Here is a 219,438-nt window from a genome sequence, read left to right on the forward strand (position 1 = left end):
TCTCACATTACACTCTCTCCTTTCTTTTCAATCTGATCATTAATGCGTTATTGAGAGAGATGCATAATGGTAATTGCAAACACACTGTCCACCTTTGATGTAAATTACTTTTTGGAATAACAAAAACTGTTTCCCACTGAGGACCATAGTGACGCCTAGTGGATTGGAAGGATAGGAAATATCAAATAACTTAACATGGACACAAAACTAATTGGAAAGAAGATATATAGAAACAATAAAGACTTGAAGTTGAAGGATGTTACTTTAAAATAGTATAACATATTTGTAAGGCCTCGTATAGAAAATTGTTTGCACAATGTTACACAAAACATATTGCTGATGTGAAATAAGAGAAATAAGATTATTTCCTGGCAGTACTTTTCTGACAAGACTTAAGGCAGTAAACCGTTCTAGTCTGGAAAAGAGAGCCTACACTACATGGAGCCCTGATTCCAATACTGACAATCCACACAGACCACGGTGAAATCCACCCTCAAGACCAGCTCTACCCCTCAGTGTCCTCAGAATGAGCTGCGCCTCACGAACCACAAGTGGGAACGACAGAGACGTGCATTTGAAAGTGAGAACAGGAGGGAGGCATGGTTTTGTTTACTCAAGGGCTGAAAGAGCCTGGAGCAGGCTACACAACCCTGAAGCTTATGCCCTGAAAAGACTGGATGAGATCATCAGATCAGTTAGCAACAGGATGCCGAATGGGCCGAACAGGCTGAGCAGCCTGCTCTGATGTGTATGCTTCTCAGGTTCCACTGTGATTCGTCCAGGTTTTAAGGTTAACATTGCTGACATTCACAGGTGCAATATCACACTGTGCAATGTGCACACCTTCACCTTCTGCCTGCATCTGCCTGCGCCATTTCAGGAAATGCACTCTGTTAGCTATCCCCCTGCAACAGCCTGCCTCTCAGTCTCAGTTGTCTATAAAAGAAAATGTATAACCGGTGTATTACTCTTCATTTCACTGACAAGGTCACGCTACACCATTTCAACAGGGCTGAGGGTAACATATTCGCCTGGTTCCTATCCAGTGTAACTGTAAAGTTGACAAATGACCCCTGTTCAGCTGGACACTTTCAGACGTGTAACGTTTTTACTTTGCCTCTTAACTAAAACACGTCAGCACGCAACCTGGGTATCGTTTGTGAAGCGGAAGTTGTTGCTTAAATATCACTGGACTCGATTAAATTAGCTAATCTAAAGGAACATCTCTGAAATTTGTGCATTTGCATGTTTATTTTTTACTCTTGTTTTAATTTACCCACGGTAGGACATTGGTCCTGTTTATTCACACATCTTGCTCGTTAGCAAAGACAAGAGGCTGTTCAGACCCTCCAATCCGCGGACAAGAAGAGAATTAAAAATAAACAGACTTTAACGACAGGAAATTGATTCCAGTTGTCAGATCACGTATACGCATACCTTAGCTTTGTGCAACAACCTGAAACTTTCAGGTACCATAAATAATATTATTGCTAAGCATATGCCATTCTAATCTGCAAGCGACCAGAATATAGAATACGAATTTTTGTATAAAAATGCATTATGTCCTGTTCTACACCTGCATGCTTTGGCTGACAAGAAGAGAATAAACTGATGATGTAACTCTGCTTGGGACATATGTTGTCCTGTATTAATTTTACAACCTTAATGCTGGTCAACAAACCTTTCACCTACAGTTCCCCGGGATGATCATGATTTGGAAATAGTATTGTGTATTTATCAATTTACCTTTTTACTGTTATTCTATTCTTTCTGCAGTCCAAAAACCACAAAGCATGATTATTCCACTGATATACTGTAGACGCTACAGCATGTCTCACAGTGACGCAAGTACCTTAATAGCAGGCGCATATGAAGATGTCAGTCGTGATCGTTAAATCAGAAACGTGGTCGATTCGATGCGTATCCCCCAGTTCCCCAGAAGGTGGCAGGCACTCATTTCACATCGGCTGTATACTGACAGACTGAATGCCCCGGGAACGTTTTTTGTAAAGCGAAAGGTGGCGCTGACATTATCTCTAAATTTCACAATTTGGCCATAAATGTGGTTCAGCCCCTCATATCTTAAACGACAGGTAAATCTCTCGCATGAACTATTTACACATCAGTTTGTGGCGTTTGTAACATGATTTAAATCTCTGTTAACGTTTTAGCAGGTTTTGTGAGTGTTTGCAGGTGGTGACTGTTATCCTGCTATATCGTTTTTGAAAATTCTGTGAATGGAACAGCACATTGTATTCTAGATGTGGTCAAATCAAGTCATTATTCAGGTTTAACAGACCTCTAACGAGTCTAATTAAACAGTTTTCTCTATACTTTGAAACATTCTCTGCCACTCGGTGTCCATCCTGAGTCAACCCTCTGGCCCATTTGATAGTAGTTAATTGATCCAATAATCTGATCCAGCTGTTTCTTCAAAGAAACCGCAGTATGGGTTTTGTTTATATGAATAGACACCATACTTTATAATAAAATTGATATGGAGGTAATACTGTATATTGTTCCTTTTGGCTCTGAATCGAGTTAAGGATGTTTTGTGTTACATATTTATTGGTATTTCATATTAAGTTTGTTTCGCTATTTTACTATCAATATTAGTTTAAACTTAAAGTCTAACTCATGCAAAACGCCCGCCACACGCGGCTCAACGCACTTGAATAGAATGACGTAATTTCGAAGGGGAAGCAACCCCGAGACTTCAGCGCGTTGGAAATAAAAACTACAAGTCCCACAAGTCTGTGCGGGACTCGGTCGCCTGTGCCGGGGACGGAAGACGTCCCGGGCAATAAGGCGAAGGAGGGAAGGAGCGGGGGGTGGATCTATGTTTACTTCCGGATTTCCTGTGATGCAGGAGCCAGAACGTAACAGCGGCAGCGGCTGAAGATCTGGGCACAGGGTTCTTGACCGAGGACAAATCAGCGGTACCCGGGACTTGCATCTGCCGGTCCTGTGATCCGCAGAGGGGGAGCCGCGACAAGCCGGGGGTGAACGCCTACCCTTCAGAGCAGGGCAACGGGGGACAATCGGAGCACCACCGTCTTAACCTCAAGTCAATGCAGATCTCCCTTCGCCCGCCTCGGGTGCAGCGCCGGTTCCGCTGACACGGTTCATGCTCTTGTTGGCGACCCCACACCTCGCCATCAGGCGCTGCAGAGCGAGCTGACACTGGAGCGACACAGCCGGCACCCGGAGAAAGAAGTTGAATAACAAGCGGGATTGGGGTTGGGATACTGATAAGCAGGAGGGCGCCTCCAGCCTGCAGTGGATTTGTCTCTTCAGCAGTCATGGATTGGCTTATGGGGTAAGTACAGAACTTGCATTCGGCCGTGAGCGATTGCTGGCATTTGGCGAAGGGGTCAGGTACACTGCTTTGCACGTCAGCGGGCGAGCAGCCCGGCGCAGTGAGCTGTACAGGGGTTTGCACTTGCTCTCCCAAACGTCCCCACCACCACCACCTCGTGTTTTCCACTGCCCGAGTCGCGAAGTCGTGAGGAGACCATATTCCGTGCCCTGTTGCTTTCACAGCCTGTCCTCAGAGGCCCTCCTGAAAATGCACGTTTGTAGAAAGTCGCGTACCGGGCGGTTTATTTTTAGGACGGGCACCGCGGCGTGTGCCAGCATGTTGCCGTCCGCCCCGGCGAGCTGGGATCTGCGCGGCGCTTTTCCAGGGCGCTCTGAGCTGTCCCTCCCTTTGGAAAGCGGGCCCCGGCGACCCCTTTTCCAACTCTCCTTACCTGCCGGAAAGAAAATCATGTAATTAATACACGTACGCTGTCGTGATCAAGCGTGCGTGACCTCATTTCGAGTCTGCCAAACAGTGCAATGCGTTCAACGGTCCAAAACGTTGACGGGCTTTTATTAAAGTCGGTGCCAGTGACAGAGGGGGGACGTTTTTAGTGTCCCCATCTTATTCTTGAACTTGGCATCTTGTGGATGTAACTGTATACTGGCTTGACATTTACAACTTTTTTTTTACAAAGACGCTGGGCTTATTTTGGCTAGAAGGTACCTCTGATGGATATGCCGCTCGTACGTAGGAAAGTGTGTGGAAAAAAGCTGTATACGCCTGATCTTTGTTTGGCTCACTGAGCAAGGTATACACTGAGTACACTGAGTGATCACTGAGTGGTCCATGCAGAATTGAAGCCATCACCGTCGCAAAGACATGAAGTTTACGGACGTTTGAAACAAATTTGTATGATGTGTTTCTATGCTAATGAACCTAGTGTAGAATATTCCAAGCTTCGCTCAGGGTGGAGAGGTCTGGCAGAAGTACACCTTAAAAAGTCATTACATTTAAATGGTTTTGGGAAGTGATTAATTTCCAGGGTGGGTGGGAGTTTACACACTCTGGGGTGTGGATTTATTTTTCAGGGTTATGGCGAAACAAAAGACGTATCTGATAGTGAAGGTAATAGACCTGTCTTTGTGTTTACCCAGAATTGCTACCGCTAAAGGAGTAGTTTATTTAAAGTAGAAAAGGGCTGAGAGATAAGGTCAGTGTTGGGAAGTATTTGCTCAGCTGCCAGGCATATAAAAGCTGTTCCATGTCAGTGAAACAGGTGAAACAGATTTTTCTGTCATAGCTGGGTGGGAGTTTGTTTAATTTGCCTGCCTTAACAGACAGGTGTGATACACAGAGATACTATTCTATACCTCTCTGCAGAAGCAGACACTCACATCAGTGCTCTGGTTATGTACTCTCCCTCTTACTGCGTTGTAGTTTGATAGATTGAAGAGGTACATAATGGTTTAATTTCTGTCTGCTTGCATTACCCATTGCTTAATTCTTTAATTTGTTTCCCTGTCATTCCCAAAAAGCAGCTTACTGCCAGGTGTGTGCCAGTGTCTTCCTGTCCGAAGGCACAGAGGAACAGGGGTCTGTGCTTCCTGACCCCCGCAGCAGGTCAGGGGTCCTTGGCCTGCGGGCATTCTGGCCGGCCTTCCAGCTGAGCTCTTGTGAACATTGACTGACTTACTCTTTTAACGTTTTTGCTCTGAAACAGTCAGAGATTTTGGGGTGCCTAGAAAACTTGAAATCGCGCCACTTCAGTAAAGATTGATCTGAGGAGCCTGTTAGTCTGGGTAAGGCTCCGGTTAAGCGCAAGTGGACCCCTGGGACAGGTAATGTGCAGTTCAATCAATGGGTTAATCAGTTATTTTTTGGTATAGCGCCCTTCACAATACTTGGCCACATTAAAGTGCTTTACAGATCTGAGTTGCAGTTGACAGTAAAATGACAGCTGACCATGTGGACACAGAGGAGAGGAAAACAAAACCTCCCAGTGAAAGAAAACAGCCCTCAGGGGATCCCAGGCCTGAGAGCTGCTCCTCCCCTTCGATTTCTGCCTCTGCAGCACGGCTAACACCGCCTGTCTTCTTCACTGCTGGGTGTGCTGGAGATCAGGAGGCAGCAGCACTGGAGGCCCACAGACTCTCCTGTCAGGACACTGCACTTTACAGGGACACGCAGAACATTACCAGTGTGAGCACACCATCCAGCACATCTGACCCGTTTTGGTGTTTGATAGCTAATTGATCCCAGGATCTTCTACAGACACTTTTGAAAGCAGCCAGAGTAGTGGCTTCAACAAGACGCTGAGGGGTCTGTTTCACACTCCCACCACTCTTTGTGTAAAGAATTTCCCCCTGTTCTTAATTATATATACACTTCCACGTAGTTCCCACTTGTGCTTTCTGCTTTGTTTTCCCACCATCCATTCTGAAAAAAAAAACCCGCTGTCCCTATATCTAATCCCTCAACCTTAAGGTCCGAACTCTATAGTTTGTTGCAGGTCTAAAGTGCATGCTTTCCCCAGAAGAGCCTTTTGTGATGTCACCAGTCCACCTCGGGGAAGCTTTTTCTGAAGGCAGTTTTTAATACATTTTTCATTCCGCACACTGACAAGAATCTAAGCAGAAGAAATAGCAGTGGAGGGGCATCGAGGGTGTGTGCCAAGAAACTGCATTAGTTGTGAGCTGCTAAGTCTGGGCAGGAATTGCGGAATGAAGATTGATTTTGGGACAACTGGCGATGTAGAGCGAAGTGGTCACCAAGGTGTCTGAGTGGATAACATAGCTGTCTAAGTTGTGCATCATTGTGTGTTTTCTGAAACATTTAGGTTACATCCTGTGGGTCGTAGCTGGAAAGCTGTGCTCGTTTGTGCCTGTCCCAGTGTTGCCTTGTTGTTTCAGTGCAAGGGGTTTGCACGAGTGTTTTGAGTCACCATCACGCTGAATGCCTCCTGTCTTGATAAAAGCACACGTTCGTCTCTGACCTAGCAGCTGTACGGTAGCCGGCAGATGGGTGTGATTAACGCGCAGCACTGCACCGACTCGATGTAAGTGTCCTGCGTGGTGAGAAGTGGAGGTGCACGCAGGAAATGAACAAGTTAACCTACATACTGCACCGTCCTCTCAGTACAGATAAGCCAAAGTGTGAGATGTAAAAAGGAAGTATTGACACAATAAAAAGCTGGGATGCCAGGGATTCTCTTTGCTTTATTTTCTTCCAATCTGATCTTTATTTACTTCTGTACAATAAGACAAGTCCGTATTTCAGTCATTTTCTTTTTCTTAATCGATGTGCCTGCGTTTGCTGAAACATGGTTCGCGCTGCCTTGTGAAGCAACTGTCAGGAGAGGAGGCCCCCTGTTCCTCCGGCACTGCTGGCCCACATTCCCAGACAGCTGCTTTCAGCTCAGAGCCGGGAGGATGGTGAAGCTGGAGGAGCTTTTTTGAGAAACGGAGGCTAAGATGTTGTGATGGAGGCCTGTGCTCCCCTTTAGTACAAAATAGAAACTGAACCTGTCAGCCCACAATACAGATGCAAATGTGTCCCATAATAAGCTTTTAAATTGAATTCAAATATCTCTTGCTCAACAGAAATCACAGAAGGACTACCATGTAGCCTCCCTGCCGGGGATGCGTGTAGCTCGCTCCCAGACTGAGACCATCTCGGAGTCACTTGCCAGCTCGGCCCTTCCTTGTCCTTCAAAGTGCTGTTCTGTCCGCTTGAGGTTCTGAACCTAGGGGGAGGCCTGTCGTAAAATCAACACCGCCCATGAGAGACCTCATGAGAAAGAGTGAGAAGCCACTTCTCTGAAACCACTTTTAAACTGGACTGGAGGGTCAGGCCCATGTCTGAAGTCCAGAGATAGACCAGAGCCTTGTCTACAGTCCCCAGATTAGAAACTCGTGTGTTGCAGTTTGTATCTTTATGTCAAATAAGTGTCTTTTGGCACTTTTAACCAGATAGGTGAATATGCAGGAAATCCAGCTCGCTGCCTGATGCTTTTTTGTCATTGGTGTGTGAGAGGCTGATTTATTTTTAATGAGTACAATGCATCATGTGGAGGTATAGTGTATGTTTGCAGGTCGTGTGTAGTATATACATATTTAAGCTGCCCAGTCTGCCTGTGAAGGGCTCATGTCTGTCTGAAATGGGGGTTATAGGTCTTATAACCCACTTTTTCAGTTTGATCCAAAGAAAATCCCTAATTTTTACTTTTCAGCACAAACCTCTTTATTGTCATTTCACCCCTATGTGTCACGAAGCAAGGCCATTTTAATGAGATAAATTTGCAAAGCTTTGATTGATTCCTACAGATGCTAAAGCGATGTCTAGTTGGAGCTGCTGGAGCAGTAACACAGACTGGTAATTGCTCCGCTGTTGAGATCATTTTCCCTTGATTGGCCTCTTTTTTCCAGATTAAGCATGAGTCTATAAAGGGGCTTTGCGGACTCTTGCTTAATCTCATTTGCCGAAAGATCGATTTGTTGTATCTTAAAATTGCATATCCGCCTGAAAACACAGAAACAGGCATGAATTAGAACTGGAGTCAAACATCTTGATCTGAATTTAAAAGCCTGGTTTGCGTTATATGCCTTTTCTATCCAGAATGTGTCTCGTAACTTAACATTGACAATAAGGTGAATTTCAAAGCTTTTTGCTCTAACACAAAATGTGATTCTAATTTTCTGAATGTTCAGTAGTTGTGTGTTTCATGGGTTATGAAAGGCAGAGGCACCAAAGGTCTGACAACAAGGAAAGGCAATTTTCTTTTCACTTTTAATCTCTTTTGTATTACAGAGGAGGGTTAGCTGAATTTTATAAGGAAGGAGAATTTTACCTAATTTCTCCTATGTTTAAGGAGTGTTAATAAGCTTCATGTTCTGCACCGGACTCTTCTGTAAGAATAGTGAGGGTCTCAAGCTGATTCACTCTTCGGTATCTGTCTGAGCTAGTTACTTCAGTTGAGTTAGTTTCTTTATTAACTCACTCAAACATTTCATTTCGCACTCCTCCCCTGCTCCGGATTGGCCTGTTTCTTTGACGCACTTGTGTGTAGAGTCTGAGCGTGGAGGAGCTGTGACGCTGTCATGAACTGTGGGAAAGCCTATTCAACCCACGAACAGCACAGTCACACTGGTGTCCCACCAGAAATGAAGGCCCACTCAGGAAAGATGTATAGCAGTTTGGGCCGTGCCAGAATTTCTAAGCTACACACTCTTGAATGTCTGCACGCGGGGCTCTGTGCTTCAAGGTTATCACCTAAAATTGTGTATGTTGCAATAATTTAAAAAACAAAATTTATATCAGCATATATCCTGTAGCTTGAAAACTCTGAAATGGTTCAGTCTCCTGTGCATTGCGGAGGGAGTCTTGTTTCCTTGCAGTGACTGCAGAATGCCAGTCTGAATTTACCAGAACGTCTTGTTCCGGTATTTTGGACAGACATAAACTTCTTCATTCGCACAACATTTGGAAAATTATAGACAGAAAATTATCAAGTTTACAGCAGATGGAAGAAAAAAAACGTTAAAAGGCAGGAATGCAGACAAACTGGAATGTAAACAATCTCTGCATTCTAATATGAAAGAATGAGACGTAGAAAACAACTTACAGCTTTGGGCTGACAGGTATGTTTCGCAGAGGCATGAAATCTGCGTGAGAACGCTGTTCACTAAGGAAAAACAGGCAAGCAGATCTTTTTTACATAGACGTTGTGGCAGTGAGTGATTAGGATTATTTTTCTTGCTCACAAATATTTAAGGATACCGAAGTTGCTGTAAAAAGGAGAGCTCACTGTGAGCATGTGTGTGGCGCATTTTAACAAAAATGTTCAATTGCGTCTTCAGTTCTCTCTTGCCCGTACAAAAGACATATGGGTAAAAAAAGACACAGTTAATACTTATTTGTACTGTCATTCCTGCTATTTTCAGAGAGGCAAGAATACATTGCTACTGCCTTCTGCAGCTGCTGGGTTTTGCGCTCTTATAAAACAACCTTTCTATGTTTCTGTCTAAAATAATAGTCTTTTACATGCAGGACAGTGGAGTCTGAATCAGAGGCCATTTTGAACGAATAAACTTGTCCTGGCTTAAGAAAGAAGGAATCCCGAAACAGCAACTGATACTGGTATTGGATCCCATGGAGAAAAGCACTCTTCCCATTTACTTTATAATTTTCTATGCAGCTTGTCTACTGTTTGCAAGACAACAGCTTGTTTTGAACATGTAGCTTAAAATTCTAGGTTGTGCTGACCTTTGGTAATGAAATAGCTGCATCTGATGTAGCCATTGAGAATGCGTTGTTTCACATTGGCTTTTTAATTGTGCATATCAGAGGTATAACATCTGTGCTGCTGAAGGGGAATGATGCACAAAAGAGTCTGGTATTGCACAGACTGACGCCAGACGGAGAGGTCTTCCCGCTGCCTCTCAGGAATCCCTTCAGCACGAATGCAGTACAGCCAGTTCGTGAATGGTCTTACTCTATCGAAGTAATTCACTCCTTTTTTCTGTAGAGAAGTTTCTACTCAAAGTATTATCTGTCAAGTTTTCAAAAACATTTTCTGTGGCAGTGGAATGGGAAAGACGTCTTATGTACTTGTCTGTGTCAGAAGAAAATAGTAGTTCTGGGATCAATCACAGTTGTAGTTGTAGGATTTGTCATTAAAATTCATTGATAAAGTAAATATAGTTGAACCTCGGCACATCTGCATATTTGGGATTTCACCAATTTCATGTAAACGGCTATATAGCGGCCATACTATGCTGTCAATGAAACAGAATGTTAAGTTGAACTCAGAATAAAGTTATAGCATTGAAGAAGCTGCAGAATACCTTTACGAAGGAAATCAATGAATCCCAAATTCAAGAAAGTGAAAACTCTTGCTTATAAACTCCTGAGTATGTGCTTGTCAGCAGACACTATACTAAGCTGAGTCAACATCTCTGCGCTGTTCAGCATCTAGCATAATCACATTCATCACAGCCAAGAAAAAAACTGTACAGGATTTTATAGGCTTGAGGCCTAAACATCCCACATTCACTGAACTATACCTCAAGCAGAGTGCTAGTCATCCCGGTACACAGACACACACAGGCCTGGTTTCAGTGACTTATGTGTGTCCTCGGAAACAGCCCAAGGAAATTTGTGAAAAGCCTGAACACTTTTAGCTTGGACCTCAACCAATGTGTTATGCCCACAGCCCTGTGTCAGTTCTCACGGCAGTGTGGTGAGACATGACATTGTAATGTCACGTTATATATGTGTTTTTAGATTAGAAGCCACTGCGTCACGCTCGGCTTTTTTCACCCAACAAAAACAACTTTGTGACTGTAAGAGTGACTCGACCTGGCACGTGCGTGTGTCTCCTCTGTGCCGAGCTGTGTCAAAAACTCGTCAGTTCAGCATTAAACACATAATTACACGTTGGTGTTGGGCATTCCCCACATTCCGAGGCTTCAAGCGATGTCCTACACTGGCAGGCTGGAGGAACTGAACCTTTTTACTTGCATAGAGAGGACAACAAGGTGCACAAGTGATCAAAATCCTCACTTATAAATCAATCCAGCAGATGTCTTCACAAGGAACAGTGACACACACACCAGAGCACAGAAGTGGAAAGTACAAGGAAGTGCCTTTAATACCGAGAACCCAGAGGGTTGTGGGAGTAAGGACGAGCAATCCCAGCCACGCTGCTCAAACTACCGAAGGGCCTCCTCTTTATTGCAGCCTTGTAGACCTGTTCACTGCTTCACGGGCTACATTCTGCACTTTTTGGACCAACGTGCCTCTGGGAAACAGCAAGCATCAGTCCTGAGTACAAAAATACCTGAACATACTGTAGAAGAAGCAGCCTAATACAGAAAAGTGAAAGTCACAGGCTCCTTTCCGTTGCCTCTCGAGTGATGGCTGTTTTGTACATTGCACATTTAGGCTGTGTTGCATCTTTCCAGCCATGACGCAGCTGTGAGAGGGCAGCCGTGAGCTGAAGGAGAGGCTGGGCATGGCAGTGGTTGCAGTAGAGCACACTACAGTGCTCACCCAAAGCAGGTGCATGGTGGAGGGCACTGGGGTAGGCTCTTGAGAAGGACTGAAAGAGAGTGGCATTTCTTTGGGTCGTGCTTCTTTTCCAGGAAGCAGTGACAAGCTCTGTTCCAGCGGGTGGCTCATTGGAAGTGTGCTCCTGAGCCTCAGTGGCATGTATTTCTGGAGTGTTGCCTTTTTGTTGTTGTTGTGCTGTTGTCAAGGACAGGTATTGTCTTGTGACTGGGAGCCACTGTTAGCTCTGGGATTATTCCCACAAAAACAGCCAGACTCCTGCTTTCAGAAGAGAGGGGAGGAGAAGCCTAGTCAGAGAGGATAGCAGGGCCCGTGCCTGTGCGCACCATCAACAGACGGCAGCCGCGCGAGGTGAAGGGCATGTTGTCTTAAACAGAAGAGGCTGAATCACACCTTCAGCGAGCTGGGACGCAGCAAACAGGCAGCCTGCGTCTCAGACTTGGAAAGGAAGTGAGGCGCTGCGAAACTAAATCTACTTTTTTGTTGTCTTTTTTTTAAAAAAAAAGCTTGCTCTTTTAAAACAAGCTTATCTTGCATTTCAGCCTTCAGCACTTTTTTTTTTCATGCTCGTGAAAGGAGGTGAGGTTCTGAAAACGGAAGTTCCCTCACCTCGCCGCAGACCCAGATTAGGTGCAGCTGGGGTGTTACAGCTTCCCTGTCGGCTCTTCCAGTGTGCTGCTCGGAGCTGGCCCCCACTGAGCTCATCTCTCCGGCCAAGCAGAGACTGGGATTTCGGCTCCTGCTCCATAATGCACATATGTCCAGGGGAAAAAAAACTTCCAGTGAATAATGGCATATGCTATTCTCATATACTTACTATACTATACCTGTATCGGTAAAGTCCGTAACGCTTTCAGCAATACTTCATGAATGTACAATCCAAGTAGAATGCATCCATCCATTTTCTAACCACTGGAGCCTATCCCAGCAAGCAGCAGGCCCAGGGCAGGGTACACCACGGACGGGATGCCAGTCTGTTGCAGGGCACACACAGACAAGCACGCACTCGCAGTCTGTCTTTGCACCGCTGTGGAAAAAGCCCACAGGAGAACATGAAAACACCACGCAGATAGCACCCCAGGTCCAGAATTGAAGCCAGGGCCCCAGTGCTGCTCCCCTGAGTAAAATCATTTCATACAAACTGGTTGATAAAAGGGAATTGGGTGTTATTTAAGATGTACAGTACTGTTAATGCTCTTTGCCATTTCTCTGTTTATATTACCTTTAGCATTGATGTCACTCTCTATATTTAACTGTGTCATGCTCTCATACCAGGGCCAGTCTTCTCAGAGACAGGTTAACTTACCAGTGTGTCTTTGGGCACCTGGAGGAAACCCACGTGAACATTATTAGAAATATAACCTCTCTTGGTACATTATCTTAAGGCAGTAGATAATAAAACAATCAAACACAAATGAAGACCGCACGTCCAGCTGAAAAGCCAGGCACTAACTGTCTCCATCAGACCGCAAGGGAGGAGTCTTGTAACAGAGGTGCCCTAAACAGGGCAACACTGCAAGGCAGCAGTCTTAACCACAGCGCCACCATGCTTCCCTGCCATGGGCACCTCTGTTACAAAACTCCCCCAGCTCCAGCTGGAGATAGTTTCCATAGTAATGTCCCCTGAAAGTTATTTAATTGCAATCCCTTGATGTACAAATGTTTTGAAAGCAAGTACCATAACTGAAGCTCAGGTAAGAATAGTTTGTGTTTGGCTTTTCATCTCCTGAAAATTCTCTCCAGCCAGACCCCGCTCAAACAGTGGCTGAAATGTGCTGGACGTGCTGTCTTCAATTGTGTTCGATTGTTTTGTTGTCCACTGCCTTGAGGGGATGTACCAAGAAAAGTTCTGTTGATAATAATGTTTTTTTTTAATGATAAATTACTTGGGAAACCCTTTTTTTCTCATGATGCAGGGTGAATGTTTCACCTCTTTAGATCATGCTTCTTTTAAGTCATTGTTTCACCTTCTGTTGTGCTTTCCAACTGTAAACGTCCGTACTAATTTATAATTCATGCTACTGAATAACTCTGACTGGTTGCATTCCAGTACAATTCCAGAGAAAACACCTCCTGTCTTGCTTCCTGTCTGTAATTGACTGCAGAGGAGATTTCAGAGAAGGGCACACAGTGGTGTATCTTTTTTCTCTTTGGCTGTGTACTTGATAAGGTGGGTTAAAATCCTATCTTCTGCCTGCCTTTGTTCAGGAGTGTTTTAATCCACTTAATTTAAATTGCAGTCCCCTGAAATGAATGGTTAGGGTAAGGATGATTCTGCAGGTTATATCCTGGGATATGTTTATGGGGATGTTTTCCTGGCCTGTGATACAACTAAACTGCTGTAAAGGCATTGGAATGTAGTAAGAAAGTCAGTTGTTGCCTAGGTATCCGTATTAACACAATAGATGAGAACAACAATAGAATTTTGAAATGTCCTGCTGAAAGCCTTTGTGCACTGAAACAGTAACCATGTCGAAGAAATACCTCTGGAGCTTGTGAGTTCTGTTCGTCTCCCTGTTCTCACAGTACGTAGGTATAGATAGTTAGTGATGGTAATGTTAATTACATGTGCTGGGATTCAGATTGGTTATGAAGATTACTCACTTTTTACCACTGTTGATGTCCCCAAAAAGTTTTTTCCCCTCAAATGGTTTTTGAGAAGGCCGAAAAACAAGAACTCCCGAACTGATAGCAGGTCCGGACCTGAGCACAAGGATTTATCCGTTTAGCAAATATCTGCACAGAAGGGTGGAATAATTTCAGAAGGTGCAGTTAAATTCCACACCTGTGGTTTTACTTTGAACAGCTTTTTGTCAACAAAAGCTTTTTCATTCTGGAACTCTACAGGGCTTAGGGGAGTATTGCAGTGTTTATGAGTTTATTTAGAATCATCAGAATAAAACCTTTTTTGGTGTGTTTTTTTGGCGTACAAAGCAGCATTTCTGCTCTTGGGCAGTTTTGAATCTTGAGATGTATGAAGAGAGTGCTGTGCAGTAAGTGGATTATATTATCTCAGGAATTGATAAACTCTTAGCTTACAATATTGACTTGCCGAGCAGGTGTGTGACCTGGAAGTCACGTGCTCTTTTATGAGAACTCTTTCATGGTGAAAGGTCTGGACTCTTACCAACCCAGATATTTATCTTGGTAAAGCAATGATTGCCCTTCTGCAGAGACGATTGCGGTGGGTAAGGGGGGCAGGCAGGCATGTTAAACATAATCAGATGAAGCACTCACATGAACTGGCCTTGTTTTTGAAGATTTAGGAGGCACCTCTGTGTCCAGAACGATAAAGACCGCCTTTGATAAGAATCAGTACAGTTCTGATAAGAATCAAACAGGAGATGAAATGGAGTGCGTTTCAAAGTCTCTATTCACGCAATGCTCCTAGTGCCGCTATGTGAGCTCATGTATGACGGAAAAGGTCCTACGGGCAAAGAAAATTCTTAATAAAAGGACAAATCTACTGCCTCTCGGTGCTCAGTGACTGCCGCCAGTCCTGTGCGGGATGTCTCGAGCCGGAAGGCTGCAGGACACGTATTCCCAAGTGGAATGACTTGGAGTGAGAGCGAGGACTCGTCCTCCTGCACCCCGTCGCCCGGCTGCTCCCGTGTGTCCACACCCGAGTGCGAGAGAGATTTCCACATTTTTCCTCCACTTTTCCAAATGAATGGGTTGCAAAGCAAAAGATGAACGGACCCAGAACGGTTCTGTGAAAGTAGCTGAAAAGATTAATGCTGTACACATAGCTGGTGATTAAATTTAAAGTCGAGTTAAGTGGTTGCTTCTGTTTTTTGTCTCTCCTGTTTTTTGTACTTGGAGTTGTCATCGTCTCTTGTACCGGGATTTATCGCTGTTGCCCGTGACAGGGTTCATTGTCGTTGTTGATACGGGGTTCATCGTTGTTGATGCCCGTGCTGAGGTTTTTCATTGTTGTCGGCTGTGTCGGGGCTTGATGGAGGTGGCACCAGTGCCTCGTGAACAGCATGGGCAGAACAGTGCAAGCTAACCAGCAGCAGGAGTTCAGCTGCTTGGGTCCAGGTCAGCCCGATCCTGTGCTGTGACTCGATATGGGCATTGGCAGACTGATAGGGAGCATGCTGTTGCTGCTGGTGAGCATGGTCATAGAATAATGTTTCCTACTCCACGGCAGTGGAACACAACATATATCGGTTATATAGGTTAGACCTGGTCCTGCTGGGACAGAGACTGAAATGTGTAGCAGTCTTTATATAGTGCCTTTCTTCAACTTACTGTACAGTCAAAGACTGTGAAACGTGACCCCACAGCTATCTCTGGATTTCTAATTATAGTTGTAAGTAGAGCTGATGACTGTAGTTTTTATCTGCATGCCCTCCAGAGTTAAACACAACAGCATCTTGGTTTAAGCCATTTTGGGAGTTGTCAGAGGTGTTGTGGGAAGTGTATAATTTCTAACATGCTCCAAATAGCTGTCGCAGCACCCTTGCTGGGGGCTGACATTGACTGAGGTGATAAGGAGTGTTGCACCAACTGCAGTCACTCCCGTTTGACTCTGTCTGAGTCATGAGAAGAGCAGGAGGGATATCCTGAACACCATATCCTGATGCTTTTGTAATAAAGCTTCGGAGAGCTTTGCAAAGCACTTTTATGAGGGCAGTAAAAGCAGCTATAATCCGGCCTATTCCTTGTTTCTGTCTCTTTTGTCTTCTGACTTTGTGTTTGGCTTCGTGTCACTAACAATCGTTACTAGCTGCCATCTGAACAAGTCAGCACCTAATGATCTTTTTCTGGCTGTATGGTTTGCTTTATGAATGGAGATGTTCTCATGTCTATTCCTTTAATGGCAGATACCTTAAGCCACTTTATTTTTTCTGTACTGTATGTATGCAGCATTTTTACTTGGTGTGTGATGCTATCCACTTAAACCCATTATGGATACAGGGTTTTAATTTTGCAGTTGTATTTCAGATGAACATTTCTGGGTTCCTGGGTTCAGTTCTCTTCATGATCGTGTGGCTTTTCTGCAGGTACCCCAGTTTCCTGCCGTCACTCAAAGCCATGCTGATGGCTTGATTGACTTTGCTAAATTCCCTGGGGGGTGGGACTGAGGGCTCCGCCCCCGTTGAGCCGGTCTGTCTGCAGTGGCTTCGCTACGCTGCTAGCCCTGTCATAGTTGGCTGAAGGCTCAGGTGAAGATGCCAGATCACTGCTCTCACTTTTCTCGAATGAATTTGAATCCGACACCTGTACTTCAAGGCATGTCTTTCCTTCCTCATGGAAGATCTCTAGCTGTCAAGGCTTTGAGCCTTTCTGGTCAAAATGCACCAGAAGGAACGTGTGCTGTACAACCGATCCGTTATTCCTTCTGGTTTTGCTGTCTGCAAGGCTAGTCTGCGGCGCCCCTCGCGGTGGCCAGCTCGGCCTCGGTTCTTGTTAAAGGCTGTTGAGAGCCGTGCCAAATCCCTTTCTCCACGGTTCAAGGTAACGCCGTTCTGAGCTGCTTGTGAGCAGTCTATCGGGGTCAGCACACTGGGCTGTTGGGCGCACTTGCATGTTTGAGGTGACAAGTCGGACTGAATGTATTGTTCTAGACAGCTGCCTGTAGCCAGGGGTTACTGGAAGGTTTATCCCCTCTCGGCCGCAGTGACGAGTTTGCGTGAGGGTTGGTGCTCCTGCCCACTTTTCCCCTTGCTGCTCTCAGAACAGTACTCCATGGAGGCCTGCAGAGCCTGGCCTTTCAATCCACTCCAGGTTTTACCAGCTACTCCCTGTTTTTCTGGGCAAATGTGCTCAATATTAAGTTAACAAGCTTGAAGAATTCGGCCACTTGGCTTGCCTCAATGTAAGAGCCTGTGGCTTTAAATACCCCAAAGTGGATTGTACTGGTGTTCATGTTCAAGCCAGTGGAAATCTTATTGCCTTCCCTGTTATGTAAGAACAAGGTCGTCATAATTAACAAAACACTCCAATTTCAAATAAACATGTGAAAATAGGTTATCGACCTGATTTATTGCTGGAGTGTTTTATCCTGGTATGGTGGTGTCGGCTTCATGTCTGAGTCAGCCTGGGCGCGTGACGTTCTCTCTAATTCTTGACTGCCCCAGGCGTGTGAGGCAGTGTAATTCTGGAGCAGTGCTCAGAATTTATAATGGAATCATGAAAATGGAATGTGCAGACTGCTTGACAAGCCCTTCAGATGGGAATTTGTACATGGTGGGGACTTGCAGTAATTGTCCCTTTCGCAGGGGACAGAGCTGGACGTACTGGGCTGTGTTTTTAAAAAATATACTGTACATCCGTTCTTCTGCCATAGAGGTAAGACCTTGAATGCATAACGCTTCAGACAGGCTTAATTGATCAAAACACGGATTCATAGAGCCCCTGAAGTGAGTTCAAGAATTTCTTTTTCAGTTTTCCATCCATCCACTCGGCCGTTCTCTAACCACGTCATCCAGCTCAAGGTCGCATGCAGACGAACCTGCACCAGGCACGTGGCAGGAGACGTCCTGGAGCAGGATGCCAGTCCTCACTGGGCAGACGCACAGACACTCCCAGGAGTTTCCCCTGGTCTGTGGGAGGAAAACGCAGCTGAACTCGGGGCTCCAGCGCAGCGAGGCAGCGACGCTAGCCACTGCGCCACCGTGCCATCCTGTTCTTTTGAGTTTTCTGACAGGTTAAAGAAGATCAGTGCGGTTAGTATGGTGGGACTTCTTTGTGGAAATCCCCCGATTTACACCTTACACCTCTGAAGCACAGCGCCAGGTGGAGAAGTGCGATTTACCCCCACCTTACTTCAGCAGCCTGTTCTTTTCTCCTAGCCCACAGGCCACAGTTACTGAAAATCATTTCTTAACTAAAGCCAATCGTTTTCACTTTTATAAATGGAGAAAAATGTATTCAATAAGTGTGAGTTGTCCAGAAAATGCAAACTGCAGCTGCTTTTTGGGTAAATGTATTCTTTCTGGTTTGGCCTTGTAAAAGAATTGCCCACTGCAGGTGATAACCTTATCTCCACACAAGTAAACTACCAAGGTCACTACTGGCTTTGTAGAGAGTTGTGAATGCTGAACAAGCAGTGTAAAAAAGCCACTAATTCTACATGTTGGTGCTTGAGTTGCCGCCTGGACCGGGCAGTCGAAGGGACATGTGGCTGAGCCTGTGACAGAGGAACGAGGGGGGCAGGGAGGACAGGTCCGGGGAGACCTGTGTTGTCCAGGCCTGGTGATGGGCTAGGGTAGTGTCTGGGCCCTTGTGGTTGCAGCCTTTCCTAGGTCCTGGAGACCAGGGCAGACACACATTCCAGCCGTGCCTGTCGAACAAGGGGCCTACAGTCCTCGGCCGGTATGCTCCTGACGGCATGGCACAGCCCTGGCTTGGCTCCACGGCTGTTTGGCTGCATTGTCCAGCGCCCACTGCTGCTGCTCCAGCCTCCTGCAGCTCGCCGCGCCCCCAGATCAGCGTACCCCTGCCAGCTCCAGGGCAGGAGGGCTGGGCAGTGTGGCCGGATTCGTGCTGGCGTGGTTTCCTGTGTGACAGGAAGGGCTTGGGGCTCGAGGAAGGCCCACCCTGCTGTCCGCTGGAGCGCTGCAGCGATCAGCGCCCTCTCTTTGGAGGGCTTGGCATTCATTTTCATTCGCCCTGCAGAGCTGCATGAGGAAGGAGAGACTGTGCCCTGCAGGGTCCCACAGCAGCTGCACTCTCTGACTGGTTCTCCATCAGTCCTAAAAAAACCCAAATCAATTCCAAAACAAAACCACTCTTGTCATGGAACAGTACACCAGGCTTGATATTGTCAGAAAGCTTGGTGTGTACAGTAAAATCTGTTCTGATTTATATTGACAGCTGCATATGAATGTCAGGGTCCTAGAAAAATTCCTGAAACAAAAAAAATAACCTTGATTGTGGGAACCTGGACTGTACATTGAATGTGAAATCCTGAAGATGATGACCATATGAAGTTTCAGACACAGGAAGGGACAGGCTCTGACTGCATGTGAAATTGGGCTGCCCTGTTTTGTCTTGATCCTCCCCAGGAACTACACTCCAAATGTAGATGCTTTTATGTGCTGTGATGCAGCTGCCCGTCCTTAAGTAGATTAGGATAAAAGTTGAGCGTGATGTGTGCTTATCTTTTGATTTTCAGTAATGCGTACTTATTCTTTCCCATTACACACTGGCTGGGAGATTCTTTTAGCTTTGTGGGATTCGTTTGGTCTCTACCCTCTTGTTGTTATTGTTTGGAGTCCTGCGCCCAGCTCTCCTCCAGTAGACTGCCCTCTGACGCACTTGTATTTAATTAACTTTGCATCTCTTCTGGTTGAACTCTCACTTGTTCGCTCAGGATGGGTGCCTATAGCAGCGCATTTTAATAGCCTGCCGACCACAGCTCTGGAGTAGAATGTGAGAATTGTGGATTCAGTGGATTTGATCCTCTTTTCCAATAGAGCAGGAGTATCAGATTTTTCATGGTGTAGTCCATCTGATTTTAAGACTTCACCTGTTTTCCGGTGAGCTCTACTAAATGCTGTGTAGCTCTGAGGTATTGTGTCAGGACATCACTGGTATTGAATAATGCATTGAAGCTTTATTTGGCTAAGAGTGCTTGCTGTATGACGTGAAGCTTGTATATATCAGCATGAAAAATTAATCACTTTCTCACTCTCTTTTGAGACGGCACAGCATGCGTGTGATTCTTGTGATGTGTGATGACTGTGCTACAGGGTTTGATTTCTTCCAGGAAGACATGGTTATACGCTGCCCCGTTCCCAAGCTGCAAGCATGCAAGGAGTTGTTGAAGGTTAAAAACAAGTTGAATATGCATGTTCAGCTTTCACCAGGGCTGGGAAAGGGTCCTCTTCAGATGCTCACACCACACCCCTGCCTTGGGCTGTGGGCAGGGTACAGTCAGCTTCTAAAGCAGGTACTCTGAGGTCTGTATACATTGCAGCACTGTGTTGCAGGGGTTAGTATTGCTGCATTGCAGCCCTGTGGCTCCAAGTTCAGTTCCTGGCTGTGTGCATGGAGTTCGTATGTTCTTACTGTATCTATGATTTTGCAGGGTGCTGCAGTTTCCTTCCACACTCCAAAGACTTCCTAGTAGGTTACACTGGCTTCTGGGAAAAGTGGCCCTGCTTTGAGTGTGTGCTTATTTGTTTCTGTGCTTGACTGGCATCCCAGTATTCAGCCATGTATTGGATGCAGCGGTTAGAAAAGTGATGCATGCCTTCATTGGCATTCAGGAATTTTACTCATGCCTGCTCAGCCTTGTAGAACAGTGTTCCCTGAGCCAGACTGGGAGAAAAGCAGAGTTGCCTGGCTTCAGGGAAGAGCGTGCTCCTCTTCCTGCTACATTTGATCAGATTGTTAATCCCTTTGCTTGGAAATTATTATAGGGCAGGCTTGTCATGTGATCGTGATCAATAGAATATCTGAACTGGGCAAAAGATTGTAGATACAGTAAATAAACATTAAATGTCAAGCTCAGTATGTCTTCTGCAGTTACTGCAGTGTGATGTGCTGTCAGCAAATAATGCCACTTTGCAAGGCTCTAGTAAAGCCAGCATGCAGAATAGTGTTGGCTCAGTGTAATATTGCTCTCAACTCCACTCTAAAAAGCACTCTTCTGTTTCACCTTGTGAGAGTTGGCAGTAAAAGCATTTTTCTGCTTATTAACAGGGTTTCTGTGATATTAGATCCATTCCTCTCTTTTCTGACTGCTTAATCCAGTTTGGGGTTGCACGGGAGCCCAGGCCTATCCAGGCCAGCAACGGGCACAAGGCAGGATACGCCCTGGACAGGATGCCAGACAATCAAAGCGCACACACAGACGCACACAGACACACACACCAGGGCCAGTTTTTCTAGAAGCCAGGTAACCTACCAGCTTAGCACCTCAGGACTGGAACTGAACCCAGGGCCCCAGCACTGCCAGACAGCTACACTAACCACTGCGCCGCTGTGCCGCCCTGATACTAAACCATGAGATGAAAAATGAGTCAGCTTGTGCTGGGGTTCCAACTGCCTGTGTCATAGAAGGAGGCAAAAGAAGAGGCCGAAAGAGAAACCTCATTCTTTGGTTTGTATAGTTCGCAGTGTGGAGAAGATATTGGGGAGTGTCGTACAGTGTGGGGAGACTGGCTGGCTTTTCTTTGCTTTCTGTATGATTTTGAAACTGCAGGAGGATTTATTTTATACTGCCTTTCACATTTTTCACTCCAGCCTCGTGGACTCTAGTCAATTAATCAATCGATCATTAATTTCTATGAAGAAATAATAGAAAGGTTGCCACAGTGTGCTTTACAAATGAACAAATCAGCTGTGATCTTTATAACTGAATTAAAATAAATGGAAAAGATACTATCTTACAAGAAACATTTCCGAAATGTGAATGTTTTAATAGTCTTCAGATATGCCCTTCTGCATTCCTGGCGTGCTTCAGTGATGTCCTGAATTTTCTTGGAAAGAGATGGCGAGACCTGTGTTCGGGAATGTGCACCTGAAAGTAATTTGAAAGGGGCCCGTCTTATATCAGCCGCTCAGTGGCTTTCCTTCCATACTTCAGAGAATCAGAGATGTTTTTTTGCCGGTGTCTCTTTACCAAGTGACCCTTGAGGTCATTTGAATGGCTGAATTGCGGCAGTATTTCTGCATGGGGATGACTGAACTTGGCCTTGTTTGTGCAGTGCGGTGGCTGTGAGTTAAGCCTTTCCTTTCCCTTGTCCTCATTTTCTGTAGGCGTTATGGCTGTATGGTTACTGGACAAATTATAAGGAACCCCGAAACAATCGTGGAGATGATCCCACTTGCAGATGTGGTAGGCTTGGGGTGTATGAGACGAATTTTCTGGCATCTTTCCTTGCCCAAATATAGCCAGATCTCGTATCCAATGGTAAGGTTTGATGTGATATACCATTACCTTGATCGCCACCTTTAATGAATGTTGCATGTCTTTCGGTGTATTGAATTGGGTTAAAGAAGAAACACTGAAGTATTTAACTTAATTGTGCTTTATGCTGTTGACGTTTTGTTTTAGATAGTTTGGCAGTGTCCAGTCTCTGATTGAAAGATCCTGCAAAGAGGTTTTTTTTAATTTCCTGTGGTTGAATTCAGAGATTTATTTATGCAGGTTTGATGAGTTTTCTTTGCAGGAGATATCTCCCGGGGCAGAATTCACGGTCATTATGAGTCTACCCAGCCAGTCAAACTGCTCTGTCTTCATAGTGAGCCGTCTGCCTCTCGGTTCTCTGTAAGTTTTAGGTTCAATAAACCCATTAGCCATAAATAGAAAAGTTTCTCAGTGAAGGTCTTACATCAGTTTTTTGCAACATGCAGCAAACTGGACTGCAAGAAAGAAAGTGTCAGGGCTGGAGTTTAGTTTATCGGGTTCAGGAGAAGGGTGGCGTCTGTTTTGGCTGATGCTTTATATGGTAGGAGAACTGACAGGGATGTGTGATGAGTGGATTCACTGAACAAAAATATTTCTATTTCTAAACAGAACTATTTGAAGAAAAAGTCCTTGTGTGAACTTTGCTTCTCGATGCACTCCTCAAGAGTGGCACACTCGCTATTAGAGAGAGTGGATTCTACAGTATATAATCTGTCTTTTTAAGATTGAACTTTAATGCTTTTTGAATCTACTGATGTTACTGACAGAAACCAATTTAGGCCTTTGCAGTTTATGAAACTCATCTTTAAAGTCAAATAGTATATATGTGCTTGAAAAGAGTGTGGTGGGTGGAGGGGGTGTTTCATATTGAGAGAGATCTGTAGCAGCTACCGATTTCATGTTGCTAGTGCTTCATTTCAGACAGGGAGAAGCCGTGTAGCTGAAAAAGCAGAATGCTGTGTTGATTGAGCTGTGTCAGGGAAAACAGACCTGCTTTTGGTCTCTTATCAGTTCAGCTAAAAACCTGTGCACTCATCCAACTTGGTGTAGTTCCTTGAGAATTCTCCGCTGAGAAGGAGTTAATGATGAGCTCGGTTGGAATAAAACCAGGAGCCCCGAGCCGGCTCTGTCCTGTGACACAGAGAGAGGGAGAGCCTCAGGTCAGAGGCTGTCGAGCTGGCAGGGTCTCTGGACGCCAGCTGGAGCCACAAACAGTGGAATCAATGGAGAGTGCGAAGAGGGGCATCCCTGCAGGACCCTGCCTGTCGAGAGACACGTCGAGCTTCAAAACTATCCCCCTTCAGGGGAAAACAGCAGATAGAGAAACCTCACAGCTGACCCACGGAAATCTCCACTGTGGACAGTTGTTATTGTGTCAATGAGGATTTGTATCCCTGATTTTTATTAATTTGCCTATTTATCCTAATGAATTACTATCCCTTAATGGAATGTGAGCTGTAAATATTTTAGCTCATTCCTAAGTGACAAATATGTGAGACAACTGTAGTAATATTTAGAAACAACATTTAATATTATTAGAGGCCACAGGATGTAGCTGTAATGTCCTGCTAATGTCATTTAACTGATTTTTCTCTCATCTGATTGTTGCACTGCCTTTTTTACCACTCCAAAGCCTATTTCCTCCTCAGATAGTATCCACATGGCAAAACTGAAGCGTGGGAATCGAGCTTGTCGTGTGAGAAAGACAGGCCTTTGTTAAAGAGCAGCTGCCCTTTTAATCAGTGGTGATAGTTTAGCAAGTATACACAGGCAAGGGCTGGATGTTTTTCTTTTTAATATAGGGACTGAAATAATTGAAGCCATTGCTTTATCTGGTGCTGTGTTAATGAATAGTCAGAACTTCCTGTGCAGAAATCTCACTAAACCGTTGGTTTGGGGGTTGTTTTGTTGTGTTTGTTTTTTGCTGTTCATGTGAACATAAATAGGCTCATGTATCAGGGAGTCAGCATTCCTGGGGAGGAGGTGTTTGTATTCCTTTAGCACGGGGATACGGCCTGCTCAGACAGCCCATTGCAGCGCACAGGCGTGACGCAGCCCCGGCACCTCAGGGAAGACGTGACCTTTTTGGTTGCGGCAGCCTCTCTGCACTTCTCAGACAAATGTGTGGTCAAAAGGCCAGCGCCTGTGTGGAAATGAACGTGTCTGTCTGAACCCCATTGAAAGCCAGAGGCGCCCAGGACCTGCAGCGCAGTCCATCACTCCTGCTGAACTCTGACCCCCAGTCGTGCCCCCTTTTAAGAATACAACGGCTCTCTCGCACATTGGACGGCATTGTTTGTGCTGGGAGACGACGAGCAAGGCCTAACTTGGTTTTTCAGCGTTTTCTTTGTGATGGCTGCATTGTTTTTCAGCACATTCGGTTTTTATTATGTTCCTGCTCAGCGACGCCATGTCTGTGGTGTCAGAAGAGTTTGACATCAGGGTAGGAGCACTGACATCCTACCCTTCCTTCAGTCTGCTTGTGAAGAGCTGAAGAGAGCACTGTGACTCTCTGGGGTTAAAACTGCATATTTCTGCTCTTATAGCGTTCAAGAGCCATAATTACCCTCCTGATCCATGCAATAACGCTGGCATGAATCGAGCTTGGCGAGTCTGCCAGCTGTCACCTGGCTTTGTCAGGTGTATGTGCAGGAAAGATCAGGCCATCATAAATAATAGACACAGAGCAAGCTGGCGCTGTGTGGGAGTCAGTGGATCACTATCAGGGAGGTCTTGGCAAGAACAGAGAAGAAGTAGGCCAGGTTCTGTACTTGTCAAAGTTTCCTCTTCCTGACCCTGTACTGAGAGACAAATGTACTGTATACTCAGCAGTGTATGCAGTGCTTGTGGAAGCCTCCTAGAAAAAAGCTGGAGCAAAAAAATCAAGTAGCTTTTTTTGTTTTGTTTTGGGTGTTGATTCAGTTATTTTAAGGTTCCGTGTCTCTAAGGTCCAGTCAGAAGAAGACTGTTACTGGTTTGGCTGGCTTTTTAAAGAAACCCTGACAAAGGAAAATGCAGGAACAGACAAATGGGTTGGGGAGGCAAGATAATAGTGAGGCACAGTTCACTAAGTGATCTGGTTTAAGTTTTAAAAAAGAAACCAAGTCGGAGCATTAAAATGGCATTCCTTTTTTAAATATCTATCTGACAAGCCCTTTCAGAAAATGTCTGCAAACGGACTGAAATAGCCTTCATAATGAGGGCTAAAAGCTGAGAGTATTACACTCGCACGCTCAGCTCTTTCAGGCTGTGTGTCAGTTATGGTAATACTAGCATCTGCAAAGGGTTATTTACAGAATGTCAGATGTTACAAATGACAGGCTTATCTGGCCCTTTTGGTAGTTACTAGTTAATTGTTTGCAGGATCTCATCCAGCTGTTTCTTGAAAGAAACCAGGGTATCGGCTTCAAGAACGTGGCTGGGCAGCTTGTTCCATGCTCCCACCACCCTTTGGGTAAAGAAACGGCTCTTGTTCTTAGTTTTAAATGCACTGCCGTGTATTTTCCACCCATGCCCCGCAGCACGCAGGGCGCATCACTAGGTGTGTATTCATAGAAGAGTTAAAATAAAGATGTGTCGACACGTTGAAGCAGGAACTTTCAGTATTGCAGATCAAGCCACTCTCCTCTTGACTGTACTGTACAGCCTTTCCCACAGCAGAACAGGAAGCCTTTTGCTTTAACAGCAAACTAAGGGCTGAAAATTGCAATCTTTTTATACCGACTACAGGACCCCTAGCAGTAAACCCTGCAGTTGGCAATTCAAAATATGTGGAGATGGACGTGTTTTTATTATTTCTATGATAAGGCACACATCCTTTAGCATTCATTTATTGGCAGTAACAAATGTGTTGCCATTCATCTTCTGGCTGTTCATTAAGAAACAAGCCAATTTATAGTTTCAGTCAGCTGCAGTTTTACCTGGAAGTGTCCGAATTCAGCCTGGTTCATGACAAAGAGCTGGGGAGTGTGACTGACAACAGGCTGGCGGGTATCAGGGGCTGGCTCTCCGAGATGGAAGGAGAAGAGCGCTCAGCTTCAAACTCATGTTCAGACACTCGTGTTCAGAAAGCGATGCGTCTCAGGTCTTATTTCTCTCTGAGGATGGGATGTGCGACTGTATTTGTCAGACACTTTCTGTGTATTCCTATTTTCCAGTCGGCGCAGACTTGTTAAGTACCAGAGATTTTGCTGAAAGAATGCTTGGCACATCTTTTTAATCCAAGTGGGCCTTTGGTTCATGTTGATATTGATGTGCTCTTCGGGGACTAATTGAGACTAAATAGTCCTTATCTCTTATTTGAACTCCTGTTTTTGCTTTCTGAGTTGCTTACTGATTTATCAGTTCATGCTTTCTGATTGATTACACCGAACTATTGACTATCGATTACCCTGACAGTGCTAAAGAAACCAGACAACTAGGGCAGAGCCTCTGAAATTAGGAAGACAATGTGCCCTGTCCATTTTCGTCTGAGGTGTCAGAACATTAATTGCTTGATTTTTTTTTTAAACCTATGCACAAAGAGATGTGTTCTTAAAACACTTATAGTATCTTCTAGTTTTTCCTATTCTTTTGCTTCTCTGAAAGAGATTGCTTAAGCTTATTAGGTCTGTAAAAAAGCAGACCTCTAACTGCATTCATTTGCTGCTGTAAAAAAATGAAATTAAAAATGTTTAAACTGAGCGTGATGATACAAGTGCTTTTCAGTATCACTTCTAAGGTGTGAATGCTTATGGTTGTCTAATAGTGGTTTGAGTGTGGAAAGAGAGCCGTTTGAGAACGTGCTGTTTTGAAGGTATGCGATTCTGTGTCTGTGGTCTCTTGGTTTCTCCCTTTCTCCTTCTTTTTCTGTCACTCTTTCTCATACATCACAGAAACTGATTAATGTTCCCACTTCGAGCTTGATTGCTGTAGTGTTTCTCTGCATGTCAGTCTTGTGTGTGTGTGTGTACGTGCATGTTGTATCATGCTGATGGTAAAGTGTTAAAAACTAAAGCTAAGCTCTGTTTTGTGTTTTCACAATTTGGCCTCCATTGTTACCCTGGAGAATTTCCTTCAGTGACGGTTATCCTCAGACAAGAAATGCCTTGCTTCCTGGCAGATAACAAGCCCATATCCCAGCAGCAGCTCAGCATAAATGAGAAAAAATGTTGCACACCTTTTACAGGAATCTGTTGTTTTTTTTTGTATGCCTCAGATATGCCTTAGAAATAAGATTGTTTTTGTGCTCTTTGAATTAAATTTAGCTGTGTTTTAAAATATTTATACAAGTTTGAGTAATAATTTAGAGGAAGGTATTGTAGTCAGCAGTTGTTTTTTTCCTAGTCTGTTGAAAGATGGCAAGTGTAGATGACGTTCAGACATTTGAAAAAGGCCACTATGTACTGAAAGCAGGTTCTCTCTTTACCATTCACAAAATGTATGAAACTCCTTGACTCTTAAAAGAGTTAAAGTTTTTATCAGTGTGGACTGGTGGCAGTATCTGCCAACTTATCTTTTGGTAAATCCCCGTTTTAAAGGAAATGAGAGCTTTTTTTTTTCTCTAAATGTCGGTCTCTTCAAATACGCCTCATTACTTAGCGCAGGACTTGCAACTCAGAGTGATTTTTATTTATTCATTTAAATTTGCAGGGCTGGAAAATGCTTGTAATTGAAGGGCATGTGTGTGGGCTTGCGAGTCGGCCCGCTTCTTTCTGTGCTGTGGGCGAAGTGTCCCGACAGTGAGGCTCGTCTGTCCAGGAGTGTCTTCGCCTCGGACTACATCCTGAGAGCCGGGAGGAGGTCGCTCCGCTCCGCACCTGAGTGGCTCCTTCCTCTCCGAGGTGATGCAGGCAGGGCTGAAACCAGATAGCCAGGCGCGGCGCGGGTCTTTTTTTAGCACGCGTCTGCAGCCACAAGGGGTTTGATAGACCCAGAATTTCGGGGGAAATGAAGCGCTTGCTGTAATCCTGCTGATCCCCTCCTCGGGTCTGAGAGTCTTCAGAAGGCTGCAGCTGGGTCAAGCGGAAGGTTCTCAAGCTGGAGAGCTAGAAAGTCAGGGCGTTATGGCTGGGTGGAACTGGAGAAAATAAATGACACCACAGCTGTAGCTGTGCACAATGCAGGCTGTTTTGAGTACATCAGAATGGGTTTACTTCTGGTATGGCTGTTGTTCTTTCAGAATTCAAGACATCTCTTTGGTGTTTTTCTTCTTTTTGTGTACAAAACACTTTTAGCAGCATCCTAGAAAACCAAATTCCCCCATGAGGAATGAGCGGTTCTCTTCTTTGCTTTTACCCGTGTACCAGCACAGGAGAGTCACGCAGGGAACAAGCACATATTCCAGAAAGGTGTACCCTCGGGCCTCCAGGTCTGTTTCAGACTGGCCTGTGCCCCACCTGCGCCCCAGAACAGGTGTCTTCGCTGGTGGAGTGTTTGAGGACTCCCTGCTGACAGTTCCCTGAAGCCTGTCGTTAGGAGAAGGGTTAGTGGGAGAGCTGCTCTGCACCCGTCCTCGTACTGCTCATCCTGTTGGCCAGGGCAGACAGAGGCTGAGTACTTGTCTCACAGCTAATGCTAATGCTGCACAGCTAATGACTGTCCCGCCCTGCTGGAGGCTGTCGGCATCATCCAGTGAGCCAAATGAGTGTGAAAACAGACTGGCACAAGCCCGCTGTGCTCAGTTTAACATGGAAGGAATGTGGTGTGGCCTTGGAGAGGAGGAAGAGAAGACCTTTCTCCCCCTCGCTGCACTGAGCGGTGCTCTGGGATGAAGATTGCTGATCACCAGGGTCACACGTCTGTGCTTGAAAGCCCCCTGTCGCCTACAGTCGCTCCCTCAGTCTGAAGGCGGTACCCCTCTGTAGTGGTCAGTAGGTCCCCAGAAGCCAGTTTGCCATTTCTCTTGCAATATAAAGAGCTGTGCTGTGAGCATTGCAGGGCGTGAGACCACAAATTTGCACTACGTTCACAGTATGAATATGATCTGACACTTGTTAATTAAGCTCTGTCACATGTCACGTGTACAAGGCCCCACATGCTTCAACAGTGTTTGTGTGTGCTCTGTTTCATGCTTGGTGTTGTGTGCTATATTTTTGGTGTCTCAACACGGCGTATTTTGAATCAGTGCCCTGTGGAATGAATGTTATTTTATTTTTAAGGTTTATTTATAACTCTGTTGACGGTGTTCTGTTGATGAAATGTTTGGGGGCAGTCTCCCCGGTCTGAGCAGAAGAGGCTGGGCTACATCAGCTCACATGGAGATTCTGAAAGAGGGGGACTGCAGTGTCACCGCAGGCCCCGTGAAATATGCAGTGATCCAGACGGATTCCCTGTTGATTGATTGTGGGGACACTTTGAGGTCTGATTGCCAAGATCTTTTGGAAGACAAATGCTGAGCTTTCAGGCCTCCTTGTGCTATTTTTATCATCTGGCAAACTGTTCGCCACTGTGACTCACCAGTCCAGGAAAACTGCAGACGCCACATATAGGCTTCTGTTCTTGATTCAGGCAGCCTACGTTTTACTTACTGTGGCAATAAATGACAGTGGGGTTGAAATGGTTAGGTCCTATATGCAAGACAACTGTTGACAGAGGAAGCAAGTGATTTATTCCGATGCTGTGCTCCAAAAATGCCAGTGGCAGCCCTTTTGTGGTGCTGCCATCTAGTGAGAGTGCGAGGAAATGCGTTTGACACCTGAGTGAGCAGCCAGGCAGGTGTTGTGTGGCACGTCGAGGCAGAAGGACATAGCCGGTCTTCTCAGCTCTGGGAGGTAACGATGTGGACTGGGTTAGCTCGGAAAATTGTGTACTCGGGGCTTAGGAAGGAAATCCTCGCGCTGCGCTGGGTGGAGGCGGTTATGTAAGTTTTGGCAGGGCCAGCCGATGCCTCATTAGTGCCGCCTGTTGATGGACATGCATGGGCTGTCGCCTGAGTCCGTGCCGCGGGGAGCGTCAGGGGGCTTTCTGCCCGAGAGAGACAGAGGGGTCAGCAAGACCGCCGCTCAGGAAGTGCTGAGAACAAATGTGCAGCTGGAGTGGGGAAGAACTGGGGCTGTGCCCTGCGCGTCTCTGGGACACAGGGCCACACGGTCGCCTGCTGACATTGCAGCCGGAGGGCAGCGCTTTCGCTCCGTGCGCCTGGTTCGGTCACACGCCAACATCTCGGGAGCGCCCCTTTCCTTTGAGGCCAGACTTTAACAGTGCATTTATAAAAACAAAATCTCAACCCAAAACCTTTTCTTAGATGTTCCCTATGATTAAAGCGACGTTACGAATGCCCCTTCGCTTTAGTGTTAAATTATTTAAACGTTAATTTCAACGTGAATGTAGGTCAGACCTTAAAAACAGAAGCTCTGAAGATGCTGTGAGTTAATATTACAAATTGTTTTGCATCATTTTTGTTTGATTTTATACTGTGCTCTCCAGAGTGCTTGGTCTGAACTGTGCTGCAGTATAAGACAGTTTTAAAAGAGAAACTGTTTCTGATTTCCTGTCACACGAGGAAACCTCAGATCCCCGAGTTCAAATTCAGGTGTCCGAGTCAGTCAACTGGAGTCGCTATTGGAATATCTCTTGGGACCCCCGTTCCTCAGGCACTTGAGTGTCTTTCAGTTGTGAGGGAGTTTTATAAGGAAACAACAGATTGGTTTGAGTCAAGGGTTCTCAGCTGCAGTGCAGTGATGTGACAATATTTCATTCTCAGACTTGGACCAGTGCCATAAACCTGTACCTTATGACAGAACCATAAACGTAAACTTATAAAAAAAATTCACAGGCATTTCCTCCACAGGGGGACTTAAAAAAAAAATGAAAATGCAGAACGCTCAGAAGACTCTAACCAAACATTTTGGTTTAAATTTTTGAAGAACCTGTTATAGTTCTCCACCAGCGGAGACTTCATGTGCACGTCTGTATGCGCTGAGAGGTGTGTTTCGTAACCGCAGGCAGCTGCACCCTGCAGTGACATTTGGCCACTTTATTTAATGCCCCAGTAATCCCCAGCACTGCAAACAGTGGCCCGTGCTTCTCTGAGTGGAGGGCAAAGGGATCCCAGCACTGCTCGGATTAGCAAAAGAGCAGCAGTCTGCAGGGCCTGAATGAAACGTGCAGTTTAAGGTCAGCCCTGGCAAAACTAATCCTGTAAATTTAAACCAAAGTGCACAATGTTTTTTCTCTTTTGGTTTGAGAACCGGGTACAGTATTCAACGCCACTGGCTGCTGGATTGTCTTAGTCTTTTCCTGTCCTATCTGTCTAGGGCAGCGAACTGCATTGGTGTTGACTGCATGTCTTCTTGTTTAAATGCCCTGGTATTGAAAGGGGCTCTTTCTGAGCCTTTGTGTCCTGTTGCAGAAATACATCAACACTTTTCCCCCTCACTTACACATTCAGTCATTTCAGCGACTGTTGTTAGCTGGTGTAGAGGTGAACACACAGGGTTTTGAGCAGAAAAGGCCTCAAACAGAGACCCCTGCTGGCCACATGAGCTATCGCATGTCTGAGCTGTGTGTGATGTGTAGGACCAGCCTGAAAATTGTGAAGAACACAGTGACAACTGCCTAGATGGTAAGGTTTTGCAGAAACCATACGTATGCTTACTGTGTGCCTTTCAATTGCTGCCTTTGAGCAGAAAAAAAAACAATTTCATGTATATATGTTATATGTTCTGTTGTTATAGATGTTATATTTTCTATCCAGTACAGAGTTGCTGGGGAGGTGGAGCCTATCCCAGTAAGCATCAGGCACAAGACAGGGTACACCCTGGATGGGGCACCCGTCCATCACAGGGCGCGCACACACACACACACACACACACACACACACACACACCCACCCACCAGGGCCAATTTCCCCAGACGCTTGTTAAGCTGCCAGTACGCTCTGGGATGTGGGAAGAGGCCAGAGCGCCTAGAGGAAACATGCAAACACAGGGAGGACATACAAACTCCCCTTAAATTTCCCCTTTAATTCGAATGGTGATGCAAGTTCTTGGTTTTCCTGATCTACATTGTAATGGGGCCACACACTACCAAGGGGGGGGTCTGTGCTTCAGGGATGGATAAGGGAGCTCCTTTTATCTGTGAAACACTTTGAGATCCTGGATGGAATATGCTATTGAGTAAAGATGCAGAAAAGTCTTCAGATTAATTTTCCTGTTAGGTGCTGTACTGAAAATCACCACAGGGTGGTACTGAAGCTTTGGTTTCACAGTTGTTTGTTTCAACTGTGGATAGTTTCACATTACTTTTGCACACTCTTGAACATCAGCCTTATCTATTCTCAGGTTGTACAGAAACTTTAATGACCCTGCTTCTACAAAACCCAAAAACCTTTCTGCAAAAACCTCAGACTATAGACTAGCCACGGGCAGCATTGCTGAGAATTAGTTTTTGGCAGAAACACGGAGGGTGAGAAATACCCTGTTCATAAGGAGGACAAGTGTAATGTCCTCCTACAGCTTCTCTGTAACGGCTTTTGTGTTCCCTAAACGAGGATGTAAAGGACGTCTGGCTGTGCTTATGACTGCGTGCAAACAGCACCCTGTACTCTGTCTCTCCACTGGCTTTCGTTCAGGACCTCCTGCTGGCCAGGGAGAGAGGCTAATGGCTACACACCTCTGGACCCGGTAGAAATGCACACCCTCCCCTCTGTTGTAGTTATATCTCAAGTCTCAAGTTCAAGTTCATTATACTCATACACAGGTATATGGTGTAACAAAATGCTATTTAGCTAGCTCTTAGATGGTAAGCAGTACAAAAACAACAAAAATACAATTGTATAAGAAAAGAAAGACAACAGGCAATGTTCATACATCAACAGAATGAAATAAAGGCTAGAAAATTATGGTGAGTGAACTTCTTGACATGTGAGGTAGAAGAGAGAAGGCACTGTGAGGGTTCAGGTCGTAGGTGAGAGAGGCTGGGAGTTTAATAGTTTGATAGTGCAGGGGTAAAAACTGTGTATGTATAATATATGTGTGTGCCCGTATCCGTGTGTTAAATCAGAGGGTGAGAATTCAGGGGCGTATCGTCGTGCTCGAGCGGAGCGTTCCCACGCCGGCGGGTCCTGGTGACAGCGGCGTGGCTCCGCTCACCATGTTGGGCAGCCCGGCTCTGCGCAGACCTGCGTCACGCTGGCTGCCAGATAGGGCTGGAATGCACTGGGCCAGCTGGGAGGATTGATAGCACTGACAGTTATACGCTGCAGTTGCCTGGAAAGACATACCATATGATTATTCCGGAGCCAGGGTTCCGATTATATTAATGTGTTTATAAATGGCTGGTATGAACTACCAAGCAGGAATAGCTGAGATCAGTTCACTCTGGGGAGGGGGGAGTATGGAGAGACCATAGACCACAGGGCCCAACAAGTGCAACTACTGGTTACCTTCCAGATGAGTGTGTGGAAAATCTGTAGTTGTAAAGGTAATCAATTAAAAAATGAGTGATCTTCCATGTTTATTTGGTTTCGTTACAAATATTTGCAGGGCAAAGTTACAAGGAGACTCAGGGCTTAGAACATTCCTCTCTCTTTCCTTTTGTATGTGGGGTTTTGGTTTTTTGTGACCACAAGACGGTCACCCTTTCTCCTTCTTTATATATTTTTTCTTTAAACTTGATGTATCTTTCAAATACAAAAGGAGGAAAATGTCAGTGTCACTTGTCGCTTGTGTGATGGCTCTCTAGGGTAGGGCTGCCTAGGGCACTGAGCATCACGGGCTTCTGATTGGAAATAAGGAGGGTGAAGTCGGACAAAAAGAGCTACAAGTAATTGTTTAACCCATCTGATCTTGAATCCACACTTTGAGAGCAATAGCAAATAAAAAAAACACAAAGACTGAATACTAAAAAGGGCCTTTGTTCTTTTGTCCAGTTGAAACAGTGAAATATTGACCAAACTCCATTTTTAATCCTGAAGATGTACACGACTCAACTCGGGGGGCTGTGCAAACTGTTCTGTTTCCTCTAGCCCTCTGGAGGACATGGCTGATGTCAGCCGCAAGGTCAGTCCCGAGGCTGGGTCACGGCGAGTTCGGCGCTATAAATACCTCCTCTTCTGTCTCCCACCGCAACCATGGCAACCCCGGAGTGTAAGAGGAAGAGCCCATCTTGGTAGTTAGGTGTGCTCCTTTCATTGCCCGTTAGCAGGTTTTGGAACCCAAGGGCGAGCCTGGCAGCGAGCGCTTCCTGTGGGTCGGAATCGGGCGCGCCTGGCATCGTGGGCTGTGCCCCCCCCCCCGACAGCTGGAGACAGGAAGTGCAGGAGACGGGGCGGGAGCAGAGCAGGCAGAGGCCCGTGGCGCCGGAGCCGAGATGGAACGCAGATGTGGCACCTCTCTGGAGAGCTGGCGCTGGCGGGGAGAGATGTGCGGATGGCTGAGGGAAGAGCGTCGCAATTCAGAAACGGACTGGGTAGCACGGCCTCCCCTTCGTGTAGCCAAAACCCACACTGTACGCAGTGCCGGCTCCTCAGCTCTCCATCTTTACTCATTAACTGCCGTCGCTTGGTAGGCATCTAACTGGCCATAAAATACATGAACTGTGTGACTGCATTGGCCATCGGAGCAAGCTACCGTGCGAGTGCTGTAATGTGACTTCCACATCCAGTGCTCCAGTTAGATAACCGAGACTCTCGATCAGTATGGCAAGGAGGGATGAAATTAGAATGAGACTTTTTATTGATAGAAAACGGCATCTGGCTTTCCACTGTCAGGAGGCTAGCACCCTGTAATGCTGCTGGGCAAAGTGGTTTACTGTGACCACATACGCAGCTCGCTTTTTCTCATCGCTTGCAGTGAGTCAGTCGTTTAACCTCCGGAAGTGAAGCAGCAGTTTTCCTGCTGCCAGCTCCATTTCTCCATGCTTTCCTCCTGGCTGATCCTATGGCTCTCCCATTCCATTTCCTGCTCCTGACAGCATCGGGCACCTCTCTGGTTCTTGTCTGTGGCTGTCAATCCCTATATTGAATTATTCATCCATTCAATATAACGTGAATGCTCCTGTGAATTATTCATTAACAGTAGAAATGTTTTTGCTCGTACCCAAAGAATACAGTAAGATTTGTTTTGCTCTACTGCCTGTGTGCTGTGAGGTGACAATGGAAGAGAGCGATTTGCTTTTAGGTCTGAAGAGATTGTAATTAGCTGCCACTCCTCATCTGGCTGTTGCTCACTGGAGCGGGGAGGGTCAGCGATTTTTTTTTCAGGGCCTGTGGATGACGTCAGTCCGTCCTCTGGCTCCTGGGGCTGTTTAATAAAGTCCTGAATTCAACTGCGTAGGCGTGCAGATTTCATGGGGTGGGCTGTCTACTTCGTCTTTTCCGTCATCATTTCTAATTTCTTATGGTCACCTTGTAAAACAGGGCCTGCAGGGAGGTTCCAGTGATTGATTTCAGACTTCAGGGAAACCGACAAGTCGTACGCTTTTTGAGACTCTAAGATTAATCAGGAGAAAATCTAGATTATGGCAGAGATGTGTCCCAAGAAAACAAACCAGTAATACACAAAGCAAAGACAAAGTGTCAGACCTCTCCTTTGTCTCACTCCTTTTCTGAAGACAGACAAGAGGAGAGGAGGGCTGTGTAACCGTTGTGTACCAGTTAAAGGTCTTGCTGCTTATTTCAGCGAGGTCTGTAGCTGCATGTTGACAGCAACTGGCTTTCCTTGCTGTTGGCTACAAGGCGTTTTTTTTTTTCCTGAGGTTATTTTTACTGCCCCTGTAGGAAAGTATGACTAATGCTCCATGCAGATCCAGCAAGAGGGAATTTCTCTCCAGAGTCCTGTTGCACCCAGTACAGGATCAGGCCCGAAGAACCACAACGTTACCTTTTCAGTGCCTAAACAGCAGCAGTTCAGAGTAGTGTTCCCCTCATCCTCACTCGTACTGGGGCAGAATCCCTATCGACTGTTACTGCCCTCACCCCCAGTCTGATGGCCAGTACTGCCCTCACCCCCCAGTCTGACGGCCGGTACTTTCTGCTCCATCACTTCTGCTGGTGTGCTCCTGATGTATCCCATCGTGCACTTGTGCAGTGGCCTCATGGCCAGGGGAAGACCTTGGGTCTGTGGGCGCTTGTGCAGTGTGTATCGAATTAATAGTATTGTAGAGTAAAAGCCACATGTGTGGCATCTCAGTGCTTGGTTCTAGTTAGATCAGTGGGCAGGAGGAGAACCGCGTTCAATCTGTTGTCTGACGACTTTTTTGGAAACATTTGAACAGCAGAAACTGAAAAAGGGGAAAAGACAGGATTTGACTGCAGCAGTGAAAAGCTTGAGTACAGGGGGGTGGAAGCAGCAATGATTATGAACTCGAGGACCAATGACGGGAAGAAAAATAAAAAATGCACTTTTTAACAAATAGCCTTGTTACGAAAAGCGGTGACCTTAAATATGGTATCATGTGGTAGTCAACTTGCATGAATGTTAATGATGTGTCATTTAACGGCAAATTATTTTCAGAAATAAATTGTATTAGTTTTTGAGGTGGAAAGACGTCGGGCATTAGTTAAGAAAAGTTTGTGAAGCATTGTTATTCTCGTGTGGAGGATATGTAATAATGCAGGGACAAAAAGCTAACCAGAAAAGTACTTAAATTGTACTTCCGCTGAAAACTGTTGGTTGTGGGGTGCCTAAATTGTGAGTGATGAGGGACAAACGATATGCAGGTATTTGGGGTTTAATTCTGTTCCCCATGACTTGAAATTCCCAGACAGTTATTGCCCCCTTTGTCTTCTTCATCAGTTCCTTTCCCATTATGCTGGTTTCTGTCTGTGAGCTGTGGTGAGTCATGACAAACGACACCTCTCTGGCTGTCTGGGATTGTTGCGCTCAGCCTGGGTTTGGTTGATAAATTAGGAGTCATTAAGCCCTCTTTAACAATTCAGGGCTCAGATGCACACAAGCCACAACACTGACTGAGTGCTGGACTCACAACATGAATTGCTATTTCCGTACTATGGGAAAGTTCCCCATGTATCTGAAGTTAACTTCCAAAGTGAGCAAAGCAGAGAACTTTATTTTATTTTGTTAGGTGAGCTGTGTTGTGATTATTTACTCCTTTTGACTGCCGTAGTGAGAGAGGCGTCTTTGTTAACATGAGTAGTGGTTTATGTGAAGCATGGACTTGATTGACCTTGTACTGTTTCTTCAGCCCAGTGCTAATGAGCAAAACTGGCATATACTGCAGCTGCACATTTTACTGACGAGCACTGCAGGTGGTCAGTAGGAGAGGCAGCCACTCCTCGGTGGGTATTATACTAGAAGCTGCCGAGCCGCAGGGTGTGAAGGAAACCCACATTTCCTGCAGCTGCATCTTCCCCTTCTATTTCTACAGACGTATCTGGCAAAATACAGTTTAGCCCCGGAAAGACTGGCTCGCTGTGCCTGGCTGACCTGCGGCTCAGATCTAGCCCTGCTGGATAAACGCGGGCAGTAAGGAGGGGGGTACTCGAGTTGCCCTAACTCAGCACTTCTTGAGAGGCTGACTGAGGGGCCAGCAGTACTGGAACTCGAGCTCCTGTTTCCACTGTGGTTTTTAGAGGGATTGGAGGTGACTGGACTAGCACAGCACTGTCGGGGGACAGACGGCGCTTGTGCGAGCTTTCGGAGGACGCCACACCTGACAAAATGAGAAATGTAACCCCCATGAGACCAGGGATGATGTGGAGTTAAACGCAGAGCAATATTTTCATAAATGCACGTGTTTTAGAAATGAAAGAAGAGGGTAGCGATTACTGCAGGGAGTGGAAATGTAGCACGCAGAGTGAAGGAGATGAGTGGAAGCCAATTTCTACTACATTTTCTTTCTTATTTACATTGAAGTCTGGCAGTGAGAGGATTCTGGCTGAGGGGGGGAGGGAACAGACGTCTTGAGTTCCATAGCAACCTCCCGATTCGAGGGCAATAGCATTTCTGTTATCACCCTGCAGCTCACACCTGCCAATGACTGACACACTCTGTTCTCCTCCCTGCTGGTGTGTGGTGAGCAGACTGGCACACCCTGGCTGCCGTCGCATCCTCCAGGTGGGGCAGCACACTGGTGGTGGTGGAGGGGATCCCCATTACCTGTACAGCGCTTTGAGCGGAGTGTCCAAAAAGCGCTGTACAAGTGTAGGGAATTTTCTTTTTTTTTTCCCCTGCTGATCCTGTTAAACAATGATGGACAGCAGGACGATTTTATCGAGATGGATCATTTTATCCAAGAAACAACACAGCCCTAATGCAGTTGCAACCACTTTTGTATACTGATAACACGCCAATACCATGTGCAAGTGTAGTTAAACAACTGTCAGCATGGCCTCAGGATGACATTGACAGGCACCCAAATGGACCTCTTCAGAATCCACAGTGAAATATCAGAGCAGACAAATGGAAGCTATAGGGAGATTCATCTAAGATGGTGAAGAGGAGCTCTTTCTTATGCCAATTAATTGTGGAGTATAGAACGAGCTGCTCAGCCATGTTGAAGCTTATACCCCACCTTATTTCGAGAGACAGCTGAATGAAATCCTCCAATCAATTAGTTATTAAAACCAGATGGCCTCCTCTCATTTATAGCCTTTCTAATGTTCAAAGAGGATCAATAGAAAGAAAGCCCTGCCTGTGGAATGGGACCTTCGGTTGCTCTTGGCTCATGACTGAATCATTATGCTCTGCTGTAGACCAGCAAAGTAGACTGACGTTTCATGTACACAAAGGACAGTGACTGCTTGTGGTGACACTGGAGTCAAATCTTTATTGGACGGAGTTTCTTTGATAGCTAAGTGATTCTTGAGTAGAGGAGTCATTCATGGGGCAGGCTTTCAGCTAGAGTGTCCAATTCGAAACTGTTCTTAGTGTTTGAAAATGTCAGTTTTCAGAATCTGGTTCTGAAAAAAAAAAAGATAATAGCTATATAACAGATGAACCTCGCAGCCTGATTGATTGTCCTTTGTTGCAGTATGTAATGGATTCTGTGTGCAGTGTTATCTGATAGACTGGGTCCTCTTCCTATTTCTTCAGTCCAGCCAGCTGTTAAATTAAAATGTGGTTTTCTGTTGTGTGGGGGGTAATGGCGACTTCCTATCCCGAGTCGGCATGTGTTGCCCACATCCCCTCGACCTTTAAAGGCCCTTTGGTGTGGCCGAGCGGCATGATCTGGAAGCGAAGGGGATCGATTGAGCCACGAGGTGCCAGCTTGCACTAATGAGAAGAAAAAAGCCCTGGTTATCCAGCCCACTGATCTGACTCAGACAGACCTGCCTGTGACATGTAGTTTATCATCTCGAACATCCTGGGAGCCAGAAATATTTTGAGAGTATGCACGTACATGCCTGGAAGTCAGAGGAATCTGGTCACCAGTGCAGCAGATTGCTGGTGAGGAGTAGGCCTTGTAAGATAAGAGCATTTTCACAGTGTCACTATCAGCCAGGATTAAAGCTTCCGGGGTAAAAGTGAAAAAGATGAGGTTAGAGATTTCGTTTCTCAATCAAAGAGTCGCCAAAGATGTTTTTTTTCTTTTAATCTGGTGTTCACGAAATGAGGCAAAACTTATTTTCTAGCTGTGGAAGTTGATCGGCACTATGACTTGTGTCTGTAGTTAGGGGTGATGCCTTCATTTGGTTAAGGGTCACCTGTGAAATGTGGTGTTGCTGCCACAAGATTTCGACTTAACTTCCCTTCAGTGTTGTGCAGGTTTGAGCCTTTGTGAAACATAAGGTAAAGAATAACCCTCTTCTGTAAAAATGTTTAAAACTTCGAATGTTGCCTGTGCTACAGTATTTTTGTGTTGGTTTTGTATCATTATAGTCTGCATATATGGTGGGCATTCTCAGTGACTTGTACTCCTTCCTTGAATATTTGAGATGAATGAGAGCCCAGTGATGAAGAGGATGCCCGATTTCTATTTCATATTTCATATTCCATTACAATTCAGAGCATGTCTCCCCAGTGCATTGCTTTCACTAGCTATAGGAAAAGCTGGGCCTCAGCACATGCTATATAATCAATGGCTGTAGTCTTGCTTGTAACTGCTGAATGGCTTTGTAGCAGCAGGCGGGCTGAAGTTGGGAAGATGGATTCAGCCGGAAGGACTGTGTGCGCTGGCTAAACGTTTCGATAGAGTGGGGTAGCCTGGATAATTTCATTTATTGATGTGCTCGTATATAAGAAGTCTCTTATGGAAAGACTGCAGTTTAATGAATTGACTTGAAATCTTTGGCCACTGCATTAAAGTTGACTGGCACGCCTTGAGGAGGTCGGGCACAACGAAGCTCGTCTCTCTCAAGAGGAAAGTGTACAACCAGACAGGATGAAATCTGCACTGGTTCCTTCACCACCAGTTTCACTTTGATGATGAATTCAGATCTAAGATTCAGGTCTAGCAGCAAAAAAACATCCAGCATGTCTCATAACTGGACCACAGGAGTAACGCACAGACCAGTCCTGCGATCAGTCTGTGGCTCTTCCTTTGTGTGGCCACCTCCTTGGCTCTGGCAGTATGCAATCACTGCTATAATTTGCTGCGTGTCTCTTTATACCCGGCCAAGATGGGCGGAGCCTCTGGCAGCCTCACATCACCGGCCACGCCCACACCTCTGGAGAAGGGCGGTACTCTGTGCCTCCTGACTCACTGAGCAGAGAGGACAAGGGAGTGGAGCGGAGTTCTCCACCAGTGCCCAGTCAGTGCTTCACTCTCTCTGGGGCTTGGTTTATGATCTCTTAGCTCTGCCTAGCTTCTGTGTTTATTAGTTCACTTCCCTTCAATTATTGAACTACTTGAAGGTCCACAATAATACAGAGTAGCTGGCTGAAATGTTTAGTTCACTAATTACAATGGCCGTACTCACTCCTATCTGTAAATATCCCTGCGTTCACATCCTTTGTGTACTTCTGTTCTCAGTGTATCTGTCGTCTGGTTAATCTGTAGTTGAGCTGTGTTTTTTTAAATTGCAGGAGAAAAATAGGAAACTCTGAGAATTATTTAGTGTATTTTACTATTTCCATACGAGTAAATAATTGCTGTCTGATTTACAAGCTTCTGTTTTGCTCATCAGCGCATGTTTAAAATTAAGCCGCAATGACAATAACAGTGTGCATTTGCTAAATACTGGAAAACAAGGTTGGTAATAGTAAGTTAGAATTGGCTTTTCTCAAATGGTTACAGGCCTGTGTTTGGGTTCTGTCCTGGACATTGCAGCCAATAACATCTGGCCTAAAGGGACAATGTGACCTTGGCATTGTCTTGTTTGAGAGTACAAACATCTTTATTTTTCGTCATAGTGCCTGCATTTTGCGTAATGCTGTATTAGACACCGACTGTGAAAAATACTGGTATCATTTTGCAGTGTTGAATAATGGGAGTATTGGAACAGCAATTACTTTTCTTGCCTCAGAACATGATGTACCCTCTGCAAAAAAATGTACTGTTTAAGTAGTTTTGTCAGTACAAGGCAGTATTCTAGTTGGATTGTGGTTCTAGTACAAGTGAGTGAATTACCTCTGAAAGATGTTGCCTTGCAGGGCACTGCTATCATTGTAGTGTCACCAGTCATGTTTTTAATCGGTTAATGGATGCCGTATGTATTTCAGTCACAACCCAGGATACTTCAAGCCATTTAGCTCCTGTTATGCTCTTTTTTCAAATGACAATTCAGCACAAGCACAGCTCTAAATTAACTTATCCCACTGTTAAATATGGCAAAATTTCATACATAAAAACTGTTAATTACTATACAGTCTATCGTGCCTGCTTAGGTGTTGTCCAGTACAATTAAATGCAAATAAATTGAAACCAACCTCCATGGACACCAGTTCCACTGGTTTAAAAGAGTGAATTTATATTCACATAGAATTAGTGTAAAGTTTTCACCGTCAGGAAAAATGAAGATGGCACTTTATCACTGTAGTCTTGAGTGACTAATAAATGGAGGCTCTATGCCTAGGTGATTTTACAGCACACAGGACAGGTGTACAGAAACGCAGAGCCCAGTCTCCTGTTTCCATGGCAATGCCGGACTGCAGACAATAGCTCGGTCTGTCCGTCACACCCTCCTGCGGCGCCGTGTCTCTTCACAAAAAGAAACCCACTGGCACGAGTTTCATCTGTGACCAGACCAAACCAAGAGTGTCCGTGTCGCCGTGTCGGTGTTGCTCTGGAGGCTTTGGAGACATATAACCGACCAAAGGTGTTACAGGAGGGGTGTCACGGAAAACTGATCTGGTTAAATTCGTGAATTGTAGAATTGTGTTGCCTTTGTAACATTTTCACATCATAAACCCTGTTACAATTCCTAAAGTATAACTGCTGTAGAAACCTAAGAAACGCTATTTTTGTGCACCAAAGTAAGCGACAGTAAAAGGTGTTGTGCGTAACATGTGCCACCCTTTATCTTGGTAGCAAGTCTAATTGCTTTATCGTGTTCTCTTTAAGACGCACGTCCTGTATCCCTGCAAGGCGCCCGTTTAATTTCGTTCTGTGAGGGGGGAAAAGCGGTTTAGAAAAAAATAAAAATAAATGAATCGTTAAAAAACATGGAAAGCTCCGGCCTCTGCCCCCAGTTTCCGCCGAGCCTGCCAGGTGATGCCGTGTACCTGTGCCGCGCTCGCCGGGGGCTGGGGTTCGTCATGCGGGGGACGCGCTGCGCGTCAGCGGTTTCCAGCGGGGGACGCGCCCGCACACAGGGCTCAGGTGTTTCCACGCCTAAGGCACGCTGATGGAGATCAGCTCTGGCCCTTCGGGATACGCAGTCAAAAAAAAAAAAAAAAAAAGACGGATACATTAGAAAAACAAATGCAATTACAAGGAGGCTCAAATGAGCCGCATAAATGACTGTTCTGTGAAACTCCGGTAACTGAAACGAAACGTGTAGTACGATCACGCAGATCCGCCAAATGAAGAGATTTAGAAATACATGAGACCATATGCACTTGTTCTATTGAAAAATGACATTTTTGTAATATCTTGCTATGCACGATGCGTTGAGGTTATCTGTTCACCAATTACGTGAATTACGTGACATCAGTGAAGAACATCACAGTTTTCAATAATTGACCACAGATTTTCGCGATTCTGTTTTATTTCGGTGCGGGCGGCGGCTATGGAAGATCTCGACACAAATCCCTGCTTTTCTTCTGTCCACTGAGCTGTCTGTTCGCGCTTTCTGATAGAGCCGAGAGCAGCAACTGACTGGGCAGGAAAGGCAAGGGGCTAACGAGATTCACGGCTGTCATTTGAATGAAACCTGCCTTACTACTGTTGAGATCGGGAAGCCGGGGGCCTCTGGCTGTATCGGAAAGGTTGGAGGGCAGAAAAACACACAACAAAAGTGTGAAACCCGAGAAGCCACTGCTTGGCTCGCTGAGTTCCCAAAGAAGCTTTCTCCTGTCCTACAGTTAGTCGAAATTTCGGCGTGTGAATCCCTAGTTTGAATTGCACCAAGGGGCAATTTTTGTTTTGTTTTCATCCGTATAACCGCGGTCTCTCAGGGAAAATCGAGGCTGTGGAAACGGAGATGTTGAGCTGCGAGCGAAAAGGGCAGCCGGGGCGCCTCAGAAAGCGACAAGGTGTTGCTATGTTTTGAACAGGGCATTTTTTGCCCGGGACAGGGGGGAGGAAACAAAAGTTAGTCAATAACGTGCTTGAGGGGTCTGGCTCCCACCATTACTTTTCTCCTACAATCCAGATGGCGTCGACTTTTTGTGTTTCGAAATGAACTGAAGCCCTGAAAGCCCTTCCTATTATTTTCTGTGCCGACTCCCCCACCCACCCAGGAAGCCAGGGAAAGAGGTTGCGTCGCATCGACCCCTCCTGTGTGCGATTTCCCTTCGACGCTGGGGGTCCGTCCCAAGTTGCCGGAAAGCGGTGTGGATGCGGGGCGATCCGAGGGCCGATCGTCTTGACGCGCAGGGCAGAGCCTGGCAAACCGGCGGCGCGCTGCGTGACGGAGAGGAAGAGGCTGACGCGGTGGCAGAGTAGCTGCTGGAGGAGGCGTTTACCTTCCCAATCGCCGGGAGAGGGAGATTTGTTTTGACACCTCTGGGAAAGGGGAAGGAAAAAAAAACACACCGTTATCCGGCAACCATCACCGCCGCCGCCGCCGTCCTCCTACCCGAATTAACCCTCCCCGCGGAAGCAGCTCACCAGCCGCTGCTCGGGAAGGACTTCGGAGAAAGCAGGGAGCCCGCACTCGTTTTCTACGCGTTTTACTGCTGCTGGATTGGGGTTTTGTTTTTTTGTTGTTTTATTTTTGTTGTAGACATTCGTCCTTTCTTTTTTTTGGTAAGAGGAGGAAAATATTCAATTCTGGATTACTTTATCCGGTTCCTATCTGCAGGCATGAGGTTGAAGAGGAACGGGTCCTATACGCTGAATAGGTATGGGTTTATCCGTCTGTCTGGTAACTTTTTTTTTCCTGTAAACGGTGATGTAGCGGAGTCTTTTTTCCCCCCTCCAAACAAAGAATCGACAGTTTAATTAACAGCGGTATTTTCTTTTGTGCTGTTGTAACTACTGCACGATGTATTGTCACTGTCCTTGACACAATCTCTAGTGCTTGCATATTCTTGGCGTTAAAACAACCAAAACCCATTTTTCTTGCTCTAAGGAGCTCTTGTTCTTGCTGGATATACTACACTGCTCTGCCCGAAGAGCTCTGGTACCCTGCTGAAGGCGCGGCGAGGGGGTGATTAACGTGGTCAGGTCGGTTATTTTAAAACTGTTTAGAGCTCTGTATTGTAACAGGCTAGCGAAGGCTACAAAGCGTATTGAAAACAACGCTTTCCCTTTCCGCGGTGTATCTATTCAGGAAAACACCATCTCTTTTGTGATTTTCTCTGTCGCTTGACCTGCGTGAATTATGAGCACGCGTTAGGAATATGAATTTAAATGCTTGATTTGTTGATGGCAAAAACGTTCCTTCTGCGACTGTATGTGAGCGCTTTCAGAATTGCACTATTTGCAAGCAGTTCTTCATAGTCCAGAACGTTTTTTTTGTTGCTTTAAAACGTTCATAACTTGGAACAAATTTCGAATTTGTGTTGTAAGACCGAGGATCACAGGGTAAAGTTTTTTTTTACATTTGAGTTTTGCAAAGTGTCTAGGAAACAGTTACTTTATCATGAGGAAAAGGCTGTAACGTGCGTAGAGGACATATGTGTCCAGTACTGATTTTATTTTGAGTCCGAGAGCTTTGATTTGTAACAGACGCAGCGACTCCTCGGCTCCTTCGGAGAGACGCTTGTCTATTTTAAGTTTCATGCAGTCTGGAGTCTTTCATAAGAAGCTGAAGGTCCAGTGAGGATCACAAACTTGTTTTAACTTGTACACGCGTCGGTAGAATGTGTGTTCCCCCAGGCTGATGTATTTCGCGCTCTTCCGTTGTTTTATGCCACAACAGATGACTAACAAGGTTCAGCCTGCAAAACCTGAACTTCACCAGCTTTTGTGAAAAACCTTCCGTTTGCATCCTCTGTGTGAGCTAACGGCAATTCTCTCTTCTCTTCTCCGATCGCTTAGCAACTCCGGCTGGGCAATGTGTGTGTTCTGTTCGCTTCCTGTCTGCTGCGAGGAGCACTGAGGCCCTGAGCCTGGAATCCAAGGAGCCCGTTCGTCTCTCAGATCTAATCTCCGGCCCGAGTATATCTTTCTCCCTTTTTCCAATCTCTTTCCCATCCCGAAGGAGGGCAGGTGTGACAAGCCTTTTGTGTTGTCTACCCCGTTCGTCCCGCTACGGCCGTTTCAGCTGTGTGTGTGTGTTTGGGGGGGTTCCACAGGAGGGCGAGGCTGTGCGAGTGGGGTCCCCTGTCTGCGACAGGTGCCCGTGTCGCCGCTGTCTCGGAGGGGTCGTAAATATTTACGCCAGGCTCTCTGATTGCACTCGTGTACGGATGTTCTCTGCGTGACGTCCTCTCCTCGGGAAGAAGAAATTCCAGCGTCCAAAAACGCTCAACCAAGCTCTTCCATTTGGGAAATTGCTGGATTCTGCCCCCTCTTGAATTCAAGCAGGGAGGTAGGGCAGACAGGGCTTTAGGCTGTGTTAAAACTGCAAGTTCAATCCCAAGATCCATTTTATCAGTGGATGTTCAAAATAAAATGTTACTGAGCTTGGTGGGGAAAAATGGCAGAAAAGATAGCAGGAATTTCAGTGCGCACAGGTTTCTGTAGTTTCAGGTATAAACACGAGTTGGGGACTGCTCTGGGCCACAGTTCCAAACCAAGGAAAAATGTTTTTCAAATATAAAAATCAAGCAAGGCCTTATTGTGTGGGGAGCGTTCTGGCGCACTATGGCTGCCGTTGCATCATCCAGGTGGGGTTGCACACTGGTGGTGGTGAAGGTGATCCCCATTACCTGTAAAGCGCTTTGAGTGGAGTGTCCAGAAAAGAACTGTATAAGTGTCAGCAATTATTATAATTATTATTACAGATTGTTATCCCCACAAATATGTTCATTTGTCAGTCACTGTACACCATATCCCATAGTATCTTACAGATCTGAAGTCTGGTGTCTCCAGATTTTTTTCCATTTCAAGACCAATTGTGAATCAAAGCACAGAATGCATTTTCATTTGACTGTTTTGCTAAAACAAGTTTTATTGTCAGTTTCAGAATTTATCCAGCATGATTATGCGGCTTTTTAGTGACTTAAGACACTTGGCTGTCGTTTGATATGGTTGAAGACTTTAATTGAACTCATATGCAGTCATAAAAGTACATATGTCTCAATGTAATTTAATAGTTTGATAATAGATTTGGGGGACAAATGCAAATGCATGCCTTTAAATACAAACTGTACAGTTGTTTGCATTTCTGCTTGCATTTGCATGTTCTGAACACCCAAGCATTTGCATGTATATTTAAAATAATTTTTGAAAGCTTCAAACCCTCCCAGCTGTGTTTTAATAAGTTCCATAATCTACGAAAGTTGTATCCATCTGAAAAGTGTTCAGCAAAACGAATGTTCGTGTTCAGCACTTCTCAGCCCCAGCAATGGCTCACGTGTTCATGTGAAAGCACGACAGAGTTTGGCAAACAAACTCCTAATTTCAGTAATTCAGTTACCAGTTATTGAACTATTTGTACATTTGAATCCCTCCCGATCTGTAACTGTTACTGCCTGTAAATACCCTACATCAGTGTTAGAGGGCTAGAGAAAACAAATGAAATACAGCGTTAACTAAATGCATCTGGTGAAAGACTAAAATGTGGAGAGCGCATTATGGGTTACAATTTGTGTAATGTGTCTCCAGTATTGGTACATCTGGCAATTCTCACTGGCCGTGATCAGTGTTTGTTTGCTATTGTACTGTACTCCTCACGTGCCTCTTTTGCTTAAGATCTCTACAAAATTACTGATTTTTAATTGTATGTTTGTATTAATTAATGTCTGTGCAGAGAGGTATTTGAAATACATGTATATAGGCACATGTTTGCTTTTGATTAGTTGTGGCTGTGACGTTATCACATGCAAATGTAGAATGTCAGAAACGTCCTCACATTTACATTTGATGCAATTCTGACTTTACTATGCCTTAGGGGAAACTTGTTTTACGACTGATTCCAACACAACAGTGTATAAATAACCATCAGCAGCAAAGAGGTCTGGACAAACAGAATTTAGGGTGGAGTAAAAGAATTAGCATTTCAAATGTATTGGTGATAGCTCAGAGGGAGTATGCTTGTTTGAAGAGGGATTTTGGCTTTTCTGGGGTCAGTGTTGAGAAATGAAGGGCTTGAGAATATTTCCTTGTTTTACACAGGCTGGTTTGGAGTCGGTGTCTTGGGCTGTGGAGGTGTGAAGCCCGTCGTTGAGTTTGTGGTCGTTTCCTTCCTTGTCCAGCCCAGCTATTGTTCTTCCAGGCTGTGATCAGCGTTGCCTTCTCTCATTGCTCTTCTCAGCTAGGCTGTAGAATGCTTGTGCAAACAAAACGTCTGACTTGCCACTCAGAGCTGCCGGATTTTGGTTTTCGGATTAAAAAGGAGAGGGGATGGTAGCTTATCTCTACTCTTGCTCTCTTGTGCTCCTGCAGGTGGGTTAATAAGGGAAGAGCAGAGGATGGTGAGGACGCCACCACTACAGATACATTAAAATGGCAAATTGCCGTTTCCATGTTGGCAGCAACAGAATATAGATTGTATGAATTCAGCATACAGTGTCTAATTAGTACTATTAGAACCACAGGCGTTTATTTAGGATTATTTAGTTTATTTGGAATTCCAAGCAAAAAAAGTTTCAGTTGCAGGTTTCCTAGATAAGAAAAACAGCCTTCAAGGCCCAGATTCCAGTGTATTTGTGTTTTTTTATCAATGAGTCGATTCTGACATGATCACCCCCACTACGGAGATTTGAATTCCCTGCGCGTTCCCTGTTCTGTGCGTGTTTATAGGATGGCTTTATCTGTGCAATAACACGTGTGGTAATGGGTTATTGACTACAGTGCCAGTCTATGAAACCGTCATCTGGTCATTCAGATTGATTTTCCCTGGTGCGCAGGCTTGCTCAGGCCAGGCCTGAGTGTGTTGATGAGGTGCGGTGTTGCCTCTTGCGTTCCTGCCAGTCTGTGATCAAGTGAGAGCAGTGAACGTATCCCTCAGCAGCTTGCATTCTCCCTCTGCTTTTATTTTTCACTTCTGATGCTGCGACCCACTATTGCCCCCAGAGAAAGGCAGCGTGTCGGAAGACGATGCAAAACAATGAGTGAAACAAACACGGCATGAGATGGAACAGCAGGCTAATGTATGTAGCGGTTGTGTTCCTGCATGATGTGCTCCGCTCCTCGGCGAGTGCAGCAGCGAACCCTCTGAAGAATTGGGCTTCTCTCTTTCCTCCCGAGAGGTGTAACCGATACAGGCTGTGCGGTTTCGGCCTGCGGCATGCCCCCGCTCAGGGTCCCGTGCTCCCAGAGTGCTCAGGGTGAACGATGGCGCGACTGGCTCATACGAGTGAGGGGAGAGCAGGCAGCAGGCCGCGGGCTCACGGGCCTCCCCCGGCCTGCAAGGCAAAGCCGCAGTGTCTTCCCAGTCTGGCTCCAGAGAGCCCAGATCTCTGTCGCCGTGCTGTGACTCTGTTTACTACGGCTGGCCACTTCCACTGGTGTTCGCGATTCCCTGACGCTGACGCCTGCTTTCTGCACCGGTGGAGTTGGCAGCTCTTAATCGGCACATCGTAAGCTGAGTGTGCTTGATCGGGACATTTTTCACCTGTGGGAAAATGCCGTGACAATTGCTCTACATTATTACCTGCGTAATTGGGCTTTTCTCCTGAGCTGTTGATATGATCAGAAGTGTGAGGACCTGCCCTCCGTTCACAGGAGGATGCAGGAGCTGTATGAGATTCCCCACGTACCTGTGAAACACATTGGTAACAATATGACTTGACCGCACCTCACCAGTGGGTTTCTGCTAGCTCAGGCAGAGTGCTGTGCACGGAGAGTTGAGTGTCACTTCAGTTTGGGCACGACTGCACGCTGGCCGGCTCTCTGTAGGTAAAAGGAGGGTGCAGCTGCACGTCTTGCAGTGTCCAAATTCCCTGAGCTAAGACAACGGGGTGCTGTGGGGTGCTCAGAAGCGCTTGCTGTCTTCGGTGCAGATTGTGTCATTCGCTTTCCTTGGCATCTGTTTCATCGCGCAGCGTTGTAAGGTGTGTTGTGGAGACACTGGGCTGGGAGTACAGTATGTCGCGGTGAATGTCCTGTCTTCTTACACAAGCTTTCAACAGGCAGTTCACGGGATAAAATGTGCCACAGACTATAAAATCTATTTCCAGGAAAAAATTAGACTTGGGCTCTGACAAAATAATTTTGTCAGATCACATCCAAATGGTTGATTTTCATTAGGAAGGGAAAGCCTGAGTTTGGGGACGACAGAAGTGGCGTTCTGCACGTCAGGGTTCTGTGGGTCTCGGGCGAGGGGGGAGCTGGAAATCTACAAGCTACAGAAGTCGAAGAGGGCCGGGAGGTCTCTGCTCTGGAAGGAAAGGCTTTCTCTCTCTGCCTTCTGCACTGCCGTCGGCAGCTTATTCCTGCAAGTCCCTCCGCCAGCCTAGTCCTCCCTCTGCGCGAGTCCCAGCCAGCGGGCGGCGGGAGCGCGAGACAGAGGCTGGGAGGAGGCCACTGCGTAGTCGAGCGGCGGAGCGCCGGGGGCCGTCGCCAGTCTGGGCCAGGAGCCAGGGAGCCCAGGCAGCGCGAGGGGACGGCGGGAGGACGGGGGGGGGGGGTGCCTCCCCTTGGCTGCGCCGCTCCATCTCCAGAGCCGGCAGGACAGGCTTGGCAAGGGCTCCGGAGGACGAGGCCTCCTGCATGGGCGTCCTGCTGTGCTGCGAGTGCTTCTTCTACAGGTAACGTCTCTTCCCGCAAGCCAGTGCTGGCCCCAGCTGGCGGCTGTGCTCTCTGGGGCTGTTGTGCCGGATGTCCTTTTCTTCCATTGCCGTTGTCTGTCGCAGCGGATCTGAAGCCGGTTCTCGAGTGTGGCCCGTATGCTCTGTGTGTTGGAGCAGCCCAGTGATTTCGGGTGATCGGAGCAGAGCCAGCCTCAAGTATCGGCCACCACTGCGCTGAGGGTGCCTCCTTTTTGAGATGTTCTTGGGATTTGGATGCCTGTTTTCCAGCCTTCTTTTGAAATGTGAGCCGGATTGTGGGCTTCGCTGGCACTGCCGGTCAGAAGCGGCTGCAGATGAGTGCTGCTGCTTTGCGCTGGTTTTTAACCTACGAGAAAGTGATGCGGAGATCCTGATGCAGGCTAACGAGAAAGAAGAAGTTAGGCCACCTGTTTCCAGCCTCAGAAAGCCGAGATTGCGGGCGGCTGTGCCCAAGCCAGAGGCTGGCAGAGAGTCAGTGGCCAGTGCCGAGTTCGTGATTGAGAAGCCAGGAGCAGGAAGGTACTCACGTGCTGCAGCTCCAGTGGACAGGAGATCTTGGCCTTGCACTGTGCAGCAGTTAGTCAGCCAGCGCTCCCAGCGGGTTTGGCTTCGACGTGGGCTTGGGGTCTACAGTCGCTGCAGACACGTCCAGGCCCGGATTGCAGGAGCTGACGTGATTTTGCTTGCGCTTGCCAAGCTGTGGCGCGCACAGCTGCATTGAATCAGACTTGTGGACCTTGCGCTACGGGCCTCTTCCCCCCTCAGACCTGAGAACAGTTGCCTCTTTGTCACTTGGCCGGTCTCGGGGCTTGGAAGTGAGCTTTTTCTTTTTCGCTTGTTGTTCTACAAATGTTTGGAAACAAAAAGCCGAATGTCCCAGCCGAACAAAGGCCAGTGTTGGCAGTCGTAGGCTTCCTGCAGCAGAGCAGGATATCTCATGGTCCCGTGTTTCCACTGCCCGCACCTGGGAGGAAAGTAGGGGGTGGGGGTGCTCTCAGGGTTGTGCAAGGGGGCCATGTGACTCCACTCTTCAACTTTCTCTGCCCGCTCTGCTTGGATTAGTCGCTTTCCTCCAGTGATAAATGGGCGCTTTCTGGTTTGCTGGCCAAGCTGCAGTGGGGGAGGGGGAAATTCGAAGGTAACGTATCGCCTAGACCCGGAGAAGCATGCCAGGCAGCCTTTACTGCAGCACAGAAATAGCTTGCTTGTTATAAACAGGCCATATCAGCAGTATGGCTCCTCGTCCAGTGTGAGAAGAGGCGGCCTGACGCCTGTCCACACGGTTCAGAGCTGCTCAGACCCGTGCACACACCCTGCTGAGAGAAAGGTCTTGCTGTAGGTGCAGGCAGGTTGATTTCCAGAGGAGAAAATTTTGAGTAAATGGATTTTTTTGAGAGAGCTCGTGGTGTGAGACCAGAAGGGCACTTCTCAGTCTGTGGCCTTCGACAGTCTTGCCCTGGCTAGGGGGTCATGGGGTCAGGAGCTTTCAAGGATGTGCTTAATGGAGTGATAAGCACAGGAGCTCAGACGTCTGTGGCTTAGAAGGGAGAACAAGCACTCCTTGCTGTTTAAGCTGGCACGGGCTGTCAAGTGTAGGGAGGCAGAAACCTGCCGGTCTCTATTTAATCAGTGAGGCGGTTTGGATGTGAGCTGAACTCACGTTTTTGATTGTGCAGTCACTGTGCAGCATCGCTGTTTAAACAGCACTGGGTCCTGACCAAGTGATTTAATCTCTCTGCTTCAGCTAGCAACTGAACTTTGATGGCATTTGTGGTCATTGTGAACACCACCCTTCATAGACCCGAGCGAAAATCCGACAGACACGAGCTTAGTTTATTTTAGTGTTCGGTTGTGGGTCTGCAGTGAGTACCTCGTAGGAAATAGATTTTTTGATAAACTCCTGTGGTAAAGTTAGGTGAGCATTAGGCCTTCAGTCGTAAATTGCTACCTTTTAAAGAACAGAAGTCATAAATGGGGATTTTCATTACATTCTTTTGTGAAATGTTCTGAATTAAATTGTACTCTGCAGGAGTGTAGCCTGAGTTATCGGAATAATGTGGAGAGTATGTAGTTCCTGTAGTGTCTTCAGAAGGTTCTCCTTTCCGAGTGTGTTCCTGTCTGTGCAGCCGGCAAAGCACAGCTGGGAGCTGCACATCACAGTTCCAGCGCTGGCCTCGCTGGCCCAGGTGTGGCCTTCTATTATACCCACCACTTGGAAGTAATGGGAAAAGTAAATTGTTAAGTTTAATTTAAGTTGTGTTTTCCGGCTTCTTCTTTTGCACTGGTTTAGTCTAGTGTAGTTAAGAGACTGCTGTGATTTCCTGAATTGTCCTGGTAGAAAAGTGCAAACTTCTGACAGGGAGGCAGGCTGAAGCCTGGTGCTCTCCCGTCTGGTCAAGGAAAAGGGCTTTTTATAACTGGGGCGCCACCCTTCCCAGGGCTGTCTCGGGCTTTACTAGATTGGAAGGTCAGATATGAAAACAATGGAAAAGCGGAGAAGCGCTCAGGTCTGGGGGAAAATTACTAAATTGTAGCTATTGTCTGGGAATGTTGTTTCACCAGGCTGCCCTCCAGCAGTGTCAGGGAAGTTTCTCTTTTATGCTAGAACTTTGTTCCTAATGGACAGAAGAAAGAGGAGCGGACGAGCCTGAGTGCAGTGTGCAGGATGTGACTGGGGTGGGAAGAATCCCGTTTTTCCTCTGGCACGCGGTCAGTGGATTACAGGTGGATGCAGGCTGCCTATGATCTGCTGGCCTGCAATGTCTCCGTCTCCTGTTTTGCCAGCTCCAGCACAGCCAGCCTGCCCGACGCTCCGGCCCGCCTTACTGTTACGGTGTTTTTACTCCAATCATCAGCTTTTGAAGTAGGTTGTATGTCTCGTACTGCGTCTGCAAGCTTGATTTTGCTTATGAAGTCATTTGGATTTCAAGTGAGCTTTGAAAGCTTTGTGTTGGGAGTTGTCTTTGGTTACTGTACATTCAAGGGCCTGAATGGCCTTCAATGAAGAAATTCTATGGGTCTCTTGCCCCTATTTTTAGAACTGCTAGTAAGCATCAACACAGAAATAAAGAATCTATGCTTGTATCTCTAGCATCAGGGATTACATTTGCTGACTGGAGCTACTCTGTTGGCTGAGCTTTAATTTCAATGGGAACTGGAATACTGCCTGTTGAAGAGGTGGAGTGTGTAATATCAGTCTGCATAAGGGTGCCCCTCCTTTCCCCAGAATGTAGTGCAATAATATTTCAGGATATCAAAGTCTCAGAATAACTTGTGGATTGTTACAGTTTGATGTGTGATAACATCTACTAAGAACAAACATTCTAATCCCTTTCTTAACAGGTACTGTAGTTCCTCCCATTACTTCACTGAAAATGTCACAGGAGCAGAATTCTGGCAGTAAATATAGCAAGGGCAAGCAAAGTGCAGCACACAGACATTTCCAGCAGTGTCTCCGCGTTAAACAACACTGGTGTCCAGGCCTGTCATGTTTCAGAGAAACATTTTGTTCCAGTGTGACAAACTTTCATTATTAATAATGTTGGAAGGAGGTCTGTGTGTGTTCAAGGAGTGCAGAAGCCATGGCTGTTTCTTATCAAGGGAGAACATAAACACAGGAAAGCTATGTGTATGTAAGAAAATTAAGGAGAGGAAATGTGGGGCTCATAAAAGCACACAGTTCAGAAATGATTCTTGCAGGACTCTACAGAAGCAGGAAATGGTGAAAGTGCCCTGCCAGGCTGCGTTACAGATCCACCAATGCAGCTATTTCTCCTCAGAATGGAGGAGATGGAAGCCAAGAGTAGTTTATTTACAGGCCTCTATTTCATCCCACAGGGTAAGTAGCAGTTAAGGTTCAGGATATGGGCAGTTCAGCCCTATGTAAAGCAGGCTGGATGAAATGAAGAACTGCAAGAAGTCAGGCATTTGCACAGATCAGACCACTTGCAGTTCAGAAACAGGAATAAGCAAACTCCTGTCAGTGCCGCAGTGATTGTTGTACACAGCTATAAGACACAAGAAGTGGTGTAGGAATTAAACATTGAAAGCATTTACAAAGTGTGTGTGCATTATGAACATGAAAAACTGAAGACTGTAGTTTGCAGAAAACAGTGGTGTTTTGAAGGTGTATTAAGCCAATAAGGTAACTATAATGTTTCTGGTGAGCAGGTGGTCCTGCTGCAATCATAGTGTATACAATAGTATACACACTCTATATGCTCTTTATGCTCTATATTTTGAATATGTAACAAGACGTTTATCCTGTTTCTAAAGTGAACTGGGAGTTTTGTGTCTGGAAAAAGGTTCTCCATTTAGAGTCCCCTGACTCTTGTGTGAACTGTTTTGGCCAAAGCCTGAAAACAAAGGCAGTGCCTCTGGTGCTCTGACCTGGTGTTCTCATTAAAGGAGTGCAGCGTGTTGGGGTTGGCTGGGCTGGCTACCCACTCTGAGGCATCTGCTGCATGTCTTGCTGCATGTATCCCAGCAGCCTCTGCTGCCGATACTGAGGGTTTATGGGTCCAGCGATGTTGCCAGTGTTGTGTGATGTTGATGCAGGGGAGTCCTATTAGCCCAAACACTGAGACTACTGCCAAGCCATTCAGGGGAAGTGAGTGGGCCAGTTAATTAAAGGTCATTGAGTACCTCACGTGGGAGATCTTTTCTATTTTTTCCATTATTTGGAAAATGTACAGGTTTAGACAGTCTTGTATCTTTTCGGACTGATTAGTAAGGTATTGTATAAACACTGTCAAATGTTTTACAAGCCCACTTCTGCAGCCGATATTTCCTTTTTTTTCATATGGCTCTAATAGGCCCACAAATACTTCCTGGTTTCCCAAGATGCAAAGTAGTACAGTAGTGGACAAAACAGGAAACCCTTTTTTGTTTGACAGAAAGTAGTTATATTGTTGGTTTATCAATCACCCTGAGCTACTGCTGTGTACTACTACAACTCATATGTTCATGCACCAGCTGAGTGAATTGTACCTTTCTGCCAGGGAAATGCTGCTAAGCCCAGAATGGTCCAGAAGGGGGTATGAAGTCGGTTTTGGGGTTGGGACCTCAAAGACAGATTACGCCCAATCGCCAGAGGCTGGCTGTAGTGTGTGGGAAAGGAACATCTGAGAGACAGCGCCACCTTTAGTATGCACGAGTGTAGTGCACAACGTTAGGGCTGATTACAGCAGTTTCCAGCCAGCTGATTTACAGGCATGGAAACCATCTCAGAAGCATTGATCAACAGTCCTGTTTTATGAGCTGTACTTCTAGCCTCATTCAAAGAGCATTTTTAATAAGAAGAATGAAATACGTCTGGAGCGTGAACCTGACTGCTCACATGCGTCCTCACCTTGCTGGTGCCAGGATCGCAGCAGGAGCAGCTCACTCCGAGTTCGGTGCAGTGAGTCTGAGTGAAGTGTCTCGGTCTAGAGCCAGCCGTGTGAGCTGAACTAGAAAAGGAAATGAATAGAGACTGCTTTCTTTTGTTTTGAAACTTTGTTCGGCTACCAGAGCCCAATACTAACACATCTCTCGTATCCTTCTGTTTATTATACTTTTGATCTGTCCTCCCTAAACCCATTGCTGGTTTGGCAACTACTGTACCAAACTGTCCATGTCTTGCCTTCATCCAGGCAAGCATTTCCTTAAAACCCTTTCTTTGTGCTACAGTTCCGGCTTGCATGTCCCGAAGCCTAAAGAGATGTTGAGATTTATTCAATTTGACAAAAAAGAAATGATTTTAAATGCAGAATCTGGGGAAAAGGCAAAAGACACAGCTCCTCGCGCGCTCCCGAGGCTGGGACTGAAGCACCTCTGTTCCTAAATGCCCCTGAACTCCTCCTTGGAGACACTGCATGTGTCCTGGAGGGTGGCCGCAGGGAGAGCTGACGTTCTGCGGCGCACAGTGGAGTGAGCAGGTTACTGGGGGCGCAGCGCTCTTATCGGCCCCTCCACTGCCCCTGCTCTGCTCTTATCAGAAGCTGCAGGTTGTTGGGAACTCAGCATGACAAAAAAAACAAGTATTGCCGGGAGGGCGTGTGGGATGGGCGGACAGCGCAGGACATGGCCTGGGTGGGCGCCTCCGGGAGCTCTGGCTGAGAGCCGTGGGCCGCCGGCCTGCGGATGGAGGAAGCAGACGGAGCTGCTGGAGCCCCTCGGAAGATGGACGGCCCCCCCGAGCCGCCTCGCGGTTTGCTGATGACCCTGTTCCACAGGTAAGGGGCTCGGCCTGGGCTGTCCGACCCTTCCCACACTGCCGCTGCTTACTGCAGGAGCCGCAGCTGGCCGGGGCTTCGGGAGGAAGTAGGACTCTGTACGCTCTTAGAAGACTGTAAGCACACTTGTCAATTCGCTGCTAAGCCATGGTTTATAAGCAGGCCTAATACAGCAGTGCAGCAGCAAAAGTCTGCGTTTTATTGAGACTATAATTGTTCTCGGAGAAGTTTTTTTTTTTGTTGAGAAGTTTTTTTCCATTATTGCGAATAGTTCATTTATAAAGTTTTGAGTTTGCTTTAAAAGGAAAGAAAGTTAGCTATACCTGAGGAGTGTGTAAGATACAAGCAAAAATATTATTTTTTTGTGGAAGTCCTAGTCACGAGTGGGCAGTATCGTAAAGGAGAAATTGTCTGTTTTCTGGATGAAGTAAATCTTGAATTAAAATAGCACATGATAGTTACCACAATGTCATTACAGGGGAGTTAAAACACCAGCTGACTATTTAAACCATTATTTCAATGTGTATTATTACATACACTGTTCTGGTCATGTAATTGGCACAACCCCTGTTGTGTGATTCCTGTTACAGCAGACGGCTGGTAGCAAACTGTTCTGTTAAGTGAATCGACTGAGAAAGATGTGCACAAGCAGCTCTGTCACCGTTATATAAATGTGTCTTGCTTTGTGTTTGATGTGGTGGTGATCTCAGCAATGCATGAGTGATACATACAGTATTGAGATACAAAACCGTTGTTTTCCACTATGACACAGTACTATTGCTTTTGCAAAACCACAGCTTTGTTTAAGTGAAAGTGTCGTTTCACTCTGTCTCTTATTACTTTGCTTCTACAGGAATTTGGTATAGTTAGGCTTAGGTTTATACAGTGTTTTAGTCGCAATTCACTGACCAGCCCATGATAAGATGTCTAAAATACGAAATATCATTTAGATAAACTGAATGATAATGGAACTGGTAAAGTTTAGTTTGTTGGATTCATTTGGAACTAAAGCTTGCTAAGGAATGGGACATTTTGTAAAACTAGTTGCACAAAAGAAGGAAGCAGAGTATTGGAAATGTCTAATAAGCAAGAGAAATAGCTTTGACCAGCATGAGTCATCCTAGTGTGGCGCACTGTTTCCAGCTAATGTGTGTTTGTGAAAGGAGACGCAGGGCTGTACGTGACAGCAGGTTCTTAGTATCGCCTCAATGCAGAAGCCATCTGACGTAAAATACTTTCTGCATCTTCTGAAATGCATCTGTTTCTCTCCCACGATTTGTTTCTTGTAATCAAGGTTTTTATGTCCGTGTTTATCTTCATAGCACTTTTTCTCCTTAGTTTTATGAATGACATCTGGGAAATGGTATGCATCTAAGCGCACAGATTCTGTGTAACTATTAGTACGCAGCCACAAACACCATTGTTACAGAATGATCAAATTGCTAGAGGTCAGCTGCATGATAGTGAAGAGGCATCCCCACACACACAAGCCATCTGCGCAAGTAATGGGGCTTTATTATACAGCCCTCAGTTTGAACTTTGGAAGCATTCTTCCCCCATGTTTCCCTCATTGAGGAGGTAATAATAATTGCTTACACTTATATAGCGCTTTTCTGGACACTACACTCAAAGCGCTTTACAGCTAATAGGGATCCCCTCCACCACCACCAATGTGCAGCCCCACCTGGATGATGCGACGGCAGCCATAGTGCGCCAGAACGCTCACCACACATCAGCTCTCAGTGGGGAGGAGAGCAGAGTGATGAAGCCGATTTTTACTTCTCATCCAAAGGACGACGCCTTTTTACAGTATAGTGTCCCCGTCACTATACTGGGGCATTAGGACCCACATGGACCGCAGGGTGAGCGCCCCCTACTGGCCCCACTAACACCTCCTCCAGCAGCAACCTTAGTTTTCCCAGGAGGTCTCCCATCCGGGTACTGGCCAGCCTCACACCTGCTGAGCTCCAGTGGGCTGCCAGCTGGGAGCTGGGAGCTGCAGGGTGGTGTGGCTGGTGTACATTCAGTATCACGTGCTTAAACACCACCTACACCGGGGACCCCAGTAGAAACATGGTGAACCTCACAGGGGTGTCCCACCTTGTGCTGAAGGAGATGAGCTGCATTGATTCCTTTAAGTTCTAAGGACAGTCATGGGATTTCTCATTCTTGCCTAGAAAAATTGCATCTTAAAATATCTCCTGATTTAGTTAGTGTTGAACCCAAGAATGACTGACTGAAAGAGTCCTTTATTTTAAAGCCTGTGCAAACTAGCTTTTTTACTGACTGCTCAGGGTTTTTTTTGTTTTTGTTCTTTTGTCCTCACAAGTGTTGCATGTCAGTCCTGGACAGTGCTAGGCTGCTTCACCTTTTCCCCTAAAGCTCCGAGGACAGTCTGATAATCCCGCGCCGGCCCAGAGAGGACAGCAGTGAGGAAGTGTCGAGCGTCACACACTCCACTCTGAGCACAGACCGGTTCATTGAGGAACGGCTGAAGCCAACAGGGCATTGAGGCTGCTGGAGAACAGGACCGGGCTTTGTGCAGGCGGTGTGGGGTGGGGCGGCCTCCTTTCTGTTTTATTAGGAGCAGTAGAGATGGACATGTCGGTTGAAACGCGGGCTGTCTTGCCTCTCTCTCTTGAGGGCGGCTGTGCCGTCAAAGCCACACCAAGCTGCTTTCTTACCTGGGCTGCCATGAAAGGCTACCTCTGTTCACCGCCTGGCTGCTGACAGAAAGCACTGGGCTCACTTCCTGTGTACATGAGGAGCCGGTGCCAGTGGCCGCCCTGCCCACGCTACACACAGTACCTCTTTCTCTGCTGAGCACAGCTCCACCATTCGGATCCCCTGGGCTAATCCGGCTCTCCGTGCTTGCTTATTCCCTGTGGCATGGCAGTCCGACTCGGGAAAGCAAAGCTGGAGGGGGTAGGGGTCCCTACTCTTTTAGGAGCCCACCTGTTTCAAGTTTCGAAAATAGATGTGATCCTGTCTTTTTAAAAAAATACCTTGAAATTGACCCTTCAAATGGCCTGGAGTGTCACTCTTATACTGTACATCTTGTGCAGCGATCTGAGGAATCTTGGAACTGGCCTCTCCACGGCTCAGTGTGGGAAGTTCTTTAAATCTGTCCTGATCTGTGGACTAAGTTTAAAAAAAACCCTCACAGTGGTACCAACTGGAAGGGCCATTTGGAAACACTGGTCACGTAACTGCTAATAAATGATTAATAGAGAGCACCCTTCAATGACCAACAACTGGACTGCCAAAAAATTACCCAAAAAAGGTTAAGCAAATTCCTTTGGACTCCAAGTTAGTTTTGTCATCGCAGATGCCGTGACCAGAAGCCAGCGCTCCGGAGCGCGGGGGGGCTGATTATGCCCGAGATCTCATGCCTCGCCTCCTGGTGGAGCTGCTGGTCTAAGGTACACAGACTGCAGCGATCAAGACACTTCCTTTCCTTTGAACAATCCAGACTCGGCTGTTGATCTCTTAAAATTATTTATTTCTCTAAAGAAACTCTTAGGATTCCTATGAAGTTTGAGCACGTTGTTTTTTGATTACCGTGCTGTTTTCTGAAAGCTCTTCCTCCAGACTAAAGCCTTGTTCTAACAAGAAGGTGTTTTGTGTGGAGTTTACAGCTATGAAACAGAACCTCACTCTGGCTTGGCAGGCCCACAGATTGTCACATCTCTTTCTTTCTAAAGCTTAAGAGCAACTTTTTCTGCCTGTATTGCCTGCAATGTGTAGCTGTAGAATCACTTACATTATTGATAGTTATGGGTTATTTTACATAAAATTATTATGCCTTTTTACATCTTGCGGCGATACAGACAGTTCAACTTATAGATTCTTTTCTAATAAGTAGATTTAAAAAGTCTTTTATTGTATCGCTTAATGTGCCATCCCAGCTCTCTTAAAAGACACAAGCTTCGATTTCTCAAGCAAGAGAAGAGGGTCTGTTGAACAAGGAAAGGATGGACAGCTCAGTTTTTAAGTTCTGAAGCAGCGTATGTTCACATTACAAAATAAATTGCTGTGCATGAAGAAGCTGCTCTGCTGCATAATCCAAACCCCGGAGTTGTAGCCTGTCTGTCACTCTAGGGGTTCCCTTTCGCAGATGACTCTGTTGTTCTTGTTATTATGCAAAGCCAGCGTGAGCTCTGATATGCAGTCGACTCATTTGAGTGGCAAATCAGTTTTTGTACCCTGCCGGTTCTGCAGGCTGCTGCTTCAATTCAGAAACTTGAGAAGCCCACTAGGAAAGCAAATGGTTAGAGACAGGAGCCCTGCCACCATAGGATTTTATTTCTAATGCTTGGAATGATCCCAGGCGTGGATTATTTACCACTGAGAGAACCGGCAATCAGAGAAACTGTGCTTAACCAAGTTTAAATCCAAACATTTTTTTCAAACTTTACATCTTTCTCTTAATGTCTTAAATAATTTATAGAATTGGCAGAGTGTAGAATCAGTCAATGATGTTTACTTGCAGGACAGGTGTATTTGTGCTGGTGGCCCATAATGCCTGTCTGTGCTGTACTTGTGCTGCACACCTGAGTTCACGGAGGGCAGCTTGCACATCAGTCCTTTTCTGCCTTATTCCACCCTTAGTATTGTATCTGGAGGCTGCCGAGGAAAAACTACATGTTCTGAACCTTGTCAGCAGTCTTAATTTTAAGCATCCTGGATTTGTTTTGGCATCACCTAATCACAGATGTGCGTGTTGGTCAAGGAGAAGTTCCTGCTGTAAATGAATATTTCTGTTCCTTTAGTTGAAATGATCTGTCCACACAGGAGTTTGCTGCATGCAATTTTAGATGTTTCTCACCCGTTCTGGAGAGTTCTGTATTTTGCGTTACCACGTGTGTCAACATTAATATAGTGTAAGCAAAATATTGACAAGCCCTTTGCCTTTGTTCACTTTGTTTCTTTCCTCGAAACTCGTCTTCTCATAACTGTGAGCTACGTGCGCTGGATCAGCAGTGTTTCAGTGAACCGAAGGCCCTTAGATCAGCCACTGTCATTCAGAATTCCCAAAGACCTTACTTGGCCTGCTCTATTTCCAAGCCAACCCGATATAATTCCTGCTGCACCCACTTCCCGGAAAAGCTCAGTTTATTGACAGCTGGACTCGGCTCACCATCCCCATTGTCTTGAGCTGGCCCTGTCTTTGTACAGCACGCTGTTCGGCAGCTAGTCTCTCTGGGGTCCGCGAGGCCCCGCGGAGCTCGTCACCCTCTTCCTGCTGGCTTGCCTGGCTGTGGAATGCTGGGATTGTGTGCATGGGCCTCAGGGCTCAGCCAGCGTGTCCAGACAGCTGAGCTTGTGTTCACCTCCTCCTCCTGAAGGGCCTGAAATTTAAAAGTGAAGTGGATATTTTCTGTTCCACCAACTGCAGAGGTGTCACTTGGTCTCGACATCAAACCAAGCTCTGAGTTCTTGGTGAGCTACAAAATAATGGCCTTTGGTAGGTTTTCTTTTAGTATTTTTGAATGTTTTTTCCTTAAGATGAATTTGGCCTGTAACACTTCACCCTTAACAGCCATGTTGTTTAGTTTTTATGCTATTTTAGAAGGTTTTTGTTTGCAAGCATCACACTGATATTACACACTTGCAGTGCTGTCCATGATGAATTTTGTTGGTATTCTCAGGAATAAAGACTCCAGTAAAGAACAAACAGTGAAGTATAGAGAATTGAGAGCTTTTCCAAGTAAATTCATAGTGTTATACGTGAAGCACATCTAGCAGTGTATCAGAGGACACAGTCTGGGAGTTGTTTAATGAAAAGTACCTTGCACTATCTTGAAAGGATTGTAAATCATTTTCCTTTCCAGCCCCACCCTGCGCTTTCATTCGGTTTGAGGATTTAAAAGCCATAGCAGGACTGAAGAGTGGATAGTTTACTTCCACCGTTTCCACTTCTTGTTGAACTAAGATGTCTTGTTTTTTTTTATTTTTCAAAAATGGGAAGGCTGTGAGTGTGGGGGAAACTGTCTCAGCTTGTATGAAGCCTTCAGCGTAATGACTGCCATCATATCCATCGCCAGCGCACAGGAATGACCTTCGTTTTCTTACCGCAAATAGCAGGGTACAGCCGCAGCCCGATCGCACAGTGCTGTGGGTTTAGGGCCCCAGCAGCATGTTTGTATTCATGGTCTCTCACATGATGCCAAATCATGGTGAGGGTTTTTTTGGTGCATCATGGTTATGAAGGGCCAAGAGCTATTAGATCAAAATTTTAGATTAATTGAGGCACAGTGGTATTTTTGTTGTTTTTAAAACCACCAGGTACTCCACCCCCAGATTTCTGTCTCCTGTCAAAAATTTTCCAAATTAATATGTTGAAAGATGTTTATAAATATTTGGAATCTGCAAATATTTATTCTGTGGAAGCTTTAAATGTGTCACAGTGAATTACTAATACAGGAAATCAGGCTCTTTGTAAGGATGTGCTGTAAACATAAAGTAAGGTGCTGCTAAAGTACTTAAAACAAAGCTAACGTTGCAGAGCATCTCTGGGGGATTTTAAATGTCAGTCCGGGACAACAGCGTCTCTGGCACATGTGCAAGTTCCTCACATTTCTTGTGCACGCTGGGGGAATTTTCCGTTTCCTTCTCAAAAGTAGTTACAGGCCTGATGTCTCACACCCTCGCATGATTCCTGGCAACAGAACCGTGTCTTACAGACAGTATCAGTTCAGTGTTGTACGCTGTTGTCGTCTCTTTAGGTTTAGAGAGTACAGATGCCCCCATTTGAGCTCAGATATGGCCACAGCCTGATTGTGATGTAGTTTCCAGCCAGAGCATAGTAAGCCTTAGTGCTTTAACACATGGAAAAAATCATTCCTTACAATAAGAAAGATATGGGAGGTGGGGACTAAAAGAAACGTGCCCTTGCATTGAGGTTTGCATTGGCATTCGTCTGCATTATTTCTAAACTACTTATCTGCTTTGATGATGAGGGTGGGTTAGGTTAGAGATTTCCAGAAATCCAATTCAGAAGAATGAAGAGGTCCATAACCATCACGAGCAGTAGAAACACTTCTTTGATCCATTTCACATCCATGGCAAGTGTAAGAAGCCGGTCACACACAGCTCCACAGCCTAGGCCTTGCACTGTAGAGTACTGTATAAGCTGGGTTATACACTTGCAGCTGCCTGCGTTGTGCTTGCTTCCATCAAATATAGAAGCTTCACCTTTCCTGGGGCATCAGGGTGTGATTTCTCATGAAGGAAAAAGAGGCAGCATTTTTTAACAGGAAAATGTCAGTTGCGGTGAAGTTCATAGGTGACACAAACGCACATCTGACTGCCGACGCTGGAAAGCAGCTGGGCTTGGTGCACAGGAGGGCAGTGGCTCCTCTTCCTTCAGCACTGCTGTCGGCGGACTGAGTCACTTCTCCGCCAGCGATGAGCATCTCTCCCGAGTCGTGCTCTACCTGCTGGCTCATGGCTCTTCAGCGTCAACCTGTTGAGCCAGACCCGGCGTTGTCTGTGGAAAACAAAGACTAGGCTGTGCTTGTCGAGACGTGTTCTCAGCAGATCAAATACCGTAAATTCTGGAATATTAAAGTCGGTCACATTTCTTAATTGCGATTAGAAAAACTTTCTGTTCAGAGCTGCTGTGACTCCACGGTCTCATCGTTGATTACTCACCAGGCTCCTATGTTGTGAGTAATTCAGTGTTCCTTTCTAAATCCTGCTTTGTTTCCTGTTATGTTCCTGCCCACGTAAATGATTTAATTGGATATAAAGCAGTTCATGGGTTTGAATTATTGTAATGCTGGAACGTTGCAGTAAATATCTTTAATGATTCGAGTGGTCACAAGCCATCTGCTTTTCTGTGAAAGGTTTTCATTTCTAAGAAGAGCTTCCTGGCAAGTTTGCCATTTTTTAATTGGGAGTCTTTAGCTTGAAACCCAGTTGCTTCAAGTAAACTCCCATTTCTCGGAGCTCTTTAGGACAAGTTAAGATTCCTATCTGACAGGCTGCCTGTAGATATTCGCAGCCTGGTTTTAAAATTCTTGATTTCTTGCCCTAAACTTACAACATACTTCTTCTGCTCTTAAAAATACAGTAAACGTGTTGTTGGGCGCACAGCAGCTACCCAGGCATCACAGTTTATTCTGTGATTGGAAATTGTGCCTTTCTTAACGTCCACAGTGTGACTGTTCACACAAGAGCTTGCGTGGCACAAGCACTTGAACTGTAAGAGCGAACAAAGCTGCTGCATTTCTTTTACATTCCAGACTGCTTCTCCACTTGAGACTGAAGGCCCTCTGTGTTTGAGCAGTAGAGCCCTGCGTTGTCCTGTTGTAAGTACAGTCCTGGCCAGGCACGGCAACTCCCTTCGCAAGCAACGAGAAGGTGGTACATGGGGAAAAAAAATCAGAAGTCTAACTGCGAAGAGTCTGTTTTGTATATGTTGAGTTATTTATTGATCCTTTGCGTGATGATTGTTGGTACGATTTTGCATTTCTCAGCTTCCTCTTGGCATGTAAAATAATTTCCCTTTACAATAAAAAAAAACCTGAAGGGAGGAGAGTCTTCTGATGCATTTCAGACATCATTGAAATGCACCAGCACGGGGAAGTCAGTCTTTTCAGCTCAAGCTCAGGAGGAGCGGGAGGGGGAACTGGGCTCGTGTGACCTCTCCAGCTGTGTCCAAAGGCAAGATCGCTGAGGGCAGAGGGAGAGGAAGACTGCACAGGGCAGCCCTTCGAGGCATTTCCTCTCCGTATCTGTCTCCTCAGTCAGCACAAACTGCTTCACAGAGGTTTCTGGGACCTGTCTGTGACTGAGGACTGTTTTAGGGGTGTACTGCAGATTTTCTTGGCTGATGCTGTTACATACCTTTAGTGATTACCTATGCAGGTGATAATACCAATATTTACTGATGTGTTCTACTTTACTGAAACTTATTAAACCTCTAGGTGATTTTTTTGTGCATAGGGAGTTTTTAAATCAGTTGGATTGCATTCCTGCTTCTAAAGATGGCAAAACAAAACGTAGTAACTTTTAAATTCTAATCTAGATTGCAGTAGAACCTGTGCATGTTAATTTTACAAGCATCACAGAAAAGTCAGAAAAACTATTTTGGTCCACTTGAATACTAAAAACCGTTTAAACTTTTTAATTAGTGAAGTGTTATAAAATTTTATTACATTTTTAATTTGAGAAAATTAAAACTTTCATGGCCTAACTTGATGGCATTTTGAACCTATAGTACACTGAACCAGCTCTAAACTTTCAACTTTCAGGCACCTTAACAGATTTTTTTAGATTTCTGAGACATACCTCCAGTGTCTTAAGTTAAACCGTCCGAATTTGAAAATCCATTAAATCTCTGAATTCATCTTTCAGATCCCTGACTTGCGCTTCGTGTCGAGCGGAAGCACGCGAAGTGCGTTATACAACCAAATGCAATTTGTGTTCAAACATAAAGCAGACCAGAGTCGGGTTTTCTGAAGTACGGCGATTCTGGGGCTTAAACTCATAAATGTATTTGTACTTATCGGTGAGTTTAAATCCAGGTTTCAAGTGTCCCTTCCCTGTTCATGAAATGTTTTGTCATGACTGTTACATTTTTTTATTTGGAAACACATCGGATTACAGATAGCTGATCAAAATATCCAGCCTTCCTCGCGGCGGATAAACTGCCGCGTCTCCAACTTCCTTGATGATGGGAAAACAATATTTTCTCGTCTGAGCTCAAATTAATTGGAATCTAACCAACACCTCGCACACCTGTTTTCTGTAGAGCTGGTAGTGAGCGGTGCAGGATTTATTGCCTTTTTTTTTATTCAACAGCATTTCCCTGAAATGGAAAAACTTCCGTCAACATATCTGCGCCTGCGGGTCCCGTGTTGTGGAATTTCCACGGAACAATCCAGTTCTGGCTTGATAACCTATCATGCATAACATCAGGCAGCTTCTTATGACAATAAAGCAAGATATTTTGCACACGGAGTTTGTTTATAAGAGCATATTGTGCAGATAGATACCTGTTGATCATGATCTTGTTTCTTATTGAAATTGGCTCCCTGACACAGTAGGAAAATAACATTTTCTAGGTTTGAATTGCCCAACCTTTTGAATTGAGAATGAACCTATAATTCGTTTTCAAAGATTGGGGACCATGCCCACAGCCCGATTCTCGTGTGGTGCTTGTTGGCGGATCCGGGCTTTAAAAACGCAGCAAGTCGCATGTGAAAGCGACCGGTGTCCCACCGCAGAAAATAAAGCCGTCGGAGGAGTCAAAGTAGTAATCCGTGATGAATTACTGCGATTAATTATTTTAGCATCTTTACCTTAACGTACATATTCCATATGAGACAGAATTCCAGGGATTTAAAATGCTGTTTTTATTGCAGCTCATTTCATTAATGTAATTTTTGTTTCCAACCTGTCAAAAGTTGTTATTTTTTTTCCCCCTACTTGTTGAGCAATATTTTTAAGGAACTGAACAGCGTTGTTAGCTCCAGACAAACACTATTCTGTTTCAATTCCAGCCAGTCGGTAAATGTCGCGTCTCAGGGGGTGAAATGTCAGTGCGGTGCACTTACCCTTCCTAATGACCCGACTGAGGTGTAGGGCGAGAAAATGTCACGTTTGTAGCTTGATCGCCCAGAACAGGAAGACTATAGCGGGTGTTTGTGGGCGTCGTGTGGCATGCAGTGACAATGCAATGACAGTTACTGTAAGTGAATGGATTATATTCCCTGTGGCAGTTATTTTACAGAGACAAAGCCTTCAGGACTGGACCCGGGACAGGTTTCACAGCGAGCAGGAAGCTTTTCCTTCTCGCCCCCCCGGTCCCTCAGAGCTCCGCCCGCCCTCTCTGGTGATAGGCGGTCTGACCCGAGGAGGCCGGCCCAGACGGAACCGCAGAAATGAATCTGGCTCTCGTACTTAGCAAAGAAAGGGCAATTTGGTGTTCAAGCCAGTCGGAGAGGCCGAGCGGCTGGGGAGGTATCCTTTTCTGCGCGGTTTGCGTTACCATGGTCGGTGATCACTGTACTCATTCGGGAGACAGTACGGCAAAGCACTCGCAGAGGACTCCCAAAGGCGGATTAAGTTGCAAAATGGTACTTCAGGCGGTTGGCAAGGTTTTGAGGTAAAGACCGAACTGTTGTTGTGATGAACGGGTATTGTTTTCTGTTGTGTGTTGAGCAGTTGTGAAGCTGTTGTTGTAGCCAGCGGCGGCGTGTGGATCAAAGTCCCTGTTCCTGATGGGGGGTATGAAACCGAGGACAACGCGATCCTTTCCCGATCTTGTTTGGGATGTTAACTTGACCCTTTCCCTCTCTCTTTTTTTTGTGTGCCTTCGGTGGAGTAAGTTGTTAAAATGACGTTTTTCGATTCCCGTGCGACTTGTTGAGATGATCCCTGCATAAAAACTTTGAGCTGCCAGGCGCTTATTTTAAAACAGCTGGGCTCGGATGTCTTGGCAGTCAAAGCTCTTTGGGTTGCTGTTGGTTTTTTTCTGCCCGTGCTATTTTATATGGAAATAGTAGTATGCGCGGATATTTTTCCATGTTTGGGTTTCGATGGCTCTTTAAGCAACACCTCCTTATTTGAAATGTTTCGTCGCGATTGTCACTTTAAAAAAAAAAAATCCACAACACTCCCGGATTCGTTGTCCTATCGTTGACTGTCGTGAGAAACTCGGTGTGGACACGGAAAGGAAATACCCTCACGCGTTCACAACAGCGCAGATAGCCGCGCCGGGGCCGCTTTGCGGGAGTTTTTATCGCCCGAAGCCTCTGGCTTCAGGTGGGGCACTTCGTACTGGAAAAGTGCGCTTACCTCTGAGAACCCACGCCTTGCTCCAGACAGACCTGCATAGTTTCATCTGAAAGGACGGATGCTTGTTGGAAACTAAAGTCGACAGACGTACTGAAGCTTTAAAAACCCAGCGAGCAGCTGGAGTAGCCTTCATTTTTTTCCCAATTTAAAATGTGTTTGTGTTATCCTTCTTCTTATTCTAAGATAGGTCAGTGGTCCTCTGCAAACCAATGTAATTTGAGCTTATTGGTCTTACACCTCTTTAGGCATTATTTGTTTTTATAGTGTTAAGACACTCTTGTGTCTTTTTCGTCTTACAGATGTAATTGTTACAGTTGTTAACAGAGTTGTGAAGCCAGCCGGTTGTACAATTCGGATACTAAGGAACAAGCAGAGGTTTATTCCCTGCTGAAAAGAGAAGAAAAGCCTTCTTCAGGTGTCCCTTCTTCAGGATACTGTCTCTGCAATGTGCAGTTGTCTGTTCTGTCCCCATTAAGGTTAGGAGAGCTGTATTCGTATTCATATTTAAGTTTCAGCTGCTATAATGTTCTTTGTAGTTTCTGGTGTGGGAACCTAAAATGTGCTAGAATATTTCGATTTCTTGTGAAAGTTTGGTACTTGCTGTGAAGGGAGCCCTGTGGTATGCGTGCTGCTGGTTCCTTGAATTACGTGCCCGGGGTTTTAAGGATTTAAGGCTGGGATCCCCCGAACACATCCAGAACATGCTCTAACCATCTCATATTAACACTAATCTGTTTGCTCCACCTAGGGATTGCTTTTCTATGTTTTTAAATCCCTGAAAAACACAGATTTTCCACAGGAGGAGTTGAGTTCTTTTAGTCAGAATAGAGTGCTGATTTTCTTTTTAGACCTGCTGCCAAGTTAGCATTTACAGACAGATGCGTTGGTCTCCTTGACTTGCCCTTTTACTTAAGTCAGGTTGGTTGCCTTTCAGCAATTATGGCTTGGGAGTGTAGGCTCCGCAGCAGTGCGTCTCCTCAGGCCCCTTATCTGGAAGCCGTTCCAGTCGGTCTTGTGTGAGCGTGTCTGCTCGAGCGGTGGGTTCTGGGCAGTGCTTGGTGAGGAGCAGGTCAAGGCTCCGGTTTGCACCACTGCTGAAGAAATGCAAGTCTTGCAACTTGGAGTTGGAATGATCGCTTTATGGTGGAATCTGAGCGTTGTAGGAAAGAGGAAACCTTGCTTTATATGAGCGAATGGGAACCATCTCATGCTTCCCACATTCAAGTCAACCTGCTGCACTGCAAGACCGGAGACACTTTGATTAGTGGAAAGCTCAGTGATGCCCTCAGCCTGCTGTGTGTCACCATGCGCAGGTTCCCGCATGGGAGCTGTGAAGCCAGGTTCTTCTGCACGTGAATGCGGCCGCTGTCGATGCGCTGTCCACCCCCTGCTTTCCCCTTGCCTGAAAGACCTGCTAAGTGGCAAGTCGCTCGTTACCATCATAAAGGCTCAATGGGGATATACAGGAAGGAGTTGGAGTGCTGGTGAGAGGAGTCAAGGAGATCAAAACGTGGCAAACAGGGCTGAGAACAGCTGGAGCGCGCTGTGTGGAGTGGGCCTGGCTTTGTGGATGCTGCCCCAGGCCTCTCTCGCTAGCCCGGAAGGTATTCAGATGTTGATCATGCCCCGGTCTTTACCCCAGGAGTGCTTAACAATGTGTGCTTCCGGGTACAGTTTACCAGGAGAGGGAATATGGCACCTACCCGCTAGATTCTGGAGTTGTGCTTGAGCCAGAACAGCATGTGGCTGCTTGTCTGTTTCTCTGGATTGATCTTCCTCCGAGTCCAGTGCAGATGAATTATTCCTGAAGGTGGGTAATGGGAATGCTCCGCAGCCCTAATACAAGCAGGCTGTGGGCAGCCACCTCCTACTGATCTTACAGCTGGGAGGCGTAAGCAGACTGGATCACTCCGGTGTGTCCGTGTCGAGGTTCCCAGCTGAGACCTCAAGCAGACATGTGTGCCTTCTCAGGTGTAGCAACCAGAAGCCTAGAATCCTCATTATATAACCACTCGCCTAAACCAGTGAGGAGTATACTGGATGAGGCAGAATTCAGTTCTGACAAGCTTGTTGGTTTGTTGGTGAGGAATGTGTTGTGAATCCTGTAAGAGTGTGTTAATAACTAAATGCTGTGCATAGTGGGGCTAAGGAGAGCCCTGGCCTCCATGCTGTTTCTCTGACCAGAGGTTATTTCAGAAAATGCATGACGGGGAGCCTGTTGTATAATGAGAGAGAATGAGAGTCTTCCGTCCCATTCACTTCCCTACGAGAACCTTTGGAGATCATCCACCCCATTTTTAGCAGCATAATAGTAACCTTGGATTAACTGGGGCTGGTGTTTGGCAGTTTGTGGCTTTTGGGGGAAAGTCTATTCGGAGTGTTTCTATAACGGGCACGTAGATGACAATTACTGAGGCCCAGAGCACAGGTTTGGGAAGAGCCAAACTCTTGGCAAGCGCTGACCCAAGCACTGTCCCCGCCGCGGATTCCTGAAGGGCTGTGAAGTGTGGCTGTTCAGAACCAACCAGTGTTACCCTGCACTCCTCTCGGCAAGTCACAAGCTTAGAACACGAGTCGGTTTGCAACGTGGTTGTACTGATAAAACAATCATCTGGGGAATGGGCAAATTTAAGAACTGTTAAAAAATAACAGCAGTGAATTCACATTATGAGCAACCGAACAAATCTTGAAAAAAGTGACACTCATTTAAGTAGGTAATTAAAGTGTTGTCAGTTCAAAAAGGAATTATGTCTCATTTGTTTTCAGCTGGTGTTTAGATTGTGCCTTTGTATCCTGCCCTGATTTCTGTGTGTAGATTTTAGACACTGTGACAGTGCCTCAGAGTTCTTACAATATTAGGACACTACTGACCAGAAACAGTTTGACACACAGGAAAGTACTGTTGAACTCAATACAGCTGTGCTCACCGTCCCATACATCAGCCTTATAGACCAGAATTTAGAGGCACTCCCTGTTTAAAATAATAATTCAAATAGGTTTTGTGACATTTCCAGGGTTATATTACATAGAGCTGTTGGCTATACTTGAGTCATGAACAGAAAGCCCTAATTTAAGGCAAAAGAAAACAGCATATTGGCAGCACTGATCTGTCTCTTCACATGCCAGGCTGTAATGTATACATGCATTATTTAATAACAGAACAAAAAGAGCTGCAACACTTCACGATGGCTCCAAAACATGTCCTGTCAGACCTTACAGTAGCAAAAGTGAGCTCCAGACAGTGTTGAAGTGAGTGCCATTGACGCTGAGTTATTGGACGTGATCCTTTGAGCCTCAGACTGAATTAATTATGGCCATATGCTCACGGTCAAGTTCTCTCTCAGTCTACTTTCTGCTTCAGGGCAGGTTTTGCAATCTGCAGGGTTGGTGGATGCCACAGGCAGAAAATAATGGCCTGTTGCAACAGATTGCATGACAGTAATAAACCGAGGAATCTGGGTTATTGTGCTTTCTCATACATTTTAGGGAGTGAAGCATATTTTCAGTGTGCGATTTTGCTAAACTAATTCCATGTAGAACTGGCATGCATGTACTGCAGGCTGGGGCTCTTCGTGACAGTCGGAGCCTCGCTCTGCGACGCCGACTGGGTCCCTCAGTGGGAACTGGACAGAGGCGCTGTGAGTGGACCCGCAGCAGAGAGAGAGGCGCTGACGTGCTTGCTTTCAGTCACTGGACAACAGACCGCAAAGGGGCATCTTGCGCTGAAAGTGATTGTTAGAGGTGACTGTTGTGCTAACCCTGCTTTGGAAACAAAGCTTAGTTTTCCTCTCCAGTGTTTTGACAACAGGAGGCGGTCGCCCTGAGTTCGGCAGCTGTGCAGACAGGTTTGAAGCAGGGTAATTCAGCCCACCCTTGTTATCTCTGTGAGTAAATGTAAGGTATTTATTATGCCCTGAAAAAGCACTGCTTGTCTTAACTTTTAGCAATTGTTCTTCTAAGTAGTTCCAACATGAAGTAGCACACGTGTTTTAAAACAATTAAAATGCCATTTTCATCCAAGCCTTTGAAAGCTGGTTGTCTTCAAACTGTTTGACACAAGGTCTCTAGAGGTAGGTAGAGATTAGAGCTAAATTCCAGTTATTTTGTATGGCAATCAAGTAGTACAGTATATTAAACCCATAATGGCATCGCGGGCAGGTTTGCACTGCACCTCCATGTGATTGCTGGTTTTGAGACCTTATTTTAAGCCAACATTCTCGGCATGAGAGCCAAGCCAAGCCTACATGACGTTTCTCCGCGGTGCTTTTTGTTCGCTTCATGGCGATGGGGCTTGGAAGGGAAGGACCTGGTTTTTGTGCCTAGACCTTGTGAGGTTAGCAGGAGACCTGGTTACCTCTGTGCCTCTCCCTGCCCCGCCTGGAGCAGCACCGGTCGCAGGCAGGAGGTTTCGGTGCGGCCGAGCAGGTCCCTGGGCGCGTACCAGCAAGCCCCCTGCAAGCAGGAGCCTGCAGACATCTTCTCGCTAGCCAGGGTTGTGGTCTATATTCAGAGGTTGTCTGCTTATCACTTGTACTTTTACTTACAGGGCTCTTTGGCTTATTTGCGTTCCCATCCGTGTTCGTACTGCTGGCCCTTCTGGGGTGTAGCTGTAACCCTAAACCTAACGCTGGCCAGGCGTTGTGTGGGCGGGCCTTCAGGCGTCGGGTTCGAGCAGCTCGATTACAGGGAGGAGGCTGCGCTATGTTGTGTGGGGGTGATGAGTGTGAATGTGGCAGGTCTGGGCGCACCTGCAGTCTGCCCACGGGAGGGCTGAGCCACGGCCACCAGGCTGACAGGCAGTGTCCAGGAGCTGGGGGCCTAGTATTGTTACTGAGAGAGTTAAATTACTCTGTAATGAGCTGGTGAAGGATGATAACCTGCAGGGCTGTGTTGCAATAAATCGGCCTTATCACTCTGTTAGTAACTTGTGTTCTGCTTCAGAGGCTTGTTATTCAGGATCCCTTAGGTGGATCTTTATAGCAAAAATTGAAGATAACCCGCAGGTGGATGTGAGCTTCTTGGAAATTGCTGTTCCCTGCGTTTCATGAATTATTACAGAACCATATAAAGGGAAAATCCTTTCTTCTTTAAGCATCTTGTTTCCATAAATATTTTCTACATAGACATTTTCTTCACCTGCATATGGTTCTAGTCCTGAACAAATGATTTATTGAAGGGCACCTACAAAAAATGCCCACTTACGCAAAAGGACTTAAAATAGCAACTTCTTTGAAAACCTCAACTATTTTTTTTTCTTTTTATAAAGTCTGGCTGTGCACCTTAAATTAGTTATTTTCCACTTCTCCCCTTGTTTTGGAGCACCAACCCCGTCACTAGTGTGATATAAGGCAAATTCTTTTGCTATTAGTTTATTTTAAGAAAAAGAAAACTTGCACGCTGCCAGCAGTCCCACAGCCCCCCCCCACCACCACACAGACACACACACACTGCCCGCTCTTGGTAAATTCTCTCACGGACAGATCTTTGCCATAAAAGGCATTGTATGCCTCCAGACCAGAACACAGGCCAGAGCCAGTGCAGCAGTGGGAGTGGTTTTGCAAGGTTGAGGAAGCCAAGCTGTACGGCAGGGTGCTGGGCTAGGAATGGGAAATTCAGGCAGGAAGATCCCGAAGAGGACTTGCCAGTGGTCTCCTGTGCCACACTCGGTTAAATTCCGTGAGCTGAGCTACACGTGTTGACTGGTGTTGGTTTGGGTCGCAGTTTAAGATGACGTGATGAGAGCACAGTGGGTCTCCTGTTACATGCAGTTTGCATCAGCCATGATGTTGGAACTGGAGCCTTTGAGACAGAAAGGGAATAGAGAGTTGAAAGCAAGTTGCATAGGAGTACGCTGCCCAGGCTTTTGAATGTTCCACTTTCTCAGCTGAAGGTTTGCCCTTCACTTTGGTCAAGTTTGCCCTGGTCCAGTCTGTTGCACCTTCCTGGCATGAGCTGGCAAGTTTTCCAGCGGTTTAAGGAACATTTGTAGGGCAAGTCATGACTTGCAGCACCTAAGTGGCAAATTTAGGAAAGCTGGAGAGGATAAACATCCTGTTCTCCGACTCTGAAGACGTGCACGAGCAATTTATGCCGTATATATATAAATAATGCTGGATGTCGTTAAGACATCTGTGACTTCAAAACTTTTTCAGTGTTTGTATCGCAATGTCAGTTTTTGCCAGTGAACTCTGTGAAGGAAGGCCTCACATCTTTCTTTGCTTAGAAGTTTCCATTGGGATCCCAACTACAAAAGGGATCCTGCAGAGGTATGCCTAAAAATATAGATGGTGGTTACATGCATCCAAAGAGATGCTTACCATAGTCTCCATCCAAAGCTCTACAGGCGCACGTGCTGGGAGGCGAGATGCCTTTGCAGTGCTGTGCGCCTGGTTTCCTAGCCCTGCAGTGCACGAAGGGGTGGAAGTTATAGGCTGAATTCCAGAGCTCTTGGCGCATGAAATAGACAGGATGGAGCACGCAGGGAAAGCTGCCCTAATCCCAATGGAATGTGTACAGCTTATGCCTGTGTGTGTGTGTTAATGTGTGTTCCCTTAGGAGTAGCATCTGCTCTGCAGAGGTGCAAGCTGTGTTTTTTTGTTATGATATACATTAGAAGAGGTCCTGGCGACCATGAAAGTGTACTTGTAATAAAGATATTCCAATGCAGTACAATGGTACATGTTGAAAACAGTCTGGCATGTGTTCCAAGTTTAAAAAGCTAGAACGTGAGGCATGTTATACCTGACTAAACTTTCCCACCTGTGTATATTGAACAGAGCATACAACAAAAATAAGTTTTCGATTTTAGTTTGTGATGCTTCAAAACCAGTTGGTAGGTGGTGGTGTTACTGAGGTGTAAGGGTTTGGAGAGATCTCAAAGCTATTGATAGTGTTCCCAGTGTATAGAATTGCAGATTTCCCCAGTCATTAGAGGTTTGGTGTGAATGTTTCGTTAAAGTGCTACAGCCTTCTTTCAGCCAGCAGCATACCAGTCTCATCTTGATACTGATCTGGACTTATTCCAGTCTCCTGGCAGAAGTGTGAGTGACCCCTTTGTCAGTTGAAATGTAATCAGTAGGTCTTGGTTTTCATGATCCTAAAAAACTTAAACCTCATCATTTAGACACGTTCCAATTTGCCTTTGTATTTAGGTCTCAGTACTTGAATCCGAGTAGCAGATCACGTTGACGTTCCTGGTTTATCTCATGCAGTGTATGGAAACCACAGTCAAGTATCTATGCAGCCTTTTTCTCCTGAATCCATTTTCTCTTTTTCCCCTGTACCATAAATTGAGTTTCTGTCCTTCCTGGAGTCCAGCCCACTTAGTGTCTCTGGTTTTGTAGTGTTTGTAGGACTCAAGATATAAAGTGTTGCTTACTAGCAAAGCGTGAAGACAAGCAGGGTGGGAGGAGTTCACAGATATCCTGGGATTTCACACAAGCCTTATTGCAATATGGAGTAAGCCTGATCCTTAGTATTTTCACACCCAGAGTGAAGTCTAGGGTCAGTAAGAAATGTAGTACAATGAAACCATTGTTGAGGTCAGTATTCTGGGATCTGTCAAGCTATAAATAAATCAACATGAAGGAAAACCACTGCATTCCTGAGCTGAGTTTGGTCTTTTCCCCAATAAACAAAGTTCTTATTTCTTGTGTGGAAGTGATGCATTTCTAGACCTCTTGACACCTGTCAGGGCTATGACTTCTAATGGGGGTGTAGTCTCGGTGCACTGAAGATTTTAGGGCGTAAGGTTACTGGCAGGCCTCAGCTGTGGTCCTCAATCAGGGTTATCCCACTCCTGGTTAATAACTGTGGGAGCCGCTTGCAGACTTTTTCCCCGCAGCTGAGCTGCTCAGGGCTACTGTTTCCAGCTGGCACCAGCAATTCCTGATAGTCTGATAGCTCTACCAGCTGGATGCAACAGCTGTCCAGGTATCTTTAGTACTTGGAGCGGAAGGGTGTTTTGAAAGACATCATATCCAACATATCAAGGTTCTACAGTTTACAATGAGAGCTTTCAGCAAAGCATGTGAGAGTTGTGCCACAGAGAGCAGAACGTCCCTGTTATTATGGTGGGAGAGGTTGGTTTGTTGCCATGAACGTAACTGGAATTTAACATTCCACTTCCCATGAGAGCTCAAGGTTTCCAGGACTGGTGCAAGCTGCAAGCTGCATAGCAGAGGTTCCAAGCCCAATAACCAGGCATACCTTGCCAAATACAGTCGTTCCCTCACTTTTAATCCATATCTGTTTTAAACCCCTCCGCGTGCCATGCGGTCCTGCAGGCTCTGCATTGACCTGACTTGTTGACAAAGCCTCCCCCAGCTCTCTTCCTCTTGTGAGCTCTTCAGGCCCTGGCAAGCACATGGGGGGATAATTCTATCAGCTCCAGAAAAGAATCCCGTGTTTACTGAATCAGTAAGACCAAAGAGTGTTTTATGTGAATAAGCAGGGAAGGAAAAGGCCCAGAACACAGCAGGGGAATTAATCTGTTTTGATAGAGGGTGTGGAAACAGAGGCCGGAAATCGGGGTTAACAAAGCACTATAAAAGTACTCCGAGAGGGGAAGTATCCTCAAACGGCCCCTGCAGTTGGGATGAGAAGGGGCTGTTCCAATTCAAAACAAAACTGGCAGCTGGACTCTGTGATCTTCATGTTGCTTTGTAACACAGCAGCAAAAGCAGTAAAGTTGAATCCAGTGTTCTGTATGGTGGCTGTTTTTTTTTTCATGCTGTTGTGTTGCCTTTCATTGGTGTTTTGGCCACAGTAGAAAGCAGGTTGTGATCTAGTTAACCATGTAGCACCTTTGCACAATTCAGTACATTGTTCTTTTAAACACTTAAGCACATAAAATGATAAAGTTGTACGGACACTTTTACAGGAATACCTGCAAGTTGGGTAAAGCCTAAAAAAACAAAAGTTAAATGTATCCCCTGATCAGGTACAATAGCTGTTAAATTAGATTGCTATGAATATAAACTAAATGCAAGGATTTTTATTCACTTACATCTCTCATAATAAAGAAAAGAGTTTATATTTTAGAAGTAGAAGTGGTTGTATTTAGTCAGAATTGATCTTGAGGGGAAAATGTGGTTGTCCTTAAAGCAAAGAGAAATGTTTAAGAAAAGCATTACCTGCTCACAACCTGTTGAACTGGTGGGACTAGTCAAAGGTAAAACCTGCAGAACCTTTTTTGTGTGGTAGCCAAAGAAATGTAGTCTTGGAACACCTGCTGCTAGTCTGCATAGTGCAGAAACCCTCCCTGAGTGGGTGCATTGTGGGAACAGTTAAGAGGGTTGAGCTCCTGTGCTCTTAATTACCCTTATGTCTACCTTGGATCTGAAGGGGAGAAGAAACATTTGCCTGGCTTTAGTTAACAGAAAGCAGCTCCTGTGCCGAGAGTCCTGCTCAGAAATGGCCAATGCAGCGTCAGCCACGCTTACATTTGGTGCTGTTGAGTTCCCAAGTGTTGAAGACTCTGTTCGAGTTGGGGCGATGACCTGTCCTCTGCCGATAGCAGCTGTTTGTTCTTGCTCCTCTGACGTGCTTCCGTGAGTTTGTTCCTCTAGCAGCTGTACACTCTGTTGTCTGTCTAGAGCCCTGATGCCTTTTTAGCTCACGCCTTTCAGTTGTATTTCAGTCAAAGGCCAGACCACCGTAGACAAGGCACTTTGGGAAGCCTCTGTGATCCATTGGGCATGCATCTCCAAGCCTTTATACACTTTGATGTGTAATATAGCGTGTTATTGCACAGTAATCTACAATATTACACATCAAATAGTACAAAGGGAATGTGAGCACAATCAGGGACCTTTGCACTGGGGTCTCTGTCCATTAATATTTTCCCAGAAAGCTGTGTGACATGGCTCCAGAGGAATCAAGACAGTTTCCACTCATGTGTCACGTTGGAAAATGTTAGCGTTCAGAGTATCCAGGGGGAAAGTTGGTGCCAGACGCTGTACCCACAGCTATTGGCTGCTGTTCGTGGAGCTTGATTGAACCAATATAATGTAAGAGGCAAGTAGGATCAAAGACTGGGGAAGAAATGATCCAGAGAAATGGAACATGTATGGTGGGTCAAACATTATTCAGAACTGTTCTCCCAGGAAACTGTGGTCTGGACACAGCCCTTGATGTGATTGAAAGCTGCCTTTGTTGTACAGTCTTGGCACTGTATCAAAGAGAGACTTGGTAAGGCCTTAGCCTGAAAAATGGAAAATGTTCTGGAACAGATGGTATACCATCAGAAGTCTCGGGGATGTGGGAAAACCATCCTACTTCAACATTTTTGAGCTTCTGTGTCTATAGTGGAGAGTATCGGATCCCAAATGATATGAGAGACTCTCTACCTCCACACACACCAGCCTGTGCACAAACACTGCACTACAGGACTAGCTTCTAAAACCCAGTGGAGTTCACTGCACACAGTAAAATGCTAATGCTCTTTGGATTTCCTATTAAAATTATGTGTCGAAAACAGAATAGCTTCTAAACTTGCAGTAGAAGATTATAGATTATTCCTTTATGAAGAGATTCACAGTCTGCATTAACCCTGCGGTACACAACAGCAGAAGTTCTTGGCGGTTGTCTTATTCTGACTGACAACTGCTTTCGGTCAAACTACAGAAGCACATTGTAATTGCTTTTCAATTATGTGCTTTGAAGAATGGACTGGTGAAATGCTTTGATTTATTGCCTACTGAGGAAACATCAAGCACTCAGAATGGGATTTTCTTCTCTTTCTTCTCCAATATCTGAAGTGATGTGTGTTGTACAGAGACCCCTGTCCAAGCCCTTGTTTCCATTGTTTCTCTAGTACTGTATATATTCATCTTAGGGTCCTGGGTGTGTGCCCAAACTGTCAGCAGCTGTTCAAATGTTAAGTCTTTAAAGGCTAATTCAGCCTTAACCAGGAGAGAACAAAGCAAGCAGGATTGTGGTCAGACAACATCAGTCATGAGCAAACGCGAGTACAGACAAGTTCTGCTAGTCCAGGAAGAGCTGGCAGACTGTTTACTGTAATTATCCTGTGACACAAGCTAGCGTTTAGATCTTTTAATAAAACTTCTTGTTTCAAATAGTAAATGATAAAAAAGGGTGATAAATCATATTTTTCAGCAAACCAGTAAAACATGCCTCCAGTGTAGCTCGGGGGCGGTAATGGATCTGGAAGTGTGTGCGCAGTGCTCTGGTTGGCTGCTGTGGAGGGTGGGGGCAGCGTGTCTGTCTGGAGAGGCTGGGCCCAGGCGGTGTGTACACAGCACAAGGGCCGGCTCTGTGTGGAAAGGGCAGGCTGTGGCTCGGCCCTGCCGCTGGAATAACACGAGCCAGCTGTTTAAAGGCCAGGGGCAGCCTCTCTGTCTGCCAGGCCCACAGACCCTGCTTTATACCGGCTGAGACTTTGCTGAGGCAGCAGAACGCTGCTTTGTTTTCGTTGGGCCCGAGATGTTGCCAAATCCCGGCCTGTCCAAACTACCGCGCGCATGAAGTGGTGGTTTGTCCCAACAGAGGGAGGCATTCATACCTGCTGGTGCACATGGTTATTCGTCAGCATTCGCTGCACCTCGGGAGACAGTGGTTCCTAAGACTCGGAGCGATGGCACCCAGCCTTTACAGAACCAACACGACCAGAGCTGACCTCGGGGCGCAGAGCAGGGGGCCCAGTCTTTTAAATCAGTGGAGGCCAGTGAGAGAGCATTACTGTGGAGTGTGCAGAAGCAGAAGTTGCTTTACTGGAATGTTTCCATTTTGTTCCTCCGACGTGCGTTGGAGCTGAGAACAAACTTAATCTTATCGAGTCCATGAAGGGTTTGATTGTGTGTCTGGGAGCTGGGCTGGCACAGACCCCAGCAGGTGTGTGGGGCACCGGGTCCAGGAGTGAGAACCCCTGGTCTGGGTGCTAAAAGTTGCCATGGGCATAAAAGCAGCAGCAGCAGCAGCAGTAGCATGTTGGTAAATGTGCTGCTAGAGGCAGCGCCAGGCTCAGCACACAGGCCCCTTCACGGCCACAGGCTTGCTCCGGAGTGGACACTGCTGCAGGGGAGGCACCTGATGTCCATGTGCAGGGCCAGCCGCAGCCCCTGAGTGACCACACAGGAACACGCAGGCTGCAGCTGACCAGCACCGAGCCTGCCTCCTGTGTTCAAGAACAGCAGGGACTGAACACTGGGACTCGGAGGGCTGTGGTGTGCTGGCCTCTTTATTTTTAAGAGTGGGATCTCATAGAAACCAATTCAGAGCTTTACTCTATAGTTTCCAGTGTCAGCAGGGCTCGGTGTTCTGTCTTCTAGGAGCTTCAAGTGATGGTCAGACTGCAGTGAAGCATCAAATGTTTGAGGCTTAAATGCGCTTGTCTGATGGCGTCACGTGACATCATGTCTTGGAGGTCCCCCAGCAACCATCGCTCATTCTAAAGAAATGAAACGGCTTGCTATTAGTCTGCAGTGCCATCCTTGGGGAGTTCATGAGTGGTCATCGAAATGCTTTTGCTTTCCGAGATGGCTGTTAGGTAGCACCTTCTCAGAGGTGAGGCGTCTTGGATTGAGGGCTTACAGTCACCCTGCTCTGAGAAGTGTGAACTCTTCTTTAGTTTTGAAATCTAGACTCAAGACATATCCGTTTACTCTGGCTCTTAATGAGAGCTGGCCTTTTTGACCTTTTCCATGTTTTCCATCACAAATACAGTGTATGTTTGTTTATTTTTTTCAGTTATATGGTATTTTGCTTGGATTTTTCTCTTTTCTGGGGGCGTTTTTGTTTTTACCCTGTGAAGTGCTGTATGGTTGTTGTTGGTTTGCGTTCTCCTGAAGTCCCATGGCAGAGGGGTCAACAGGCCTGAGGTTCTATTATAAGAGGTTGAAATGATATTGCAGCATGTCACCTGCAGGGATCCTCCACCTGCCTGGCAGTGCAGTAGGCTGTGCTGATGTTCGCTCTCCCTTGTTCTCTGCAGGAAGTCCAAGACGAAGCCCAATGGTAAGAAGCCGCCCACCGAGGAGAAGAAGCAGTACTTGGAAGTGGAGTATACAAAAGTCCGGGTCGTCGACTTCGACCTCAAGGAGCTGGTGGTGTTACCGCGAGAGATCGATCTCAACGAATGGCTAGCCAGCAACAGTAAGACCCTCGTACAACCGCTAGGTTTCCCAAACCAGAGCTCACACAATCTTTGTTTCTAGATCAATAAAAATATTGATAGTTGAATAGTTGAAGCATCATTTTGGCTACTGAATGTTGTAGGCAGCTTCAATCTTGGGATCTGAAATACTTTTCGAAATATGCAGCATAGCTTGTTATACAGGGATTCTGCTGGCAGCTCAGTTCACAAGAGGACCGGAGGCTTCAGTGTCTACAGGCCTGGGGTTGGGTCATAGAAAACAAGTCTCTCGTGGACAGAATGAAACAGCACCCAAGTCTAAACTGCTGGTGCGGAGCTTAGTGAGCTTGCTTGGAATTTAATTTCCCCACAGGGCAAGGCTTTGGAAATTAATACTGGTTTTCTGTTGCATCTTTCTTGAAAGTCTTTTAGCAGACATTGTCTAGTTAAAGACCATATGTGCCCTGTTTATTGAAACATGTTTATGTAAATATTTTGCCAGCTTAGTACAGCATTTAAAATCATGTTCCCTTTCTTTAAGTCATAGGCTTTAAATAAAGCCTGTCTGTTAATTATACATCTTTCTATTAGATGGACATTTTTAGGTGCAAAAGCTTAATTTGTAGCTAAGAATAAAGGAATTCAATTAGAATTCAGTCTACCAGAACCTCGATGTATGCAAGCTGTCATGATTTTGTAATACCTGTGCGAATGTTGTCTTGCTTCCTGTCTCTGTGCGGTTGATACTTCCACTGGCTTGTTAGTATCGTAACCCCCCGGCTAGGTGCCTCGCCTGTCGGGCTCCCTGTTTTGGATGCTCCTCCTTATTCTGTACCTCTTACTCTCCCCGTTTATCTCCACCATTGCTTCGGCTCGCTGTGCACTAGCCTGCACCCGGATTTTAGCGTCTGCCTAGAAATGTCTGGACTCTTCCCGAGTGCGGTGTGCTAACAGATTTTAGATCTAAAGTTCTGTGTAGTTCTGATAGAGGTTTTGCAGGCTGGGGCGTTGACACAAGTGCCTGTATGACCTGAGTCCATTTCCAGCTTATTCAGATACTCCCAGTCCTTTCAGCCAGTCCTTCTATGTGGCGTGCTGTGCTACTGCGTGCTGGGCGCTGTTCAGAAGGAAGCCAACCATGGCAAGCTTGGCTGGCATAGCTGGTGTGTTTTAAAAATGAGGAGCTTTGCACCGCTGTCATAATCGGCCTTTTCTGTCTTTTGTCTTTTTGCAGCAACAACCTTCTTCAATCTCATCAACCTCCAGTACAGCACAATCTCCGAGTTCTGCACCGGGGAGACCTGTCAGGCTATGACAGCCTGCAATACGTAAGTACACCTGTTTGTCCCGTGGGGAGTGGTGCATTTGGAGTGTTTTTTAGACATCTTAAGAGCCAAAGTAACAATCCTTCCATTCTTGCTTACTCTTTGATCCTCACAAATGGTCAACATGACGAAAGCAGAGAGAATTTGGCCTCTTTCGTATACAATGCGTGCCCTGTCTCAGCCTGCCAGATCTCCCAGGGTCAGAACTGGATGAGATTGGTTACCTCCAGTGTCCCATAACACTGCTACTCATATCCAGAAGACCAGGCTGTATCCAATTGTATTAAACAGAAAGAAGCTAATCATGTCTGCTTGACTTCTTCAGGCTTTTATCTTAGTATCGCTGAAGGGGGACAAGTTGAAACATTTCTTAAGAAACTATTTTCTTTTAGTGTTGTACAGATTTGAGGTTTGAGTGCATGAAGCTATGAGCAAGCTGTCAGTCACAGCCCAGGGACTTCACACTGAGAGGCACGATCAAACAGCTCCAGAGCCTGTTGTTACAATTAAAGACGCCAACTGTAAACCACAGCAGTGCTTTTTGTTGTAGTGCCAGATACATACTCCGCTTTGTTCAGCTGCCGAGGTCGGTGTAGCCAAAACGGTCTTAACAGCTACCTTTCAAGTTAACAATGTGCCCTCTCACAACCGTCTACTGGGCCTAGGACAGGTGTTTTAAGGAAATCCAGACAAGATTCTTTGCTTGTTGGCATCAAAGGGAAAAGAAAATCTTTCTAAATGATCAACTTCCTTTCTCTAAAGGGCCTCCACGTGGGTGTAACTTATTCCACACTGCCTTAGCCAGTAAAGAGACTTGAGTAGGGCGCGGGCCGAGCTCTCTGGTGCCCAGATGTTGCTGGTTCATGTCGCTGACTGTAACTGGGACTCCACAAGGCTTGGCAGTGATGTCACCGGTGAACAGCCACTCCTCCAGTCAGATCTAGCTCTCCTTATGGCACAGTGGAGCCCCACAGCAGAACCATTGATCTTTTGAAAGTGGGCTTGTTGGAAGAGCACGTCTGCTTCTCCTTAGTGTGATTACCAGGGGTGGGGAGGGCCATGCATGAAAGCCGTCTTTTGTTCCAGATCGGGTTGATATGTAATGGGAAAATAATTGACTTCAAATTTTTAAGCAAATGTTAAAAACGTATTCCATCGAGACTGACTTCTTCAATATCCACTCAACCATTTTACCAGTGTAAGGAGGAGGGATGTAGTGAATCAAGTGAATCCTTGATTTCTGAACACTGCTGTTGTAGACAGACCTCTCTAGTAGCAAATACTTTAAAATAAAGCACAGATTACAGATAACCTTTTTTTCCTTCATCGCTTAGTTGAAAATTAGATTGCGGGCTTGTTGCTTCCTGCATGGCATACTCACATAGTGATCTCTCTGCCATTCATAACATTTCAATTCAGTTCCTCGGCCACAGGCAGAGATGTATTTATAGACGGAAAGAGTCTTTTTGGAACTAAGTTAATCAAGTCAGGAAGGCCATATGAGAGTAGTTGTGAAAGCTATTTTTGTCTGATTTGTAGCTCAGTGTTAAAGACAGCTGTATAATATCCTCGGATCACTTGTTCACTAGCCACCACATTTCTTCTCAGTTTTAACCCTTTTTTTTACATTCTTAATGAGGTCATCCGCGTACATTTCCCGTCACAATTGTTTTCCAGAAGTTCCACTGACAGCCGCAGAAAAAAAAATATTTACTCGAACTATTTACATAGCTGGTTTGCCCTGTCAGAGTGGATAAACAGCCTGGTCTCTAAAAGCTCTCTTTTTTTTATCTAGCTCTCTTTAGTTTGTCAGTGGAGGGTGTCCTTGGAAAAAAAAACTGGATAGTCCACAAATTCAGCCCCCGCTTCCTGCACATCGTCTTCAGCAAACAAAACAAGCTGAGGAGTGCTGTGAGGCAGAGTGTTTTTCTAGAACACGTCTTGCTAGGTGTATAAGATTGCAGATTAAGTTGTTCCGAGGTGAGAATTTCCAAATTTTAACGAGCAGTGCGACATGCTGTAACTTTCCGCTCCCTATTGATTGCAGATGTCACCTTTTAAAGTATTTCCTTTTTATGCGTGAGAGAAAGTCCTGAACGATTTTTAGAAGATCTACATTTTGGTCTTCGGCTTTAAACTGGAGGTGATTAGATAATCATTTTATTATGCACTTAGTTTGTGTCCTGGTTTCTGTTTTCTTTTTTTAAAAAACATCTCTAAAGCAGTGTTCGGTCATTAAGAGCACACTAGGAGACGATCCCGAGAAGCCGAACACCGCATGAGCTGTGGCACATGACAGGCATGAAAGTGGAGGAGTCAACTGGTTTGCTCCCTCTCTTATGTACACCAGCATTATTTCCAGAAAGGGCTCCTAACGGGCATTTTCATGCAAACTTGTCTGGGAATGTGATCTGTCTGGGAATGCAGCGGCCACTATGTACAGTCCCCGTGGAAATATCCTTTCTTTCATGGCTGGGATTATCCGACGATCCGCCGAGATCCCTATCTCTTCCAGCAGGCTGCCATGCAGCCCCCCGTAACAAAGGCAGACCTTTGCAGTTTTGTGAAAAGGACATAAAAAGATGTAAGCCACCCTCATGTATGCCGTCTTTTATACAGAAGTGGTCTGTGCTTGTCGTGCATGCCGCGAGCTGGGAGAGGAATGCAGACCGCCTGGGTGGTGGTTCAGAAACCCCCAAATTAAAAGAGCTGCTGCTCTGGGTGTCTTATCTCCAGCCCGCACTCCACGAAAGCATGATCTGGCACATTAAGAGCGCACACAGAGTTTTGCTTGTTTCGGGGGAGTAAAAAAGCTCTTGCTGTATTGCAGAACAAACTGGTAACTTTTTGTATCATCCGTGTGGCCGCATTCCATAGCAAAACCTTTCCTCCTTCTCTGTCTTTCTTACAGATCCATGGGAACACCATGGCACGGGGCCCTTTTTTGTCCTGTTGAATCCCCCCCATTTAAAAGTGGTTCAAATCTGAAATTGAGTTATATTCTAGAAATCAGATAGATTGTGATGGACATGCTATGTGATCCGTTTTGCTCATTTGGTAATGACAGCTTATTGATCAAGAAACCTCAGTGGATAGTTTCTATATTGATTTCACCGAAGCAGCTTCCATATCAGATACCCTGAACAGAAACACTGAGACATCTAATGTTATCAGACACGCTGAACAGAAAGTGTGGTAGTGTTCTAATGAAGTTGCTTTATTTGATTAGTACCAGACCGGCGGTGATTCTGTTTAAACTTAGAAAATGATTCAATCGGAAGTGTAATGTGTACCACCAGCGTGGACTTGCATGGCCAAGGAGAGATGAGGTTTATGCATCTCATCCTATGAAATGGACAGCTTCTCCCATAGATCTAGGCAATTCTGCAGAAGGTAGTGCAAGTAGGAGCACCAGAGCAGAAGTTCTAACTATAACCGTTTCCGTATGTGAAGTATGGAGTTCTACACTACCACAGAGGTAATGAGCAATGTCTTCATCAAGTAATTGCAGGCATTCACTTTTAGCTGTGGCTTCCAGGACCTGCTCTGCTTGACTGCTCGTCAGCGGTGTTAGTGTGGAGAGCATGTTTGCCAATTCTGAACAATGGATTGGCTGCATTAGATCAGTCACTTCGCATACGTCTCTTGCAGCTCAGCACTGCTCCCCTGTGTTCCCTGCGTGTGTGCTGGGCTCAGATGAAAGGAGTCCAGATCCCACATGAAGTGGGGAGTCTGTTGTAAGCTTTACAGTAATGTATCGAAATCAGAAACGTTTTTTCCTACTGAAGATTTGTTCTTCAACATGCAGTTAATTACCCACCGTTTTATGTTTTACATTCCTTATTGGATAATTTAGACAATACACCATGAAGCAGAGATCATGTGGCTAGAACAGTGCCTGGTATTGAAACCATTGACTATGTAGGGGTGTTCCCACTGGGTGGCTGATAGATGGTAGGTGGCTTTTTTTAATGCTGGTGATCTTCGGTGCTGAAACCACAATCCCACATTTGTGTTGCCATAACTAAACTCCCTACACAAGAGCTCCTGGCTGGCGGCCTGGTACGGGCTGTGGACTCACTCTAGGGTGCTGTGCACATCAGACACTGCGACTCCACATGTGACCACAGTGTGATTAAATGAAAGTTCTGCAGCTCAACAGCTAGAAAAGCACATGACCCTCTCGGCATGCAGTTGGCTGTTAATGGAACAGATCTGTTCTAGCCGCCACTGGAGTCAGCCTGATCCAGTCAGTGTTCTGCCTATGAACAGAACCATTCTCCTGGCTGGGAAGCACAGGATCTTTGTAAATGTCATAATGGCTGGAAACAAGAGGAACCTGTACATAAGAGGACTCCATTTGGCCCATATAGACCATTTGGTGGCAAGTAGTTATTTGATTCAAGTGTCTTATCCAGATGTTTCTTGAAAGAAAACAGGGTTTAAAATCAGGCTGTTAAAGTCTTAATCTAACTGATGCATCTCTCATCAGTAGCATATTAATTAGTTGTAATAATGTATAAAATCAGACAGTGCATATAGTACAGCATTGGTACAGTTCTTTATCCAAATGCATACAATTCACATTGTCAGGGAGAATGTTTCTTTTATGCTTCCATCCATAGTTTTTATGATTCTTTGACAGTCCTAAATATCTCCCTGTAACAACGAGGTCTGTTCTTTAGGGTAGCATGTTCTGGCTTTGTCTGTACCGTCCATTTCTTTCAATAACATCCAGGGCTTTCGTTAAGGCAGCAGCTTCTCTGACCTTCACCAACAGAGCTCCCACTGCTCAGTGCCTGAGGCTTCTACTGGAAATCATGCAGGAAATTAGTCAGCCATCACCTAAACTTTTAAGTATGCAGTAAAACCAAATGCCTTGGGTACTGTAGTCATTCGGGAGGTCAGGTTCCACACAAGAACTGTGCTTATTGTGTGGAAGGGGAAACAGTATCTGATTCAAAAGGTTGATTTTCACACTTACAATAGTTCTATTGGCACGTATCTGAGAAGGTTAATGATCACCACGGAAAAAACTTCGGAAAGGGTAATTGGAATTTGTATCCGTCTAGATTGTCCGTCCGTTTGTAGTGTATGCGTCAACCTCGCCATTGTCGCATAAGGAAAGAAGAGTCAGCAATGCAGGTGGACATTTGTGTGCTTTGTGTGCAGGGACATTTTGGTTAAGAAGCGTAGGTCTGTGTGTACTTTCCTGTCTTGTAGCTTTTGCTTAATGAGAGGCAACAATGAGCAGGCATGTCACGAAACAGAAAAGGCCGAGGCTCCACGTGTACAGTTTGATACTCCACTGGCTGCGGTTTTGTCCGATAAACTCTTGTCACGGACATGAGCGCTTGATCAGGCTGGGCTGGCGGGACTCAGCAGTGAGAGCCTGGACTCACCCCTCCTCTGCCCCCACAGGCAATACTACTGGTATGACGAGCGGGGGAAGAAGACGAAGTGCACGGGCCCGCAGTACGTGGACTTTGTCATGAGTCTGGTCCAGAAGCTGGTGACGGACGAAGACATCTTCCCAACAAAGTACGGTGAGTGAGCGAGTTCCAGCAGGGGGACACAGCAGGTGTCGGGCGACGCCGTCAAGGAAATGAAACTCGCTTCAAGATTGATCAACACCAGCCTTAAACGCAAGTCAAAAGCTGTATTCAGTTGTATTGTTTTTTTGAATCGTTGTTTTGTTTTTGCCGGAGGACCTTAGGTAAGTTCCAGTCTTGCAGGACAAACAGGTTAATGTAGGTGACGGGACTGTTTCTGAATGAATGAGGAGGTAATGGTGACGACATTTTTATTTTCTGAATGCAACTGGAAAGTTGACCAAAATCATGACTAAATGGTGAGGGTGCCCCCTAATGTCTAAATGCAGAACTGCTTTGTTTCTGTGTTGAGTTTATGAATCAGATCATTTAGAAATAGACGTGTGAAATGTGAGATTCTTTCTTAGGTTCAACACTATCGTAGCTATACCTCTTTAAAACACTCACAATGAAAACAAATGAATTCTATATTTAATGTATTATTTGTTTTCTCATATACATCTTTGAAAATAGAATTAAGTTATTTTCAAGTGAATAAATCTAACCTGTTTTTTTGTTGTGAAAGTTAGGAGAAAGGAAGAGTCTAGCATATTCAGTTTATCCTTGATGAAAGTCCAGGAGTTGTCCGAAATGTGAAAAAGCTTCAATTTACCGGACAACGACAATGGAAATTTCTCATGTCCGATCCCAAAAGGACCTTCAATTGGAATTCTGCATACCTGTGCTTTGGATTTTCTCTTTGGATCTTGAATAGATACTGGTTCTGTATGATCTGCCGCCGTTTTAAAAGACGTCTTCTGTCTTCTTTACCTCCCCTTTGCAGGCAAGGAATTTCCCAACTCCTTCGAGTCTCTAGTAAAGAAGATCTGCAAGTACCTCTTCCACGTGCTGGCTCATATCTACTGGGCCCACTTTAAGGAGACTGTGGCGCTGGACCTGCAGGGACACTTGAACACTCTCTACACACATTTCGTCGTGTTTATAAGGGAATTCAACTTGGTGGACCCCAAGGAGACCTCCATCATGGACGACCTCACGGAGGTCCTCTGTACGCCAGTGGCCGCGGCACAGAATCACGTCAAGGAGAGATGAGCCCGCCTTCGCCGCCGCCGCCGCGCTGGTGGGGGGGACAACGGACCGCGAGGGCAGAGCGAGGAAGGGAAAGCAGCACACTAGAGCTTCGAAATCAAGAACATAGCGAAACCAACATAAAGACTGAGCGAGCAGCAGATCTCCACTCCTGCAGGAACTGGTGTGGGTTTCCCTGAGGCAGTCCTGCCTGCCTACTCTGCCCTGTAACTAGGAACGAACCACGTCTTTTGTTTTATTTGATCTTTTTTTTCCCCACGTTTTTATTGTTTTTTTCGGGAGTGTTTCCATTCCCTCCTTTTCATCCCTCTCTCCTCATACGCATATTAGGTTGGTGGTGTCACCACTTTTAATGTATTCTGTAACAATCTAAAAACAATAGTGGGGGGGGGGAAAAGAAGAGTGACTTTTTAATTATAATAGCTTTTTTTTGTGCATAATCCCAGTTCTGGGAGGGGGTGGGCGGGATGGTTACTGTCCTGTCTCCGGTGAGGCTCCTGTCCTCGTGTCATTTCTTTTTAATAAAGCAACCGCTAGTTAGAGGTCATCCCATGCAGAACCTGAGAGAGAGTAAGAGCCCGGCTAGCCAGAGGCATGACTTCGAAAGCCGTCAGTTTTACGCTATTGGCATTATGACTGTTGTAAAGTTGTGTAAAGACGCGACCTGGTCACCCCTGTGAAGGCAGATGGTTGAGCCGCTGTCTCAGTGTGGGAGGGTCAGTCCGCTGAAGGGCCAGTCCACTTGTTCAGGCGGTGGGGGTGGCCGGGGAGATGAGAATTCCATCAGGTCACCCAAGGGTGGGAGATTCGTGGGATGAGAAATCGCTTCGACTGCAGAAGGGAGCAGGGACAGAAAGAGTCGGGAGGCTCGCAGACGGGACTCTCCCTGCCAGGCTCGCTGTTGCATTGACGCCGCCTCGCCTGTGACTGGTGGCGGGAGCTCCTGTTGAGCGCGGAAGCACGCGCCGGACAAGGACATGGCTCTGTCTGCTCACTCGTGCGCCTTCTCCCCTGGTGCTGGGAGCCGCGCCGCCGGCACGCCTGCAGGGGGCAGGAGAGGGCAAAACAGCAAGAAAGGAGGGGGCTGGGAGGCCCACGAAATCATTAAGACGTGCAGTTTTGTTTCTCAACGACACTTCTCCCTCTGAAAGTCTCTTTCCTTTATCTTAAGGGGCTTTATTTTAAATCGGCTGCAAAAAAGGCACAGATGCTTGTATAATAATGAAAAGAATATATCAGTTTGATTATGGTATTTCAGATGAATACTTGACCAGTCAACAGCAAAAAGCGTGCGTGGGTTTTGCCGGTTTGTCCTGGTCAATGTTGAATTACTGTACTGAGAGGATATGAAAATGGGAGCTGTTGGGAATCGCCTCTGTTTCATGGAGGGTGAAATTATTATTTTTCCTATTTTTATTTTTTTGACATTTGCAGGGTTCTTCAGTTCTGGCTTTCATTTTTATGTATTTTAATTATTATATAAGTTAAAAGCAATTTAATATTTTACGCTCTGCGAATTATAACCTAATAAAAGACAAAAATATAGCCTCCTGTCTCTGTTTCAGTCTCTTTCTGGCTCTTTCTGAACTGGGATTAGAAAAGTCATTTATGGGTTTTTTTTTGTCAGCTACCCAAACTTTAAAAAGTTTGGTTTCATAGAGGAAATATATTTTAAAATGTCACACTCACTGCCATATGATAAAGCTGTTTTCAGGTGTTTATTTTTTGTTTAGAACTTATTTTGACTATTTCTATGTGTTTTGGGATGTAACTTTGAATAAAGCAGAGTCACACACTTCTGTTTGTTGTACATTTCATCAGAGCTGGAACACCTAGATTATTGATCAGTCAAGATCCAATATTTAATGTGCTGTGGCACAAGTTCAGCATATAGAGTTATGCATTTTCAAAGTTTTGAAAACGTCTGTAGTCAACTGTTGTTCTTCTGGCTGGATCACCTTCGGTGGTTTGTGTTCTGGGTTAGAGTACGTGGGTTTGGAATGCAAAATCGGCCACTTTTTCAACAGGCCAGAGAACTGCGGCCAGGTAAGGTGATACCAAGTAACTTTGTCACATGATCTTCATGCCATTCTGGGAGTCTGATTGACTGGGATTCCTAGTATGCTGACTGTAGAGAAGCATCAATACACTGATCAGAAAGGGGTCAAGGGATGGTTTGATCAAGACGGATAACACCATGTTTCTCCAGAGAAAAAACAGCAGTATTGGACAGTTTTGAAGATATGAATAGCCGATGTTTTCCAGAGATATTCAAAAGCTCTTTCTAGAAACCCGTTTAGCAGAGAATGGCTATTTCAACTGCTGGTGAGAGGTGGGTTTTGTCATTGTAATAAAAAACACAGAGCCACACCAAAAGGATCTATCTGCTCTTTAATTCATTTTGTGATGGAGTGGATTACTAAGATTAAAACAAAAGATTTTGAAAGAAAATGTATCACCTCCAAACTTGTCAAATAAAACTAAGTCACAAAAGGTTTGCCCATTCAAACAGGTATTATGTTAAGAGGATATGGCTGTAGGTCAGTATGGTTTTCAAGCAGCTGTGAGCTTTCAGTATGATAATGAGAGCAGGATAATGAGCAGCAGACGCACCAGTACCAGTGCTTAATACCCATACACTTCGCCTGTCCAGGACAACTCTCTCAGGATGCTGTCTAACCCCTGTTGTTTACTTGCATGTGTTGAAATAATTCGGTGCAGTCTTCACCTTTTTCTTCTGCCTTTGGTCCTAATTCTTGCCAAAGTCTTCAAGCCCTTAAAAGCCGGACACTGCCTTGCAAAATTATGTGCAAACCACACTAGACAAGGGGTGGTGTTCAGAACTGTGATGGTCATTCCACATAGCCACTACAGCGAAACAGTCCTTTCTTTTAGTTTTTTTTCTACATGGTGCTGAAATGAAAAAAGCAAACATTTCAACTGAAGTTTGTTTCCAATCTTTCTAAAACTAGGAAAGGAATGTAGAAAATTCAAATGTGACCTTTTCAGGATGAATTGTTTATGAAGTAGAGTTCTACATGACCCAATTCCTCAGTCTGCTCTTGACCAGCATCCTGATCCTCCTGCCGGAGGCTTTGGAAGATGACGTTTTGTATTCGTGATCTGCAAAACCGCACAGTAAATGCTTGTGTTACACAGCGCACAGGAAAGGTCGGTGTCGTGTTTATTGCAATGAAGAGCTTGATTGCTCAGAGAGTTGCAGGCTGTATGAATTATGTGTGCTGGGGCTCCGGGCCCTCTAGGAAAAGGCCGTAAAAGTTTTCCGCTCCCTGCAAAACCCAAGGCACCGAACCAAGCAGTTGAGTCTGCCGTGTGTGTTTCTACCACTCGAGGGCTTTGATGCTGCAACGTAGTTCATGATCTCTTCTACACGTTTGTTTAATCGTCTAAGATCTCTCCCTCAATTTAGGCCACAGAATTTTCTTAAACATCTTATCCATGGCAGAGAGTGAACATAAGCCCACTGAGTCTCCGAAGGTTGGAGTCACTCCTTCAGTGTGACACAGGTAGGACTCTTAGCAGTTCATTACGGGAATATAGTGTTTTCTGGAAGCCGGGAAAGTTTAGAAGCCACTGTGCCTGGTAGGAGAAACTCAAGATATCCACTTTATGTACTTGTGGTCAGGGATTATAGCAGTAAGTAACCAGAGGTTTTTGTATGTAAACAATTGAAGACGTCCTGACTCTCAGTGGTCATTAAAGATCCCGGGCATTTCTTGATAAGAGTGGGCTTTTTTTTTTTGGACCCTCAATCTGTATATACCCATGCACATTTTGCACATATTTTATTGTTTTTACAGTGACTATGAGCATATTTTGCACACGCCTATGTATTTTTTCCATTCTTTTATATTTATTTTGTATGCTACATATTTTAATTTTTCGTCTATTTTGATCTCTTTTTTTTTTTTTGCTCGTCTTGGACTGGACTGCTGTAACACATCAATTTCCCTTCGGGATCAATAAAGTCTTATCTATCAAATGACTATTGAAGACCGACACTAGAGGTCACTCTTCACCCCATCTACACAAAGTCAACCTGGTAAACCAAATTGCTAGTGTGGGAATTCCTCAAGCCCAACACTAGAGGTCACTGTTGACTCGGCATAAACACACACAGCCAGGGGAACGTCACTGGTCCCATGCTGACTGACCTTCTTGTTCAGATCTATTGGAATGTGCCCGAGAAAAAGAATTGTTGACCTGAACAGACACAAGCAAATTATGGCTTTTCATTGCCCAGTGAGAGCCTTTTACATCATTGTTTGTCCATGGCCTGGCACCCTGAGTCTGGTTTAGTGTTGTGAGAGTCTGAGAGAGCCGCAGTAACCCCGATTCTCCTTGTTTAGATTCTTTGCGGCAATGAGAAGCAGCACCTGTGGAGTTCTAACATAGCATCGATCCACACACCCCTTCGTCTCTGCTTCATCACTACAACTTCGACGAGATCAAGAAGCTCAGCAGAGCTCACAGAGGTAAGTGCGAGATTCCTCTGTATGTCCTTGTCCATTACAAAGCGCTGGGAGGATAAAGAGGATTAAGTGGAGAAGTTTCCCTTGTTGTTGTTGTTGTTGTTGTTGTTAAAATACTACTGACCATGGCGTGAATTCCGTGCCGTTCTCTCTCTTTCTGCACTTGCACATGGAAACCAAGACTGTTAGTGGATTAATTGTAAATCATAAAACGCATCAGTCTTAGAAATTGGTGCTACTGTTGTTACACACAGAATTGTGGGGGAGTATGAAACAGCCACTGACACCAAATTGTATGGCGGGCTCTTACTCCTTACCCTAATCTTTAAAAAGCTTTGCTAAAACAATGAATACATTCTGATATGCCTTACACGATCAACAGACCAAGGATTTGTCTATTAAAATAAGATACTTTTTTAAAAATCCTTGACTGTTCCAGGGCATCTACTTATCAACTGTGGTATCTTGTACTACCCTCACTAATTAATTTAAGCCGTCATCAAATACCTGCCTCTCCCTCATATCCACTGGCTTCCTTACTCCCTTCAATTCTATGTGCTTTATTAAATGACCGATGGGTACAATCAGTGTTGCAAAAGCAAATAAAAATAAAAAAATTAACATGAGACAAAACAAAAAATAAACGTAAAATAAAATCTACAGACATATTACAGACATTTGCAACACAGACATATCATAAAATATTTACATATACATATACTCTCTTACTCTTCTTAAAAGTTCTGAATGCACCTGCAACGTTTTTGTAAACTAAATAGTAAACTCCACAAAACATCACAGCGTTGAATATCTTTGTAAAACTTTGTGTGGCTTTTAATGTGCTTACTAGGATAGTCGGACTGTTGTGAGTTTTGTTTCAGAGTTTCGTGTGGGGTCAGGCAAAAAAGTTTCAGAACATTTTACTCTTAGTTTCAGCCACTAGGTGGAGCCCTCTCCCTGTATTTGATCACTTATCCTTACTGAATTACATTTGCATCCCAAATACTAGAGGGTGAAATCATGATAATAATCCTTACACTTACACTGTACACAGTGCATACTGGACACTCCACTTAAAGTGTTTTACAGGTAATAGGGACTCCCCTCCACCACCAGTGTGCAGCCCCACCTGGATGATGTGATGGCAGCCAGAGTGTGCCAGTCCTCTCACCTCACATCAACTCTCAGTGGGGAGGAGAACACAGGCTGTCTGTAGCCATACAAAATTTAGTAGAACTACTGATATTTGCAGTCTTTGTACAGATTCACAGACAGTATATTTTTTTGACTGCACTTTAGAGAAGTTCACTGCAACGAAGCATGTCTGCACACATCCTCAGGGGCTTCATTTATTCATTTTCCCTTGTGCAGTTAGGTTGGATCATGCACTTTTTGTTTACAACAGTATAATCATTCTTTTCACTGATTTATGGATTACCATTAGATTGGTTTTGCTCATCAACCACCCTGTATGCGCTATGTTGTTTGAGTAACACCAAAAAAGCAGTAAAATAAGGAAGCTATTTTGCATTTTAATAATTAGCCATACAATTTGTTTTGAAATAGCCATTACTATTCAATTATATAAAAATGCATTGTGAATGTGCCCTAAACCAAATGCTTGTTTGGTCTTTCTCAAGACATGGAAACTGCAAAATCCCTGACTGACGAGGTTCATGTTTTTAATAAAACTAAGTCTTTGAGCCATGCGAACATAACTTTACTGAATCCCTGGTTGTTAATTATGACCAATCCCACAATCACTTAATTAGAATTCAGGAGCAATTAATGGTGGGATGATCCCTAAGCCCCCAGACCTGTATTTTGCATTGCACTGCAATAGTGTAGTAGTTAGCGGATCTGTCTCTCCCTGCCTAAATGAAAATGAGTCATGGCTCCCAGCTCGGCACCCCTTCTTCAATAGTGTTGGCTTCAGATTTATTATCCACGCGGCTCCGATATTAAGCCACTGATAACATCTTCACAAGGAGCTTACTCAGGGCTTGTCAGCCTCAGCAGTCAAATGTAAATGGTGTAACATAGACGTGGGAGAGTATTATTACATCACAAAATATTCATTAAAAGCAAATGTGTTTCCTCACTGCCTGTAATTTAGAATCCTTTATCCAGACGACCTGAGGACCTGACATCTGCTTGGAAAGAAAAGCTTATCTCTTTGAAAGCGAACGGAACTATGATTGCTCAGATAATGCTCAGCCTGCAATGCCAGGGAGCTGAATCTTTGTATTTTAGCCAGGATATGAGAGTGGTGGTATAGGGGACTATATGCTATGTATAGCACAGAGTTGCAGTGCATCTTAAACCTTTCCCTTATTAATTGGTTCTTCAAATACCAAGGTTAAGGCAGCAATTGTCTCTTCTATGATGTTGATACTGTAGCATTGTGGCATAATGGTTAAGGTACTTGCCTCTTTCCTCAGAGGATATGGGTTCAATTCCAGCCTTCATTTCTCCTGTTGAATCTTTCAGCAGGGTTCTTTGACTTGTTTCTAACTGTCTAAAATGCTCTCTGCAATGCTTGGGACTGTCATTGTAGATGAGGTTTGACTTACCTGGCTAAGCAGAAAATTGTGTTTTCAAACAACTAGGCATTTGGTTCTCAAATTATCTGCAATAATTTCTTGTTAAAGTTGATTATTTTGCCATGTGAAAAGTGGAATATACAAATTCCTCACATACTCTCTGGTCTAAGACAAAGTATTTATTTTCCCAAAAATGCATTTAGCATTAAGATAAAGCTAACATTTAGATATCTTAGACACGATTAGGATACGACCTATACATTCTAAGATGATCAACAACATACTCAAAGCCTCCACTAGTTTTTCTAGAATTCCAACAACTGACTGATTAATACAGGTGGGTAGAAACCAAGTTTTTCATTTGGTAATCTTTATTTCACTTTGATCAGAATCTATTAAAATGTGATTACAGTAAGTCTTGGTGAACTACACATGAGCAGGTGATGTGAAATGTAGTAGCTCATCCATCACATTTACCAATCAAATCTAATTAGCTCATTGTTGGGTGTTTTTTATTTGCCATTTGCTCCTCTCTGCACTTAATTTACTGTTATCTTAAAACAAAATGGCTATAATTTCAGTAGAAGATAGCCACAGAATTGTGCTTCTGCATAAAAGAAAAACATTCAGTGAGAAGAGCAGAAGAAAGCACGGAGTCTAGCAGTGTACTTCAGGTCGATTAATCAGCTGTGAATTATGTCTTCACAGGGCCTTGTGTGATATATGAACATAAGTTACCAAACACTGCAGTGCTTGGGACTGCTCTTTTTAGAGCTTGACATTGATCTCAGAGGTACTACCCAATTCAGATCTACAGAACATTAAATTATATCACAGCCCTCTTTTTTTCTGGGCAAATGAGAGTTTTATACCACCTATTACGACGGGCAAATTCTGAAGAACAAATCAAAAAGTGTCTCGTCGATTGAACTGTTCAGCCAGCATGCTAACACACACGTTGGGAAGAATCTGGGCTTGCTCTGCCCCTCTGGTGAGCTGGAGATAGGGCTGCCATTTCAGATGTAAATCGTGTCCCCGGAGGCAGCGCCATTGTGAGCTGTTTAGTGAACTTTGCGAAGCTTCTTATCAGATAATGTCCAGGGCTGAAAATCAGAATGTGTCACTCAGCACTGGGGGCTTGTGGGAAGGTGGGGGTGAGCAGCTGCCCCTGTCACGCGTGGGGGGCCGTATTGTTACCGCGCAGTGGTCGGACACGCAGAACAGACAGCTCAGGCGCTGCCCGCTGTCACAGCCCTGGGTGAAGCGCTCACAACTGAGAAACATGTCAGCAAGAATTAAGTTTCCACTATTATTATTGTTATTATTATCATTATCATTATTATTAAGGAGCTTTTGTCAATGACCAATCTTACTCACAATGCAAGACACATTTAGTCTGAAGATAACATTTCAGGAGAAAAGAGCAGATCAAAAAAGTCGCGAACTCTAATCTAAGCCGCATCTAATCTTGGCTCTAAAATACTTTAAGCAAGAAAAAAATAACGAGGACAAAAAATGAAGGTCTTTTTTTTTTGGGACGTTTTTTTCCCCTCCATGAATTATGGAAAATGAAAGTGTCAGAAATCTTATCTTAATCACGCTGGGTTTTAGCTGTATTTGTACCGCTTTGTGATGTAAAATGGATATTGTTTTTCCTTTCATCGCAAGAAAGGCTGGAGCCAGAGCTAGTGTGAAGACTCGCAGATTAAGTCAAAGATAGATGTCAATCTTTTCTGCCTGTGCTAGTGTCTGTCCTTCCCCTGCTATTGTCCGGCCGTGTTTACCCGGAGAGGACACCATCTGCTGAGCGTCGAGCCGTCAGCCTGACGAGCTCCACTCACTGGCTTGGTGATGGTGGAGGCTCTGAGCCGGGGCTGCTGCTGAGGAATGGCTGGACACCTGTCAGCTGAGAGCCGAAGGAATGCGCTGCTGTCTCTGTGTCCCAGCGGGAGGGGCCCACCTCCAGCCTGCACTGAGGAATCCTCTGGCCAGGCCGGCACACTTCCCTCTGCAGGGTCCCTGCGTTCCCACAGACCCTCTTGCAACGGCAGCTCCTAAACCAATTGACACCCGTTACCTTTCATATTCGGAAAACCTACGTGCCAATCTTCTTCCCATCAGAACACCTCATTGTCCCGATGGGCCTGGTGTGTCACAGCCGCCCTGCATCGTACCATCTTTAAGAGGAAAAGACAGAGACAACTGCTAGTTCATTAAAGACAGGCCCAGACTCTGATTTCTCTGCGGTGTGGCCTCGATTGTTTAGCATGTTAAAGTTTTTATGACCATTGTGTTGTTTTCTTTACTTTTTATACTGTCAATTACACAGAATTTAGGAAAATGCAGCTCACCATATACAACATAAAATATTATTTCAGACAGTGAATAACGTATTCCGAACCGTAGTCCAGAGATATCGGCGTCACCGCTGCAGGAAAGGTCAATGAACATTAGAATGCCTCGTGGTAAATAAAATACAGGGCTAGTCAGTGAAAAGTATCTGTTGTTTTTTTTCAAATTAAATATCATAAAAATGCCTCCCAGTGATAGCGATGTAGGAAGCAGGTGTTTGACTCACTGTAAGTGGGTTTTCATCCCCTAAACCTTGTATTTGTTACTCACACATGTTTTGTAGACAAAAACTGTTTTTATATGACTCACCCTTTATATTTTTTTGGAAGCAGTTCAAATGCAGACTGTTGTTCTTTCATGATTGTGCACCTTTACGCAGTGTAGTATTTCTTTTTTCTTTTGTTAAATTTTGGTTAAAAAATTGGAGGGCAGATACTGTAGGTATTGGACAGTTTTTTGAAACCAGGATAGATCCACAGGTTTCTTTGATAGATACCTCCTGGAGCACGTTTCTGAGGTTCAGATGAGGTGCAGAGTTGTGTAGATCATGTGGAAGGAAGTGTTTTTTGTACTGCAAACCCCCTGTGTTTTTGTTATGCACAATCCCAATGGAAGCAGGTGTGGAGAAGGTGGACCCACTGAAAACACTCCTCTTTTCCTTCTCTTGATGTGAAGAAGTGTTACAGATACTTCTGATGGGTTCTGCATGTTAAGACAGGGGATCCAAGTTGTAATAAGTTCGTCATAAGCCATGGTACTTAAACATCAGCTTCCCTCCTCTATGAATACTGGTATCACAAACATAGCATTAAGCTAAAGCAAGAGCTACATGTTTGTATGTGGTGAGAGGAAGAGGAGGAGGAAGACATGCACAGAAAGTCAGGACCTCGGTTCTACTTCTCACGCAAACGACGGGGCCAATGTCCCAGTATAGTGTCCCCATCACTATACTGGGACATTAGGACCAACTCAGACCACAGGGTGAGCGCCCCCTACTGGCCCCACTCCTCTTCATTAACACCTCTTCCAGCAGCAACCACGTTTTTCCCAGGAGGTCTCCCATCCAGGTACTGACCAGGCTCATACCTGCTCAGCTTAATCGCACTTTCTTTAGTGAAGGAAGTTCTTATAAACTAAAAAGATTATACTGTGCATGTTTAGTTTAAAATATTTTCCTCCATAAGGATTGATGGGTCTTGAATTTGATATTTGACTGCTTTGAAAGCCTCAAATCCTGCCTTTGCTCCTTGAATTCATTGGAAGCTCTCTTCTTCCACCCTGATGCCTGAAACGTACAACAGGGTAACTGTCGCACCCCAGGGTAGGGCAGGACAACAATGGGTCATGCAGATTTGATTGACCTTTGTGAATGAGAAGATTGACACCTGCTCTTTACAATAACAAAAAGTGATTTGTGTCCGTTGATTTTAATAAATTTTCATTATAAAAGAAAAAAAGGAGTCCTATATTCCAAGAACATGCTGCATAGGCTGGAAAAGCTCTATGAAGACATAAATTACTTCTTTAAAAATAACTCATTCTACTTCTGATCTGCTATTCCCTATTCCCTGTGGAAAACTGTTACAGAACATATGAAAAGAAGAGAAATCAACATATTTACTGATTAAAACATTTATACCATATGCCAAAATAGGCAGTGTTATCTTACGTAAGCCAGCCAATTTACAATACAAATTGTCAGTGTACTTCAGCAGCTCATGTTGGATCAATCTCTTTATCCGTTAGGCAGTGCAGGGCGGCTGTGACACACCAGGCCAGTCGGGACAATGAGGTGTTCTGATGGGAAGAAGATTGGCATGTAGTTTTTCCGAATATGAAAGGTAACGGATGTCAATTGGATTAGGAGCTGCCGTTGCAAGAGGGTCTGTGAGAACGCAGGGACCCTGCAGAGGGAAGTGTGCCGGCCTGGCCAGAGGATTCCTCAGTGCAGGCTGGAGGTGGGCCCCTCCCGCTGGGACACAGAGACAGCAGCGCATTCCTTCGGCTCTCGCCTGACAGCAGCACCCCGACAGGTACCCTGCAGTGTGTCTCTCTCTCTCTTGCACGGTGGCAGCCCCAGCTCGGAGGCTCATCCCAGCCAGGAAAATCCCAGCCGCTGCTCATTCAGCGGAGCTCGTCAGGCTGACAGCTCGACACTCAGCAGATGGTGTCCTCTCCGGGTAAACACAGGCCGGACAATAGGAGGGGAGGCACTGTTTATAGCCTTGTCACTGAATCCCTTCAGATACAAGGGAAACCAGGGTGTCTGTGATGCCTCTGCCAGGCCAGTGATGAATGAAAAGGGTTCTGTCTTTATTAAGGAAATGTTTCATCACAGCCTGCTGAGCTATGTACAGTAGCAGAGGAATGCAAAGATATTCACAGAAACATGGGTGCTACAATGGGAAATGTGTATAATGAAAGACTGATAGAAATTATTTAAAGGTCTGCTGAGCACTATGCAATAAAACGTTAGATATTAACACTTTGCTTGGGGTGAAGCATCAAGTTCAGTGGGCCCTGTCCAAAGGTATTGAGGTGCTAGACATCTTTTTGTTTGTTGATCAAGAAAAACTGGTACTCCAGAACGTGCTAAAACACGCAAGCGACAAAGGGTTTTCCTTCGAAAGAGCAAATTGGTTGGTTACTGTATGTTAATGTCACAGGCAAGTGAGCCTTCATGACACATTCCAGGCAACACAGAAGCGAGATGTTTCATTGGGTGGGGACCCTTTCTACCAGATATTAGTGATTAGTCTGTCCTTTATGTTCCTAGATAATGGACTTTCAGAACCTGCGGTAATTCGTACTGTTTCCCTAAACCCAGCAGCTCAGGTTCATGAGGAATAGCGACATCCAAGAAGGAGTATTTCAGTATAATAGGTTTTGGCTGAACCCGCCTGGTGAAGAGGTAGCTTCCTGGCCATTCCTGGATGAGGGAGGAGAGAATGAAGGGGCACCTGCAAAGGTGGAGATATGGTCGAGCTGGGATGAATGAAGACCAGCGAGAAGCGGCATGTGCAGGAGGTATACTGTACATATAGAGAAAGTCGGAGAATATTGTGATTAAAAACAGCTCGATAAGACTAGCTTGTCTCCCTCCTGAATTTGCAATTGATAGAATACATATGGTATACCAGCCTTGCAATAACATCTGATGCCTCAGTGCCCAGACTGGGCTTTAAGTTGCCCTCATTCTTTTCTGAGAGAATTCCTCCTGCTCATTCCTCACCGTGATCTCTCACCCCATTCTCAGGCCCAGGCGCTCTTGGCATGTTATCAGAAGGAGACCATCGTTAAAATCCCCATCCCAAACCTCAGAAATGAGTCCAATTCATCACACTGAGCAGGGCCTAGTCAGCACATCTGCGGAGCCTGCGGCATTGTCCCACATTGTGGAGCGTCGGCTCGGCCCTTATTTCTTCCTTTCACGAGGCAAAGGTTGAGACGTGCGAGCTGGGAAAAAGGGTTCGGAGAAGGAAAGCCTTGTTTTCAGGTCAGGCGTCTTTGGTGAATAAAGTCTTTTGATTTAATGGAAAATGGTGGTTCAAAGTCAATCAGCGTAATGTGACAATCATTATAAAGAAAGGGTACATCAAATTTGGGCTATTTTATCAGACTAATATTAGTGATAAAGAAAGCAATGAAGTAGCTGCGGTCTTAGGCAGTTTATGATCAGAGGAACCTATATGCCCGTAGATTCAGAGATCACAATATCTGCAGGTCAGCCATATCACACGTGGCAACAGAGCTCTGCGTGCCTGTTTTAGTTTGGTTCCTAGATAGAATACATTCAGCTGGAAATGAACATTTCATTGTTAGAAAGGCTTATTATTTTCATGGTTTTTCAGCGGTTTGCTCAAGGCAGGCAGGTAGAACTGGGCAAGTTGAGGGTCTGACCTCCTGCTGAATTCTTATTGTTGTTTAAAAACAGTGGGCCTACAGAAACATTGGGGGTGCATTTTTTAGATAAAAGCCTCTGGGGAAAAAAAACAAATGAAAATATAAAAATAAATTGAAATTCACGATTCTGTTTGATGGACAACCACAATGCCAAATATGTTTGAGAAAATTAGTGCATTCTTGACATATGTATATAACTGCATTGCATTAAGCTGAGGTTCTAACAAGTGAGAAAGTCCTGCTTCACCGAGTATCAGTAAGTAGTATAAATCACACTCTTTTGGGATAGAAAGTGCAGGTTTCTTCTTGTGAACGCTCTATGTTAAGGTATCCAGTGGAGGTCTACAAGTTCTGCCCGTGCCGACAAGTGTCAGAGGTCACATGAGCCGAAAACAGACGTGTGGATTTCTACTGGAGGACCAGCTGGAAGCAAGAAATGGAAAAAAGGGAAGTGGGTAAGTAGGGGCTCTGATAGGGAATTAATGTTGAATAAACAAGCCAGTAAGGGCCTGGCAGCACTATGGAAAGTGATATTTTCACAGACTAATTCCGATTGGATGAAGACAGGCTTTTGCACGATGGCTGCTCGTGGAGCTTGAGACCTACAAGACCAAGGGCTGACTCTCTTGTCCTTCGGTCCGAGACAGCTAATTGCTGGGACGAATCGAGTTAGCGAGGAGAGGAAGGAAAGGCACAGGGAAGCAGATGGGGTAAGGGTCAGCTCTCGGCAGATGTTGAAGTGTTTATTTGAGAGCCTGGGGAGCTCGGGCTCTAGCTGGGCCCAGGCTAGGAGAGGTCAGACCCATTGTCTGCGCTGCCTGAGCGAAGGCCCCGCTACCCCTCTCTTCCCCTGCCTGGATAGACGCTCTGCAAGTGGGCCGGGTGTCTCCCCCCTGCCGCCCCAGAGAGAGGGAGAGAGAAGGAGCCCTGTCGTTGAGGAAACATGCCTGCTGCCACAATAGCCACTGTGCCCATCCGTCATTCTGACACACAGTAGCACAAAAACACCCTCAGCCCCAGCAACGAGCGGAGAAGCAGTATGCTTTTGTCCTACTTTTTTTTGTACTTTTCTTCGTGTGTTTTTTTTTCTTGTGTCCTCTGTACCTCCCTCCCCTCCTTCCAAAACCCTCCCCACGTTACAAAAAGAGCGACTGGTCCTTTCTCTGGGCCCTTTCATGGGGAGGTGTGGCCTCTTCCATGTGCCCAGTCACCCCCTGCCTCTCCAGCACCAGCAAGCTCCTCTGTGTTCACCTGCTGCAGGCAGCACACATCCGCCCTGGAGGGCAGCCTTCTCCTCCCTCTCCTGGGCCCTTCCACAACATTCCTGACGGAAGGGGAACACAGATTCCTTGCATTTTCTGGTGTGCATTATTTTCATCTTCATTAAGAGCCGTTTGTTTTTCCTCCAGATATTTCTGAAACAAAATTGCTGCGATCCTAGAGAAAGAAGAAAACTGCTGATTTAGCTATAGAGAACAGGGTGCATGCAGATGTCCTGAATTTGGGCCTCTCAGTGATTACTGAAAGCAGCTCTTATTAATGGGCATTACATACAGAAACGTTTTATATTTAGCACTGCAGACATACGAACACTGTGGTCTACAAATGTGGAAAGATTAGAAAATTAAGAACATTGCTCAGGCAAGGATAGATTGATACCCTTACCTGTTACACAGTTAAAGGAACCTTATGAAGACTGAAAGAAACCAAATGAATCAGTACCTAACAAATATCATAGTGATTAATTTCCTTCCACCACCTTCTGTTTCACCTGAATAACATTATATTCAAGTGCACACAGTACTTTTTCTAATATTCAATTCACGAGTGGCAAAGACAATATTTCTTCAGTATGCGTTTGTCAGTGTCTACTGTAGCAATGTTCCTGGCTCTTTTGTTATGACTTAATACTCTGTATGCTCTACAAAATATTGTCCTGAATATCTGGTATCTTTTCCACACTTTCTAGAAGCAAAAAGCTTAATTCTTTTGCAATCACATATTAGATTATATTAAAGGTCACACTCATTTGGATTTTTTGGTCCCGAGGTAGACTTTAAGCAGTCCACTGTGACTAAATGAATAAAGAATATTTTCTACTCTCCATGCCTAAGTAAAGAACGATAGCTTTCAACAGGTAGCTCCTTGGAGGTGATGTATTACAGGTGCATACTGTGGGTTCAGAAAGTATTCTGAATGATGATATTCAAAACAGCTCACATCTCATTATTTTCTTTCACCTGTCTAAGCCATCCAGACCATATAGCAAGTACTCAGAATCCTCAAGGGCACTGGCAAAGCCGACCTATTAAACTTCTTTAGAATCCACACACAGGAACGGGAGAACACCAGTGGATTCAATGAGGAAGCATGTTTAAAATGAGACAAAGTAAAAACACCTTTTTCACACAAAGCTATTCAGCCATGCAGTTCACACTCAAACCCTGGCTCCTTTCAAGAAACGATGTGGTCATCGTGTCAATTAGCTTCAAGCCACCAAACAAGCTTAACAAACTGAATCTCACCTCGTTTTTCTTCTAAAAAAGATAGCTGCTAATCCCAGGCTTATTGATGCTACAGGGCCAGTCAGTGAGTTGAGATATCAATGCTCAGGAGAAACCTCTGTTCACAAGTCTGCAGTTGCATCTCTGTTCCTCCTCACCTGCCATTCTCCCTGTCCCTGTAGAGTCCCTAGCATTTCATTCATAGCTGCAGCGATCAAAGCTGAACTCAGCCCCTGCTATGCTGTATAATCACAGCCCCTACAATGCTTGAATAGCAGACTTTTTTTGTGGTGGCCTTTTAGGGAAAATGCTTTTCAGAAAATGCATGCTTTTCCTAAGCAAACGAACACCCTTCTGTACACACAACTCTTCACTGTGTCTGTTGCCGTTAAACACCAGAGCACTATGGCTTTGTCTCGATGATGCGCCCCCCCCCCGGCTGCACTGCTGAAACACAGTGGGCACCTCAATACGCATCGTGCTGGCCTTGCTCCAGGCCAATCAAACCTGTGCCACAAGTAGAAAAAGATCTGACCTCGGATGATGTTTTTTTTCTTATCTAGAAAGCCCTTAGGGTAGCACTCATTGCCCAAATAAGCCAGCTACAATGGGGATGAAAGAAGAAAAGTACCCTTACACATTAGCCACAACAATGGTTGAATTTTTTGGGCCTGTCTGATTGGCTGCCGGAGAAATCCCATTTGGGCTTTTTCACAGACGGCCTTGGTCCGCTCTCCAGCACTGATGATTAAGCTTTCTTCAGGATTTTCATGGTTGTCTTTTCCAGCTGCAGCTGTCCTCTGGGTAAATGATACAGCCCCTTCCAGATTAAAAACCAGCATTTATGAGGCTTGGGTTAGGGTTAGTAGGGGGGTTGGGAGGGGGCAGTAATCGGATTCCTGCATTATTCATCACAACCAAGCATGACGCCAGTGATTTACTAACATTATTAGAAGGAGGTTATCTGTTTTATTCCTTTATTCTCTCTCTCTCATTCTTTCTGGTCTTTGTTTTCTCTCCTTCCTCTTCGATGTTTGTTCTACGGCTTGGGCCCCGCATTAAAAAGCAGGTTTTAAGAGTGAGAGGTCAGTGGCTTGAGTAAAATCTCCTCCCACTGGCACTATCAGTATTAGTGTTCCTTCTTTGCACACGAGCACGCGGTCCTGCCAACACAAACACGGGGTAGCTTCCAGGCTTTTTCAAAACTTACTTGCGAGAGAAGAAAAACATCCAGGGGCTTTCTCCCAGATTGTGGATTTCCCATGTGAAAATGTTCTGGAGTGATCTTGGGATTCTGCGTGCAATTGAAAACTGAAAAAAAAGTTGCATATTTTAAACAAAAGAAGAATATAACCGCACTCAAATGCACATAAGGATTTAACTTATTAACATATTAACATAACATGTATTTGAGCTTTTTTGTGTGAGTTTCTGCATAACGTCATTGACATTGCAGAGTCGGTGAGAGATCTGAAAAAGTTCCGATTCAATTTCATTTTCTATTACAGGGACGTTTACACAAGCTGTTAAACACCTGACGTTGTGGAATCCCTTTTCTGAAAACATGTGGGAATTTGATCAGTCAAAAATGACCAAATTATTTTTGAAGAAAAACATTACATCTAAGCAAAGTGCAGAGATCAAGTCAAGCTCCTGGGATATCTCTAAATCCGTTAAGAGTCTCAGATTTCATTGCACCTGTAGATGCTTCAGTCTTCAGATTTAAGACTGGCGTTCCACCAGCAAATATCACCATGAGACCATTGAAAGAATGGTTTAGACCTGCTGCAGAGGATCTAGAGGACCACCTTGCTTAAAGACTCATCTACTGTGTACTGTGCACTTCACACACAGTCTCCTGTGACGTGTTGGCTTCAGCCAATGTATTAGAATGAATTAAGTGCCCTGTGTAAACAACCATTAATGGTGGTCACTAGCTTTGGTTGGTAGCAGCTGACTTGTTAACACTTGACACCTAAACAGGGAGTCAATCTTTGCACATGAAGATAAATTTAAAGTGCACGGTCATAATCCTATTTAATTGTGCTGCAAGTTCCAATTAGCAAGCACCAGCCCTCTCTAGCACCAGACTGTTTTCAGCAACCTGGCAAGCCACAGGAGACTGCCTGATTTTTCTAGTTATCTAACAAGCCCGACAAACCCAGTTGCACAGTTGAGTGCTGCTGCACGGAGAGTTCCAGTCTGCTTATTACATTTCTCAGTTTCAACACAGTGATCTCAGAGCTACTGCATGCCGAGGGGCATTGAACTGCTAAGCCACTGGGTCTCTTCGGCAGCGTACGCTAAACAGCGTCCCCTTGTGGCCACCTGTCAGGAAAGGGTACATTGTTGTATAAAGTCTGGAGGCCTTCACTAATTTTTTCTTAGTGGAACGCAGCCTTCAAAACAGACCAAAGAGCAAGTATTGACTCTAAGTAACAAATAAATAGAACAGTCATACTGACAGACTGTTCCAAGCAATTGTATACAGAGAAGAATGGAGCAACAGTCATTTCTAAAGAGTGATGTACCTTTCAAATGTGAATATGATCATGTTGGATACATGGCGCTAGGTATCAAACAATTCAGGATATTTTTTGGATCCTTGTTTTAGAAGATAAAAACTCTGCTAAAAAGCAACAGAATATTTACATTATTAATCACACTTCATGGTCAATTTAGCTGAGTGTAAGAGACCCTGCAGTTTTGAAACAGGCCTCTGCTTTTCGTGATGCTATTTCATTGGACCACATAACTCGAGCAGACCCGCGCTGAAGTCATGAATGGAATAAATAAAAAAATGCAAAAAAATATTGTTAACCCTTCTTCTCTGTGTGCTGGTTTCTCCCCCACCCCCTCACCACCACGCGGCACATTCAGTGGAAAAAGGAACCCAGTCCATCATTGAAAATGTATTTTGTCAGGGTCAGAAGCAGCACAGGTGTTCACTGAACTGGAATGCCACATTGGAAGCTGGTTGCTAGGCAAACCTCAGAGGCTGTAACAGGCACAGTTGGAGATGCTGACTACAATGGATTAAGGCCCATTGGTCTGATGATAATAAATGACCACCACAGTAAGAGGCAAGGCAGGGCCATCTGTGACCCTGATGGGCCTGGGAGCCCTACTTGAACTCCGAACGATTGGTTTGCAACACTTCCAGGCCCTCTCAGTTAAGTTCCATGTGTTGCAGCTCTCCAGTGGTGTTCTGTGCTTGAGTCAGCAAGAAAGAGTTGGATTGGGGAACCCGTCTGGACCAGCCGAGCTGAGAAGCTGCTGGAGTCAGACTTCTCTTGCTAAAGTCCATATTCTTTCAATTTCCTTAGCTTTCCATAGCACTTTAAATGACCACCTGCCATTGCTCTTCAACTTAATAGAAACATAATTTCTGAAGCAGAAAAGAACTGCAGTTTTTTTTTATATGAGACGAAATTGGATCCCACAATGCTAATGAAATGTATAAAGTAATACATAAGCTTACTTGTTATTGAACTCCGGATACCTGTGCTTTTTAATTTGAATTGTCTATTTAAAAAGGTACATACAGTAGTTCTTAAGGAACATTTAGAGGTTGTAAAACTCTCCATACTCCTATAACTAAAATCCATTAACATCTACTTTCTAAAGGCACCACAAGCAACAAATGGATCATCAAGAGCAAAAAAAAAAATCCCTATTCTGATATACATGTGTATAATGCTGATAATTATTTCTCCCTGTTTATGTTTCTGCATACAGGTTCAGTACTTTTTATTCCTGGCTCTGCCATATAGATGATCAGTAAGCAAGTTCACTAAAGACCAGTACATCAGTACATGGGAAAGATCACATGCCCATACAGTAGGACAGTAGGACAGATCTGAGACTTTATGCTGGCTATCAACTATAAGACCCTGACACGAACACTGAGCCTCAACATGAATCAACATATTATCTAGACCAGCCCTTGGCAAACACTATTACATTAAACGTCTTTTCACTGGCTGCCCTTCATTCAACTGGTTTGCCCAAGTCCACAGTAGAGCTGGGCAGGAGTGAGGACTTCTTTATGACATGAAGAGGAACAGCAGTGACAGGATCTGGCCACACGGAGGGGGGCGTGTGTGCGTGAGGGGAAGGGGAGGGGGCCCTGGCTCAGAGGCGGGGAGAGACAGGTGAAAGTTTAAGATCCGGAGCAGTCTGGGCCTCCTCAGCTGAGCCACACCGCTGTGGCTTGGACAGGTTTGGAAATCCCGCCAGACAAATCAGACTGCTCTGCTGTCTCTGGCAATCACAATCATGCTCTGGACATCTGCGGGAGGAATTATTTGGAGAACAGGAGGAAGCCTGTTGGTAACAGGTGTTTTTAATATGGCATTTTGTTTTTACCGACAACACAGTATACAGCATACCGACTCTACAGCTCACTGAGTATTGTCTCAATCTACCTTCTCCCATGACACCTGTCTTCACTGTCTGCTTTCTACCTGTGATATCTACCTCACATCCTGTTTGAGATCCTGGTGGGCACCTATCTCTCCCTTCATCACTCTGCTCCTTAAGATCTCCAGGCCCTTCTCTCGCCTCATTGCCTCTCATCCTCTCTGCTCATTTTCCACACCTTGACATGATTCTTGTCTGTCCAGCTGATGGTGCTGCTCATTCTGCTCCCTGTGGTGGAACCAGATATTCAGAAACACCAGGACTGCTCTGACTCAGACTGCCTTCCAAAGTCTCATCAAGACCAGCTCAGGGTGTAACTTCAGGGCTCAGAAATCATCCCTGAATTTGCTGGCACTTGAATGGTCTACCCTTATTATGTGATGTGTTTTAAGTTTTATACCACTGCAATCTGCAAGTCTATCCATCCATCCATTTGCCTACTGTTTCATCCAAATCAGGGTTTCAGAGCAGGGTTGCAACAGGCTCAAGGCAGGGTACACCCTGGATGAGACGCCAATCCATCAGAAGGCAGGAAGACACAAACAGAGACACGCTCACACTCACGCAGGACCAATTTTCCCTGAAGCCAGTTATCCTACCAGTATGTCTTTGGGCTGTGGGAGGAAACTGGAGCATCTGGAGGAAACCAGCGCAAACACAGGGAGAGCACACAAACTCCACACAGATAGCAACCCAGGGCCCCACTGCAGCAAGGCAGCAATGCTAATCACTAAGCCACCTCACCACCACCACTATATAGGTTTTGCGTTATTAATATTCTAGACTAGCATTTCACACCTTCCACAGTGCAGCACATTAATTAATTAGTAGTTAATTAAAGAATAAAGCTTTTGAAAGTGTACAGCAAAGCAAGTCAGCAGTTCTAAGCATTTTAAATAAAACACAACTAAATGTAGTCTAAGCATCTCAACCCCAGATACTGTATTTTACTATATACCAGTCCTTCTCCTCTTTTTGACTGTGGCCCTGATTTCCAAGCTTTTCTTTTGTAATAAAGAATGAAACAGTAAAGATAAATTAAACCGTTATCTGTAATATAGAACTGAGTTTTTTTATGCAAAAAAAGTTTTTTTTGCCAACATTTTATATTGTGCTGAGAATGCAAGACAATATAAAAAGGTTTTTTTTTGGAAAGGGGAGGCATTCTATATATAAAAACTGTGTTTCAAACTCCCATGGTATTCTTCTGCTGAATCAGGTGTACCCTGGGTGTTTGAAATAGTACCATGGCTGATTTATATGTGGGTCACCAATATCTTTACAAAAAAGAAACTGGATATATTTGCTTGGTTCCTCTAAGCAAGAAAAACGTGAAGAGACACCTAAGAACTGGATAAATGTAGTTCAATCTGGGCTGAATAGACCAGATCAAACAGACATGTTCAAACTTGGCATTTGAGTATTTCAGTTTGTTTTGTGTTTTCACAATCAGTAAACAGGAGCCAGTCATTTTCTCTTCTGTTTTGTATTGGGTGCAAATGTGCAGGTTTAAAGCGATGTTTATCTCTTCCTTAACAGTTTCATCTATCTGGGACACAAAACAACGGTACATATAAAACTCTTGGAGGCATGAATATATTTTTTTTAAATAGCTAATATTACTTTAACTCTTCGTCTGTTCAACCAGGTGGCAGGGACTTGTGCACCACAGGGCTCTGTTGTTCTTTATGAGAAAACACAAATTCCTTTTTTTACTTTTGTTCAGTGAAGTGTCAGCTGAAGAAGTCTGCAGTTATTTCTGAATTCTGTTGCATTGAGTGACAGTATAAGGGTTTAAGTTAAGTGTGAAAACCTTGTGAGGTAGTTTATGTACAGATGGAAGGACCATATTCACTGGGACTCTTTGATACGAGAGTGGAATTTTCTCATTACCACGAATGGAAAGGACTTTTCAGTGTTACTTTCTTGGCAAATTGAAAGCTTCTGCTTGATTTTCCAAAAGAGAAATATTAAGCACAATGTAGTTCAGGTGGGTAGCTGCGTCAGCATGCGTAGGCGGCAAAGGAACAAGTTATAGGTTTATTCCATGCTGAAAAAAGAAGCTCCTTTATCCAATTCAGGGTACGGGGGAGCCAGAGCCTGTTCCATCAAGCAATGGGTGCAGGGCCGAATACACCCTGGACAGGACACCAGTTCATCTTAGGGCACACTCAGACACAGACATGCACGCACTCACACGAGGGTCAGTTTTCCCAGAAACCAATTAAACTGCTGGTATGTCTTTGGTCTGTGGGAGGAAACCCACATGAACATGGGCAGAACATACAAAATCCCCTCAGATTGCACCACTCGTCTGGAATTAAACCCAGGGCCCCAGCACTGTGCCACCCAAATACTATACTTTCTGTGTCTCCTTTCTGGAACATCTGTTAATCGTGTCTGGCGCTGACTGGGTCCGTTTCTGTGTTTTATCAGAACACCCCCCTCCCACTGCGAATGTGCCACCGTTTGCTTCTGCACAAACCCAGGTGTGTACGTATTGCTGTGTGTAAACAAAACTAGTCTGCTTTTATCGGAAAATTAAAATATAAAAAGCACTGGCAGACTCTCTGAAGTGTGCTGCATGAGTCTGGCCCCTCCTTGAAAGACCCCGCAGAAGGCCGATTCAGATAAGGCCACTAGTCTGAACTAATAAATACCTTTAACGCAAGGCAGTAATGGTTTTGTATTAACATGAATTAGCTGGTAAAACAATGGCTTCCCTGTATTTCATGCCAAAAACATATTTATTAAAAGAAAAGCTTGAATGACCTTTGTATGATGCCTACCATTTCCTGGTTAGAAGTTATTGTAGCTGTTTTTTTCCAACCTGTTCCTTTATAGCTGTGGAGGCATTGTCTTTATATGACAAATGTTCTCATTTTGCCCCTCATATCCTCCAGCAGTGGCCTTTTCTGAATAAAACAATGCTGCCCATCATGGATTCTCTGTTGTTCTCTGTGACCCACACACGATTCAAAGGAGAAACACACCAGGTTTCTGATTCTCAGGGAACCAGTACTGTCAAGCAACTTTCCACCCCCAGAACAAGCAGACATAAGGAAACACATTGGTCCTGTAACTCTGTAGCCCCAGAGAAGCTGCTGGGGTCAGGCTGTGAACTCTCAACCTTTTAGACAGTCAGAGGTGGTCATTAAGATATCAGTATAATTATCTCCACCAAACAAATCACTTCTGGAGAAGCACTGAAGCACAACCAGATGACCCCTCAGACTCTAGCAGATCAAATCCCACTCTCCTCCTGGCTTTAAGATCCTTAATAATATGTGCCCCTCTTCTGTCCCACCTCTGACATAGACCACCAGCTCTTTTTTGGAAAACAGCCTTTTGCTCACAACAAAAGGGTCTCTCTGACCAAAGACAAGGGGGCAAGGAAGAACAGTAGGCTCATCCTCCAAATCTCAGTGGTACAGGCTAGAGAAAGTAAATCCTCAATTTAGGGCCTTAAACCACAACCTCTTTAGTAGATTAGCAAGTCTGGTTTAGTTATCTCAGTATGCTTGACCACAGATCCCCACTCACATAAATCAAAACTTCCACAGGCTTCCCAAACCTGTTTTCGACGTAACCAACAGAAGATGCAATACACTAGCCAAAGAGAGCATCTTCCAGCAGAATTGATCAGTTTTCTACAGCAGCCACCAAACCAATCACACCAATCTCACACGACACACATGTGTCAAAACAAAATTTCAGCACATGGCATCTTTATTAAGAAATATGGTCAAAGAGAAAACGAAGCAACAATAGACACGGGAAAGAAGAAACATCATCTCATTCATGCCCCATTTATCAGATAAATTGCAAAAAGGAATTTTGATACACTACTTTATGAGACATAGGTTATTTTATATCCAGTCTCCAAACAGAAATGTTTTAGAAATGCATGGTAAAAAGGGAGTAGCATATCAAGTATAAGGTATAGAAAATTTTTTTTCAATTTTTCAATTGTAAAATACAGTAAGAAGTGGAAACAGATGCAATAATAATATTAATAAAGAGAGTATAAAATGAAAAATCTGTATGACTAAAAATGTGCAGTTACGTAATATTCACATCATTTATAATTGTGTAGAACATACATGCTGCTTACTGATAACTTTTATATACAAAACTATAACAACTCTTCATAGGACGCATGGTAGCTTGGACGCTGAAGCTGAATCTTGAAGCTGAATAAACTCATTCTAGTTTCTTCAAGATGACAAGGAGATTTCTGAAGATAATGCCAAACTGCTCATAACTACATCTTTTATGTTCTGTTTGCCTTGGGTGTAACTTGGACAGTGATAATAAACTATTGTCAGTACACAGGACTCACGAGTGGTGAAGCAATCTCTTTTGGAATTAGATTGAGAAATGACAGAAGCGCAGCCAACTGGTTTTAACCAGGAAAGTCAAGATCCATAACATGATAACCTGAGCTGTTTTGTGGTGGGTTAATTTTTAATACCAATCAAGAAAGACATTTTGTTTTGTCTTCAGAACTCTGAGTCGCGTGGGGAAGTGGAAGGAGGTGAGCAAACATAAAAAGAAGCAATAAAAAGAAGAATTTTCAAAAAAATTAAAAGTGGTATATATATGCCGGATTTGTGCAATTATTGTGTTTGAAATAGAAATAAACAAAAACATCTGCTGAAAAACCTGTTATGCAGTTCAAAATAAAATAAAAATGTGTGCCTAAGTCTGTCTTTGATCTAAGAAGGTACTTTACTGAACAAGATGAGATCAAATTAACTTTAAATTACTAACTAGTAGCAGCACAGTCTTAGGCTTTCAGTAATCCTAGACTAAAAAATCAAATCTAAAACTCAGGAATTTTTCCTCGATGCAGATTTGCCCTTACCAGAGCTCTAGCTCAAACAAATCCCACATTTGGGTGCTCGCTTCAGAAAGCTGAAGCAAGAAGGAGACGCTAAACCAGCCACTTGGCTTGATAAATCATGAATTCTGCACTCAACAAGGAGGTGAAATTCTTGGGGCTGTGATGTCAAGGATGTCGGATCACTCCAATAGCTGTCCACCCATCTTCTGACAACTTTATCAGAAAGCAATGGGCACAAGGCAGGATACACCTTGGACAGGACACCAGTCCATCGCAGGGCACACACAGACACACACAAATAAACACCCACACCAGGCCAGTGTTCCCAGAAGCCAGAAGCCATAACTTACCAGCATGTCTTTAGGCTGTGGGAGGAAACGAGAGCACCCAGAGGAAACCCATGCAAATACAGGGAAAACGAATAAATCCCAAGCAGATAGCAGCCCGTGAATTGAACCCAGGTCCCCAGCGATGCTTACCACTGCACCAACATGCTGCCCACTCTAATAACAACCAAATTAAAAAATGATTATAGGTGATTCATAACTAAGCGTCTCTGATTGTCTTGTGACATTCAACATCCTGTGCCCAGTCTCTGATAAACTTACAACTGTCTCGTTTAAAACATGAAACATCACTTCTACTCAATCATAAGTCATTCTCCCAGGTACCAAAAAGAAGGAAGGAAAATGGGCCTGACTGAAATTTTGCTTTGGACTTGGAGATGAGATGGCTTTTCATGTTTTAAAGCAGTCTCAGCTTAGACTAATACTCCTTCAAAAATGCTTCATTTTTAAAAATTAAATAAAAGAGAAAAGCAAAAATCAATAAATCACAAAATGCCAGCAGAGGGAAATGAAATTATATCAAATGTCAGTAAGAACTTCAGTTATCGACAGGTTATCCTACTAGGCTATTTTGTTGTTTTTAAAACGTTACTGCAACTTGTTTTTCTATGGTCTCTAATGCTTGGGTATTTTAATTTGTTCAAGGTTTTTGACCTTTACTGTAATGAAAAGAGCCTTGTCCTCAATATTCCATTTCAAATAAATACTTGAATGTTGATAAGAGCAAAGCACCACTGCTTATTCTGTATGTGCTGCAGTAGAAATTTTTACAGGAAAACAACAATTGTCATTATCTAGACAACATGAATAACAGATGAAAAAAGCATATATATAGGCAAAAAGGTAGAACGCAAATCAAGATACATGTTAAAACTATACAAATCACTACAAAGATCTCATTTATAATGCTGGTCTGTTTTTGTCAAAGCCTTACACAACGAGTACTACACTGAAAACAGATAAAAAAATATTCACGCAAATCTGTAATCTCATAAGAATAAACATTTATGTTTTTTTATGTAAACATGAAGAAAAAAAGATTTATTCAAGATCTAATATAAAGCACAGACATGGAGTTCAGTAATTTAAAGCTCAGACTGGGTGCAATTAAAACAGACAATAGGAGGAGCTTAATGCACAAAAAGTGATGGGAGTCTGGATCATACTGCCTGGCCAATCAAACTGTAGACGCTGGAATCCTTAAAGACAGATGAGATTTCCCCAACAATTAGTTCCTAGAATTCTCTAGGTAATCTGGGTGATTTTACTGTAACCAGTACAGACTTGTTTTGCAATGGGCAGCAAGAAGTAGCTACTACATTTCTAATCAATTGGCCAGTCCTTGAAATAAAATAATGGTTCATGTTCATTTGCAGTGGTTCATGTATCAAGACACAAGCAACTATGTCAACACCTCGGTTTTGATAAACCCTCTTTTACCTGTTAGTTCAATCACATAAATCACATTTCACACAGGTGTTCAGACCTGGGTTTTGGCAGCCTGATTCACAGATCCTGCCAGCATTAAACTACACACCTGTGTCAGGAGTGACTCACCTCAGAATGTGGCTCCTGATTCAAACCAGGTTAAGAGAGGTAAAGTCCTGGGTGCCCATAGGTAGTGCACATGACCAAAAGCCAGGCCATGTTGCAGGTTTAACTTTCTCTAAGACCTGGCAGTCCACTGTCTTAGGTGTAAGACACAGTACTGCATGGGTGTCATGGTGGCATGCAGAACCATCTGATCTCACTGACATTAGAACCAAGGATTAACTCTACAGCAGTTTGAATGAAATCTGCACCAAACTTGTCTTAGAAAAGGAGGCTCCCGCCTCCTCCCCTTTCCCAGCTTTTGTTCTCCTATGCTATTTAGTCTTTGCTGTCTTCCCTGTCTTTCTCGCACTTGAAGAAGGCTCCACAGCCGAAACATTGTGTTTTCTTTCGTCTCTTTCCAGCAGGAATAAACCCGATACCTGTTCCTTTGCAGCCCACGCAGGCTGGCGCAACTACCGACCTGAACTATGTCCTAGAGATTGGCCAAACAGTAGTCATGTGAGCACGTCTTCTACCAGGTTATTTTACCTGCAAGCTGCACACTTGCTTCTTCAAACAGAAAAATTAAAATGCTATGAAAGCACTGGGCTGTGAACAAGGTACCGGTAAGGTACTGGTATGAACCAGGTGGAGCAAGGTGGTGTAAAAAGGACTTTGAAAGTCTGAACTAGGTAATGCTCAAGATCTCTTATCTAATAACATAAGAAAAGTTACACACAAGAGGAATCCATTAGCCCTTCGAACTCTTTTGGTTACAAGTAGCTAATTATCCCACAACTACATCCAGCCTTTTCTTGAGAGAGGTCATCATTGTCAACATAGCTTGTTCCCAACTCCCAGAACCCTAAGTGTCAAAAAAGTGCTCAATTTTCAAAGAACCATACTTTACAACCATGGCTTCTGGTGTTTCACTGATTCTGAGGAACCTCACTGGGTTGACTTTGTTGTTGCCTTTGACGAGTTTGAATGTTTGGATCAGGAACCCAGTTCTCTGTTCGTGGTTTAAAAGATCGAGCTGAATTAGTCTGTCTGGGCAGGACATTCCCCTGAGTGCAGGTATGTTGTTGTTATTCTCTTTATTGACTCTAGAGCTGCAATTTTTTCTTATTTGATGACCATACTTGCACTCAACATTCTAAATTAGGTGTTACTGATGTATTGTGCAGTTTTTACTTGATTTCAATTTTGCGTTCTTATGGATGTGCTACACTTTTTAGGGCACTATATGTTTATACATTATGTGCCTTTGAAATTGAAAGTGATGTTTCAACAGTAGACATGTGAGTCATACTCTAAGTAGCCTCTTGAAGTTCAGTCTTTCACATCTTGCTAACTACCTGTAATTCTCTTCTTTTGTCTACATTAAATGCCATCTGCAGTTTGCCCAATCTTGTATTTTCTCGAAGTCTTTGTGAATTTTCTTTTCTGCTTCTACAGTATTCCTTAATCTTCCTATTTTAATATTAAATGCAAACGTGACTGGTTTACTTAAAATTTAAGTCTTTTATAGACATTTCGCAGAGCAGTAGTCATAATGCAGAATTGTGTGATACTACACAAAATTCAGTATATCTTCCTTTTTGAGCTTTCATCTCTTATCTGTACTCTGTGTTCATCTAGTTACTATAGTAGTTCTCAAAATTACAAAAACACATTGTCTTAAATTCCTATCATCTGTAATTTTAGAATTACATTTTTATCAAACGTTTTCTTAAAGTACAGATATACAACATCATATGCTCTAATTGCACCCATTACAGCTGTTGCTCTATCAAAAAAGTCTCTCAACTTAGTTATGCAAGAACTTGGTTTTTCAAATCCATATTGGATTTCCACTAAAATCCTATTGGCATACAGATTATCCTCTAGGTCAGTTCTAATGACCATTTCCATAATCTTACATGCAACAGAGACAAGCCTGACTAGTCTATAACAGTTCAGTTTTGTCACGCTTCTTATGTATGTGTACTATTTTAGCAGTTGTACAGTCAATGGTCACAACCTTGACTTCAGTGACTGTTGAAAGAGTTTTGATCATTTGGATAATTAAGAGTAATAAGAGAATATGATTTTTTGCTATCTTAAGAACAACTAGTAGAATTCCAAAAGACTTGTTTATCTATAGCGCTCCTAATTCCTGTAACACTACTGCATCTTTTATGTTAATATTTTAAATATTGTCTCTCCTCAGCCTGAGGCACATTGTTGATTTTTTCCTTGGTAAATACTTGAATGACATCTAAATCTATCTAAATGTTTTCTATTGATATCTACATTCATTAGCCAATTCAAACCTCAAATTTAGCGTCATAATCTCTTAATTAAATTCTGCTTTAGCACAACTGAAACCACCAGGACCAGAAGATTAAGGAGAATGGCATGTGTGAAAGTGCCACTTTTTTATACCATCATTGTTCAATACAGTTCTGCAGTTTCCCTCCACATTTTAATGTTATTTGGCTTCCAATGTGTTTTCTTATCCTTTTCCTGTGCAATAACTAATTGTACTCTACCACAGCAAACTGATAATACTGTGATAATACTGTCTTTAGGAATATCAACTCTGGCTGGTCAGGCTTTAATCATAGTTCAGACAAAAGGACACTACAAAAACATGAAGAACTCCATTTATAATGCCCTAACGCTATAAAGCATACATCATTTATTCAATCTCAGTGCACTTCTTTTTTAGGAAAACGTTTTTAGGTAGGGGGTCTAAAATGACAGGCATTGGCAAAACCGGACAGCTGACCACCAACACTTGAAACAGTGGTCCTGCGTGTGTGTGCACTCACTTGTGTGAGCGTGTTGCTGTTTGGGAGCCCGTGTGAGTGTGTCTCTAATGAGTGGGAGACCACCACTCCACTCACTCCTCCCCTGCTGCGGTACCTAAGCCAAGCTGTTTTCAGATGCTAATGAGACGCTTTGTCAGATGGGCCTAATCCAGCACGGGCTTTTGTTTCTACCCCAACGGCGAGCTCCACAAGGTCAGCCCCGTTGCAGAACCGAGGCTAAGCCTTCTCCCCTCACAGATCCCAATACAGCAGCTCCACAGACATTTCCTTACCCTGATTCCTCTACACGGATTGGGAGGAAAGTTTTGTTGGAAAGTGAAGTGAAAACACTTTTTTACAGTTTTGAAGTAAGTATTGGGGAACACACTACTGATGAGAGCTCTTGGAACTCTTCTTATCAAACATTCAAATCCCAAATCCAAATATTCTTTAATATTCCTGCTTTATGCTTTGACCATAAAAGATATTATATAGCAAAAATATCAAGTGATGTATTGCACTCTGATGTTTGATGCACAAGAACACAAAACACAAGGTGGAAGTGCTCTCTTGTGACAAAAATTCATAGATGTTAAAAGGTTTGAATTTCGGCCTTTGTTATGATTTACTAATAAAAATAAAACGAACAAAGCTGCAGTTTTCAATGTCTTTTGAGCAAGTACAGTAGTTTATAACAGCAACAGTCTTGGGTGTTTCTCAAAGTGCTGAGTTTTTCCAGTCCACTTTGTGCGTTATTTTGATTAGTTTCAAAACAGGTTTTGACAAAGGGTTGAAACACGATTGTTGATCCTACAAAACTACAAACTCAGAGAAACTGAGCAGGTAATTGTTTCACCTTGGTCCTTAGTTCCATTTTGCACATAACAGTCAAGACAGCACTGGACCTTAGCTGAATTTACACACACTGTAGTCTTACCTGCTGTAACCATGCCATGTTGTGCAGGTGTTAGCTTCAGTGTCAGCAGGGTCACAGGCGGTTTGAAAATCATGCATTTAAACACAATGGTGCCATGCTGCCCCACTGCTGAGGTCTGTCCGTTATGCTCAAATGCATTTGGCCATTGTGATAAAATTAAAGTATTTTCTTTCAGTTTACCACCCATAAGGAAATCAAAGTCCTTTTCTGTTCAAATCTAAAAGAACATTCACATAAAAGATTAGGAATCCTAAAACTGCATCTGGAACGTAGATGTGGCAGTCTCCACGTGCCTTGATTTTTTTTCGAGGCATTGGCCTGTGTAAACCTGGTGGTAACATTTCAGCAAACACTGTGCCCAAGGCAGAGGACTGGATCCATGCAGCTGTAGGCAGCAGGGGTAGGACAGATGAACTCTCAGCTTTTTCAGTTAATGTGGATCTTGCGTGAAGCAGCAGGACAGAATACCTGTCCCCATTGCACAATTCATCTGCCAGAATCAAATGAGTAAAGTGTTCACATTAGGGACAAAGCAGGTTTCTGACAACATTTCCATAAGCAAATAATAAATGCCAGCTTTGCAGATAAAAATCAATATCAGGCTAGCTTTGTCTGCTCTCCTTTGTGTTTGTGTTATGTGGAAAACATCCATCCATCTTACTGTTTCATCCAATTCAGGGTTGTTGGGGAGCCAGAGCCTATCCTGGCAAGCAATGAGCACAAGATGGGGTACACCCTGGACACAGCAGAGCACACACAGGCACCTACACACTCACACCAGGGCCAATTTTTCCAGAAGCCAATTAACCTACCAGCATGTCTTTGAGAGGAAACTGGAGCACCTGGAGAAAACACACGTGAACAAGGGGAGAGCATACAAACTCCAAGTAGACAGAATAGCAGGTCCAGAATTGAACCCAGGGCCCCAGCTCTACAGTGCAGCAATGCTATCCACTGGTGTGGTAAATGTTTTATACGTATATCCTGAATTTTGAGTTTAATACAGTAGGCTTCTGTGCCTTTGCGTGAAACGTCAGGATTGTTTATTTGAGTTAGTTTAATTTTTTAGATCGGCTTTTGCTTTTCATTTCTCTGCAGTGGGGACTCCACCATAAAGCTTGTGAGGTTTGAGACAAAGCTGCCCCAATTTAAGACAATGCCACTTTAAAAGATAGAAAATGAACTCTCTCCTCTGGAATCAAAATACTTGCATCTGAAAGTTCATATATGGTGGCTTCTCCCATCAGCATACTACAATGAGTTGAATTTTTATAAATTGTAGCAGGAAACATAGATTTAATTTTGTAGTTACTTGTTAGTACTATTTTTAGAATCCATTGATGTGTTTTGCATCACCTTTTGGAGTTTGTTGCTGAAGATGCAAAAGTCCAGGAAAAGCACTGAACTGAGACTCCTCACAAGAAATGGATGATGCGATCAGCCACCAGGCGCTCTGTTTAAGAAACTTTTCACTGAAGTTGCATATGAAGCAGAATGATGAGTTTTGTTCTCATTTATGTATTTTCTGCTGTGGTGCATTCAGAGAGATCTCCGCCATTTCTGAACTGAACCTGGAAAATAAATACTCGATTGAGACGTTTTCACAGCTTCCTCAGGCTTTTTTTGGGGAAAAAAAACTCATTTTGTATTCTAATTGGGTACAGAGACTTAGAACAGTGAGTTGATAGACAGAGAGAGTGAGAGTGAAGGAAAATGAGACAAAAGCGCTTCCTTTTTCTCCTTCATTGGTGGACTGCACAAAACCTTTCTTTCCTGCTACTAATTGGCCACCCAGGCATTGATTCTGGTAACAGTCCTTTTCCTGTCAGGATATATTCACAGTGCTTTGTGTCTGTGCCTCGTGACCATTCACCTCTCATGTTATGAACTTCTTAAGGCAAATAAAAGTTATTGTTGCCGTGGAGTTCAGTAGCAACCTGGAATTTGGGCGATGCTACAGGAATGGGCTTCAACACCGGTGTGGTGAATGGGCTTTGAGTGATGTGGCCCATTCTGGAGGTAACGTAGGGTTGAATGGCTGTGTACCTCAAAGCAGCCCTTCAGATGGGACACACAAAGAGCATGCTGCTTAAACACATCTAGAAGTCTCTGGAGGAAAATAACTTCTTGTCAAAATTAAAACATCTACAGGTCAGCACTATCATAGAACTTATTTAGTACAAGTTAAATAGCATAACTGAAACGCTGTGTACTTTTTGGAGCTGAATTCATTTTTACTTGTTCCTTTGCAGCCAGCACATGCCGACACAGCTCCCCACTCAATTCTTTTGAAACAAGTTATATAGCAAATATAAACACTCAAACACTCAAGTTTTATGGGCCGCACGTTGGACAAAAAGCAGAATTGTCTTGCAGGGTTCTAAACAACAGCCGTGAAATACCTTCACTTTGTCCATTCAGGTATTAATGAAAAGCTGAATTAAACATAAGTTGTTAACAGGAGGGGCAAGAAAATCCAAGCTTCCCAACGTCATTTCTCAAAGCTATATATATCACACACCAATCACTTCTCTTCTGATCCTCTCACACATCCCTCTTCCACCTCCTCTCCAGCCCTGCTGCTCCCTCATGCTTCACTCCTCACTCCCAGCCTCTTCATCCTCTGGCCAGGTGAGCTGAGCCACATCTCACTATGCCTATACACTCAGTAAACAGCCTCCATCTTGTCGGATTCTTAAGCATCGTTATTGTGTGAGAAACTGAACTCGACCTGGAAGGCCAACTGAAAACGATCTCTCCTTTCGCTTGGATGCTCTGGAATAATACATCAGCAGGTGTGAGGCCTGTGTGCCGACTGCTACAGGCTGAAGAATCAATCTATATGAGGGCTTTAGCTGCACTTACACTACAGTGCTAATACACCTACAGCCTATACAGTAGATACGGTAGTATACACTGTAGCTTGCAGGTTTTGAGTGACGGGAGTGACTACTGGAACACCTGACCATGCATTATTATGCTGCCTCAGCAGTAGTGAATGCAGGCTAGAACTCTTAGAACACCATCCCAGTTTTAAAGTCTAGCTAGAAAATTTCAAGCAGTTCAGACAACTTTCATGAAACGTTTTATTGTCCTGAAATGCTGGAAAAAAACAATATGGCAGTAAATTTGTTATCGAGTAGATATTAGAGGGACAGTAGAATATTTAATACTAAGGAACAAATTAAAGGTTTATTCCTGCTGAAAAGAGAAGAAAGGAAACACAATGTTTCGGCTGTGGAGCCTTCTTTGGTGTTCCTTTCTTCTCTATTTAGCAGGAATAAACCTTTAACTTTTTCCTTTGCAGCCTATGCATGCTGATGAAGCTCCCTACTTGAACTATTTAATACTTATCTTTAGTAAAATGAAAACTATGATACACCAACACAAATGCAGCAATAAAGCAATACTACAGGTAATTTTGTCATGTGTCAGCTAGCAAGTACACAATGATGATGCTGGTCAGTTTTTATGGAGTCTTTAAGTACAGTGTGAAAGTTAAAAACACAACAGCAAAACTCATCTGCAGTGAAGCACCTATTTTCATTCACTCATGAGAGCCACTTAATAATTCATTTATTGCTTTTTCCTCATATGGTACCCACATATGGAACTTAACTTATCAGAAGCTGTGAAGATGACTCTGCTGCTTGATCAGCTTCAATGCCACCTTGTTGGTACACAGGATCGCACGTGTTTGAGACTGCATCCTATTGTGTCAGGGATGGTGTCTTCAGAATGTGGAGTTAAGTGCTTAAACCCCTTTGAAAAGAATTTTGAAGCTTAAAATCTGATTGCTTTGTCACTAGGACAGGTGGAACCTAGCTGACTTGGAGCTCCTTTCTCCCACATGAATCAGTTTGGAGATCTTTGTTCCTTCCTTCTCTTCCACCACACCAGCTGAACCCCCTCAGTGTCCTCCTGTACCCCCCTGCGAGAGCCCACTCACTCCTTAGTGCTGGAATGAACTACTGCCACCGAACTTCTGACCTTTTGAAAAGAAGTCTGCTCGTGTTCGGCCAGCATGTGTGATCTCTCTCTTACAGTATCTGTCTTTATCAGTGTGGTAGTGCAAGTCACCTGCAGATCGTATTACCTGGAAACATGAAAGGCTCTGGGTTCTGTAATAATAATGCAAGCTCAAAGACTTCACTTTGTTTGGGGACTTTCCTCTCATTTCTTATCCAAGAAGAGGTAAGAAACCTAATCATTTATTCTTGGAGCAGGTGTATTCATATTTCAGATGCACCAAATCGCATGTCCTTTTTATTTTGATGTGGTTTTAAATATTGTATCTCCTAATAAAATGCATGAGCAAGAGTAATTAGAGCTATTAGTGTATTGTCTTGGGCATACATAGAAATGGGATATGCTGCATAGTTAGGTGCTTGTGATTTTGATGTATGACCAATGAAAATCTATGAAGGAACAGCATTTCAATGTGTTAATATAAACCGGAGGGAATGATAAAACAGATGTTTTAAAGTGATAAGCTGTTTCGATACACAACCCTCAACATTTAGGAGGTAACTATAATTTTCACAGATTTTCTCATGATTTGTCAAGGACTGATTTCACCCTGCTGTCATCTGCTTATATTGATTCATTATTATATTCTATTGATTCTAAAAGAGAAATATAAGTCTGCTTGCTTTCATCTTTGATTTGATTAAGTGTGTGGTAATTTTTCTTTTTTATGTAAAAGTTAGGTTCCCAGACTTGGCAACATTGTGAAACAATTACATTTATAATCTTGGTAAGAACTTTTCTGCATACATATAACTGGAGTCTAGGTTGTATTGATGGGCACCCCCAAGATGGAAAACAGTGTGAAAGGAATTCCTCAGACCTCTTTGACAGATGAGTAAAAGATGATCCCATTATTTAATTTTTTAATTACCACCTAAGGAATGTGGCCTCGGTCCTGCCTTCCCTTTCAAAGGCAGAAGTCACAACCCCGAGTTGACTTCTTCAAAAAGGTAATTCAATTGGCAGTTTGTCCCATATGGTACCAGCTCTGTCCAGTTTACCCGAGCTCTACTGTTACCAGGCTGTGGCCTTTTAAAATCACAGTTGCAAAGCATCCCAAAACAAACACACAGAATCTGGTTAGGAGATAATAGGAGGCAAACAATGAGGGGAAACCAAGTGACCCGCAGCAAACTTTGTCAAATAATACAGCTCTACAACACACACAAAGACCTACCATGTCTTTTCTGGTCCTTGATGCTGGCTAGCTTAGATAAGAATGCCTAAAAGCACCCTTTTCAGGATTCTCTCTTAATTCTTCAGTGTGAGAGAAAGCAGAACTCACTGGTCAAGATCGCCCTTTTCAGTGCCTTCACTGCTCTTGAAAATGCAGAACTTATCAACCAAAACCCCAAGCGTGAAACACTAGAAAGGGCTGAATATCTCAAGTCAGACTCACTTTGAGTGGGAGCTTTTACCAGTCTTTCGGCTGGTACAATTCTGAATCATACAAATGAAGTGTCATCTTTACTCTTCTAACGTTTTTCAAGTAGAAAGAAAAACAGTGTTTTGATTCTGGAGTCTTCTTCAGCCTTCCTAGACTCAATGGCTGAAATATTTGGTTTTCTTTTTACTTTTCAACACAAAATGAACCTCTACTTGTTCTTTTAAAGCTCGCTACAACTCCCCACTCTGATCAAGTTTTAAAGGTTCTGTATTGCAGTATTTTATTGGACGTATGACCTTGTGTCGGTAATATTGTTTGCACCTACTGCTCAGTTTATTTGACTAATACATAGAAGATACAGAAGATCCTTGTTCCACTATTATTAGAAAAAATATTTAGTAGCTCAAATACTAAAAGAGTTTTAGGCACTGTAATTCAGTGAAGAGAAGAGACAGAATGCAAATGTTATAAGACAGCAGGATTCAGAGAAAGATCCACACTTCTGGAAAAAAATGTTAACAACCATCATTTTAAGTTTAAACTTGAATCTACATTTTACTGACGGGGATCCTCTGATTTAACCCTAATATTATAAACCATAAAAATAAACCTTAATATCTGTCATTATGAGACTATTCTGTCTTTTCCCACCTCCTTTATGTTTTTATTGGGAATTTGCCAAAACTAAAATCCCAAGCTTCCATTCCACAGTACGATGCTATTTTTAACACAAATATTGTAGTTATTAATTGCTCATTTTTTAAAGGTTCGACATTTTAACGTTCCTTGAAATGAAGAGCAGCTATAACAGAGGTTATAACAGAGCATTTATCTCTGTTCCTTTTATGCCTCTGATTAATATCTACAACAAAAGTAAAAAGTAGAGTATTTGATTAAAGAAATATTCTTATATGAAATATAAAAACATGAAAAAACATTAGACACTATTAGTAATGAATTACGTGTACGCTATGAAAATACTCATACTAATATTGTTACTATCTATAAAGTATAACTGTATAGGAAAACCCTACTGGAATACCTACAGTATATGAACAATTCATTTGTGCTCAGGCCAGCAAATTATTTGCTTAGTGCAGAGGTAGTCACAGACCCGCAGTATCTGTACTATTTCCAAGTAAGTGGAAATTAAGCCAATCATATTCACTCCCCCAACTACCTCCCAATCTCCACCCAAATTAGTGTTTCTTTTGCCAGTTGTGAAAAACTAACGACTACCAGTTTGCCCATGAATGAGTCTCTGTTTGTGTTGTAGATAACACCGATTGGGTTGTTCCAGTTCGGAAGACAATATTGGCTGTACTTGGGTTTGGCTGAGTGAGCAGGCTCTTCCTATCAAAGGAAGGAGAGCCAGGCAAATCATCAGATAGTGAAGTGCAAACACTGATTAGGGCTCTCCACCTGTCTGGCCCTCTGTATCACAGCCTGTTTTTTTTTTAAAGTCCATTGCCATTGTTTCCAAATTGCCCGTTTCTAACTCTGCTCAAACTATGTATGCAACATGTTCAAGTACTGAATATAGTGGAGTGCCATTTCCTTTTATTTATGAATGGAACACAAGGGCAGGACGGTGGCAGCGTGGTTAGAATTGCAGTCTTGCAATGCTGGGGCCCTGGGTTCAATTCTGGACCCGGGCTGTTATCTGGATGGAGTTTGGATGTTCTCCCTGTGTTTGCATAGGTTTCTTCCTACAGTCCAAAGACTGGGAATCTGGCTCTGGTGTGAGTGTGAGTGTGTGTCTATGTCTGTTTGCCCTTTGATGTCCTGTCCAGGGTGTATCCCTCCTTAAGGGAAAACATTAAGAGTTTTAGCCATTGCAATTCAGTGAAGAAACAAACTTCAGAGTGCACGTAGCATTGGACAGCAGCATAGGACCTAGGAATTCTTGAAAGTCAAGAAATGCATAGTTAATCCATAGAAAATGCTACCTAGCGTTGGAAAACATAAAATAAAGTTGGAGGAGCCACAGAGTGTTCGCTCATTAGTGCGTTATTGAACCAGGGATTGTGCAATTCGACACTGGCATGTGCGAGGCATGAGGCGGATATTTCATAACAGATAAAAAGGTCAGATTTTATGACTTCTCAGAAGGAGGTGTTAATCTATATCTGAAATGGAAACCGGCCAGTAAAGCAGAGTCAATTAAGCTGGAAAGAAACATGCTCCCTGTTAGGAAACCACACAATTTTATGTTTTCCTTGTTTTCCAAACAAGGTCAAATATATATATATGTCTGCTTTTTTGTTTAAGACACCATCACGTTTGTTACAACAATAAATGTGTCATTTTGTCACAGTGGAGGTGTCTATGGCAAAGGGGATATTCAACGTATAGGTATTCATTTTTAATTTGCGCTTTATGGGACCGAAACACCACATCAAATACAGAGAGAAGACAGGCCATGACATCTCGCTAAGCAAAGATATCAAACGATGACTGAACCGCTCTCAAAGGGACCTGAGGAACTCTTGTGGGATATAGTACCTTTACAGCATATTTAAAAAGGAATACAATAGGTTTGTGTGCGGTAATGAGAGGTGACTCAGTGACAGAGCCATCGGTTCATTGGAAAAACCTGCGAAATGAGACACAGCTGGTCTGACTGAGTAATTAGCACACAGAGAGAGTGAAATTCCATTGATTGAGAAAATGCAGCTTAAGCTACACTGAAGGACATCACAGGTGCTGGGCAGGTGGACTGCATGGTAGTTTGCTGGGCTCAATGGAAATTAAGTGGGCTGCTGAGCACCAGGCATGACCAGGCGTGGTCTGGAGGAATGGAGCATCACTTGCCAGGTTACCTGCATACCCTCTCCCCTCAGCTGAGAGCAGTCCAGATGGCACAGGTGGAGCCCTAAGTACTTTCTGGGCCTTACAGAACTAATTGCTGCTGTATCAGAGGTACAAGTGCTGGTTACAGAGGTGTCTCTGGCCAAACAGGATCAGCTGATGACGTTAGTGAAGAGGAGTTAATAGTTGTTGGTGATCTGGTTCTTGGTGAAAAGTAAAAGCAAAGATCTGAGTTGAAATGATGATCGAAGGGTAAAGTGAAAACTCCAGTGCCAGGCTGCTAAAGTGACTAGTGATTTAAAGATTAAGAACTGGCAGACATGCCATTCATTTGGATGAATATTTGTAGTGCCTGGTGATATAATGATGTATAAAATCACTGGTATGGTAAAATCTAGTGAACGTGATGAGCTTGTGCAGTGTTTGGTGACTAATTGAAGATGGAGTGATGAGCTGGTGAGAACTTCCAAGTGAAGAGCAACCAAGAGGTAGAGGCATAAAGGCAGGGGACTTCGCAGTCTTCCCTAAGAAGAACCCTGTGAAAGAATAAGGATCCGGGAGGAGAGTCAGAAAAGATGGGCTGATTACGTAAACTGTGAAAATAAAGATGACATACTGGCAGTGATGGCCTGTGTTTATGCTGGCAGTCCTCAGTCTGACAAAACAGAAAATAAGATCTTCAAGCCAGCCATTGTGACATATGTAAAGGGTACTAATCTGACAAATCTGAGTTTTGTTTTGGTTCTGACTAGAATGGATGTCAGGTGTTCCCATGATTTATATGGGAGAACCTGATGTACTTATTTCCCAGCCAGGACTGTAAACCCTTCAGCCTGTTCTCAGGTCAGCATATACAGCCTGAAGGGAATACCCAATAGAAAGTGCTTACTCTTTGCCTGGTACATGTAATAAGCAACATCATTTTACAATATAATAAAATCACACAGGGGCTGGCAGGCAAGAATAGTATTTGCAAATTAATTAGCAAATGTACTTTACCTTTAAAGTGACTACATAATTAAAGAAGCTGAATTTGAGTGCATTTGAAAACGTTGAATGAATTTGTTTGACCCTATCCTCCATCAAGGGAACTTTCTCTACAACATTCAGCCTTATTTGCTGTGGTCAACCATTCTGTGTCATGCAATCCATTTTGCCTTTTCATTGGTAGATCACCCATCTGGGGTTAGATCTATGCTGCTTATCTACAGTCACCTGTGATTTTATAACATCTTGCAAAATATAATGGAATCTGTAACTTGCAATAGCAGATAGGTGTCATCCAAACTAATTGTAATAATACTAATATTAATTTGTATTACTACATGCAATTGCACTTAGGGAACAGGAGGCACTTCATTAGGCAAAGGACTGTGGGAGTATTGAGGAAGATAGTCATGCTATTGGCGCTGATCCTCAGGATTTGTAAAGAAATGGCTGGATGAGATCCTTAAATCAATTATCTGCTCATGCGAAATGAGACATGTGGGCAGAATGTCTTCTCTCATTTGCAATCTTCCTGTGATCTTTATAAGAATTTTGGTGGAACTGGAGAATACCATGTTTCAATACACCTTTCAAAGGGCCAAATCCTCCACCACATATTTTGCACCACATTATAATCTTTCTAGCAGAGTCGCTGGAATTATCGGGCCAATAAGACATCCTGTCTCCCTCTGGACCTCTCCCTTCAATTTCTGCAGCATTGACTGGTGGTAGTGTCAGAAGTAAAGGGTGCAGTCCTGGCACAGCCCTTCTTGTTGTGTGTGAGATATGACAGTAAACAAAGTGTATAAGACCTCAGGCACAGAATGGGTGGCTACAGAACACAGGCCCCTTTCTTACTCCATAATCTTTTGAATCGGTGCTTCCAAGGTGACCATTTTATACAGAACTGGCACGAATTCAAGGCAAACAACAGGGCCATTAAGCTACACAATACACCAGATCAGCTCTGTGGTTTATTATGGTCATGGTGGTGGTGAGGGGGTGGGTATATAATGAAGCCGCAAGGGGAATGTTTAATTAAATTCTGGAAAGGGTTCAAGGTGCGTGTGTGCTAAATGACCCTCCAGTTCAAAAGACGGATTAAGAGAGCACGGTTAAACTTGTGGCGAGATCCATTTGATTAGTAGATGAGTAAAGCTGGAGAGAGATGGGTGAAATAGCTCCACGCCATCAAAAAGGCCACCTTGAATCTCCTACCTGAGCCCACATTCTATATCATAATGCTAGAATGTTCTTCTTGACAGGTTTCATACTTGAGGTTAATTATATAAAAAAGCAAAGCCACTCTACATGTATAGAAGCCATTTATACCAATTGTTTGAAGTGTAGGAAGAGAAGAAAAGAAGATCCAATTTGCTTTCATTAAGAGACTTTGAAATTCGCTTTCTTTGAATCCTGGCAGATGGCAAACAGCTTGCTTGTTTGCTTAAACAATTTTGATGGCACCGAGTGGTGGTTTATTGGAGTGTTACCCCGTCAACACTGGGCGCCTTTACAGTCATTGTCAGTGGGGTGTAACAGTGGTTCTTCTTTTAGAACACAAGGAGGCTGTGAGCATCAGGTCTCATCAGGCCCTGGCCTTCAGGCTGTGTGGAGGCTGGACCCAGTGTGTTTCCCTGTGCCCCAGCTAAAACCAGCCCCAAGCAGAAGGGGAGCTCATAAAATCCGTCTCCTGACAATGGTGAAGTTCCACCTATTCCATTAGGACGGGTGATCCAATAACATTAGCACAAGCTTTCCTGGGTAGGCTTTTTCCACCCCTTGAATAAAACTGGTGTCATAAAATGTCACATTACTCGATTCTGACCGTTGCCTAATGGCGGTATATTAAGTCCACAAGCAAGCAACCTGGCACCCAGGATCCATGCTGGGTTAAGAGGAGTTAAACATTGTTTTTTTAAAACAAAGTGAAAAGGTAAGAACCAGGAAAAAATCATTTCAGAGGCACCAGAACTCTTGGACTTGTGGTTGATTTTTAATTGTTATAGACCTCCTGTTATCTTTACCTTCTCTGGACTGGTCACAATTTAAGACAGAACCTCTTAAGAATACTATAACTAAACATCTTGTTACACTCTGCGCCCTAGAGTCCCATACCTACCTACCAATCAGTGTTTTACATCTGTTACAGTTTCTATTCCAGAGCGGACACAGAGGTTTAACATTATAGCAGTGTGCAGCACATGACAAAATATAGCTTAAGTTACAGGTTGCACACCTGAGGTACCTACAGGTACATTAATTTAATTCTATTTAGGTATTCAGAAAGCTGAAAATGAGTGTTAAAATATGGAGTTATGTCACCTTCAGATTTTAAAGAAAAGGATCCAATGAGCATATAGTAACTGATAAAAAAACATTAAACTAAATATGATGTTTAGGTTTGTCATACATCCTAGGAATGTTGTTGTTGAATCATTGCCCTGTACTAACAATCCCAGGAGAACAATATTCTGAGCAGAATCCACTTATCTTCAACCTTCTTGCAGTCCGGTAATGAACTGACTGATGTAGCTACAGTAAATCAATAAAAATATCTGCTGCTCAGTTGCCCTGATAGGACACACAAAATGACAGAAAAACTTCAAAAACAATTAATAAAAGTGGTGCACCAGGTACATTACCTTTTTTGATTTACAGAAATATAAAGCCATCCTACTAATCAAATAAATATGAGTTATGAAAACACATATCTGACAAATATCTGGCCCTGGTGTGAGTGTGAGTGTGCTCGTGTCTGTGTGCCTCACCTGCAATGGACTGACATCCTATCCAGGGTGTAACCCACCTTGCGCCAGTCGCATACCAGAACAGACCAGCTCCCCCATGACCCTGAAGTGGAGAAAGTGGCAATAAAATGGATGGATGAATAAAACTTTGCAATTGCTTGACAGCAGCATTACCACTCTGTGGCCTGATCTTGTCAGGAACTTAAGCAAGGCTGGGCCTGGTCCGTTCTGGGATGCGAGACTCTAAGGAAACCCAGGCTGCCACTCTAACTGGTGTTGGTGGATCAAGAGGTGGCGCTTTTTCCTCTGGTCCCAAACCTCCCAACCTGTGCGTTTCTGTGCACTAAGAGGTGTCTTGACAACTGGGTCAATAAAGATCACAGGTGTTAACCACTATGTCAACCATAGTGTCCTGGCCAAATTCAAATCTGAACTAGCACTTACTGATGTATCCCCAAAACAGGTCCCCGTTGGTTCTATTGGTGAAGTCTGGCCTACTGTAATGGCACTGCTGGTGTATCTACTGTCCAACTCTGGTGAGAATTTAGAAATGGGTGAGCTGTGTAAAGCACCCGTTGGGATGAAAAGCACCATATCACTTTTTGCAATGTGCATTTGTCAAGCACTATACAACATGCAACCATACTCATTAGAAGGTTAATGTTAAACTGCAGCTAAGAGAAAAAAAAGAAAGGATCTTAAATGTTACTTGAAAAAAATCACTCACTTTTTTGTGAGTTTCAATCAACTTCCTTCCCAGTCAGGTTCCACTTGCTGTCTTTGGCTTAGGCCGATACGCTGCCCATTACCAAAGGCCTGGGCAGGGTTTAGATAAGCATAGTGTCAGCCTGTTAATAGGATGGAATCAGTACTTAAAAGAAGAAGCTCCAGGCCACCAATGTTACATTTGCTCAATAAAGATCCTTTAAACGCACCTGACTGAAAACTTGTATTTTTAAAACCAAAAGTGCAATTCTAAAAGAGAAGACAAATTGTGCAAAGAATTATCCAAACCCAAGGAAAAGGCAATTGCTAATTATTTGTGGTCACAAAATGAACAAATAGTTTTTTTATAACCCCAGTGATAACCTGCAAACACAATTTCCATTTCAGTCATTTGCTTGAGAACCATTTCTCAAGCGTTGGTCAGGTCTGCAATGATGACAGGAAGCTCAGGAGTGTCAAATCTTCAGCGAATCTGGTTTACAACTATAATCTTGCTTAGTACGAACAACACATTTGAAGCAGTGTCCTAGGCAGTTAAAGGTGTTTGATATTCTTACATTTGAGCATAGATTCACACAGTTTGTTCATTTATACCCTTGCTTTGAAGGGAGCTCTAAAGAGCAACGGCTGCATTGTTCAAAACAAGCGAAAACATAGCAAGAAAACATCCATTAGTTAGCAATAAATATGAAAACCCATCATGTGAGGTTTTGGAGTATTCCTCCCTATGAAACACTGACAGAATGATTTTTGCCACAGGTGATGCCTCATTTTATCTGCAAATGCAGTGCTCCTTTCTTTGGAGTCTGTGATATTATTTCGGTTTCAAATGTTATATTGTAGAGCCCCATCCATACATAACCTCAATTAGAAATTCCAAAAGAAGGTGTGACTTCAACAGAGCAAAGTTATTTTCTAAGGGCACAGATGCGCCAATACATATTAAATTTAACAATTAAATTATATCTCAAGAAACTGAAGCTTTACAGCTCTATATCAGTACTGCAGACTGACATTATGTTATCTTTGTGAAATGGATCTCTATAGGACTAATACATTTGTTCACAGGGAAATATAAGCATCTATGATTTTTAGTTTTATATTTCATAGGCACCAGTTCCTCACCAGCTTACTGCTGAGAAGCACACGTGTATAAGGATTGTGAATATCACTCCCTATCTGGCCAGCTGTTTATGTATCTTGTATGAGTGTTGCTGTGGAGCTGTCGGTGTTCCTCACTCAGATTGGCTGGCTATTAATGAATTACAGCCTTGGCCCCCAGCACTTCCAAGTCCTGTTCAGAGAGGAGGATGGACTGCTTCGCTTGGAGTGGGAGACAATGTGGTGGGCTGCTTTTGTCCTGCCCTGTTTTGACGTCCCATGGAGGCTCAATATGGCCAGTCAAGGATCAATGGGATTGTACAATAGATATTACCCAGAGGGTGCTCGGGGCTTTAGAACTGAGAGAGAGTGGACAGCTTCCAGACTGCATGGTGTCTGGGCCACACTGGGTGAAAGAAATGCAAAGCAGGCCTCTTTCAGAGGGAGCATTTGTCTTGGAGCTGAACTTGGTTGCCTGATCACATGGAATGCACTCATGTAAACACTGAACAGGTCCTCGAACATATTGCAGGGCTTGTCTGAGGGAGATACTTCCCTCTTCCCCTCCCCCTCCCTGCTCCTCCCTGTGCCCTTCAAAACTTGAGAACAGTAGCATACGCAAGGGGAACTTTAAAAGGGACATCATGACCACACCTCATATTCACTGTGAGAAACAATGTATGCAGCAAACTGCCTTCCTTTTTGACGAATGTGAGCCATAAGCTGTTGAATAAAAGGGGACCCTGGATTCGTGCTTTTAATTAAATGCATATCAGGATGTCAGATGCTCTGTTGTTTCCCATTCTACGTAGAGTAAATCTAGTTAGATGAGGATTGTAATACAGTAATTTAGTGCATTGGTAAATTAACTACTGTCTAGGCACCGGTGACTTATAGCAGAATAGTTGCATTACAGCTTTTTAAAAAAAATAAACATGAGCCATAGGAGATTTATGAATGGTTAACTGAAGGTAAACATTATTCACTTTTTTACAGTTTTATTCTCATGGTATGCAGATTTGTTGCAACACAAAAATGTCATTAATTAGAATTAGAAAAAACCCAAGTAATTTGAGGAAAGTTGTAATTTTCTCTAGCCCTAAAAGTTAAGAAAAAGTCTCAGATTCATGCAAATATGTAATTTCTGAATCATTAGGAACAAAAGAAAAAAATATATATTGACAAAGAGCTGAAAGCTATCAGTGAATGTTTGAGTATTTGAAAAGGTGGTTTCCTGGGAAAGGTCCCTTCCCAGAGAAGTTCCCCTTAGTCTGTGACTCAGTCCACCTGTATTCAGGAAATAACTCACGTAAGGCTTTTCCTGCGGATCACCTTAAGTGATTTCCATGTTTCGGCTAATTTCAACAACTATTACACATGCTGCACCGCAGAGATCACCATGTATCTCTTCAATAACTCTACTATTCACACTATTTTCAAGAGCAAAGACTGCCACTTGTTTTACAGCTATTTATTTTATGCAACAGAAGCACTATAATGGCCCCGCAGTTTCATCTGTCATCTGCATTCCGATAGCCGAACGCCAGCCCCCATCGTACTCTAAAGCAAAGTACTGCTACTGTCAGGATACATGAAAATTTACTCTCCATCGTTTTACCTGTCAAAATAAAGAAAAAAGGAAAAATAAAGCCCCAGCTTCCGCGCTAGAAGGTAGGTGGCGTCACTTTGATTTGATCATCCCAGGAGTGTGGGAATTTAAAAAGATGTGGCAGCACCACGACAAACGCCGTGGTCCGTGAATCATATATTCTCATTAATAAAGTCAGGAGTGCTCGCTGGTGCACAGCAATGTTGATTCTTATGTAAATGCGGTATTATTCTTTAAGACTTTTCCTAATGAGAAAGAGTGGAAACGATTGTTTTTAGTGGGAAATAACTTAAAGCAAGTGACGGTTTTTACATAATGACATGAAATTTGTCTTTTTGATTTATTCATTTTTCCTCAATTTGAAATTCCATTTCTTTTTTTAACATCACTTCTTATCATAGTTTGTGTAGAAAGTGTATTTACTGCAGTAAGTTCTTCACCCAGGCCCATCCTCCTTATAAGTCTTGAATACTTGAATTTTTGGCTGAATATTCTTTAGTTCAAGACTTTCCAATCTGTCCTTGTTTTTTCCCCCCAACTTCATTCCTGTTTTCACAGTTTAAACCTTCCTGAAATGAGAGAAACATAAGAATACCTGACAGATGGTTTGTCTCTCCCTCAGAAAAACTGTTTTTTTTTTTCTTTTTTGATAGGATGTGATTCCTCTGTGACTCTCAAAGGGTGCCAGTGGCCCAGGCTGATTTCATTGTCTGTCTGATTAGAGCATGAATAGAAACAGAGGAGGTTAAATTCTCATAGCGGTAGACCATCATATGACCTCGCGTCCTTCCTTTGCTAAGGACTTCGTCTAGGACCAGTTTAAGCGCTGGGCTGCATTCTTCAGACTGCGAGGACAGGTTACAGAGGACCTTTTATGCTTGAGGCCAGCTCTCTGCTGCTATCACAGGCATTGAGCATGCCGCTGCCTTTAACCTCCTGTGTGAATGGAGCAGCACAACAGGCGGCCTCTTTTCCAGCAGCAGCCCACCATCTGCCGAGTCTGTAGGTATGGGGAAGAGTCCTGTCCCGCATTCCACACCCTCTCCCTCCTGCAGCAGATCGGGAGCGCTGGAGCCGACACTGCCCACACAGCGGTGGGGGTAAGACGCCGAGAATCCCAAAACTGATCGCAGCGAGGGAAGTGAACCCTGTGCTGGATGAGTTTCACACGCAGAAGCCAAGTCTTGAGGAGGTGGGAGCATGGAACGTATATGGAGGTGATCTGTAAAAGCAAAGATTTAATTTCTGCTGGCTGCTGCTGCTGCTGCAAAATTTCAAACCTCAATAACCAGTAGATAAATCATTAACAATTGACGGGTTGCCGAAAGGTAAAGATATAGAGGTGATCCAAAATATCGAACGGAAGGGCCCAGTCTTTAAATAAATTAAGCCTAGCAAGAATGTTTAGAAATGAACTACACACTATCCAGCGTGGTTTAGTGTTTTTGAAAACACCCTTATTCTTTCAAACACTGCTGCTGCAACTACCTACAGTATAAATGAAACTATGCTTATTATCATATCGCAGTGTGATACTTGCCAATAATGTTGTATGATTATCTCTATGTGCCTATGTGATTCGTACTGATATGATCAAATTGATTTGATGTGTATTTATAGACCTGCTTGGACCTAACGTATATAGAGAAATATATGCATATATACTTGTGGGTGTCTCTGTTAATCACTAGAATCTTAAATGTGGGATTATATAACACTGGGAAAAAATGGCAGATCTGGGAGCAAATCTGTTTTTACACCAGGCTAAGGGGTGCTAAGCAAGTCCCCTCACTAGAACAGCATATCAAACTTTGTCTAGTAGAGAATAAGCTATGACAGAATACACACATTACTTATAATTATCATATCAAACCAGGAACCACGCTCTTCATTTTCTTTGCAGATCAGACAAGGATCCACAGTTTGAATAAGGCTAATAATATCTGAATTCTCTTATTTATGCTAAGGAATGACAATACTTGGGTTAGCAATGAGTACCGAAGAGCACTGAAGAATGATCTGGAGAAAGAAATCCTTTGGGTTATTTTGAAAAATTATTTCTGAGGTGTTTAACCTTGATGTCACCTTGTTAAAGCTCTACTGATGTCCAGAAATTTAACTTGGCCTCTGGAATATCACTTGATGAATTGTAAAAGATCAACAATGTTATCATTTCATCTCAAGCTTCAACAAAACAACAGCAAAGATAACATTGGATAATATATATTTTTTGGCTTTAGATTTTTTTCAGTTTTCAACAGTTACTCAATATTTTGGAGTGGGTCTACATTACTACTTCATGCACATGGTTACGCCTTTCAGCTCACTCCATATCCTTGATGCTTTTTTCAAACCATATGTCAAGTTATTCTGTGCCCCCGCCCTTACATTTCAGGGAGTCAGAGAGTCTCCAAAATCGTCACCATCTGGCCACTTTCACAGGAGCAGCAAATCTGGGCTATTCACGTCCGCTTCACACCGAAACTGAAGACATTTCACCACATTTCTTCAGATTTCTAGACTCCACAGTGGCAAACAAAAAATACTACAGGCTATTGCAAGATTATTTTATGATTTAGAAGTGATTGATCAATCTTAAAAGAATAAAGCAGAATAATATAAAAAGCATTGTGTTTAATATATCCTGAAGAAAAACTATTATTAACACATCTTAAACCAAGATAGGAGGTTTTCAAAATGCTCCCTTTCACTTTTTTTTGATAAAATGTTGTTGTGTGTCCTAAACTAGACTGAAGTGGGAAAAGAGAGTTTTACTTTCATATCTGCATTGTCTGTTTGTGCACTTGCATTGTTCGGCCTATGCAATTCTATTTAATTTTTTTTGTTTAAATAAAAGGTTTACCCTGCAGTTAAAAAAAGCTCTGACAATCCCTCAGAACGACACTAGCGGTTAACCAAAAGTTACCAACAGCAATAAATTCAGATATGGGGACTTTTTCTCATGTTAATGGCACAGATTTTAATTGGTTAAAATACATTGCGCAACACCCACCAAACACCATGTAAAACTGCTTAAAACTGAGAGGAAATGTGAAGTGTTTTGAGCAACCTGCCACACGTGTTGGCAGTCACAGGAACAGCGTAACTTAGAACAAAGCTTGGTGCGCAGCAACTTGTGGACACTCCAGCGATGGAGCTTAGGACTTCAGACTGCAAAGAAGGAAGAGCCTGAAATATCTTTCTGTTATTCTGAAGAGCAAGCAGACAAGGCTGCTTTGCGGCTTTATAGTTCTGCCGGTATTTTCACAGGCAGGAAAGTCACGGAAAGCAGCAAGAGCTGTCAATGACCAAGATGGTATTAACAGAGAATTTACTACAGTTTTCACAGTTTTCACTACAGGTATTTCACACAGGAGTGTGAGAAGGAGTACAATGTGAATCCCAGTGCCATGAAACTGACACAATAACTATGCTGTCTGTTATTGATACATCCATCAATGAATGCAAATAAATTCAAATAATTCCAAAAAGGATTCATTATTCATTGCAGAATTTGATCATTCTAGGGGATATGAGATTATACTGTTTAATTCTTTCTTTTTATATTTGATTGGCAGTGGCATTGCACTTTACATGTCCTGTTGCCATAGTCAAATGTTTTATTAATTTCTAATAGTACAATATCTTTATCCATCCGAGCATTTTCAAGACCACTTTATCCAGTGCAAAGTCGTGAGGGAGGCTGGAGACTATCCCGGCAAGCAGTGTGTGAAAAAACAGGATACAGCCTGGATGGGACGCACAGACACAGACACTTTTCCTCGTAGGAAAAAAAAATGCCAGTATGTCTCTGGACTGTGGGAGGAAACCCATGTGAACAAAGGATGAACTAACACTAATACAACTACTTTTAATGAGAGAAAGAGACCAAAAACAGATTGAAAAAGAACACAAGTTTTAAGCTAAACAATTTGACAATGAATGAGGGGCAAGGACATGTTTGAATAATCTTGAATAATGAAAAGCCTGACATTAGTTTTATTATATATTTGGGACTATAGGAGGCAGTATGTTGTGCTAGAAAACCTTTTTTACATTAATACGTGGCTTTGCTCCTACAACTTAACATTTGTGCCAAGTTAAAATGTCTTTTGTGTCATCAGAGCAAATTTTGGGTGGACAGCGGATGTTTTAAAAATGTACATGTTGGATAACACTGTATGCCTCTTGCATGAAAGACAACATTTAAAATAGTTTCAGGAACAAGTAACCAGCTCTTGAATGCAGCACGTGCCAGTCACTTTCAGATCTGAATCATGGGCAGCGCTGATTCAATCGCTGAGCTGCAGTGACCTGGTCAGGGCAATGGGATGTGTCAATAGGTTTGTAGGTTAAATGCATTTCCACTAGGAAGAATAAGATAAGACAACTCAATTCTTTGTCAGCTGTCAGTCTCCCATGTCTCTGGAAATCTGACCAAGCCTTTGCCTTATATGTTAGTGTGCTTCCCTTGGAGCTACCAACACCCAAGTTAGGAATCTCTGTTTCTAGGGAGGATCCCTGTTTTCCAATTACAAAACAAGCACGCTTGGGAGAAGTTGGACCGATTTCAAAGTCTTCTCTTGGAGAATGTGCTGCATGATTTCCTCTGTGAGCACTACCTGTTCGTAGCAGTACACTACAATGGAGAAAAGCATAAGTCCTGAATCATGACTTGCTGGGCATTTTTATGCCCAGTAGGGAATTAAATCAGGATATCAGGAACAATGAGCAAATCCATGCAGCAAGACCAGCTTTCTTCCATTCACTGCAGTTTGAGTGTCATCTTATTTTGCTGACCTCCACCAAAGGAATGTTCCCTAACACCCAGCTCCATGAGCTTTTGACAAGTGACTAATCCATGGCAAATACCAGCCCATTTCCCCACCTTCCATTAAGCAATGGTGCATATTTCGAAGCTGAATTGTGCACATGAAGTTCAAGTGTCATAAAAAAAGAACTGAACCACAAGTCTCTGCCGATTAAGTTGCTCTATCTTTATGGTGAGGATTATATTTGTAAATTATTAAACAAAACTACTTTATGGCTATCCCATTGAGAAAACTGAAACCTTTTTTTCTTCTCTGCTCTTTAAGGCTGCATTATTTTAGGCAGTGTCCAGAATTAACAGGCCAATTAACAGAGTCACTGTCTTCAAAGTACTGCCAATTGCCCAAAGCTCCCATTCAAAATATTGTCTAGTTTAATAAAAAAACTCCACAAAGGAGAGGTCAGCAACAGATTTATAGTATAAAACACAATTTCCACGAAAACGGTGACTGAACAATGGTGGAGGAACTACAATGAACAAAGTGAGAAATTACAAAAGCAAAGACAATCTTTGAAAAGTTTCACATTTGTTGACACTAAAAGAATCAAAATGGTAAATGTGTTTTCACTCAATAATAAAATACATTGAATAACTAAGAACAATCATCTTAATGTATTATTTTCGTGGCTTATTTTCATGTGTTAGTATGATTCTATAATATTGTGTAAAAGCTTATGTGCTTATTTTAGTGGCAATATAGCCACAGAACATTTTAATAGTGTTGCTATAGCTCTTGCTTGGGTTCAGTATTTTTTTCCCCAAAGTAGGAAGAAATGTTTAATATTTATCTAAAATAAAAGAAGCATCCATGGTAAGTTAAATTAATGTAATTGAGCTTCAAGAAAAAACGAATGAATACATTAAGAAGTACAATGTTTGTCTATTAACCTTAACATTATTATTGCTATTTTTCAAAAACTGTGATCTGACTTTTAATCCTTGCCATATCTTACAAGCTCTATTTTAAAATAAAAGGATCAAACAAGACTATATGTGATTAACTGCATGACTTGATGTTTTTCCACAGGATCTATATTAAATGTCAGATTTTTAAAACTGAAACAATCTTGCTTTAACACAGCCTTGAGTTAAAAAAAATAATTCTAACAGCATTTTATGAGTTTGCATACTGAAGAATGCAATACTCCAAGTAAAGCAATTACAGGGTGTTCTGAATTATTAGCCTTTTCTTCACAATGTTTTATTTATGGTCATTATAAGTACTGGAAATTTTCTGAAATTTCTTTCTTGAAGCTGTTCTTGGTTCATGAGCAAATATTTGTTGTTTAATCATTTATAAGGCTTCAGCCTATTGGTTTAATATCCCTTAATGTGTCACATAATAATATTTATTTTGTACACAACCGTGATAAACATTTTGGTGAAGGGGATGCATGCCCACGACAGCAGATTTTGTGTTTATTTATATTTGAAATCTGTATGATGTAAGACTGTTTTGATTTGCCTTGGGTGTTATGTTCTCTCCCTCCTAACCTGTGAATGATTGCCATAACAACCAGGTGCCAGAGCTCCTGACTAGGCCGAAGTTGTAAATCCAGTTCTAGAATGCCTCTCTGCGCACCAGTGTCGGTGACAAGGGACTAAAGACACTTCTATGTTCACACCTGGGCAACTCATCCATAAACACTATTCAATATTCCATACTTTGGAAGTGACCAGAACCTCAAGTAATGGCAGATTTAAAAAACAATTCTTTTTTTAGTTTTTGTAAATGTGGAGTAAGCTAATACTCATGGTGGAATTAATAACAGAAGGAAAAGGAAAAGTGTTTAGATAATGCAGTTGGAAATGAAAGCAGTGTAGCTGTCACATGGATCACACTAACTGTATCAGACTGTAAGGGGTAGCAGATAGTGTGATATTTTCACTTCATACAGTGCAACATTGGGATAAAATTAAAACCGATTCTTCCAGAAACAGAAGGAAAGGGGAATGGACAGGTTGTAGTTATCTCCAACTGTCAAAAATGACCAAATATTGTTATTCCAAGTCTTTGAATTGCTTTTTAGCTGCTTTCATAAATAGTGTGCCAGGGTAATGTACAGTCAGAATACATTTCTGAACATTTTGCATAATTTGCCGCCACATTCATTTTTATCTTGAAAAATAAAACTGAAACATAACCCTTAGGTACACACTTACCAAGCCACCAGAATACGGTTAATAATTTTGAGTATTGTCTCCAGATGATCACAAACCACATCGACCGTATCTAATCAGGTTGCATTAACTGATAGTGTTTTAAGCCACTCTGATAGAAAGTTGCACACGTTATCATCTGAGCAGTGCTGATGTAAATGGACGGTATCAGGCTGAACCATTAAAAAATAGCTCCTGTGCTCCATGTCACTGTAAGTCACTGAAAGGTATGACAGCTTGTGCCTGGAGGGAGCCTTCACAAAGGTCACTTGTAGTACTAACAGAAACTTTCCATGCCTACTTCTCAGACTCGATAATCTTACACTGATAATGTCATCTGATCCCCCTCCCCCTCCCCTGTTTCTCCAGAGCCGTGCCTGTGGGGCTAGGTGCTGAAATGTGCAGTGCCCTGCTCATCACCCGCGCAAGCTTGGGCTTTTTCTCTTCCCTGGCCAAGAGCCAGCGGAGCTGAGGAAAATGCCAGTGTGCTTCAGTGCGACTCCGGCGATCAAAAAGCACATCTCCCCAGCTCCAAGGACAGCGCGCGGCGCACCAGTCCGCTCAGAGACAGTTTGTAGGGTATTTATTTGCCATTTATCATCTAAGGCTGAGCCTGTGGTTAATATGAGGGTCAGCTTTCCTGAGACACCACCTAAAGAATCCCGTTGACAGTTTCCAAGGCCTCATTTAGAATATTGTGTGCCATTGTGGATATCATGTTATAGAAAACAATACTGCTGTTCTGGAATCCATCCTTAGAAGATGAACCAGGCTTAAGGGAACATCCTACACTGGCAGGCTAAAGGAACTGAACCCTTTTTATTACTGAATGGGACCTGATACAAGTATTCAAAATTCTCAAAGGCACTAACAAAGTCAAATCAGTGTATCTGTGCAGAATGAACACTGAAACATGAACCACAAGGCACAAGCAGAAACTATGTGAATGTGTGTTTAAAACCTACAACAGAAGACACTTCTTTCCCCACAGGTTTGTGATTAAAGCTACCCAGCCATGTTGTCTACTGTCAATTAATGGTCTCCTCTCATTTGTAACCTGTCTCTTGACTGGATACTTTGGTTACTGCTGACTGTAGAGGACTGTGGGTTAGGTGAGCAGGACAAGATAAAATCAGGAATTTAAAATAGAAATGAAGAACACAATGAAATCCCTCAATCCTTTGCATGAAACAAACTTCAGGGTATTGGCTGCTATATTGATACTATAAAAAGAAGATCACAAACTGGTAGTGTTGGTATAGCTGCTGGTAAAGCCATAGGCTTGCATTAAAAAAGATGCATTTCAAACTTGTCCTGAAGCCCTCAGGCCATGGGTACATAGGTTTTTTCTGCTTTTCTCAATTTGAATTTTACAAAGAAAAGTAGTTTTACATGAGCCTCAGTGAGCTGCCAAGAACCGTGCAGAATGATTTGTTTTACTTAAGATTTGGGGCATTTAATTCCTATGCAAACATCAAGTGTTGGGAATATCATTACCATATTTTTATCATACTTTATTTAACAATAATTTACTGTAATTTCTAAAGAGAGAAAATACTTAAAATGACTGGGAAAGTATGTGAACTAGCCATGATTAAAGAGACCTGCCTGGTCTTGAAATGTTAGAAGTTTCAATACAAGATTAATATATTTCTGCGAATACCATATAGATGAACTAAAATTAACATACAAGAAAACCTAAAAAAGTTAGCATGGATTATTAGAAAGGCTGTAGTAGCAAAATTACAGGGAAGGTTGCTTCAGGCCTGAAATCATGAGTCTTATAAATCAAAGGAATGTGTTTTAAAACCTTAAAAAATTCATGCTTTGAATCTTGAGAACCATGGTTCCACTTTTGTCGGAGTGTTGATTGTGAATGTTAGATGTTGAGAGAAGGAGAGCAGCTAAAAGAAGAACAACATTTTTGGACTTGATTTATGCCCTTTGTGGTTGTATGGGTCATTTCTCACTTTCATTTCTAAAGATGGCCATTTTGTCCGATTTTGTCCGATTTTGTCCATATCTTTGACGATTTTGAATTCTTGAATTCGGTCTCCTTGAAGTCTTCTCTATTCAAGAGTAAAAGGATTCATTTTTAGCTGATCGAAATAGGACATTTCCTCAAATGTATCCAAATTAGTGTAACTGGGACCAGTAGGGAGTGCTCACCCTGTGGTCTGTGTGGGTCCAAATGCCCCAGGATAGTGATAACAATATATTGTAAAAAAGGTTCTGTCCTTTGGATGACACATAAAACTGAGGTCCTGACTCTCCTATTATTATTAACCTATTATTCCACATCCTTTTTAGGTATTCTGCCAATCCAAATGCCTAAATCCTAAACCTGCTCCTGCTGGTTGTTTCCCTTCAGAGTCAGGAGCTTTCCTGTGCTGACATATCGACAGCCATCTCTCCTGCAATCAGCTGGGGGAGACCATCACAAGCACACTCATTCTATTCTGAAGTTCCAATGCATTAGCACCCATTAAAAGTGCATTGTAGTTACTGACGTGGAGGGTTTTCTACCACTGTGAAAGAGTGGAGTCACTTTACCGGTCAAGAAAATATGTCACATGTGTGGTGCAGTTTATCCTGCAACCTTCATTAGAAATGATGTTTGTAGATGCCCCTCACTGTGTTTGCAAGGTTAGAACTGCTTCTCACTGGGAGGTAGGCTGGAGACAGGGCTCCTCAGGGCTCACTTCTACACTTGGTGGCAGCAGAACAAAGACATCAATCTGGGCAGGTCCTCAAGAGGCCTGTTAATCACCATCTTTAACTTCGGTAAAACAAGCATCTCCACGGACTGCTTCTGAGTAACACTGATAAATGTACTCAGCCCTGAAAGAAATCTCGTTTCCAACACAAAGACAAATGAGTAACTCAAGTATGCTCCTTTATATGCAGTTTCTGCCAAAAAGCAGGGTGTTAAATCAAAGATGTTTGCAATCTACACTGATTTCAATCGACTGATGCTTTCCTGTCATCACATGGAAGTTGTAAAGCTAGAGACGAAACACTTTTGTATTCTTCAATTAGTCCAGTTTAGGGATTATGACAGTATTTCATTTTCTCCCGGGGCTCAGGAAAACAAGTCTGAGAGTACAGCCTCAATGAAAACGCAGCAATGTGTTTTCACAAAAAGCCTTACTGCCGCAGTGCTGGCAAGATGTGTGAAGTGGCATCTTGCTGATCTCTCTGTTGACTCACAGTTCCGAACGTTAGAAAGCCATGGGGGTTCCCTCTGACCCCGTGGTGTTTACTGTCTATACTGCACCACTTTCCTCTGCCACAAAGCAGCAGAAACCATGAAGTCGATCTGCTGGCTGCAGGCCACTAGCAAGCAGGGGCAAGTTCGAGTACCTGCTATTGTATGCGACTTGAATTTACACCAAACACTACACACCTAAGAGCAAAAAAACACTCGTTCTTTCACCCCAGGTTTAAAAATAAAGCTGAGTATGTGGGTGCAGGGACAGGGGGGATATGTGAATGACCCCCAGGAGCACACTGAGCCCTGACTTCCCCTAACAGGATGACTGCGGTACCTTTGATGCTAGGCTGCGGTAGGGTTTCCATGTTTGGATATCCGAGGAAACACTTGTTAATACTCCTCAGACTAATTGTTTTTACTTGTTTCTTGGCTGGGCTTCCTTGTACCTGACAGCGCCAGATCCCTTCACTTTGGGCTGCTGTTTATTCATGCACACCTTTTAGATTACTAGAGCAAAGCCAGACCTAGAACAAGCCTTCAGTTCGGAGCAGGATGACCACAGTCCGTGCAGGAGATCAGATGCTGAAGCGTATCACTATGATCAATGGGACATAGAATTTGTACCCATAAAAAACATGTTTTTTATGTTTAGTATAAATCACTAATAAAGTCATAGTAAAATAATTAATTGGATTTCTACATTAATTTTGTTCACAAATGACAGGATCCATTTTAGCACCATTAACATGCACCTGCCACCTGATCACATGAGGCAGCTATCCAGATCCTGTAGTCAAGGAAAATGTTCTGTTAATAGGTGGCTCCTGGGGCAAGCCCAGAGTACTCTTTGTCACCCTGCCCAAGTTTCTTAAACGTCTTGTGTTGTCTTGTTCAATTGAGGTCATATCTTTAGTTACACCGAATACCTATTTATCTCTTCTAATCACTAGATATTTTATTGGTTTGAGGTTTCACCATGAAGATTCAGTCTTCTAGATAGCGCTTTGTTTTTCCAAAGACCTCCTCAGTTTTCTCTGACCTTGTAATACGTCAATATCGTATAGTGTATTTAAATAGACATGTACAGTGCAAATACATACAGAAGATTGTGCACAGAAAATAATTTCTTCAAATGGACCAATTGATCTTCACTTAAATTTCTAAGTGAACATTCTTATAGGTTTTACATCTGTCATAACCTTACACATTTGTTTTAAATGGAATAATAGTTTTGCACGTAAACACAGGGGATGGTTAGACCACAGAGTGTTCGTGCTCTTTGTCAGCTAGTCCTTTCTGCAGGATGCCTCCTTAAAAAGAAACCATTCCTTTGTCTTATTCTTCTGACAGGAATTTTTTTTCAGATATTAAGCCCAAAGGCAAAATTTTTTTTTCCCTAGATCTAACAGGGATTCTTTGCCCTTTCAGAAAAACGCCAAAGAAGCTGTCACTTCCCATCTACTACAGTTAACAGGAATGATGGTTCAGTTAGCAGTGACTTCTGTGACACTTCAGTGTTCAGTGGAGCCTCACTGTGTTCCGTTTGTGATGTATTCTGGAAGATTCTAATTCAACAAATCAATTTCCCTTCTGAAATTGCAAAACAAATTTATTTGCTGTGGTCTACACTCTGGGGACTGACTGGTACTGACTTATACCCTGGTACTGACTTTTTCATTAGATAGTAACAGCTATTTTTACCTCTTTTATTGTCTTCCAGTTTTCTCAAGTCTTTGGTGTCACTCAGTCTGCCACTGTGACAGTAGTTGTGTATAAGACAGTTCTGCTGGGACACCAACACTTTGACAAACATCCATTGACAATAGCTCAGTTCTCTACAGGGTGTTGACACTGGAATTTATTATGTAAACATTTTTCAAAGAACAGTTAAACGTCAGTTTGAAACTTGTACCTTACATAAACAAAACAGGAGCCAGATGAACGGATTCTGAAACTCAAGCCACAATGGGGAGTCGATGAAATCTAAAAACTGAAGGCCCTCATGGCAATGCTAAATTGCAAAATTATTAATGACCCTTGCATTGCTCCTGCAATTACAGTACAGGATCTGTCAACAAAAATTCAATATGAACAGCAAAACCAGAACAATTAGGTTTGACTCTTTCTACTCATGAAAATAAGCTGTGTTACTGACTACACATAAAAGTAAATGAAACCACACACTAAAATAAGCCCAGCGTAAGGACAATAAAAAATACAGAAAACCTTTTTTTTTTCATTGTGTGCTTAGTTGTGATAGCCGTTGGTCCAAGCACTAAATTTAACAATGACACAGTACATCAAGACAGACACCTTCATGACATCTGAAATGAAAAGAGTAAATAATGTGTTCAAACTTCAACCAACATTTTGCTCTTCTGCACAGGGCTGTTGGCGCCATTCTAAGCCATCCAGGCCACTGAACATTTAATGAAGAAAAATGACATTTTGGCCAAAAATCCCTCAAAACCTTTTTGCTGGGTGCGAGAGGGAGGGATATGTTCCTTTCCTCTTTTCTTTTGCCAAACAAAAACAAGAAACAACAGATGAAGAAAAAATGGCTTCTTCATGGCATCTTTTATGGACAACTGGCAGTTACCCCAGAAATATACTTCTCTTCTGCACCCATGTTCTCTACCACAGGCACTGATAACTCCTGTCTTGGACAGGTGTATACAGTATGTGCACGATGCCCTTATCTACAATTAACTCCTAGATTTTGATGAGCTCCTCTGTTCAAAGCAAAGGTTCACTGAACTGTGTGTCAGCACTCAGTAGCTGCGCATGCTGGAACAAAGCCAGGTTTACAGGTGGCTGTATGGGCAGCATGACAAATGAGCCTTTCCCCTCATACTGGGAACAATTTAATACATGAAAAAGGAAACAGGTGGTTTATCATTCATATTAATTGAGGTCTGGACAGTGGAGCTTGATCTGGCGCCTTCACTGGAAGTCCTTAATCAATGTTTTAGCCAACAGCTACTCAAACAGGTGGCACGGCAGTTATGCATCGGGCACCTATCAGTGTAAAGTCTGCATGTTCTGCTCGTGTAAGCGTGGGTTTTTGCTGGGTGTTCTGGGTTCCTCCATCCATGCATTTTCTAAACAGATTCATCCAGTACCTGCTCTCGGGGGAGCCTGACCTTACAAGCAACTGCTGCAAGGTGGGACATAGCAGAGCCCACACACACACACACCAGAGCCAATTCTACTTGACCAGCACGTGGGAGACTGTGGGAGAAGACCAGGGCACCAGGAGTAAACCCAAGGGAGTACAGGGAGAACCAACAAACAAAAAGCAGGCAGCACCCCAAGTCTGGAATTGAACCCCAAGGCACCACACTGTGAGGCAGTGATGCTAACCGCTGTGCCACAGTGCTGCCCTGGGTTCTAGCTGCTTCCAAAGCGCAGGTGGGTCAGTTTTCACCGGTGATCCTCGTGATCCATCCTGTGCTTGACACATGATGTACAAGTGTTCCCACCAGGCAGAAAGTAGTTGTATATCCTTCGTCTCGTCTTGCATCCTGTGCTTCTGGGATTCTGGCTTGCCTGTGATTCTCAGGCAGCCCAAAAGGTAGGTAAGGTAGGCAAGAAACACTTTTGTGGAATTGATACTTTTTGGAGACAAAAGGTTACGTGCAACACATAGACCGTTCCCATGGGTTTCATCATCATTATCATCATCTTTGCAGGTATATAGCACTTGTCATCCTGAAGGATCCCAAAGAGCTTTCGGAAGAAGAGGGGACACACATCAGCTGGGTGACGTTCTGCGCTGTTGGCAAGCAGCAGCCCCACTGCACAGTGGCTCAGGAGGGGAAGCTGCCAGACAGGGCAAGAGGCATTCCTCCCACTTCAACCCTCTCACAAAGGCCAGGCCTGCCAAGGTGTGAGCACCCACAGTCACACCAAGAGACACCCAACATTAGAACATGAGCCAGAATGGAGAAGCCCATTTAAATACGATTCTGAAGTATAAAAAATAGCATTTTTATACATTTAAACCATAACCATGTAGCCTCTACAGAATTTTAGATGAATAAATCTGTCACTCTTCCTGAGATTTAATAAACCTAATTGTTCATAACTGTATGTCGAATGCCAGTTCTGCAGCGTTTATTTGAATTTTTAAAACTTTGCTTCAGGCACATTGTAAACCTGAGCTGTATTTTCTGAACGTTTTCCAAAACATAAATTCAGTATCTAAGATTAATCACACCAGAATGTAGAGGTTACTTCTTAGCTCAGCTCAGAAATTTTAAAAATAACAAATACATAAAAATATTGAAAATGTCATTGTTTTCCAAGCAACCTTGAAACATACTACATAACTGCTGTAGTATTGAATTAGAGTTCTCTGTAATAGGACTGAAACTGACTGCGCTTTATCTGAATAAAGGCACACGCACACTGCACACACAGGGTCTAGTCCTACGCAAACACACACTCCAGTCTACACAAACACACACCCCACAGACAGGGGCTAGTCCTACACAAACACACACTCCGCACACAGGGGTAGTCCTACACAAACACACACTCCACACACAGGGGTAGTCCTCCACAAACACACACTCCGCACACAGGGGTAGTCCTACACAAACACACATTCCACACACAGGAACTAGTCCTACGCAAACACACACTCCAGTCTACACAAACACACACTCCACACACAGGGTCTAGTCCTACACAAATACACACTCCATACACACAGATTGCTCCTCCATAGCAGTCTGAGCTATGTCATTTCACTAAGCTGCAGTATATGTAACAGACAAAAATGTTATTACTTATTAACATTTTATATAAAACTTAAATCAAACAGATATATTTGAAATGAAAGTAAAATTAATGGAATCATATAGTCAAATATTTAGTGTTCAAATGACTTATTTTCTTTTCGTCCGTTGTGAAGGACAATAAATTAAACAGCAAGTAAATTTAAATAGTTCTGATTCTTATTACTTTAACAAAGTTTATTAATATAACTGTCAATATCAAAATATGGATTACTGTAAGAACCAAGGAGCCTTACATCACTAATTTAAACATAATGCATCTTATATAGAGTACAAAACAGGCAATAATATACTGCTACAATAGATGCCTGCCATTCAGCCCTATCAGTTTGTCAGTGTTCATTAGACACTTGCAGATTAACACAATAATGCTGCATACCTAAGCTTGCCTTCCCTACAGCGAATGTGTCAGTCACTCATAATTAAAACCCCCCTCCACCCCAGTTGTACACAGTTCAAATGTTAACGTGGGATTTTGTTTTCACATGTTACACACATGATATCACTATAGTGGTAATAAAAAATGCTATACAGATCCACATGTGACATAAGATCTCTTGGGAAAAAAAAGGTGTACTCTGTTTATGCAAAGGCAGCCTAGGCCTGTGACTTAAGAGAGTAAAAGAGCCATTTGCCTTAATGCTCATCCCTTTCGCTGTTGAAGAGTTTCTGATGTGGCAGAAGTGGGACAGACTGCTGGCTCTGTGATGTGAGTCCTGAGCATGAGAAAGGGAACGGAAGAGAGGAGCCGTTCGGCCATTTGCTGGCCCAGTTGGTATTGAGTAGCTAATTGATCCAGGGATCTCCTCCAGCTGTGTCTTGAAAAAAGGCCAGGCTGTGGGTGTCAACAACATGTCTGGGTAGCTGGATCCATATTCCTACTCTTGTTTGTGTAAACAAGTGACCTGTATACTCACTGAACCCATTGCTTAATTAGGAGTAATTGAAAAGCCACAAAATGCCTGTTTCAAAAAAACATTACTTTTATACTTTCTTAAATTAGTTTAAGGTTATTTTTTTCTTTCTGTTCAGGCAGTGAGATAAGATTTTTTGGCACATGAAGAAGCCATTTAATAAATTATGCACCTTAGACTGGATGCCAGTCCATCGCAGGGCACATTCTTAACAGAAGCCAATTAACCTACCAGCCTGTCCTTGGAGTCTGGCAGAAAACCAGAGGAGCCGAGGAAATCCCATGTGAACATGGGGAGAACATATCAATGCCACACAGCCACCCAGGATACCACAACACTGCCTACGTTACAAGAAACATGCAGAACACCGAATCGAATAGATTTATTCCAACAGTAGGGGTCAGGATTCCTGTGTCGTGCTTTAAATTTGTAGATTTTTTAGAATAATACTTTCCTTAGTGTTTGATTTTAAGTAAAACTTTAAGGCCTTTGTGTATAAAAAAGCAAAGAACAGACTTACTTAAATATTGCTCACCTGCCTCTTGGTTTATTACAATTTGTCCAAAGTCTTAATGTGACCCACACATGTCAATATTTTGAAAGAGCACAATCCGAGCATATTCCTCTTATTCACACTGACTGGTCGATTGATGAAACATACATTCTCTTGCAGTTTATATGTCCCTATGACAATGCAATCTGTGGGAATTTGAATGACGATGTATAAGAAAAGAGCAGGTAAGCAGCAGGTATGCTCTTCACTTCATGAGCAACAAAAAGAAGACGACCCTGATTAGGAATTCCACTAGGCGTGTTCACCCAGCTCAGCAATAAATTAAAAAAACCTCTGCTGACAGCATTAATTACTCACCCCTAAACTGCAGTAAAGGGAAGAACAGGAGCTCCAGCCCGGTTCCTCGTGACACAGCAGGGGATCAGGGTGCTTGTGGTGTGACAGGAGTGTTATTTTCAATAGTGATCTTTACAGGCATGGTTATGTGATCTATAAACATGTCAGAGCTTGAAAAAGATTAGGGTACATTAATGCAGTAGTACAGCCACCAGTGTAATTTCTACCATTTTTTTTAGTTTTTGTAATTTTATTTGTGGAATGATTAGGGTTATTTATTTTTTGCAATTAAACCTGTTATTCAATTGCACCTTAACACTGAGGCCTCATGAAGTAAAACCCCTTGAAAGTGTTCCCGGAGACCAAATAACCTGTGGAAGAAAATGAGCATGGATAGTCTTTCTTTTTTCAACCATGTCTGAAATTGGTTCTACTACATTTAAACATTAAACATTTCAAACTGGTGAATAATTTCATTCATATTTTTGCACAGATATGCATTTAACAAAAATATTTTTGCACTTTGAATAATTAACTACAATAGTCGACTGTAAATTCTCATGAATGTGTTTTAGGATTTTTTCTTAAATTGTGAAGAAATCACCAGAAAAGAAGCCTGTTTCCTCCAAACGCCACCTTCTTGAAAATCAACTACAATATTTTAAAACTCTTTAAATTATACCGACAGCTTCCGAAAGCTCCTTTACCTTTTCTAACTCCAGAAACACTCTAGCTAAATGTCCACAAATACAATTAGCCAACACAGACTTGTGGAGCTGCTTGATTTGTACCATTGTAAACAATCACAGGTATAGACAGACAAGAGGCAGTACAAATGCCTCTGAATACTTTGTACACTAAAATATTCAAATTTGTTTGTTGCAAGTAATAATTTCTGTCTAAACGAGAGAAAGTGAGAATGAGGAAATGTATCTACTGCTGAGGTTCTGTGCTCATTATATCAGAGATATCAGAAGGTGTCCACAGACATACCAGATTTCACACAGCACTGAAGGCAATATAACAGGACTAACCTGAAAGGGCTTGAAACTAAAATAAAAGGATGGACAGCCCTAGAAAAGTTAATGTGTGCACTTTATTTCCTCAGGCCACATTTTTATTCCGCCCTCCCCACTCCAGGGATTCAGTCTTCTCATCCCCTGGGATTCCTGAATAAGTGGCTTTGCATAGCCTTGAGCATCTCCCTGCTCCAGCCAAGTGCCCTGAAAGCCCATAAAGTATAGGGCTGCATCAGACTCTGCACGGTGTATATTCCAGTTCTTTTATGGTGTCTAGGACAGATTTGGATCTGTATACCACCGAGCCAACACAACATTAAGTTTACTGTGATGAGTTGGATGTGCTGTTTGTGCGCTTTTGTTGTGGTTCCACAAGATAAAAAATAAACACTGTGTTTTACTGCACCTGTCAATGGGAATACCATGAGATCTAACAGATGTTTCTAAGGAATACGTACATTGTGCACTCACGTAACAAAGCACAGCAAAGGCATGCTTGGATCACTGGAAAAAACAGCAGAAACAAGCTTTAAAGCAGGGCAAAGGTTCTATTCTATTTATAAATTCATCATGGTACAGGGTACCAGCATCTATGTACTGGTAGTACGAACTGTGTTTATGTTATGTCATAGCTGTGAACACTTTGCAGGTTACAAGGGCAGAAAAGACTTCGTCCCTTCATCATTTGAACATGCTACAGAAGTGATACCCTGATCTGAAATGAGCTACTGTACCAGAACATGCTGGGATGTCTGAGTAAAGAATAAGAGTATTTCTATCATTGAAAAACTAAATAAGACAATAACATTTTATTACTCTTTATAAACTATCAATGGCAGTGTCCTGAGTGGCTTAGCAGGTCAAGGAACTCTCTGGAGAGCAGCCTGAGCTCTGTAAACAGGGGTTCGAGCCTGGGTCATGTCATTGGCTGACAGTGACTGGGATTCTCCATGTACAGGGTGGGATTAGTTTTCCAGGCATCTCGTGGCTGTCAGTAACACAGCATCCCCTGCAGGTCTGCAGCTCATGCAGAAATGCAGTGTTGTGGGTGAGGAATGCTTCTTCTCTCCAATGGGTGCTGAACCTCCAGTATGGGGCTGTGGTGCCCATGATGAGTTAAAGACGAAAGCGTCTGTCTACACCTCCTTATTCCTTCCCGTGTGAGGTCACAGAGTCTGTAGCCAGGAAGCGAGATGAAAAACCCCCCAAAACAATTGTGGATTCCAAGTTCTCCTCAGGATTATAAAACCTGGCAATTCTAAATGAATAATTAATACAACTAACAATAAACTTCTTTCAGGTACAGGGCTCCGACATTGGTATAAATTCCTTTCTAAACAATGTGAGACAAAAGTAAGGAATTAACATGTTTCTTTCCCAAGTTTTTTTTTCCCTGATAGAAAAGTTCATGTACATTACTTTATCATTGGTTAAACGTATGTAAATGAAAAGCCTGTGTACACAATGTAGTGAAACGGAAGCAGTATAAATCTTTATAGGTTACCAATCTAGCTGTTCAAAAGGTCCTCGTTTTTTAAGAACGTCACAAAGTGAAAATGAAATTCAGTCTTTTGCTTTAGTTGCTTGGGATTCTTGTACTGAAAGTTGGGGCAGCAGCTCCTCAGAATGCTGCCTCAATAGGTTCAGGTGAGATTTATTCACTGGACAAAACACTAGGGTTCAGAAAGAGATCATTTTTATGGGGGAGGCCAACCTCTTCAAGTGCTCAGCACAAAGAAGCACTTCTTCCAGAGCTGGGGGCAGATAGACAGGTCTAAATGCCTAGCCATACCCTTGTTTCTGAGAGCATAAACAGGCCACTTCAACATCACTGTGGTTCCAGTGCCGGGCTTCTCCTTTTTCTAACAAGGTGTGTTGATCTTTCAGGTCAAGTTCTAGACTCTTTTTGGGGGGGTTTGCCCATAAGAAGAGAGGGCGTGAACACATCTTGGAATCCTACAACATGGGCATTCCTGTCCATCGCCTTGCAAACAGGCTGACATGTTTTTTTGGCACTACCTAGTTCATTTGATTTATAGAAATAACATGATCCATGAATTGGCATGCTGCTTTTACTGATTCAAAGAAAAGGCAGAATAAATGTTGACAGCAAGCCACAAATATGACATACAGCACAGCTGTTTGTTTTTCGGTTGCTTGAGAAACTCTGGTATACTTGTGCCAGAGATGAAATGCATTCATAAAATTATTGATAGTACTCCATAAACAGATAAATCCCCTTTCTGAAATATTGTCTGAAGTATTGGAATATGTAGATTCCAAGGTATAAATGATATATGTGTGTTTAGCTACTTTGAACTGGCTTTCATTAGGGAACGAATTGCAGTTACAATTTGGCCAAACGGCTGAGTTCTCACTGCTGTCTGTATCTGCTCCACCGTGAGGCCTATATTACCTTTCTACCCAGATGAACATTTGACATGTCAATATACTATAGCCATAAAAAGGTCTTGGTTCATTAATGCATGATGCAGTACTAATATGTATCCCAAGTAACTTTCCTCTTCATCAGTTCTAAGATATTTTGTTCTATTTGTTTCTGTAAGAGAGAGTTAAATTTTCAGGTTAAATCTAAATTTAAAGGGCACCAGAAATATCAGAAAATACTCAGAAAGAAGTCATTAAATTTATGATTTATGAGTGTAATTATGAGCAAAAAAAATGAAAAGTGGAAAAAAACCCCTGCATTTTGACTGTGGAGCCTCATCAGCTGAGTCTCTATTTTTCTTTTCATTTTCATTGTTAAATTAATTTCCTCTTCTAATTGGGCTTGCTCCCTAACACAGTTCTCTGCTTTAACGTCTTGTAGCAGGTGTCTGTCAAAGTGAATGGTGAATAACTGTCCATTTCTTCAGTGCCATTAGTTTTATTTCAATGGCAGAGGCTGCTGGAGCAGGACAGGTGGGTTGCACAGAGCTGAGGATTTCAAGATTAGTAGCCAGCCAATCTCTCTGTTAGACTGGGCCTAACCTACTGAGAAGTAGGTCAGTAAGCAACAATGTAGAGGCTCTCAATCCTTAAGCACAACATACCGTACAACACATCAAATTAAAGTAATAATTAAAAATGGGAAGTACAGAAATAAAGGTCACTAATTCAACTCTCCCAAGAGGCCTCCTAAAGGAGCAAAAATCAAAAGGCTCGCACCACCTAGACAAATCAGCTAGATCGAGTTTCATGGGACCAAACAGCCAGCAGCTCTGTTTTTTGCTTCATGGATATGTCAAAATTTATAATTCTGGTCTGGTTCATGCCTCTGTCAAGGCGAATTTACAGGGACGTACCTGCTGGAATGAAGGATCCCCCCAGGGAAAGGGTTAATTGGATGACAGAAATGTTTTCAAGGAGGAAAGGCAAACACCGGAGGCAACAACACAGATGAGCTGCCGAAGTTCTATTCAATCAGCACACTGACATGACTGCAGCTCTCTGGTCACAGTGCTACAGCTTTGTCTGTGATTCCTGTATCTCTTCAATCGCACATGTGTAATGGGCACAGGCATTTCCATATCTCTTTGTTTTAGCTTTATACTGTCTGTATGTCAATCTTTTCATTCACTGCATGGGAAATAAACTAGATTAGGGCCACATAAACCAGTTTATAGTCAGAAACCACTGATCATTAAGGCTTTCATGGTGCTTCCACGCACAATATAGCTATGCCAAAGCAATCAGTATGGCCAAAATATGTGTCATTTATGACACTCAAAGTCAGTTTTCTGTGCTGTGTTGAATATTTAAATGCACATTACACTTTTACAACATAAATTTACCCATGTAAATTCAGACAATTTTCATTTTAAGATTTATTCCCTACCTATTTTTTGCAGGCTTGAAACTTTAAAAAAAAGTCAATTGAGAAGATGCTAAATTAATCAAATTATGCTCTCTGCTTGCATAGTAAGCTTATTACGGAAATATGACTGATTTATCATTTTGCCAGTAGCTTTCTTTTTCACACATTTTCATAGCAGGAAACATTCATTCCATGAGCAGCTTATTAAATATAGTGTGAAATCTGAGCACGAGGTCAGTTCCCTATCCAGCCTGTTACCTGTACAAAGGTTATAGGGAACAATTGCAATGCCAAGCCAGAGCTCTGTGCAGGAATGTGCAGGGAGCTGAAGAGCTGCCTCACAGCACCCTGCCACTCAGTTCGGTCCGCCTGCCCAGGAATGAACACTTCTCAGCAAGGATTCAACATCCCGCAGATCTCTTGCACCAGCAAGTGAGAACATGACAGGGCCTGCCTGAGGAATCTCACTGCTGGCTCCTTGGGAAACCTATTAACGGGTGACTATTGTGGTAAGCTACGGCCGATTGCAAACTGCAGGCTTGTTTCAGCCCCCGAGTGCCTGCCAGCGCACACAGCGTTCTGGGTGACTCACAAAAGATAAGTGCATGGCCAGAAAAATCTATCACTTGCTCAAATTGAAGGGTAGCTATACTTGTGGTCACCTCCTTGACCGCAATTGGCAAGCTATTTTAAGTGGCTGTGAACAAGCAAGAAAGAAACAAAAAAAAAAATCGCATGGCAGCATTAGCTGTCATATTAAATCTTCAGTGTGCGATCCAGTCTGGTCTTACCCTTGCTAGTTTGGACAGAGTTCATCTCAAGTTTGCTCCCTTGTTGGGACGGTACAGTTGTGGACAGAAGTGTGCTCCACACATCTCTTTTTCTTAACTCTTCCCCCCTCAGACATGGCGGAGACTTCAGTGTGCTTTCTGCTGTTTTAGGACTTCATGCACCTGCATGAGCTTTCTGCAGCAGTGATCGTGCCTTCTTAGGCATTGAGGTTTACAGTGTTAGTCAGTGGATCACAAATGGTGAATTAATTTCACCTCCCATTCACACTGTTGTGAGTGATTTAATGCAAATGCATTTCACTATGTTGGGCTGGACATGGCTACAGCACAATTGATGTGATTAATGTGCATGCAGACCAAAGCACTAGGTTTGTCGTCTGTGGTAAACTGGTGCTGTCAAAGAGCAGTATTGTGTCAATTCACCTAAATCTTACCCCGAATTAATCTCCTTCCAACCAGCTTCTGTCTCACTGGCTTCATCTTGACTTGCCCACTTCTACAGGTACATTTCATTTGGATGATCATCTATGATTCTAATAAACTGCCCCTAATGCAGGAACACAATATGTGAACAAATACTGATGAACATGAACAGCTTAAGCATGTAGTGGGGATACAGGAAATCTTTGCAATACATTGCCGTTTGTAATGCAAAGCAAAATGGATCCCATATGATCCTAATTCTAGTGCTCTGAATTACCCTGAATGGTATGCATAAATGTTATTAACAGAAACTAAATCAAGTTTTGTATTGAAATATGAGGACAAGAAACACTGCAACACATTTATAAATTGACAAAAATATTCATACAAAAAATAAAACAAGCAGGCTCTTGGAAATCCAAAAATGTATGTCCAGTAGCATCTTGTTGCACGTCAAAGATCAGCTTACATCATTTCAGGATACAAGATTAACCCCATGGGATTTATTGGAAAATATAATAAATTTACTACATTAGTAGCATTAACTTCTGAATGTCATGATTTAATCCCTTTTCCTTGGAGGTTAACTTTTCTTTGTGGTTAAACATAACAGTTTAACAGTCAATTAAATGTACTTATTAATGTCACATTCTGTGTTATGGTGACAATCATTTATCTCTTTCACTCTTTTTCAGACTCCATCATTGCCTCTCTACTTAGGCTTTGAAAGGTTTGACGCAAAAGATGGTCAAAAAAGATATACTCCAGTTAATCTTTTCAATGAGATCTGCCTGGTGATGTGTTCTACCAATGTGCATGTCAAATTAAAGGAAATAAATATGCATCTTAGAAAGGTAAGAGCTCTACCGTTTTCTCAAGTGTGTGTGCACTCAAGTTCAGTGCCTTGTTCTCACATGACTTCTACAGTATTAATATCACCTTACTGGACTGATAGGGAGTCTATGTTAAGCCCTGCATGAGACACAAGACCAAATTACCAGACACTGTTTATATGCCTGGCTAGCATTCAGTGTTTGGTGTCACATATTTTCTTTTTATATAAACCTGTCCAATTCTAGTTAAACAAAATATATGTTAGGAATACTCTGTCAATTATTTTGTTCAAATGTGTCTATTCTTTCTAAAACATAACCAAAGAAATTCAATTTTGTTCCTAACATTTATCTACAGAGAAATGCTGGCTGCACCTGTGTTTAAGTATGCTGTCAGCTGTCCTTAAATGGGAGTCAGTCAGTCAAGGCACAGAGATTCAGAGATTCCCAGACAATGCAAACTGACACCTGTGAGGCAGGCACCCTGCTGGAAACATCCATCCCTGAAATCAAACTGTTTTCAGGTGGACGTACTCTATCCAGTTACTAAAACACAACTAAACCTCTGACAGTTTGACATGGGAAACTCAACTGCCCACTTAAAATATTTTTAAAAACTTCAGAGTGAAAGACACTTTTACTAATTTGTTCATACGAACACCAGTGATTGAGGCAAATATTCCAAGAGCTTTAACATTCATTCTTATGCACAATCTGAACTTTTAGCATTGTTCTGATTATTACAACACACATGTATGTTAGACATTGAATGAGGAAATGACAACAATAAAAGATAAACTAAAATCAAAGTGGAGGTATGTCCCAAACAAGACCCAGCTGAGGCTAATTTTACTAAATTAATCGGTCTATTTTTTATTTGCCCTAGTTTTCTCTTTAATAAACTAAAATGACACAGGCCATGTTTAAGTTTTAAACAGCTTTGTGAAAGCAGCTGGCAGGCAGCACCACCAACCCTGAGTGAATTATTTAACGACCACTTCAAAAGAAGAAGAAAATATGATTTTATTAGAGAAGAACGTTTTCAACAATTGTGCAGAAGATAGGCCTTGCAGTCATGAAAACTACTGCATTAATCACCAGTAACACAACAACATACCTCCGTAAATCCCTTACCAATGATTCAGGTGCTCCCATTTACAATGAAACTTCTTTTTGTTTTACTGTAGGAGGTGACTGTTTTCCTATAAGATTTATAATACAGTGTTCGTCAGTGTAGGGCTCCTGCGTGTTTCATCCAGTAAAGCCTGCACCTCCTCCGAGTACATGCTGAGCTATATTAGTCTTCTGGATTTCATTCTAAATGATTTCTTAATCACTGGGGAGAACCTACTGTACTCAGCGTCTTGCTTGTTTAGAACTCTTCATCACAGTTATGTTTCTACTGCTTGCTTATTATGTATCGTGTAGTTACTGCCTTAATTCTGACCTCTGAATTGGTGCTCAATTAATGATATCCTGGCAGAGGACAGAGATTTTTATCAAACTTCCCATCAGAAAGAAAAGTAGTCTGTGTTCCATAGACAGTCATTCACTTGAATGAGGGTGGGTGTTAAACCCAGACAATTATTCCATCCAGCTTTTTAGGAGTCTTCATAATCTATTAGGTATCAGTTAGCGTAATTATTCAGTGCTGTTGGAACCAAGAGCAGAAGACACAGGCACAGTCCAGGACCAGGCTGAGAACTGCTGGACAGTGGAAAACAACAGTGAAGCAACTAACCACATGATTAGTGTGGAGCCTAATCCTGAAGTGAAGATTATTACAGTTCACTGACAATTTGGTTGTTCGAACACGAGAGAGATACCTCTCTCAGTCCCAGAGGGAACACGGCTGATGAGTTCAATCACATCTGTCAGTCCTACATAAGAAAAAAGAGGAGGAAGGTCTTTGTGGTTAGCTTGAAAACTGCTCATTATTTCAGAAAAGAGCTGTATTGTCTTTGCACTTCAAAAAGCCCTGCAGCTCTTTTGCCTGGTAATTTCAGAGCACCATACTAATGTTTGTGAAATTTACAACGCACAGCTATCATGGAATGTTCCCAGAAAGAGTACAGGTACTTAGCAATCAAATACAGTGCCTGAATTCCCTCTCACTTTGTACAATGGATTGGAAGATTATCTCTGCATATTCAAGAGCAAATCTGAAACATTCACATTATCTATAGGTCAATATTTACAATACACTGCAGGTTTGATTGATAGAATTCATTACTCTGCGCACCACATATCTTCTGTAACAACATAAATAATTAAACAGATCCAAAACAGAGTACAGCACTAATGTAGCATCATTTAGGAAATAATTTCTGATGCTCTAAATGTACTGATAAACAGTGAATGTTTTCATGGTCATTTTTTAACAATCCAAATGATGTACAAATAATTATTATGTTAGAGCAAAGTATAGCTGACAACTATAGGTTCTGCATAAGAGAACATTTAATCTTAAAAACTCTTTTGTTTGCACCAGAATCTGTTCTGGCTGTTCTTTACAGTGGTAAAACCATTCATCCATTTTCTGACCACTTCTTCCAATTCAGAATTGCAGGAGAGCAGGTGTCCATCCCAGAAGACAACAGGCACAGATCATCTCAGGGCAGACGGACACACACACTCACACCAGGGCCAATTTTCCCAGAAGCCAATTAACCTACGAGTATGTCTTTGTGGGAGGAAACTCATGCAAACATGAAGAGAACATACAAACTGCACACAGACAGCAGTCCAGGAATTGAACCTAGGGCCCCAGTGCTGCAAGGAAGTGATACTAACCACTACACCACTCCACTGATACAACAGAATCTCTCTGCTTTACTCATTAATCAAGGTGAGCTGCAGCAGTGGAATGTGAACTCTTGTCCTGGCTGGTCGGATTGAAAAGTGCCGTATACAATAAAATGCATCATTTAGATGTACCTGGTTGTTTTCTTGGAATCCCCCATCTAACTAAATAAGGAAACATGGGGAATAACCAAATCCACTGCTCTGTATTTTGTTTGACTCTCAGTAGAAAATAGTTCTCTGGCAACACATTCTGTTCCTGCAATCTTTTTGATTATAATCCTAAATGTCAGTGGTAAGATCGAGTCTACATTATAATTAGTATTCGGTGAGATTGCCAAAGAGCTCACAGCGATGTTCTTGTATAACTTACCACAAACATGATAAAATGATACAGTTTTATATCAACATATGGTAGAGACAGTGTTTTCCATCGGTCTTACTGCACTGGATTTGCCTATTGTTTTTCTAGTTCTACACCCTCCCAATATCAAACTACTATTGTTGTCATCAACATGCATTTTGTAACCTCTATAACCCATTCAGGGTTGCAGGGTAGTTGGCACCAATTCCAGCACTATGCAGATACAGACTGCACAGATACACTCATATGAGGGCCAATTCTGCCAGAAGCTTAATAATCTACTGGTATGTCTTTGGACTGTGGGAGGAAACTGGAGCACCCGGAGGAAACCCATGAGAACATACAAACTCCTTGCAGATAGAAACTGAACCCAGGGCCCCAGCAATGTGAGGACGCAATGCTAACCACAGCTCCACTTTCCCATCTCTATTATTGTACGTGCTTATCCATAGTTTCATTAGAAAAACGTGGTTACTTATTTAAATACCACCCACAGTACCTATCAGGATCCCCTGTCCCGACAGGCACTAAGGGTGGCATTTAAATACGTTTCTATCAAGACAAGGCACAAACAACACAATTATGAAACAGGGAAAATGCTATTCTATTTATCGTTTTACAGATGTAAGGCACTGAGTTTGTCTGTCCTTTTCCAGAACACAGAAGGCTGAAAATCCTTAATTAAAGTACAGAGTCAAAGCTCTGACTCTGAAAAGCAGATGAATTTAGGGCTCAAATTTAGCTTTTGCGGCGTGAATGTTTTACAATACCATCGATTTTTATCCTGTTTTCGAGTTCAGTTGCTCTGAGCCCTCGGTTGTTTTCTTGGCCCAGAGACGCGCACTCAGTCACGGCTTTGGGAACTGCCTCGTTTGCATATTTCTCTTCTGCTCGGCTGTTCCGTGGAGCCCTTTAGTCCTCTTAGGTTTAAAGGAGGCATTTTTGTTTGAGTTCCACAGCCCAAGACAGCGCGACACTGCAAGCCCAGGGATAAGTCTACTATTATGCAAATGACTATGTCCAGGACTAATAGGCCTTTGTGTAGAGTTTTTAATTCCCTCTTTCCATGAATGGCCAGCCTGAAAAGGTTTCTTGTCAAAGTTTCTGCAGGATAAATATATTTGTGATTTTAAGGCCGTGTGTTTCGCTGTCTTTTAAGCTGGTCCCTAACTGTGGCTCAAGTCAGTAAATAGCTGCTCTCGAGTCTTTCGGCTTCGGGGGCGACTGTCAGTCTGAATAACTCTCTCCCTTCTTCACACAGCCTGTGGATTGTATGAGCTCAGTGGCTGAAGATTCTCACACGGCATATGCCTGTTATGAGTTTTAACTTAATTGAATTTAATGCAAGGCCTGCTTGCATTGGAAATTGATCATAGCAGAGGGCTTGATTTAAACTTTAAACAGACATCATGCAAATGCTACTGTGTAGATTGACACATTTTGCCAAAACTAGCTGAACGTGTCAAGTGTATTTGATAAAGTGAAAAGGTGAACTACAAGTGACTCTGAAATCCTGCAGTGTGCAGTATTTAAGCATGTTGTACAGTACAGCTGTAAATAGCTGTATACGCATTTAAATAAAACTGGAGGGAGATCCCGGTGACGGTGCTTGTTTGGAGTGCTGTTTGAGCTCTGTCAAGAGCTGCCCATTCCTTTCTTCCCCACTCTGTATGAACCTTGACCTTGGTAGCCACTTTATGTGGTCCTGAAAGCAAAAGCCAATCCATCTCACTTCAGCACTGATACCTCACTATTTTATGTTTGTACCCCTTAGGCCATGCCTCTGCCAGAGGATCTTTCACAGGGTGCTATCACAGTCCACTAACTAACGAAGACTGAAGAGCTACTCACAAAAGACAATCAGTCCTCCAGTTCACCAGCATGACTCTACAATCCATGTTTTGGGAAAGAAGACTCCAACACAATTAATCACTTATTCCCACCCATTATTTTATATTATATGGTTTAATCCTCTCCTCTTTTAAAAAACACAAAGCAAAAGTAAGTTTTTATTTCATTATTTTTTATTGGCCAGTATTTCTCTTTCCTTTAGGGGGGCAAGTCAAATTAACCTCCACCTGGGTTTGCACCTGCCTTGTTTCCCGCAAAGTACTACGTTCGCTTTTTTTTCTCTCCCCTCTTTCATCCAATCTCTTTTTCTTTATCGCCTTTTACCAGACAATGTCATTGCCAAGGGAATGGGAAAGCCCCCCCCACCCCCCACCTTCTCCAGCTTGGCTGGCCTCAACCAGAGAGGTCACTTTTGTTTCAATAAAATGCTTCCCAAGTACCGCAACATAACTCTCTTTATTTCCTTCATTGTCTGCAGACTTTGGCTTTTGTGTGGGGAGCCCTGCCCAAGGTGCAGCTCTTGTGTGTATATGACATTCGCAGGTGGCCGGACAGAGAGGAAACCACAATAAAACAAATTATACTTTCAAACAAAATCCTTTCTTTCTGATTTGCTCCAGTCCACTCTGCTAATCCTCCAAACCCCCCCCCACAAAATAATGTGGACAAAGTTTTGTATATACTTTATATACAGTATGTGGAATATTTCCTGATTCTGTTTTTCATGCTGCATAATCTGACTCTATTCTATGGACTATGGGTTCCCGGTTTCAACAGGGGATTATCTGTAGTCTTGGGAGAGCTTTTTTTTTAAATGCAGCTAGAGAAAGAGACGCGCCACTCCTGAAAGAAGTGGATAGCTACACTTATAGCTACTGTAGAAAAACAGCTTCTCCTGTTGAAGTTTCATTTAAATATTTCAAAAGAAAAGAAGCAGCTGCAAGCCTAGGTCTTTTAGTTAACTGCAGTAACACAGGGGTGTGGTAGCTAGTCTTGCCTCTTAGTTCTTTGGTCCTGGGATAAATTACATGTAGGCCACCGTCTGTGTGGAGGTTACATGTTTTCTGTGTGGGTCTTGTCTGAGTGCTCTGGTTTCGACACACAGTACATAGACATGCTGTCGAAGATAACTGGCATATCCAAATTGCCCCTTTATGCTTATGTTTGTGTGCCCTGTGACGGGCTAGTGAGACGCCTGGTCTTGAAGGTGGAGTCCTGCCTTGTACCCTGTACTTGCCAGGTTGAGCGCTGACTCACTATGAAACTCGAGGCTTAAAGCAGTTACTGAAAATGGATGAACTGTAAACTGCATGTGGGTATCAGGAGCCATCATCTAGCAATGGTAACTCTTGGTGTGAACTCATTGTGACTTCTAAGTAGCATTTCAGAAAGAAGAATCTGACATTTCCTTCATCCCAGACCAGAAATGATTGTTCTCAACCTTTTCTGGAAGGTGAGCCTATTTTGATTTTGATCAGGAATGGCAAGCGCTCACTCCCTTTAAAAAGTTATTGCTTCTTGGGTTAAAAACACCTGTCACTATCTTTGTCCACCGAGAATACAGAAAAGCAACGGTGATCCTTTTTAGGAGTCTGAGTTGCATTATCACCTGCAATTTAAAGGTGGACGAAGTGGATCCCCTTCTATATTTAAAGTGCTTTGGGATCCTTTGGGATACAGTGTAAATAAAAGGAATTATTATTATCTCCAAAGGGGAAAACGTAAGAAATGAAGAGGTCTCTAATTTAAAGAAGAACAGAAGAACATTGCTTAAGTTACCCTACAAAATGTCTTGGCTTAAGTGCAGAGGAAAAGGCGCTACATTGAGAGTTTTCAATGGAAGACTGCTGCACTCAGGGTTTGACGTCTGTACATAGAAATCTTTGGAGTTCAGTACTCCAGGGGAGGTTACTGGAGCTGCACATGGGGGTGTTCAATGTCTAAACAAATAGAGGAACAGCTCATTTAAACCGGTGCTACAAATACATTGAGCTTGTAAGGTAGAAGTACTTGACTTTAATTTGGCTTGAAACCCGTAGCACGTTTAGCAAACTAAAATCATGACGTCAAGGTTCCTCAATATGTGATTAACCCTGCAAGGTCTGACATAGACACTCACATTGGAGGGGGTTTGTCTAATTGTAAAATAAGAGGGCTTTGGATTTAAAAATACTGTGCTATTCTTTTTTATTTCAAGCACACAAAGGGAAATGACACATATAATGAATTCATGGACATTTTTGGAACAAGGTGATGTTTTTGACTAGAGAACAATAAGATTATTCAGCTAAAACATGATACCTAAAAATGATGCACTGAACACCACATCAAGACATCATAGCTTGAACAAAGCCTATAACCTTTCAGCCTCAGCTTCACATGCCAGTGACATTAAACAGTCATGACATTAAACAGAACCTGTTTCCATAATCTATTGAAAGACATCAAGAATCAAAACAGTACTGCCAGCTAGATGTTTGGTTATACTAGAGATCAAGTAGCGATGATTTAGTCTTGTTACTCATATAAAAAAACACAAGGAGCTAGTCTAAATTCAAACTTGCAATCACTGTTCAGAGTAGGAGTAATTAGTCTTCTGTCATATTCATGGTACATTGGTGCTGTCCTGATGACATTAAACTGATGACATAGTTTTGATAACACGTCATTTTTGGAAAATGAAAAAAAAAATTATCAACCGTGGAAACTGGTGAGGAGGATATACAAAGATTTCTGAATATGCATCTCTTTAAACATCAGATAAAGGGAGAGACCTCTTAGAAGTTTCTTAAATGAAAGATGAGCTTCCTCCTCTTTTCTACATCTTTAATGTTGTTTTCAGTACCAGCCGAAGATGACTTATTAAATCTGGAGGTGGTGCAGGAAATTTCAGGTGATAATGTCAGAAGGCAAGTCATATTTAGTGTCTAATTGTGGTTCAAAACTGTATTGTGGAAATCAAAACTGTTCTGATATGGCTTTGTTTTAGAAAGTGCAGAAAGGCAGTCTACGGATTACAAATTACAACTTCACAGCCAAATGGAAAGCAGCAACTCTTTGGGTCTCTATGGTAACCACTCTCTAGAGGAAGAGAGGGTGCCCGACAATCAGAGCAATTAATAAATTCTCCCTCAAACTCTCGATAAACCGGTTGTCAAAAACATGTATGCCCAACTCCAATCACTCATGCCTTTTTTAAAAAAAAATAAAAGTTTGTTTTTAAATAAACCTGGATAACTGTTTGTGTACTTTTACTTCAGGAATACTTAACCCACAAAGTAGGATCAACGGTTTTGCCATTTGAAGTTTCAAAACTTTACAGATTTGACAATCTTATTGCAAGGAAGAGCTGACACAGTGGGCAGAAAACTGTTGAGAAAGTAGAGGACATAAAAGAGAAGAAGCTTTTGGAGAATATTTTAATAGGTAAACTGAGGAGAATCTTCAACCAATGGGCAAGAATGCCCCGTAGGCTAAAAGCTGTTAACTCACAAGTTATGCAAATGTTCACCATTTCTAATGCAAAACAGTCACCTAAAATGGCACTAAATTGTTTTCACTTTGATAAAATATATCCAAGAAATCTCACATGGATGCTGAATGGCCTTTTTTTCTCTTTTTCTATCACAGTAACCATCAACTTGTTCCAGTTCTTGACACCAGTTATGAGCATGTACTGTAGAAACCGTGATTTTGTGTATTACTTTAAATTGTTTCCTAGACACAGCAAATAGACTGTTTGAAATCCCTTCTGAAACAAAGATGTGCAGCATACAGTATATACAGCCCTTCTAAAAGGCCTATATGCAGCATGTCTAATGAACAATTAGAATAGTAAACACAGATTTGAGAGAACTAGACCTCCGTATCTCAAACGTACATTTGCTGGCTCAATGGACCCGAGTTTCCGTGTTTCCGTGTTTCCGTAGCGTTATGCGGACTGAGAGCACGGAACTCCCCCCCCCAACAGAATCCGTTGTCAGGATGACCCCCCCAGCAATGCTGGATCTCATTTTTACAGCTGGGGGGTTTGGTACAACTCAGGTACAGAACCTCATTCAAAGCACAACAGCAGCAGCAGTGGGGACTCGAACCCACAACCCACCAGAGATGAGTGAAGAGCCCTCCCCCCACCAATAGAGCTGCAGCTGATGTGATATTTTCATTTGCTTTACATCTGCCACTACACATCACACCTAAGGAGGCCTGCCTGTTTTTAACTGAACAACAAGCGTTTTTCAGATGACGACCTGAGATGATCTCTTGAGATAGGAAAGCAGAACCAGACGCTCATAGAGGAGACAAATGCAGGGGCCTTTCTTAGCCCTCCACTTCCAGATCCCCGCTCACCATCCCCTCCTGTCCCCACAGTGCCATGGAGAGCAGTTCAAATGGAAGGGAGGTTACACTGTGTAAAACAAGCTTAACAACATTTCACGGTAAGTTTGGATCTGAATGAAACCAGCCCCTTCCTGGCTGTACGCGGGCAGCCTTGTGGGAAACCCCTGCCAGCTCCCTCTGTGTGCTAGTCTGTTGTTCTCTACTGCACCTCTGTTCAGGCCTGGGCACATTTGCATAAGCTGTACAGATCTAAAAAAATAGGGAAAATGTTGCTGGTAAGGGTGAAAGATTGCTATTGTGCTGTAGGAGGGAAGGCAAACACAGTTTATGGCTAGAGAGAGGTAGAGATACACAGCGTTCTGTCCTCCTTCCTGGCATAGGGGAGAAAGAGACACTGGCCCTGGAAAATCAGAGCCGTCCACGAGCAAAAAAACTAAAGGGTGACATTAATAATGCCATGAAATAATAAACACAATCAAAAAGAAAACAGTCAACAAATTTCAAAGAGTCAATATTAGTTTTGGACACACAGGAGGAAGCCTGTGTGGTTTAATCATAAAAAAAGGAAAAAGCAAAACAAAACAGCCAGCTGTTTCCATTAAAATGGATGCTAGTTGTTAAATGGCAATCTTGCAGTCGAGCAAATGTTTAAACAGTTTAAACGGTTACAGCTATTGAGTTAATAAGCTCGAGTGTAAGGCCTTGCTTTCATAGGGAGCTGACGTGCAGGGGGCCCGGGACAAGAAGCTTTATTTTTTGGTTTGAGGGAAAGACTTTTTCACAACCCAGCCCCAAAACCCTCTCCTTCAGAAGGCAGAAAGAAGCTAGCTGGCACAGGAGTGGTACAATTCCTCGCTGCTTTCCTGCGACAGGACTGCACTAAGAAGAGCAGAGGAGTCAAAGTGTTCTGCTTCTGTGGGTTTTTGCTTTAACCACAGGTCTCTGTGTTTTCCTCTGGGGATGGTGTGGTTGAGTGTCCTACATTGTGGATAAATTGGATTTCCACAACAAAGAGTCTAAAATACTCAGATGTTTTATTAGTACAATGTCATCTCCACTTTATTTTATAATTTAATTTGTATTTATGTAATTCTTTATATTAAGATATGTCATGCTTCAATCAGTATCTGGTAAATGCACTTTAAATCTTAGCATATAAGAATTGTGATAATAGTTCTTAGAACTACCATTTTAATATTTGGAACCTATATTGTTCTGAAGTAGCTCAACTACATACAGTATATTATGATGTCAGACTACGTTTAACTCAAATAGGAACAAGTAAAGGTATATTCCGTACTGAGAAGTGTTTCTTTTCTTCTCTTTTCAACATGGAATAAACCTTAACTTGTTCTTTTGCAGCCTACACATGCTGACATAGCTCCCTACTTTAACTCGAAAAGACTAGATTACATATTTTACCAAACACATTGTACTGCAGGTTTACTAAACCATAGGTAGTTATACTGTTATGTACTTGTACTGTGATGTAACTGTAATGGTTTGAAATATTTTTACATTTAACTCTAAGAATGCTATAATTAGAATTCTCAACGACCATAACAAATTACTTTAAGAAACATGCACTTTAATCACTTTAATGTTTATTAACATTTAAGAATCACAATGTTTTTGAAACCACACATAACCCAATCAGCTCAAAGATATTCCATTCAAAAGTTTAGTATTTACAAGAGCTAAAAGGGATGAATTATCCTACGCCTACAGGCAATCCACTTATTATTTTCCATACATAATGATTCCTTCATTTTTCTATTGCTATTAACTGACAAAAAATATTTTTCTCACTCTAAAAGTACTACACAAACACACCCTCACCCTTCCACTTCACCAAAGTTTCAAGCTTTAAAAGACAAACTCTCCCCTATCCACTTCAGAATAATATTCAAAACCCGCAATTTGTTTTCGCAAATCCGTGTTCAAAGTCCATTATTCTTCTCCAAACAAAATTAGAAAAAATAAGAGAAGTAAAAGTTGTCAAATCAAAGCCACTGCTTACTCATCCTTCAAAGCATTACTGGGTTCAAAGAGGAGCAAAACATTCATGTTATTTTTCCTGCATTCCTTTCCATTATACAGTATTGTAGAAATGCATTGTTACAAACAGAATGTGATTTTCCATTCCCTTTAGGGTTTGGGGTTTTCAATCTGTTGTCTTTGTGTAGCTTTTTTCAGTTTGGGTTTCTAAAAAACTACCTTCTTTTAGGAAGATTTAAATGCTTTTAGTGTATCTAAGGGTCTGATTAAAACCACAGTAGAGGGCTCTTTCTGGTAACATGAAAGGATTTAGCAGGACAGATTCAGGTATTCCTGAAAACGACATGTGAGAAAGTTTCATTAATACCTCATTCTTACAAAGGACAGCTCATTAGGCAACTTACCTGAGTTAGTTTTTTTAATTATTCTTTTTAATGCTAAATCAAATTTTTCTCAGAGTACTTATGAAATGAGAAGTCAAAACCGTAGAGCCCAGTTATTAATAACTGGCACCATAATGGCCTCTTTGTGTTGAAAAGTCTGCCTTCTACCAAACGGTGGACTTGCTGGCTTTCCAATTCGTATGTCCAGGTCTGAATCACTGCAGGAGTTCTCTTTGCTCTGAGAATTTTTTTTTCCTCTCATTGTTTCTTTCAAATCCCCAATTTTTGTCAGGTGTTATTTCTCTTAATAACCCGAGGTGTGCTTTAGAAGGCCTCTTTTCAAGTGCCACATTTTCTAAATGTGTTTTCTGAAGACAGATCAAAGCTGGTCTTAAACTGATTCTGTGGGAATAAGCTGATATTGGCCCCAATTATCTCATACTTTCCCATTCTTCAAACAAAGCCTTATAATTCATTTTACTTTTCCCAAATAGAGATGACATAAAATGATTCATCAGCTTTTTGTTGGTTTTAAAAGGCCAGTTGCCTTCAAACCATGTCATCTTTGCCTTGTTCAGGTTCCTCTGCACTCTTGTAGTGTAGACCGTGGTGCAGGCAGCCTGGAAGGAAATTGCAAATGACTAAATGCCAAGCCTCGAGGAGAAGAGGGAAGACTGTCAGTTTTATGGAGGAATGTAGCGTACAATTTAAGGAAAGTTCAATAGCTGCACCCTTGAGATTTATGTGATAGGTGCCTCGGGACATAACTGCAAATTATTTCCATTTCTAAATGACTTGAATGCTGAAAGTTAGATTTGCATCTGAAAAGAAAAAGAAGGTAAAGAAATAGGACAATAAGTGAGGCGGAGAAAAATAATGCTCTGTGTCTGCTGGCTTCCAGGTGTCAGTGATCTGTACTACAAGCACCTGAAATGCCAATATGAACAGTCTAGCTTGTCCGTCTGAAGCAGCTGAGATAGACTGAGACATGATTCAGTTCCACCAGTTCCTAAAAGCACATGAAAATGTTTACTGTGAGCCCCCAGGGGAAAAGCGTAGTGACTTAGAGTTAAATCATGGTAGATTATACAGTATGGAGAAATAGTCAGCCATCATACACATCTTGATAAAATACTGTATGAATACATACTAAACTGTAAAATTACCAGGCAGATGCACCACTTCAAAACATCACAAGAAGTCCTCTCTTCAGCTGAGCCTCTTGACTGGTCTTCAGATCATCCACCATAGAATCAATACGAAATATCACTAATTCTGCCATGTGGCTATTGAACGCGTCTCTGCGAAATCCGTCTGCATTTGTAGGGTGTATTTATGATATTGGAAATGTGGAATTTGTAGGAGTAGTTCAAAATTAAGTTCAGTTTACTGACTCTGACTCCTGCTGGCAATTGGAGTGAAGGCACTTAACTGTATATCAGAAATTCCAGCTCCTATGTGATTGCTAGTATTAGTTTATGCACCTGATGCTTTATCGATAGGAACTTGATATTTGCACACATGTATACAGCTGGGCCCCCGTGCCCTTCCCCACCCTGGCTCCTGGCAAGCTGGGAGCGAGAGAAGACGCACGTGCCGTACCGCCGCCGCCGGCCGGCGCTTCCTGTCCCCTCGCGCTGCGGGTTGTGTCTATCCCCGTGCTGCCCTGAGCCCAGAGCCACAGCCACTGCTCCATACTGTCCCAGTGCCTCTAGCACCAGCTGTAGGGAGGGCAGGTCCCTGTGTGGTAGACATTCGTTGCAACAACAGCTTCCCTTGCATTTTTTTCAATGATCATATTAGGGTTAATTATTATATTAACCATTTTTGTTTCTTCCTTTTCTTTGGCAATGCTAATTTTTATGCTAGTTTATTGACATTACACTTCGGATAAACCTAAACCTAAATAATGAAATGAATAGAATGCATTTTGTCTCGTAATGAACCGTGCAATTACTACGAAGCAATTAAAAATATCTAAATCTTTTATTCAAACATTATCATTATTTTAATGGAAGAATAAGGCAAACATTTTAGATTTGCTTGTCCTACCTGAGTTGAATTCATTATTCATTAAGAAAAACTAAGAAAAGAAAAATCTTGCCCAAAGTCTTTCCTTTACTTGGGGGCAATTATCACTTTAAGAGACACAGTAATTATAAGAGCTTTTGATTCATTACTATGTGACATCTTCCATAACACCAAAAACTTGTCTCTCTGGTAGCATTTTTATGCTCTTCTGTTCCAAAACTTCCCAAAATAAAGTTGAGCACATTCTGTACAACATAGATTTTCAGGGTTGTGGGTGCACATGGAGACAATCACTTTATGATCCATTTTCAATAACTGCTTAGCTCAATTCAGTGTCGCTATGTCCCAGAGCCCACCGGGCTCGTGCTGGACAATGTGCGCAATGCAAGACCACAGCCTGGACACCACTTCTGCCCACCTGATTGCACACACCTGGTGGTCAGTTTAGATATGAGCATGAACAGCATCTTTGGATGTAGGAGGAAACTGATGCACCTGGTAAAAATACACTAAATCATGGGAGAACATGCTCACTCCACCCAGAAAGCACCCCAGGCCTGAATCAAAATCAGAACCCAGAAGAGGAGCTGTGAGGCCACACACAAGTAGAGCTGTTATTCCCGAATTCTGAAAGTGGTAAACTCTGGTTAGCAAACAATTGGGAAGATCTTACATTTTGGCATGGGATTATGTTCTCATGAATCCAATTAAACTAAGAAAGTTAGGAAAAAGCAGGTGGAAAACCAAGTTGGTGAACGCCTCCATTCTCAAAATTCTTTTTTTTAAATGTTTTTTTAAATGTTTATGAGTACTGAAGGCTTGTTTTATTTTTCCCTAATTGCCATGAAAAGTTTATCCTTGGCTTTTTTTCTGATTGTTCAAAATAAAAGAAACCCAGACAATCCCAAGAAGAATTCCAGGACTCTAATCGTATGCTTTTTGCTATGGAGCGAACACACTGCAACTGGAGGCATTCCTCTACAGACAAGGGATGAGGCTGTGTGTTTTCTACTTGAAGATGCATGCTGCCCATTGAAGAATCTTGCCACATCATTAACACTGGGGTCTAATGAATTAATGTCCCAGAAAAACCTCACTTTATTACTGTCACACTGAACAGATGGTCCCTTTCAAACAAAACTATTGGACGACTCTTCCGCACTGACTTCAAAATATTCAGCATTCAGCTGATTCTGCCATTTCAATAGTTTGTTGTTGTTTTTTTTAAGGAATTATGGTGATTACAAAATGTTTAGCAAATTCAAATAAAGGACCAGTACCTCTGTAAAAATAAACAAAACTGGTTTGGCCTTCTGATTGAAATCTGGTTTGTAATTTGGAGGTTTTCTTCTAGTAAACAAACTAAATCCCCATTTACATAGTAAAATGATTAACATGGGTGTTTGAATTGGCTGAGAAACCATACATTGATAGAGGGTTTAGAGCACCTGCATTTCCATAGTTTCTATGGAAAAAAATGTCATTTAAAGAAGGTCTGGATCAAATTTAATCTATGGTGATTACTTTATATTAACTTTATATTAACTTTTGCACATTATTTTTCTTTGCAGCATTTAATCCATGTATTTCAACATAAACACATATATGCACTGTAACTTTTAAAGATAAAGGCATAAAAATGAAAGTCCAAATTCGGGATGTCAACTGGCCAGGAATTATGGCAAAGTACATGAACACAGTTCCTTAAGCCAATGTACTTAAGACAAGAAGATAACACACATTTGGAGCTAAAGAATGACACAGCTTGTTTTGTTTCCTGGTGATGAAGACGAACACCAACAATCACCTTTGGGCCTTTCCTTCGCAGGATTCTTTGCTCAAACATGCCTTCGCCAGTCCCAAGGATATACAGCAAAAAGTTAAAACAGTAGGAAAGTTGTTGTTATTCAAACCAAGTTGGCACATTTGAAAAATGTCTCCTGAATTCTAAGGTCATTAAAATAATACATTTTTTACCATGCAAATTGAACAACAGCTAATCTGACAGGAGCTACAGCAGTAGCAGATTCATTTTTGGATTTAAGTGAATTAATGTTGTTTCATTTAAAATAGTGTAAATAACCACCTAGAATGTATAGTGCATTGAATATGAAAAGAATGTACAGTATGCAAAAGGATGTCCAGTATTCTCTCTCCAAAACTGCTATTAATCAGCCACTTCCCCTGTAGCAGCTGGACATGGGACACAACACTGCAGCCCCCAGCTCAGTGTTCACACCTGAGCGCTTCGGAGCACAGTATCCCCTACAGCTGAGCTGCAGAGCTGTTCACGCAGATAAAACCTGGACCGCTTCCTTTTCCCTCTGACCGAGCTCCGTCTCTCCTTCAGCTTTTCCTGGAGTTCTTCACTGACCCGCACACAGCAACAAAAAGAAGGTTTTGAAAACCAAACCCAATGGCAATTATTCAGGGATTTTGAGAAAGATAAATTCAGACCTTGTGGAAATGAAAACCAGAGTCCCATGATTTTTCTGATCCTATAAGAATCATATTCAAGGTCTCTTTTCCTAACTCGGATTTTAACACTCCTCCCTGACAGATGTCCCTTGACAAACATTTTCACTTTTTTAACAGAAACAATATGGACAGCAAATGGAATCAAACACTGAGAAACATAAATCATACCTTTTTAATTCTATAGATCAAATCATGCTTCTTAATTACTGGATATCAGTATGTACAAGCACCAAAGGGTACATGTGAAATGAAAATCAACACAAAAACAATCTTACTAAACAAAATGTAAAAGCGACATACTATTGGAGTTTTGTAATGATTAAAGCTTGAAACTTGTTTTTCAATTCAGTGTGTATAAAAATAATACAAAATTGTTGAGGAATAATCACAGGGGGCTTTTGAATTTTAAAAATTCCACTAAGGAAAAGATGTTGATAGTGCCTGCTTTATAATGGTTAAAGTACAGTACTGCATTTCAGGATGATCGTTGTTTCATTTCAGGCTACTTTCATTATAGTAAATGTGGCTCCTGGCTTCAATTCCTTCTGTACCTTTTTCAGTAAATACACCATTAGTTGTGGTTTCTCTGTGCAATTGTTTTCCTTAGGTTCCTCTTTAAGTGCAATCAGCACCAGGAATAAGAAGCTCTTCTTTACACATAGAGTGGTGGGTCCCTGGAACAAGTCAACGAACAACACTGCTGACGCATATTCCTTTAAATCCTTTTTTGTTGAGGAGTTAAATTAGTACAGGAGTTAACTAAACGACGATAGACATGGGTTAACGGAAGCATTTTTCTAGTTATACCCATGCTTATGTAGACTGTTGGTTTAAAGAAATGTTCCCTAACTGCATTCCTTTGCAACAAGGCACTCTGCGGGTCACAGGTACACCGTACTTGTGATGACAAGTGAAAATAAACTGCCTGCAGTCACTTATGTTCAGGAGCAAGAACATTCTTCTTAGTGATTAAAAAAATACTGAGTTTAATCCAGCCTGTGGCAACAGCGTTACTCTTTTGAATGTGAGCTGCATTAATCAAACACTGAGTGCAATTAGTCTTCCTTGCTTTACTGAAATGACATTACTAGGATTATTGAATGTTACACATCAACCAGAAGGGCGTTTATAACTGATTCCTGCTTCAAACAACTGCTTGGGCAAATACAAGATTTATCCAGCCTGAAAGGTAGAAATGTGTCAAACAAATTAATTCCACACACAACTAATTCCTGAGACTTAGTTGTGTATAGCTACTTTTCAAGTATTTTCACTTACCTTTTCTCTTTTATAATTTATAGTCAACCAACAACATATTGCACTTGCAGAAAATATATATGTCAAAGGCTTTTTGGTTATGTAAAACAGTTGAATATTTTACTTAGCAAGATTCTCATTTATAAATGTTAACTAACATGGTCTGTCAAGTATTATACTTCTTATTGTCCTATTTGGAAAATTTGATTTGCAGGCTGGTAAAAGTCATAACACATTACACAATACATTTACCACAACAATGCACCCATTAACAAATAAGTGATATACATGATGAAAAAGAATATGTAGTGTATTATATACTGTACCTCAAAGACAATGATTAACTTTGACCAACTTGTAGCTTTTATCTAAACCTTTACTGGTACAAATGGACTCTCATGCAATCGAGACTGAATTTCCATCCAAATAATTCAATTAATTATAATAAAGACGCTATGCCTACCTAAAGCATTAGGTATTTTACAGGGTTGTATCACCAAGTAAATAAGAATAAATTAGTTGACTTAATTCTGAATGCACTGCTTATCTCTATCACAATTACTTTCTAAAATCATAGAGATCAGTACTAAGGTCTTGGTAAGTTTCCTCATTTGGTATCAGACCCCATAAGCACATAAGAAAGGGTTTAAAGGACAGAAGGCTGTTTTATCCATATAGCTTGATTGGCTGTGTCAGGGTATCAGTTTTAACAAAATGGCTGGGTAGCACATTCCAGACTCCTGCAAGCTGGGGTATGCGAAAAGATCATTCCTAATGCAAGAAACTTTAAAGGGTTAATAAAGTGATGTCATTATTATAATCCACCCATCTTCTGACCTTTTCATCCGATTCAGGGTCGCAGGGGTCATTAAGGATAATACTGTTATCCTTTCTTTTAAATAAATATTTTATTGATTTGTTTTTAAGGAACAGTGCCCATGGGCACTCAGACTAATAAAAAAGGCTAAAACAATTTTGTCGCACACCATTTTTATTACACGGGTGAAACAGAACCTCTCCAGCTCTCTTTCAGTAGAGCAAGGGATTGCTACCAACCGTGATGTCCGTTTACTGTATGTCAGTCCCCACCCAGACTCACAAGACCTGCAGACTGCAAACACAAATAATATAGTCAACACACATCATTCCCATCACTTTCTAACCAAACCAGCTGCTCCAACCAGCACTGTGTACTTCTATATGATCAATGCAAAAAACAATCTCCACAGGGAAATGGGCTTTCACAGAGCAAGATAATCTGAACAAAGAGTTTCGGTAATCATGGCTTTTTTATTATTTTACAGGGTGAACTGGAATAAAATGAGCCATGAGAACCAGAAAAATCCGAACTGCAAAATACACCTAGTATTTGTGGCTCCCGTGCAGGTAATCTTGATTTTTTTAAGGAACTCGACCTTAATGGCCATCGCTTAGTTTCTATTGAAGTATAAAGAGCAACCCCAATCAGCAATGAAGATGAAAATGGAGAAAGTCATTGCACAGCCATTTGTTAAAGGAAACCTTTGTATTGAAAAAGAGGCAACCCACAGCAGCCCACCTGTGCACATAAAAGCAAAGATGCCACATGCCAATAAAGAAATAAAGTTATTGACCGGTGTGCTGGGAGGGAGAGTTCAGGAGCCTAGCTTTCATCTTCAAGACGTACATACCGTGAATATGCCTCCTGTACTTCAGCAACACACCTGTCAGGTTGTTGGACTGATGCTGGCAAACACTGTATGCCCCCCTGCCACACACACACACACCCTTCCTCACCAATTCATGACTGAATTCCATTCCTTTATCTAACTGAAAATCTCCTCAGACTACAGCGGTTTAGGACGTGTGCCCTGAGGCAAACAATCATTAGTATATCCCTCTATCGCCTCAAGTCAGTAGTGAGGGTAAATCATATCTTGTTGGTTTAGTGCTGAATAAACTGTAATGATACAAAGCTCACAAAACTTGTGAGCAATAAGTTCCGCTTTGCTTTATCATATTTGTGTTTGCCCGGCGTTTCCTATCACAGAGGCCAATTCACGGTACATAGATCCGTTTTATTTACTTATGGAAGGGAACAGACTGGAGTTATCCCTTTTAGTGAAACCACAGCTGAAATAAAGGGTTGGAAGTAGAAAAATATCTGCTGTTAGTTCAATTTCACACCAACTTTATTTTTATTCTCAGATGTTTAGGGGTTTTTCACAAGAGCCTTTTAAGGAATTGCTCCACTAATGTTTTAAAGGTAATGTGGACAGAAAAATGGGTTTTGTCCTAAGTCAACATATTGTAGGGGCTTGTCTTGCAATATGTGGACTTAAAAGGTATGTGGTCTTTGCAATCAAAATTTCCAACAGTTATAAGTATATAATGTAGTATTAGCTGTTCACTGTGAAACCACTTTTTCAATTGCAAATTTTAATAAAGTATTAATGGTCTAAATTAAGTATTTTAAACACACATATCAAACATTAAAGTAAATATTAAAAAATATAGGGCAAAATGTAATGATCCAACATCAATAGGTTTTCAGAATGTATCATAACACAATTTCAAAATGAAAGCAATACTAAAGTCGAATGAGGTACTGTATGACCTAAATGATCATAATTCTAATTCAGCATAATTCTGGCAGTGCTGAGGCGTGAACCTGATCACCCTGTCAATTGACAACCTCTTCCCTCACAGACAGATCTTCTTCAATCGTGGCGATAGCAACCAGGAAATCTCCACTGCTAAAGGCAGGCATGATTGCATCTTGTGCTGCTATTGCATAAATTCAAATCTCTTTTCAAACAGCTATTTGCAGATTCTTTATCAACCAGTATTGGTGATTTCAAACTTGTCTCGCATATCAAAAACGTGGTGATGAAGGGCATATTGGTACTAAGTCTGTTAGATGCTCAATCCCCTTCCTCGACTAACAGTTTTTCAAAATATAGTCCTAAACGCAACACAAACTGGCACATCATCACCACTCACTCAACCTTAAGGTAGTTGTACTAACCTCAAAATAAGCAATTAATAATCGTGGCCTGTTCCAGCTCCCTCAGATGACTAATTCTTTGATTTACAGCCAGCCTTCCGCCCATCAGTCCACCGCCACAGATGAACACCAAACAATTCGCTCAAGTTTTAATCATTAAAAAAAAATTATCTAATTGCACCGTCCTGATTAGAAACCTGTGACTTTTTTTCTGCTTTGCTGCGATACACAAAGGCCAACCTGTACAGATTCTATTCTCCCTTTCAGCCATGAAAATGGCATCTTGAGTGGGACCTGAAGAAGAAGAAGCAGGAATTCCTCAGTCTTAATCAGATTAGTTACCGTCTAGTGGCCTGTTCTGCATTAGGGTGCACACAGGAGTAAGAAGATTAGGAAGGGATGGGCTGAGACTGGCAATGCAGCAGGTTAGACTGGTTTCTTAGTCTCTTTCCCTTTTTTCCCCTCCAGTTAAGATGTAAAAGATTGGCAGACTAGAACAACATGACCCCCCCAGGTGTTTTCAATGACTGTTGTTCTACGGTTTAAAGTCGACACACGGCTTTTGACTGGAGCCCCACTCCTTTTCACCATTGAAACGTCCCGTTAGCATGCGTGCTCGTTTGTGTTCCAGCTAGAGAAGTCACCCTATCGTGTGTCTTTCAACGAGTCGCTTGAGCACAACCACAGAAAAACAGCTCCTCGGTTCAGGAGTCACAGCGTGGTTCCAGGGATAAAAGAGGCCTTGCACTCACAAAGCCTCGCAAGCTTGCTTATTGAAAAATATATTTTTTTGCTACAAGGGAGGTGAAAGGTGAAGCTCTTGAAAGATACATTTGGCACATCCACAGATGTGAGAGACTCCTATACAGCCGCAGACATGTTGCAAATTAAGGTCATTCTATTTTATAAAGTAGTATTATTAAAATTTAAACTGTTATAGACTTATTTACCAGTGATGCCTTTTCCAGGCTTATTAAACAATCATTCATCCCAGAAAGCATCAGTCTAACCCTGGCCCTGGAGAGCCCCAGTCCAGGAAATTTTATAGACCTCCCTAAATCATTGATTTCTAAGCTTCAGAACACTTCTCAGCTCTTGAAGGCAGGAGGTTTTTTGTTTATAACAATCAGTAAATTACATCATTTAACACATTTAGCTGCAGCTGATCACAAGAAACTCTTTTCAAGCCTTTCGAAACTAGTGACTTAATGGTGACCTTTTATAGGGCTGTACTCCAGGAGCAGGCTTGGCAACGGCCACTGAGGTACAGGTACACAAACATAGACGCGCAAACACTCACACAGGGGCCAGTTTTCCCAGAAACCAATCAACCTACAGGGGTAGGAAACTGGAGCACCTGGGGGATACCCATATGTGCATGGGGAGAACATACAACCTCCACACAGATAGCACCCCATTAATTGAATCCAGCAATGCCAATCACTGCCAATCACTGTGCTACCATGTGGCCCACCACAGAAACATAAAAAGTCTAATATTTCATATTTTGGAACCAAGAAAACGTAATCCATTGTCTTCACAACTATGTACAGCTTAGTGTGGATTCATCAAAATGGCTTGGGTAAATGCAAGTTTATTTTCTGGTACTCATTATAAATGGAGTTCTTAACTGAAGCTTGAGAGGGATAGTGACAACTAAGCCACTCTTCACCAAAGCTTTAATCATATCATTCCCAAATCATAATTATTCCCAAAGTCATTTCTCAAAAGCTATATACCGTATACCATAAGCAAATGTCTCTTCCACCAGTACAGATACCCCTGTAGCCTCCTCATCCTGTGGTTCAGAAGGCTGGCTCTGTCTCTCACCATGTCTAAATACTCAGTGAACATCCTGGGACACATCTCCTTCCGGAGTGTCGTTATTCCTTCTGTTTACAGTAACACAACACATTGTACTGTTATGTCTTCAAAACATAATGCCATTCAATGCAGAAAACATTGATTAAAGATTGTTGAGAAATCCCTTGTTTGCACTGATATGATCTCACAAACATGATCTCCACTCATGCTTTCCCAATGAAAAAAAAAAACTCCATTCAGTTTATATAAGATTCCAATCAGTTTCCTCAAAGGATTTAGGATACTTTGTCTGCTTAATATGGAATTAATGTGGAATATCTAGTAAAACATCACTGACATGCTACAGTATGTGAGGGGAATGTATTGGACGATAGATTTCCAAGAGATTATGTTTCTCTAACATGAAAACAAGAATGCGATTTTGGCATTATCAAACTGCATGTTCTTAATTTTGCATAACTTGAAATTAATTTAACTGCATCAACACAGTATAGATCCAGATAAACCCTACATCCTCTTTTGAATAAAGAGTGAAGAAAACTGCATTCAGATCCAGGAGGGCCACAGTCTGCCACGTTTCAGGGTAAAGACCTAGAGACTGTGGTAATGTACACTAAGCAAGAGAACAATTATTTCAATAGTATGTATTGGGAACCAGACAGAGATGCCCTCCAGGACCAGGAGAGCACATCAGTGGGCTGCGTTATTTATTATATACTCTCAGGTGTGAGAGAGACATACTGCCCTGTCTCTCTCACACCTGAAGAAGGCTCCACGGCCGAAACGTTGTGTTCTCTTTCTTCTTTTTTTCAGCATGGAATAAACCTATTACTTGTTCCATAACATAACATCACTTTATTTGCCCTATACAATTTCTTGCATTAGGAATTTGTCTTTTCACAGACCCCAGCTTGCTCTCCATGAGACACCCAGACAGGGAGAAAAGCTGGGGGACAGAGCGCAGGGTCAGCTATTGTGGAGCAGCTGGGGTTAAGGGCCTTGCTCAGAGGCCCAATGGAGTAGGATTCTTCTGCTGGCTGCGGGATTTGAACCGGCAACCTTCCAGCCACAGGCGTAGATCCTTAGCCACAGTGCCACAGCTCCGCCTGTACCTCTGCTCAGTACCTGTTGCTGTTTTTGTGGTACTTGGCTTGCTGTGACTCTGTTATTGTTTTTACATCCACAGCTATCTATCCAAAGCTACTTACATTTGCGCTCATTCATACAGTTGGGTATTGCACAGGAGCAGTTGGGGTGAAGTAACTCGCTGAAGGATACAACAGCAGCACTGGACTTTGGATTTGAACCCACAACCCAAAATCTTGCAGTTACAAGTTCAGAACCCTAACCACGGCTCCCCTTACATTTCAGCCAACTGGTAGCAGCAGAACAAACAAATCATTGCTGCAGATGAATCTGCACCCATGATCGTGCTTCAGTCTCACCTCCTCTCAGTCTGCTTGCTAAACATTACAAGAGCCAAATTGCTTCCCTACTTCAGCTTTCACATTTTCCCCGAGGACTGCACATATGCCGCACTCTGTTCTTAACAAAGAATAAATCCCAAGCAAAAGATTTTGCCTTTGCAGTTCATTTATTACCTATAAAATCATGGGAGAAGAGCCATTTGCAGCAGTTAAAACGTTCCACACCTGCTGCACTGTTGACTCAAATCCTTTCACCAATATCTAATCATTTCTCTCTGATAAATAGGCTTGTGTCTCTTGTAGGAATTTCTGACTAAAGCACTGGACTAAACACACAGATTATTATCCTAGCTGGGGAGGGAGAGGCACCCTGACAAGTTTGTTAATGGTTAAACCTGGAGATGCAGGAAGAAGGATTGCCTTCGCTTAACACAAATTCACCACATCTAGTCGGCGAATGCCAAGAACTGTACTGAGTGGCGTCTCTATGATAGCAATTAATAAAAGATACAAAGCAAGGGCTCTTTTACTGCAGTCACTTGGACACACACCCCTGGCGGAGTGTGGCATTACAAAGGCTGGCATTGTCTGCCCTTTGTAGCCTGCAACACTTAACTTTATAGAGCAACATTTTTACAACCGTGCTTAATGTTTGCACTAGCACTACAAAAAGACCTGCTGTCTTCAGCCACTGCACTGCAGCCCAGGATGTGCAATTGTAGATGAATGTGTTTCTTTCTGCTCTTATTTATTCACGTTGACTCTTATCAATCATATTTATAACACAAAGCAGAAAATATTCTGGTTACAAGCTTTACATTTCAACATACCCCTCTGGTCAGTAAACAGCTGCAGCTGTTAACAGATTTTATGACCAGGCTAAAGTTATTAAAGAGAATGTCTGTTTATTTTTAATTTATGCACAGGGCTCAAAAGTTCAAATCACATCATCGGAACAAGTACAGCAAGCAATCAGCCCAAGATCCTGACTGGAGGAGGAAGGTGAATTCCATTTAACATTCATTTCTGTTCGCGCTTCACTGGGAAACTGTCATTTTTGATTTTCCAGTCTTAATAACCATATATACAGATGCTTCTTCCTGGATGTGCTTTCCTAATCCAATCTAATCCCAAACTTCCTATCCAAATCCAAAACTGTTGATATTGTCTGAGACTATAGGAAGCACTGGTATCCAAACAATTCTGAATGTAAAAACATGCAAGAAAAATGCTCACTTTGGCATAAAAAAACAAAAAAGAAAGCCAAATGCAGGAACATGCACAAAAAAGAAATATTTTATGCCTTAAAAAGAGAAGAGACTGTGATACCCTGTGGACACCATATCAATTTCATTTCTGTGAATTAACACAGTTTCAGAAAAATACCAACATGACTTAACAGGATTTAGTAGACATGTTGCACTAAGTATGATGAGGATATAAAAACCAGTAAACAAGAGAATGTTTATCTTGTTTTATTGAGTTTGTACAATTCTTTGGAGCTTTATGGCATTCCAAAGCACAAAATATAAGAGCACAGTCAAATTAGTGGGGAACTTTGGGGAGGCCAGCAAGATCTTCAACGACAGCAGAGTGTCCTAAACTGGGGAATTGGCTTGGAAATTCCAGTCCAGAGGAACAGCACCACCTACTGGTCCACCAACACAATTTGTCATGTACTGTATGAAAGAATATTCAAATAAAAATGGAAACTGAAGCAGTTTTTCTAGCCCTGCGTCTGCCAGTTAAAAAAAACACCTTGAACATCATCAATGTTGAAATCCTTCAAACCACATTAACATTTGAGTGAAAATATTAGTGGCCCAGGGGTTAATGCTGACTCCACTCTGTTGTGAGCAAATAGTTGTTCAGCCTAGCCTCCCCAACACACATCAATTTCACTAAGTGCAGAAAGCCATCACCACAAAGACAGCTTATTTCACCTGACACCACCTGAGCGTTAACCTTCTGCTCAACAGAAAGGCTTCTTTTGTTGCCTGACTAGGAAAAGAAAAAAAAGCTCAATTTCCATGATTTACAAATCAACAATTTAAAAATCACAACAACACACTATTTCACAATCAAAATATTCAAATTTCATAATTAGATCCAAATAAATATTAAAACATTTTGGAAGTTAGGGTAGGGTGGTGCGTTATCACAGTGGTCAGCATTCCTGCCTCGCATCAGTGAGAGCCTGGGATCAATTCAGGACCTGGTGTGCTCTCTGTGGAGTTTGTATGTTCTTCCTGTGTTCACATGGGTTTCCTCTAAGTCCTCCTTTCCTCCCACAGTCCAAAGACATACCCGTAGGTTAATTTAACTTCTGGGAAAAATGGCCCTGAGTGCGAGTGTGTGTCTATGTCTCTATCTGTGTGTGCCCTGCAGTGGACTGGCGTCCCATTAAGGGTGTACCCTGCCTTGTGCCTGTTGCTTGCTGGGATAGGATGTGGCTTCACTGTGTCCCCATATTGGACAAAGAGGTAAGAAAATGGATGGACAGAACATGGTGTTGATTAAAATAACCTCAAAACTATGTCAGTTGAAAAAAGAAAGTAAACTCAGAACATTTCTGAACTTTAGTGTTAGGACACAGGTTATTTCACTCCAATTGCTCCCATAAAGCCGCAGAGGAATCCTACTCCAATGGGCCCCTGAGCAAGGCCCTTAACCCCAGCTGCTCCGGGGGCGCTGTACAATGTCTGACCCTGCGCTCTGGCCCCAAGCTTCTCTCCCTGTCTGTGTGTCTCATGGAGAGCAAGTTGGAGTATGCAAAAAGACAAATTACTAATACAAGAAATTGTGTATGGCCAATAAAGTGATCTGATCTTATCCCACCGTATTAATGGTGTTTCATTTTTTTTTTGATTGACCTATCTGGTAAAATAAGAGATTTTAAAAACTAAAAACTAAAGAGGTACTTATATGCGACCCAGTACAATGAATTAGGCAATTTGTCAGTATGAGGAACATTAGCTGTGATCTTACAATTACGTTGATCTTACAAGGGTAGCCAAGGCAGACTTAGAAGGGAAGCATTACATTAAAAGCTTACAACTGCCTCCTGTAGATAAGAAGCAACCCAGGAAGTACTCCTCCCTGCTCCGTGGTTCTCCTGCTGCGGAACAGTGAAAACGGAGATACATGTATAGTAGAGTCTGTAACCCGATAGATCTCATGGATAATCTCTTCACTTGCACACTGAATTCCCACATGCCCCCGAAACAATCAAGAATAAGGCCTTCTGAGTGCAGTAGCAGGCAAATCAAATTAGTTCGCCACCTACATGGAGGTTCTCCTTTGAGGCTGGTTTTGCAAATCTACAACACATCCTGATAGGTCTTAGAAGAATGGAGGCCTCAAAGGAACACACACGTCCCCCAGGACAGAGCAGAGAGCCAGTTTGCTGAGAGATAGCCAGTCACAGATAGGTATTCCAGGCTAGAAGCCCACACAGGGCAACAGCCTAATCACACAGAAGTGTTGACAGGCCAGAGATAAGTGCACACTCCATTGACTTGTGCTTTAAAGCCTTCTGCATGCATGATGGATGTAATACACAGGGCAAATAGCTTCCAACCCACCATAAAACTGAGTTTGAACAGTGGTGTGCAAATGATAAGGGAAAAAACGTTTGTCTCGCAACTATAGAAGGGGAGTTATAAAACACTTTTAATTATATCTTCAACGTCAGCTGTTTTCAATGTCTGTCGGCACTCTTTTGTATCTGCTGACTTTGTTCCACCGAACCTCTAATGCTTCTTAATTAAAATAACGAGTGAGGATTAATTTCAAATACCTGCTTTCTAAATTGTTTATGTACTGGTTGCTGCAATTAACAAACAATTAACGGATTAAATGTAATTAATTGGATCAATCTATCAGTGGAGGATATTTCCTCATACTGGAGGAACATTATTGATTATTATTATTATTCAAGAGAATTTTTGTTTGGTTAAACATGATAGAAATTTGTAAATTCAAGAAAATAGTTTAAATAGTAAAGTAATATTCTACATACCTTTGTGCTAGAGTAAGCAAGCTATCAACCTGATTAGGACAACCTGAGTCAGAAATCAGAGCTGAAGGAGACTCACATGGGAGAAAACAAGGAATCATGGAGCCCAGCTGACAGAACGCACCATAAAACATTTGATGCTGATGATGACTAATAAATGACGATGATTGCGATGTCTGTCCTTTAAAGCCTTGTATTTTCTAAACAAATAAAGAAGCCATTCAATTGAAAAATCCACTCCTGGCTTGTTGTTTTTGAATGCTGAAAGCGTTGTGGAATGCTTTTTTTAAAAGTTGTTTACTTTTGAGGTCTAAGCCTTTAAAGAGGCTTCAAAACCAGAGCACAAGGCAGAGAGGAGCTTCAATGGACAGCAGTCCAGACTCTGAAAATTCAACAATGGTACAGAGCCACTGAGCTGTTGCGTTGTGCCAATGAAACTTGTTTTTTATTCATAATCAGTAAAAGGAAAACACTTATTTTTCTAGTGACTATAAACCATAAAAGTAACTGGTTATGCTTAAATGTGTGAATGAAGCAATTTGTCATTCTGTCAGATGAACCATTGTCTTTGAATAAAATAAATGGTGCAAAAGATCTGGAGCAATGAAATACTGTATAGGAACTGATATAGGTTTGGTTATTCACATCATAAACCTCCATGACATTATGAGGCCAGAATGTTTTTTGTGTGCATTGAACATACCTCCTTCTGGATGCATTCATTGGATTGGTACTTGATGCTGTTCTAATATTAACACATGGTATTCCCTGTCTAGAGAAATAATGGGAGAGTTGAAGCATCAAATAACTGGAGCATTTAACATGAAGTGATCCTGAAGTCCTCTAGCACCACTAGGAAATAAGAATCATGCATATATTCCAGAGGTTGCAGAATTTTTGTAATTTAGCAACGGTATAGCAGTGCTTTGCTATTCTATTCTATTATATAGTAATATATTCTATACTATACTGTAATATTAATTTTACTCACCACTGTATGGGATTTGTATACACTGTGCTAATACACCTATATACAGGTCTATATGTATTTAGGAATTATTATCCAGTGCAGCAGAAAAAAAATTAAAATAAAATAAAAAAGGAAACAGAGTAAATGACTGTAAAAAGCAGAGAAAAAAGTTGCAAATTCCTTTCTTAAACTTTTCATTGGTACATGACAACAGCCTTTGGCAACAAGACTGTCCATTTCCTTTACTTTCAGACCTAAAATTAAGAAACAAAAGCAGAAACCTAAGGGAGACGCAATTAAAAAAAGAGAAGACAAGGAACTAAAGGATTATGGGAGTCTGGAGCAAGCTGCCAAACCTTATTGTCAAGGATGATACCTAACATCTCTCAGATCAATTACCTTCAAGCAAGAAAATGAGCTTGTTCAGCTGCACAACCTCATCTTTTGTGTAACCTTCCTCGTGTTTTCTGAAGAGAGAAATTGTTTTATTGCATGTTTGTTTCGTATGCAGTACTGCATCGCCCTGGATTTCCATTTTCCCTACTGCTGGAATTGTAGTGTGCCATTAGGTGCAATCTTTCAAGAAATGCCATTTTTCGATTTAAAACCATTTTCAATATTCAGTTTTTGTCTGTATGGTCTCTTGACCTGGAAGATGGTTTTATCAATCTTGGTTTCTCCTTATACTATATGTGGTACTGAGCTTATTGTGTGTCTAAGGAGTAGCCATAGTTGTTGGGACGCTTACACATAAACAGAAGAACAGACAACAACAATGGCAAAGAAAAAACACATTGCATAAGAATATTCAACTTGCAAGAATGCAATAAAACTGCAAGTAAAGGCAGCTTATGTGCTACCCCTTCAATGAATTTACTGTGCCCTGGAGATATAAAACTGAAACCAGCAGTTATTCCCTGAATGATGCTTTATCTTTATGTAGTAGTTTTCAAAGCTCGTGTAGCCACACTGACATCTTTCAATCTCTGCTTTACTGAATAAAACTGATGAAAGTCCTGGTTAGTGGCCAGACAGCCAGGCTGAAGAATTGCAAGGGTTAAAGGTTCTTTTTTATTATCGTGCTCAAAAAGTTCTGGACACCTGCTTTTAAATTGATGCTTGTCCTAATTTCTTTTCTTTTTTCTTTGGAGGGGGGGTGGATCGAGGGGAGTTGATAAAGTTTGCAGAGGAAGCTTGGCAGAGAGCCAGTCCCACAGCCATTGTGTGCACAAAAGGCAAACGCAGCGCAATTTAAGAAGGCTCTTTACATGCACAAACCAACAGAGTAAACCGGACAGCCTGCCAACAGACATAGGCTGAAAAAACCCCCAACATCCCTCTTTTAACATGACTCTTTTAATAAGAAAAAATATTTACTTATTTTTCAACTATTAAAGGGCTCACACTGGCAGGTTTACTGTGTTTGTATTGAATATGAATATGTGCCTTTCAGCAAATGTGAACTATCCCTTTGCAAACAACAAAAGTAAGAACAAATAGCCTTCTACAGCAGCAAAGAACCAAGTTGAGTGAAGCCTCTAAACACAGCTCTGAGTGCTTAAGACAGTTTCAAAGCAGAATTATCAAGCAAATTTGTCAATACAAATGAGTTAAATGGACTCAGGAGTACTGAGGTGTTCTGGTTTACAGGGAATGCAGTAATAACACTCAACTGTATGGCTCATTTGAAACTCATTTGAAAACACTAAAAGTAGGCAGCTTAATAAAATTAAACCCAGTTACTTTTTAAACATTCTATAAAACTAGTAATAGAAATGACTTTAATCTCAAATGTAGAGTGATTCTATATTCCATAGATTAGGCAATAATTGAAACAAACAAACAAACAAACAAACAAACAAACAACTATATTAAATGATAATTATCAAGGTTATTGAAAAGGTGCTGAAGTGCCAAAATCAGAGCAGTGTCTAAAGGGATACACGTTATTAAGCTATAAGAAGACACCTTTCCTGGACTCAAGGGGTTATTACTTTATATGTCTTGGACTTACTGTATAAACACTGCACTTGCACTTCAAAACATGATCTCTGCATGTCTATAGCTCAGCTCAGGTGTACAAGATTCTGCTTGTGAGCTTTACTGATGAAACTTTCTTTCCACAAACGTCTAGCGATTTTGTCAAGAAAAGAAAAAAAAACTAATGAAACAATTATGCATACAGGATAATGCCACTTAGAACATTTAGCAACTTTTCCATTCCATGCAAATCGTTCACTACCACAACTACAAATAAAAAGCACGGGATGAATTCCTGAACTGCTTTATATACATGTTGATTCTGATACCAGAAAACAAAGACCACAGATTTTCTTTCTTGAGCAAATCAAGCAGATTTCAGTTTTTCCAGCAATATTCAGATTTTGACTTTTTAAGCTGGCATAGCAGAGGATGAACAATCACTCTAAACAATGCGTAGTGAATACAAATTCAGTCATCTAAAGGCTGTTTTTCACAGCACTTTCAGGAATGGAGGTGACGGGGGGTAAATAGAGATTAAGGCACTGGAAAGGTCTGTCAGCCTTAAAGGCCTACTCCATCAAGGCAGAACAATGCCATATTCTGACCGAAGTCCAAAGAAATTTCACCCAACCTGACAGCAACTTCCTTGTCACACAGCCCCAGAGGCAAAGCTGTGACTGGTAAATGCCAAGCTCAGATTCTTTCTTTCAGGGGGTGTGTTAACCATTGTGTGTCCAATTCTGCTCTGGGGTCAGTCAGGATCATTAAAAGTGGCCCAGTCTTTGGCCAGATCAAAATAATTAGCAGGCAGGGTCACAAACTAACGAAATGAAAAGAAATAGAAAAGAGAACTGAGACAAAGGAACAAAGTAATCCCCTCTATCTTCAGCAAGAACACAGAAGTGATCGGGCAATGCATCAAAAACAATGAGAAAATGTGGTTTGTGTTTTAATTCTACTAAATAAAAACACTGAAGCAACTGCTTTCAAAATGGCAAGGGGACTTAAACGCACTCATATCTTTACTCATCTGCAGGACTGAGAAAAAAACATTGATTTTGATTTTTAAACTGTTGCAAAGCCAAATAAAATATTTACCACTTAAAAGGTCAGAAACAAACAAAACCTTAATATTTATCATGGTTTCCCCAGATGCTCAGGACAAATGTTAATTTTACCATTCAATGCAATTCCCGTGATAATCTGGAAAAAAAGGGAAATTAAATTAAGAAAAGCACTTTGCTAATAGTTCTAAGACGGTAGGAAAACCGCTCTAGATCTTAGATATGAGCCTCTATCCATCCTGTGGATTTGCAGCTATTCTGTGCCAGTCATGCTAATACATTAAATGTCCTCCTGCGCCAAAGCAATAACTGAAGAATACATAAGAACCGCCGCAAAAAATATATTTTATATTCACTGATAACATCACTGTTTACTAATGATGATAATAATCTAAAATATCTAACAATGCCTTTTCACCTGTAGCACATACAAGGGTGGGGCCACCGCCTATGTTATGGCATAGGACAGAACATTCTTGGAATGTGTCTTAAAGGTTGTAAATACAGTGAATAAAAATGTCCGGATTTGTTCATATTTAGCATTAAGGACAGTGAGATCCAACAGCACTAGGTTATGTATTCACAGATGCACTCCCAACAGACAACCCCTGTGGCATATTTTCATGTCCGCCCCTTACCACACCACCCATGACCCCACGATCAGCACGTGGTGCAGGGCCTGATGAAGACGCCCAGCAGTGCTTCCCTCTTGCCACTACCCAGAGTGTGAAAAGGCTGCTGAAAAAATACTGTTTTATTGTTCCACAAGAAAGCAAAAAGCCCCTGAGAATGGAGAACATTACACTACCTAGTTAACATCTTTTGTAGGAGTTCAACAACTAAACAAAGGAGAAAAGCTAGTTTAGCAGTATCTTTGTAGTACCGTTATGGCACAGACCACATCTCTCTTGCTAATAATCAACTAATTAAAATAAAAAGGCAGCATACTTTGCACGTCCCTCGATCCGGATGACAGAATTTGATTAACAGTGTTCATAGATTCATCTAACTTGTTTGAAAATGGTCTTTTCACCATTTCTAAATTCTTTTTTAGTTAGATAGGTATGACCCCCCTGGCTCATTGTTTCAGCTCTTTCTTGCTCTGATTTTCAAGTTTATGTGGCCAGTTGCCAGTGGCGGATTAAGGTGATCATAGGCCCCGCCTACCCATCCCATTACCAGAAAAAAAGCGAGAGAAAATACTGCAATAATTCAGTGACGCGTTCTGAGTAAGAGGTGCCACCGCCGATTCAAACGGAATATGACGCGGCACACGCAGGGAACACACACGTACACAGGGAGCCCAAATATATACACACACACTACTATAGCCTGTAATGTAAGTACAGCAATGCAACCAATAAATCAGATTCAGTCAATTTGCGAGCTGACAACAGAAATCACGTGCACGCTTGCTTTGAGACCGACCATATGCAACAACAACAACAAGATGAGCACAGCAGAGACCAGCGACCACCCTGGGCGAGCGCATTATTTCAAGAGCAGCACCAACAATCACAGGACTCCCCACTCACGCCAGTCCATTGCAGCCCAGAGACTCAAATCGGTCAATACACGGCATCTACGATTAGATACGAACGTTACAGGGAACAAACCAAACAGCAATGCACAAAAAAGCATGTTCTTACCTTTAGAAGGTTTTCTAACCTCTCTATGGACACCAGGGCCAGGTGATTCAGTCTTGATACGTACTGCTTAGGCAGCCGTGAACTCGGGGTCGGGTCCGGCTCCGGCTGACTGGATGACGATCCAGCAGACCTGAAAATAACCAGTTTGGGGATCTTTTTAAGTAGATCCACCTCACGCTGCTCGATGTGCTTTTCGTTTTTGCGCCACACTGTCATACTTTCTGTCTCACAATTTGATGCTAGCCACTAGTGATGCGTGGGTCGGCTTGTTTTGATCCACACCCGCCCGAGTCGAGCTCAAATCTATTATTTTTAACACGAGCCCGCACCCACCCGCGGGTGTGAGTCAGTGAGTCAGGCGCGTCACTACTAGCCACCGTAAACGTGCACCAGAGAAACACACATTGGTGTGAAATCACCACTGGTCAGCTTGTCTCACCACTTTGGTCCTTGTCATGGTACACAGAGACACGAGAAACACGTGTGCTGTTGATCTCTTTGCCATTGCTCACAGACTGCACTGCTAAAATGCCTGCAGCACAGTTAGAGGTAAGTGAATTCAAGGGTTGAACCTGTGCTTTATATGACCACCCTTATTTAAAAAAACAGATCAATGAAGTTCATTCATCTATGCTATAAAGTTTCTCTTACAATTGAGCAAGTGATACTAGTCATGTAATTTGTGTTTTCTAATTTACTTGATCATACCAACAGGAGCAGGAGAACATACAAGTGACAATCTAACAGTTCTTTTAAAATATTTTGAGCATGCTAAAAGTGAATTTAAAAGAGGCGCTAACCCCAGTGTTCAGAGTACACTCCACTCTGGGTTTGCACAATCTGGCCTCCCTAAACTTTCCATTTAACTCAGCTGGTAATGTGCAGGAATGTCTTTCTTCTCCACTGACCTGCTGGGCACTGGGCTGCTTGTGCAGAATTGCTCCCACACTCCTCCCAGCTGGGCACTGCACTGCACTTCCGTGTTGGATGAAGTAGGTCCTCTGCCACACATAAAGCACTTCAGGGGCTTTCGAGATGAACGGAGCTATATAAGGAAAAGGCATTTTTTTTTATTTATCCAAATTTCAAAACCATGAAAGAGAAGCTCTCTATGCACCATACTAGAACTGCTCCGGGACAAACAGGGGTTGTTCTGAGACAAGCCACAGCTTGCCAAAGGTAACATGGCGCTTGCTTTCTCAGGTCGGGCCTGATTTCATTTCCATTCACTCCCTGCAGGACTGGAGGGAGAGGCTGAGCAGGAGGTCCTTGTTCCTACCTGCTCATTAACAAGCAGAGTGTGATCGATTACAAAGATCAGTGACACTCGGCTTCCCAGCCAGCAGGAGTGAGGGAACGTATCCCGGCCAGGGGAAGGAGGAACGAGAATGTTGACGTGTGGACGAGGGATAACTTCGAGCACGCAAGCTGGAGCAAGTCCAGAGACACGGAGGAATAACCTGTTCTTATCAGATGGCTGCTGTATCCTTTGGGAAAACATTTACAGTTAGTCTGAAGGGAGGTTAGGTCAGGGGTAATAGTATTTGGGCAGGTGGCTATCGCATAACTTTCTTCTGTTTAACTTCGGTGCAATCACAATGGGGAGAAAATCTGACAAAGCAATGAAAGGGAACGAGCATTTCAGAAGAGGGTCAGATCTGAACTTCATGTCTATCATGACTGAAAAAATGTATTATTACTGCTGCTTTGGTTCTGTTTAAATCCGTTGTGTACTCAATCTACATATTCACATACCTTTCGCATTTAATATGTTGCATTGGAGATATCCTTCAGTTTTCCATACATAATTACTGTTGTTTAATGATCATGCAACTGTCAAGGTCACTCAAGTGTGTAACTGCCAGTCCCAAATGGTTCAAAATGGATCAAAATGATGTCAAAAACGTTTAATCACTTTTCAGGATAAATATGCTGCATTTTTATAACAATATATTCGTGTAAATATAGTGGTAAGCTTCCAATGATGCTTACGCTATTTTCTGTGAAAGTGTATTTAATATTACAGGGAATTAGTACTGTAAGGAGACCCGTACAAATGTCATAAAAATCAGCTAAATATGTTCAGTCAGGTCTTTTTAAAAGGATGTTCTGAAGGCCACACTGGAGACACTACTCTGGTTCCTTCATTTTGGTTGTTCCAAATACTGTATCTTCAAGATATGAACATATCAATTCTTTTTTTGATACCCTCAACTGTTTGTGGCTTACATCCGGGCTGAAGTCCATAATAAATATATTCACCTTTATTTCCTTATTTTATTGTTACTTTTTATAGAACCTCTGAATCATAACCAAATGCTGTTTTCCCTTTAAACACACTACAGTGGTAACTGTTTTTCAATGTTTCACAAATCAAACATCACCTTTGGTTTAATCACACAGTTTATCAGCTCAAAGAGCTTTACAACTTGAGTAAGGGATGTGCCCATTCACACAATAACACTGGGAATTCCAAGTTGTCAAGACTTGGTTGTTCAGACAAACATCATACTGTAGCTTATTGTATTATTAGGCCTTAATAGGACACCAAATACCTTAACAATGAGCTGAATATCAATGACTTCCACAAGAGACACAGCCCTTCAGTAACATTCTTTTCAAGATGTGCTTATACAGTGCTTTGCATAAAGTATTCAGACACTTGCACACTTATAACATTTTTTTTGCTTTAAAGCTTGCAGTCATTGCATTTTGAAGGAGCAATTTGTATTTGTTGTGTACCCCACCTACTCCACATACAGAAACAAAATTAAAAAAATAAATAGATATAAATACGTAAGTAGATATGAAAGAAAAAATGACAAGGTTGTGATTGCATAAGTAATCAAACACTTGCCATGGCAGACCAACTAATGTAACTAATTTAAGCTAACAAAATTAGCTGAAACAGGCACAGGATTATTTGACTGGTCACTGTCTGTGTGCAATGATAGTGGTTCTCATGATTTAAACAATAAAACCTGTCTCTGTGAGGTTCCATGCTCAGGTATTGAATTTCAAGCAAAGACTTAACCACAAAAACTAAGGATCATTCACAGCAAGTCATTGAAAAGCAAAGATCAGAAGAAGGGTACAGAAATACTGAGGCCTATGGATAGCCCAGCGAACACAGTAATCAATCATCAAGACATGGAAGGTCCATCGTACTACCTAGGCACTCCCTAAATCACAGCATCCCATCAAACTGAGCAGCCAAACGTAACTTTGAAAGAAGTACAGAGTTCAATGGCTGACATAGGAGAAACTGTCCATAAAGCTGACCTAAATAGCAAATAGTAAGTGACATAGAAAACATGTGGCAAAAGCTTCTGAGGGTCATAGTTGGAAGTTTTTGGTCTAAATGCAAAATGCTACCTCTGGTGCAAACTCAGCAAATGCATTTTCTCAATCAACACTATTTCTAAATTCAAGCATTATATTGACAGGATGCTTCTCATCAGCTGGAATTGTCGAGAGGAAAGTGCATTGAGGAAAATAAGCAAAGGTTTAGACAAAAACCTGCCTAAGACCTACAGTATACCTGAGATGAAAGTTCACCTTTCACCAGGACATCGTCCCAAAGTAAGATGCCAGAGCTACACTGGGATGGCTTACGAATAACAAAGCGAATGTCCTTGAGTGGCCCAGTCAAAGTCCTGAGTTGACTGGGCATCTGTGGAAAGACTTAAACTGCTACTGTGAGCACATCTGCCAAGAAGAAAAACATTGCATCAAGGTTGGGAGAGACCTACAGTGGCCAAAAAAAAACATGTGGCTCTAATTGCTGACAAAGGTGCTTCTACCGAATATTGAGTTCACGGGTCTAAATACTTATGTGATTAACATATTTTAGTTACTTCTCTTTAGTTTTTGCTGACATTTTCTTTAACCTATCTTGCCCTTATAAGTCCTCAGTTTTAACATTCAGGTTTTAAACAGTTTTGAACATCCTTCTCTCCTACTCTACTTACTCTACAATACAGTAATACTGTATAGCCTCACAGCTACTGACGCTTGTTCATTTAGTCATTTACTGAACATATATCCTTTGCTGCACTTTATTTTACTGCATATCTATAAAACATTGTAAGCAAATGTTACAAATCCCTGTCGGTACTGTCTATCTATAGGGGACACATCACACTTTCCCCATTGAAACATTCATCCTCATTTATCCCCCCAGCTGTGTCATCTACAAACTTTACATATGTTTCATTGTCTCAAGAGAGAACCTATTCATGAGAGCGGTCCACAGCACTTATTACACTGGGAATCCAATCATTATACAAGCCTATGTTCACAAGGAAACTTATATCTGGTCCATTTCTGGATTTTACATGCACGTATTAAATTAATTTTTTGACCATGCTTTGTAGAGAATGGGTTTTGACCATTTTTAATGAGAAAATAAGCATAATAAAAAGCAATTGAACAGCATGCCGTGTGTCAGAAACTCATTGAGAAACATTTCCATGACATCTCTGTAATGATCTGAAAATAAATTCCCTATGGGCATCTAACAGTGACCTTCTGAACACAATCCAGTCCAAAACTCACTTTGATCTCATAGTAAAAACAGGACTTGAAGATTATGATTCCATGTCATGAAACACAGTTTCTAAAGTATTAGAAAAGATCTTTATAACCCTAATCTTTTTCAAAAAAACGTTTATGGCTGATGATTTTCTTATTAATACAAAACAGCACAAGATACTCAGCTTCCTGCAAAAAGTCTCATGCAGCCTCGTCTCTGATCTCACCTGAAGGGCGAGTAAACGTGTTGAAAAACAATGTGCGTTCTGCCACAAGCCTGGAGTATCACCTCTGTGGCTGGGGCACTGAGAACACATGCAGATTCCGAACAATTGTTACAATCAGGAGGCAGATATAAGCTCAGTATCAGAGAAAAATACCAGCCTACAGTTTAACAGCGCACAATTAGCAGTTCCGTTGGAGTAGAATTACACTGTAAATTGAGAACGCTTGGAAGAAAGATCTAAAAGAAAAGAAGGTGCAAGCAAAAAAAGAGAGAGAGGGAGAGAGAGATTAAAATTGTGTGAATTAAGTCCACGCTCAGCCTATTCATTCGGTATTCTGCACAAATCACGCTTTTGTTTGGCCCGGTGTAAAGTAGTGTCAATCATCTAGTCCTGTTTTTGTACGTCAGGAGAATTTATTATGAATTTGCTCTTTCACATAATGAGGAGCCCCATCTCAATGCTAAGAATAGGCAATAGAGACTCAAGTTAGCAATCGCCGGCAACTCACACTCTGGATGAACATCAAAGTGCTTGAAACGTCCAATCAGATTTGTCTTACAGGCATTACATGATGAATATGCTGCGGTCACGGCACAAAAGCTCCTTTGTGTTGCCCAGAGCTGGGACTATTCACAATCTACAACAGCCAGCCAGGGTGGAAGTAAGTGGCAAAAGGCCTTTGCAAAGCATCCAAACTTCTCCAGTACAATAGATCATGCAAATGATTATCCCCCTCAGAACTGCATCTAGTACCCTGTTAGGTCGTCTCAAGTTTAAAGCCTATTCAGCAAAGAAGTGAAGTGTCAGTCAGAAGTGTTAGGCTCCAAGCATTCAAGTTTTCGAGAAGAGGGGATTACTTTTTCATTCCGGGCCTCAAAGAAAGAAAAACGGGAGTCTAAAGACTAACTTTTCTTTGTCAGAAAGCACGCCAGACTTAAAAATTGCAGGTTTGGTAGAGGATGGTGGAGTAGGCATTCGCTATTCTTATACAGTAGAGGGGGCTTCCCTGAATTGGATTTGTGAAGAGGAAAAAAAGAAGAGTTTGCACTGAAACAGAAAAAAGTCCCCCCCCCCCCTTTTTAAAGCAGTTTAAAAGGACAGGTACCGGAACACAGACAAAGGAAAGCAACCTGAGGAAGACCACTGCAGACTGAATTGGTTTAGAGGAACATCAGACATCTACATTTTGCCTGCACATCTCAGTGAAAGAAAGACGCCACTAGGACATGCTGCAGCTGTCTGCAGCTGCCAGACACTTGGAGCTGAACATGCTTTAAGACAGGTTATTATTATGACCCAGCCCCATGCATTTCACAGGGAGTTAATGAGGGCTGATTAGAAGACAAATTCCTGTGGGGCAGCACGTTTGGGATATGGCATAACTATGGAGGAAATACTTTATATAATATAAATAAAATTATACTTAATTTGATAATTGCTTTTTATGTGGTTTATGTGTTTTTTTCCTAAGATGTCAAGTCCCATCTAGCATACTGTTCTAACAACACAGAGTCTTCAGAAGAGATGTATCTGGGTTATCACTGAGGATTGAAATGTTTCAGTGAACTTTGCACACCTGATGTGTCTTTGTGCACCTGAGGTGCTTCACAGGGCATCAGAAAACTGATGTCTACTGACTGTGCTTTTTCAACAGACGTCTTTGAGAAGTCTGTCTAGAAGATGTACTTTTCTAAGCATGTCTAAACAATAACATTTTTTAACAGATTTAATTCTGAATAACATAAACACTTAAATAAATGGCTTTTTAAGGACAGTTGTCATCCCAAAAAGTCACAGCATGTCCTACATATAGGAAAACACCCTCTATACCCACCACAAAAAGGCAGCATCCAGCTGGGTGAACTGTGGCAGTCATTGTGAGCCAGCAGCCCCACTGCAAATTAGATCAGGCAGGGAACAATTGCTTCACCAACTAGATTAAGTAGGAACTTTAAGGAGGCCATATTGTGCAAGCCCAGAGTGGAATTTAGTAAGGACGCCAGGGTTCACTCTTGCAATTCTCCAGCCATCCATTTTCTAACAGCTTCATCCAATACACGGTCGCAGGGGAGCCGGAGCCTTCCGCAGCAAGCAATGGGCACAAGGCAGGATACACCCTGTACAGGACACCGGTCCATAGCAGGGCCACACAGACACCAACATACACACACTCACACCAGGGCCAGTTTTCCCAGAAGCCACTTAACCTGACAGTATGTATTTAGATTGTGGGAGGAAACTGGAGCACCCAGAGGAAAACCATGTGAACACAGAGAGAACATACAGACTCCACGCAGTTAGTACAGTATCTCATACAAACAGTCCCAACCTATCTTTAACCAAGTAATCAGGAACTCAGTTTAGCATCTTATTTAAAGGACGGCACCTTCTGCATCACATGGTGTCCCTGGTCACCATACTAGGGAATTGGTGCGGAAATAATGGGCCAGAGAGTGGAGCGCCACCTACTGGTCTACCAGCAAGCAGCAACCCAGTTTTCTGTAAAGACCTCCCAAACCAGTACTGACCAGGTCCAGCCCTGCTTAGCAAGAGGAACAGGCTACAAGATGTTTACACTCCAGTCCAGCTCTTGGAGGGGCAGAATTTGATATTTCTGAACATCAGTCGCTGTAGAAACACTTTAAATTGTTTTCTCACAAGAGAAAACTTAAATTAAATCTCGTTAATTACAGGACAAGGTACTCTCTACTTATTTGACATATTTGGCCACATCATGTTGCTTCAATGTCATTGATGATGGAAATGACATCTTTAAATATTTTATTCTCAATGCATGTCACAGATCATGCACACATTAGTTGTATATTTTAATATAGATCATTAGATTAGCAAAGCAGAAGTGAATTCATCATGCAATGGTCATGTTAAGGAAATTAATGACATACAGCATTAGCGCAGCTACATACTGTACATGAACACTGTAAAGGAATATTCGCATATTCTCAGATATAAATTAGAACACTGCATTTTACATTTCTGAATTTGACTCATAATACATCCTTATCTTTAACAGGATACTTAAAATGCAAAGTGCTATATAACATTGTTCAAAGTGTGCTTTTCCCATCATCAGTGAGGGATGAAGAAAGAAACTGAAAATTGAAAACAAAATTAAACACCAGTGTTCTTTCCTTGTAATTGATCACCTTTTTACAGGTTTAGTCCATGTTAATTTGTTTTATTGCTGTTTAAAATATGTTGAAAAGGACCATAGTCCAAAAATTCCTTTAAAGAAACATTAGCCTATTCATGATCCAGCATTGTCTTCCCCAGTTTGCCATAGGACCGACGCCCTCGAATCTCTGCTTCCTGCCCTGCTACATTGGAGTGTGCTTGTCTTTTGAGGGAGCAGAGATATTGCAACTCACTTTCAATTAAAATATCTATATATTGAATATATTCAAATAAAATATCCACACACTGGAAGTAACTGCAGGAGGGTGCCTTTGGCTAAATTAGACTTCATTTACTCAATGCACTTTAAATCCAATTGAGGAAGGATCTCCGTCCCTGGTCCTGGAGAAAAGGATCAGGAAGATTTTAAGGCAGCAGTTGTAAAGAACTGTGATCAGTATAACAGGTGGTTTGTTAAATGAGTGCTTTAGAGATCTTCTAGAGCAAAGATACCCTGCAACTCTCAAAAACTCTTAACTGAACAAATTACTTTGTTTAATCAGTCAGCAACCCACAGTGTGACTGCTACCTTTGAAAAAAGAAGACAAAGGTGTGAACGAGAAGACTCTTTGAACTGAATCTCTCCAGGACATGGGCTGGAACCCTCTAACATATTCAGCATCTGACCTTGTGTGAAACGTCCAGGCCCCATTCTGAGCTAGACTACACTGAAGACTGGAAGCTGGGGAGATAGATACAAACACGACAGCAGAGATCAGATAGATCGCTGCAGATCAAGCCGCTGTCCCTTGAATCAGGTGAACTATGCCATGGAGCAGACCCCACGGCACAAAACAAAATGCTTGCGATGTTTCAGTTCCCTTCCAACATTACTAACACATTTATTGTCCACATGTACTGTAGGTCTGAACACCTCCTTCATTACAAATGGGGCACTAGGTTAATTAAGAGTGAAAAGGAAACTATGACTTCAAACAGCGTATATGCAAGACCAAGCACAAAGCAGAGAAGCCACAAACACTGCACTACCTTGTACATGCGACAGGGGCAGGCAAAGACACAATAGCAGAAATGATGATATTACAACATAAAATGAGAAACTGTGTCTCTTTTATACAGCTCAGGCGTAGGCTCATAATGGGCACTTTCCAGAATAGTAGCTCATATTAATCCTTAAGAGTCATGACTTCTTAAGGCAACTAAAGTGGTGTTTAAGAGATCAAGTCAGCCCTGTGTTCAAACAGGTCATTTACAGAGGGAATGTTATAGGGTGAGGCTTTAGTAAGTATAGCAAATCAGTGGTGCAATATTCTTTTCAAATAAAATAGCTGCAGACAAAATTACCTTCATATTGATTCCCATTCCAATTTGCCATCTTTTGAATTCTGCTGCTTCTGGCAACAGCAGAAAACAACACACACAGAAAGGATTAGAATCTAAATGTAAAGCTAAAATCACTTTTTTGCCTAGATTTTGGTATAAGGTCACTGGGACCTAATTTCTGGTACTACTTACAGTTGGATCTAGCAGCACCTTAACAAATTCAGATCCTTTTCTTACTGCTTTGGTGGCTTCAGACCAGAGTGCAATTTGCAGCAGCCTTTAACCTTGGTCAGTTAACAGTTTTAACTGTACTCTGCTTTATCTTGGAAGCAGGTTTAAACCAAGCCTTGACCCGAAAGATGAAAGTTGACAGTTTAGAAAGATAAAAATAAAACCGTAATGTTGGCTGATAAGCTGTAATTGTAGCAGGTAATACTGAGTGTTCTTTCAGCTTTGCAGTGCATCATCATTATTCTTTCTGGTTAGGCTGCTTATGACATCGATTGGAGTGTTTGCTCAGACAGGCAGCTCGCACTGTAAAGGTTTCCATACATTACAAATTGTTCAGCCAGAAACCCGGGCTCGTAGACTGCAGCATAGGTGGGTCGCTTAAAAATTAACAGCTCCCCTTGTTCTCAAGGTTGTGTCACTGGATTTCCAAAAACCTTTCCTTCTCTTTCCCCATATAAATAGGGCGATTTATTTTCCTGGTTTGACTAATTTCATCAGCGCTCCTTAAAGGCACAAGATGGATAGGGGCTCGTGGAAGTCGCCGAGCGAGCTCCGCTGGGCACAGAGGAACCGGGCGGCAGCTGCAGCAGGGACCAGCCCACACTGACCCCCGCAGTCTCGACCCTCCTGGCCCAGCGCACAGCTGGGGGCCTCAGTCACAGAGAACATCCATCGTGCACCTCAGGTCCTGTGTCTGATGAGTTCACCGATTCAGAACAGTGGAGCAGAGCTCACACTAGACCTCTGCTAACTGGAAACAAACGTATATATGAGTTTTATTTCACACTATGCAATAGCCATTATTATTATTAATTATTACACTCTATCCTGGAAAGTAACAGGTGCAAGGCAGGTTATGCCCTGGATAGGACACTGGCCCGCAGCGGGGCACACACAGACACAAACATGCACACACTCACACTAGGGCCAGTTAACCCACCAGCATGTCTTTGGACTGTGGGGGGAATCTTTGGACTGTAAGGTGACAACATTGCACCACTGTACTTCCATTATTATAATAGGTCCTGACAGATCTGTGGAGGCGCCCAGAACTGAACCTAGAGTTTTAACAGTTTATTCATGGTTTATGTATGTTTCATAATAGAATACATTGGAAACCTTTGTAATGACAGGCCATCTAAGACAAATGGCAGTGCATGTGATCTAATAGTTCTACCTTGTATCTTCAGTGCAGGTACTACAGTAGGTCTTGAAGAGAGGGATGAGATAAGTGTGTGAACTCTGGAGCTGGATAGCTCACTGCTGTCTGTTGGCAGCAGCCATTCACTACAGCCAACACTGAGACAAATGGGAGTTCAGGAACTATTGGGAACAAAGAGTGGAAACCAATTGCTGTGACAGTAGGAGATTTGGTTTATCTGTGGATGAACAGAAAACGGGCTGGGAAGGAGTAGTGAGAAATTATCACCTATTTAATTGAATGTGTTATACCCCCTGCCCCACAGTTAATGTACCTTGTACCTTCCTCACTGTGCTGTCTCCATTCTGCCGATGACATTACACTCCTAACCGAAGCAGGGCATGGACTGTCCTGTCCAGACACTTACTATGTAGCTGTGGAATCTAACACGTCTTGTGTCCCAAATTCTAGTGGGTTCTATGCATCTATAAGTCAAGGGCTGAAAGAGCTACAAAACGCACCCACCTGCGCCACCCACCACAAAGGTAAAAGGAAAGTTTACTGAGATCACCTTTATCAGCTTCTAGCCTTTGATTGCTCCAAGATAAATGGCTTACTGATTCATTGGGAAACAACCCATTTTTTTTCAGACAAGTCACTGCCATGGCAGGAGAGAAAGAAGGATTTATGGTATTTAAAAAAACTTGCTTTAAGAAATAACCTTCACATGGCTGGTGAAATCATTGCCTTCTAAACAGACTATATATTCCTGGTTAGTAGAGTACAGTATTTTCCACATAAATACTTATATTGAATGGATATGCTAAGTAAGATTTCTTAGGGTTTTTTAAAAATGCATTTAACTTATTTATGCAGAACAGAATAGAGGAGTTTACTGCTATACAAACTTGTACATTGGAATTCCTATTTGCACACAATTATGAATAACTGGTCCTGGACTGTATCTTAGTGATTTTATTAATGGGCAGCCTGGAGGCTGCTGCCTCTTCGTTCTTGAGTCCTGGGTTCGATTCTGGAGTGGGGTGCCTTCTGTGTGGAATTTGCATGTTTTCTCTGACTTCCAAATGCCTTCCAACTACATGTACCGGTTCTGGGGGTTCCCGCCCTTGCCACTCCTGCCCTGCCAGTTCGCCCCTCACTGCCTGGGCTCGAACCCGGGTCTCCGGCGTCACGCAACAGGGAACTTGCCAGCTGAGCTAAAGGAGACCTCCCCCAGCTCAGGCGGCTGAGATCCCTGTTATACGCAGGGGCATATCCGTTACATACTGTACACTACAGTACATGCAGGATTGACTAGTGTCTTTAAAGTGCCCCTGTGTGGTGTGTGTGTGAGTGTGTGTGTGTGCTCTGTGACAGGTGTCCCATCCAGGATGTGGTCTTACCTGTGTCTTGTTTTCTGGGACAGGTTGTAGCTCAAGATAGAACACACATGACCATATTGCAAAATGTTCACTGTCCTGGCTTGGATGTGAAAAAAAGGAACATAGATTTGAATGTTGCTTAAAACACACTGGAAATTAAATATGGTGTGGATAACTCCTACAGAAAGTCAAAGTTCGATTTTATTATTTTACACTGGGGGAGGATGCGTGGTAGCAGACTTTGTTTTCACTCTTTCAGGCTTGTCTTTACCCTTTGACTTACCCAGCAGGTGTACAAGGATTTAACTGGGTACAGGACCCTGCCAGTAAAACCGCACTGATGTCGTAACAGTTCTTTAACAGTTGACAATAAATCACATCCACCACCTCAATGTGATATATCAGAATCGTCTCTTTCGCTATGATTTAACATGAGGAAATAGTCACAAAGTTAACGCTGGGTCATCTTTAATGTATTAATTTTGAATGAAAACTTCTGATTTGGTGCTGAGTAGTGTAATATCACATAAGCACAGTACCTATCCCAAAGCACGTTTACTTATTCTCACTGGCCACACAAGAGCAGAAAGAACAACAGTTTGGGGCTGTTTTCACTGGTGAACCGAACTCCTTTATAGTCTTTTAAATGTGCTGTTTCATAAGCATGGATGTGCTTTCTGTTTACACAGCTTCTCCGATCCTGTGAAATACAGTACACTTGTAGTGACGATTTTCTAAGATGTAGCCTCTTCCGACGCAAATTAACGTCACACTTCTGAAACATGGCGACCACAGAGCAGGTAAATATAACACGGTACATTCTTTTAAAAAATGTAAATCTAGTTCACTCTGCACATAACAAGAATTGCGTTGAACTATCAGCCGAACAAGGCGAATTGAGCAGGACAGCCAGGCTGCTGCACAGAGCGAGAGCGTGATCTTACCTGCCAGGGTTTCTTTTCCACGTCTTCTGCGTGGATGCATGTAACGAGGCTTTAAGACCACGGGTGAACCTCTAGTTTAAAACGAAGGAATACAGAAATGTTTTGACCTCCTACAGTATGCTTGGGAAAGAGACAACGTACTTTTTATACGAGCAAATATTAATTGCGTGATTAAACATTGCGACGCCGGTATAGATCTCACAGATGCCCCCACCACGCATATTCAAATTAATGTTGGAAATGTTTTAGCTTTTAGCCCACAAACACATCAAACGTGTAACGAACACCCACACACTAACACACCCACTGGTAATACCATATCATAGGACAAAGGGTTAAACCGTGCTATTCATATTAGCCTTTCTATGGCCGTAATCCTCAGACTTGTGCAACCATTCACACTGTATAACGGGTTTACTCGCAACATCAACAATGAAAAACACAGAGGGTAGTTTAGACATCAAAGACCAAATATATTTAGAAGGCATTAGATAAATGGGCTGTCTATGATTGATTACTCGGTATTTGATTTTTTTAAGCGAATACTCTGCCTTGGATGGGCAGAATTGAATATGATCCCGACGGCCAAATCGCCCGAAATTGTTTCCAAAGGACCCCTCGGAGATTATTGAAGACGCTTAAGATCAAATGCGAAGTACACTCGCTTTTTACTGGCCCACCCTCGCTTCACAATAAAAGACGCTCAAAAAAAGATTTTCACGCATACAAAACGGCCAGAGTCCCTTTCTATAGAAATCGCGCTGGGATATCGACATTTCTAAATCGGGGGCTGCCTTTTTTCATAAAGAAATGAGTAATTGATGTCATTAATCACTTGTTTGAATTTTGGCTCCGGCTGACAGCGCTGATATACTGGGAGGACGCGAGCCGTCAGCCAATGGGCTTTGATGCATATTTGTGACTGACTGCAGGCGCGTGGCTCCCACCTGCACAAAGAATAAGAGGGTAAATTTAAGCCTGGAGCTGGGTCTCCAAAGAGTTATTTAGCATGTCACGAACAACACTCTTGAGTCTGATCGACACGCTGCAAATAACACATAAACAGCACGCAACAATATAGGAAAATCACACTCTGGTCGGGACTTGAATAACACTAAATGCTCACATGACGTGCTATTCAATGACTGAAGTCCACTTATAATTACACATTTTATTATCTCCAAAACACGGTATGCTTTGGATGTTTTAAGAATCTTTTTAGTGTACCCCCAGAGCGAACACGATCTGGTAAAGTGAACGTTTATGGAATGCGCTGTTGTCCTTGACGATAACAAACAACAACAATAATAATTGCAATAAAAATAATAAAACGCAGAAAGAATCCCTGTGAAAAGTAATGCACTTTTTCCCTACACCTTCTCTGGCACTATAAGAAGCGCCCGACGTTTCTTCTGTGTCTGCTGATGGAGCTCGTCTGGGTGCTTCGGTGAATCCGCAGCGCTTGCTGCGCGGCACGGTTCGGGCTCGGGTTCGGGTTCGGTGGCCCGTCGCATCGGCCAGCTCACGCTGCAGGTGAAGTGTAGATCGCCGCCTCCTTCTGCCTCGCCGGGCCTGGCGCTGATGTTTATTTACAATAAAAGAGAACCCACAGAATACGCATAATGAGGCGCAAAGGCGCTCACAATGGCTCTCACAAAAGGCTGTTGTGGTCCCCATTCCGAAGGAGAGGGCACTTTGATCAGGTCTGTGTGTGCAACCCCAACAACGCAGTCGGGGACAGCAGCTACCACATCGGTTTTATTTAGATTGATATTATTCCTGTAGCAGGAGCTGTGAGCTTTGCTATTGTCTTAGCATTTCTCCAAAGCCGTATTTCATTTGGCCCTTTTGAAAGAAACCGAATACCCCCTTTTTTCTTTCCTGCCGGGGCAGTAGAGGGGAATAATGGGACTGATCTGTCGCTTGAAAGATGGAAAGCTGATATTAATCTGCCTGGTGCGCAATGAAAACACAACGCATGTAATGGCGCACAGCCCTTTCAGACATGGCCAGGGGCCCGGCACAGCTGCGCATTTGAACCTTTCGACGACACCTTTGTTAATAGACGCGTTAGCAAAAGACCGACTTCCAAAGAACAAGCGACATCCAGGAGAACCGTGTATCAATGTTCGAGGCAGGCTTAGTCCGCACACAGAAACAATCACCGTTGGTGAAACAGTTCTCCTCGAAGAATGTGCCTCCAGTGGCCTGACGCGCTCCTGCTTTGCTGAATTAATTTGCCTGTCGTGCTAACATTATGCTCTGCAAGCGGATGGTCGAAACAGGAGCACAGTCAACGTACCGTGCTCTCCGACAAATTCGGGATACATGACAGCGACACTTCTCTGTTATTGCGATGTATTTTATCTCAAAGTTGTCGTTTTCTAGAGTGGATGCCAGAGGTATTATGGCAACGGACTTACAAGGGGGCACTGAAACTTCAGGGCGCACGGAGGCGTCTCCCGGCTGCAGTCCAGGAGTTGCAGTACAGAGGTTGTTTTAGAGTAATCTCACATGTCAACACACAGCTCTCGTGTCGTTTCTGACAAACCCCGTGATCCTCGAGTCTGGAACAATATTCAGACTTTCGGGGATCAGACCACATCCTAATATTGGGTACTACACCGTTTGGACCACGTCTGTCAAAAAGTCAACGAAAATGTTGTCTGTTTGGACATAAAGTTTCATGCAATGTTTCGAACCAGTAAAATAAAAGTCGCGACTAAGTAACTTAGTATAAATAGAAAATTCTTTATTTATAAAGCCTATTTTTACATAAAATATGATATCTCTGTTAAAAAATTGCATATGTACATTTTAGTAGGAACAATGGCGACACAAGTGCATACATACATATAAAAATCTTCCTTACATTATAAACCCTTCAATCATTCTTAGGCAGTGTTAACCATTTCACCAGCTCGAGACACACCATATACACACAAACACACAACACAGGGACGTCCAGCAGTTTAAACAGTGTTATAGAGGTCTATCTATGACGACTGGATCTTAATAACCTCCAGATCTCCAGCAACAAAGTGGCACCGTTAGTGTTTCCCGAGAAACTTTGTTTTCGTTTTCGAATTCCTGTACAAAAATAAGTCTTCATATAATTCGGCGCGATATATAGCAAACAGAATAGAAAATGTACAACAATTTCAAATCGCAACTTTCACGACCGGGGAAAGGACACGGGTGGCGCTAACCCCACCCCCCCGTTAGAACCCGTGGGTGCGAGAGCTGTTGAACAAGTGGCAGTACCGGTCCGGTCCGGTCCGAGTCCATGCCGTCCCGGTGCCACACGTCTCTGCAGAAGCCGGGCCAAGTCTTCATGGTCTCCGTTAAATATAATTGCACTTCTTTTAACCAGAACAGTCCGCGGGTCTGTCCGATCTTCTCCCCTTGTTAACAGTGTCCAGGCGAACCGGCAGCGGTCCAGCTCATTCAGGAGGGACCGCGGAGAGGGTTTTGGGTTTTAAATCCTTCCTCCCGTGTCGTGGCAACGCTGACAAGAGGTACTCCGGTTGATTTTTGATCTCGACGACCAGCTTTCCCCGGCTGCCAAGAGAGGAGACAGGAATCATACATGAGCGACCGGCGTCGGCAATGGAAACAAGAAACAGACCCCAGTTAAGAGCGAGAAGGGGGTCGGGGGGCGCTCGGGCACCGCGCTTACCTGATCAGTATCTGTCGAACCAGGTGGTGAAGTCCAGCAGCTCCTGCTCCTCCGAGCTCAGGTGCTCGTAGCTGCCTTCGTCCGACGAGTAGCTGGAGTGCGGCGAGCCCGGGTCGGCCGAGTAGCTGTGCGACAGGCTGGGGGACGGCACCCCGCACTGGAAGGCGGCGCTCACGGCGTCGTGCTCGTCCAGCAGCTGCTGCAGGGCGCGGATGTACTCGACCGCCGAGCGCAGCGTCTCCACCTTGCTCATCTTCTTGTTGGCCGCGCCGTTGGGCACGTGCTGGCGCAGGGTCTGGAAGCCCATGTTGACCTGCTTCACGCGGTTGCGCTCGCGCTCGTTGCGCCGCGCCACGGCGGCCGGCTGCTGCTGGGGCAGGGTGTAGCCCAGCCCGTGGAAGCTCAGCCGCCGCTTGCAGCGCAGCAGCTCGGGCGAGCTGGAGCGCTGTCTCTTCAGCACCCGGCTCTTGCCCGGGGGGTCGGCGCAGCACTCCGGCGCGGCGCGGCTCTCCAGCCCGAAGGAGAACGCACCTTGCGTGACCGGCGCCGCGGCGAGGGTGCTGCTCTCCATCTCTCCCAGTGCGAGCGGGGGGCGACTCCTGGACGGGCTGTGCGCGGAGCGAGGCGGGGGAGAGGAAAAAAAAAAACCCGCACAACTGACTGGGTGTTGCTCTCGTGTCGTTCGCGTGGGGCGTGTGGCTGGAGCGCACGGGGGAACTTGGATCCCAACCTTTAAAAAAAAAAGCACCTACTCCACTCGCCGATCTGAGGCAAACTTTGGCAGCACTCCTCTTTTTCAACACGCGTCCGCACCCCACCCCTTGCACGCTCCGCTCGCAGGCCCCGCCCCGCGCGGGGGGCTTTCTTCGGCTCGCCGGCTTCGCGAGCCAGGCGCGTGGCTCCGGGAGCTCAATAAACAATCCGGCGCTTTCACGGGCCGCGGAGCACGCGCTGTGCTCATTTACATGCCAATGTCCCGAGCCGCCAGCCCATTGGCCGATTCAAACGGCCAGCGACCGGGGGGAAAGGAGGAGAGGGGGAAAAAAAGTGAATGGTTTGTTTCTTAGAATGTCTTTTGAGTTTGACAATGTACCCCTGGCAGGGCTTCAAATTATCACAGTGCCTCTGCCTCTCCTTCCCTCTTTCCGTCTTTTTAAACCTAAAATACCAGGGCCGCTCTCTGCGGTTTCCAGGTTACTGATGGAGAGACGGGAACAAACCACAAGCGTGTCTCCCTGTGTGGAATAATGCTCGCTGTAGCCTTCCCTTGGCAACACGATGCATTTTAAGGTAAACATCCATTGGGGGTTAGTATAAATCACGGGTCCTGAATTGTTCTCCACCCCCTCACACACACAGCACATCGTGATCAGGAGATCTATAGAGTCTATAGAGCCAGTCAGGGTCCGGTCTGCGGAGCAACACCGTAAATATGCAGAACAACTGACTGGGTTTCTGTTCTCCTTGCCTGTACACCTGACTTTGTTTTAGGGGCGGAATAAGAATAAGAATTGAGACTAAATTCATTCCGCAGAAGGATAAACTGCCTTTAAACTTCCATTGTAACCCGCCGGAGCAGCCAGAATAACTTCAGTGCCGACGATCACCGCTGTCCCGCAGGCTGGGAGCTTGACAATACAGGGGTTTTAACTAACATCTCAGTCTAGCGTTTTAAACGCAACAACAACAACAACAACAACAACAACAACAACAACAACAACAACAACAACAACAAAACAGTTTCTCCGAGTTGGAAAGAGACGATGGCAACATAACGAAATAACGCACCTTGGGCAATAGTTTTACAAGTGGACGTGGAGAATAGTTCTGAAACAGGTCGCACACACATTTTGCGGTCAGCTACACGCCAATTTGGAGTCATTATAGCGAAACGAGTACACAAAAGACGCCTTTACGGATATCGCTCGCAATGGGCATTGTCTTTATTAGATTACTTCTCCACGCAATGACAGCCTGACCACATTTATCGCTTCAATACGCCAGAGGTGACTGATGACTTTTTAAAGCCATGAGTCCACGTGCAATACCTCCGTTAGCGGAGGCTGTTCGTTTCCGAGACCGTAAACCAATCGATCCTATCTGCTGGATAGGCCCTTATTATTGTTAAAAGAGCAGAAAACCAGTAAGCATCGACCTGGCCATTTCTGTACAGGACGAGGGGGTATTGAGATGTAAATTGGACCTGAACAGTGCCGCAGCTGAGATTTAATTTGCTATTGAGCTGCGGATAAAAACATGCTATTAAAGTTGTACACCACAATGCAGTTTGTATGTGTATACAGTGTGAGTCGTTTACTTCAGCAGAGGTTGCTATAAGATCCTGTTCATGAAGCGCTGCTCGGGGAATCCCTCAATACTGAACTGTTACTGTACTTCGATCCACAAACGACTCTGTCGCTAATTCGCTCTCTAGACGTACTTGTAATATCGCATCTTCATACGGTCCAAAGGTTATCCGAAACCCAGACTCGACATTACAGTGCCGCTATCTCGGTCAGTCAAACTTTATTAACCGTTTATCACGTTCGTTTTAGAAGACACACAATCACCCGAAGACACACACACACTGCAGAACAAATCAAAGTCCGGAGCCGCCTCAAGAAAAAGGAAAGTTTTGTTCAACAGAGATGAACAGTTTCAAGGCCAGTTGTCCTGGGGTTTCACTGCTTCAACCCGTTTTAGATTTTGAGAAAAGTGAATCCATCCCTTTTCTCTTTGTGCTAGACACCAGCGCTTGGATCTTGTTTTCGGTTTGGAAAAGAAAAGGCTTACAGCGACCTCTAACGGTGATGCTTAGAATATTATCACAGTCGCCAATCTTATTCCCCCACAGGAATTGAAAGTATACGATTCATTAATAATAATTGCTTACACTTATATAGCGCTTTTCTGGACACTCCAATCAAAGCGCTTTACAGGTAATGGGGACTCCCCTCCACCACCACCAGTGTGCAGCCCCACCTGGATGATGCGACGGCAGCCATAGTGCGCCAGAACGCTCCCCACACATCAGCTCAGTGGGGAGGAGAGCAGAGTGATGAAGCCAATTTACAGACTGGGATTATTAGGAGGCCATGATTGGTAAGGACCAATGGGTAATTTGGCCAGGACGCCGGGGTGACACCCCTCCTCTTTTCGAGAAACACCCTGGGATTTTTATGACCACAGAGAGTCAGGACCTCGGTTTTACTTCACATCCGCAGGACGGCGCCTGCTTTACAGTATAGTGTCCCTGTCACTATACTGGGGCGTTAGGACCCACATGGACTGCAGGGTGAGGCCCCCTGCTGGCCCCACTAACACCTCTTCCAGCAGCAAACCTTAGCTTTTTTTTCCCCATAAGGTCTCCCATCCAAGTACTGACCAGACTCACACCTGCTGAGCTTCAGTGCGTTGCTGCAGAGTGATATGGCTGATGGCTAATTTTATATGGGTTTATTTTGCATGTACTATGTAATATGCATCTTCTATTGTGCAAAATTATGTTTTATTACAAGACAAAAAGAACTTCAAGTCACAATTTAGACAGACATTCCACTCTTTGAATATCCCAAAGGTTTTGGACATGTTTGTGGTGGTATGTGATCAGTACTGCGGATATGTGCTCTAACACCTATCATTTCCATCACACGTCATGCGAACTGGGTCCCTTCCTGTATAAGAGCATCCTAGGCCTGGATCATAAGGCTGAGTGTGGGGCTGTATGGGGGCACAGTTGCTGCTTTGCACTGTAGGAACCCCGGGTTCAATTCTGCACCTGGGGTTCTAGTTGTGTGGAGCTTGCGTTTTCTCCCCGTTTGTGTGGGTTTCCTCTGGTCCTGTCGTTTTCCTCCCACAGCCCAAAGATATACTGGTAGGTTAATCGGTTTTGGGAGAACTGGTCCTGGTGTGGGTGCCTGTGTCTGCACTGCGATGGACTGATGCACCGAAACACCAGAAATGCACATAGACTCTCACTTCATACTTCATGTGAGAATTCACCCTATCTCACCCAGGCCTTGGACCCCTGGAGATTTATATTTTTCATTTGGAATTTGTTGCTCTAATATAAGAAATAAAATTGCTAACGCTATTGGACATAAGCTGGTGGTTTTGAAACGATTAGCTGATCCGCTGTAAGCAATATGCAGTACATGGCTTTGTCAGTCATTGTTCAACATACCTGTAACTTACTTATCTAACTCGCTATCTTAAACGGAGAAGATCCACAAACATAAATTAAAAGCCTTTTAGATAAAGTGCAACAAATGCAGCTCCTGAAAGTGCATTTAAACTTACATTCCTAATATTGCAGACACAAGTGTAGCCCATACTGTACATAAAACCAGAATAGCAGCGTTCTCCTTATTCGTCTGGAGGATCTCTGTACGAATCTGTATCATCGATCAATGGAAATGAAAGTCTCTATAATACGATACATGGTCAGCTCGGCTACTGTTCTCGTTTGTTTCATAACTAATTGCAATCGAGTATCGCATTAGTAGTTACGTACCCTTATCTGGTATATTTTAGCACAATAGCCGTTCTTAAATTAAAGTCTAACATTAAATTGTCAGGGATATATATATATAAACACAAGACAGACAAAGTAATAATTACTTACCCTCACACCTGAAGAAGGCTTCACAGCCGAAACGTCGTGTTTTCTCTTCTCTTTTCAGCAGGAATAAACCTATTACTTGTTCCTTTGCAGACTACGCCTGCTGACGCAGCTACCGACCTGAACTACTTCAAATATGTATTTTAAATCAGATTAATTGAAACGTTCTGATTCAGGGCCCTATGCAGTCCTTGCTAATTAAAACAAGTATAACTGCTCTGCTTTGTTTGTCCAGTTTAGTTCCGCACGGTTTTTTCGTTGCAGTTGAGCTCAGAATTGGAGATGATCTCCAGTACTAACTAGCCCCCAATTTAGTGCGCAGTGCTACAGTAAATCAGAAAGTTCATTTAAATTGACCCAATGACATGCAATATATCAATACAAAAACAACATTAAATACATTCATAGAACAACAAAACAAAGAGAACGATTAGCATTACGAACATGATGTTAGGAGTCAGATAAAATAATTAACCCATTTTAGGATTAAGAAGCACGTTAACACTCCGTGTCATAGACTCGTGTGTAACTACTGCCACCATGTGGAAATTTCTCGAAAGTGTCTTTATTTAACCTCAATACCGGGACCTGTGGTAGCTTCGTCACCCTCGTCTCATAACTCGTCTTATTACGTCGCCCACGCCTTATGAGCTAGAAAACGCGCACTGATTGGGCAAGAGGAACGTCATTCACGTCATATCCGCGATGCCATTGGAGAAGAACCGCGTCACTCAGTGAGTTCCGGAATGTCCACTATCATTGGACGGAAGCCGTGTCACTCATGCTGAGGTCCGGGATCTCCGCGATCATTGAACTAGAGTCGCGTCTATTACCTTGCATACTAAAACCCCTACTCTGATTGGAGAAAAAGCCTGTTACGCGCACCTAGGCTTTTACGTCATATTGCAGCGACTGGTTAATTTGAGATTAAAGCGACAGAGCTGCTGGTCCACATTTTATGCGTTGTTGCAGCACTAAAACTTCGCTAAAAAAAAGTCGCTTTAGCACTATAAAGTAAAAATTAGTAGTGGGTTGTTTTCTACATGTCAAGCACTTCTGGAAGCTGGATAGTTGTATTTTAAATGCAAAGAGTAATTATTAATATATTCCAGTAATCGTTGGACAAGTTATTTACTTTGAGTGAGGTCGAATTGTTGGTAAATTCGGATGGATTGCTTCCAGTCTCCATGTTTTAAATCCTGGGCATTAAATCAGTTTCTCCTATCCTGGTTTCGCGACCTCTTATTTAACAAGCTGCAGCCGCTTTTAAACATTTTCTCAGACGGAACTCAAACTCTGCGACTCTCATTAACCCTGTAGACTGGTTATTGTCTACTTAGTTTTCAGATCTGTAACTTCACACGTGTTAAGTTACGTCTCTAATCACACTTTGGATTTCTTCCTCCTCCGTCTCCTTTCAGCTTTTACTTGGGACACTGTAGGAAACCTTGGTTTCTAGGTTTGAACTGAACGCGTCGTGAAAACGCAACTCTCGCAGCTTATGATTGCACGGTACTAATTTCACGTGTGGTTTTAAGAAGTTCCCCTTCACAAAATAAAGTATGCTTTCACAAAACATTATTAAGTCATAAAATGAGACTAAATGAGCAGATGCTCTTCTCTTAAACAGCTTCACTCTGCACTTAAATTGATTGAATGGCACGTGTTTTAAATGCCTATTAAAATTCAAGCGTACAATATCCTGTAGACAAAAAGTAATGTAGTAAATTGCAGAGTATATTTGAATAGACGGTGGACGTGTGAAATCGCTCTACGCAGCGGAACATAAGTGATTGCATTCATTGTTTCCTGCAGGTTACCCTCCTGTCTTACATTGTACTGCTGTCACTTTCCATATTCTTCGCATATCTTTACTCGCCATGTTCTCATTTTGGTGGGAGTAGCAAGATCCCCAGAATCCGATTAAATACTCTTCAGCACCCCAGATAGACTGGGGGGATTTGCCAGATTTCCAGCTTTATTACTGCGTCTTTCAATTCGGGGGGTGCTGAGCCAAGTACGAATCGCAGTTTCAAACGAGCTGTTTTCAGTTTAATTCCAGTGATCGTCCAACAGAGGGGGCACTTCCCATGTCCTACTCACCCCACTGAGTTAAGAAATTGTTCAGCATTTTCCAATTAGTCCGTACGACCTAATGTAAAACAATGCGCTTAGAAGAGAAAGATAGGACAGCTACGGTGGAGTTTAAAACACGTGTCTTGGGAGACAAAAGAACGCAGATTTTTGTTCTTCGTTGCCATTTTTATATGAATAATGTAGAACGTTGCATGGCATACAGTATGTGCAAGTATGTGTCATTTCTGATCCTGAGCTCGAAGCTGTGCGGATTTTCAAGAGATGGAAGAGCTACACGTGTGATCACTCGCACATCCCTTCAATGAGAAAGTGGGTAATGAAATCATTGCCTGAAGTCTCATTTTGCTGTACTATTTAATTTCTCATGGGGTACGACTCTCAGGCATAGATTAAATTATTTCTGTGAGTAAACAGCGCTCTCACAAAGACTCGAGAAGGCAGGAACAGAACAGTAAATGAGTAAGGGAAGACAATTTCTTCTCCTGGAGAGGCTTGAAACACAGACAGATAGATAAGAGCTTTGATTTCGACACGGAGAGCTCTGACACCTCTTTACTGAAAAGCAGCAGTAAGTCAGAGAGGAGAGAAAATAGGAGCCGAATCATGAAGACACTAGTATCAAGAATAAACATTCTAAACTAAAGGGAAGCATTAGCAAGTATGATGTTAAAATAAAATAAAAAAACATCAAAAATTTTGGGGCTGCTGAGCTCTGGATCACAGATCTCTCTGGGGTTCTGTAGATGTTTGAGTTTTAAAATCTAAACAGAGCTTCAAGACACAGTAAAGTGACACTACTACAATTAATGCAGAATGAAACACTGCTTAGTTATTTTATTTAGTCTTCTGTTTGCTCTTGGCACAGACCTATCCACTCCGTAGCAAATAACACTTTTCCTCTGCTTTATTAAATAACGCTGTTATAACGCTCTGTGGCAGAAAAGAAGTTATGTAATGGAGACACAATAGAGGTAAGAAATGGATTATATGTATTTGTTCTAAAATGCAAAACACTTTTTTTTCCAGTTTGTCTCTCACATCCATACGCTTTTACAGGATAGGTTTGATACACATTTAATAAAAATAAAACTTTATTTGCAAAAAACATTTTTTGAAGTGCTGGTGGTGAAATTCCGTCCGCTATTTACACTTCTATTTAAAGCTAAAGCACAATAATAATAATTGTTGGGGGGGAGTGAAAATTAAGCACCTTTAAATTTGCAAATGGTTTTAGTTAAGCTTCGATTTATCCATGAACTGCCAGAGCAAAGTTTCTTTTTGTTATAATATCAGAAATATCTGAATAATACCCACATACTGATAACGAGAACAATAAGTATCCACATTTAACTGCAGAGGCGGATGATGTCATCGAAAATCGCACTCAGCGGAGACGCCCACAGACAGCAGGTGTGAGTGAAATATCATCATTGACATTGCTTACTTTTTTTTCTTTGAAATGGTGTATAATTCACAACATTCTTCTTTTTTGTTTGCAGTTTTGACATTATTATAAGTTGATTAAATAAAATATCTTTGTACCCAACTGAAATATTAAATCCTGGAAAGTTCAGAGATGTTGCTGTTGTCTGGGCTCATGCACAATTGTAGAGGATTTTGAGTTTGTGTTAGTCTACTTTACATGGTTAGGTGTTTTGCTTACATAGCTTTTGAATAGTAATTATCACATTATAAAGTCTCATACACCATAGTTCCACGAGTAGTCCACAATGTAGCACAAAGGTGTGTGCTAAATCCAAAAGTTTGATGCAATTGACCCACAACAATAGGTTCTTTGTTTTTTATGAAAAGGTGGCACTTTCAAGATAGTCAGTTTCTGAATAGGCATGACAATTGGCAGAACAGTAGCAGGAGTTTCACTCATCATCTTGACACATTTTCAACAGATAAAAAATGAACATCAGTCTAAATTAGATTAATGCTTTATTACCCTAAATCATTATCTTTAATTTCATAACTGCTTTGTTACATTATTCATTCTTAATCTATAGTTATATGTTATGTGGAGTGGGACAGGAAGCACTTTGTTAGATACTGGATATTTAAACATTGGGTATTTATAACACTATAGCAACAAGACTTATTAAGTCACTTAGAATTTAATAAAGAATAATAAAGAATTCACTTATTATTAAAGAGTTCAATAATCTTAGTGTACCTATATCAAGCAGTCTGGTTTTGCACAGCACAGGAATATAGCTAAAGAGTGCGGTGAATGTAAAATGTGGCGTGTGGAAGTATTTGGGCTATCACCCCAAAAGCCTGGTTTCAAATCCCAGTCAACGCTCAACCTTGGAGACACAATCTTTTTCCAGTTATAGAATTTAATTTGTCTACTGTCTTGACCTATATTGATTTTATACTGCATTTTACAGTATGTTAAATATTAAATTAATATTAAAAAATAAGGCTGTTTTACAATGCTAAATTGCTCAGCTGTGTTAATATTCCATATTAAGTTAATTTAAAAAAGTAGTACAACTTTTTTTTACAAAAATAATGACAGCAAGTATTCATAGAAAAGGTTAAAACATTAAAGGGTTTTATAAAGTATCTAAACTTTCATAAAATTAAAACAAGCATGTCAAAACGTTTCCAAAATAACCACAGTAAGTGACCAAGTTAAAGATTGTGATGCAGAAAATGATTATAAAGAAGGTGGAATACTGTTTTGTACTTTATTTTGATTTTTAGCTACCACTACCAGCTATATACAATATGTATCATATATTTATGTTTATAAATTAATGTTATGTTATGACGTTCAGAGACACTATACATCTGTTATTTTTATTGCTACATCTGTTATTTTTATTGCTACCAAAATTTCTCTTTAGTTACAAATATCCATACTGATATTCAATATTAAGTGGATTTAAAGATGATAAACAGTAGGGAATCATATTAAATGAAGCAACCATTTCAAAACCAGCTAATGCACCACAAGTGCCACCTATCGATCGTCTTTGGCCCGTGAATCACACACCCCGTTTCGCTGCAGTACTACCAACATGGCAACAAAAACAAACACACATTCTGAGTGTCTGTATCTGTATATCCTCTTTCCGGGTAAAACTCCAGGACATGAGAGAAGGGTGGGAATGTTCAGGTGACCACAGGTGGTAGGAAGACATACGTTAACCAGTGGAGGCTACTTCAGGAGCCAACAGCCTACAGATAATCAAGTACCTCCCTCCTTTGTTCCAAGAAAAGAGAAAGAGAACACCTGACCCTGACAAAATCACTGGGCATTGCATGCATACCTCAAGTAAACACAGCCCTCAAACCTCTGCCCTGCTCC

At 42.8% G+C, this 219,438-nt stretch overlaps 2 protein-coding genes and 1 long non-coding RNA gene across 12 annotated transcripts; 1 reads left to right on the plus strand and 2 right to left on the minus strand.

The window, feature by feature from the left end:
• The first annotated feature begins 2,843 nt into the window (after nt 1–2,843).
• On the plus strand, nt 2,844–91,172 carry LOC102687194 (MOB kinase activator 2). Of its 7 annotated transcripts, none has more exons than XM_015338237.2 (5): nt 2,844–3,319; nt 81,521–81,681; nt 82,896–82,989; nt 88,408–88,532; nt 89,362–91,172. In XM_015338237.2, the coding sequence occupies exons 1-5, from the start codon at nt 3,303–3,305 to the stop codon at nt 89,628–89,630; spliced, it is 666 nt and encodes a 221-aa protein (XP_015193723.1). In that variant the 5' UTR covers nt 2,844–3,302; the 3' UTR covers nt 89,631–91,172. The 7 variants fall into 7 exon arrangements, with proteins under 7 accessions (XP_015193723.1, XP_015193722.1, XP_015193725.1 ...); XM_015338236.2 differs by lacking the exon at nt 2,844–3,319 and adding an exon at nt 44,054–44,566; XM_015338239.2 differs by lacking the exon at nt 2,844–3,319 and adding an exon at nt 50,441–50,524.
• A 5,657-nt stretch (nt 91,173–96,829) lies between these two features.
• Nucleotides 96,830–214,999, minus strand: LOC138224422 (uncharacterized). 4 transcript variants are annotated; one of them, XR_011182910.1, is made up of 7 exons: nt 214,023–214,999; nt 193,691–193,827; nt 192,783–192,912; nt 109,902–110,072; nt 106,633–106,733; nt 106,060–106,242; nt 103,501–104,355 (listed from the first exon to the last, which is right to left on the minus strand). It is a non-coding gene; the product is annotated as an uncharacterized lncRNA (long non-coding RNA). The 4 variants fall into 4 exon arrangements; XR_011182912.1 differs by lacking the exons at nt 103,501–104,355; nt 106,060–106,242 and adding an exon at nt 96,830–98,717; XR_011182911.1 differs by lacking the exon at nt 109,902–110,072.
• ascl1b (achaete-scute family bHLH transcription factor 1b) lies at nt 208,451–211,095 on the minus strand. The gene is made up of 2 exons (XM_015338240.2): nt 209,399–211,095; nt 208,451–209,280 (listed from the first exon to the last, which is right to left on the minus strand). The coding sequence occupies exon 1, from the start codon at nt 209,967–209,969 to the stop codon at nt 209,403–209,405; it is 567 nt and encodes a 188-aa protein (XP_015193726.1). The 5' UTR covers nt 209,970–211,095; the 3' UTR covers nt 208,451–209,280; nt 209,399–209,402.
• Nucleotides 215,000–219,438: the final 4,439 nt, after the last annotated feature.

The sequence above is a fragment of the Lepisosteus oculatus genome, chromosome 21 (genome assembly GCF_040954835.1).
Source record: "Lepisosteus oculatus isolate fLepOcu1 chromosome 21, fLepOcu1.hap2, whole genome shotgun sequence".
Taxonomy (NCBI): Eukaryota; Metazoa; Chordata; class Actinopteri; order Semionotiformes; family Lepisosteidae; genus Lepisosteus; species Lepisosteus oculatus.

Bases quoted from the DNA above. Each gene is read 5' to 3' on its own strand.
- LOC102687194 (XM_006642559.3), top strand. From the start codon at position 67,761: ATGGTCGGTGATCACTGTACTCATTCGGGAGACAGTACGGCAAAGCAC. The intron at 82,990-88,407 runs GTAAGTACACCT...CTGCCCCCACAG, and splicing joins GCTATGACAGCCTGCAATAC to GCAATACTACTGGTATGACG. The intron at 88,533-89,361 runs GTGAGTGAGCGA...TCCCCTTTGCAG, and splicing joins CATCTTCCCAACAAAGTACG to GCAAGGAATTTCCCAACTCC.
- ascl1b (XM_015338240.2), bottom strand. From the start codon at position 209,969: ATGGAGAGCAGCACCCTCGCCGCGGCGCCGGTCACGCAAGGTGCGTTC.